This window comes from Mesoplodon densirostris, chromosome 11 (assembly GCF_025265405.1).
Source record: "Mesoplodon densirostris isolate mMesDen1 chromosome 11, mMesDen1 primary haplotype, whole genome shotgun sequence".
Lineage (NCBI taxonomy): Eukaryota > Metazoa > Chordata > Mammalia > Artiodactyla > Ziphiidae > Mesoplodon > Mesoplodon densirostris.
In genome coordinates, this window is record NC_082671.1 from 56,622,281 (window position 1) to 56,910,638 (window position 288,358).

At 38.8% G+C, this 288,358-nt stretch overlaps 2 protein-coding genes across 5 annotated transcripts; both read left to right on the plus strand.

Annotated features, from left to right (window-relative positions):
- The first annotated feature begins 4,715 nt into the window (after positions 1-4,715).
- YAF2 (YY1 associated factor 2) lies at positions 4,716-70,192 on the plus strand. Of its 3 annotated transcripts, XM_060112598.1 has the most exons (5): positions 4,716-4,907; positions 5,338-5,463; positions 29,204-29,275; positions 68,469-68,621; positions 69,412-70,192. In XM_060112598.1, exons 1-5 carry the CDS (start codon positions 4,882-4,884, stop codon positions 69,647-69,649), a joined length of 615 nt encoding a protein of 204 aa, XP_059968581.1. In that variant the 5' UTR covers positions 4,716-4,881; the 3' UTR covers positions 69,650-70,192. The 3 variants fall into 3 exon arrangements, with proteins under 3 accessions (XP_059968581.1, XP_059968582.1, XP_059968583.1); XM_060112599.1 differs by lacking the exon at positions 29,204-29,275; XM_060112600.1 differs by lacking the exons at positions 29,204-29,275; positions 68,469-68,621; positions 69,412-70,192 and adding an exon at positions 7,047-7,320.
- A 10,416-nt stretch (positions 70,193-80,608) lies between these two features.
- Positions 80,609-133,723, plus strand: GXYLT1 (glucoside xylosyltransferase 1). 2 transcript variants are annotated; one of them, XM_060112498.1, is made up of 8 exons: positions 80,609-80,929; positions 95,292-95,384; positions 105,245-105,416; positions 110,848-110,973; positions 113,932-114,183; positions 120,022-120,145; positions 120,361-120,533; positions 128,088-133,723. In XM_060112498.1, exons 1-8 carry the CDS (start codon positions 80,709-80,711, stop codon positions 128,247-128,249), a joined length of 1,323 nt encoding a protein of 440 aa, XP_059968481.1. In that variant the 5' UTR covers positions 80,609-80,708; the 3' UTR covers positions 128,250-133,723. The 2 variants fall into 2 exon arrangements, with proteins under 2 accessions (XP_059968481.1, XP_059968483.1); XM_060112500.1 differs by lacking the exon at positions 95,292-95,384 and having other exon boundaries at positions 80,612-80,929.
- The last annotated feature ends 154,635 nt before the right edge of the window (positions 133,724-288,358 follow it).

Consider the following 288,358-nt stretch of genomic DNA (forward strand, 5'->3'; position numbering starts at 1 on the left):
AAGACCCAACGCAGCCAAAAATAAATAAAATAAATAAATTTAAAAAAAAGACAACATCCAGAAAGAATGTGGTTTCACATCTTACATCATCCACATCTTACATCTTAAAATGCAATATATGCTTTGAATCAGAGCCCAGTGTGTGGTGCTCTCTGTCCCATAGCCAGACTAAACACGGGAATAAAAAGATGAAAGTGGGAGTGGCTCTTCTCACTATTATACATAAAAACCTGATTGCAAAATTTTTGCTTTCCATCCTCCTAACATCAAACTACTGATCTGGAGATCTTGATTCCTGGGTTAAGAATGCTTCCAAAAGGGGCAACAACATGGTTCTTCTACTGGATTGGAAGATGAAACTGCCAGTTGGGCATTTAGTGCTCCTCATGCTACTGAGCCAGCAGATCAGCTTTTTTTGGATGGAGAGATTGATCCTGATTACAAAGGGAAAACTGGGTATCTGGTATACTGTGAGGGTAGGAAAGACATGTCTTCAACCCAGAATATTCTTGAGAGCACCTCTTAGTAGTTCAATGTCCAAAAGTAAAAGTTAATGCAAATTTCAGCAACCAAATCAAGGCAGGACCACTGAGCATTTAGGAATGAAATTTTGGGTCACCTTTTCAATCTGAATTCATCCTCAAATTCTTACAGATCCACAATCCTTTGTCCACAGTTCTGTAATCTAAAAGCACTGAAAACTGAAAGCATTTTCACATTTTGCCTGATCTGTAATAATTTAGCAGTAAAACCTGAGTAGAACTGATGTGAAGTAACTTATAGACTTTATTTTTCCACTTAGTGTGAATATTTATATGTTTTGCCGAAACATTAATGCATTTGATTATAGGTCATTGTTTCAGAACCCACGTGGAGTGTTAGGTAATTACACAGTTTTGGACCATACTGCCTTTTGAAAAATCCCAAATGTGTTACTTATAAAACATATCCAGCCTTTAAGGGTTTCAGATGAGGACTGTGAATCTGTATCAGTAGTGTTACAAGAATGTGCTGGATAAGTTAATTTAAAAAAATCTTTGCTGAACTTTTTCACTGGTGTAATGGGGTAAATTCTGTCCCCCCACCCAATTCATGTTGAAGCACTAACCCCTAGTACCCCAGAATGTGACTGTATTTGGAGACAGAGTCTTCAAAGAGGTAATTAAGATAAAATGAGGTCCTTAGGTTAGGCCCTACTCCAATATGACTGGTGTCCTTATAAGAAAATGAGGTTAGGACACACATACAGAGGAAAGACCAGATGAAGAAACAGAGAGAAGGCGGCCATCTGTAAACCAAGGAGAGAGCCCTCAGAAGAAACCAACCCTGCTGACACCTTGATCTTGGACTTCCAGCCTCCAGAATTGTGAGAAAATAAATTGCTGTTGCTTAAGCCACCCAGTCTGTGGTATTCTGTTTTGGCACCCCAGAAGCTAATACAACTGGTAACATATAATTTTTATGACCAACAAACATCAATAAAGGTATCTCCATTTTGTAAAACCAAAACAAAACACCAACCGACTAAACAAAAACCAATCAACCTTTTAAAATGTGATTGGTTTTACAACTGTAGCTTGCTATTGTTGTACTTCATTTTGAGTTCTTTCAGGGAAGGTTTGTAGCTTATTTCTGCCTCATTTATACCATTTTTTCCCTCAAATTCCAGTTGATAAACAAGATGGTACTTCTCATTTCAGGTAATAGCGCCTGTTGCCTAATAACCATATACAAAACTTTAATACATAGTTTTTATTGCTGTTGTTATGCTTGCCTTGTTGATATAAACTCAGGACTAATCAGAACAGCCTGGGGTCTCTGGGATCCAAGGTCAGTTTCTTGATATAAGACAGGTGCACTCAATCTTTTTTATCCACTTCCACAGAGAACAGAATCCTATGTGCAGGAGCCCATGCACATTTCAGTAACTTCTCCAGTCTCTACCATTCTTGGAAGCATAAGAGAATGGAAATTAATATTATTATATTGATGGCCCACGGATTTTGTTTTTTTTTTGGCTGCGCCATGTGGCTTGCAGAATCTTAGTTCCCCGACAAGGGATCGAACCCTGGCACCCTGCAGTGGAAGCGTGGAGCCCTAACCACTGGACCACTAAGGAATCCAGGGATTATTTTAATTTTTAAAAGGTATAGCATTAGAAAACTTCAAGAATTTCTTGTTAAATGGTTAAAAACTATTGTTAAGCTGTACCATTTTACAAGTGACCCTAGTGAATTGCATGTCTAAAGTATTGAACTCTGGTGATGTACTAAAAGGATACATGAATGGGTAAGAACCTGCACCATCTACTGACAAGGATCTTTCTCTTCTCTGCCAGCCACTCTTCCAGACAGGTAAGAAACACTTTAGGAAAAAGGTGTGATTTTTCTGGTGAAGTAGCTCCTGTATCTCTGTCTCCATGGAAGCCTAGTACAGGAAGGGGTTTTTCTAAGATAAGCACCAATAAATGGGAGGCAGCGGGTACAATGCAAGGGCATGTGCCTTGGTACTTCGCAGAAAATGGGTTTCTGGTTCTTCTACAGGGACTACGTTGCAGAGTTGTAAAGTACAGTTTGGAAGTTGTAAATTTCAGCAGTGATTGATGATCCACTGCCCGGAATGTGCTTAACAGGCTGTAAATCCTGGTATGAAAAAAAAAATACCTCACTGTAGAATTGTGACACAGGTGAATGTATTCATTCTGAGAATATTTATTGACTGCCTACTATGTGTCAGACTATTCTAGGGGCTGGAGACGCAGTGATGAAGACAATGAATAAAAGTTCCTGCCCTTCTTGAATTTATGATTCAGAGGTGGAGCTTACTTTATAATGGTGGATGTTATAGCCTAGCAAAACGGTGATTTGCACGTTGGGGATTTTTAGAGTGCTCCATTTGCTTTTCTTTTGATTTAAAAATACTTTGTTGCCATCACTTTTGCAAGTAGGCCAATTTTTGTTAATCTCCTTGATAATCCATCCAGTTGAGAAATTTAAAAACATCACAGTACCTTAGACTTGGAAGGGACCTGAATTGAGATAATAGTTTTAACTCCTTTATCTTACAGATGGAAAAAAGGAAGTGACTTACCTAAATTTACCATTGCATTACTGAGAGATTGAAGACTAGGCCTTAGATCTCTGTATGCTTTCCTGTCATATTCCTCATGGTTTCTGGGTTTCTGAATTGAGGTCTGAGTCGTAAGAAGCGTTGCTTGCAAAAAACACAGATGGTGCGATGAGTTCAGAAACGGCTGTAGATTGCAAACCTGATTTGGTTAATCAGAAAGCAGGGCTTGAAAATAGAAATAGACTCACAGCTATAAAGAACAAACTTGTTACCAAAGGCGAGAGGGAAGCAGGGAGAGACAAATTAGGGGTATGGGATTAATAGATACAAACTACTATGTATAAAGTAGATAAGCAACAAAGATATTGTACAGCACAGGGAATTATAACCATTATCTTGTTATATTTATAATGGAGTATAATCTGTAAAAATACTGAATCACTATGCTGTAACCTGAAACTAATACTGTAAATCAACTATATTTCAATTTAAAAAAAGAAAGAAAGCAAGCATGACTTGGTGAAAGACTGACAGGGTACCTGAGCTCTAATCCTGGCCAGTTCATTAAAGAAAACATTTAACCTGGTCCCTAAATTCTTTGTCTTTCAAATGTAGGGAAAGGCTAGTTGATGAGAATATTTGCATAGTACTCTGAGCCCTTTAAAACATGCATTTGTGTAAAGAGATTTACAAAGTGCCAGCACATAGTGGTAAAAAGTGTTATTAGGCTAAGGAGTCTCAGAGCCTTAGCAAAGTTCTTGATCAGCGTGATGACATAATGTTACCAGCATTTATTATTAATCTGGTTGTGAATTACTGAATAGATTGAGGAGGTGGGGCTGGAGCTTCAGAGACCAGTTGGATGGGTTGCCAGAGTCCAGTACAACACGAGGGCATCCAGTACGCTAAGGTAATGAGACCTGGGAGGAAAATGTTCTTTTCTTAACAATGTTCAGGGCACATGCAATCTCGTTATTTACAAAGAAGAAACAAGGTTTTATGAGTGTTTTTTGTTGTTGTTTCTTTTTAAAGCAGATACTGTAGAGGCCTGGGAGGCGAGAAGAGCGCATTTGGAATTAAACCAGGGTTAGATTCCTGGCTTTATCCTTTTCTAATTAGGTAATATAGAGGAAGTCACCTAACCTCTCGAGCCTCGGTTTCGTTTCCTCCAAATTAAGGGCGACAATCCCTACTTGGTAGAGCATTCGTGTGCACAAAACCAAGTGGCTTAAGGCACCTAGCAATGGCGCTCACTGCTGGCTGCCGTCTGCCCCCGGGTATCCTTCGGGCTGGGGCTGAGACGCCAAGGACCGCCCAGGCCCGGAAAGCGGTTCTACCTGGAGACCGCAGTCGCGCACTCTGCTCCGGAGTCGGGATGACCTCTGAACGCCGGCCCCCGCCTTGGACCAGGCTTCGCGCAGGATGACAGAGCATCTCTCGCTGGAGGGGCTCCCAGGATGCCGACAGGAAGCTGGCGGCACCGGGCGGAGAGGCGGTGACCGCGCCTGAGGCTGCGGCGGCCACCCCCACGCGGCCGCCCGCGAACTCGCCGCGAGTGCTGGGCCGCGCTGGCCTCGTTTGAAGTCTCCGGCGCGGCCGCTGGTTGGCGGGCGCGGGTCACGTGGCCCAGGCAGGAGTTTCCCCGACAGCTGGAGGCTGCGTGGGATCCGGCGGCGGCTCCGGAGCTCGGCGGTGCGGCCTTCCCCGCCCCCTCCCTCCTCCCCCGCCCGCTTCCGCCCGTCTTATTATCCTCCTTATTGACAAATAGAGCGGCCGCGGCGGCGACTCTCGGCGTGCGTTTGTAGCCAAGCCATGGGAGACAAGAAGAGCCCCACCAGGTAACAGCGCCCGGGCCCCCGGGCCCGGACTGTGCAGGCGGCGGGGCCCTTGCGCCGGGCTTCGGGCGGCCGCCTCGCTCGCCGCCCGAGCAGCAGGGCGAAAACGGGGGCGGTGCCGCCTCTGCGCGAGCGCTGCCGCGTGAGGGGCCGGCGCCGGCCGCCCCACAATGGAGTCGCGATGGCGGCGGCCGGAGCGGCAGCTCGGGGTGTCCGAGCGGCGGTGGCGGCGACGGCGGCGGCAGCGGCAGCTGCTGCTACTGCGGCCGCGCTCACGCCCCCGCCTTCCTGACTCCCCTCCCCCTTCGCGCTGGGGGCCTGCAGGGCTGGGGTCGCGGGACTTGGGCGGGGGGCGAGGCGGGGGCGGCCGCGGGGCCCGGGCGCGGCCCGCTGGTGACCCCGCGCCGCGTCGTGTCCGGGTTGTGTCCTGCAGGCCGAAGCGGCAGCCGAAGCCGTCCTCGGATGAAGGTTACTGGGACTGTAGCGTCTGCACCTTCCGGAACAGCGCCGAGGCCTTCAAGTGCATGATGTGCGATGTGCGGAAGGGCACCTCCACCCGGTGAGTCCCGGGCTTGCCCCGCGCGGCGCCCGCCCACCGGCTCGCGGCGCCGAGGACGCCCGAGCGGCCGCCGCCCCCTCCCGTGACACTGGCATACCCGGCGGGCGGAGGCGAGCCTGAGGTGGTGGCCGCGATAGGAACTGGGTCAGATTGATCGCGACCCAAGCGATGCTTTGCGGTGAGGGGTAATTGAAGAGTCTGGAACGTTTTTTGCTGCCAAGAGAGAATAAATTGTTTAAGGGAGGCATTAGCTACTGCGATTTAATTCGTGTCGCTGGGTGTAATGCCCCCCCGCCCCCCACCCCTTCCCCACCACACAGTCCGGATGTAATAACGTTGGCTGCATTGTTGTGTTAGTGTGCAGGAATCAAAGAAAAACCGTGAAATCCTCTTTAGGAGCAAAAGATGTAATTTAATGTCGTTCTTCAAAAAAGTATCTGATTATAGAATCCACAACAGATTAAGCTTCCTTTTTTTTTTTTACATAGACGTCTGGAAGGGTCAGATCAGGGGTTTGTGTAGTGTTTTTAATCCCAAATTCTCTAATATTGTATAAATAAATAGTTGGAGGTGAGCCCAGTCACAGGGACACATTTTTCCTGAACGTGTCTGAATATCTTTAGTTTGATTAAATGGCAATCTGTTAGACTATACAAATGGGGTAAAATGATCTCTGCTTATTTTTGGTCTTTATTTTATTGTAAGCTTACAGTATGATAAGAGTCTTTTAAAAAACCACTTAAGTGTATTAAGTGGATAAAGAAAATCATTCAGGAAATTCAAAGTCTGTGGCATTCTTGATCTGCCAGCACTTAATTACTGTGATTTATGGCCTAATATTTAGATGACATATACTCTTGATTAAAGTCTGTTAGAAACTGGATTATCACGAGAATACTAATGCGTTATACTGTTGTTTTTAAAAAGGGCTATACAATAGTAACAGAGGAATATATTTAGTAGGAGTTAGATTCCTAAAATGAGATATCCAGATTTTTAAACACTATTTACAGCATTTCATTAAATTTTTAAATGTGAACACATAAATGGTTGTCAAAAACTTGAAATTTTAAGATCTGCTGAGTGAAGCTAGCTGCTTTTGACATACCTGTCTTTTTGTAAACCACAATATGCTTTTCGTATATTAATTCTCATTACATTGGATAAAATATATTAAATATTTTCATGATGTCCTTTAAAAAGCAAATTTTCAAACAGCTGCTAAATTCAAGGGAATATAACAGAACATGCTAAAAAGAAAAAAGTACCATTTGCTAAAATGAATGGTAACTATTTTTGGACCCGTGATTTAAGTATTTTGAAAAGCAGAGTATCTCTGTATCTCTAAGTCTGTATAAGGTTGGATTTGGCTTAGATTATATTTGTATATCTATGTTAGTACTTTGTACTTTTTTAAACGCTCAGTAAGCAATTTTCAGAAAAGGCAGGAACTTTAATGTGGAGACAGTTTTTATAATCTTAATCTCTGGTGCGATATTGTTGCTTTTTGTTGTTCCCTCTCTATTTTCTTGTAGCCACTAGAAAAATACTGAAACTAGAAGAGCCTATATGTTTATTTGCAGGGACAGCAAGGAAGGGGGGAAGCTGGTGTCCTACTCCACAGCCAGTCTTGGGGTTAGAGGAACCCTGAGAAATAGAGTAGGTGGTGGCAGCTCAGAAGAGAAGAAACAGGCCGAATACCTGGCACCTGGAAGAAGAAGGAATATAGTGCACAGGGGAGTTGGCCCAGGACAGAGAAGTGGGCCTAGTTTAAAAGAGGCTTGAGGCCCCCATGGGGGCCCCTGACATTTCTTACCAGTACATCTGAGCTCTTATAGATCCAATTTTTAGTGGTGGAAACATTACTTGAGAAGGACTCAGAGAAGCATTGTCATTTGGATTGAAACTGAAGAGGCTCTGGGCAACTCACCAGAAGTCTAAGGGACACTCTGTTCCTAAAAGTAAGTGTTCTACACTACGACCCTCTCAGCTTCTTCCTTCCTCTCTCTGAATTTGTCTCTTCTCTTTTGATTTTGGCCCTAAGTTAAACCTAAGAGCTCTAATTTCTCTGTTACCTGTTATTTTTCTCCCGCTGTTTCTGAAATTCAGAGTGAAATCCATGTTTGGGTAGAACAATGGACCAGGGCACTGTTAACAGGGCAGATATTGATTGCACCACAGAATATTTGTCTCTCTGGTAATGTTAGAAAAACAGGATTAAAGGGCTACATAACACTGGAGAAGCAAAAGTTTCAGTAGTTGGAAGAAATAATTCTCTACGACTGACATGTTAATTAGCAGTTAGGGTAATTTCAAGAATAAGGTTGGCAATTACTAAAGCAGGGACTGGATAGCTGCAGAGCAGAGGGATGCAGTTTGCTAGTTACTTGTTTGTGTGACTGACAAACAGGACTCGAATCCCTTGGGTCAGACTCACCTTTGAACTGATTTTGTCTTAGTCACCAAATGTGAGGCCAAGTCTAAGCCAATCCCAGAAATTTGAAAAATCTTTTCTTTTTAAACCTCCAGAGAAGATGGAGTCCATGACCTCCCTTTAAAGTCTTTCTGACAGTCTTTTTTGTTTAAAGGATATCTAATTCAAATCCTTTATATTGCAACAGATGACCTTTTCCTTTGGCAATATCCCTGGTAGGTCATGTTCTTCTGCAGAATAACTGTATGGAATGAAATGAGGTTATATTCATAGCAGTATTTCAAAATGAAATGTGATTTGAAGTAGCTTCAATTCCTAAATTGATAAATTATATTCTTTAAGTGTATGCCATTTCTCTGATTGAATTTTAATTTTGTACTTGCTGGCCTTAATTAGTTTAAATTTGACTAATCTTTTTAAAAATCTAGAATCTAAATAACTAGATAGTTCAAAACTGAAAGTTTTCTACATTGTGCTTTTGTGAAAGAATCAATGATAAATGTCAAACTGACAGGAAAAATTAAAAATGAAAAAGTTACGGTGACAATTATTTTCAAAGGTACTACACAATTTCCTTCATCTTTATATTTGAAATTCTTTTAACGCAATAAGTGTCTCAAATATAAACCTAAGAAACTTTAAGAAATCAAGAACCATTCTGAATCATCAGAGAAAAAGAAATATTTAGTATAGTGTGTGTGAGGGTAGTGCAATCAGTGTATTGAGTTAGACTAGTATCTTATTGCTACTTCATATAGGAATAGAAATTAATGCTTAATTCAGATCGCAGATATTTAAAAATGAAAGTGTTAGAGCTATTTGTTCTGGTTTTGAACTGTGATCTAAATGAGAACCTATAAAACACCTAGTCCAGAGCAGGCTTTCAAATGTAATTTCAAGCGTAACAGGTAATGTTATATTTTCTCAGGATAAATTGTAGTAGTCCCTTTAGGTTTCTCAGAGATGTTAGAGAATGATGAGAAAGATTTCACATATTAACAAGAGTACTAGGTGTTATACTAGGAGTCTGGCAGTGAGTTCTTACCCCATTTCAACCCCTTCAACATTCAGCAGTTTTTATTGAACGTTTTATTTTGTACGAGGGCTGAGCTAGGTACTAGACATACAGTGGTGGGCAAAATAGATGTTTGTTTCTTCTGTAAAATTTTATGATTTGCTGTGAATTCAGAAACACTTTGAATTGTAACCAATTCTGTACATGAGGTAGTATTAGCAAATCTTTATGTGTGAGCTGAAGAGGTGAAATTTTCTTGTTTAAAAAAAATAGTGTTTATAATTGAACAAGTATTATGGTTAGGATCTGACTGTTGTTAAAAAGAATGAGTTATTTTAGCTTCTATAAAATGGAAGTAAACAATATAAAATTCACATTTTGAAGAAACTTAAACGAGTTATCATCTGATAAAACTCTTTTCCAGTATCATTGTTGTCTTGTCATACTTGCTTTCTGTCTTCTAATTTGAGGCTTGGAACAGATTCTCCTAGACCCTTGGTGTGGGAATGTGAGAAAAGAATTGCGGACCATCTCAGTCAGTCTGTTTTTCAGAATGCAGAGTTCTGAGCCTCCCTTACCTGAGGAGCCTTTCCAGCTACCACACAGGTGTTGTTCAGAGACTCCTTATTCTAGGAGGTTGGTTGGTTTGTTTTTCTTTCTACATCTTGGGTTAGAGTAGTCACACAGGTTCATTGTTTAAGAGAAATTTTGAAAGTGATTAGTGTTTGGATAGTAGTGGTTTTCAAAGTGTGATCTGATGAACCCTGAGGGTCCCTGAGGACCTTTTAGGGAGTTCATAATCATACTAAGATGTTATTTGCCTTTTTCACTGTGTTGACACTTGAGGAGGTGGTGCAGAGGCAATGGTGAGTAAAACTGCTGGCTCTTTAGCATAAATCAAAGCAGTGGAACCACATTGCTGTATTCATCGTAATCTTCACCACCATGCACATGCAGTAAAAATAATGCTAGTTTCACTTAAGAATATTGTTCATGAAGCAGTAAAAATGACTAATTTTAGCAAGTCTTGTGTCTTTTTTAATATTCTGTCTGATGAACTGGGAAGTACAAGTCAAGCACTCCTGCTGCATACTGAACTAGCGTGGTTGAGCCTGCGGGAGAGCAGTTGTAGTTGTTTGTAGTTGTTTGAGTTTTGAGCAGAACTAGCTTTTTTCATAGAACATTATTTTTATTTGAGAGAATGCCTGGCAAACTGTGGTTATTCATACTCGGATATTTAGCAATTTTCTCAAAAATGAACACAGTAAGTTTGTCAGTTCAGGGAAAACAATTGATAATATTTGTTGCCAATGATAAAAATTGAGCTTTCAAGTAAAAATTAGAATTTTTGAAAACTTGTAACCACTACAGTGAGCTTAAGAGCTTCCTGGTAGTTTAAAGATGAGATCAGATGGTTATATCAATGAATATAATTTCTGATATTTTATCATGTGGTTTGTCAACATTTGGAAAATTTGCATAACTCAGTAAACCAGTATTTCCCAGTAACCAATGTATGATGTTACAAAACCACGCATAGATAATCCACTCAAAGTATAAAATAAACTAATGGATTTTAAGGGAACACTATGAGAACTTCATTGACGTGTTTCCAGATTTTATATGCAACTAACGTTTGAGAAACAGCTCTTTGTTGTGCTTTTATTTAGTATCAAAGAAGAATATCCACAATTATCTGAAAACCTATAAAAATACTCCTCCCTTTTTCAACTACATATTTGTGGGAGTCGAAATTTTCTTCATATTCTTAAAACAAAACAACACATTGCAACAAATTGAATGCAGAAGGAGATATGACAATCCAGATGTCTTCTATTAAGCTGGGTAGTTGAGTACCACTAAGCTAAAAATATACAATTACAACTCTTTACACAAAGTTATCTTTGTTTTGGAAAATATACGGTATTTTCATAAAAGTATATTATTTATATTAAAATATGATTTTTTAAAAATGAAATAATGTATATTAAAATTTTTTTATCAGTTTTTATTTTCGATATAGTAATTTATTTCTTGATTTAGATAAGACCTAAATAAACAAAAGCTCTTTTAACTTTTGTTTTGTGGGGTTTTTTGGGTTTTTTTTGCGGTACGCGGGCCTCTCACCATTGTGGCCTCTCCCGTTGCGGAGCACAGGCTCCTGACGCGCAGGCTGAGTGGCCATGGCTCACGGGCCCAGCCGCTCCGCGGCATGTGGGATCTTCCCTGACCGGGGCACGAACCCATGTCCCCTGCATCGGCAGGCGGACGGACTCTCAACCACTGCACCACCAGGGAAGCCCCACTCTTTTAACTTTTGAGAGTATAAAGAGATCCTGAGACCAAAAAGTTTATGCACTATTGGCATAGAGTCTTACTAGCTTTGGTTTCTGTTTACAGCAGGTTTACTTCGGCAGGCATTCTTTCCCTTTCCTTTATCCTTTGTTGAGTGAGAGCTCTGATATAACCTAGTGACCTAGTTGTTAAACTCAGGGACCTAATCTCAGTCTTCTTTCCATGTCACCTCAGTAGTATTTGATGTTGGCAGCCTTTTTTTTTTTTTTTTTTTTTTTTTGAGGTACACAGGCCTTTCACTGTTGTGGCCTCTCCCGTTGCAGAGCACAGGCTGCGAACGCGCAGGCTCAGCGGCCATGGCTCACGGGCCCAGCTGCTCCATGGCATGTGGGATCTTCCCGGACCAGGGCACGAACCCGTGTCCCCTGCATCAGCAGGCGGACTCTCAACCACTGTGCCACCAGGGAAGCCCATGATGTTGGCAGCCTTTTTTAAAAATTGAAATTCTCCTTCCTTGACGTCTCTTACACTCCTTTTTCCTAGCTTTCCTTGTACATCTCTGAAATCAATTTCTGCCTACCCAAACTTGACTTCTTTTCCCTATTCCTTATTTTATATGGGGCATAAACTTTCTTTAACCTAAGCTAGAAACTATCTTTTTCTCAACTTTGATTCTAACTCATTGTCATCCCTCGTGTCCAGTCTTTTGGCTTGGCTCTCAAATCTTTCCTTTTTACAATTTATGTCACTGTAATTTAGAAGCCCGTATCATTTCTCTCATGAATTTTTGGACAAATGGGTCTCTTCTCCAGAATGCTGCTAACATTATTTTCAGGATTTTTTTGAAATCTCTGTGATTATGTTGGTCTCCCTGTATTAAAAAAAAAAAATTGAGACCTTTCTAGTGACTACTGAATAAAAGTTGAGCTCCTGAGCATGGTGTTCAAGGCCATAATAATCTATGCCTAGATTGCCTTGCTAACTTCAGTTCCTGCTGTGTATCCCAACCAATCCTATGCTGCATCAGCACTCAAGTATTTCTGTCAGATGGTACTTCTTAAAAGAAATCCTCTGCGATTACAATCATGCCTGCACCACCCCCACTATCATGTTGATTCAGTGTATCTATGTATATGTGTGTATAATTATTTCTAGAGAACGCAGTACTGTCTAGATTTTTGCCTGCTCTCCCAGGCAGGGACTGTCTTACTCACTTTGGTATCCCCAGAAGCTAGTAAAGTACCTGGAACATTGTAGGCATTTAAACTTTGTCAATTAATATTCTTTTAAATTTGACTGTTACTATTTGCCACCTGGCATTGCTTTTCCAATAACTTTTTTTTTTTTTTTTTTTTTTTTTTTGCGGTACATGGGCCTCTCACTGTTGTGGCCTCTCCCGTTGCGGAGCACAGGCTCCGGATGTGCAGGCTTAGCGGCCATGGCTCACGGGCCCAGCCGCTTCGCAGCATGTGGGATCTTCCCAGACTGGGGCACAAACCCTTGTCCCCTGCATCGGCAGGCGGACTCTCAACCACTGCGCCACCAGGGAAGCCCTCCAATAACTTCTGAGATTATATTTGTAACAATATTACCAGATTATTTTGTCCATAATTTGTAGGTATTTATTGATTCAGCATTATTTTTATTTTCACAATTTTGCTTCATATTTTGATACTGTGTTATTTGATTCAAAGCATAATTTTTACAGTTAGATGAGTAACTGAGATGAGTGATTCTGAGTATTTAAACATGGGAATAGTATTTTTATAACACATTATTTGATTATTTTGAAGATTAAATAAAAACATAAAGAACTTAGTACGTCTTACCATATTTTATTCTTATACACATTCTCAAAAGCATGTATGTATACAAGAGAAAATATAACTTTTATCCCAGTTTTAGAACATTTTTAGCTTTGTCATTTTTTGTATTGACATATAACATTATGTAAGTTTCATGTTGTAGCATTATTTCAAGGATGACATTGTACATGAATACCTTAGCATTTTTAAGGTATAACTTTGGAAAATTGTGTATTTATTACCTCACAACCTTTTCTTTAGGTCTTGTTATTTAGATTACTGAAATTTACATAGTATAGCTGAAAATGAAAAGTATTTTTCCTAAACTACTGAAGTCATGAAAGAGTACAGCATATTATAAAATATATTTTATTACTCGATTAAATTGTGGGTTCTCCATTAAATGATATTTAAAGTTAAAATAGTTGATGTCAAGAGCCTCTCAAAAACTAAAATATACTAAACATAGATTTGTAGTATTTGAGATTGTTTAATTGAAAAATAGTTTAGAATTCAGATTTTGCATTTGTTTGAACTACACTGAATTTAAAATTAATGGAATGAATTAAATTTAATTATAATTCAAATGAAGTAATTTTTACCTTATGATTGAGACAGTATTATTTTATCTATAAACATGTTACTTTTAAAGATAAATCAATTGTACAAATTAGCAGACACCTATATAACTATAGAAATAGGCAGACATTCAAAAAAAAAGGGATTTTCCCTCATCTTGTGTTTCTTTACTATTTCTAATTGTTCAGTCAAGCTAAAAAGATTAGTCATTGATATCTTTCTAGAATTTGTTATTTTGCCTTCCTCGTTAACTGCTTATTCTTCAAGATCCAGCTCACATATCTAGTCCCTGTGACATTCTCCTAAGCCCATCCCAAACTTGCATTCCTTTGTGTTTTTTGTTGATATCTCTGATTGTGATCTCTATCTAACTTCAGCATTTCGTCATAAACTCAGAATTGATTTTGTCTTTCTCATGAAGCTGAGTATTCTCTCTCAGTGGGACAGATTAACCAGAGAGGGGAGGATGGCTGTATTTTCTTCCTGGAATGAGTAGTTCCTCAAAGTCAATTTGTGATGCTTACCTTTATTCTATCATGTAGCATACTATGGTTCTGTTAGATGTATGCATTTACTCTCGTTATGAGTTTCTTAAGAGGAATATGAGTTTTTCATTATCTTTTTTGAAGATGTTTAACCAAGTGCCTGGGAAATAATAGGTGTTCAGTAAAGGTTTGTTGAAAGAGGAATATAGGTATTAGAAAGGAAAAGTTATTATTACTTTTTTTAAATAAGCTTTGAAAAAGTTGGAATTCTGATACTGTCATTATTTGGAAAAGAACCCTCCTATATACATGTGTGAATTATTTGATATAAATTATCAGAAGTGAACAAAATTCTAGAATTCTTATTAATTCTTAAGAATGCTTATTCTAGGTTTCTTTGCTTATTCCTCTTTCCTTCAAGGTTAGATATCTGGCCAACATACTTTGGTAGAAAGAGTAGCATTCTGTGGGGTATCAAGTTTTCATTCAGTGAAACCTTAGGTGTTTTTTTTTTTAAAGACACATTTTCCTTAAATAATTATCTTTTATAACTTGTAATGTTAGTCGTTTTACAAGTGTGTAAAATATTATTATGTCATTGTGACTTTGAAACTAAATCATTCATTTAACATATTTACTGAACACTTAACTGTTTTGTTTATTGGCTTTCATGATTGCTAAAATCTCTGCCTTTTGTTATATATGACCTGTGGTTGATAATCATCTGTTTTAAAAGATTCAGTAGGCATTTTGTTCTGTAATGTTGTTTATTATGGAAATTTACAGAATTACTGAGAATTTTAGAGCTGGAAGGAACCTTTTAAGAGCTTCCAAAGTGTTTAGTCATTTTCTGAGACAGGCTATTTTTTATTTCTTGAAACCTTAATGGTAGAGATAAGATAATTTTCAGGGGGAAGATCTTGAGGGGTATGGGGTAGAGATGTTGGTATTTAAACTTTTGAAATTGTTGAGGCCACTATTGTTTCCAAACACTTTCATCTGGGATTTTCAACTCTGGAGGATTCTTGCTGTGCTGCAGTCTTAGAGAACTGCCAGGTAATGCATAGCAATCTGCTGGGTGAGGTCTTTTCTATTTGTTGGAACTCATGGCTCTAGCTTAGTAGCCTCATGACAAGTAAGAAAACAGACCTGGAAAGATTGAGCTGTTCAAGGTCAATAGCTGGTTAGTGCTAGATTCAAATGTTTGGATTTATAAGTCCTTTTTATCACCTTGCTGTGGTAGCATTCAAATTTGTAGCAAGTAACTTCTTAAGGATTTCTTCTTGTAAATTTCATTATACCTGCATCTAGTGCTGTACATCTTGAAATCTTCTAACATTAAACCTACTACTTACAACTGATATAAGAACTTATGTTAAAATCTGGGCTAGCACTATAGTGAATGAAAAACAAAATGACGGTCAATTGTTTTCTCTATTTTAAGAAATATTTTTGAAGTTAAAATGTCAAACTTCATTGTGATGTCTTTTACAATAACGTTTATTGTGCTGTATATCTTGACTTCTTTGATATCATAGTATTTCTTAGGAGAAAAATCCCAGTAAATATTATTTCCCTCTTTTATTTGTGATATAAATTCTAAGAATCTCTAATAGTATAACAAATTACAGATTTGACTGTATGTGTGTATGTGAATGTGTGTGTATGATAAACAAATTTGTACAGTTCTCTGACAGTTTTTAGACATGAGCTAAATCACTTCACCTTTACGTATTTTATAGTCTGATCAGGGTTCTTTTACACAATATCATCCTTTATAGTATATACTAGCAATGATCAACCTGAAACAGCAGCAAATAGATAATATTCAATGCCAGAGAAGTAGTTGTTCAGGAAGCAGAGCTCTATGTGTATTTGCAAAGTAGGCAAAGTTGTTTTGGTCGTTTTTTCATCTTTCTCCATCCTTTTTTTAATTTACTTTTTGTCTACCCAGGGCCCAGAGTCTCCTAGCCTACTTTCTAAAATGTTCTCATTCCTTTATTTACTAGACAATCTTTCCTGTTTTAGGTAAATCTGAATAAAGTAGTAGTTTCAAGTGTGAATGTAAGTAACCTGGGCATGGGGGATAGAATTATTTATTTCTTTAAGATAATAACTCTTTTTCTGATGATAAAAGTATTACATGTTCATTGAAGCTACTAAAGTATAAGGAGGAAAATAAGAATGCCCACCATCATAACATCTCTCAGGCCAGAGAGATGTTAGCACAGCATTGAACGCACAGCCGTCCATTCCTTTAGCCGTACTGTTCTTTCAGGGCCAGCTTTGGGAAGCCTCCTGTGAGAGAGCAAGTTGCAGGAAATAAGGGAGTAAGGAGGAGGTGGGTTTGCCAGTTAGAATCAAGTAACAGGTTTCTTGGCATAGAGAGAGCTGTCCTTCCCTCAAAAGGGCCCAGAGGTTTTGAATTGTGCTCTTTGGAGCCCCGAGATCTCCTGAAATTATCTCAGTGGCTGCCAATGGGAGCAGATAAGTAGGACTTTGTGTTCCCACACTCCACTTCAGCCAGAGCATCTATACTCTTATATGTTTTATTTGTTAGGATTTCTCTTAATTTTTATTTCCTAAATGAGTTTTGCTATTAAAACCTTTTTTTTTTTTTTTGAGAATCATTGCCCTGTTCCATCCATTTAGCCTTCTCCCACTCAAATTCTGCTCAGCACAGGCTGGATTAATTGTGACTGGACTTCTTAGCCTCACATTTCAAAGGGAAGAGCTAATAATGAGTTTTGTATAGTGGTGGGGAGATTAGAAGCTTTTCCCTTTGAAAAACCTTTGTTCTTTCTCCCTCCTTCCCTGTTCCTTTCCTTTTTTCTCACCCATCTTCTTAGACATTTTGCTTTCTTTTTTAAGACCAAGGCTGGTAAGGCCCAGGGCTCTATAATCATTGATTAGATGAGTAATGAGCAGTACAACTTACAGATGAAAAATATTTTAAATTCATAATGTCATCAAATTGTACTTTTTTTTTTTTTTTTGCGGTACGCGGGCCTCTCACTGCTGTGGCCTCTCCCGTTGCGTAACAGGCTCCGGACACGCAGGCTCAGCGGCCATGGCTCACGGGCCCAGCCGCTCCGCGGCATGTGGGATCTTCCCGGACCAGGGCACGAACCCGTGTCCCCTGCATCAGCAGGTGGACTCTCAACCACTGCGCCACCAGGGAAGCCCCAAATTGTACTTTTTGATAAAACTTAAGGCTATTTCATCATCTATATGAATGTGGTTATCAAATTTGCTCAGTATTCCCTTGTTGCCAGCTTTTCGTAAACTTAATGTCTCTGATTCACACAGCACTTTTCTGTAATATTCCTTGGTAATTTACATTTTGATTGTAGTCTTGCCATCTTCCACTTATGTAGGATTTCATTCTACATGTTTTTAGTGCAGGAAAATATATCTAGTTTTATTTTTCCACTGTGTATTTGTTTTTACTTTTTATGTGTACTCATGATAATGGAAAGCAAAAAAAAAAAAGAAAAGAATGTCGATATTTATGAGTTGCTTGCAATTATGTAGTATAGTAGTGAAGAGTTTTGATTCTTGAGCTCAACTATTTGTGCTTATATATTAGTCTCACCACTTGCTGGCTGTGTGAACTTGTGAAAGTTACTAACTTTGAGCCTCAGTTTTTTCAGTTGTAAAATGGAGATGATAATAATAACCAAGTATTGTTGTGAGGATTAAATGAGATAATTCTTGTAAAGTACTTGGCACAGTGCCTGGCATACAGTAAGTCCTCAAAAAATATTAGCTGAAACAGTCAAATACACGAGTGGTAATATAATAATAGACTTCCGTATATAACAGTCCCTGTTGTCAAATGTGTGGGTTCTAGTGGGTGACTGACAAAACCAGAACATAAGAATAAGTGTTTTCTACTAAAAAATAATACTTCCACAAATCGCTTCAGGGATATTTTCACCCTCTTACCCTCCTTTCCTCCCTCCCTCTCTCCCTGTTTCTTCTCTTCCCTTCGTGTGTGTGTGTGTGTGTGTGTGTGTGTGTTAAGCTGATGTGTACTGTCACATAAACATTTGGGCCTTACCAGTAAAAGTTTTTACATCTAGAAAGTACTTTGGTAGTGTAATAGTGGTGAGCAGTATATCTAGACTTAAGAATTGAATAGTTAAAAGCAGCATTTTTTTTTTTAACTATTTGTCAGAGTTAAAGAGTAAGTCTGCTTTCAAGGTTGGATGGTCAGACGGCATGGTCATGGTGTTTTTTAGGCCACAGTGTCTTGTTGTTTATTATATCATTTCCTCTGCTTTGTACTCTCTTATCCTCCACAGTTTCTTTCTTATTCTTTATGATTACTCAAGACATCATCTCTCTCAAGAAGCATTTCTTTATCCATAGGCCAGAATGAATGCCCTTTCAATTACTCTTAAAGCATTCTGTGCAAAATGTGTTGATTATGTTTACATAGTGTATTGAAAATATTTCATTTTGTTTCTCTCTCCTTCCCTGAACTGTAATCTTGAGAGTAGTGCGACTGGTACAGAATCATATTTTAGTTTAAATCCCCACCATGCCATTTATGGTCATATAACCATAGGGCTTTGTGGTGATGATTAAATGTGATAAATGATGTAAGGAACTTAACATAGTTTTTAGTTAATAATAATGGTAATAATTGTAAATGATATTAATAAAAAATCCCAGTGTCTGTCATTGTGTCTTGCGTAGGTACTGACAATGCTTAACTGAACTGCAAAGTCTCTTTATCATTTATCTGATTCTGTTGTTGCTTTAAACTGTTTTCCACTTGTTTTTAAGGAACATTTACATCATTTCATTTCATTTCATGGGCCTGTGAGTTGGGTAGAGTATGTCTAATTGTGCCCATTTACTTCATAAAAGAACTTGTGTCAACCTAAATTACCTTCATACTCAACTTCTTCAGCAGTTTAAAAAATGTTTTCTTTTGTCATCGATACAATGCATAGTTGAAACCACAGCAAGTAGCATTTTATTCTAAGCTGTGATTATTGTGTTGAATCTTAACTAGCGGTAGAGAAACCATTTGGTGGAAGCCATTGCAGTCGTCTAGGCAAGAGACAGTAGTGGCCCAAACAAGGATAATGCCAGTAGGAGAGAGAAGTGAATGGATTCTAGATATGTTTCGTAGAAAATATATAGGACTTGATGGATGGTTGGAAATGGTTGTGAGGGATAGGAATTTGGGTTTTAGAGAGGGAAGAATCGAGGATAAATCCCAGGATTCTGGCTTAATTATGCAGCTAGGTAAATGGTGGTACTTGTCACTGACCGGAAACAAGAGGAAGGACAGGTTTTGGGGAAGGTAGTGTTCACTTTTAGGTTTGTTGAATTTCAAGCATCTGAGAGAAATCTGAGAAGGGGGATCTATGAGGCAGTTGGATATGTGGGGCTTAAGCTTAGGAAGGAGATCAGGGCTATAAATACATGTTTGTTAGTCATCAGCATACATGACCAAATTGAAGCCATGGGAGTGAGACAGATCAAGACAGATCAAGGAGAGAATAGATAGAACAGCATGAGAAAAGAGAACCTAGGACAGAAACTTGAGAAACATCATCACTTCTTTGTCGTGGTGAAAGAAGAGCATCCTACAAAGATGAAGAAAGAAATAGAGGAGAAAGAAAAATTAAGTAGGGAGTGAGAAGCCCAGGAGAGTGTAATGTTATGGGAATAGAGGGAAGAGAATATTTTCAAAAGGAGGGGATGTGGTTGGCCATGGCAAATGGCTTTTACTTTCATCAGAATCTTAATTTTTCCTTTGCATTCTGTGTAATGTTTATTTTAACAAGTGTTGCATTAGCATTTATATTTTAAATTGTAACAAGATTATAATCCTGCATAGTGCTTGCACTAAGCTTTCCATGGTAGTTACAACAGTTCTAAATTATATCTAATAAAGGAGATTAATAATGGTAGGTCAGAAGATGAGTAAAATTATGTTACTAACTAACTTGTTTCAAGGAAGCGTGCTCTAATGATCTAGACCATCCTTATCTAAACATCACCAAGCCTCTACTTTTACAGGTAACTCCTGGTTATAGAAATTAATAGAATTAATTTAAAAAATTGGGTCCATGTTGGTATCAAGAATTTTTTAAGTGGTAAGTACAACAACTTGGAACGCTTTCTTGGAAAACTGCATAGTTAATTGCGAGGGAGCATGTATAGTTTGAAGAAGTCCTTCTCTTCTGTTTTTAGAAGGAATGAATCATAGCATTAGGTCAGCTAACCAAGCAAACCACAGCACTTTTCATAAAACTGTACAGTATATTTGGTCTATAAAGTGGTAGTCATTGTGGAGTATGTTGGATTTGATGTGATCCATGATTCAGATTCTTTTTTTTTTTTTTTTTTTTGCAGTACGCGGGTCTCTTACTGTTGTGGTCTCTCCCGTTGCAGAGCACAGGCTCCGGACACTCAGGCTCAGCGGCTATGGCTCACGGGCCCAGCCGCTCCGCGGCATGTGGGATCTTCCCGGACCGGGGCACGAACCCGTGTCCCCTGCATCGGCAGGCGGACTCTCAACCACTGCGCCACCAGGGAAGCCCCATGATTCAGAATTTTTTTAAGACAAAAAATAATTTTGTGACCTTTTAATGCCATGCTAGACAAGCTCTAATAAGCCCACTTGTGTGTTATCTCTTTTGAGAAGTGTAAGTTCATTTAACTTAATATCCATTATTCAGATTTTATGAGTGCTGAATAACAAAGTTATTATTTAGAATATAGTCAGTAGGTTACACTATTACTGTTGACTTCAGACTATTTGAAAGTTATTATATTAGAAAAATTTGTCATTGTTTTAGAAATCAGTTTTACAGGACTTCCCTGGTGGCGCAGTGGTTAAGAATCTGCCTGCCAATGCAGGGGACATGGGTTCGAGCTCTGGTCCGGGAAGATCCCACATGCCGCAGAGTAACTAAGCCCGTGCTCCACAACTCCTGAGCCTGTGCTCTAGAGCCCGCACGTCACAACTACTGAAGCCTGCATGCCTAGAGCCCGTGCTCTGCAACAAGAGAAGCCACCGCGATAGAAGCCCACGCAATGCAGTGAAGAGTAGCCCCTGCTCTCTGCAACTAGAGAAAGCCCACGTGCAGTAACAAAGACCCAATGCAGCCAAAATAAAAATAAAATAAATAAATTTATTTAAAAATAAATAAATAAATCTGTTTTACATCAAGAATATGCACTTATGTTTTAGAGATAGTTATTAAGAATTGATTTGAAAATTAATACAGGGCTTAGAATCTCGTTAGATTAATTTTAATATGGTTAGAAAAGGTGAGAAAAAGAATTTGAAACTGCAAAGTAAAAGTTTGATTTCCTTATTGTGTTGACATAATTGTTGGCATTCAGAGTATTGTTAGCTGTTATTTTTGTGTATTGGGTTGGCCAAAAAGTGCCTTTGGTTTTTAAGTAAAAATAAAAGATACGTTTTTCATTTTTACCAAGAACTTTATTGAACAACATATTCACCCTTTTTTTCCACTACCTTCTGCCATTTTTCAGGCAACTTCGTAATTCTGTCTTCCCAAAACTTTTTATCTTTTTGAGCAAAGAACTGTTCCAGGTGCCTTTTACAGTCTTCCAGGGAATTGAAATTTTGTCCATTAAGAGAATTTTGTAAAGATGGAAGTAAACGGAAATCTGAAGGTGCAGTGTCTGGTGAATACGGTGGATGAATCAGAACTTCTCAGCCAAGCTGTAACAGTTTTAGAAACACACGGTCTTGTGTTATCCTGATGGAAGGTTATGTGTTTTCTGTTGACTAATATCAGATGCTTTTTGTCGAGTGCTGCTTTCAGTTGGTCTAATTGGGAACAGTACTTGTTGGAATTAATTGTTTGGTTTTCCAGAAGGAGCTCATAATAGAGGACTCCCTTCCAATCCCACCATATACACAACATCACCTTCTTTGGATGAAGACCGGCCTTTGGTGTGGTTGGTGTTGGTTCATTTCGCTTGCCCCACGATCTCTTCTGTTCCGCATTATTGTACAGTATCCACTTTTCATTGCCTGTCACAATTTGTTTTCAAAACAGAATGTTTTCGTTATGTTTCAGTAGAGAATCTCATGTGGAAATACGGTCAGGAAGGTTTTTTTTCACTTAACTTACGTGGAACCCAAACATCAAAACGATTAACATAACCAAGCTGGTGCAAATGTTTTTCAGCGCTTAATTTGGGTATTTTGATATTAATTTGGCTATTTCCTGCGTGGTATATTGTTGATTGTTCTCAATTAATGTCTCGATTTGATCAACTTCAACTGGTCTACCTGACCATGGAGCATCGTCCAGTGAGAAATCTCCAGCATGAAACTTCAGAAAACTGCACAAACCTTTTTTGTGTGTTTCAGTTGCGTTTTTACCTTTCTTGAAATAATAAAGCATAATATGCCGAAAATGTTGCTTATTTTCTTCCATCTTCAATATTAAAATGTCTACACAGAAATTCACCAATTTGATAAGTCTTTTTTAAAATGCACGCTGATACGACAGCTGTCACATACAGTCTAACAAAATTGTTTCGAATGAAGTTAAAGACAACTAAGTGCTACTAGAGCCATCTTATGGAAAAAACCGAATGAACCTTTTGGCCAACCGATCTTTAACTTGGATACTAACTATGATTAGCTAGTGAAGGACTAATGCTTCTCGCATTTTGGACTAGGATCAGGAAAATGTTTCCTTGAACTAGAAACTATTAAGAATAGAGGATATTACTTTTCTACAGAAGTATCCCATTTTAAGATATGGTTTATAAAATGTGGTGCTTAATTATGGGACTTGGGTATTTGTCAAATTAGGAAGATCAAAATATTGTTGAAGATCAATTAATGTGATTAAGGTATCCTTAGGAAGAATGACTAGAACATAAAATGATATAAAAAGAAAAACCACACAGCCAACTGGTTAGTGTTTAGCATAGTACAGGAGGTGGTAGGAAGTGAGAGATGTTATTTGGCGGTTGCTAGAATGGTGCTTTATTCTGGAGTGGTAGTAATGTAGGCTTCTTTATATTTAAGTTAACTGCATCTTAAACTTTAAAAATTTTCAATTAAAAAAAGTAGCTTGTAGACACAACAACCAGTTTTCAGGGCTGCTGCACACTTAGACTGTGTGCATTATGCAATTCTTTGTAATGCTTCAGTTCCATCCAGAGTTGTTGGGAAGGAAGTGCCCTGGAAGGTGGCGTGTGATTTATTAATCAGTTTGAGGAGGTTGGTTGGTATAGTTCAGTTGAGTCTTACCTGCTTTAGCTTTAGGTTGAATTTTTGGACCTAAAAACCAAGAACCAAATTCCAAATTGGGCCCCCACCCATTAACTCATATTTTCTGTGAGTTCCTTTTTAGGAACATAATTAATATTCACTTTGCAACTTTTAGCTTAATACTAATTACTTTGTAATGCTTTCCGTATTAGTTACCTGTTGCTTTATAACAAGTTACCACGAAACTCAGTGGTCAAAAACAATCAGCATTTATTATCTTCTCTCCCTCCCTCCCTCTCTCACTCCCTTCCTTTCTTCCTTCTTTCCTTCCTTGTCAAGAATTCAGAAGCCGTTTAGCAGGTGATTCTGGCTCAGGATCTCTCAGGCTCAACTGAGGGAGGATCCACATCTAAGCTCACTCAGGGTTGTCAGCAGGCCTTAGAATACCTTCTTCCAGCTGTTGGCAGGCCTCAGGACTCTGGTTGTTGGCCAGATACATTCATTTATTGGTCATGTGGGCCTCTCCATGGGGCTGCTCACAACATGGCAGCTTGCTTACCCCAAAGCAAGATATCTGGGTGAAAGTCACCAGAACGGGAGCCACCGTCTTTTTATAACCTAATTTTGGGAGTGACATCCATTACTTCTGCCAAATTCTGTTCCTTAGAAGTGAGTCACTAAATCCAGCCCATACTCGGAGGAGATTACAGAAGGGCATGCATACCAGGAGGTAGGATCATAGTGGACCATCTTAAAAGGCTGCTCATCACACGGTCCTTTAAAGTTTAAAACTTTTTGTGGTGGTTGCAGAATTCTTTCCTGAAAGGGAAGCTTATGGAGGAAACCCAAAATATAAAATAGATAAATGGAGAGCTGTTCTGTCCAGAGCAGGGGTTCTAGGGACCTAGAGCTTACCTGCTGGCATCCCTCCACTTCAGCTTTTCTGAACAGATTGAATATTAGTACCTTTACTGTCTAATGTCAGTCAAGAACATGAATATGTACTATTTTTCTCATACTTTCCTTTTAGAATTTGTCAGCAGTTGCAGTTCTAAAATTCTAGCTTATAAATAAAAATCAGGTATTGGAACATGGAAAATGATTTGTGTAAATGTTTCTGGCAACTTTAACGGTCTGAGGAGCTTTCTTTACTAGTAAATCTAATAGAATGGCTGATTTTGTAATATTAGCAGATACAGTTTATATATTGGTAGGATAATGATAGTGATTTACTTAGTAACTACTGTCTAGAATGTTTTCTTAACTATTTCCAAATTATATGTATTTTTGTATAAGTGGTGTTTGCACTTTCAATATTCATGTGTTTTATATCTCTTTCATGCTGCACATCGTGAGTCCTAATCAATACCATAAATTACTTATTTTCTTTATCTTGCAATATAAAGAGTATAGTTTCAAAATAATAGTACAGTCATCCCTTGGAATCTATGGGGGGTTGGTTCTGGGACCCTCTTGGTTACCAAAATCTGAAGATGCTCAAGTCCCTTACTAAAATGGTGTAGGAGTTAAACATAAACCTGCATACATCCTCCCATATACTTTAAATCATCTCTGGGTTACTTATAATTCCTAATACAATATAAGTGCTATGTAAATAGTTGTTAGCATGTTCTGCTTTTTGGAACTTTGTGGAATTTTTTTTCCGAATATTTTTGATGTATGGTTGGTTGAACCTGTGGATGCAGAACCCCTGGATAAAGAGAGCCAACAGTACCAAAATTAATACAAACACTAAATCTCTAAACTTAGAATTTTTTTAATAGTTCTTTAAAGATATATAAAATCATTTGAAAATAATTCCGTTTCTGGGTGGTTATGTTACAATTTGATATATGGTTAGATTCCAGGCATGGTTTTTAAATGCATTACTTATATTTTTATTAACTTAATTCTCACAATTGTTCTGTGAAGTAGGTTCTGCTGTTACCCCTATTTTACGGATAAATACAGTTTTTTCCATCTTGATTTTAGGTTAATTTATGTTAAGAAAATAGTACTGTTTTTGTTTGTTTCTTTATGTGTTCATGTAGAGCTAAGTAGTGGATAAGTCTGAAGGAAAGGAAAATTTAATTAAGAAACGGATTATCTGATGAGCTGTTTAAGGAGCAAATAAGGATGACAGTTTCTGTAAATAATGTTATTTAGTAAGTAAGTGTATAATTCACTTTTGACCTTATTTTGGTTAACTGAGGTACACACATCCCCCCATATTTATGAACCATCAATAATGTCACTGAAATATGTGTGAATATATGTATAGTGTTGAATTTTATTACACTGCTAAAGGATTTCAAGTCCAGGATTTACCACGAACAACTTTCCACAGCTATAATACCTTGCATTAGAATTTTAAATCTTAATTGAAAGTTAGAAAATAATGTACTTGGAATCACAAAACCAGTTGTAATTTAAGTTGCTTCCGGCCAAAATATAATGTCTAAACTAATGGGTAGTAGTGGAAGTGAAAGTTAGCTAACTCTTTTTTTCTGAACAGTTTTTTCAAAAGTTCAAATTGATTTCATGCAGTAGATTCTCATTAGTGAAACACTTGATTAGGTTCTTGATTACTAAGGAGTACCTTTCTGTGGATGGGCGTTACAATTAGTAGAGCTTACAGAGGATACTTTTGAATAGAGTACCCTAATTTCTGGAATTTCTTTTCTCAGCTGTTCTGATAAAATCCATCTTAGTTGAGCTCATGCTATGATAACAACAACAACAAACAGCTTTGAATGCTGGTCTCTTAAGTGAACCTTTTGGTTACCTTAAAATATTTTCAAGATATTTTGATTCTCAGATTATTTTTTAAAATGCACTTGGTTTTATTTTCAGTTCATAAGATCTGAGTCTAAATAGAGACTGCATGTGTTGCTATAAATTAAAATTGTATATTATAATTTAGTTCTTAATGACAACTTTTATACTAGCTTATACCATAAGGATAAAATATTTGGATTATTGCTCCTGTATCTGTTGCATCAACCCAAACACGTAGAACCTTCATGCCACGTACTTGCTTACTTTTCAGGGAATAGATGTTAACGAGGAATCTAGTTAACTAGATGGCCCTTTTGGCAGTTATCTCTGTATTACAGTTAGAAATTGAGTTCTGTGTAGTGCCACTGTTTGCCTGAATGGGTCATTTAAAAGCTAATGCATTAAGCAGCTCATGCAGCTCAATGTCAAAAAAACAACCCAATCCAGAAATGGGAAGAAGACCTAAATAGACATTTCTCCAAAGAGGATATACAGATTGCCAACAAACACATGAAAGGATGCTCAACATCACTAATCATCAGAGAAATGCAAATCAAAACTACAATGAGGTATCACCTCACACCGGTCAGAATAGCCATCATCGAAGAAAATCTACAAACAATAAATGCTGGAGAGGGTGTGGAGAATAGGGAACCCTCTTGCACTGTTGGTGGGAATGTAAATTGATACAGCCACTATGGGGAACAGTATGGAGGTTCCTTAAAAAACTAAAAATAGAACTACCATATGACCCAGCAATCCCACTACTGGGCATATACCCTGAGAAAACCATAATTCAAAAAGAGTCATGTACCACAATGTTCACTGCAGCACTGTTTACAATAGCCAGGACATGGAAGCAACCTAAGTGTCCATTGACAGATGAATGGATAAAGAAGATGTGACACATATATACAATGGAATATTACTGAGCCATAAGAAGAAACAAAATTGAGTTATTTGTAGTGATGTGGATGGACCTAGAGTCTGTCATACAGAGTGAAGTAAGTCAGAAAGAGAAAAACAAATACTGTATGCTAACACATATATATGGAATCTAAAATAAAAAAGGTTCTGAAGAACCTAGGGGCAGGACAGGAATGAAGACGCAGACATAGAGAATGGACTTGAGGATATGGGGAGGGGGAAGGGTAAGCTGTGACAAAATGAGAGAGTGGCATGGACATATATACACTACCAAATGTAAAATAGATAGCTAGTGGGAAGCAGCTGCGTAGCACAGGGAGATCAGCTCGGTGCTTTGTGACCTCCTAGAGGGGTGGGATAGGGAGGGTGAGAAGGAGACACAAGAGGGAGAAGATTTGGGGATATATGTGTACGTATAGCTGATTCACTTTGTTATACAGCAGCAACTAACGCAACAGTGTAAAGCAATTAAACTCCCAAAAAGATGTTAAAAAAAAAAGTGAAAAGAAAAATAAAAACAAAGGATGCTAACTCATCCAAAAAACAAAAAAGCTAATGCATTAATTACTATTATTTTTTAAAACTCAGATTTATATAAAAATGGATATAATTTGTCCAAGACAATTTCTATCTTTAAGTGGGAATCTAGGAAAAATCAGTTGACATGGTGCTGTCAACCTTTACAAATATTACCTTATAACAAGATTGACCCTTTAAGATTTTCATTAGAATTACATTTTCAGTTTGTTTTTGTTGAGTAATGATTTTATACACCATTTTATCCTGTTTACTCTTAAAACAAAGGAAAAACTATACATTATCTTTAATTTTTTCCATAGAACGAAGATCCATGAAACCGTATGTTTCTTGAAGGTAGGGGATAATTATTGAATAGGAGCATAATGGTAGCAGGGAAGACTATAACTGAAACGTATCTGTATCTTCAGTAAGAATTAGTGTTTGAAGTCATCACTGCTCTAGCACATTAAAATGAACATGTACCTGATTAATATGTATTGAGTTGAAGGTAAAGGCAGTCTTCATGTGAACCTGAAATAAAGTTCTGTTGAGGAGACTTTTCTTCTGTTAGAAATAGTTTTTTGTTTTTCAATGACAGGTCCAATTTAAAAAGTATAACATGGGGGGCGGGTGGGAAGGGGAAGCTGGGAGGAGGTGAGAGAGTAGCATTGACATATATACACTACTAAATGTAACATAGATAGCTAGTGGGAAGCAGCTGCATAGGCACAGGGAGATCAGCTCAGTGGTTTGTGACCACCTAGGGGGTGGGATAGGGAGGGTAGGAGGGAGATGCAAGAAGGGAGGGGATATGGGGATATATGTATACGTATAGCTGATTCACTTTGTTATACAGCAGAAATTAACGCAACATTGTAAAGCAACTATACTCCAGTAAAGATGTAAAAAAAATAAATGGAAAAAAATAAAATAATCTATTGCTATAAAAATAAAAAATATAACAGTTAATCAAAAATATTACTGTACTACTTTGTACAATTATTTACGTTAAAATCAGCATCATTGTTTATCAGTGGCCTGGCATACTTTTCTTTTTTTGTGTGTGTGGACATACTTATATATGTGTATACTTATATATGTGTATGTGGTTGGTTGGTTGTAGGTGACAAATGGTTATTTTAAAGACTTATTGAGTGATGAATGGGAATTGCATTGATGCTTTTTATTTGAAGTCTTACAGATTGTTAACCCACTGTGGTGGCCTCTACACCAAAATTCAAGCAATGTTAATGACAATGGCTAGTTAAGAAATGGTAGATTTTGATCAACTAATTATCCTTTACTAATATTAAAAAATGATGGTGGTGTTTTAGTGAGATAGAATAGTCTGATAGCTGATTTTTTATATATTAAAATATAGCTGTTGTTACAGTGGAGATTTTAAAATGAAACCATTCAGATCATTTTCTTTTCCTTGTGTTTCTGATAATGCCAGAAGTTTCTGTTGACCTCATAGTTAGCACATTGTTTCTGTATTTACTTTGGTGCATTCATATATAATAATCTGATGAATTTACAACTCTGTCCCCTGTAGTTCTACATGTATTAATAATCTCAAATAAATTTAAATAATTTTCTTATTCTGATAGAGAAGAAAAAGCTGGATCACTTACCAGTAACTGGAGTTCTCCTATTGGGTAATCTCCACAGATCCACATTCTTTGAAGTTATTGTGAATGCCTCGAGGACCAAGGGACCGTTGAAATTTCCAATTTCAGGAAGGTAAGCAAGCACACTGAAGCATGTCTCTAGCATCTCCCAAATCCCCTCCCCCCAACTTTCTTACATATGCGTCTGTACTGCATGCCCCCTCAGTTCCAGTGGATGCCCATCAGGAAGATTCTCATGCTGGACAGAAGGGCAAGAGAGGTGGATCTGTGAGGGAAAAGACCCAATAGGATAACTCAAGTTGCTGGTAAGTAATCTAGTTTTCACAGACTTAAGATTTTTTTCCCACATTTCTTCTCTTTAGGAGTTCATTTAATTACAAAGAGAGGAAGTTGTTTGGGATAGCCTCTTTTTATAAGTTTGATGTGGATTATAGAATTTATTGTATGGATGATAAATACCTAGTGCTTAACGGGTACATGAATAAATGTGACATTAATTTTAAAGTATACATTTACATAATAGCTGTTTATAAAAATTATATATTTATTACCTTTTGATAAATAGTGTAAGAGTTCTAAAGCAGTGTGAGGAAGCTATATGTTGGATTATTTTAATTCCTTTATTCGTGATGTTTGTTTTATTGAAGTAGATACTTGTACTGTAAAATTTCTGCTTATGTCAAATTCGGCCAGATTCTTTTGGCATAGTAGTAAACAGCAAGAATAGTTTTACTTCTTACTGACCTAGTTTTCAGTGTACCTTTTAATTTCATTGAAGGTATATTTGGAAATAATTCCGGGTATGTTGCAATTAGACTTACCACTTCATTGTTCATAATGGATTGGCTTATTGATGTGACGGGGTGACATAGTTGGTTCACCGTGAGCTCTGTGATTCCTCATGTACCAACCCGATTTATTTATGTAAGTGTTAGAATTGGACAGAGTTCCTTGCTTCCCATTTCTCTCTCACTCATTCTGCATTGTTACCAGGTTACCATTGTTAAAAGGCCACTTATAGCACATACAGACCTGTAGTGGTGCCGTGCTCTTGCTGTTTATAAAATTTCATCCATTTGCTGGGTACTTAGGGCCTTCCATAATCTAATCCCATCCTATTTATCCAGCCTTAATTTCTTCAATTTGAAACTTTTGTTTTGGTCTTACCAGGATACTTCTCATATTTATGCTTTGGCTTGTGCTTTTCCATTTTCTTGAAATGACCCTCTTTTCATTCTTCTCTATACTTTAAGGTTGAGGTCAGGTCCTACTCCTTACATAAATCATGTTATGCTGGCACTCTGTTATTTCTGCTTCTTAAGTGGAAAAATGAGATTGTTATGAGGATTGAATTAACTAATTCTTGGAATGTACTTAGAACAGTACCTAGTGGCACATAGTAGCTTCTCTTAGTAGCTATTATTTGATTGTACTTTCATCTTAAATATTTCTGTGATTGTAGGTATAATTCTTATCTGTATGACACAGTTTAGCTTTAAATATTAGCTTCAGGTTGTATTGATTGTTATTTCTTCTGATGTAAAACTCTTAAGCTGACTTGTATGGTCTTTGAGAGCAAGGATAGGATTTTATTGTTATCTTACTTCCTAACATTAGTGACTGAGATTAAATCGTGCCCATTGAAAAATTAGTTTTCATGTAGAATCACAAATATACTTGCCAGTTTTTTCATTTATAAAACAGGTTCATTTGGCTAATCAATCCTGTTTGTACTGTATATTTTTCTTAAGAACAACAACTTTTTTCCTTCAAAGCTGGTATAGTGAAATTATAATTGTTTAATACACTGTAAACTTCCATTGCACATTAGAAAAGAATGTATAGCTTTGAGAGTGTTAATTCGATTGTATTCACTTTAAGACTCTGTGTAGTAGTACACTTGATTTTTGAGGTTGAAATATCTTAGAAGATTATTGCTTGATTTTTTCAGAAATGCTTGGATTTCAGATACCTGTCTGATGAAGCAGTAAACGAAATCTGATTTCAAGGTCACTGAAGGAAGGAAATGATTTTTGATAGATTGAGTGTCACTTCTAAATAATCACCAGACAACCACTTCAGGTCTAATTAGACAAGCCAAAATGAAGAACAGTTAGTCAGATGATTTAAGTGTTTGAATCTGCTGACTCTTCAGTCTCCTGGTTTTTTTAGTGTGATATGGTATGAGCATGAACTTGTTCTTTAGAGATGCATGCTGAAATATTTACAAGTGAAATATCATGATGAGTTCAGAAGAAAAATGTGTGGGTATCAGGATGTGGTGATATGTGTATGTAAAGAGAGAGAAAAGGAGAGAGAGAGCAGATCTGGAAAATTTTAACAATTTTAAATCTAGGTGAAGGGTACGGTGGTATACATTGTACTTTCAACTTCTCTGTGGCTCTGATATTTTTCAAAGAAAAGTTAGGGAGAAAGTATTTTATAAAGAACTTTATTGTGCTTCAGTTTCTCTAATTCTAAAATGGCAATAATAGGACTTATTCTTTCCATGCCTTGATGCAGGGAGGCACAGTGGGATAACATTCGGTAGAATAGCAGTCAAGAGAGCCCTTAAGAAGTATTTTTTTTTGACATTAAAGAAGAATTTTATAATGGAGAACTTTTCAAAGAACATTTCACCTAAAAGTATATTAGATTAAAGTATATCTATTCCTTTTTTATTATTCAGAGCGTATTCTATTATAATTGAATAAGAATAATCAAGAAAAAACTATATGTAGATATATAAATTAACCAATTGAAATCTTGAAAATGAAAAATATATCTAGTTTTAAAATAATCATTGGGCGACTTCCCTGGTGGTGCAGTGGTTAAGAATCTGCCTGCCAGTGCAGGGCACATGGGTTCAATACCTGGTCTGGGAATATCCCACATGCCACAGAGCAACTAAACCTGTGCGCCACAACTGCTGAAGCCCACGTGCCTAGAGCCTGTGCTCCACAGCAAGAGAAGCCACCGCAGCGAGAAGCCCGTGCACTGCAACGAAGAGTAGTCCACACTCGCCGCAACGAAAGAAAGCCCACGTGCAGCAACAAAGACCCAATGCAGCCAAACATAAATAAATAAAATAAATAAATTTTTAAAAAATCATTGGGCAAAATAGAAGATTAGATGTAGCTAAAGAGAGAAGTTGTTAATTTCAAGATAAAACTGGTTAACTCTTCTAGGACTAGAGCACAGGGAGATAAAGAGATGAAAAATAGAAAAGAAAAACTAAGACACCTTAGGAATAGATTGAAAAGCTCCAATGTATCTCTAATTAGGGTTTCAGAAGAGAGAATACAGAGAATGGTAGAGAAGCAATATTGAAGAAAAAAATGACTAAGAATTTTCAAGGATTAAAAAAATAGTGGAAATTATGAAATAATTAGAACTGAAGCACAACAAAAGCATTGTATCAGAACTTGAGGGATATAAGAAAAGCAGTGCTTAGGGGTAAACGTATAACCTTAAATGCATGTATTAGGTTGAAAGAAAATAAGTGACCCGGATATACAGCTCAAAAAACTAAAAAAAGTAAAAAGTAAAACCAAAGAAAGAAGGAAAGAGGAAATGAAAATAAAAGAATTTGATGAAATAGAAAGTAATCAACAATAGAAATAGTAGCAATGTTCATTCAAATTGAAGCTGGCTCTTTTCAGTTGATTAAGTTCTGGAAGTACTCACCAAGAAGCAGATGACACAAATAATAAAGTTATAAAATGGGATATAATTACAAATAGTAATTGTAATTTTTAAAACCATAAGAAATCACTATTAATTTATGTGTATATAAATTTTAAAAACCTGGTGAAATGGTCTGTTTTCTAGGGAAAAAATCATACAAAAATTGTACAAGAAAAAGAAAATCCATAGAAACTAAAAACCACTAAGACATTGAAGCTATAGTAAATTTCCCCAAGAAGTTTTTTTAAATATCAACTTAATTGAGCTATAGTTCATAAATCATACCACCTACCCATTTAAAATGTACAATTTAATGGTTTTTAATATTTTTACAGAATTGTTCAATAATTACCACAGTCAATTTTAGAATATTTTCATCACCTCAGAAAGAAACCACGAACATATTAGCAGTCAGTCCCAATTCTCCACAAACCCTCAAGCCTTAGACAACCACTAATCTACTCTTTGTTTCTATAGATTTGCCAGTTCTACACATTTCACACAATGGAATCATTCAGTTTATGGCCTTTTGTGGTTTACTTCTTTCATTTAGCATAATATTTTTAAGGTCTAGCCATGTTGTAGCGTGTATCAATATACTTCATTCCTTTTTATGGCCAAATAGTATTTCATTGTGTGGATATACCACATCAGTTGATGTATATTTGGATTTTTTTTCCTGTTTTTTGCCTATTATGAATATTCCTGGTACCAACATTTGTGTGAAAGATTTTGTGTGAACATGTGTTTTCATTTCTCTTGGGTGTATACCTAGGAGTAGAATGCTGGGTTTATGGTAACCCTGTTTAACCTTTTGGGGGGCTACCAGACTGTTTTCCAGAGCAGCTGTACCGTTTTACTTTCCCACCAGCAATGTATGAAGGTTCTAGTTTTTCTACACCCTCACCAACATTTTCATTATCTCCCTTTTTGATTAAAGCCATCCTAAAATTGGTGTGAAGTAGTATCAGAAGGAGTAGTTTTAATTGTGATTTTGTAATCATAATTTCACATATACTTTTGGGGAACAGGTAATCCCAATTTTATACAAACTGACCCAGATAATACAAAAAGAGGGAGAGCTGCCCTGTTGTTTATCAGACAAATTTAGCCTTGAAACCTAAACTGAAAAGAATATACAAGGAAAAATATATTACATTCAATCTCATTTATGAAGAGATAAAAATTTTATTATTTTATTATTTTATTTTTTCTTGAAAAATTTTAATTAGGATAAGAATGTAAAGACAGTTCAATATTTGAAAATTATATCAATGTAATTTATATGATAAGATTTAGGGAAAAAATCTTGAAAGATTTGGTAAAAGTATATGATAAAACTCAGCACTCATTAATGTTTTTTAAAAAGGTAACCCTCAAACCATGAAGAGAAATGAACTTTTTTCTTCCAGTTAAGGCTGTCTTTCAAACAGCAAGTGTCATGCTTAATGGCGAAACCTTAGAAACATTCCCTTTAACGTCAGGAATAAGACAAGTATATCTCTACTAATAAGATAAGAAAAAAATAGAAATAAAATACAAAAGGATTGGAAAAGAAGAAAAGTGAGATGAACATATCCCTAGAAAAATTTTTTTAAAAAATCAACAGACTGTACTAATAAGAGAATTCAGTGTTACTGGATACAAGCTCAGTATTCAAATTGACAACAACCAGTTAGAAAATGAAAAATACCTCTTTTACAGCAAATTCTATAAAGTACCCAAGGGTTTATTGAAGGACATAAAAGTAAACATGAATAAAAGGATATACTATAATTATTAGTGGGAAGTATAAATATTGCTAAAAAATTAACTTCTCTGTGATTTATATGTAATTTCAGACAAAAATCTCAGTAGGATTTTGTTTTCTTTTTTGGTGGAAAATGACCTTCATATACAAAAGTAAAGGCACATGAATAACCAAGACAGCTCTGAAAGAAGAAAAAGAACAAGGAAGAGGGAGTTGCACTGTTGGATATCTAGACTAATCTTAAAATTATGATATTTAGAATAGAATCCTACATAGCATGAAAAAAATTAAACTGCTACACACAACATGAGATGAAACTTCTAGACTAAATGTTGAGCAAAAGAAGTGAGACACAAAAGAGTTCATATTGTATGATTTCATTTCTAGGAAGCTCAAAAACAGAACTAATCTGTGGTGCTCGAGGTCAGAATAGTGGTTATCTTGGAAGCATGGTACTGACTGAGAAGGGATATGAGGAGCGTCCTGGAGCATGAGAAATGTTAATGTCTTGGTCTGAGTTGGATCACACAGGGGTATAGTACATATTTAAAAATCAGGCTGTACGTAGTACTTGAGTACTTGTATACTTTATATAAATTATACCTCAAAGAAAAGTAAAGCCTTATGGTATTTAAAGTAGTATAGTCTTAATACAGGAAAAGACAGATTAATAAAACAGAATAGAGAGTTCAGAAATGGATCCATATATATTTGAGAAGTTGGTAGGTGCTAGAGATGGCATCTTCTATCAGCAGGGAAAGAAAATGTGGACTGTTGAATTGGTTTTTCTATATGGGGGAAAACTAGATTTATACTTCAGACCATATGCAGAAATAAATTCCAGTTGAATTAAACACTAAACATGAGAAACTTTTTTAAAAAGAGGAAAGTATAGAAGAATATGTATCTTTAGGATATGTAAGGCCTTCTTTAACAAGTCAAGAAAAAAAGAATGAACCTTCAAGGATAAAAAAACATCAAGGATTTGACTACCTCAAAAAGAAAAACTTAGGTTTAATGTAAGGTATCATAAACCAAACTAAAACATAATGTCACATCTGGGAGATATGTGTAATGTCTGTAATGTCCAGTGGATTTGTGTCCAGAATATGTAAAGATCAAAAGAGGTACTATAGGGCCTCCCTGGTGGCGCAAGTGGTTGAGAGTCCGCCTGCCGATGCAGGGGATACGGGTTCGTGCCCCGGTCTGGGAGGATCCCATATGCCGCGGAGCGGCTGGGCCCGTGAGCCATGGCCGCTGAGCCTGCGCGTCCGGAGCCTGTGCGTCCGGAGCCTGTGCTCCGCAACGGGGGAGGCCACAACAGTGAGAGGCCCGCATACCGAAAAAAAAAAAAAAAAAAAAAAGAGGTACTATAGGTGATACAAATAAAATGAACAATGGATAGTAAGGCAATTCACAGCAGATGAAACTGGAAATTGGACTGAGAATATGCTTAGCCTCATTTGTAGGGAAACTGGAAATTGGACTGAGAGTATGCTTAGCCTCATTAGATTGCAAAGCTCCGGATCAGATAAGTGTTACACAATTTAAAATGTGCATACCTAGTATCTAGCAATTACTATTCAAGGTATTAGTCTAGAGAAACTCGCACATTTGCCCAGGGAGATTTATGCAGGGATATTCATTTGGAAAAAATATCTAAATGTCTACAATAAGAGGCATGGATAAATAAAATAAGATATAAAAGTTATTTAATGAAGAATTACCTAGATCTATGATTAGGTTATTGTCAGTGATTTTTTTTAATTTAAGAAACAGATTCTACTGTCTATGCCCAGGAATTTTATAAACATTAAATATTTTAGTCCTCATGAGAACTTAGAAATAGGTACTGTCATTATTTCCATTTTATAGATGGGAATACTGAAGCATAGAGAGGTAAATAACCCTACCTACTCTCATAGGTAGTAGATAGCAGAGCTGGGATTCAAAGCTAGGATTGAACCTCAGTGGCCTGGCTCCAGAGTCCAGTATGCCATGCCACCTTTTGATGTTTATAATTATGGAGAGACCATAAATGCAAGGAAAAGGTATTGCAGAATGATGCATACAATATGATCTCATTTACACCAAACTCATGGTAGTTGTTACCCCTGGATGGGGTTGGGAGGTGAGAGAGATCTTAATGATAGTGGTAAAAGAAACTAGCTTGTGGAACTGCATGTTTTTCCTTAATATAAAAGTAATATAAGTAAAGTAATATGTACATTATAGCTTTTAAACATCTGTACTTAATGTATGTATATGCTTATTTTTGTAAAAGGAAACACTGGAAAGATAGACCTTTATTGTTTTAATCTTTATTTATTCTTGGTATTGGTTATATAGAAAAAGAAAAAAGCAGTGGCCCTAGCAAAATGGCTGTAATTTAGTCTAGTTCTGAGACAGTGAGCAGCAGGTAAGTGCCAGACCCTGGGTTAGGTGCTGGGGATAGGGTGCTTTCACCCTCTGTCTTTAAGAGTTGAACAGGGAAAGAGATGAGAAAAATACTTTTAACTCAGTATGTTATGTCCCTATCTCTTCTTCCCTGCGTCTCCATCCCCACCCTTTCCCCTCCATATACAAATAGGAGAAGGGGGAAATGTCTTGAGTTGGGGCAAGAGAAACGGGCAATGAAATATTGATAGCAATCCTACTTCTTATTCTTTTACAAAACTATGAGAGAGTAAATTCTATAATGGTCAGAGACTGTAGCTTGTTCACCATTATATCTCCAAAACTTAGTTTAATACCTTGTGCTTAGTAGACCCCTGGATGTTGAAATGAATGCACTTTGACACTTCGCTCTCAAATTAACTAACACCTGAGCCCAAAGTTCTCCTTAAGCCGTCTAGGTTATCTTCCACTGGTTCCATTTCTTCAACTGATGACCAAAGTCTAAGGCAGTTTGACTGAGAATTATATATGAAGTCTTGAATTGTTTTGTGCCAAAGAATTCTGACTTGAGAAATATTTTAATCTGTAGGAAATATTGGATCTCTAAAGTCCAATATAATTTTCTTTGTGCTGAGTCCAATACATTTTTTTAAAATTAGTAGTCTTCTAATATTGGGATAGTTCAGTTGTTTTTCTCAGATATTGCATTCTCTGTCTTTGAGTCAGTGCTAACTTGTAAAAGTTTTATGTTCTGTATCTTGTTTGTGAAATTCTTAATTTTCTAAAACAACATTCTTTTTAAGTTTCCAGATGGACCATGGAATGTTTCCAGATGGTATTAGTGTTTATGAGAATTCCACTATCTTTTAAAATCTGTCATAGTATCTCATAAAAAGTAATACAGTTATTTCCTTTTACCCTAATGAGAGAGGTGTGTTTTCCTTTATAGCAAATTGAAATTAGGTGAGCTCTTTCCCCAAAGGGTGAATTTGAATATCTGAAAATTGCTGAGAATGGGTAAGCTTGAAAAAATCATAGTGAAAGATATTTATCTTACACTGTAAGTTTAACACTAGGATTGTAACTGAGAAAAATCCTAAAACAAAGTTTATTGTTATCCTGGATGGATTTGGCTAAACTATTGGTCAAGTCCTGTTCTATGTGTACATAGTGCTTCTTTCTTACTGTGTAACCCTTTTGCCAGAGATAACATGAAGAGAGCCTGGTTAACATTGGGTGGAACAATCCTGCTGGCTCAAGCCCCTCCCCAGATATTTGATTCAGTCCGTTTTCTGGACAGTCTCGTAAGCTGTCATTGTTCTGCACATTAAAATCATCTTATTCAGGATGTACCCAAGAGGAACTTAGTACTAAAGGAACAAACTATTAAATTCAATGAAAATGTTAAAAATAGTCATATTAACTTAAGTCTTCACATTAAACATGACTAATTTATAACAGCACTGTCCAATAGAAATATAATGCAAGCCACAAAAAGGAGTTATATATATAATTTTAAAATTTCTTGTGGCCAAATTAAAAAATTAAAATGTAACTCAATATATCTAAAATATTACCCTTTCCATTTTTAGCAGGATATTTCACAATCTTTTTCATATTAAGTCTTAAAAATCTGGGGTGTATTTTATACTTAGAGCACATCTCAATTCAGATTAGCACATATCACGTGCTCAGGACCCACATATGGCTTCTGTATTATACAGTGCAGACTTGGAGCATCTGAAAAACATGTGGTTTTATATAGTTCTCCATCTGTTACTTCTCATTAAAGATGGTTTGAGTATTTTTTTTTCTTTTATTGCTTCACCTGTTCATAGGTGCTTAGCTTTACTATTGATCATTGGTAACCTGAAACCCTACTATGCATTCCTAAATTTGACAGACCATTTAGGTCTTTCTGTAATGTTTTCTCATATCCAGGCCTACGTAATTTCTTCAGATAAATTGTAAAGTTTCCTTCCTATAAGCTTTTTTTTTTTTTTTTTTTTTTGCGGTACGCGGGCCTCTCACTGTTGTGGCCTCTCCCATTGTGGAGCACAGGCTCCGGACGCGCAGGCTCAGCGGCCATGGCTCACGGGCCCAGCCGCTCCACGGCATGTGGGATCTTCCCGGACCGGGGCACGAACCCGTGTGCCCTGCATCGGCAGGCGGACTCTCAACCACTGAGCCACCAGGGAAGCCCCCCATAAGCTTTTAATCAGAGTATCAGCTCCTCCTTTCATCAGAATATCAGACTCGGATCTTCTACATGGGCTATAGTAGGTAGCATTATGCAGTTGACCTTTGAACTGCATGGGTCTGCTTATACGTGGATTTTTTTCAATAGTAAATTCTGCAGTGCTACATAGTCTGCCACTGATTGAATCCATGGATGTGCAGAAACCCTGGATGCAAAGGGCCAACTATAAGTTATATTCAGATTTTTGACTGCATGGGGGTGGTCACCCCTCAGCTCTCTGTTGTTCAAGGGTCGACTGCACATTACTGTCATTGTTAGCTCCCTCACCCCAGCAGGGTAACAGACCTCTCCTTTCTTGGTTCAGAGTCACTGCTCTGAAGCAGAAGGTTTCCTTACATGCAGACTTCTTTTTTATGAGGTGAGATCTAACATCTTACTTTATGGGGATTGAGTATCCATTCTCTAAGATACTAAGGGCTTGGAGATTTTCAAATCAACCCATTTTTTTCCCCTAGTTGATACTGTTTGAGAATGAACATACTGCAAAATAAAGCCATAACTAAGGTGCAAGACATGTGACTTGACATTTTAATAGCTTTTTGGTTTCATCTTTCCTAGATGAGGGACATTTAAGAAGATCATTCTCAGTAAATGAATTTGTAACCTCTAATGGTTATCCATGTGTCCCAGTACCAGCAGAACAATCTTCTGTAAGTTATATCAAAGAGTGCCAAACTTTATTCTTATAACATGAGATTACTTGGTCTCTGAATATATAAATGCTCAGATTCTGGGGTTTCCTGGGCTACCTGTTTTCTTGTCTTAATTTTTGTTTAATTTTCGTACCTGTTTGGAGTTTCCAGTCTTTCTTAACCTACCTCTTTGTTACTCCATCTCCCTTCTAGTAGAATCTCAATCCCATTCTATCTTCTTCCTAACCCTACTATGTTCATAATACCCATTATGGTCAGTGCACGTCACCCAGCGTAGTGAGTGCAGCATGAGTGTTATTTATAGGTAATATTAAGGTAGTTTTTATCTCTGCCTAAATTTCTTCCTCCATTTTGGACTTCTCCCATAGTGCATATATTTTAATTGTGTATTTTTCTGTTTCTCACACTAAACTGTAAACTAACCAAGGGTTAAAAGCATGTCTGTCTTGTTTTAATCACCTGTTGGTATAATAGTTTCACTGATACTGGCATTTGGAAGGTCTTGCTATTTACCATATGCATGTTTAAGATGTGGTTGTAAAACAGTGAGTGTTTTCAATAAGTTAGATGTAAACATCTCCCACTTTTTTGAGTGTGAAACATTAGACAGTTATTTAGGCAACTCCACTTCGTGTCTTCTAGGTATCTCAATCTTTTTTTTTTAAATTTATTTATATTTGGCTGCGTTAGGTCTTCGTTGCTGCATGCAGGCTTTCTCTAGTTGGGGTGAGCAGGGTCTACTCTTCGTTGCAGTGTGTGGACTTCTCATTGTGGTGGCTCCTCTTGTTGCGGAGCACGGGCTCTAGGTGCGTGGGCTTCAGTAGTTGTGGCACGCTGACTCAGTAGTTGTGGCTCACGAGCTCTAGAGCGCAGGCTCAGTAGTTGTGGCGCATGGCCTTAGTTGCTCTACGGTACGTGGGATCTTCCCGGACGAGGGCGCGAAATCTAGTCTCCTGCATTGGCAGGCGGATTCTTAACCACTGTGCCACCAGGGAAGTCCTAGGTGTCTCAATCTTAATGTGCAAAATTGAACTTAGATTTCTCTCCTCAGATTCCTTCTCCTTTCTGATGACACATTCTCTCTCCCCTCACTCTCTTATCCTTTACTTCCTATTCACCTACAAATCCTGTCTGTTGTACCTCCAAAATATATTTGGAATTCTGCCACTTCTTCCACACTCTGTTGTTGCCTTCCTAATATAAGTCACCATCATCTCCTACCTGCCTATTGTAGTAAGTTCCTAACTGGTTTCTGTGATTACTCTCTGCTCCCCTACCATCTGGTCTCTAAATAGCAGCCAGGTAATCTTTTTTTAAAGTTTCCAGTGCTCATTTTAATTTGATCCTCACAAACCCCTTTGTAGAATGACTATTATTATTGTAATTCTTTTCTCAAGAAAGCAGTGTCCAGAAAGGTTAAGTGACTTACATAAGAGCAGAAGTCATTCAGTAGCAGAGCCAGAATTTAATTATAGATCTTCATGTCTCAAAGCGTTGCCTTGTGGACCACAAACTCTAAATGTGATTGACTTGGGAAACTATAAGAAGGACATTACCTTAATATGTCCCCCAGACTGTTTTGCAAGGGGATATGTCATTCATACCATTTATATTCACTCTTTTAAAGCAATCAGTTTTTGTTTTTAAAATAGACTATTCTTTAGAGCTGTTTTAGGTTCAGAGCAAAACTGAGTGGAAGGTAGAGATTTCCCATATATCCCCTGCCTCCACACTTGCATAGCTTCCCCATTATCAACATCCCCACCAGAGTGCTACATTTGTTATAATTGATGAACCTATATTGAAACATAATTATCCCCCAAAATTCATTGTTTACATTAGGATTCACTCTTGGTGTTACACATTCTATGGGTTTGGACAAATATATTATGGCATGTATTTACTATTATAACATCATGCAGAATAGCTTCACGGCCCTAAAAGTCTTCGGTTCTCTGCCTGTTCCATCCTTCCCTCCTCCAACCCCTGGCAACCACTGATCTTTTTATTGTCTCTATACTTTCACCTTTTCCAGAATGTCATATAGTTGGAATCATACAGTATTTGCCTTTTCAGATTGGCTTCTTTCACTTAGTAATATGCATTTAAGATTCCTCCATGTGTTTTGGTGGCTTGATAACTCATTTCTTTTTAGCACTGAATAATATTCCATTGTCTGCATGTACTACAGTTTATCCATTCACCTATTGAAGGACATTTTGGTTTCTTCCAAGTTTTGGTAATTATGAATAAAGCTGCTGTAAACATCCATATGTAGGTTTTTGTGTGGACATAAGTTTTCAACTCCTTTGGGTAAATACCAAAGAGCACGCTTGCTAGATTGTATGGTAAGAGTATATTTAGTTTTATAAAATGCTACCAAACTGTCTTCTTAAGTGACTGTACCTGAGAGTTCCTTTTTTTTTTTTTGCCGTACGTGGGCCTCTCACTGTTGTGGCCTCTCCCGTTGCGGAGCACAGGCTCAGCGGCCATGGCTCACGGGCCCAGCCGCTCCGCGGCATGTGGGATCTTCCCGGACTGGGGCACGAACCCGTGTCCCCTGCATCGGCAGGCGGACTCTCAACCACTGAGCCACCAGGGAAGCCCCTGAGAGTTCCTTTTGCTTCATATCCTCTCCAGCATTTGGTGTTGTCAGTGTTCTAGATTTTGACCATTCTAAGTAGGGCAGCCAAGTAGTTTTGGTTTTAACTTTAGTCAGATCATGTTATTCTCCTATTCAGATCCTTCACATCCTACTTCATTTCCCATCCTACTTAGAATAAAATTCCAAGTTATCTCCATTGTAGAAAAGGAAGGCTTTGCATGGTCTGGTCCTTGTCCACCTCTTCAGACTGATTTTACCATTTTCTCTCTCGTTCATTGCAGTTCAGACATTTTGGTCACCTTAGTGTTCTTTGAACTTACCAGCCTTCTGCCTCAGGGCCTTTACAGTCGGTTTTGCCTTTCCTGGACTGTTTCACATCTAGATACCTGCATGGCTTCCTCCTGCACTTCACTGAGGACTCTGCTTAAGAGTAACCTCATGAGAAGTGCTTACCTGATTTCCCTGCAGAAAAATAGCACTTCTGTGCTATTCCCATACCCTGCTTTATTTTTCTTCTACTCCTACCTTCTACTCATACACACATGTAATAATATATATGTGTATGCTTGTTTACAATAATACAGATAAATTTTATATATATATGTATATTTTGTGTGTGTGTGTGTGTGTGTGTGTGTGTGTGTGTGTGTGTACCTATCTCTAGCAGTTAATATGTGTGCTCATGAGGGGATATTTCTGTATACCTGTAGAGTAGGACCTGGTATATAGATGGTGTTTAGTAAATGTCTGTTGAGTGAATGAATGACTATACTACATCAAAAAATGCTTTAATGTTACCGATTTAGAATATTATGGTAGGACATAATGAGATACATAAAGAAGACTTAGTTTTATTTTATTTCACAACATGTAAGCTCTGCGAGGCTAGGGATTTTTTTTTCCTTGCTATATTCCCATGCCTAGAATGTTTCCTGGCAGTAATAAACATTTGATAAATGTTTACTGAATGAATGAGTTTATGTAGCATGTTTTTTTAATAAACAACCAAATTATACTATATGTAAAAGTAATCTTGAATAGGTCTAAAAGTAGACCACATAACTCCAGAACTGGGAGAAGGGTAAGAGGAAGAGTGATAGTACTACCTTGATTAAAATATTTGGATCCATCTTCACCATTTGCCAACTACTCCAGGTCACCACCGTTTCCTGTCAGGGCTACTCTGATACTGTACTACTTGGTCTCTTCAGTTCCATACATGTCACGCTTCATTCTCTACGTTTAAAATTTAAAAGTATTTCAGGATACCTATTGTACCTAAAATAAAGCCAAGATTCTTTCTTTAACTTGGCCCATTTGAAGACCTTTCTACCTCTTAATCTCATGTAGTTCTTCCCCCTTGCTCAATATCCTTCAGCCTTTCCTTCAGTTTCTATAGCCCACCGAGTTCTTTGCCACCTTTGTACACTCATTGCTTACTTTCTGTCCAATATAATTCTTTCTCCCACTATTTCATTGGAGCACCTCCTTTGTGTTATTTAAGTCTGAGCATGTCAGGTCATGTGAGCAGTCTTCCTTGGGAGCCCTTATCTATGCCCACTCCTGTTAGAATTGCTAATGGTATTTGAGTGGGGTGGGGAAGAACAAAACCAATTTGTAATTGTATGTATGTAGCTAACTTTTTTGTTTACCATTGTGTTCTTAACACTAAGTATGGTACTTGGCACATAGTGGGTGCTCAGTAAACATTTGTTTAATAGGTGAATAACTGTGTAGCAAAAGATGGAAGATAAAAAGAATGAGCATGAAAGGAAAAACAGACCCAGAAAACATAGAAACAAGATCATATGTGCTTATTAAAACAATAGAAGCCCATGACATAAGCTCAGCTGTTCAGCAAGACTCAGATTAGATAAAACACAAAACCCAGCTACACACTTGATGTTAGAAACATCTAGAACAAAATTACTAAGGGGGTTGGAGGTAAATGGATAGTCAAAACAAGATACTAGGCAAATAAAAACAAAAAATCATTGGATGGTATTGCTAGACAATGTTGAATTAAAAGCAGTAAACATCAGGTGAAAAAAAAGAGAGGCCCTTTGTAATAATCAAGGATACAGTTACCAATATGAAGAGAACCACAAATCTTTATTTTCCAAAGATGAAGCATTGAAGTGTTTAAAGTGAAAACTGTAAATTCAAGGAGGAAGAGAAAGAAATGTAACAGTAATGGGAGACTTTAAAACATCTTTCAGTCCTTGCCACATCAGAGAGATTAAATATGAGATATGGAGACTCTGAATTATGTAGTCAATAAATCTGATATAATATATCATACTTTGTTATTGTAAAAAGAACGACACCTTTTTAATTCCCCATGTGACATTTTCAAAAGTAAGTACTAGAAAGAAAACTGGGAGGAAAAAAGTATTATCAACCATACACTCTACAATGAAATTTTAAGTTAATAAAAAAGCAAGAACTAGAAACCAAACCATGAAACCTTCTCAAACCTGAAAACAAAAAACCTCAATTAATTGAGTTTAAAAATGTAAAAACATTCTCCTAAAAAATCTGGAAACAGTCTTTAATAAAACCATAACATAATTAAACTATGCACCTCAAAACCATAATCAGGAAAGTGCTTCATGGAGATATATTAGAAATTAAGTGATATTAATATTAGAAACAAGGCAAGGAAATTCTCATCAGTATTATTTAACTTTGTTCTAGATGTGCTAAAAGTTACAGAAATTAGAGAAGCATGATATTGAAGTAATCCCCAAACCCTTGGGATAACATTCAGTGCTTTGTTCTGGGCATTCAGTTACTAGATTCAAGAACTATCCACCTTGTTGAATTTTCAGCCATTTTTCAGTAATTTCCACAAACACGGTCCTACAGTATTTTTGGTTAGTTTATTTTAATAGTTTCCCATTAAAAAAAAAACTCATAGGGCTTCCCTGGTGGCGCAGTGGTTAAGAATCCGCCTGCCAGTGCAGGGGACACGGGTTCAAGTCCTGGTCCGGGAAGATCCCACATGCTGTAGAGCAGCTAAGCCTGTGTGCCACAACTACTGAGCCTGCGCTCTAGAGCCCACAAGCCACAACTACTGAGCCCATGCACTACAACTACTGAGCCCACGTGCCATAACTACTGAAGCCCGCTTACCTAAAGCCCATCCTCTGCAACAAGAGAAGCCACTGTGATGAGAAGCCCCCGCTCGCTGCAACTAGAGAAAGCCCGTGCACGACAACGAAGACCCAATGCAGCCAAAAATAAATAAATAAATTTATTTTTAAAAATCTCATAGAATTTTGTTTGGAGCCCCAATTAATAAAGTGAAAGCAGAGCTGCTTTAATTGCAGAGGGGTTAGGGAGCTCTGTAGTCACCTCTTCCTCATCATCCACATCTCCCCCATTAGCTTCTGGAGTGCTGTATGCAGCTTTAAGAATTAAACCGTATTCTGCTTCATGCAATTTTTATGTGTCACAGTTGTTAACAGTGATGTAAAACAATTGTATAGAATATGATCACCAATTTGATAAGATCTTATTCTTGGCAATTTTCCGTTCTTCTTTGATTATGGTAGATATTAAATTAGAAGCAGCTTGGGGGGCTTCCCTGGTGGCACAGTGGTTGAGAGTCCGCCTGCCGATGCAGGGGACACGGGTTTGTGCCCCGGTCCGGGAGGATCCCACATGCCATGGAGCGGCTGGGCCTGTGAGCCATGGACGCTGAGCCTGTGCATCCGGAGCCTGTGCTCCGCAATGGGAGAGGCCACAGCAGTGAGAGGCCCGCGTACTGCAAAAAAAAAAAAAAAAAAAGAAGCAGCTTGGGGCTTGGAGTTGTGACTGAGAAGACTAAGGTTGCCCAAATCAGATATACGGAGAAGTGGTAGCTGATGCCAAGACAGGAGAGAAAAGAATCACCAGCTAGAATGAGACAGCATTCTGGAACTGCCATTTCAGATAAGGGCAGATGTCCCAAAACATCTTAATGGCTCCAGAATAACATGCTGCATGAGGTTCTAAAAGGTGATTCTGAGTAAGCAAGACAACACAGCCTTGTGACATGTTGAAAGTACGGGCTGTGGAAAGACATATCCTGCATGGTGTCACATATATGTGGAATCTTAAAAAATTGAACTCATAGAAGCAGAGTAGAATGGTTGCTTCCAGGGGCTGGGGGTGGGAGAAATGGGGAAATGTTGGTCAAACAGTACAAAGTTTCAGTTATGCAGGATGAGTAAGTTCTGGGGAATCTAATGTACAGCATGGTTACTGTAGTTAGTAATATTGTATACTGGAAATTTGCTAAAAGAGTAAATCTTTAATGTTCTCACCACCACAAAAACAGGTGACATGGGGTGATGGATATGTTAGTTTGTGGTAACCATTTCACAATGTATACGTATATCAAAGTATCATGTCCACCTTAATCATATACAGTTTTGTCAGTTGCACCTTAATAAAGCTAGGGAAAAAAATAAAAGTACAGACTTTAGAGTCAGGCAGACCTGTAGTTGAGTATGACTTGGAATATGATCATTGCAGATGTCTTAAACACTTTGAGCCTGGTTTCCTTGTCATATAAAAAGGAATTTGAAATTAAACAAGTTAGTGAATGTAAAGAGCTTAGTATGATCCTTGGCACACATAAGACATCTTTTAAAAATTAATAGCTTTTATATGTTATACTATTTACTGAGGCAGTGAAGCATGTAATAAATTTTAGGAACAAAATAAAAAAGATTTGTTATTTTGAAATGTATATTTTAGTTAGCTGGAAAAATCAATTTTATCTAAATATTTCACCTTCAGTTACTCATATCTAAAGTCTTGCTACATTTAATTCTTTAATTGAAGAGTAATTAACATACAATAAGATGCACAGGTCCTAAATGTTCATTTTGACTACATTTAACTTTGACTATTAATGTGATAATATCTTTTATTTGTACTGAACTATTACTAGTGAATTGCTAAATATAGTTGATAACTATGATAACTTATTAAATTCTATGTTAAGAAAGTGCTTTTATAGAAAGTTAATGTTATTTTTAAAAACCGAGTTGATTTGTAGTCATTGTTGGTCTATATTAACTTAGTGGCAGTGTTTTTTAGTAAAATTTATTTGTGGCCTTGTCCACCAAAAATTTCTGCACATAGCTTCCATTTATTAGTACATAGTACGTGTTAACTGCTGTAATCCTGTGTAAGATTTTAAGTTTGTCTTCTCAAATTTCTTTTTTATTTATCTCATTTGGCCTAATATACTTCTATTCTTCCTTATACTTTGCTTTTATCAAAAAGCAAAGATCTGAAGTAGTCATTTATGCCTGCTGGTTGATTACTTGTGTTTATAAATTTGTCATTTCAACCATACGTTTGTGTTTTAGCTCTGTGTGCTGAAGTAAGTTTTGGCTAGTATGAATCAGATGGGGAACTATGGGATGGAACGGAAAATTACAACTATTTCCTCAGCTGATTTGGAAAGTAAATTTAACTTAAATCTCTTAGGATCATTAGAGATAGAGGATCCTGAACTGGTTTCCTTACTGTCTTTGGAAAGAGAAGCTGGGAGTTCACTTGTGTTTGGCTGAGACATGCTAAGAGTAGAGGACATTTGTCTTTCCTAAATCAGGACTCTGTTCATCACTAGAAATTCCTTCTGTAGTCTTTTCCTACCCTCTTTTACTTTAGGTAAGCCTCTTGTTTTGTTGCATGTTTCTTTATATTTGATGTTATCATTAAACCTTAAATTCCCCTTTTCAGTTATTTTGGCATATATCATTATAATCCATTCATTCTAAGTTAATTTAGTTCACTTCTGTACAACTTAAGTTGGTCACTTACTATTTTGTGATATACTTTAACTGATTAGAGCTAAATCTGTCTTGGCAAACGTGAATATTTATTTACATTCAGAATACTGTTTTTATTCTAAGAAATGTGACATTCTGCCCTAAACTTCATATATAGTCATTAATCCAAATTTTGGAGAACTTTACAAAGGATGAATTAAATCTTCTGTTAGCAGACGGAAGATAATAACCATTTGTTGATTACTTATGCCTCTGAAAAATTAATATGTAGTATAATGAAAAGGAAACAGACTAGCAGTGATTTATATTACTGGGCTCAATATTTTTAAAATCTTTCTAATTACAGGATAGGTATCTTTAAAAGAACATTCTTTAAATTAGAATGAGATCTCTGTGATTGTAGGCATCTTGAATTAAATACAACAAACAATCTAAAGAAAATGACAAAAGCAAATTGTATGGCATTGTATAATATATTAAAACAGACAATTTTGATCACAATTTGTGATTAACATTTTCAAAATTAAATGTAGCTGTTTTTATTATTTAGAAAGTATATGCTACAGTGATATATATATTATATAACCTATTTTTTGTCTTGAACTGCTTATTTGTGTATGAATTATCAACAAAATGTGCTTATACTAGGATAATTTTCTTCTGATACTTAGAGTGGGTTTGTTTACCTTCCCTGTCTATCTGTAGCATATACCATCAGTTGGTACTTATGAAATCTCATCTAATATTAATATTAACCTAAGAAACATAATAAGAATAAAATTTCTAAGGATCTTATATCTGCTGCAAATGTTATATATTGTATATACTTTTTGTAATATATAATGTATGTAACATTTAAACATCAGATAATATATAGATAACTTGGATATATGTATGTGTTAGTACATATATACATATGTAAGGCCAAATAGGAAATGTTAAGTATGTCTCTGATATTGTGGCATCATCATGCCCTTAGGCATCAGTTGTAAACCTCGATGTCATTGTTTACTCCTCTCCTCTGTCTCGACACCCCCAAATCCAAATAGACTTCTGAGTATTTTCCTTACATATGCTCTCTCACATAGCCCCTAAAGCCCTACTTTAGACACTTACCGCCTCTCTCTCAACTATAGTAATGATTTCTTAATGATTTTCCTTGCTTCCAGTCTGACCCTGATGCCCTTGCATTGTCAGCAGTGAGGATTCAAAAAAAGATTCAACTTTTAAACTTCTATTTCTATAACATTATGTAAAATTTCAAGCATGCTAGAGAGAATAGCATATAGATTGAACTTGTGATCGCTCCTTATTCCTTCAGAATGAAATCCAGACTCCAGACCACTGACTCTGTCCGAACTCTCCATAGCCTGGTTCCAACTTGCCGTTCCACCTTTGTCTCTACACGTAAGGCTCACTTTACTTACCAGCTCCTCAGGAAGGCTTTCCTGACACGTTTCTTTTCCACTCTGACTCTCCCAACTGTAGGTGTGCTCTTTTAGTATTTCCTACCCCTCATATTTATTCAACAAATATTTATTGAGAATATACCATGTTCTAGGCCATAATTGAATTCTTCCTGACAGTTTCTCCTACTAAATAGAGGCTCTATGATGTTAGGAGCCATGTCATCTTCATCTTTTAGTCTCTTCTTACATTTAGCACAGTGCCTTGCATATAGGTGAAGATTTTTTTTTTTTTCTTTCTTTCTTTTTGCGGTACGCGGGCCTCTCACTGTTGTGGCCTCTCCCGTTGCGGAGCACAGGCTCCGGATGCGCAGGCCCAGCGGCCATGGCTCACGGGCCCAGCCGCTCCGCGGCATATGGTATCCTCCCAGACCGGGGCACGAACCCGTGTCCCCTGCATCGGCAGGCGGACTCTTAACCACTGCGCCACCAGGGAGGCCCTAGGTGAAGATTTTTTTTTAACATCTTTATTGGAGTATAATTGCTTTACAATGGTGTGTTAGTTTCTGCTTTATAACAAAGTGAATCAGTTATACATATACATATGTTCCCATCTCTCTTCCCTCTTGTGTCTCCCTCCCTCCCCCCTCCCTATCCCTCCCCCCCTCCCTATCCCTCCCCTCTAGGTGGTCAGAAAGCACCGAGCTGATCTCCCTGTGCTATGCGGCTGCTTCCCACTAGCTAGCTATTTTACATTTGGTAGTATATATATGTCCATGCCACTCTCTCACTTCGTCCCAGCTTACCTTTCCCCCTCCCTATATGCTCAAGTCCATGCTCTAGTAAGTTTGTGTCCTTATTCCCATCTTGCCCCTAGGTTCTTCATGGCCTTTTTTTTCTTTTTTTTTTTTTTTAGATTCCATATATATGTGTTAGCATACGGTATTTGTTTTTCTCTTTCTGACTTACTTCACTCTGTATGACAGACTCTAGGTCCATCCACCTCACTACAAATAATAGGTGAAGCTTTAAAGTCAGTAGTGATCTCAACAGTTGACCTTCAGTTATTTTCAAGTAGATTATTACCTAATAAGATTATACACATGAAATTTAGAAAGTTTTTAGAATTAAAAAGCATATTTCTGTTTTTATTTTAAAAAGTAAGATAGATTGTTTAAAGTGTGGACAATATAGAAAAGGACAAAGAAGAAAATTAAAATGATCTTTGAAACCTAGAGATAACAGCCTAAAACATTTTTAACACTTTGCATTGTTTTATTCTGTTCACTTTGATTAGGTCTATTCCCATTCCTCTCCCTCTTTCATGTTCCCCTTTCCCACACCAGAAACCACTGTCTTTTCACCTGGATTTTTGGCAAACAGATTTATTATATATTTCTGTGTAATGGCATTCCAAAACATTTATTTTCTTACAGTTTCTGTGAGTCAGGAATTTGGGAGCAGCTTGGCTTGGTAGTTCTGGCCTTGGGTTTATCATGAGGTTGCAATTAAGATGTTAACTGAGGCTTCAGTCATCTGAAGGCTTGACTCAGCTGCAATATCTGCTTCCAAGATGGTGCGCTCACACTGGCTGTTGTTGGCAGGAGGCCTCAGTGTCTTGCCACGTGTACTTCCCCCTAGGCTTGCATGAATGTTCTGATGACATAGCAGCTGGCTTCCCCAGAGTAAGTGATCAAGAGTGAGCAAGATAGAAGGCACAGTGTTGTTTATGACCTAGCCTCAAAAGTCCCACTTATAGCCATTTCTGCAGTATCCTTCTGTTGGTACAAATTAGCACTGTTCATTGTAGGAGGAGCCTGTTCAAGGGCATGAATGGCAAGAGATGTGAGACCATCTTGGAGGCTAGCAGCAGTCGTCTAACCCAGCTCTGGAACTGGGAAACACAGAGGTGAAGTGAATAAACCAAATAGCTTTTAGTTTTTTCCAAATTGGGATTTTATAGTGTAGCATTACCATTTTGTTTGAAGATGACAAAGTATGAAAAACTTAAACTCTTATAAGGATGTGTTCCTAAATCATATTTTAGTAGTACCTTCACATATTAGCTTTCAGATTTTTTATATACTCAATTGTTTGAATAACCTCAAAGAATAAGAAAAAATAAGTTTATTCTTATTCTTTGTTAATACTTATTATGTATAAGACAATGTGTTAATGTATTTTCATGCTCACAACTTTTACTCCCCACAATATTTACTTCTCACAGTTATGGTTTTATAAATGAGAAATGAGATTTTAAGTAAGACTAATAGTTATTTATAATAAGTCACATCTGTGAAAGAGATGTTGTTTACTGGATGTTCTATAGGGCTTGTGAGCTTGAACTCTAGATCAGGTTCCCCCTATTGTATATTTCTTTTCCTGCTTAATTTCTGCTAACTTACAATTATAGGTTGCTGAAATGGTAACAAGCACTGGCTTGCTCAGATAATTCTGGATGTTAAAATTGAACATGACCCCAAAATTACAGATAGTTTCTTAAGCTGTTTCTTGAACTCTCAGACTCTTGATCAACTTTGTCTCACTAAAATGCTGAAAGTTTGCATATTTCAAATCGAGTCAGTGGTAAATGTAATATTAATTAACTTCCTGGTTATTTTTAGTGGGAAAGTCAATCTCCCATATACCATATTTGGCTTTTTCTTAAACTAAAAATTAAATTTATTGTATTGTACCCTAAATCAACATATTCATGCTATTCAAGACTTTAAACATATTGCTCAGATACATATACTACTTGAGCAAGTCTCTAGAAATCATAGAAATGATCATTTCAGATGTTACCAGTTTCTTAAAGAAATGTAAGTACTTTTTACTGCAACAGTTTATATTAAGGTGGAAAATTCAGTATATTCAGTAATGTTTTCTTTGTATAGCAAAAAACCTTATGACCATTCTGATCACATTGAATCAAAATTGGGAGGTGTATTTTTGATTGCCAGCTATACACTGAACACTAAAGCAACGTGTAGGTTAGGCAGTCAACTGCAATCTCTTTTATAGCTTGATATCTACACAAATAGCTGGTGTTCTATCAGTACTGACCCCAACCCACCTTTTGCAGCTGACATTGTGGTTCACAGTTTTTAATATAGTTTCACTCTACTGGAAGTAACTTTTCTGTAGCTTGGGATGTCAGTGATAAATCAAACAAAATCATTGATCATTTCTCTCTGAAATAGGTTGTCTATAATGATGTAAGAAAAGTACTATATTTTTGAAAATAATTTAAAAGCTTTAATGCTCATGCCACTATTTGAAAGAGGATTATACTGTGATCACGAAAGGTGACAGGATGCTGGTTTGTTAAAAAAAAAAACAACAGTTTTTAGATATTTATCAGTATGCTTTCCATTCATACTTTTCTTTTCCAAGTGCTTGTGCATACACATCAATACTTGCAGATTCACTTACCTGTCATACTGATTGACATTCTGTATTCTAATGAAGCCCTGTTCAGTGAATTCTGGCATTTCTGGAATTATTTTCATCTCTACTTTTATGAGCTAAAACGACTTTTATGAGTTTGGATTATACATTACAAAATAACAAGTTTTCAGTGAAAAATCATAATTGATCTTACCTTTTAAATTTATGATTAAACCAGGCTGCCTGTGGAGCAGGCAGATGACAGGGACCACTGGTGGTACATAAACCAGGCTTTGAAAACATGGCGCTGAGCTGTTCCAGGAGTAGTTATTAAAACAGCCACAGATCTGATTATTACATAAGTAACAGGTCTGGCTGGTAAAAGGTAAAGGAGAGAGAAAAATGAAAGGAGCAGTACTGCTGCCTGGTGATGACTCTGAAAACCACTGTCTTACCCACACCAGGCCAAGAAGCAGAGGAAAAGCACTAGAGCAAGGAGTAAGGATAGACAACACAAAGTAAACTGCGTAACAAGAATAACTGACAGCACAGAATAAAGGTGAACATTACAAAGGAGTGAAAAGAAATACCAGTTGGAACAGCTGTATGAGAACGTTAAGTGAAGAACAAATCAAGTGTTTACTTGAGTAACCTCAAGCACAGGACAACTTGTCCCACGCTGAAGGTGCTCTAATCTGATGGGTGATTTGTTGTAGTCCCCTGGTGAGCTAAGTCAGTACCATAACCTCTATGTAATATATAAAGATTCAGAGAGCCCATCCTCCAGTATGGGTATCAAATTTTCTGTAACGAAGAATGACATCTCAATACTTGGAATATAATAGGTGTCAATAAGTATATTAGTTATCTGTTGCTGCATAACAAATTACCTCAGAATTCAGCTGCTTAAAACAACAAACATAAACTGCCTCACCGTTTCTGTGGGCCAAGAATCTGGGTATAGCTTAGCTGGGGCTTCTAACTCAGGGTCTCTCACGGGCTGTGGTCATCTAAAGGCATTGGTGGGAGAGGAATTTCTTCCATGCTTACTCAGGTGGCTGTTGGCAGGCCTCACTTCCTCACTGGGTGTTGAACAGAGGCTTCTTTGTCATGTGGGCCACTTTACAGAGGCTCTCACAACAAGGCAAGAAAAAGTGAGAGAGATGGAAGCTAGAGTCCTCTGGTAACCTGATTTTGGAAGCGGCATCAATCAATTTTGCCATATTCTATTCCTTAGAAGGACTTAACGAGGTCCAGTCACTCCCAGGGACATGAGACAAGAACAGGAATACCAGGGGGTGAGATTATTGGGGACATCTTAGAAGAAGGCTGCCTGCCACAATAGACATTTTCATGAATGAGTAAATGAATGAAGGGAAGAAGAGAAACTTAAGAAAAATTGCTTGTACTAGTAAGTCCTCCCTAAATACAGATTACTAGAAGGGAAGCTGGAACATAAAACAGAAAATTAATCTCTGGATAAGACTTGTTTTAGCTTAAAATAGACATTTTGATCAGTAAGTACACTAGGAGTTCATCAATATCATAAAAGAAAGGCTTGGAAAATATGAGTGCTGTTTTCTGCAGACTGTAACTTAACATCTTTTTAATGCTGCCAAATCTCTATATTTAGAAAAGGTAGAGCTTCCGAATTTGATGCATTTCAGTCATTGGTTCTCAGCTGTCCTGCACATTGGAAACGCCTTAGAAACTGAAAAACCAGACTATCAATACAAAAGGATAACTGGGCTCTATCCCAGGCTAAATAAATCACAACTCCTAAAGGTGGGGTCCAGACAAGGATACAGTGTCTTAAAAGCTCCTCAGGTGTTTCCAATCTGTTGTCAGGTTTGGGACCACTGATTTAAGTGGCTCTTAATGGAAAGATTCAAGCATGCACCCTTTCTCAGGTTTAGTACAAATTGAAAAGGGAAATAATTTTATGAACAAACTTTCTTTATTCAATATGTATTTATTGTGTCCAGTATGAGCGTAGCACATGTGGGGGATTAAAAATATACATATAAGTAGTTTAAAATGGGACTAAGCTATACTTCATGGTATATATGTATTTACTATGGTTATCGGAAACAGTCCACATGTGCTGTAGGGTTTCAGAGAGGGGAGAGATGAATGTAGGCTAGAGTAGATAATGCGATTTGGAAGAGATGGGATCTGGGTACGTTAGGAAAGTATTACAAGGTGAAATGCAGTAGTTTGCTTCACTTGACAGATCCTAGGGTCTGACTTGGAGAAATCTGACAGTTTAGCTAGCACTTGGATCTTATTCTGTAGGCCAGTAGCTGCACAAGAGCAATTGAGGAGCTTTGAAAAATACCTGGAGATTTTTCAGGTATTTTTATCTCCAGATAAATACCCCTGGAGAATTTTATTCAGTTGGTCTGGTTGGGGCCCAAGTATTGTAATTTTTAAAAGACTTCCTGTGATGCTGATGTGCAGCCAGGGTTGGGAAACTGCTGTAGGATCACCTAAGGTCCCTGGAAATTTTTGAGTAGGAGGGTTTCATATTCACCCATCCATTCAAAACACATTAGGATGTGTTTTGTTTTTATGCCACAGGAAGAGGGCAAGCAGCGTTGAACAAAATAAAACAAGAAAAAGGTGTCTGTTTACATTATGGGGATGAAAGTCACCTTGTATTATTTTCTGGTAGGAGAAGACAGGCAATAAACTAATAAAGCGTAATTTGGTAAGTAAAAACAAATGCTTTGAAGAAAATAAAGCATAATAAGGGGCCTCCCTGGTGGCGCAGTGGTTGAGAGTCCGCCTGCTGATGCAGGGGACATGGGTTCGTGCCCCAGTCTGGGAAGATCCCACATGCCGCAGAGCGGCTGGGCCCGTGAGCGTCCGGAGCCTGTGCTCCTCAATGGGAGAGGCCACAATGGTGAGAGGCCCGCATACCACAAAAAAAAAAAAAAAAGAAAAGAAAGCATAATGAGGGAGACAGGAATAGGCAGAGAAGGGGAGTAGAGTTGGAGAGGAGAGTGCTACTTTATGTCAGGTTAGGAGGGACTTCCCTAACCGTTGGCATGTGTACAGAGACATGGAAGAAGTGAGGGAGTGAGTAGGCAGAGGAGATGACAGGGGAAACGCCCAGGCAGGCACAGGCCAATTAGGTTGGGTGCTGTGGACTACACTGTGCACACACACACATACTGCCCCCCACCACCTCCCACTGTATATTGAAGCCCTAATCCCCAGTGTGACTGTATTTAGAGATAGGGCTTTTAGGAGGCAATGCAAGTTAAATGAGGTCATAAGGATGAGGTCCTAATGGGATAGGATTGGTGACCTTTTAAGAAGAGGAAAAAGATCTCTCTCCCTCTGTCTGCCATGTGAGGAGCAGTGAGGAGGCCTTCTGCAAGCCAGGAGGAGAGCACTCGGCACCAGAAGCTGAACACCGACCTACCTTGATGTTGGACTTTCTAGTCTTCAGAACTGCGAGCAAATAAATTTCTGTTCTTTCAGCCACCCACTCTACAGTATCTTGTTATGGCAGCCCTGGCCAACTAAGACTGCAGGAACAGAGGGTTCCAGAGCGGGGAGTATAGGAGATGAGGTAGGAAGAGGGACTCAATCATGTAGGGCTGCAGTCTAGAGCAAGAACTTTGGATTTTCTTCTGAGTTGCCATATACCCTGGTTGCCAGAGTATAACTAGGGAAGGGGTTTGGGTGGGGAGGAGGAACCCATTGAACTGTTTTAGGAGAGGAGTGGTATAATTTGATTTATACCTAGAAGGATCAACTGGCTGCTTTGTGGGAGAATAGTCTGTAGCAAAACAGTTGAGGAGTCAGGGACGATAGTTACCTTTATAACTATTGCAAGAGTGGTTATCAGTGGGAGTAGTGTGAAATCATCCAATTCTAGACATATTTTGAAGGTAGAGTGGAGGGAAATTGCTGGTGAATTAGATGTGGGTATGAGAGAAAGTGGGGAATGAAATACTGTGTCTTAAGTGTTTGGTCAAAGCAACTGAAAAAATGGAGTTCTATTTATTAAGATAGGAAGACTGTCAAAGAATGGAAGAATGGGAGGAGGGAGCAATCAAAATTATAAGTTATTTTGAGTTGCTACTGAATATCCAGATGAAGATGTAAGTAGGCAGTTGGTTATGTAAGTCTGGAGTTTTGCAGGGGAGACACTGGGGCTGGTGATGCAAATTTTGGAGTAGCGTATAGATCAGTAGTTTTCAACCTTGGTTACACTTTATAATCAGCTTGGGAATTTTCAAAAAATTTCTGAGCCTGGTCCCACCCCTGTATATTCTTGTTTAACGTGGGGGTGGGGCTCAGGTATTCCTGTTTTAATTTGATTAGTGGTTAGGTTAAACATTTTTTTAAACAGCTTTTATTGAGGTATTATTGACATACGATATACTATGCACAAAGTGTACAATTTGATAAGTTTTGACAGATGAATACATCCGTGAAACCGTCACCACAGTTAAGGTAGTGAACATACCCATCATCACCAGAAGTTTCTTTGTACCCCTTTTCAGTTCTTCCCTACTATCCCTCCCTCCCTCCCATCTTCAGTCACTAGGCAACTACTGATCTGCTTTCTGTGTAGATTAGTTTGCATTTTCTAGAATTCTGTAAATGAAATCTTACAGTGTGTACTCTTCTATGTGGCTTCGTTAAGCATAATTGTTTTGATACTCACCTATGTTGTTGCATGTATCAGTACTTCATTCCTTTCTGTTGCTGAGTAGTATTCCATTGTATGAACTTCTTTCTTTATTCAGCTGTTGATGAACATTTGGGTTGTTTTCAGTTTTGGGCCACTACAAATAAAGCTGCTGTGAACATTTGTGTACAAGTCTTTGTGTAGTCATGTATTTCCTTCTCTGGATAAATACCTTAGAGTGGAATAGCTAGATCGTATGGATCACATTTTTTCATATGTTTCAACATGAGGGGTTTTGTATGTGTGTGTGTGCGTGTATGTATGTCCTTGAGGAAAACTTTTATGCCCAGAAAAGATTATTCAGACACTATTTTCATTATTAAAATTAATGTTCAATTTATTAATTTCAGTTTAAATATCTAGTTTATAAGATTTAGCAAAATTTAAGTTCTTTTTTCCTAGGTGTAATTATTATTATTATTATTTTTTTTTTTTTTTTGCAGTACGCTGGCCTCTCACTGTTGTGGCCTCTCCCGTTGCAGAGCACAGGCTCCGGACGTGCAGGCTCAGCAGCCATGGCTCACGGGCCCAGCCGCTCCGCGGCATGTGGGATGTTCCCGGACCGGGGCACGAACCCATGTCCCCTGCATCGGCAGGCAGACTCTCAACCACTGCACCACCAGGGAAGCCAGGGAAGCCCCCTAGGTGTAATTATTTTTAAAAAGCAACACAGGTTAATTCTAACGTGGAGCCAAGGCTGAGAACCATTGTACAGATGGTATTTAAAGCCAAGGATTGAATGAGAGCACCTAGCTCAGCCATTTCTCAAGCTTTTGCTTGTGTAAAAATACCCGTAGTTGGGGCAAGTTCTGAGAACTTGTATTTCTATGAGGCTCCCAGGTACTGATACCCTCAGTTGGACTGATGGACCGTACTTTGAGTAGCCTGTCCTAGAGGGTTAGTGTAGATAAAAGAGATACCTGAAGACTAAGCCCTGGCCCCTCCAAAGTTTAGAAATTGGGAAGGAGAGGAAGGAACCAGTAGATAAGACTGTAAAAGAATAGCAGGTGGGACTTCACTGGTGGCACAGTGGTTAAGAATCCACCTGCCAATGCAGGGGACATGGGTTTGATCCTTGACCCGGGAAGATCCCACATGCCACGGAGCAACTAAGCCCATGCGCCACAACTACTGAGCCTGTGCCCTAGAACCTGCTAGCCACAACTACTGAGCCTGCACACCACAACTACTGAAGCCTGTGCGCCATAACTACTGAGCCCGTGTGCTGTAACTACTGAAGGCCATGTGCCTAGAGCTGGTGCTCCGCAACAAGAGAAGCCACCACAATGAGAAGCCCGCGTACTGCACCAAAGAGTAACCCCCGCTCGCCGCAATTAGAGAAAGCCCGCGCACAGCAATGCAGACCCACCACAGCCAAAAATAAATTAAAAAAAAAAAAAAAAAAGAATAGCAGGTGAGGCAGGAGAAAAACGAAAGAGTGTGGTGTTCTAGAGGCTCGTGAAGATAGTTTTGCAGGAGGGAAAGCATGGTAAACTCTGTAAAATATGGCTTGAAAAGACCAAGCGAGATGTGAGTTACAGTTGACTAATGGATATGGTAAAGTGATTGTTGATGACCTTGAAAGAAATACTTTTGGTAGAATGTCCAGTCAGGGCAAAAACCTGATTGAGGTGAGCCCATGAAAGAAGGGAGGAAAGTAAGTATAGACAAATCATTTGATGCTTATTGTGGAAAAGAGAACAAAGAAATGGGGCAGTGCTAGAAGGGGATGTGGAAGTAGGGATGGGTTTTCTTTTTTTTTTCTTTTAAGGTAAGAACTATCATAATGTGTCTGTATGCTGACAGGAATAACTTAGAGAAGGAAATATGGTTGGAGCAGGAGAGCAAGAGGCCAGTAGCAGGAGTGGTGTCCTGGAGAAGGGATCCAGTTGGCATATAGAGTCATGGCCTTAAATAGGAACCTTAAATAGGAATACGGAGAGGGAAGTTAGAGTGTATGGGCACGGATGGCAGCTTGTAGAAATGTTAATTAAATAGCTTCTGTTTTCTCTGAAATAAGAATCAAGGCCACCCCATAATAAATAAACAGAGCACAATAAAAGTTTTGTTCAGTACTCTCTCCTCAGTGCTTAGAACAGTGGTTTGAACGTAGTAAGTGCTTAGTAAATGTTTGTTAAATAAATGAATGTAAGGAAGAGTAACCCTGGATTGGAGGGGAGGAGACAAGGAGGCAAGTGAGGTAGCGCAGAGGTGGCTGTCAGGTTAGGCGAGAGCAGTGCTCCTGGGAATGATGAGGGGAACTGTTCCAGTCATATGGAAGAAGAAGTGAAAGGACTTGATTTTTATTTGGCTAAGGGGAAGGAAAGGTTGAGTATGACCTGTTTGTAGCTCTGGAGCATGTCCTTAGTCTTTCAAATGAAGTGGACTGTGATGTTGTTCAATGATTTGAGGGATTTTTCAGAGACTTAATTGCTGAGCTCTCTAACCTAGTTTGTATAAAGCTGATGTAGTCATCTGTTTTGTCTGTACTTACCAGAAAGTATCTCTGTAGCTGCCAAGGAATCAAGTCTCTCCTGCCACCACCTCCCAGGAGTTTAGGGAAAATTGTGTTCTGGGCGTCTGCGGAAGTGTTTGATGTTGAAAATTAAATGTATGTAGACCTTGGAGTAAGAACTCTTCAAAATACTCAACATAGACTCTTGAAATGTTGAAGGATACTATTCACTGCATTCTATAAGCAAACTAAGGCAAGTGACAAGAAAGAGTGCATTGAACCTGAGGTGTAAATTTAATTAGTTTAGTGTGAATACCTTGGATCAGCATATTTTGAATTGTTTTTCTCAGAGCCACACCTCAGGGCTAACTGGGAGATGCACGGATGAGCACTGAGCGGATGGGGGCTGTGGAGTCTCCACATCAGCTTCAATAGAAGTTAGTTTTCAGTTTTCTACACTGAGATTCCTCGTAAGATTTTATTTGCATGGTGATTCTACTGCAGAAACAATAACAGAAAGCATTGAGTATCACTAGTGTAGGTAACATTTGAGTTTTGCTGGTAAGTCAGATAGTGCTGGTTTTATCAGAGTAGATTATTTCATTGTTTGGAGGTGGGGAGAACCACTTAGAAAGGCCTCTTTTATCCTTTGATTCAGTAATCAGTTTTTATGGAAAGCAGTCATACCTTAAGCCCTTCATTTATTTTCATGAAAAAGGAAGTAAATGGCTCAAAAGCAAAATGACATCAGCAAATTTTTCAAGACAGTGAATCCTTGAAAGTTGGCACCTAGTTAAATCAGGGGTTGACACAATTGATTTATAGTTGTATTTATGCATCATATTTAACTGGTATTTATAATTGTTAATATTAAGAGACATTTATTGAGCATCTAATACCTGTAAGATCTACTGTACTAGGTGTTGGGGATACAGAAACAGGCAAGATGTGATCTTTTCCCACGTAGGGGTTAGAGTCCAGATGGGGAAATAGAACACAGCCATAAAAAGATCAACAGCATTGCAGAAGAGTGTAGAAGACCACGACTTTGCAGAGCTGCTGCAGGGGTTCCACAGATATGTGATGCACATTTCTTTTTAAAATATTAAAAAACCCATTAAATAAAAGTGTCCTATGCACCAAATATCAACGTGCACAGAAGGAAGACGACCACTAAAGCTCATTAATTTATTTTGTAGATTAATTCACTTTTTTTTTTTTTACCATTTCAAAATAAAGTAGCAGATCCTTTATTTGTATTTCTCAAAGCCGTTGAAAAAAGTCACGTAGCGCCAGCAACACGTTTTGGCCATCATTTTCCCTCTTCCACCTCTGCCCTCCCGGAGGAGTTTGGCCCCCAAGTCACACTCCTCACACCTCTCCAGGCCCCACAACAAAGCAAACCCTGTTTCAGCGGTTCTTCCTAACTTCCTTTCCTTCTGATTCTTCATCACAAAATCTCAAAAATGGATCTATCAGATAAGATCTACCTCAGAAGTCCTGGGAAGGGAAGATACATTGAGAAGGCCAGGCCATAGAAAGCACTTCCCAGGGCCTGGGGAGGAGAAATCCAGGGAGTTCACGCTGAGTAACTTACAGCCCTTCATGCTTGTTAACGCTTTGTAGGCTGCATGGTGCTAGAGCTCTCTGAACCTTCAAATGAGAATATCCTGAACGAGTATTTCCGCAAAGTCAAGAATCGTTACGTGAACAATGTATCTTAAAGAACTTAAGAAGGGAATATGGTTTCTCACGAGGTGAATAGTCATTCAACAGAAAGGACTTTATCATGCAGTATTTTGTGACCGTGAACCTGAACCATCTTTGTTTTATCCTAGGATTAGGACAAGTGATGGATTTCTTTCACCTTCACTGATATTTGGCATCAAAATTTATTTGATACGATTCATAAGTGGACAGATGCTGAAGGGTAGGGATGTATACCTAGTCTGGAAATGGCAATGTTTGATAATTTTGGAACAAGGAATGGCTGTCCCCTTTTCAAAAAATTGTGAGCCATCAGGGTTTTCAAAGTAAAGTGTTTTGATGATGCAAGTGCAAGAAGTGGAAGTAAAGATAAGCCACAGTCTGTTAGAGATATATTTGAAATCAGGAATCACTCACTGTTTACAAGATTAGATATGTTCCTAGGATTAGGCCTAACAGCTGATGAGGAATTAGTTACATTAATCTATATCAGGTCTATATACCTTCAAATGGAATAAAAAATTGGGTTTAACTACACTGTAAAGTCTTATTAAAATTTTTAATATTAATTGTTCCTTTGTTTCTTATTTCTGTAAATTATTCATAAAATGACTTAAAAGGGGGGTGGCAGCCCATGGTGATGGCTGTTTTACTTGGTGTGCTGACAGTTTAAACATGAACTAAAGTGCTTTCCACCCTGTAGTAAGTCCTCTGTCTAATTTTTAAAATCACAGCACACCGTTTTTTCCTTCTTAGGGCTTCTGACAAAAGTTACTTTTATTTAGTTTGTTTCCTTTTGTGTGGCTTCTATCCCATGCACTAAGCAAACTCTGTGAGGGCGAGCACTGTGTCTGTTTTGTTCATGGTGAGTCTCCGGCACCTTATCTAGTGCCTGACACGTGTTAAGTGTGTAATACATCTGTCAAACCGGGGGCTTGCTTATAAAAATCTTCCTTGGTTAGATTTTTGGACTTTTGTTAGTGTATTAGCAGACTCACAACAGATTTGGGTTTAGTTCAGCCTTTTAACTCATTGAGATTTATGCTGCTTCAATTTACTATGTATATTTTAGTGTTGGGAAGCAGATTGCCTCTTTCTGAGCCATGAACAATGCTGCCTCCTTTAGAAAAGAATCAGCAATGGTTTTATATCGTATTTGTTTTGCCTGTCCAACTTGACAAAGCTAAATTGTTGTGATGAGGTTAATCAAGCTTAAAACATTTTTCTTATAGTATTTAGCATACAGGATTTTTGTTGTGGCGTGGAGGGCAGACACACAGTTAGAAACTATATCTGATGAATAATAGTTAACCGGAAATGGTTGTTGAAATGTCCCCCCCCTTTTTTCATGTCACAGTAAGTCAACAGACCTGCCACACTTTACACAGACAGTCTGTTTGAGCTATTTATGAAGGATACGTAGGGACACATAGGGATCTCAAAATTTTGGAACACCATATTTTACAAGTTACAGCTAATAATGACGTATGTGAACAAGTAGATGACAATAGAGTGCAGTTGGGATATGTCTGGATAGCACTGGATGACCTTTTTGTCCTCCTTATCGCAGAACCTTTAGCATTGTAGGTGTACTGTCAAAATCATGAATGATAAATCGCTGAACATAAAAAAGGCACACCTTGTAAATAATACCCTGCCCCTTATATCCTAAGTTAACTATCTCCCACCTCTAAAATTCCCTACTATCCTCTAGATTTTTCTCACTAAGTAGAAAAAGGATCACGGTTAAACTTTTTTAAGATCCCTAGAGCTAGGAGGGCTTTCTTTTTAATAGAGCATGGTGAAGGTGAGTCACTTTATGATAGGGTACAAAGATCGTCATAAGCTGTGTTCCTCCTGCCTTTGTTGAAGAATCTTTAAAACTCATTCAGGCCGTTAGAGAGCAGCAGAGAACTTTATTTCAATAGTTAAGCTACATGGAAACACATATTTTGTGCTTCTTTTCTCCCAAAGTTGAACCAGATCAAATAATCCTAGAAGAGAAGAGCAAAGTCGTTATCTTTAAGTGAAAAAAGAATGAATTACTACACATTTAGGAAAATTTAGGATAAAAAGAGAGAGAGAGACATAACAACTACTGAAAAACAAAAATAATATTTTTCTTGAGGCAGAAGAGAACCACTATAGAAAATTTGTTGGTGATTAAAAACTAACAAAATCAACCACAAACAATGCCACATACAGAAATTACTGGTTGCTTATCAGAACACTAGTCTCACATTTCCACTTGCCCCAGGGACACCTTTGCTTAAATTTTATAAAATCCGCAAACCCAACATGACCAGCACCATCGTTTATAGTATGAAGTGGTAGTCTTCTAGTTTGTCTCCAGACTGCAGTCTCTCACCTGACCAGGTCAGCTAATTGTTCTTTCTGTATTGGTTTTTACCTTGTAAGAGAGTGTACATTTACTGAGTATTTTGTTCTTACCACTGAGAAGAATTCTAGATTCATAACTTGTTTCAAAATGTTAATTTAGGGACTTCCCAGGTGGGGCAGTGGTTAAGAATCCACCTGCCAATGCAGGGGACATGGATTCGAGCCCTGGTCCGAGAAGAACCCACATGCTGTGGAGCAACTAAGCCCGTGCGCCGCAACTACTGAGCCTGTGCTCTAGGGCCTACATGCTGCAACTACTGAGCCTACGTGCTGCAACTGCTGAAGCCCGCACACCTAGAGCTGATGCTCTACAATGAGAAGCCTGTGCTGCGCACTGCAACGAAGAGTAGCCCCCACTCGCTGCACCTAGAGAAAGCCCTCATGTAGCAACAAAGACCCAACACAGCCAAAAATAAATAAGTAAATAAATCTTAAAAGATGTTAATTTATTTAACTCTCCTCGTGGTTTCATGGAGCAAATCATGCTGTACTGATATGCTTTCATTTTCAGATTTTTTTTTTTTAAATTTTTGGCTGCATCAGGTCTTCGTTGCTACACACAGGCTTCCTCTAGTTGCAGCGAGCAGGATCTGCTCTCTGCTGCGGTGCACGGGCTTCTCATTGCGGTGGCTTCTCTTGTTACAGGGCACGGGCTCTAGCTGCATGGGCTTCAGTAGTTGTGGCACACGGGCTCAGTAGTTGCGGCTCGTGGCCTCTAGAGCACAGGCTCAGTAGTTGTGGTGCACGGGCTTAATTGCTCTGCAGCATGTAGGATCTTCCCCGGGCCAGGGATTGAACCCATGTCCCCTGCATTGGCAGGTGGATTCTTAACCACTGCACCACCAGGGCGTTCCCTCATTTTCAGATTTATGGGCCATATAAAAAGGGAAAATGATTCTAGGAAGATTCTGGAGAGAGAAAACCTGTTAAATATGAAAAAGACTTGGCAGCAGTTGTAAGATCCATGAAGCTGGGGAATTAGGATTATCCCTTCTCTCACATAAAAGTGGGAGTGATTGAGGAACTGTGTCACATAATTGATGGGCACCAACTTGGAGACAAATGCTGGAGGGGTGGGGGAGTGATTGATAATGTTTTAAAAATATTCTGTACCTATCCACAACACAATCGTTGTATTCCTAAAAAGCTTCATGATCAGAGAATCCATGATTAAGACATTTACATCTTATGGGAAAAACAGCACTGAGTACTGAGGTTATTAATGAATCTAGAAAAACCTAGAAAAATACTCAATTTTACTTAAAAAAGGCAGCACTAAATAAAGAGAATATAAATTATTATATATCTTAAGTTAGTGATAATGGCCTCTAAATAATTAATGTCAATTTATTGCTAGGAATTTCAGGATTTCTACTCTAGAATGTAAATTTATTTTAATGTTTGCAATTTTCTTGTAGTTTAGTTTAACATTTTTATAAATTCATTTTGCATTAAATTTTGGGACGAAGGGAACGACAGTACAAACTATAATAAAGGATGTTGTCAAACCTTCATTTGTTATGGCAGGAAGACATTCAGAGACCCATAATACCTTAGGAGACAAATGATGACTACCCCTCAATTCCATTGTATAGCTTGGAGTGACTCTTAATTTTAGGTGACTCACTGTTCACCAGGCACTAGTCTAACCAAACCTTTTCACAACCTGTCACACCTTTGAACTTTCTTTCTCTTTCCATATTCCAGCATAATTAAAAGAGGAATTAATTCTTGATGCTCTTACTTTTCACTGCTTGTTTACGTCTGTGTAGTGAGTGGTTGATCCTGGCCCGTGAGTAAGCATCGAGACAGTATTCCTTGTCTTTTAAAACATCTTCGTTCCTCATTAAACCTGATTTTATCATTCATTCATTTTTCAACGAATATTAAATATCTAGTATTTTTTCAGTACTGTGCTAGGTACTAGTTATCCAGTGGTGTGTAAACCTGAAGCCATCCCTTTCCTTGTGGAGTGTATATCCTAGATGAGGAAACAGACAGTAACTCCTTCCTTAACACTCCCTCTATTCCTTACTTTATTATTTTTTTCCATAACATTTATCAACATCTAAGACTTTATTTTTTGTTTGATTTCATCCACAGAACGTTGGTTACATGAGGACAAACAAGAATTTCTGTATGTTTTGCTAAAGGAATATTTTTTGGTTGAGAAGTGAGAAAGGCACGTTTAATTCGTCACCACGTCCCCTTGATTCTGCTTCTTCAGCCTGTCTTTAAATAACCTCACTGCTGCTTCCTTTTAGTTCAAGCCCTTTTTATTCTTACCTGATCTATTAAAGCAGCTTTCCCTGCCTCTGTGCTACCTTTCCCCTCCAGACTGCTACCAGTAATCTTTGTAAAATTCAAGTCTGAATTTCTTCAGTGATCTGCTGTCTTTTAAAGGTAAATCAGACTCCTTCGCTTTTCATTGTCGGGTTCCTTCCTACCTGTCCAGCGTTTTGTTTTTTTTTTCTCTGCCACTCCCTGCTCTCCATCTCAAACTTTATGCTGCAATAGTATCAATATATTGCACTTCTTCAAGCTTCTCTGCTAAGTGTGGTGGCTGGACCACAGGCTTCCCCTTAACTTGGAAGCTATTTAGAAATGCAAATTTTAAATAGGCCTGAATAAGAACCCTGGGAACAGAGCTAAGCAAGCTAGACGAGACTTCCCAGTAATCCTGATGTACCTTAAATTTGAGAATCACTACTTTAGTCCTTTTTTTTTTTTAAGTTCATTTCCTTAACAAGCTCAGCCATTAATTACCATGCTTTCAATATCATTTTCATTTGTATAACTCTTAATTTACATCATTGACCCTGGTATCTGTGTCAGTCCTGCTTTTTAAACTGTGTATTGGACATCTTTCCTGGATATCCTTCCTGTATCTCAGACTCTGTAGGTTCTAAACAAAATTCAGTACCCGTCTATTAAGATGTTTTATTTACTGCGTTTCCTATTTCCTCCTTCAAAGGATTCCTCCTTGCAGCTTTGAATCCTAGATTATGCAGTATTTTCTCTTTGCTTTCTATTTTGTCTTGCTTTAGAGAAACAAAGGAAAAGATTTTTTAATAACTCTACTGACCAAAGTAGGGTCAGGATTTTCCAGGCAATAGATTACAGTTGTTTATAGACCATCTGTTAAAATGTATTTTTTTAAATGTATTTTTATCTTACTCTTCTTTGCTTTTTCCTTCCCACCTTTTTTCCCTCCTCAATTGTCTTTCTCTCTCTCTCATTTTAAGAACTTAGAGACCATTTACTTTGAATCTTGACCTCAGCTGTCCACGTTCTACCATAAAGCTGGAGGCATCCTTGACCCTGGGCTAATAGAGTGACAACTTGTACCAAAAGTGACAACTGGTACCAAAAGTGACAACTGGTACCAAAGATTGTAGTCAGGCAACATTTCATCTATCTCAGTACAGTTTCTGCAGTAGGTTCTCAATAAATGTTTTTCTATTGAGTAAGTGAGTAAGTTAGGCAAGTCTCAAAGGACTGGACAGATCTCCAAGGTCAAAAAACCACAGTGAAATTGTGGCTGGATGCATAAGGAACCTCAAAGATTTGAGCAGTAAGAAGTGAGAAATTTTGACACTCAAATATTTATTCAGTGAACAAATGAAAGATTTTAAAGAAAAGAATAGCCATTGTAACAGATGGTGAGGTATTTCCTTCTCTGAGAGAAGAGGGATAAATTTAACTTTTATTTCAGTGTGAACTTTCAAGTTTAATTTTTAAAATTTGTGTTTATTTATATGTGTGCTTCCCCATAAGCACAGTTCGATATACATTTTTAATAATTTTCGTGTCGATTTATGTAACAGTTATATTTTAATGGTTTGACTATATATCTTGGGCTATAACTTTTAACTGTTATTATAGTTCTATTTTTGTTGGATAGGAAAGACAGTAATGTATGTGTGTGTATATATATATATATCTGTTAAATTGCACATCTGAATTACCTTACATATGAGAAATTTTTATATGTGAGATCATATATCTATTCTCATAATTTGAGCTATTCTCGCATAAAAAATACTTTCTTAAATTATAGTAATAAAAAAAACTTTCTTTTTAACATGCACACAGGAAACCTCGGCCTGTCTCCCAGTTGGTTGCACAGCAGGTTACTCAGCAGTTTGTGCCCCCTACACAGTCAAAGAAAGAGAAAAAAGATAAAGTAGAAAAAGAAAAAAGTGAAAAGGAAACAACTAGCAAAAAGAACAGTCATAAGAAAACCAGGTAAATTTAGAGTGTTTTAATGGCACTTCTGACGTAATAAAATTAACCATTTAATATTGTCTTTTAACATCAATATATAAAGTATATAAAGTAGAAATAAAAGATTTCATCTCTTTTACTATATCATGAAAGTGTTTTTCTTAGTTGAAGGTATATTAGAAATTAAACACAGAGGCCACAAATACAAGCTTAAGTGTGAGGACACTTGCTGTTTTTTGTTTTTGTTTTTGTTTTACTAGATTACAAGACATTTGTGTTTGAAATGTTTGTTTTTCACTCATAAAGCCAGGAGTGATGTTCACAATACTGAACAGATACTTGCATGAGCTTTAACCAATCAAAATGGTCATGGGTCCAGGCAGAACAGACAGTCATGACGCTCTTACATAAGTGCACGTCAGTGGAGTAACAGCCCTGCATATAACTCAACCTTAGCTGTTGTCAGCTTCCTCTGTGATTCAGCTATATCACTGCTGTTCTAAAACATTTATTTTAGTAAAATTGATAAGCTGTCTGCAGAATTATGATAAAGCTATAAAAGCACATTTAAGAGAACATTACTCCCAGAGTTTTTTGTCATGTTGAGGAAGATTCAGGAATGATTGGCTTGATCAATGTTAATGATTTCAAACATTTAATTATATTTTTGTGGCTAGTTACACATGAATATAGAGCTTTAAAGATAGATGTATTTGTTTTGTTATTTTTACCTAATTTAATATGCATTACATGCTCAGAAAGTTGGTAGAGAGAAAAGCTAGTTTAAAATTTTATCATCTTTTGTGTTTAGGCCAAGATTGAAAAATGTGGATCGGAGTAGTGCTCAACATTTGGAAGTTACCGTTGGAGATCTGACAGTCATTATTACAGACTTTAAGGAGAAAACGAAGTCACCGCCCGCATCTAGTGCTGCTTCTGCAGATCAACACAGTCAGAGTGGCTCCAGTTCTGATAACACAGAGAGGGGAATGTCCAGGTCATCTTCACCCAGAGGAGAAGCCTCATCATTGAACGGAGAATCTCATTAAAGTTTATTTTCTCCAATTTCCTAGTCACTTCTGTCATACCATGCAAATACACAGATTATGCCAAGAAGTACCACATTTTCATGACAAACATATTCATGCACAATCCATAATTTGCATTTTACATAAAATAGAAATTTGTTAGATTTTATTGCAGTCTATGCCTACCAAACATTTCCAGACTTAACATTTTGGTCTCCACAGTTAAAGGTGCCATGAAAATGTGGTTGAATTACTCATTATGCAGTGTTATTGGTAAGTCTATTTTCACTTTTAGTTTAGTGAATTCTAACACATAATTCTTGAATTCTCTACTATTGGCATGTAACGAATTTAAATTTTTATAACATAGTGCAAGCTGCCTAAATATGTATTATTTGAGAATTGTGAAACAAATAGTTATATGTATACAAGTCAAAAATCAACTTAATCAGCTGTTGATACAACAGAATTTTCTTAATGGTTATCCTCTTAAATACACCTGCTGGTACTTGGTGTGGTTAAATAGGAAGATTGTTATTAAATAAAGAATTTGTATGAACCATTGCCAATGTTTTTGACACATTTTACTAAATTATTGTTCCTGAATTATGTTTTAGGTTTTATCTGTTTTGGGGGGGGGGGTTTTGCTTATCATTCAAAACATTCATTTATTGTAATGTTTACTAGCAGACTAGTAAACAATAAAACATTGATTACTTGGCTTTATAATTCAGATTTAGTGCTATTGTCATTGAACACTGGTATTTTCTGTATTATATAGAACATTAAAATTCAAGTAATTATAAGCATTTGGCAAAAACAGAAGAGAAGAAACCTGTCATATTTTGAAAGCTGCAGTTTTGGAAAAGCTTTAACTTAATAGTTTTATCACTGTTTCCTTGCCCCAAACTTATCCAGGGTCATAGAAGTGTGAATCTAATTAATACAGAAATGGGAACTGTTGCACAGAACTGAGAAATAACTAATCTTTAATCAGTTTAATTGGCCTCTTATTAAATATAACAATTCTTATAAAAATTATAGTACCCTATTTTCAGAAACAATTGCCAGTTTATGCATTTATCAGTATCCTAAAATTTAAAAAGTATTTACAGCCCCACTTACTATTATGTAAATTTACCAATAAAATATTTTTATGACTACAGATTTTGCATTTTTGTTTACAACTAATAAAAGTGTTTTTTGTTGTTTCTAAAAATCCAACTTAGAAACCACACAGTACTTAAATTCTAGGGTCTCCTGCTTTCTCTTAGCCATTTGTTTAATATGTATTCACCTGTAGGAGACTTTTGAACTATAAATGAACTTTAAATCATAACTTGGTTACAGAATATCACATAAAAACATCATGATAGCATTTGAAGGAAGAAATAAAACTGTAGACCCTGACAGTTGTGATATTTGGTGGTTTCATGTGGTAATGTAATTTTCTGTTTAATTGCAGTACTTTTTACAGGCACAATGGTACTGTCTTTTTTGTAAGATGCAAGTTGTGGAATACAGTTAATTGCATACAGTAAAAGTCTGTGATTAAAACATTTATATACCTCATTCTTTAGTGTTGTTAAATGAAAGAATTTTATTTGTTTTTAAGATACTTTCAGTGGAACCCCAAATGACTGGTATGTTCTTTTAAAACATGAAAATTTTTTTCTCTTATTTTATTCTTTTTCACATGTTCCAAATGTTTTATATATATATACATATATATTCATTTTTAGACATAGTAAAAACTACAAGTACTAACTGTAATAGGGAAAATATTCTAATTTTTAAGTCAAAATTACTCTTTGGAGGTACTGGGTCTTATGATGATGATCAAATACTTTCTGGATATATTTTAAATGGACTGCAAGAGAGAAAAATCTGACAGAAGATGGGATTTTACCTGAACGGGGCATAGTCATCTTTCTAAATAGTAGGGAGACAGCATGGAATTTGAGAATGCTAACTGATGGCTGGCATTTGAATCTCTGTTGTAGAACCTAAGTGAGCTTGAGTAAGTCATTCAAGATCATTTCCCGTCTATTAAACAGGGATAATGGTAATCATATCTAACTCATAGGGTTGTTGGGAGAATTAAATGTCAATCCATATAAAATTCTTAACAACTACCTGACACATACTCTATGCTCAGTAAATGTGAGCCTTTACTATCTTTATAGGTAAAATCCCATTACAGAAACATAATTTTTTTCGTAACAAAAATTGTTTCCATGCCTTCTTGGATGCCCGAAAGGAATTGTGTTCTGTAGGTTAAACTGAATTTTTTACATCAGATGTTTGCTCTGATCCAGACCAGCTGTCTTTTCTATAATTAAGGAACCTGATGGAATGCAGTATGAGACAGGAGAAATGAGCTGAGTTGGCTACTTTGATATTTTGTTTTCCTTTCATTAATCACAGTTATCTTTAACTGTCTTCATTTCACCCTACCTCAAATACACTTCCAAACCAGGAAACAGACTCAAATTCCATAAATACACCTAATGTTAAAATATGCAAAAAGATTCAGAGCCTGGGCTTAGGGTATATTTTTAGCTCTGGTTCATCAATTTACCCTATGGTTTTAATAGTGGGTTCTTTTAGCCAAATTCTATACAAAAAGAGCATTTGGATGTTTTTCAGAGTTTATTAGCTTATTTTGATATAAGTAAGAGTGAAGATATAATTTGAGGCATACAAGAATACATATTCTTAAACCTTTTATATTACACAGTAGAAATAGTTGACTTAGTAACTTAAAGGTTTTATTTTTATTAAATGCTTTCCTAAAATTATAGTGATGACTGTAGACGAAGTGAGAACATTAAAAAAGGAAGAAAAACCTTTGCTTTTCTAAGTTGATAACATTTATTACCCTTCTTTTAGAAAGAAGTTCTTATTGCCTGAAAAGAATATAGTTTATTCATATTATATACGTTCATGCTGAGTGGTCTAGACGTTTTAGTTCCCACTGAAACCCTTATTTTACTTATTTTCTTGGTCTGCCACATCTCTTTTCTGGAATCTTTTGAAGACCTGAAGTAGGAACTGGGCCATTGATAGAAATTTCTGTACTGTACTTTGAAAATTAAGTGCAAACAGAAGAGTGAATGTGTGTGTAAGAAGGGTAATCATAAATCATAATCATAATCGACTTGCTAGCACTGGCTCCCCTCTTCAACCACAGGCACCTTCAGGTGTCTGGAACAACTGAAATGTAGAAAAACTGAAGTGTAGAAAAGTCATCAGTGACAAAAATAGCTGAGTAGACTCAAGAGACAGTGAAGATTGCAGAATACAGGATGTGACTGATCATTTGTGAAAGCAGAAGGAAAAGAACACCCTCCCTGGCTATTGAGAGTGATGAAAAAGAAGCCCTAATAACAAAGGCAAGGAAGGATAGAAATGGGAAAAAAATGAGGGAGGAGGAAGGAGAAAAAGCAAAGATAGTAGCAGAAATTAGAAAATGGGGCATTGTGATGTAGTCGATGATAGAGAAGAATCGCTCAGAAGGGAGAGAGAGAACAAATAGAATGTATAGCATCTCGGTCTCTTGAGAAAATTTTAAAAACATGCTATGATAAATCATCTTTGTAATGACTCAGTCATTAAGTTTTCAGTTGTGTTTAGTAGACTGTTTACTAGAGCAGCAATATGTGTAATCACTACAAAATGATTTTCTTCAAAACCAGTTCATTTTTAGAAGTTGTCATAGAGATCTACCTTGAATTATATGAACACTTAACCTTCCTGAATGCACAGCCCTGCTAGCCCAGATAATTTAAATGTTATGTTTTTAATGTGGCTTTGTGTTTAGCCAGTGCTGATATTCCAGCCTTTGTGGAATGGGCCAATTCTGGAGCATATGAAATGCCACAATAAGACTAGGTACTTACATAGAAAAGTCAAGTAGAGCTCTGAAAGCTTTTAGTTCTCTGGGACATGTTTCATGTTCTGAATTGTTTTTCAGTGGTGATTTCATTCCTCCCCATCAGTAGGAATTGTAGACTGTAGTAGCTATTTGACTGCTGTAATACTTTCAGTATTTTCCTGATCTAGATTTTCTTTGTCAGTTTTGAATTCAGTGAACCTTTATTGAGTATGTTTTGTGTGCTAGGCACTGGTCTGGGGGTTGGTTGCAAAGAGGACAAAGATGTGGAACTCACATCTTAGAGGAGAGATCTGTAAATACAAATGCCATCATTTCAACAATAAAAATGCATATAAGATACAGAAGTAACAAGAGGGAGTGCTTGCCACCGTTTTTTTTTTTTCTTTTTTTTTTTTTCCCCCTAGAAAATTCAGCTTGGCCTGAGTATCCACTGTAAGTCCACAGTGGAGATGTTAGGATCTCATCTTGATAGTTGCAGCTGATAATGTTGAGTGTCACTAGTAATTTTAGCCAGCTACCATTTCATTACTCCAGTTTGAATTTTCAAAAGTTAAAGACTTTAAGGCATGTAATGTGAGATTATCATTTTCCTATACTAATTTTTAAAAATTAGTGAACAGCTGAATGAGGTCTCCTGTTGCCGTTTTGTGAGGATATTGAGGAAACATTACATCACTCAGAATCCAAATGAGGAAATTTATTCAGACCTGTTTCAGGAAAAGCTTTACTGCAACCTGAGAAATCAGTTTACCTTTTTCTTGTGAACAATGCAAATCATCGATTGTCCTCAGTTTTTGCTTTAGTTGTGGGAAATCTCAGATTAAAATTAGGCATACTTTTAATAATTATGTAGAACTCAGTCATCTGCATATCCATATTCGAACTTGTTATTCTTCATCTAAGTACATTTTTAACTTCATCTAACTACAATTTTTATCTACTTACGTTTTTCCTTGTGTTCTTATAAAGTTCCTCAAATCTCTTTTGTACATAAGGCTAAATAGTAATACTTTTTTTAAAAATTTCAAAAAAACTGCTTTATTTTAGTTGTGAGGATAAGCCCCAATGTGAAATTTTCAGTGCAAGGATCCAGTAAAATGGATCCAACTGGAATTCCTGAGGAGTGGAAATAATACACAAGTTTGGCAGGTCTTGAATTACATGCAGGTAAACCTGGATCTTCTGACTTACCTGGAAGTAGGGAATGTGGATGAAAGCTACCATCTCATCTTCATATATTCATTAACTCTTTTATCGAGAGAATTCAGAAACTAAACTGGGTACCAAGATTTACTAATTTAGACTTTGTATATGTATTATTTTCACTAACCTCTTTTAATTCAGACTAATAGCAACAATGAAATTAGCCTGTGTTCACTTGGAGTCAGCAAGATTGAGAAGAGTTGGGATACTGTATAAAACCAGTTTGGGAGAAGAAGACTCCTAAAGGACAAAAATGTAGTGAAAGCATTAAAAAGAAAAAGAAAAGTAGGCTGTTTTCAGAATTAAAAAACAGTGATCTGGCCTTAGGTCCAAGAGGTAGCTTTTGGTCTTTAATAAGAGAAAATGTAAAAGCCTATGATGTTTCCAGTATAGGATAAGATAAGTAATTTAAGGGACACTTTAACTTAATTAGAAAGAAAAAGAATTTTTTTTACTTTATTAAAAATAAAATACAGACATGTGAAAAGAAAAACCATTTCAACATATGAAACCTATTAATAATAAAACCTATTAATATTTTTAAAAAAAGAAAAACCAAACATAACATAGGACTATTTAGGATGTAACTTCTATACAGAAAGGAATATAGATAACAAGAATTCTGATTTTATTTTTCAACTAAGTACTGTATTTCTGAAGTGTAATAGTATCAGAATTCTTAATTATTTTCATTTTTCAATTTTGGGGAATCTGGGTCCAGAGACTTATCTGTTACTTAATATTATAATCATGACCTTGATTGATGGCAGGTTTTGGTGAACTTGTGCATATATGTTTTAATTCTAATTTTCCCCATGACTAAATTTCCCTGTAAATCCAGCTTTTAATTTCACTGACAGTATTTTTTAAAAAGAACAATAATAGGTTATAATCTATTAATGGGAATGGAGGGTTCCTGAAGATTGAACCAGGGAGAAATGTAAGGATGGTCCATAGGATATTCATTCTTTCCCTCCCCACTCTGCCCGCTTCATAATCTCTCTCCTTTGTGGATGGAAATACTAGCTGAATTCTAGGATTATTAGGAGTTAAGGTGTCCCCACTTAGTTTTCCACTGCCACTTTTTTTCTAATCTTACGATCTATAGCTGAGTTTTTTGAGCATGAAGAGGATCAGTTTACTCTTTCGTCTTCCCCCTTACCCTACCCTTTTCCCACATTTACTAGTCTGAATGAACACTTAAAATGAAATACTCTTTGCTTCAACTGACAACATACTTTTCCAACTTTTTCCTCCAGCCCAACAAGGTCTCTAGGAAATGGACTGTGAAAAATGAAGAAGTTTCACTAGAGGCCAACAAGAGGAGAGAATGATTTTCACTTTTAGTGTGAATTTCTGATTCTTTGTGCTCTGCAACTAATCTGATTTGTATTTCTTTTTTTTTAATATAAATGTATTTACTTATGGCTGCATTGGGTCTTTGTTGCTGCATGCAGGCTTTCTCTAGTTGCCGGAGAGCGGGGGCTACTCTTCGTTGCGGTGCACAGGCTTCTTATTGCGGTGGCTTCTCTTGTTGCAGAGCACAGGCTCTAGGCACCCGGGCTTCAGTAGTTGTGGCGCAGGGGCTTAGTTGCTCCACAGCATGTGGGATCTTCCCGCACCAGGGCTCGAACCCCCATCCCCCGCGGCGGATTCTTAACCACTGCGCCACCAGGGAAACCCCGTGATTTGTATTTCTGTGATTGCAAGTTTAACTTGTTTTAATCCCCAAGACCAATCTAAGAGATTTTCATATAACATCTTTTTTTCTTTTTTGCTTTTACTTTTAATTTGCATCACTCAGTTTAGCATTTATTTTTTCACAGTGAGATAGCATGGTATAAGGGAAAAAACAAACATGCACTTTGGGTCCTCAAAGATTTCCGTTTGAATTATGGATCTTCATTATTAGCCATGTGGTTAACAAATTTCTCTGAATTTCAGGTTCCTTGTTTGTTAAAAGAATAAAGTATAATTGTTATCAGGATTAAGTTAGATTATGCATAGACCTTTATAAAGTGGAAATTATCTTAAAAAGTCTTTTGAACTTTACTATGAAAAGGTATAGAATTTACCTTTTCCCCCACAGGATGTCTTTTTTTTTTTTTTTTTTTAAGAAGTACTGAAAGGTAGAATTGGGAAGGAAATGCTGAGCAGGACCTAAATTTGCTCTAGAGTGTCTTGGAAAAGACATTAAAAAAACCCCCAAAACTCATTAATTGAATGTCTACCATATATTCAGCATGTACTAGGAGCCATATGAAAAATCAAGATTAATCTTTTGAATATACGATTGTTGAGATTTGGATTATCCTGAATCCGAGAGTTTTCCAGGTCATGGAGAAGGTCTCTATCTCCATAATTTAAACAACTAATGTTGCTACTTTTAAATTTCTTTTTGTCCACCTAAATTTACCTTTTTTGACAGAATGAAGGGAAGATCAATATTGATTAAAAATTTGGATGTAGCCAGCCTGTCACTAGAGAATTAAGAGGGTGGTCTAGAGATGAAAAAATAGACTTAAGAACACATACATACACACAGTAAGTGAAAGAAATGCCTAACCATTATGGCAAAAAAATATTTTCAATAATTTACAATTAATTTTAGGAATATCAAAATGTGTGAATCCTGGAAATGATCAGAAGTATTCACACAGCTCCTTATACTCCAGGATAACCAGTTGGGACAGTGTGTGGGTAGTACAAAAATCATTTCTATTTTTGGAATGCCTTACATATTTCTTCAACAGAATTTCCTTTTTAATTACAGGATTAAAAGGAACGTAAAGGGATGATATGGTCCAGAACCCTGATGTCAAGTAAATGGATGATTGTTCTTCCGGATATGCTCTTCTCATATATTGTCACAGAAATGAATACTGCCATTCTAGTACTTTAATAATCTCTGGGTCATTAAATTATTCTTTATTTTCATTAAATTTAGTTTGTTGAAATAGAAGCAATTGTAGTTAGCATCTCTTTAAATTAAACGTACTTTGAGTGCTAGCTCTTACTCTAGTTTCTTGGTACCATATCCTTTAGTTTTCTCTTTGAAAATCTATTTTCTGTTCTTATAAATGCTTTTGTTATCCATCTTTGTACCTCATTAAGTTTATCTTTATTTCTCTAAGAATTGTAAGGTGTAGTGAAAGGATTAACTTCATATTGTCGTGGTTTTTACTTGCCTGTCTCCAGTTTTGGGGGCAGTACAGAATAGCCCCTTGTCTGGCATGTAGAATATATTCAATAAATGTTTATTGAATGAATAAGTGTTATGTTTTCATTCTATTCACAGCTTGATAGCATGCTAGTTTTCATTTTTTGTCAAGTAAGGCAAGAAATTTAATCCTTATAGGGTAAGAAACTGAGGCTTAAATTTGTTCAGTGACTTTCCCATGGTCACAGAGCCAGCACTTATTTGGTGTAGGGATTCCAAATGAAGAACTACCACTAATTATACAGCATTTCCCTATCTTGTTTCTCATGGCCAAACTCTTCAAAGCTCCAACTGCGATTTGTACAGTTTAACAGCATGATTTTACTCCATGAAGAGAGAGAGAGAGAGAGAGTGTGTGTGTGTGTGTGTGTGTGTTTAAAGCCTCCTTTCCCTCACTTTTTGGCACTGTAGCTGCTTTCTGGCTCCAATCTCAATCTGTCCCAGCCTCTACACTGCAGCCAGAACCTGCTCTCCAAAAGACAAATGTGATCATGTTATTTCCTAATTTAAAAACCTTTCAATGGTTCACCATTTTACGTTCAAACCCCTTGCCAGATTATGTTCAAACTCCTTGGTGTACTAAATAAGGCGTTCCGATATCTGGCCCCTTCAACCTCTAGTCTTATAGCTCATCCTCTCCTCTTTTGCATTCACTTAACTGGTGATATCAAACTTCTCACAGCTCCCTGACCCAAGAGCCTGATTCCTCGGCCTGGAATTACTTCTCTTACCACACCCTAGACTCTAGGGCTACTATTGCCACAGTCAAAAGTTCACAAAAAACAGAAGTAAAACCTATGAGTCACTTACATAGTTATTAGTAAATGCTTATTGTGTGTACACCAAAAAGACAGCAAACTGGGAGCACTCAAACCAAAATATGGAATGAGGCTCAGGGGTATATTCTGTGAAGACTGTGAGTGTGTATTCTTTACAGTGACTGGTTAAAATATTATAATTTTCTCTTTTCCTTTCTTTTCATTTTTTTGCAGTGTAAACTTCAAACATTGAGTATTCAACTGCTTTTCTTTCTTTTTTTAAATTATTTTTTATTATATAAGTTTCAAGTGTACAGCATTATAATTCAACACCTATATACTCCGCAAAGTCATCACCACCACAAGTCTAATTATCATCCATCACCATACAGTTGACCCTCTTCACCCATTTAAAAAAAAAAAAATTATTTGGCTGCTCCGGGTCTTAGTTGTGGCACACGTGATCTTCCTAGTCGTGTGTGGGATCTTTAGTGGAGTCATGCGGGGTCTAGTTCTCTGACCAGGGATCCAACCCGGGCCCCCTGCATTGGGAGTGCAGAGTCTTAGCCACTGTACCATCAGGTAAGTCACCCCTGCTTCACCCATTTTGCCCACCCCTACTAGACTTTTCTTAAATGAAAGGGAATTGGTTAGTGGTTACCTCATACCAATTTTCGGGAACTATTTAAGGTCTGCTTATGATTTTCACATGCATAAGCAAAAAGTGACCCAGGTCAAGCTAACCTCTTATCCCGCAAAATAAGCTAAATTAAGCTTTGCTTGTATGACTAACTGGTTTTGTTCGCTCAGGGAATTTTCAAATCTGGCGTCTGTGTTTCATTTTAACATTATGAAGTGTCTCTTAACCATGCCCGCAGGCAGAACTGATTGCTCCATTTTGTATGTGTGCCCACACCTTTACAGGCTTATATCCTAATGTCTGTATGGTCGTATTGCACTTACAAGTATTCACTGTCCCACCCCCATGCCCCAACTAGGCGTCTTTGCACCCCAAGTTACTCACGCAGTGCTTGGCACATGCTTTGGAAATGTTCAATAAATGAATGGAGTGAAAATATGGCTGAGAAAGAGGGAAAAGAAATGGAAAGCTAAAGGCAAAGCTCTTTAGGGAGAATATTAATTGTTTTGGACATGCGAATGGTGAGTTGTGAGGAGGATCAAAAAGGCGTAAAAGGTTGAACCTCAGCCTTATAGGAACTTACAACCTCGACGGGAGGCAGGATATGCATCCTAAAGGGCATTAGGAGGTAATTAGACATCTGGGTGAAAATGGCTCGTACCGACTGTATTATAGAATCTTAGAGGCTGGGGAAGTCCCTGCTGAGAAGGATGTAAGTGAAAAATGGCTTAATCAAGGGCCGTCTAAGTGCAAGGGGTTTTTTGTGCGTTAAGCAATTTAATCTTTACAAGCACCCTATGATGAGGATGTCATCTCCATTTTAGAGACGAAGAAACACGCTCAGAGAATTTAGGGCTTTCAGCGTCCCAAACTACCACGTGGAAGAACCATCATTTGAATTTGGGTCGGCTGCCTCCAATGCCCCGCTCATTTCGCCACGCCTCTCCCCCGCAGCGGGGAGCCACAGGGCTCAAGAGTCTCCCTCCCGGGGTCGCCGGTGGCCCAAGACCCTGCGCGAGCCGCGACCCGCGTCCCGCGGGCCCCAGCCCACCCGGCGCGCCCTGCCCCCCTCGGGCTCAATGCGCCGGCGCGTCCGGCCGCCCACCCTCTGGGGAGAGGCCCGCGGCGGAGGCGGGGCCGGGGCTCCGGGGCGGGGTGTCCGCGCGCTCTCGAAGGTGGTGGGCGGAGAGCGAAGGGAGGCAGGGAGGAAGCGGGGCGGGCGCGAGGCCGTGGTGGAGGAGGAACTTGTTGCGCCGGCGGCTGCGTGGTGTCGCTCCCTCCGCGCCAGTTCGCCCGGGCGGGCGCGGCGGCGGCGGCGACGGCGGCGACGGCGACAGCAGCGGTGGCGCGGAGACGGCGCGATGCGGCGCTACCTGCGCGTCGTGGTGCTGTGCCTGGCCTGTGGCTTCTGCTCGCTCCTCTACGCCTTCAGCCAGCTCGCCGTGTCCTTGGAGGAAGGAGCGGGCGGCGGTGGCGGGAAGCCGCAGGCCGCAGCGGCTTCCTGGCTCGCGGGCGGCGGACGCGGCGCCGGGAGAGGGGCGGGCAGCGCGGGCCCCGCGGCGCATCCCGGCCGGTCTGACAGGTACGGGCCGTTCCCTGTCGGGGGCCGGGGCGGGGGGCGCGGGGGCGCGGGGCTACGCCCGGCCCGGGCTGCCTGCGGGTCAGCCCCGCGCCTCCCGCCACCAGGCCCGCATCTCCCGCTTCTTTGCCGCAGACTCTGATCCCCTTTGCTCGTTTCCCTCCTCCTCACCCTGGGGGTGAGCCCAGCGCTGCTCCAGCCCGAGAGCACCCCACGCTTTTTGTGTTTGTCTTCTGACCCATTCCTTAGGCACTATTCAGAGCAGTTAGAAATTAATTTTCAACTCCTAGTTGACAGTTGCATTTTTCCCCTTTTTTTCTTAGAATTCGTTGAAAATAAGAGGGTCCTACCAAAGCCTTCTTGCTGTTTGGCTAGTGGGAATTCCCTCTTGTTTCCGTGGAGTTCAAGTTGAGATATTTAAACACGGGCTGGCGCCCTAGTTCAGTTTTTTTCCCCCTCCTGAATGGGACATTTAAATTTCCTGTTAACGCTTAAAATTTTCATTATTTGCCGGTTAGTTAAATTTGGATAGAGCATTTCTATGGATTGAATTTTTCTTTAGGAAACGATCGGGCTGTCGTGAAACTTAGAGCAAGTTAAGAAAAATAAGCGATACTTAACATGCTCACGTCTTTTGTGAGTTGGGATAGAGGTGTTTCTCCTTAAAAATCGGAATTTAAAAAGCATAATGACTTAAGTGGATTTACACAGATCACTGTCAGAGTTGGAATCAACATGAGATTTAAATGGAAAAAGCAACGCATTACGAATGCTTAACAAAATCTGAGCGTTTCCACCTCCTTGAAAACGAGTCTCCTCTGTTTGTGGGCACCTCTCTTACTCCGTGTGCTCCCTTAGCAGGAGGCGAAGGCTGCTTTGATATGAAAAACTTCCTACGGGCTGGTAGGAGGAGGGAGCGCAGGTCAGCTCTAGGCTGTTAACGTTCTTCTGAGAGTTGATGGCCATTCCCAAAATGAAAGGGGACGTTTGGGCAGAGGAGCAGCATGGAAAAGCTGGATTGTCCTGTTTTCACCCTGTGATTTGATTACAGTCAGGACTCTGTTCATAACAGCAGAACTACTTTCCAGAGCCAGGTTTGTCAACGCTATTATCTGTTCTGGGAGAGGCCGTGACTGAAGACCTGGATGAGCTCATGAAAAGCTAATGGTGGTCTGTTATGTTCCAGTGAAGCATTTATTTAAAGTTACGGGGAAGAAGCTATTTTTGCATTGGGTAGAATTGTCAGGAAGCAACACTTTTATCAAAACATTGAATGAAAGTGGACTATGATATTAGCATTTCAATCTGATAGAGTAACATTCATTTTTAGTGCCTTGTCTGAGATACTTAATATTTTGTGACAAATTTTTATAAATTGTATCTGCTTGGCTAGCTAATTTTAACAAAATTACATTATTTGAAATTCAGAAAATAAGTGCTTCCGTTTTAATGAATATTTTATAGAGCCATTCCTGAAATCTGAAGTTTGATGTGTCAGAGTCGAGTCAGCTAAGAAGCTGTATATTACAGGTCCTCTGGGCAACGTAACTCCTCATTTTAAATGAGGCACACATTTGAGTTAAAACCGAAGATGTATCATTCTTTGTAAAGAAGTGTGGGCAGAGGAGCAACCTGGAAAAGCTGCAGTGTTTGTAGCCTATGATTTGATTAAGGTCAGAAGAATTCCTAAGACATCAGGACTCTTCATTTTAAATATTAACATTTATAACATCTTTTTAGATTTCTCAGAGAGTTCAGTCCACTTTTTTGGCTACCATGAGATATGGAGTAGGTATTCTTAACCTCTTTTCCTATGTATAAATAGTTTGGCGGAGGTGCGGAGGTCATCAGTACCAGCATTAGAAACTATGTTTCCTTTGATTGCTCTGCAAGTGCTCTTTCTATAAAGCTGCTGTGATAAGAACCTAGTCTACATAGTGTTACATCAGTGGAAAATGGGGCTGTGAGGCAAGCAACATCTTCCCTTTTTTGGTAGGACTTGATTATCATTGCATTCTTTCTTTTTTTTAAAGCAGTCTTACCTCAAAGATTAAAACTATTATTTCTCTCTCTCATTTGAAACATGGGATTATGGTTAGACCCAATAGGTTCCAGTGGTCAAACCTTATAGAAAATATTCATTGCACAGAATTCCACGACAACAAAATGCTTGGAAATGTCCTTGCACGTTCTCAAAGTAAAAACCAGAAAATGATGGAAACAATTTTTCAGTGAAATTTATTATTAGTGAGTTCATTTTGTTTGAATCCATTATTTTGGTATTTAGAAAATGGGTAGATCTTAGTGTCAGACAAACCTGTGGTCTCATTCTGGCCCTGTTTCCTGTGAAACCTTGACCACCTCTCTGCTTCACTTTTCTTACCTGTAAGATGTAGTTTGTATTTACCTTAATTAATTTATAGTAATCAGAATTCTTAGTTGTCAGTCACCAAATTCCATTAAAACTGACTTCAGCAAAACAGGTATTTATAGGCTTATATCGGTTGCTGGAAGGAACAGGATTGAAAGAAGAAGTCCCCGGGCAGTTCCACGGACCTCAAGGACTGGGGACTCTTTCTCTTCTGCTGTAGACAGGCTTTGTTCCTGGGGTCTTTGAACTTCTTGTAGTGTTTCATCTCTAATCTCACGTAGAAAATTCTAGAAAAAGGCTCTCATTGGACTTGCATCACACCTCCATCCTTGGACCAGCCAACGTTGCCTGGGATGGGGGCCTCTGGTTCTCTGGGCTGTGTCCCTTGCACATCCATACTGCAGACAGAATCCCATGACCGGCGCTGGAGAGGAGTGCTGCGTCAGTGGAGAGGAATGCTCGGGAGGTAGTGGCTCTTCCACACAGAGGGACTCTCTGAAGGTGCTCAGTGTGGACAGGCTGTATTTAAGGTATTCAATCTAAAGCACTTATCTAAAGCACTGACCAGACGTCAGTACTTCAGAAGGAGTTAAACCATTCTCTGGCTCTAGATACTCTGGGTGATTAAATTCTCACATTTCACTGATGGCAGCGATTATCAAGATTTCATCCCATTGAGGCTGTACAGCATATCGGTAGTAGGGAATCAAAAAACTACTAGGCATTTCAGTGCTACCATTTCTGGACCCGTCATACCCTTAGTGTGAATGACTGTTAACTGGGAGGTAGTCACCTTACTTTCCGTTTCAGATCTGGTCAGGCCATCAAGTTATGGTTTCTGCTGGGTCCCAGGAACACTAACTAGTAGGATATACTGAAAATGTAGAGTGGGAAGAGTCAGGGCTTTGGAAACAGACTTCAGCTTTGCCACTCACTGGCTGCGTTAACCTTGAACACATTTCCTCATCAGTTACAAAGAGGTAAGAGTATCTGTGATAATTGGGTTGTTTGTGGGAATTGAAAAAAATAGCTTGTGTAGATTACTTGGTATGGTGCCTGGCACAATAAAATTATAGCTAATTCAGTGATGGTTTTGATCATCTAAATTTTAAATTATTATTATTATTATTATTATTTTCAGTTTCTGACCTCTGGGAAAAATGTCCTCAGGCCCCAGTCCAGACCTGCTAAACCAGAGTCCCTGGGAGTGGGGCTTGGGAATCTATATTTTAGATATGTGCTCCAGGTTGTTGTTATGAAGCCAAAGATTGAGAACCATTGATTTAACTGAGAATGATTTGACCACTGTTTTTGCGCTATTGTTTTTTGAGGGGGATATTTTTTCCCTCTTCCCTGCAGTTATTTTTGAAGAAGAAAGGAGTTAGGCAGTGAACAGTGAAGAAGGCTGAATTATTTACTAAACCCACCTTAATCTCTGCTTTGTTGATGCAGAGACATCTTAGATAAAAACCAGTACTTTGCACCTTGTATTTCAGTTCACTGAAGATCATACTTCACATAGCTGTAAAGTGCTTAGCACAAACCTGACTAGTAAATTAATTAATATTCTGTGCTTTTGAACGGGAAAGTGATTAGGTTAATGAGAAAATAATGTGTACTTTTGACATAGAAATCCTATTTTAAAACATTAAGATTATTATCTGTGTGTCATACCTGTTGGAAATACTTCCCCCCAACATGTTAACTTAAATTTTTTTTTTTAAGAAGATGTTGGGGGTAGGAGTTTGTAAATTTATTTATTTATTTTTGCTGTGTTGTGTCTTCGTTTCTGTGCGAGAGCTTTCTCTAATTGTGGCAAGCGGGGGCCACTCTTCATCACAATGCACGGGCCTCTCACTATTGCGGCCTCTCTTGTGGCGGAGCACAGGTTCCAGACGTGCAGGCTCAGTAGTTGTGGCTCACGGGCCCAGCCGCTCCACGGCATGTGGGAGCCTCCCAGACCGGGGCTCGAACCCGTGTCCCCTGCATTAGCAGGCAGATTCTCAACCACTGCGCCACCAAGGAAGCCCTAACTTAAATTTTTTTCAGAGTGTATGCCACGTGAAGTTTAAAATTTTTATGTGTTCAGATTGGCAGTTTTTTCCTTATCATTTTTACTTTTGTCATACATAGAAAAACTTTCTACCAGTGGGTTTTTTTCTGTTTTTTTTTTTTCATTTAAATCTTTAATTCAGTTTTTTTTTTTTCGAGAGAGTTTAGGTTGTAGAGTGTGATGCTAACTTATTTTTGAAATGGTTAGATAATTGTTCATTGCCATTTGTATATAAGCAGTTCTTTTCCCACTTCTTGAATATTCATGACACTAGATATTTATGAAAAAGAACACCTGACTTAGATGTCTGAAGACAATTTTTAGTTGAAAATGAGTTGTGCAGGAACTTATCTTTAAATAATGGTGGTTAGAACCATGGGAATGCTCCTTTAACATGGCTGTGAGCATCTTTATTTCTGTTGCAGTCACAGTGCAGGTATCCGTGCCTTTAAGGTGCATCTTTGGTGAGGCAACTCATTCAGACTTCCACATTCTTATGCTGGATATGCCTAGACTTATTGCCTACTCTCCACGATGCACATGGTTTTCACTAAAGCCTCATGACTATCATGGACATTTAGAAATGAAAAAAACCTTTTCCAGTTTTATTTAAAAGTATGAAAGACCTTCTGCTATTGCATTTAAGTAAACTTTAAGTTTGAGGACTGTTATTGTGGAGAGTGTTACTGTTAAATGCTGTTTAATCCAGAGCATGATGTCTCAATTTTTTTTTTAATTTTTTTTTTTTTTTTTTTTTTTTGCGGTATGTGGGCCTCCCACCGCTGTGGCCTCTCCCGTTGCAGAGCACAGGCTCCAGAAGCGCAGGCTCAGTGGCCATGGCTCACGGGCCCAGCTGCTCCGCGGCATGTGGGATCCTCCTGGACCAGGTCACGAACCCGTGTCCCCTGCATCGGCAGACAAACTCTCAACCACTGCGCCACCAGGGAAGCCTTTTTTTTTTTAATTTTTAAATTTTATTTTATTTACTTTTTTATATAGTAGGTTCTTATTAGTCATCAATTTTATACACATCAGTGTATACATGTGAATCCCAATTGCCCAATTCATCACACCACCATCCCCACTCCCCCACGGCTTTCCCCCCTTGGTGTCCATATGTTTGTTCTCTACAACTGTGTCTCAACTTCTGCCCTGCAAACCAGTTCATCTGTACCATTTTTCTAGGTTCCACATACAGGCGTTAATATATGATATTTGTTTTTCTCTTTCTGACTTACTTCACTCTATATGACAGTCTCTAGATCCATCCATGTCTCAACAAATGACCCAATTTCGTTCCTTTTTATGGCTGAGTAATATTCCATTGTATATATGTACCACATCTTCTTTATCCATTCATCTGTTGATGGGCATTTAGGTTGCTTCCATGACCTGGCTATTGTAAATACTGCTGCATTGAACATTGGGGTGCATGTGTCTTTTTGAATTATGGTTGTCTCTGGGTATATGCCCAGTAGTGGGATTGCTGGATCATATGGTAATTCTATTTTTAGTTTTTTAAGGAACCTCCATACTGTTCTCCATAGTGGCTGTATCAATTTAAATTCCCACCAACAGAGCAAGAGGGTTCCCTTTTCTTCACACCAGCATTTATTGTTTGTAGATTTTTTTGATGATGGCCATTCTGACCAGTGTGAGGTGATACCTAATTGTAGTTTTGATTTGCATTTCTCTAATGATTAGTGATGTTGAGCAGCTTTTCATGTGCTTCTTGGCCATCTGTATGTCTTCTTTGGAGAAATGTCTATTTAGGTCTTCTGGCCATTTCTTGATTGGGTTGTTTGTTTCTTTAATATTGAGCTGCATGAGCTGTTTATATATTTTGGAGATGAATCCTTTGTCCGTTGATTTGTTGGCAAATATTTTCTCCCATTCTGAGGGTTGTCTTTTCATCTTGTTTATGATTTCCTTTGCTGTGCAAAAGCTTTGAAATTTCATTAGTTCCCATTTGTTTATTTTTGTTTTTATTTCCATTAGGAGGTGGATCAAAAAAGATCTTGGTGTGATTTATGTCGAAGAGTGTTCTTCCTATGTTTTCCTCTAAGAGTTTTATAGTGTCCGGTCTTACATTTAGGTCTCTATTCCATTTTGAGTTTATTTTTGTGTTTGGTGTTAGGGAGTGTTCTAATTTCATTCTTTTACATGTAGCTGTCCAGTTTTCCCAGCACGCACTTACTGAAGAGACTGTTTTTTCTCCATGAGACTGTTTTTTTCTCCATTGTATATCCTTGCCTCCTTTGTCATAGATTAGTTGACCATAGGTGCGTGGGTTTATCTCTGGGCTTTCTATCTTGTTCCATTGATCTATGTTTCTGTTTTTGTGCCAGTACCATATTGTCTTGATTACTGTAGCTTTGTAGTATAGTCTGAAGTCAGGGAGTCTGCTCCTTCCAACTCCATTTTTTTCCCTCAAGACAGCTTTGGCTATTCGGGGTCTTTTGTGTCTCCATACAAATTTTAAGATTTTTTGTTCTAGTTCTGTAAAAAAATGCCATTGGTAATTTGATAGGGATTGCATTGAATCTATAGATTGCTTTGGGTAGTTTGGTCATTTTCACAGTATCGATTCTTCCAATCCAAGAACATGGTATATCTCCATCTGTTTGTATCATCTTTAATTTCTTTCATCAGTGTCTTATAGTTTTCTGCATACAGGTTTTTTGTCTCCCTAGGTAGGTTTATTCCTAGGTATTTTTTTTTTTTTTTTTTTTTTTTGCTGTACGCGGGCCTCCCACTGCTGTGGCCTCTCCCGCTGCGGAGCACAGGCTCCGGACACACAGGCCCCGCGGCCATGGCTCGCGGGCCCAGCCGCTCCGCGGCACGCGGGATCCTCCGGGATCGGGGCACGAACCCGTGTCCCCTGCATCGGCAGGCGGACTCTCAACCTCTGCGCCACCAGGGAGGCCCTATTCCTAGGTATTTTATTCTTTTTGTTGCAGTGGTCAATGGGAGTGTTTCCTAATTTCTCTTCCAGATTTTTCATCATTAGTGTATAGGAATGCAAGAGATTTCTGTGCATTAATTTTGTATTCTGCAACTTTACCAAATTCATTGATTAGCTCTAGTAGTTTTCTGGTGGCACTTTTAGGATTCTGTATGTATAGTATCATGTCATCTGCCAAGAGTGACAGTTTTACTTCTTTTCCAATTTGTATTCCTTTTATTTCTTTTTCTTCTCTGATTGCCGTGGCTAGGACTTCCAAAACTATGCTGAATAATAGTGGTGAGAGTGGACATCCTTGTTTGGTTCCTGATCTTAGAGGAAATGCTTTCAGTTTTTCAACATTGAGAATGATGTTTTCTGTGGGTTTGTCGTATATGGCCTTTATTATGTTGAGGTAGGTTCCCTCTATGCCCACTTTCTGGAGAGTTTTTATTATAAATGGGTGTTGAATTTTGTCAAAATTTTTTTCTGCATCTATTGAGATGATCATATGGTTTTTATTCTTCAGTTTGTTAATATGGTGTATCACATTGATTGATTTGCATGTATTGAAGAATCCTTGCATCCCTGGGATAAATCCCACTTGATGATGGTGTATGATCCTTTTAATGTGTTGTTGGATTCTGTTTGCTAGTATTTTGTTGAGGATTTTTGCATCTATATTCATCAGTGATATTGGTCTGTAATTTTCTTTTTTTGTAGTATCTTTGTCTGGTTTTGGTATCAGTGTGATGGTGGCTTCATAGAATGAGTTTGGGAGTGTTCCTTCCTCTGCAATTTTTTGGAAGAGTTTGAGAAGGATGGGTGTTAGCTCTTCTCTAAACGTTTGATGGAATTCACCTGTGAAGCCATCTGGTCCTGGACTTGTTTGTTGGAAGATTTTTGATCACAGTTTCAATCTCATTACTTGTGATTGGTCTATTCATATTGTCTATTTCTTCCTGGTTCAGTCTTGGAAGGTTATACCTTTCTAAGAATTTGTCCATTTCTTCCAGGTTGTCCATTTTATTGGCATAGATTTGCTTGTAATAGTCTCTTAGGATGCTTTGTATTTCTGTGGTGTCTGTTGTAACTTCTCCTTTTTCATTTCTAATTTTATTGATTTGAGTCCTCTCCCTCTTAATGAGTCTGGCTAATGGTTTATCAATTTTGTTTATCTTCTCAAAGAACCAGCTTTTAGTTTTATTGAGCTTTGCTATTGTTTTCTTTGTTTCTATTTCATTTATTTCTGCTCTGATCTTTATGATTTCTTTCCTTCTACTAACTTTGGATTTTGTTTGTGCTTCTTCCTCTCGTTCCTTTAGGTGTAAGTTTAGATTGTTTGAGATTTTTCTTGTTTCTTGAGGTAGGCTTGTATAGCTATAAACTTCCCTCCTAGAACTGCTTTTGCTGCATCCCATAGGTTTTGGATCGTCGTGTTTTCATTGTCATTTGTCTCTAGTATTTTTTTAATTTCCTCTTTGGTTTCTTCAGTTATTTCTTGGTTATTTAATAATGTATTGTTTAACCTCCATGTGTTCGTGTTTTTTACGTTTTTTCCCCTGTAATTCATTTCTAATCTCATAGCGTTGTGGTCAGAAAAGATGCTTGATATGATTCCAATTTCCTTAAATTTGCTGAGGCTTGATTTGTGACCCAAGATGTGATCTGTCCTGGAGAATGTTCTGTGCACACTTGAGAAGAACGTGTAATCTGCTGTTTTTGGATGGAATGTCCTATAAATATCAATTAAATATATCTGGTTTATTGTGTCATTTAAAGCTTCTGTTTCCTTATTTATTTTCATTTTGGATGGTCTGTCCATTGGTGTAAGTGAGGTGTTAAGTCCCCCACTATTATCGTGTTACTGTTGATTTCCTCTTCTATAGCTGTTAGCAGTTGCCTTATGTATTGAGGTGCTCCTATGTTGGGTGCATATATATTTATAATTGTTATATCTTCTTCTTGGATTGATCCCTTGATCATTATGTAGTGTCCTTCCTTGTCACTTGTAACATTCTTTATTTTAAAGTCTATTTTATCTGATATGAGTATAGGTACTCCAGCTTTCTTTTGATTCCATTTGCATGGAATATCTTTTTCCATCCCCTCACTTTCAGTCTGTATGTGTCCCTAGCTCTGAAGTGGGTCTCTTGTAGACAACCTATATATGGGTCTTGTTTTTGTATCCATTCAGCAAGCCTGTGTCTTTTGGTTGGAGCATTTAATCCATTCACATTTAAGGTAATTATCGATATGTGTATTCCTATGACCATTTTCTTAATTGTTTTGGGTTTGTTTTTGTAGGTCCTTTTCTTCTCTTGTGTTTCCCACTTAGAGAAGTTCCTTTAGCATTTGTTGTAGAGCTGGTTTGGTGGTGCTGAATTCTCTTAGCTTTTGCTTGTCTGTAAAGCTTTTGATTTCTCCATCGAATCTGAATGAGATCCTTGCCAGGTAGAGTAATCGTGGTTGTAGGTCCTTCCCTTTCATCACCTTAAGTATATCATGCCACTCCCTTCTGGCTTGTAGGGTTTCTGCCGAGAAATCAGCTGCTAACCTTATGGGAGTTCCCTTGTATGTTATTCGTCATTTTTTCCTTGCTGCCTTCAATAATTTTTCTTTGTCTTTAATTTTTGCCAATTTGATTACTGTGTGTCTCGGCATGTTACTCCTTGGGTTTATCCTGTATGGGACTCACTGCGTTTCCTGGACTTGGGCGGCTGTTTCCTTTCCCATGTTAGGGAAGTTTTCGACTATAATCTCTTCAAATATTTTCTTGGGTCCTTTCTCTCTCTCTTCTCCTTTTGGGACCCATATAATGCGAATGTTGTTGCGTTGTTGTCCCAGAGGTCTCCTAGGCTGTCTTTATTTCTTTTCATTCTTTTTTCTTTAGTCTGTTCCGCAGCAGTGAATTCCACCGTTGTGTCTTCCAGGTCACTTATCCGTTCTTCTGCCTCAGTTATTCTACTGATTCCTTCTAGTGTAGTTTTCATTTCAGTTATTGTATTGTTCATCTCTGTGTGTTTGTTCTTTAATTCTTCTAGGTCTTTGTTAAACACTTCTTGCATCTTTTCGATCTTTGCCTCCATTCTTTTCCCAGGGTCCTGGATCATCTTCACTATCATTATTCTGAATTCTTTTTCTGGAAGGTTGCCTATCTCCACTTCATTTAGTTGTTTTTCTGGGGTTTTATCTTGTTCCTTCATCTGGGCCATAGCCCTCTGCCTTTTTATCTTGTCTGTCTTTCTGTGAATGTGGTTTTTGTTCCACAGGCTGCAGGATTATAGTTCTTCTTGCTTCTGATGTCTCAATTTTTTTTTTTTTTTTCCTTTTTGCGTTATGTGGGCCTCTCACTGTTGTGGCCTCTCCCGTTGCGGAGCACAGGCTCCGGACGTGCAGGCCCAGCGGCCATGGCTCACGGGCCCAGCCGCTCCGCGGCATATGGGATCCTCCCAGACCGGGGCACGAACCCGTATCCCCTGCATCGGCAGGCGGACTCTCAACCACTGCGCCACCAGGGAGGCCCCTGATGTCTCAATTTTTAAAACATTTTTCAAGTACTGAAATTTGGGGGAATTTAATTTGCGATTCATTTGTTTTTTTACACTTTTGAAATAAATATAAGTTCACAGGAAGCTTCATAGACACCCCATTTATCCTTCACTCAGTTTTTCCCCAGTAGTAACTTTTTTACATGAGCTTAGTGTAATACCACTGTATCTGGAATATATGTGTATCAACATAGTGGAGTATTAGAACCCCAGAAATTGACATTGTACAACCCATAGACCATCTTCAGACATCACCAGTTTTACCTGCACTCATGTGTATGTGCGGTTTTATGCTGTTGTATCACATAAGTAAAATTCGTGTCATCATCCCCACAGTCAGGATACAGATTGTTTTATTGCCACAGAGATCCCTTGATCAGTTTGCTTGTAGACAAGCCACCTAGAGCTAGAAACATTAAGCCATATGAAACAAGGGGATGAGTCATGGTAAAGTTTTATTTCACTTTGATCCACAATGGCAAAACTTCGCATTTATGGACTTCACTGATTCTGGATGTCATTGTTTACTGAAGACATACCCACTTAGGTCAGCTACAGTTTTGCCCCATTAAAATTATTTAATAGAGTTACCTCTTTGAATTTTGTATGTCTAATGTTCCATTTTCAATAGTCTTAAGGAGTAAAAGCAAAAGCAACTAATAATTAGAACTTGGATAAGTACCTTTACTTTTCCAATATTCTTAATTTTTTTTTCTGGCCTGAAAATACAAGTTCTGTCTGTCTCAAATTAGTTGCTTTTCCTCATTTATTGCTTGTAGTGATCGTTATTGGTACATAATGAGTTCTTAGTATGAGTTTCTACTCTCTATCTTAATCTTTAAAACCAAGTTTTCAGAAGTTAAAGAATGTAAATTTGGGAACTAAGAAACTGTGAATAAATTATGCCCCCTCTTGCTAGCAGCAGCTCAGTGTTTTATGTTTTGTTTTGTTTTGTTTTTTAATGGTAAGGAGGATGTATACTAACTAGTGCATATGTTTTATATTTCCATTAAAGAAAGACAGAAAGAAAACATTCTTTCTGTAAACCGTTTTCTGACATTGAGTTATGGTCAAGAAACTTACCTAAAACTTGACATTTTTTTCCCTGTAATTTCATCTGCATTAGTCAGTTTACACTGATTACATGATCCAGCCATTTCTCTCGTAGGGATGTGTGTGTGCGTGCACACGTGTATGTGTGTGTGTGTGTGTGTGTGTGTGTGTGTGTGTGTATATACTCAAGAGAATAGAAAACATATGTTCACATTAAAATTTTACATGGATGTTCATAAAAGCATTATTTATAATAGCCAAAAAGTATCAACAACCCAAATGTTCACTAACTTATGAGTGGATAAAGAAAATGTGGTATATCCATCCATTCATAAAAGGGAATATTATTTGGCCATAAAAAGGAATGAAATGTGCTGATAAATGCTACAGTGGGTGAACCTTGAAAATACACTAAGTGAAAAAAGTCTGACTCAGAAGGTCACATATTATATGATTCCATTTATCTATGGAGACAGAAAATAGATGCGTGATTGCCTAGGGCTGGGAGCAATACAAGTTGAGGCAGAAAATGGTATTAATACACAATTTCAAGCAGTCATTTTTACAAAAAGATTTAATTAGTCATTTTCTTTGAGACTTCATTTTTAATTTTCATTTTCTACTGTTGGAAGATTTGACAGACGGAGATGGAATAACCAACTTATTTCCTTCCTGGAACAAAGGGGCACTTTAGGTGTTGATTATAAATAAACTGGATTTCTTGAAAGAAAGCTTTGATGATGTCTGTATCTGAAAGATGGAGATACCTATTTGAACAAGTTTGTTGTGAGGCTTAAATGGATGTGAGAACTCTTGAGTCTGAAAAAAACTCTGTGTTAGTTGTTGCCACTTCCACTCAGCCTGTCTCTACAAGACTTAAAAACTACATGACCACGCCTGGAAGGGGACAAACACATTTCCTCATCAGGTTGTACATTTTACTGGTCTGCACACATTTTCTTTTTCTGACTTATCAACTAAGATATGTTAACTTTTTTGTTTGTTTTTTTTTGTTTTTTTTTGTTTTTTTTTTTTGCGGTACGCAGGCGTCTCACTGCTGTGGCCTCTCCCGTTGCGGAGCACAGGCTCCGGACGTGCAGGCCCAGCGGCCATGGCTCACGGGCGCAGCCGCTCTGCGGCATGTGGGATCCTCCCGGACCGGGGCACGAACCCATGTCCCCTGCATCGGCAGGCGGACTCTCAACCACTGTGCCACCAGGGAAGCCCAGATATGTTAACTTTTTATGCTGTGCTTGAAAACGGTGTCCATTTCAAGAAAAAACAAATTATAATGTCACTTTTTTCCATTGATTTAAAAATTCTGATGTAGTTCTTCATGCAGTAGTATACAGAATAACTTAGGCAGGATTTTAAAAGCAACCAGTGCCTGACCCTGTCCTCAGCGTTTCTGATTTAACAGGTCTGGTGTAGGGCTCTCTGGTGATTTCATTGTACATCCTGGATTGAGACCCTCTGTCTTAGCCTGTTGACATTTGTGAGAGGTGTGATCAGAGATGTTGCAAATATGAAATTTCATAGACCTTTCACTGTAAGAACAGTAACTTATAATTGAATTCATGGTGATGGGACATGAGGTGACCTGGTTTAGTGACTCACTCTGACTTCATACTTGCTTTAGTAAACCCAAGCCTCCACTGTACTGAATTTCCAACTAGACTATTGTTTTGAAAAGGAATAACAATGAAAAACATACTTTTTGTAATGTAAGCAGTTGTTGTTGTTGTGTATTTGTGGGGTTTTTTTTAGCTCCAACCTGCAATCTAAGAAGAAAGACAACATTTGATCCCCCATTTTAGCTTGTGAAATATAGTGAAACTGAGATGTGTAGGTAATGAAACTGAGCCGTGAATATCAGCTTGGTCTCTTATTTCCAACTTAAAACACAATACTTGATGTTTTAAGCTTGGATTGAGGATTAATTTAAAAGCATTTAAAGATTCTCTCTTTCCTTTCTACCAGCATTTGTGGCTTAAATTTTGTTTCAGGATAAGCAAATGCTTTGTTTGGCGGAATGGATTTTATTCTAGGGGGAATATGTGCAGTTCATGAAGGAAGGAAAATTTTAGAAGTATTCCAATATTTTCTATGTCCTCTTAGGAGGAGATCTTAATATATTAAGAGCGTTCATGACTAAAAAACGTTTCCAGTCTGTGGTATTTTTTGCCTAAAGGTTTTAAAGGTCTACTTAAAGTAGTGGTACCCTAAGTAAGGGAGAAATCAATTTCCAGAAATCCTCAAGTTACCATAGCAAGATGGATTTGCAGTTTTGTTGCTGTAAAATAGAACAGTAAGTTTTTATGTTATTGAGTAAATTCCTTGTTAGTTTTAAGCCAAAATACTCACATAGGACTATTTCTGTCTTACTCTGTTAGGTGTAAAGATTTCTCTCTGTGTTACTGGAATCCCTATTGGATGCTGCCCTCTGATGTTTGTGGAATGAACTGCTTTTGGGAAGCGGCTTTTAGGTAGGCACTTAATATTTAATTGGTAGATCAGTGTAGGTAAGATTAGATAGTAGCTAATAAATTTTTGAGTGTAATAAAAATATGGTCATATGGTCATAAAAATGTTTCTTTTCCTGTAATATTATTATACAAGTAAATAATTTGTTTTCTGATTGGGTTTTCTATTCTTTTTTCCCACTTTGAAGTAGTTATGACTAATTTTTTAATACATACTGTGTATAAAATGCTCTAAAAAATTTAAAGATGTTACTAAGGTAAACCATTGTTCTTAGGACAACTTATGATCAAATTTTAGGTAACAGGTGATGAAGTGGTTACCAGATAATAAAGGTAGATTTCCACTGACATTTACAGACATAGAGCATTTATCTAACTTAAAGCTGGTATACTGAAAAAACATTTTGTAGGCAGATGGAGACAACTGGGGAAGGATTACATTGGTTATGAGCAGAGGGTTGAATATTGGGGAATGGGAGGATAAAGATAAGTGTTAAATGAAGGGGCAAATGATATGACATTGTTTTGTTTGTTTGTTTGTTTGTTTGTTTTGCGGTATGCGGGCCTCTCACTGTTGTGGCCTCCCCCGTTGCGGAGCACAGGCTCCGGACGCGCAGGCTCCGGACGCGCAGGCTCAGCGGCCATGGCTCACGGGCCCAGCCGCTCCGCGGCATATGGGATCCTCCCAGACCGGGGCACGAACCCGTATCCCCTGCATGGCAGGCGGACTCTCAACCACTTGCGCCACCAGGGAGGCCCTGACATTGTTTATTGGCCCTTTTTTTAAAGTTTTTGACTAGTGCAGCTTTGTTCACGTCTCTGAACAATGAAGGCATTGGATTGGCTGACTCTCAGGTCCCTTCCTGCTCTCACCTTCAACGAAGGAAACAAGTATTGGTAGGAATGGGATATCAGACTCTGAGATAGTAGCAGGGGAGAGTGAGGCGGTAGCCTGAAGTGCCCTTCCCAAGAATAAAATTTCTTTATGATTCATTTGAATTTTAATTCTACTCATTCCATTTGCCAGGCACAGTGCTAGGTGCTAAGAATCAGACCGCGTCTGGTTAACATGGCCCCATCCTTCTGGAGCTTACATTCTGATGGGAGCTTCACACTAGTCAACCTGAGACTCTTAATAGAGGGTGACAGGTTATAGCCATGAAGATGGGAGAAGCAGGTGGGAGGCATCAGGGAAGGCATTTTCAAGGGAGTGACTGCATGACGAACAGGAAATTAGCCAGGCTTAAGGACAAGAGGTGACATATTCCAGGTGGGATGAACTGCATTCTTAATAAATATTAGTAGTGTGTATTTTTAAACTCTTGTATTCTCAATACATTATACATCCCATGAACAACTGGGAAGGAATCATTGAAATCACATATTTTAATTGTATCTCATTGCTATGGAAAAGATTGGATGATTGAAATTCTAATATGCGTCAGTCGAGTCAGATTATGTAAATTTTTAAAAGCTAACTTTTTCAAGATAATCTACCATTCAGCTTGTTCATAATTTTGGAGACTAGGAGCTCCATATTTTTCATCCTTTAAAGAGTTTGCTAGTGAATAGAGTAATGACAAGCACCACTTAGCTATCTCCGACCTGACATAAATCTGCTCACTCTGGGAGCTGGGTAAGGTTGAAAGCCCCTGTATACTCCGACTTATACAACCCAGGCCCTTTCGTAAGTTACGGCATGAGTAATGATCTTCCTACCTCCTCTGCTGTGGAAGTAGCCCAGGGAAGTTGACCTAGTCTGAATCCTGGAGCCTCTGCTTAGTATTCCTTTTCTTTGAGTCTCTCCAACTCACTATTTTCCCAAAGCTCCCAAGTATTCCCTGGAAGAAATTACATGTGGATAGATACATGATATTGTAAATCCTTGTGCTTTTTTTACTCTCCTAAATTTGAGATTTTAAAAGTTATACTCTCTGCCTGTAATATTACATCCATAGTATAAATCTGTAACCATTTTGTTACATGTATCATATCATTATGTAAAATCTCTTAAACTTAGTGTATGATCAGGCCACCCAAGATGGCTGTTCTCTTGCTCTCTGTACATCCCCTGCTCGACCAGTCCCTGCCTCACCTACACCCTACTCACATGACTGACCTTCCTACATACTTGCCCCTGCCCCAACTAGTGATGGTTCTGACCTTTAAATCAGAACATCTCCTCCATGATAGCTTATCAAAGGGATGGTGAGGCGCATGCCCCTTTGCTAGTTGCCCTGGTAACCAGTGAGCCAACCTGAGGTCAGTTCTCCCTATAACTGATTACCCCTTCCCCCCACCCCCCAGCAAACACTGCTGCCATGTCATCTGCACACAGTAGTGTGCTGCTCCAGGACCTTGCTTTCGAAATGTAAGCTCCCCCCGTCCATTAAGCCATTGATGTCTCTGCCGGCCTGACTCTGGCCTGGCCTCCTCTTTCCGTCTTGAAGCTGGGCAAGTACAGGGCTTGCAGGCCTGCATGCTGCAGCCCAACACTTAGTTTCTTACTTTGCTCTTGGGAATCCCTGATTTATTCAGTCTATTCCAATGTGCCGACAAGCTAAAGTGCCGTCCCATTGCCATGTCATTCTCCCCCTCCATTTCAGTATTTAAATAGCACCTCATTTTTGCCTGACTCTGCCCACCTGGGGAAGCTTCTCTGAAATCCCCTCGGCTACCATTAGCTCTCCCATTTTGCCTGGCACCAGTGGGCCCTTAACTGGCACCATTTTCTTCTCCCCAGACTTGTCCCAGCGTTTCCAATTTGAATTCTTTATGTAGTTTGATTAGACCTCTCTGGGGGGTTATTTCCTCCCAATTAATTTATTATACAGTGATCATAAAATAACATAAAAAAGCCCAAATCGCCTCAACACCCACCGCAAGTGTTTTTGCCGTTCCTGTGCGTGTGCGTCTAGTAACTTGTATCTGCATGAGTTGTCTGCCCCTGACTGCTCCCCGGTGGCGTCACAGCACTCACACCCCTTCTGCCGCTTCTGTCCTTGAAACAACCCAAAGTCCCTACCGCAGCTTGCTTCCAGCTCCTTTCCTTCAGGCATCCTTTGTTTGATCTTTCTCGTCACCAGCAAACATTTATGAGTATCTACTGGCTTTACTTCCATAAAAAACAAAAAGCAAAAAAGAACACCTTCACACCTCAGCCCGCTAGGAGCAGCACCCGCCTGCCACCTGACGAAAAACCCGCTCTCACTGAAGTCACCTCTGACCTCGGAATTGTTCTTTGAGCCCTAATGTGCTTTCTTGTTACCACTTCCTCTTTCTTCCTTTCGACTCTGTCCGTCTCTGGCTCTTGTCGTCTCAGGTTTTGTTCCCGCCACCTCTGGACTCCTCTCTCTAGTCCTAACTCCTTAGGACTCTGCTCTTTCTTCTGCTGCTCCCTGGATGGTCACAGGATCACCTGTTTAACTGATACCTTCATTCCAGATCTGTTCTCTGAGCTCCGGAGCTGTGTCTCCAGCTGCACGGTGGTGATTTTCACCTTGCTGACTTGGGCTAGCCCCTCACACCTCCCCTCATCTGGGTTTTGTGTCTTGGTTCATGGTGGGCTTCCCACACGTCAGTCAGTCTGCAGTGACTCTTCCCGCCCGTCTCCTTTCATGCTGTTGCTCCTGCCGGCCTCTTCCTTTCTGTCCCTTAACTACCGTGGAATCACTTCTTATCCCGCCACTGTGACCTCCCTTCCGTGCCCACCGCTTCTCCCTTCTCTGTATCGTCCTAGTTACTGTACCTGCTGCATCTGTTGTGGTTGCGAATCATTACCCACTTCTGGAGTGTTGACTTCGCAGATGGGCACCACGTGGTGTTCCTTATTTAAGCCCCATTATTTGGCAAGGTGCTTGGCAACCAGTAAATGACTAGTAATTTTCCCCAGCAGTTTCAGATTAGGTTAGATGTTTGTGTAGTGAGCCCAGTTAGCAACCTTGATTGTTTTCTATTTAAGCAATTACCGTGCTTTCTGATTAAATCTTTTAAAAATCTGTCTTTTTCACAACAGCTATAAATTGTGTGAGGTTAGGATTGTGGCTTTCTTGTTTATCCCCAGTGTCTAGCATGTGAAAGGAGTTCAAATATTCATTAAAAAGAATGGATATCACTTACGTTCTAAAAATTATACAGATTTAAGCCTGTACCAGCATTGTGTGAGTGTACTGGTGTCACCATAACCTTAACATTCATTATTGGGAGTTATAATTTTACCACTTCTTAGAGTAAAATGATAGCTTATTATTGATTTATATTCATTGATTATTCCTTGAATAGATTTCTGCATATATTTGGCTTTTTAAAATTTTGTTTGTATTTTCTGTACTGATATTTACCTATTGAGCTTTTAATGCTTATTTTATGAACTCTTAGAATAATACGTTCTACCTTTGCCATTGATTACAAATATTTTCCTTATTTGTTTCATTTTTTAATTGTAGTTTTCTTTTCATTATGTAATCTAATTTTAATATTATTATGTGACTTGAACTTTTAAAATATTTAATCTTTCTCTCTATGATGGGAATTGATTCTCAGTTCATAGTCTGTGTATTTGCTACCTGAACTGTTATCTTGTGTGGTCCCATGCTAGTTTTAAGAGGTATATTTTTACAGACTATTTAAAATTATATTTTAACAATTAATACTTACAAAATGTTGAATTTTTAGTTTTTTTAATGCTTTGCATAAAACCTTGCAGAGTTTTTTTAAGTATTGTATTTTGTCCCCAGAGTGATTTATATACGACCTTTAAAGTAGTTTTACCTTAGTATGTTAATTCACCACTACTCTTTTTTTAATAGTAAGAGGAAAAACTTTTTTTAAAGAGCTACACATTAAGGAAATTATCATTAGTGTTTCTGAATATAGTTTTCCAATTTTGTTCACTTGCAAGTTTTTAAAGATAAGTTCGTGGCAGTTATTTTTTAGTTTGGGGAGATTGTTATCAGAAATTTAATCTGTTTACTTTGAGTCTGTGTACTTAATTATAATGCTAATTCCTAGTCTAAATATTGTTATATGTTGTTTTCTTTTATAGAGAAAACACTAATCTAATTATAGGCTAGAAGAACACACTGGAAGCTTTTGATGCTAAATTTTGATTAAAAATTTTTAATGTTTAAATTTTGATGCTGTCTAAAAAAAAAGAAAAATTATTATTCCTTTATAGCAGAAATGTTACTTAAAGTAAGTCTGTTCTCAAGGCTTATAAGTCTGTTTACAGTATTTGTATTAGAATTTTCATCTAAAACATTGTGTTAACTTTTTTTTTCTGGATTCCTCCTCTCAACTTTTTACTTTGATAAGTTTTCAAATCTACAGAGGTTATAAGAATAGCATAGTGAGCCACTACATACCTGTCACTAGATATTTACCTATTAGTAACCTTTTGCCACTTTTTGGCTGAACTGTTTGAGCAACAGCCTAAATATTCAGCATGTATCGCCTAAGAACAGGGATATTCTCCAGTACCAACATAACAAAATCAGCAATTTCAAGTTATTTAACACTGACAGAATGTTATATTTATATATATTCATATTTCCTTATTTTCCTTTTAATGAACTTTGTATCTTTTCTTCCCCATTCAGAACCCAGTCAAGGAACAATTGCATTCAGTTATTACATCTATTTAGTGTTCTTTTTTCTAGAACAATTCCCAGACATTTTTTTGAGGTGGGGGACAGGGCAGGGAGGCGTGGTGGTTGGTGTCTTTCTTTCATGACATGATATTTTTGTTTTGTTTTGCAGAATGTTCCTTTATTTGGATTTGCCTGTCTCCTTAGGATTAGATTCAGGATCTTTGGCAGGAATACTGTGCAGGAGATCTTGTGCTCTTTGGGCGTTCTATGGGGAGGCATGTGGTGGCAGACATTTAACATGATTGGTTGTTTGATCCCCTGGTTAAGGTGGCGGTGTCACATTTCTACACCGTAACAGTATCTTTATCCCCTTTGTAATGTGTGGGGATAATACCTTGATACTCTGTGGTTTTAGCATCCATTAATTATTCTTGTTCAAACAATCTATTGCAGTAGTGAATGCAAAATAGTGTTTTTTGTAATTCTGTCACTCCTTCTACATTTATTGGTTGGTATTCATCTTTAAAGGAGGGTTCCCCCCTCCGCCTTACTCTTTATTTAGTATCATTTTGGACTCACTGATTCAGTTTTTTAATAGAATGTGTTACCATTCATTGCTGTCACAATTCTAGTCTGTACTCAGGCTATGCCACATTTAGTCATGGGGACCCTCAGGTGTTACCTTTGAATTATCTGAAGCATTTCTTCTAATCATGTATCTGTAGAAAAGTAGGTATGACTTTAAAATGTCCTTTTTGGATAACATTTCTTTAAATCCACAGGGACTTTCTCTTATCCACACTGTGATTAATATATAGCATATTTTTGTAGATCCTGACAATATTAACACCATTCACTTGGGACCAAAATTACTTGAATGGCTACTTCCCTACAACTTCTTCGAAGGTTTTAGTTATCCCTTCCTCTAGTGTAAAAGCTTACTTTAGATTTCTTCCAGTTGCAGTTACTTCCAGTTCCTGGGTCTAGGGACAGGGTGGTGAGAAGAGACATCTTTAAAATATGTTTTGTCTTGTCAGTTTAGCTGTTGGAGTCTGTACTGTATATAATGCTTTTGCTAAAAAGGGACACATAACAGAAAAACAAGTGCAATATTGTTGACAATACTACTACTTTTATAGAAATTGGTGGAAGGAGTGCTAGCTGTGTGATTAGAACAAGCCTTTCTGCAGTGCCTGAGAGCAGGAGTCCCTGGGACTGACCTTAGAAGGACTTTTTTTCCTTGAAGAGCATTTAACTTATTTCTCTTGAGAAGGTTTATTATACTTCTGTATGTAGAGAGTTCTGTGCCAAACAGCACATGACTATTATGGCTTACTCTTTAAATCTCTAGGCTTTTAGCTTTGGGACAGGATCTAGTTATGGCCAGGTAAGCAATCCGAGCCCATTATAGATTCTCAAATCTTGGTGCTTTAATGAGGGTCTTTATACCCTCATGAGGAACAGGACCTGGAGGCATTTATCAGAAAGCTGAGACAATGGAGAGCTCTGTGAGATTGTTATGTGTCTTGATTGCCTTCTCTTTTACTTGTGTCATTGTGGCTTCCACTGCTTTCAGGTGAACTGGGTTCATGTCCCCTTGTTTAGGTATAGAAAGTGTAGATGGTCTCCCCTCTGATAGGGCTCCAAAGTTATAGACTGAGGGGCTCAACAGAAACGAGGGGAATGGGTAGAGAGGGTGCAGACGAGGAAGCAGGCACTGCTTCTTTCTAATTCCTGTCAGTGGAAAAGAATAGAGCTTTCAAAAGACCCAAGCTTATGCTGTACCTTATGAGTGAAAGAGGTAGCACAGCAGGTGAGTGGTGAAAGGCTAAACTCTGGTAACCCTGTAACAGAAGATGGTTGGGTAGCTGGATAGCCATGTGCAAGATTATGCAGTTGTCCCCTCCTCAAACCACTCATAGAAACCAGTTCCTGGTAGATTGATCTAAATTTTAAAGGCAAAGTATGTACCTGATGTTATATCTTAATAACTTGCTGAAGAATGAGCTATCACCACCGCTTCTCGAATAGTAAATTCCCCTTCCAAGAATACCACTTTTTATGTGACTTCTCCATTTAATACCATTAACAAAGTGGTGTAATAATGTTTAACTTCATGAATTATCCAGGAAAGGTTTCTTTTTCTTAAAAGCAGTTGTTGTTGTTTGTTTTTAAAGCACCTCATCTTTAGAATAATTGGCCCATTAGTCTGAATAAAGGGTAGGTTATCAAGGTATTGGGTTTCAGCCTCCCAGTTGAGGGATCAGGGAAGGAAATGACTCTTGTGTTTTCTAGGAGATTCGTATTCATGCTGAAAAGCCTTTCTGCTCCTCTGCTTAAGGCTGACAGTTACAGTAATTGTGTAGGTAAGAGATGTCCCATGTAAGAGAAGTGCACCCATTTTCAGGCCTCAGGAACTCAGACCAGAAAAGCATCAGTTTCAACTGCTGTCTTAAATGTCTCTGGGCCCTTGGCAAGCAAGCTTGTTAATATGACTGAATAGATCCATAGTAAAAGCAGGAGCACATTATATATATTCAGACTTTATCATTAATAGGATAAAAAATTAATAATTCCAAATGTTTAATGTTAAAACATTAAGTTATATGAATTTGATATTCAGGTGTGTTTTATATAGTCAATTGTTTGTATTTAATGTTATTTAGTATTATTTTCTGTTTTCTCATATCCTGGTCAGTTGAGGGACTACCCATGAGCAAGACCAAGATTTTCCTCAGGAAACAGTTCTGGGTCCACTCTGACACATGGACACATGAACACTCAAGATTCCAAAGTCCTGTGCTAAGGAACATAACTACGACAATTTTAGCTTATACATTTAAGAAAAATGATTATTCACCCATCCCTGCTACTACAAAATTTCAGTAATGGATACATACAACTGTTAACATTAAATAGTATTATTTCTAATCCTCTTATACATTTTACAGAAAGGATCTCTGTAACTAAAAATTGAGTTCAAGTCAAATTTGTATGTTTTTAGTTTTGGAATGTTTGTACTTCATAATACTTTAATGTGCTACTAGTTTGTTTTATGTTGTCTTCCACTCCTACATACCTTTAGCTGTCAAAAAGATTATTTTATGTCCTAATTACAGATGAGGTCTTTATTTCATATTGTAAATGTTAATTGTTTAATAACAATGCAGTCACACATAATTAGTTCTGTTCCTTGTATGATGGTGGAGTATTACTGGTTCAGTGGTAAGGTGCTTGCACTGCCGCTCTGTGTTAGAGGTAGGGTCTAACATAGCCTAGGCTGATAACTGGGGTTTAGGAATCTTTCCTTCCTTCCAAAATGATGTGCTACTAGCGTTTGGCTAGTATTTTTAGACCACCTCAGAAATTTTTACTTCTCACTGATTACTTGATAAATGGGACTGCACAGTTAAAAAAAAAAAAAGTATGTGAAGGAAGCTTCTTGTAATCAGCATGGTTGAAGATTGGATATAATACTGAAATATTTGTGGGTGAATTTATATCTGGGTTTGCTTCAAAATGATCTTTTGGTTAGTGGAAGGGGCTGTGGGGAGGGGTTTTAGAGGAAATAAGAATACCTTTGAATGGATAATTGTTGCAGCTGAGAGATGGGTACTTGGAGATTTACTGTTGTATTCTCTCTACTTTGGTGTGTTTGAGATTTTTTTTTTAAAGTAAAATAGTTAAAAATTAAATGGAAGACCTTCAGATCAGTGCTGCTCCCTTTCTCAAGTGGGGGTTTCCTTGAGAGAATTAAGCTCTAATGTCCTACAGCATCCAGAGTGAGTAGTGAATTAACTTCTCTCCCATGCATCCAGAATGATGCTAGTTATGTACCATTCTTGGGGGAATGCGAAAGTGGTAATTTTTTGTGTTTTGTGGTTCCTGGTGAGGAACATTAGCTGAGAAAGGCTGGTTGAGGGTATAGATATATATATGATTGATTCAACAGTATACTGTTTTGTAATTTGATGTGTCTTTGCTTTTTAAATAGAAGGTTCAAACTTCAGGGTTTTTTTTTTTCAATTGAACTATAGTTGATTTACAATGTTGTGCTGGTTTCTGGTGTACAGCAAAGTGATTCAGTTATATATATATATTCTCTTTCATATTCTTTTTCATTTTGTTTTATTACAGGATATTGAATATAGTTCCCTCTGCTGTACAGTAGGACCTTGTTCAAACTTCAGTCTTTGAACACGGTCAGAACACCATGTCGTTAACGTGTTACCCTGTACTAACACTGTTGGAAAATGTGGTTTTCTTTTCTATCAGGTATAGTCTGAAAATGGAGCCCGTTGAGAGAGTGCATCTAGCCGTAGTTGCCTGTGGGGAAAGACTGGAAGAAACTCTAACCATGTTGAAGTCAGCACTTATCTTCAGCATCAAACCTCTTCAGTTCCATATTTTTGCTGAAGATCAACTGCATGATAGTTTTAAAGGCATAGTAAGTATTTGGACTTAGTCAAGCCTGTATAGTTGAATATTTAATGGTATATATAGTAAAATGTTGTTGAACAAAAATATGTATTCTGCAGCTCTGCCCTATAAGAGTGGGGACTGTTCCCTGCTGCGACTTCCATCTGTGCTTCCAGATCTAGGGTGTAAGAGGAAGACTTGTTTTTTAAAAGGAGTTAGGCTACTTAGAGTCCTTTGCCAAGCATGGAGGTTTTATTTTACTGGCTATAGTTCCAGGATGTTTTGACTGAGAAGTCCTACTTCTTAATTGTGTTCCCATCCTCGGCTTGAGAGTGCCTCAGAGTGTGCATGAAGGTTTTAATTCTGTTTTGAGTGGAGGGAACTCTTAACTGACAATATGGAGGGAAGTAGCTTCTTGCTCTGGTAAGAAAGTTTCTTATTTTGGTTTTGTATTAGTTACAGTCAGTTTGGTTGTAACGGCAGAAAACCCAAAATAACAGTGGCGTAAACAAGATAGAAGTTTATTTCTCTCTTATATAAAAGTAGGCAGTCTGTGGTATATGGCAGTGCCGTGTCTTCAGGGATTCTGTTTTTTTCTCTCTTGTGGCTGAGCCATCTTTAACATAAAGCTTCTACCTAATGATCCAAGATGGCTACTCAAGCTCCAGCCATCACACTCATGTTCTAGACATGAGGGAGGAATGAGTGAAGAAGGGGGTTCTCCTCCTCCTTTCTAAGGAAACTGTCTAGAAGTTGCACATGACATTCCTGCCGGTATCTCATTGGTCTCAACTTAGTCATGTGACCATATCTAGTTGTTTATGTGGGTTGACAATATACCCTTTTAATCAGGACTGCCACATAACCTTAACAAAAAAAATTATTCCTATGCAAGAAGAGGAGAACAGATAAATATAGGAGGGAGAACATATACGAAGAAGAAAATTCACCTGAAATCTCATTACCTTGTGTTCTGAGATGGTGGTGAAGATGATAATGATTATCCCCGCACCATCTCTTATCTCTCTGTCTACACTCAGTTAAGCTTTCAAACTGATTTGGATTTTTTTGCTTGATCTATGTAGGAAAAGCGTATTCGATTTTTTTCAGGTTAAATTAGTTCATTTTGCATATTAAGTGAAAAACACTACTTGTGACCTCAAGTCTTTTAGTTTTCTGCTAAAATCTTTGATTCCAAGAGGCATAAAGCTTTACTTACTATTTTACAAGGAATGAAATTAGAACATTCTCTAACACCATACACAAAAATAAACTCAAAATGGATTAAAGACCTAAATGTAAGACCAGAAACCATAAAATTCATAGAAGAAATCATAGGCAAAACACTCTTTGACATAAATCATAGCACTATTTTTTTGGATCTGTCTCCTAAAGCGCAGAGGAAATAAAAGCAAAAATAAACCTAATTAAACTTAAAAGCTTTTGCACAGCAAAGGAAACCATTGACAAAATGAAAAGACAACCTACTGAATGAGAGAAATATTTGCAAATGATATGACTAATAAGGGGTTAATATCCAAAATACATAAACAGCTCATACAGCTCACGATCAAATAAAACAAACAACCTGATTAAAAAATAGGCAGAAGAACTGAATAGACGGTTCTCCAAAGAGGACATGCAGATGGACAAACAAGCACATGAAGAGTTGCTCAATGTTGCTCATTAATCGTCAGGGAAATGCAAATCAAAACCACAATGAGGGCCTCCCTGGTGGCGCAAGTGGTTGAGAGTCCGCCTGCCGATGCAGGGGATACGGGTTCGTGCCCCGGTCTGGGAGGATCCCATATGCCGCGGAGCGGCTGGGCCCGTGAGCCATGGCCGCTGAGCCTGCGCGTCCGGAGCCTGTGCTCCGCAACGGGGGAGGCCACAACAGTGAGAGGCCCGCATACCGCAAAAAAAAAAAAAAAAAACCACAATGAGATCTCACCTCCCACCTGTCATAATGGCTATCTATCATCACAAAGACCACAAATAAGAAATATTAGGATGTGGAGAAAAGGGAATCCTCATATGCTGTTGGTGGGCATGTAAATTGGTGCAGACACTGTCGAAAACAGTATGGAGGGTTCTCAAAAAATTAAAAGTAGAACTACCATATGACTCAGCAATCCACTCCTGGGTATATATTTGAAAAAAATAAAAACACTCAGAAAAGATACATGCACCCCAATGTTCATAGCAGCACTGTTTACAGTTGCTAAGATATGGAAGCAACCTAAGTGTCCATCAACAGATGAATGGATAAACAAGAGGTGGTGTGTGTGTATATATATACACACACACATACAACGCAATACTACTCAGCCATAAAAAAGAATGAAAATTTTGCCATTTGCAGCAACGTGGATGGACTTGGAGGGCATTGTGCTAAGTGAAATAAGTCAGACGGAGAAAAAAAATACTGTGTAATATCACTTATATGTGGAATCTACAAATTACAACAAACTAGTGAGTATAACAAAAAAGGAACAGACTCAGAGTTAACAGAGAACAAACTAGTGGTTACCAGTGGGGAGAGGGAAAGGAGGAGGGGCAATATAGGGGTAGGAGATTAAGAAGTACAAATTATTATGTATAAAATAAGCTACAGGATATATTTTATATCACAGTATATCCTGTATATAGTGTGGGAATGTAGCCAATATTTTATAACTATAAATGGAGTAACCTTTAAAAATTGTGTACGTGTACCGTACACCTGTAACTTATATAATATTCTACATCAGCTGTACTTCAATTAAAAAACACAGAAAAGGGCTTCCCTGGTGGTGCAGTGGTTGAGAATCTGCCTGCTAATGCAGGGGACACGGGTTCGAGCCCTGGTCTGGGAAGATCCCACATGCCATGGAGCAACTGGGCCCGTGAGCCACAACTACTGAGCCTGCGCGTCTGGAGCCTGTGCTCCGCAACAAGAGAGGCCGCAATATTGAGAGGCCCGTGCACTGCGATGAAGAGTGGCCCCCCGCTTGCCACAACTACAGAAAGCCCTCGCACAGAAATGAAGACCGAACACAGCAAAAATTAATTAATTAATTAATAAACTCCTACCCCCAACACCTAAAAAAAAAAAAAAAAAACACAGAAAAAAAGCTTTACTTACTGTTTTAAAATATTTCCAGTCTCTATACTTGTGATATGTGCTTTTGTGATCTTAATCTTATTATCTGGATTGTTTCCTAAAATATTAACTGAGGAATTAATCTCATCCTAACAGTTCAGAGAATAGTAAGAGATTGCTACCAACTAGGAAACCTTTGAAAATGTAATATAAAAGCAAAATAAATTTATTGCTTCATCTTATATGCGGCTTCTGTGTTGTCTTCAAATCTGGCTGAGTTATTGCTTGTATAATATATACTATATATATATATATATATTTTTTTTTTTTTTTTTTTTTTTTTTTTGGCGGTACGCGGGCCTCTCACTGTTGTGGCCTCTCCCATTGCGGAGCACAGGCTCCGGATGCGCAGGCTCAGCAGCCATGGCTCACGGGCCCAGCCGCTCCGCGGCATGTGGGATCTTCCCGGACTGGGGCACGAACCCGTGTCCCCTGCATCAGCAGGTGGACTCTCAACCACTGCGCCACCAGGGAAGCCCTATATACTATATTTTTAAACTTAGTTTTTCTTTAACTATCATGGTTAACTCTGAGACTGTTTGGTTTTGCTTTTGAAGAAGGAGAATCAAATATTTTGTGGAATGTGCTTTTACTGCAGAAAAGATGATTAGATATTAGAATTTTAAAAATGACTAAGATTTCATTTTGAAGTTGGTATTGAAAGGATCTTCTTTTAAAATTATTTATTTACTTATTATTTTTAGCTGTGTTGGGTCTTAGTTGCGGCACATGGGATCTTTTGTTATGGTGCCTGGGCTTTTCGTTGCAGTGTGTGGGCTTCTCTCCAGTTACAGCACGCAGGCTCGAGAGCGCGTGGGCTCTGTAGTTGTGAAGCGAAGTCCCTTGAAAGGATCTTTAAGTGATTTATAAGTCACACAAGGAAAATAAAATAATAGTGTTTGAAACTAATTAACAGAGACATCAAAACAGTGTGTTGGAGGTAAAGCTATTCCCTTAAACTATGTTGGAAGGCATTGATTTTGTGTGTGTTTGTGTGTGTGTGTGTGAGAGAGAGAGAGAGAGAGAGAAGGAAAGAAAGAGGGAGGAATTAATGTTTTTAAAAATCCCTTGAACAGGAACTTCCCTAGTGGTCTAGTGGTTAAGAATCTGCCTTCCAGTGAAGGGGATGTGGGTTCGATTCCTGGTCAGGGAACTAAGATCCCACATGCCGCGGGGCAACTAAGCCCTTGCACCGCAACTACTGAGCCCGCGCACCACAGTTAGAGAGCCTGCGTGCCGCAACTACAGAGCCCATGCACTCTGGAGCCTGTGCGCCACAACTAGAGAGCCCACACTGTCTGGAGCCTGCGTGCCACAAATAGCTCACGCACCACAACTACTGAGCCCATGCACTTAAGCCCACACGCCACAAGTAGAGAGCCCGAGTGCCACAATGAAGGATCCTGTGTGCTGCAACTAAGACTGGATGCAACTGAAAATAAATAAATAAATAAATAAAAATAAAACAATAAAAAATAGATATGTGTTGAGCATTTAAAAAAGTTTTAAAAAAATAAAAATTACTTAACAGAGACATAATTCAAAAAGAGATCATCTTCAGCCTGTTATATAAAATGCTTAGTTTTTTCTTCCCGCAAAAATTGTGAATGCTCTGTAGGAAATTTAAATCAACAATTCTGTTTAAGCAGCAGTGATAGGTAATACTTAAACTGAATTTGAAGCAATTCAGTGTCTTGAAATGCATTCGGGATACTAAAGAGTAAACGTGTTCATTATAGATTTTCAGATCAGAAAATCAGATTTTGCTTTTTGAATTGATTTTTTTAAAAATCAGCACTGGATACGTATTTATCAAAATATTTTATTGCCAGGAATATCTGTGGACATTGAAACTATATAGATAAATATTTTTTAATCAGTTTTTCACATTGGTCTGACTTGGATTGTGAATATTTTCTGTTATACATACTGTGGTAATAAAATTCGTGCTTAATTTTTCTGAGTTTAACTTGTTTAGGGATTGAGAGGATTTATACATCAGGTCAAGCTGATGGAGGCGAACAGTTTGTAAGGCTCTTTCCACTTTGGTTTTGTGGTTGATATCCTTATAATTTCAACTGTCCCTCAGATCTTTATGGTGGAGTCTTTCTAGCATATTGGAATGACTAAGATTTTGAATGAAAACAAAATGGTGGGAAAGAAGAATCTAACTTTCTCTTAAGTGTGTATGACTTACAATGTATAACATCTTAAATTTTAGCTTTTGAAAAATAATCTGTTGGTTTATGATTTTGCAGAGAAAGTGAAACAAATCTAAACCGAGTTCTTTTATTTTTTATTTGTTTTTTTATTTTAGCTTAACAGCTGGTCATTTCTACAAACATTTAATTATTCATTATACCCGATAACTTTTCCAAGTGAGAATGCAGCAGAATGGAAAAAGCTCTTTAAACCGTGTGCTTCCCAGAGATTGTTCTTGCCAGTAAGTTTTTTCTCCGGTGTTTTTTTTGTTTGTTTATTTGAATGTTGCTTTTACACACACAAGTTAATGAAGAGTTCCATATAAATCAGTTAAATAAAAACACATGTATGATTTTCCCTTTGAACATTAGAAGAAAGAAAAACTTCCCATAGAACAAATAAAAGCTACAATAAAAAAACCTCTGTTAAAAACGAAAAATGTAAATAATTATTTGTTGAAATACTATTTCTTACATTTTAATTTATTCAGTTGCTATAAACTGTTTCATCTCTAAGGAGTTAGAGGTTGTCAGATCTCAGTGGAACCAAGTCTTTGCCAGGAGGAACGCAGTGGCAGGATCACCTGCCAGTTGTAGACTGCATTTATAATTTGGGAAATTAAGTAGATCATTAGATAATCATTTCTGTCTTAACAGCAAGCCAGTTCACCTTTTCTAGCTGATATTTTAACACAGACACAAAATTTGAGGCACGTGAACTCGAAGGGAAATGGGAACCATTTATTCAGTGGGGCTGTTCTTTGGTGGTGGTCTCTGGTGATAAACCCTGATTATTTTTTTTAAGCTAAAAATATTCAGGGACTTCCCTGGCGGTCCAGTGGTTGGGACTCCGAGCTTCCGCTGCACGGGGCACGGGTTTGGTCTGTGGTCAGGAACTAAGATCCTGCAAGCCGCGTGGTATGACCAAAAAAGAAAAAAAATAATAAAAATAAATAAAAATATTCAGAAGCCAGCTTACCTGTTCCATTTTGAATTGAATTCACTGATAGTTTTAAAATTCTCAGTAGTTGTTAGAACCACTGTAATGTTTAAAATAGTTATGGTAGTTAGAAATATTAAGTTTAAGAAGCTCACAAGTTTCTGGAAGGTATATGAAGAAACTTAAGTTACTTGTTATTATTAAGTGGATTAAGGCAATTCTTAGCATATTAAGAATAGAGTTTATCAAATCCAGGATGTCAGTTAAAATTTAAAATTAAGTTACATTTTGATAGCTGAGTCTGCCTAACCAGTAGCTTTATTGCTGAGCATAAAAAATCTGGGTCCTAGGATATCTTTCTCATTACCTGCTTCCATTGTAAGAAGCACACAAATAAGGGATTAAAGGGGAAAAGCCTAAGAAGTTTTAGGTACTTCATGTAGGTCTTAAATTTTAAAAATTAAAAAAAATCTTATGTTGAATCATTGCAATGTTACATCATTTACTTAATAGTTTGAGTGCCTCTGTTCTACCAAGTATCTGTAATGAAGTGCTGGGTATATAAGAATGATTGAAACACAGATTTCTTGTTTTCATAGAGCCTGTTGTCTGATGTGGGAGGCTGACATTAAACAAGCACATTATGACATTAAATAAGCACAGATATGTCACTGAAAAACAATGACGAAAGAAGCATGAGGTTACAGTCATTGCTCTTCTGTTTTATTCCGCATTATTAACAAGTTTAATTGTTGATGTCGTGATAGGAAATTTGCCAGATCATTTAATGATGTAATCTGGTTAAATCCCTAAATGGAATTTGAATATTAAATACTTGAAGCCGGTCAAGTTGTCCTCGTCCTTCACTCTTACTTCTGCATCTTTTTAACCAGATCTAAGTAAATTCATTTTTCTAAGTAAAATCCTTTTTTTTTTTTTTTTACTAAGTTTCTCCTCTAAAATAGATGGGTTAAAAGAACCAATGTAAGCTCTGCCGACTCCTTGTTCCCCCAAAAGGAGCCATAGAAAAATACTGATGTGGTTATTATTTAACCTTATGTATGAACTCCAGTTGGCAGTGGCTCCCACCAGTAACCCTGGAGCTTCCTGTAGTGTCTTCCTAGACTGCTAACAATACAAAAGTCTGTAAACACACATTTGTCTAATGGTACAGAAGCAAAATGATGATACAAAAACAATTTCTCTTACTCTTTGCCCCCCAAAAAGAGAGAGAGGAACAGACATCCTCATACATACATACCCTTTTAATTGTAGTCTTTGAACAAGTGAGACTTCCCTACTCAGGCTCTATAGTCAACTGTCAGATATTTTTCCCCAGCCTGATACTAAATCAGTGGGGGCATGGAGTGATTTCAGCTTCGTAACTGCTCACCTTCGTAACTGCAGGAGGAGGTAGCAGCTTTGAAAAGGAGCAGAATGAAGATCAAGCTCTTACCCTCATTGTATTCTGAACCAAAAACCTTTAGGTTAACCTAATCATTGAGTCTTACTAATACACTGGGATAGGCAATACATTTAAATTCACAGGAGTCACATTCTAAAGTGTATGGGTAAGGCAGAAATAAAAACTTACCCTTGAAAATTCCTATAAGAGATGCATGTTGGAGGTTTAACGTCTCTCAGAAAGTGACATAGTGAGTCTTCCAAGACAAGTCTTGTCTTCGCCCTTGCTATGTAAGTGCACACTTTCTTCGATTTGTTGGGAGATAGTAAGCTCAGAAATAAGAGCATAGACTCTGGAGTTAGGTGGTCTGGATTTCAATTTTGTCTCTACCATTTGCTAGCTGAGCCCAGAGTGAGGTAAAGGTGCTGGCCATTAGTGTTACAGGCTGAGGGGACGAGTTGAGAAGATCTTCATTTGTACTGATTAATTTCTGTATTTACCTCAGGAAATTAAGATTCGATATGTCAGTTCACCGAAGCTAATGTTATTTTCCATTATGAAAAACATTTCCACCCTAGTCTTTGAGGATACTGCTTTTATTTTTTCTTCCAATTTTTAGTATTGAGTTTTTGTTCTGATTTGTTTTTATAGCTTTTCTTCTCTAAAAGTTAATTAAAAAGGTTAGCAGACTATCTATATATGCTCTTGTAAAAAATGACAGACTTGGGAAAAACTACTTTTAAAAATTAATGTCAATTAGTTTCTCTCTTAGGTATTTTTTAAATAATGAAAGCCTCTTTCATGTTTTATATTAAATAGAGTTATAGTTAATGATTCAAATATCTTTCCCCACAGTTAATCCTGAAAGAAGTTGACTCACTATTGTATGTCGACACTGATATCCTTTTTTTACGGCCCGTTGATGATATTTGGTCTTTACTAAAGAAATTTAATTCCACACAAATTGCTGCAATGGCACCAGAACATGAAGAGCCTCGAATAGGCTGGTATAATCGCTTTGCCAGACATCCATACTATGGAAAAACTGGAGTGAACTCTGGAGTTATGTTGATGAACATGACCAGAATGAGAAGGAAGTATTTCAAGGTAAGTCACCGATCCAGGTTAACTTATCTCTCTTTTCCCTCCATATTGTTTGGTTTCCAATTTAATTTTGCTTTATTAAAAACTAGATTGAGCTATTCAGAATTTTTCCACTTAACTAGAATAATTGAAGAAAAGTGTGTTCTTAGTATTCTGTTTATTAGAGCATTACAGTAGGTCAGAGCAGATGGCGTTACAATGAAGTAACAGTGCAACAAGTGTGAACATCACCTTCCTAGATTGGTATTCCAGGCAGGAGTTGTCATTTTGTAGTTGTGCAGCCTCATAATACTTGAATCTAAAGTGTGGTACATCTTGGGGGAACACAGATTGTGGTTAAGAGCTAAAGACTGTCCTGTTGGCTTGGTTCAGACGCTGAGATCTTGGGTAAGCTTTGAACATCTCTGGGCTTTGATTTCCTCATCTGTGAAATGGGATGATAGATAACAGTACCTATGTCATAGGGCTTTTGTGAGGGTTAAATTAGTTAGAAGGGAGGCTAACACATAGGAAATGTTGGCTATTTTGGTGCTTTTGGAAGTTAACTTCAAAAAAAAAGTTCCTGTGTTTTTCTCATCTCTCAAATTGTGGGGTCAGTGGAAGAGTGAGGCTATTTAAATTCTCTGATTCTGCATATTCTGAACACATGAGTGTGTTGTACTGTTTACCAGTTTCATGCTGATGAGTCCTTAAGTCGTTGTAGTCTGGGGGCATTGGAGTCAAGTGGTTTAGCCTTACGTTTAGCTTTGCCACCTGTTCACCACAACCACTAACCAACTAGTTAACTTTCAAATGTCAGTGCTCTCAGCTGAAAAATAGAGATAATAAATGGACTTATGTAGGTTGTCTTTTTTAAAAGAGACCCATTCAAAATGCTTAGTACAGAGCATGACACATAGTAAGCACTTCAGTGTTAGCTAAAAGCAGTGGCTTCTGAAACACTGATAGAGACTCACTGTTTATCCCTTTACATCTAGTTAGTACTAAATCAAACATCAAGGGATATTATGTCTTTTATGGTATGAATATATATGTAATATATATGTATATTTGTATGTGTATATATATTTGTCTGGTATTTTTCTTATGGCTTCTGGTGGACCAGAATTTACACCATTACTTATTACTCCTTTCTGCATGTCTGATTTAAATCTCTTGTCCCTTCTTATCCTTGCTCTAGGCAGCAGTACTGCTTGTAACCTTCACCACCCACATCTTGCCATTTCATTCTTAAGACAGTTAATACCCATCACTCTTGTCTTCTGTAAAGATCTAGTAAACCTAGGGGTTTTTTTAGCTTTCCCATTTTCTGTACCTTTCTGAAATCTTGATTTCATTTCACTTTTGTCTTCCACAAATGAATGAATTAATGAGGCCAGTGTAACCTTTGCTTTTGCTTACAAGTGAACATCTTTCTTCAATTACCCAATATTTTGATATATTTTGAATTTTAAAATTTCATGTACCATAAAGTTTTACTAAATAAAACAGGTGTCATACCATGAGTTTTCTTACTTTTCTGATGGTTAGACTATGCACAGTAATATTATACCAGAAGATGGTGCTGTAAGATTATGTGCTAAGGAATAATGTGACTGCTCAGGAACTCTTCATTTGAAATTCTTATCTGAGAAGTGTAGTGTTGCAAATAACCTTAGAGATAATTTAGTGTAACACCATTACTTGATTTTTAAGAAAATTTCAAATTGCAGCTATATAGTTCAAATCTCTGATTATTTTTTTATTTACCTTTTACTTACTTAAATATCATTCTTAAATATGTTTAACAGTTTCTCCCCTTTCCCTTTTCTTTTTGTCTGTGGCATGTTCTAAACCAGCTAGAGATGTAGATATAGGAGTTGAAATAATTTCTAAACTTTCAAGCTTTTGTTTTTTTCTATGTATTAATGACTTGATGAAGAAAAATATGAGGAGTGTGATAGTACATTAATTTAGTAGGCACAGTTTACTTCATACCTACTATCCCTCTGTTTCAAACAACTCTATTCTTGCCCAGTGGGAACAACACAGATTTATTTTGTTTCTAAATATTGTATTTATGATTGCTGATATGTTTCTACAAAATTTATTGATTTTTAGTTCCATTTTTCATATATCTTTATTTTTCCTGATTTCCAAACATATCTTTAGCAAACATTGCCTTGTTCTTTCCTACTAACTCTATAATTTCTGGCACAGATCATAAATTTTAGAGCTCTAGTGATGTAACTGAATTACTTGTAATAACTTTTCAAACTGTTTCATGCAGATCCATGAATGTTACCCCATAGTGCCTATCACATGAAAAGCTGTAAGATTACCCACTTAGGACAGTGGCCATGGCAATGTTTTAAAAGTCTTTGCTTTGCTGTCACCCAGCCCTACCATTCATGATTATTCAGTTCCAACCTGATGTATTATAATTATATATTTAAAAAATTAAAATAGTAAAATTTTAACTTTTTTGGTTTTTTCTTATAATGCTTGATAGACATTGATATAACACTGGCTAAGATACTGCTTTGTATTTTGTATTATGATTGTATTTGCAGTGTTGAATCTCTATTAAGGTATTTCTTAACCTTTTTCTATTTATTAGCTAAAAACCAGAGAATATAAATAAGGCATCTTGAGAATTTTTTTCTTGTATATTTACTGTACCCTGTTCATGTCGTGCCACTTATTACTTTGTAAAGTAATTTTTGCCTGTTTTCTCCATCTACTGAGGGCAAGGTGTGTCTTTTATGCAGTTTTGTATTCAGAATATTCAGCATGGAGTCTGGCATAAAGTAGCAACTCAGTAGATAATTACTGGCAGAGGACAGACAGAAGTTTTAGAAACTAGGCCATTAATGAATTATTGAAAAATATTAGAAAAGAGAATACTTATTGTGAGGTGGCTGTGAGGGTCGTTTTTACTTATTTGGAAGATGTATGTGATGGAGGGCTTTTATTGTGTTACATGTAGAGCTTAAGAAAACAATATCAATTAACATCTTACCAAAAGGGATGGAACTTTTCAGAGATTAGGAGAGTGACTAATCTTTGGGAATTCATGAGTTCTCAGTTTCTAGCATTGTTGGAACATAATATGAATAGCCACCTGTCAGTTTTATATTTGTTTGTAACATAAACTGATGATAATAATGAGTCTGTCTATTTTCAAAAGCATACATAGTTCTAGAAATGAAGCTAATTTATCTTAATATAATGCATGTACATTTTGGTAGGTTTGCTGAAATTAGTAAATTAGAACTACATCTTTTTAAAAAATTACAAAACTACTTCAGCTCTATCATCTCCCGCCTCCTCTCCCTCCTCCAGTCAGTAACTCTTCTTGCCCATTCACTTGATGCCAGTTCCTGTATGCCAGCTGTTGTACTGTACTACTGTACTTTTCAAGGTACTGTACTGTAAGATTAAAAGTGTTTCCTTTAAAAAAAAATTACAAAACTAAATCATGCTTATAAAAATTCAGGCAATTCATCGCATATAGAGTAAAAAGACAAGTCCATTTACACACCACTCTCCTCGGTTTCATTCCTTTGCCCAAATGGCATTATAAACTTTGCTATGTATTCTTCAGACCCTTTAAAAAAGTATTTGGAAACAGATATACATGTACATTAGCATTTATATGTAGAATTCTTTTATATATCTTCAGTTTGCTTTTTTCACTTAGTAAATATATAAATGATTTTTATGTCAGTACATACAGTCTGTCACATTTAATGTGTGTGATATTGTGGAGAAAGAACGTTTTGATTTTATTGTTTGTGTGTACTAGTATGAATATGTAGTTACATGGCTGAAAAATCTCATGTATTTTAATTTTTACTTTCCTGACTGTACCACCAATGTGGGATGAAAATCTTTTCATAACAATTTTTAGCCATTTTTGTTTCCTTCTTTGTGAATGGCTGTATGGCCATATCCTTTGACTATTTCTGTACTTTGCTGTTTTTCCATTTCTGTTGACTTGAGCTCTTTTTATATATGATGCCTCTTTATTAAACTCATTTCTCATAGTTTTTCATTGGTTGTCTTGGATATTCTAGGTTATATCCTCAGCAAATAATACTAGTGTTATTGCTTCTTGTCCAGTATTTTTCTAGTAGGACTTTTCCTTTACATGTATTATAAAGGTCTCCCCACCTCCCACCCCTTGATTTTTTCTTTTTTCCCTAAAACTGCCCTGGACCTTGTTATTTTATCTTTCTTTTCTTTGAATAGATGTATTTCTTTGAATAGGTGTATTTCTGTCTCTCTATACATTTTTTTTTTTTTTTGCATAAGTAGAATCCAGTGAAGACTTGAACATGACATGGTACAAGGTGTCCACCAGTCCTGTCTATTTAATCTGTTTCTGGCCTTGGTCCTTTTGAGCAATTCAAAAGTTTCCTTTTCAGATCCTAAGAACATTTAGTGAACATGATCAGTGACGTATTTCAGAGTCATCCTTTCAATAAAATATTTTCTTAATAATTCCTTAAGTAAAACTTGTTTCAGTCATTTTCCAGATTTATTTCTGATTGTGTATAGTTTACTGTATTTACTGCATTCTGAGAAACTTCACACAAAGGTAATACAATTATAGCAAATTATATTTAGTTTATATTTTAGTTTTTTTTCCAGGAATTCTGACTTTTCTTTCTCGAAGGATAGATTGTTTTTGCCTCCATTGTGTTTATTATATATCCTAGAATAGCTTGTAATAATGTTTTTTAAGCTATCTGTGGAGAAGAATCGGTGTTTTTTTAAACATTATTTACAATCTGTCATGAGGCAATGCTTTTGTAAAAATAATGTAAATAAATTACTAGGAAAATATTAGACTAAATAGACATAAAATTGCTATAAAAGTTTCTAAATCTTACTCTTAATTTGTGTACTTAAATCTTGTAGAGGACATGAAAAATTTACTGATCAGCACACTGCAAACTGTACTTTGAGGAGTACTGGTTTAAGTCTGGAGAGTTTCAAAGAGTCAAATTGGTATAAAAGACTTAGTATTCAACTTCACCCCAGCTTCACATGATCCCCAGCCCTCTTTCAACTCTGTTGTTTCCTTAGGTATGAGCTATGAGTAGTTCTGTAGAGGCTGAAAAGACATCTGACGAAATTCAGTATCTTTTTTTTTTTTTTTGCGGTACGCGGGCCTCTCACTGTTGTGGCCTCTCCCATTGCGGGGCGCAGGCTCAGCGGCCATGGCTCATGGGCCCAGCCGCTCTGCGGCATGTGGGATCTTCCCAGACCGGGGCACGACCCCATGTCCCCTGCATCAGCAGGCAGACTCTCAACCACTGCGCCACCAGGGAAGCCCCAGTATCTATTTTTGATTTATCAATTTCAAATGACCTCTTTGAAATGCCAATTATAAAGGGTTGGCAAATCAGGCTAAGAATAATAGTGATCATGGTGATAATAATAGCTAACACTGTGCCAGGTACTTTTCCTAGTACTTTTTATTTATATATTAACAGGTGTGATCCTCAGCAGCTGTATGACAGAGACATAGGTACTGTGTCTAGACATATGACATAGGTACTAAAGCTATCTGCTTTTTAAGATGAGGTCACAGTCATAGTACTTAAACTACCACCTGTTAGTTTTATCACTTCTTTGTGCAGCTTCAGATACCTTCTTTTGTTATCTTCTGCACTCCAGCGGGACAGTTTTACTGACATTTATGTTTACATTAGGATCACTTGATTTTGAAACAAAAGTTTACACTTCTCCCCTTGCTCTGTAACAATTGCTAAGGGAAGAATGGGGAACTGTCATTATGCTGCCGTTTTAAACCTGGAAGCCTGAGAATCTCATTAATGTATTTACCAACAGAATGATATGACCTCTGTGCGACTACGATGGGGAGACATACTTATGCCATTGCTTAAAAAATACAAACTGAACATCACATGGGGTGATCAAGATCTGTTGAATATCATATTTTTTCATAATCCAGGTAATCATTTAAATTTATTCTTTGCATTTGTAAAAAAAATCATAGTTAATATTTAGTCAAAACTGGAGAAATGCGTTTATTTGATTTTGGCTTATACTAATGGTTATCACTTTTTTTTTTTAAGACAAAGTAAACTAAATTTAAACTAAAATTTTGCAAAGTGTTAATTCTGTGGAATTAGGGTATGTTTGCTTTTTTGTTTTGTCTCTGCCTAGAAAGCCTTTTTGTTTTTCCGTGTCAATGGAACTATCGACCAGATCATTGCATATATGGAAGCAATTGCCAAGAAGCCGAAGAAGAAGGAATCTTTATTCTTCATGGGAACAGAGGTGTTTACCATGATGATAAGCAACCAGCGTTTAGAGCTATTTATGAAGCACTGAGAAATGTAAGCTTTTTTTAAAAAAATGTTTCTGTGGACGTACTCGCAAGCTTACAGAGAACTTGCATATCCTTTACCCTAGTTCATCAGTTATAAACCCAGCACTCCTTCCACATCTAGCTCTGGCACTTGGCGTTCTGTAAGGAAGAGCACTCCCCTTTGCCCACTTACTGATCCATACATTATCAGTGTGAACTCATTGATATGTATTTTTTTCCATGATTTATAATGCAGTATTCAATTTTATTTATATTGATGCTGAAGTTGTGCCAGATTTGGTGATTGGGAGCCCTTTTGGCTATCTCTTATGCTCATTTGACATATTCCCATCATTATTTTCAGTACCTCCACATTCTTTGTCCAAACAAAATATCCCAGGCTCATCTTGTTATACATTCCCTGCCCTCACCCTGAAATCAGCTGTCAAAGGAACTCTGATGCTTATTGCTACAAGGGTGTCTTCCCTTCTAAGCCCTTTCAGCAGCAGAGCTGGGAAATACAAATATACAAATACACACAGTCATGTGCTCACACCAGTGCCTCCAGTTCCATTCCCTCAGGCCCCTTCCTTGCCTTCTCCTACTTTGTTTCTGTTTTTTTTTTTTTTTTTTTTTTTTTTTTTTGCGGTATGCGGGCCTCTCACTGTTGTGGCCTCCCCCGTTGCGGAGCACAGGCTCCGGACGCGCAGGCTCCGGACGCGCAGGCTCAGCGGCCATGGCTCACGGGCCCAGCCGCTCCGCGGCATATGGGATCCTCCCAGACCGGGGCACGAACCCGTATCCCCTGCATCGGCAGGCGGACTCTCAACCACTTGCGCCACCAGGGAGGCCCTTTGTTCTGTTTTATCTCATTTCTTCCACAACTAGAATCCTGGCTCCGAACATAAAATATTTCCTCTTTTGCTTAGTTCTACAGTACACTTAAACTAATTTCAAAAATGCTCCATTCATACTGCTATCTCCACTCCTCTGTTCTTGAAAAACCAACCTACTATAAAGGATTTGTTTCTACTCCTCCCCCCACCCCTCCCCTGCCCCAGACGAGGGTGTGTACTCAGTACTATGTACAGAAGTTACTTGCGTTAGTTCTTTTCTCCTTCTTTGAGTGTGGTTATTCATTCATTTGAAATACAGTTGGGTTCATGTGTTTCTGTATGCTTTCAGTTTTAAGTTTTTTCCCCTCATCTTTGTTGATTTAGCTTTAATTTGATATGAGGAATATTAATATACTTCAAAAAGTCAAAACTATATAACGGTTTACTCAGAAGTAGCACTCCTTCCCCATCCTTCCACCCCAGGCCCCCCACCCCATCACCAATTTCATTTTCTGGTTTGTCCTTCCTGTACAGGTAAGTAGATACATGTACGTTTTGTAATTCCCCTTTTCTTACATGAGAAGTAGCATACTGTTCATCTTTATTTGCGCTTTGCCTTTTTTACAGTATTCTGGAAATTTCGGCATTTGTAAATATTTTCTTCATGCTTTTTTTTTTAAACAGCTGTATGATATTCCATTTTGTGCATGTACCAGAGTTTATTAAATTAATCTCTTATGTTTGAACATTCTGGTCTTTTCCAGCATTTTGAATAATAAATAATGCAGCAGTGCATAACTTTGCCATACGCATATTTGTATTGTTGGGAGATGTTTCTTCAGGGTTAATTCCTGGACATGGGATAATTTTAATTGAAGATACCGTCTGTTTTCCCTACATGGGGATTATTTGCATTCCTGCCAACAGTTCATGACGAGGCCTATTGCTCACAGCCTCACTAACAGAGTGTATTATCAAGCTTGAAAAATTTTTGCCATTCTAACGAGTGAGAAATGGAATCTTAGTTTAATTTTAATTTGCCTTTCTCTTATGATTGAGATGAACATCTTTCTATATATTTAACAGCTGTTTTTACATCTTTTTGGGGGGTGAATTTTCTTTCAAATCTCTCACCTAGTCTTCTATCACTTTTAAAAAAATAACTTTATTGATAACATTATATACCACACAGTTCACCCATAGTGTAAATAATTCAGTGGTTTTTAGCATGTTTACAGAGTTGTACAGTTATCACCATGAGGGAGTTTCAGTCTCTACTCCCCACCTCCCCACCATTTGTTGCAAGTTCTTTGTGTATTAAAGATGTTAGTTCTTTTTCTGTGATATCTGATGTAAATTTTTTTCCCAATTTGACTGTTTATGGAATTTTATACCATTCAAAGTTGTTTTTTAAAAATTTTGTGTAATCAAATTTAAAACCTTTTTTTAAAAAAGTAGTAATTAGAAAGTCTTTCCCTACCTATACTCAGCTTATAGAAAAATTCACCTATATACTTTTTCATTTATTACATTTCGCTTTCTGCTCAATTTGGAATTTACTCTTTTGAGAGAGGAATAGATCTAATTCGATCTTTTTCCAAATAGCTGTCTTTTCCCAACATCATTTATTTAAAAGTCTATCTGTAACCCAAAGATTTGAGATACTGACTTTATTATATACTAAAGTTCCATTTGTAATTTCTGGATTTTCTGTTTTGCTCCAATGGTCTGTCCATTTGTATACTCTTACACACTATTTTAATTATAAAGCCTTTGTGCTGTATTTTAATATCTGGTAAGGTTACTTCCTCTTCATAGCCTGTCCTTTCAGTGTTTTCCTACCTATTGTATTTTTATTTTTCCACAAATGTCAACTCATTTAATTACATAAAAAACTTGTTTTTTTGTTGGGAGTGTATCATCTTCACATATTAACTTAGTGGCTGCTGACATTTTAATGGTGTTGAGACATCTTAAGAACAAGGTCTGTCTTTCATTTGTGTCTTTCAGGAATGTTTAATAGTTTTCTTCATACTATGGATTTTGAACATATCTTAAGTTTATCCTTAAGTATTTTATCTTCTTTGTTGCCTTCGTAAATGGGGTTTTCTCTTTTAAGCATTTACTTTATATCGAGTTTGGGAAAAAATTATACTGGCCCCACCACCCCAGATATCTGTTCTCTCTCTTTTTTTTTCCTTGTTCTTACAGTGCTCTTGTTTAATTAAGGTGGATTGACGGGGGGAGATGATGCATGAACCAGGTCTCTGAATATGTTGGGGACCAAGACTTGGGGCAAATCCAAATAAGGACTGGATTTATGATTTTGCTTAAGGAGCATTATATCAAGTGCTATCCATGCAGCTAATTCATTGATACCTGGGGAGAAGTGTACGTGAGCACTCATCTCTCGCGTGGGTGTGTTCACTGCTCTGCTAGACTGTGTCTAATCTTATGTGGACGTGAAGACAAAAACATAAGTAAAATAACAAGAGTGGTTTGGTGTAAGCCTGGGGGTCAGGAGAAGAGCTGATGCCCCTGTTTGCTAGATGCTCAGTATTTGCTCGTGACTGCTCTCACTGTTTGCTAGTACAGCCTCAGTAATAGGAATGAGGATAAAGATACTGAACTGTAGCCTACTGAGACACAGATTGTACTAGGACCGTGAAAGACTGCAAGTTTTGCCCCGAAGAGCCAGGGAAGGCTTCGTTGATGAGGCATTTGACGTGAGCCCTGAAGAATGAGTAAGAGGTTGCCAGGTGAGCAGGCTGGGCCAAAATTGCCTGAGAAAAAGCCTCAGGGGTTGTGGAAGGTCCACGAGGAGGTCAGGCGTTGAGCTGTTCGGGGTGATGGGTGAAGGGAGGCAGCGGCAGGGCTGGGCTAGATGCGGTGATGACGTGCTGTGTAAGGTGACGGTCTGCAGTGACAAGGAGCTGAAGTTGTCTCCTGGAAATCTGAGTTTCTCAAACCTGGTCGTAGGCAAAGTGCTGACAGCATTGTAGGCTACAGTTTTAGTGTTTTTGCTAAGTTTCTTGTCCTATAAACCTGAGAGAGAAGGTTTCTGAAGAATCAGTTTATCACGATACAGCTACACTCACTGAAGAAATATAAAATTTAGTGATGTTCATTTTCATGTAGCCGACCTTGTATGCCTTCAGAAATCAATATCGTATTTTAATAATGCTTTATCATGGGTTGTCAAGAGGTGATAAAAATGACAAAAGGTACATTTGGGGTTCTGAGACTTTGCAGGATAGAAAAGAAATGCACTCCTATAAAAATGTGATTTCTTTGTTGCCTTTGATCATTTAAAAAAACAATATTAAGGAATTAAATCTTACTAGTTTTATTCGATCTTTTCTGATCTTCTATAAATGTATACTTTTAAAAAATTGAGTATTGGTTTTAAGCTGATGAATTACACTTGATTTTTAAAAAATAAATCTTATTTTAAAAACTATTTCAAATACTGAAGTAATTAAAGATTAATATTTGTTTTGGGTCCATATTAATAGCCATATTACCCATTTTTCAACTTAATGAAGTTAATCAGTCTTTTTTGGTGCTCTTGGTTAGTATTTTTATCTTTCCTTATCTATAATTCAGTGAGAAGTGTAATTTAAAAGAATTGCAGTTTAGACAAGGGCATTTATGCAAGTTTCAGACAGAAGCTTAGTCATAGCCATCGAATGCTGTGAACAATAAGGACGTGAACCATTTTTAAAATGTAAACGCATGGCTATGTCTGCCAGCAAATCAGTTTTTACAGCCCACACATAGTTGTTAAATATTAATTGCTGAGTGAATAAAAATACTAAGATTAAAAATTGCAAATTTGCAATGGGAACAAAATATTTTATTGCTCTGTAAAATATTTTCTGCTTCTTGTATTTCGTTTGAATTATTAGATTTCTTGGTGTTTCTCTGTTACCTTTGATTTACTTCACACCCTTCTTCTATTTGCATAAGATGCAGTAGGTTTGCAGAGATGCAAGGGATTCTCGACCATTTCCCTCCTGCACGACCTTGTATATAGTTGGCACTCAGCATTTGTCAGATTGAACTGCCTGCCATTCTGCCATACTTTTAAAACATGTTCTGTTTTTCGAAAATGCCTTTTAATTATCTACTTGTGGTCATCATAACCTCACTATTTATTCACTGCCTTCAACTGACAGTCTTAGATATAAAACATGACCTTCCTAAAAGTTTGTGTGCTGGGTACGGTGCCAGTGAAGAGGGAGGGAGTGATTAACTGTGTCAGGAGAGGTTCTCAGAGGAGCTGACATTGGACTGAGCTGGAAGGATGAGTACCAGGCAGGCAGGAATGGTGCAGACCAGTCAAGGGTAGCACTCAGTATGGGAAGAGGCACACAGTTAGGTAAGGGCACATGTGGCCTCTGGGAAAGGGAACGTCTGGATGTGCATTCCATGCTGCACAACTCCTGGACACTGCAGAGTCTGTGGCTGGTGGAGGGTGTGACTTCCGGCTGTGTACTACAGGTAGACATCTGGGTGATTTATCACCTTCTCCCGTAAAGGTCAAATTACTTGTGTTATATGTTGGACTAAAAGGGCCCTAATTCATGAGGCACTATTTTTATTTTGGGAAAATACTCATCAAAAGACTTTCCCAGTGAAGAAAAAAGAAATTTAACCCCAAACACTGGGATTTAAATCACATGAAAATGGATGAACTGAATCTCAAGTACTCCTGGGAGTTTACTTTTAAACACTTTTGTTATGTTTTCATTTCTTGTCATTGTAGAGTAAGAAAAAGACCACAGTTGGCTCTTCCATTATTACTCGCCTCTCAGCCACAGTTGTCCAAGTATGTTGTTTATACACAGTGAAATGTTACTTGACAGTATCACTTAATACAGGTGTTAAACCTTGAAGAAGGTAAGGTAAACCTGACCTTCTTCATCATAACCCCAGACAAATGTGCTGTATACAGCACAGCACAGTTTCCCACTGTTAACAGAGCTGCATCTTTTAACAGTGTCTTTGAAACTGACTAGCAGTGCTGTATGGTTGTAAAGCTGTTGACGTTTTTTTCTCTTTTTTTAACATCTTTATTGGAGTATAATTGCTTTACAGTGGTGTGTTAGTTTCTGCTTTATAACAAAGTGAATCAGTTATACATATACATATATCCCCATATCTCTTCCCTCTTGCATCTCCCTCCCTCCCACCCTCCCTATCCCACCCCCCCATCCCACCCCTTTAGGTGGTCACAAAGCACCGAGCTGATCTTCCTGTGCTATGTGGCTGCTTCCCACTAGCTGTCGATTTCTTTTGCAGCTGAGGTGGACTCCTGGCTTAGCCTCTTAACTAGCTTTGTAACTGGGAAGATTCTCCCCCTGCCTTAAGTTGCTTCTTTGTAAATAGTGATGTCCTATTTCATGAAGTTGGTATGAGGCTTAAGTGCATTAATATGTATAAAGCTCTTAGAACAATGCCAGGCAGAGTAGGAAGGGTCCTCTTTTAACCAGTCCGGCTTTCAACAGTCTCTCCTAGATCCCTGTGTGCTAGCTGTTGTTATTTTCGTTATGTTCTTCCCAGTTAAGCCTCTCTCTCTTTTTTTTGTTGTTTTCAAAAATACTTCAAGATATTTATCTTCAGTATATGGGATTAGGTTTGAAAAATCACCCCAAGAGTGAAGGTTTCATGCAGTTAATGTTCATAGTGTTCTTGCACTAGAGGCACCCAGGTTTAGGATCTCTTTGCAGCTCTACACGTCCATGTTCTAAATTAGCATCTGTGTTCAGCCTGTTCTCCCTAGATGGGCTGTGGCTTCCTACAGACTCACTAATTGTGATTCAAATGGTGCTTTTATTTCCTCTCCCTCAGTGGCAGCGTAGTGAACCTCAGGTCATATGCAGCCCTTCTAGATTTCAGGTTCTGAATTTCCTTCAGGATTTTGCATTTTTCACTGACTTCAAACTTTTCCCATAAAATGTTCTATTTTCAAGCCCCGTCAGTCTTTCGGATTGTAGCTGCAAATACTAAATGAAAAAATGTACCTGGTTGAAAATACTAAGCTCACAGGTTATTTGCACTTAACTATTACAACAGTGTTTTCCAAAATATATTCCTTGGAATATTAATATATTCTATGGTGAAAAGGGTAAAAAGTATATTTTGGAATTAGTGGGCCAAACAATACCCAACAGATGTGTTTTTTGTTTTTATAGTTTTTCATGTGCCACTGTGAATCCCCCCAAGAGTGCATGGTATTTAGCAGTTCTCAAACATATTTATCCCTGGGATCCCTTTGTGCAGTTAGAGTTCTGTGGGAAGCACTGACCTGTGCTGTCATTTTGCATTCCTCCCACTCCGTGCCTCCATCTCACTCCTTTCCAGTCCAGCCGCACCAGTGTTATCAGAGTGATTCTTGGCTTATTAGTCTCTCTCAGACACCTCGAGCTTTTGGTTGTCACCTCACGCCTGTCAGTATCTCTGGTCTTCTGCCCTTGACCATGTTCTTGCCTTGGCCTGGAGTGCCCTGCCTCCACGCTCCTCTCTGAAGGGCTCTCCCCAGTACCCCCAGTGAGTTACCCGTACTCTCTCCCTCCTCCTGTGAGATCGTAGTCTGCTTAACTCATTGAAATTATTTTGGGGGCACATGCTTTCTGTGAGACTTTAAATGGAGATTGTCAATGTCAAGTTGATTGAAGAAGAAGTTGTTGGGAATAGAGTTAAATTTTTATATATATCTTTGTCTTTTTATTTTCTTTCTCTAGTGTTCTTTTGAAGATGACAACATCCATTCTTTATTAAAGCCTTTAGAACTGGAACTACAAAAGACAGTGCATACATACTGTGGAAAAATTTACAAAATATTTATCAAACAGCTGTCAAAAAGCATACAAGATCGTTATGATAGACCACCAAAGGAAAGGTGATTCTTGGTGACCGCTAAATCAAATGAATTAAAACAACAAAATATCAGAGGATATGTGTGAAGGAATAGTCTTAGATGAAGTGTTCAGGAAGGAATTATTTATCTTCAGAATAATTTTTTTCCCGAAGAAGCTAAATGAGCAGTATTTTCATGTAATGAAGAATAAGTTGAAGTCTTGGACCCCAACAAGAAGATAGTTTTGACTTCTGATGTTTTGTAATGCTATTTGCTATCATTCTAGTATTGATGAAGATATTATTGAATGGTTATAGCCTACAGACTTTGTTTTACTCTTACTCTCAAGTGGGTAAGAGCAGTAGGGATGTATGGTTGGAGAAAAATGTACCTCATACACAGTGGAAACACTCAAACTGTGAGTATAGCAATAATTTTATGTCAGCACTAACCTCACTTTAAATGTGTGAGAAAAGAAAGTTGTTTACAGGAGCAGAAAATGTTCTGTTTCTAAAGAAATGGGATGTAACTGATGTCACTATCGACAATCTGTGTGTGCCTTTATACATTTCATCTCTGTTTTAAAATATTTTTGTGACAATCATGCTTAAACTTATTTTTAGTTTATAAGTAAACTGCACATTTAAAATTGAGAGGGAAAACTGAAAGTTTTGATTATTAGTCTCTGTGTGTATTTGTGAAACGTAGAATTTTCATTTGTACGTGCTTAACTGTCTTGCCAAAAGTCATATCTAAGATTATTAATTAGGTATTTTAGGAAATTTTTTCTCACTTTAAATGAAAATTTTCAGCTTTACTGGGCATTCTGGACACAGTAAATATACTGATAATAAAATGAGAACCTAACGAGTGTACTTATATGATGGTGGAAAATGTGATGGACCAAAATGCATAAGCTATGTACTTCCTGTGAGCAGTCATTATAGTTACAGTGGAGCAGGAAAAAACTGGTCCACTGAAACCTTTGTCCTTCTACCTCAAAATGGCTTTGCAAGATATTTTTGAAGAAGCAAATATACGTATAGAGCCTTACTTTAAGTTAGACAACTTTCATGGATGATTGGCTTCAGAAGATTGTCACATCTGATTATAGAAAAACTAGTTTTGATTTGGTTTGATGTGCATGTCCTCCTTCTTTAAATCTCACTTAAGACAGTTATTATTTTTTTTATCTTGGCAATAAGAAAATATTACTTCTCTGTGTTTTTGACCTGTCTTCTATAGCTGTAGATTCTGAGTACTTAGCATGTACTGTGCTGGGGCACACGTCTCATTTTACCAAGTACTGTATGGTTAACTTCTTTTTCTCCTTTTGACATTTTAACGCTTAAATAGAGAAGAGAAAACCATGAAGGAAGACGATCACCTTTGTGAAAATAGTGGTGATTGGCTTTATGAAGACACAGCGCCCTCTGTGGAGACGTGGAAGACGGTGCTCTGTCTTTGCAGTTCAGTCAGGGACAAATTGAGAGAGGAAGGTGTAAGAAAGGCAGATTAGAAGCTGATGGCCAGCTCAGCACTCTTGGACAGAAGCGTTCAGAGAGCACAGTCTGTGCGTCCCTGGCAGAGCACCGTGGTGACTGTGAGAACTTGTGAACTTGTTGAAGTTGATTTGCTAAATAAAAAATGAGGTCCCTAGAATTTTGAAGTTTGGAGAGTATAGGATCATTTTTAATGGTCCCCAGGTGAGACCATTGGTGACCTGGCTACATTAGACTCTTGTGGGGACCTTGCTGAGAATGGATTCCTGGGCCTCACCTTTGGTGACTCTGGTACCCCATGTCTAGATGGGTCTGCACATTACACAGAAGTAGAGAGAATAGTACAGTGGTACTCCTTGTCCAGATCAAACACGTCAATATCTTACCACATTTGTGTCATCTATCCCTTTTTCCTTTGCTGAAGTATCTTAAAGAAAATGCCAGGCATCATGTTATTTCTCCTCTGTGAACACTTCGGTAACCACAGTGACATCATATCTCCTTTGGCTTCAGTTAATATCCAGTTCTTAGGCAGATTTCCCTTATTGACTACAATGTTAGAATCAGAGTGCAAAAATAAGTCACATTATGATTCTATTTTTAATAAGCACCTCAGATGATTTTGGTGTCGGTTAGTTTGGGAACCCCTGGAAATCATTTTGCCAACTTGAAGGTTGAAGTTAGGACCACAACTCTCGGCACAGTTGGTGGATTATAAATGTGATTCTGAAACATTAGCGTAAGTACTTGGGGTTATTGACAAGATACAAATTTATATTAGGAAGTTGCTTAGATTTAATTTCCTTAGTGAACAGAGACTCTTAGCCCCATAGGCTCTAGTATGATTGGGACTGGGTGGAGTGTGATCATAGTTTAACTAGACTGTATGCTGTGGTCTCACGCCTGTTGTACCCATTTACACTGTTACACACTCTACATTGTGGATCAGTTGGAAGGTTCTTCATGTGGTTTATTCAGACCTGACTTAATTGAGCGTTTTACCATAAATTGGGTTATGGTGAAAACTCTCCACTTAGGGACTGTGTTTACCTGAAAGTTAGGGTATCACAAAAAGACCTTAACAATATTAAAATGAGTTTTCTGAGTTTAGATAAGGTAACTTTTTCCTTGAGAAGTCTCAAGAAATGCAGTTCTCAGCATTAATGAGGTTAAATTCTAGAACAGCTTAGAGAACGTTTTATATTTCTTTCCATAAGATGGTGTATCTATGCAGTTTATATGAATTACATTCTATATTCTTTGAGTCTATGTGTTAGAACAATTCTGACCTCAGAACTATCTCTGGGCTGCAGTATTACCAAAGTGGAATGACTTTATAATGTAGCCAACCCTCATTTATATGAAGTAGCCATCTTAGAGGAACTTGGAAAACCTTTAGAAAATATATATTGTGATTTACATTTTAAGAAAATACATACTTTTTTTTTTTCCCTGTGAAGAGTAGTTCATAATGTATATGGTAACCCACTTATCTTTGGACACCTCAGAGCCTGAAACAATACTACTGCTTACTCACTGCTCTCTCATCTTGCCTTCAGTCAGATGTTATTGGTGTAATGGAAAGAAAACCAGACTGTGAACTAGATCTGGACACTCTTCTTGGTTAGGGACCCGAGGCGTATCATTTAACCTTCTCTGTGCCATAAGTTTGTGAACAATCAGTATGCCCCTCCCACCTCATAAGACTCAGAAGTCATGAAGTTGAGACCCAGAAGAGAGAATGGATTTGCTGCATGGCTTGTATCATGCCACAGCAGCATTACTGTTGAAGTTCTGTGTTGCTCTGTTGTCTCCTGAACAGATCATTCTGTTTTAGGCTGAATGTTTTTTGACATGTTTTATATCTCCGGTATGAATTTGCTTAGATTATGTAAGGAAGAATTTTTAAGGAAGAGAAAGCAAAGGAAAGAATGATGTAAAGGAATGATCAAAGGAAGAAGGAAAAGAGAGGAAGTGAGAAAAGTGAGGAAAGAGAAGGGAATAAGAGTGAGAATGGCCAAAGGCAGAGTGCAAGAAGAGAGGGGATGAGAGTGGGGAAATTGAGAAGTAGAGGTAGAGAGCGGAGGTGTGGGAACAGTCACTTTTTGAGTTGCAGCACCCCAGCCTGTACCACTGTCTGCTTGCCTTCCTCTGTTTCAGTTCACGAGGCCCTCTGGGCTCAGGAATTGTGCTGGATTTCATGGAAGGGGCAACCAGGCTACCTTTGTTTGATTTGTTGATCCTAAAGTATTTTCCCAGTCACTCTACTCACTGATCATTTAGTGCTGTGAGTCAACATTGTATTTTTTTTTGTATTTTTTCGTTAATTGGATCCAAGTTTGTGAGCTAAGACCTGTCGAAACACAATGACAAATATCTTCCTTTTTAACATCCTTTTAGTCTTCCCAGATGCTGAACTATGCAGGACTGACCACATAGATAACACAGGAGGAGGGAATGGCCGTATCAGATCTGAAGGGGGCCCAGGAATCTATCACAGTGGTTTTCCCAGATGATACTGATAAGAAGCTAGATTTGGGAACCACTGCCCTACCTTGAATGAATGGCATCTTAAACAGTACATCACATCTCTTGATTCTTCAGTAGGCATACTTCCAGTTGTAGTGTTAGGAATGGATTAAAGAGAACAGGAGACAGCAGGAGTACGTTAAATGGAAAAACCTTAAAAGAAAGTATTCAGTGTCTTCTTTTTCAGAAGTTTATATTGTAAGTAATAAACACCTTAGTGTTAATCAGTAGTGATTTAGCGAGACCACTGATTTTTTTTTTTTAAATAACTTTTGGTTCCTTAGAGTAAAATAGAGAAGTAGGGAAGCAGTATGTCAGGTGTGGGGCCAGTTATCATTTTATTAAATGTAATATCAAGCATCTTAAACAATTGCCTTATTGCATTTTAATATTTAATAAAAGTAGATTAAATAATGATTAGTACTGTAACAGTTATCCTTTTATACATTGCCAAAGCAACCCTTTTTTGCCTGTTAAAGTCTGGCTAAACTGTCCTGGTGTTCGTCGTTTCTTAATTCATTGAACATGAAACTAGATTTTTATAACTAAATTATATAAACTTAAGGCAGGGGTGAAAGGTGATGCAAGAATTTTTTTTAACTAAAAATGAATATGGTATTAATCCAAATATCTAGCAATTACAGAATTATGAGAACATGGAATAGCATATTGGACTAGGCAATTTAAAACTGATTACAAGTCGATGTCAAACTTCTAAATGGAAAATATGTATTGTCACCTCATCTCTACCAATTAATTCCAAATGTCTAATGGGATTGTTTCTTAAGAATTTTCTGTACACCCAGTTTTCAAACAAAAGAGGACCTTTGAAAAGATACGGAGAGAAAAAGAAAGGAAAATTTCTGTCACTTCTAATGCTGTGAATGTTATTTGGAGGGTCTGTGGTCAGACATTTTAATGCCAAACTTAAGACCTGATGTGGAGCCTCTGATTATGTGTAGTTTACATATACAATCTGAATTTGTGAGCATATTCAAACACACATCATCATAGCAACTCCTTGTAAAAACTGAAGAAAAGCAACAGTGTACCTTTCATTTAAAATGTAAGTTGACTTTGACTATGATGGTAAATAGCTGTTTTCAACCTGTGTATAAAATCTCTTCAGGGAATATTGGAATGTTATGCAAAAATAATTCAGGGCTTGTAGCATAGCTGTAAACTGTGTCATCCATTGCATCACATCCATTGTTGTCAGTATCTGAGAGCTGGGCCAGTGGCTTTTGATGCATGTTGTAACAGAAGATTTATGAAGGAGATGGTGGTTTGTACTTGTTCCTGAAGTCAGAAACTGGAAGGTGTTTCCATTTTTCACAAGCATTTTGCATAAATATGTTAATATTTTGAGTAGTAATGATTCTAAAGTTGCAGGAAGGCATTTTGGTGTACTGTGTTACACAGAGATTACTACTCTTAAATTGATTTTTACCTGAAAATATGACAGTTTTAGGATAATTTGGGTATCTTCCTCCAAGTATTTTGTGTATCTTGACATTTATTAAAGGGAGGGTCAATATAAGATTATAGATTGGGATGTAACCTGAGAATAATGGAAAGTTGCTCTGTTCTGTTTTGGGGGGATTCAAATCATCTTTTTCTTGAGAAATTTTGTGTTGTTCTTACTAAATAAACATCTACTCAATAAATATCTAATTTCTTCAAGTGATGTGTCTGAATTATTCTAGCAGTCAGAAGCAATTTTGGAATCTTTAGGCTTGGGAAGTTTGATAACTAAAAGGGCAGTTCCTGGACTAATTTGGCAACTGGACAATGTCATCAGAAACCTGGGTACCTTTTGTCTTTACAGTACTGTTCTCAGCATGTGAGCTGTGTCTCCCCCGACGGCCCCCAAGTGACAGCCAACATTCTGCATCTCAAGTGACAACCAGAGGCAAAAATATATCTTTTTATAAGAGGAAGGTGCCACCTGTCTCCATTCACTTGCTCTCATAGCCATAGCAATATCTGTGTCCAAAACAATTACTTTGCAAAGAGAATAAAACTTCAATGGTTGGCTCAGACCATGATTTGCTCCAAACTTAAATATAGCCTCCCTTGAAGAATGTCTACTCACAGGAAAGGAAATAACATCAGGGTTCTTTTAGAAGTCTGTGGGGTAGAACGGTAGGGGCTTAGAAGATAGCTATCGGGTAGGCAACAGACCTAGATGATTTTACTGGCCCAAGTATTTCTTTTTATTATTATTCTTATTATTTTTGGCTGCGCTAGGTCTTCATTGCTGCACACGGGCTTTCTCTAGTTGTGGCGAGCGGGGGCTACTCTTCGTTGTGGTGTGCAGGCTTCTCACTGCAGTGGCTTCTCGTTGCGGAGCACGGGCTCTAGGGCGCGCGGGCTTCAGTAGTCGTGGCGAGCAGGCTCAGGAGTTGCGGCTCGCAGGCTCTAGAGCACAGGCTCAGTAGTTGTGGTGCATGGGCTTAGTTGCTCTGCAACATGTGGGATCTTCCTGGACCAGGGATCGAACCCTTGTCCCCTGCGTTGGCAGGCAGATTCTTAACCACTGTGCCACCAGAGAAGTCCCCAAGTATTTCTTAAAATTACCCAGAGGATCAAATTTCAGATCTAGAGAAGAGTACCTTTTCTGTGCCAGGGTGTAATTGTGCTTTAACGGGTCTCTGTAATGTTATGATCCAACAGTTCTCAGTTTTACATATTTTATTATCTATACAATGGTTTTCTGGTTACAGTGATAGCATGAAGGATTTTAAAAGATTATTGAGGTGATGACTACTTTCAGGAGAGTTTAAGAGTTCTTCTAGGGCTTCCCTGGTGGCGCAGTGGTTGAGAGTCCGCCTGCCAGTGCAGGGGACACAGGTTCGTGCCCTGGTCCGGGAAGATCCCACATGCCGCGGAGCGGCTAGGCCCGTGAGCCATGGCCGCTGAGCCTGCGCGTCCGGAGCCTGTGCTCCGCAACGGGAGAGGCCACAACAGTGAGAGGCCCGCGTACTGCCAAAAAAAAAAAGTTCTTCTAAATTTATGTTGAGAAATGTATTAATAGTTAGTTATTAGCAACCTTTATCATATTTTTAATCATTTATAAGTTACAAAATGCCCTCATTGAAAAACATTCAAACAATACTGAAGAATTATAAGTATATGAAGTAAAAAGTAAAAGACTCCTAACAATCCACCCCTAAGAGCATTTGGTGTGTATCCTCCCTATCTTGCTATGCACATGTACACACAGTGTACCCACACACGGGCTTGGTCCTACAATGGCTTCTACAACTTGCCTTATTTCACACAGTATATTATGATATCTTTCCTTGTCGATACATTAGACCTACCTCATTCTTTAGCTGCATATTATGTCATAGTAGTGTACTTAAGTAGAGATTAGCGTATGGACTTCTGAAGTATGAAAGCGTAAGTAATGAGTTTTAACTTGTTAGGGGAAATAGTCATTAACTACTTTTACCATTTTTCTAGTTGTAATTTAAGGTGCATTAAATCATGAATAAACTGTAGTGTACCTTAAAAATCAAAGTAAATATCAGATTATTAAAAATTTTTTAAATTGAATGGGAAGTTTTTGTAAGAAATAATATGTAAGATAATAAAATAACAATAGTTACATTTCTGTGAGACTGGCATGTCTGAATATTGTTACTTCAGGGTTCTTTTATCTTTCCATTCTCATTTTGAATAGTATTAAAATACATTTGAATAGCTCTAAAAAATTTATTTGTAGAAATTAACAAAATTTGACCCTCAATTTTACCTGTGCTTTACCTACTGTTCTTTAGCATTTAAAATATTTTAAGTGGGCCATTAATCTATTAGAACAGGGCTATCTGACAGTCTGACAGTAATATAATGCAAACACATTTAATTTAAAATTTTCTAGTAGCCACGTTAAAAGTGGTAAAAAGCACCATAAAAAGCAATTAAGTTGTTTTTTTTTTTTTTTTTTTTTCGGTACGCGGGCCTCTCTCGTTGCGGAGCACAGACTCTGGACGCGCAGGCTCAGCGGCCATGGCTCACAGGACCAACCGCTCCGCGGCATGTGGGATCTTCCTGGACCAGGGCACGAACCCGCGTCCCCTGCATCGGCAGGCGGACTCAACCACTGCGCCACCAGGGAAGCCCTGCAATTAATTTTAATAATACATTTTACTTAATTCAGTATATCCAAAATATTGTCATGTGGGCATGTAGTGAATATAAAAATGTTAGTAAGATCATAGTTTTTCCATACTGTACTAAGCCTGTATTTTTCACATGCAGCACATCTCAATTCAAATTTGCTACATTTCAAGTGGCCACTTGTGGCTCATAGTTAACATCTTGGACAGCACAGCTCTGTAGAGTACAAACTCTGGAGGCAAAAATCATTTCTGTTTTTTCAGTGGTATCTGTCACTGTGACTGTACATGGTAGACACACAGATTTGCTCAGAGAATTTTAACTGAGGGATGTTTTATAAAACTGGAAGTTTTTTGTTTTTTGTAAATTTGTAAAAGAGTTTGAACTCTGGCCATTTTATTTATAAAGACATTAAGTAAAATTCTGTTCCCCCAAAATGTATACCCTCGTTGATAGTGAAAGAAATTAAACCAGAAGAGGTGAAAATCCTTTAATGAATGTGTGTGTGCGTGTGTGTGTGTGTGTGTGTGTGAGAGAGAGAGGGAGAAAGAGAGAGTGAGTGAGTGAGAGAGAATGAGAGGAAGCTCCATGCTAGCAAGGCTATGGTGAAGCTACTACACAACTTCAGATGATAGTGAGGTCATATGATTCACATACCCTCAGAGCCCACTTTTTGGATCATTGATTACACATGCACAAACACTGATCTCAAATCCGTAATAAACCTGAGTCTGCTCCCATAGATTCTGGCTTTGCCACGTTGCTACACCTCCCGTCTAAAGCCAGTCCCTTCATTTTGCACTAGATTTGTAACAGGCGGGGCAGGTTAGCTGTTAGCGCACGCGGTGGTTACTCACAGTGGTCCTCGCAACAGAGAGTGCAGTGAGGGGCGGATCGTGGACTTCTCTCCGGGGCCCCCCAGGCCCTGCGGCCTCGGGCCGGTGGCTGAGCTGGGAACCCCAGGGACAGGCTGGGGGTGTGTCCTGCAGAGCTCCAGAGCCCTCGCCACAGCCACCCACTGGCTGGGCTTAGGCCTTGAAGCAGCAGTGAACCACTTTTGGGTGGCCTGAGGGCCGGCCGGCTCCTGGGCACGTGGCTCCCTCAGTGATGACGGCTGGGCATGGTCTGGGGACCTGGCCCTGAGGGCACCTCCAGCTGAGATCTGCCTGCTTAGCTGGGCCTGGGCACCGGCAGGAAGACCCAGACTGGGTGCGGGACGAATGCTCTCAGTCAGGGTAACTGGCCTGCGCAGGGACCCCCTCCTCTTAGCCAGGACCTGGACCTCAGAGGGCTAAGGTTAAGCCTTGAGACCTTGCCCTTTCTTGTCAGAACTGAGAATAATATTTGTTTTGGTGGAGGTTTACAGGAACATCGTGACCTGACCATGACCTGACCTCAAGAACAAAGGATCCAAGAAGGACACCAAGAAGTTTGCAGCAACTAACCACGCCCCTCCCTCACCTTTCCTATAAAAGGTCTTTGTTGAAAGCTTTTGGGGAGTGGGGGGAGGTAGGAGGGTAGGGGAGTTGAGTCACAAGCCACCCGTTCTCCTTGCATGGCCCTGCAATAAACCTTTCTCTGCTCCAAACTGACATTTTGGTATTGTTTCGCCTCACTGTGTGTCGGGCCCACACACTTGCATTCGGTAACAGATTCTGTCCTCTCTTGTGTAACTCAAGAACAATGTTCCATCAATTCTTCCCGCTTTCTCTTTACCTCATAATTGTTTCCACTCTACTAGATCATTCCCAGGAAAACTCCTTGAAAGCGTTGTCTGTATTCTCTGTCTCCAGTTCTTCTCTTGTCAAGATCACCAATGACTTGTGTGTTCTTTTTTTTTAAATTATAGTTGATTTATAATATTGTATTAGTTTCAGGGTTCTATAAAAACATTGAATCACAGTGATTTGTGTTTTCTTCCTCCCTTCCTTCCTTCCTTCCTTCCTTCCTTCTCCCTCTCCCTCTCTCTCGCTTCATGGCTTGCGGGATCTTCATTCCCCAACCAGGGATGGAACCCGGGGCCTCAGCAGTGAAAGTGCCAAGTCCTAACCACTGAACTGCCAGGGAATTCCCAACTTGTGTGTTGTTAATTCCAATCTCCAATTGCTAATCCTCATCTTATTTGCCCTATTAGTACCATGTGACAGAATTTGAAGAAGCACTCTCTTCATTGAAACATCTTCACCTGGCCTCCATTTCATTGTACTCTTTGTCTTCCTCTTTCCTCATTCAATACTTCTTTCAGGTTTCTGTCTGGTACTCCATTTTCTTCCCACTCTCTTAATGCTAGAGTGTATCATAGCCTCTCAACAGTCTCATCCTTTACAAACATGGACCGTGTCCCCAATTTATATCATCAATCAAGATGTCTGCCAAATTCCAGTCTCCTCTACTACTTGTTTCTGCTTGTTTTCTCTACTAGGATATCTAGTATTCATCCCAAACTTAACATACCCCAAACAGAATTCTTGATTTTTTTTTCTTAAACCTACTCTATTTAGAATCTTTTTTACTTGGATGATGACAAATCTCTCCTTCTAGCTGCTCAGGCTATAATCATTGGAGTCATTCTTTACTTTCCTCTTGTTCATACACATGACACATCTAAGCTATTAAAAATACTATTGCATCAACCTTTAAATTAAATCCAGAATCCAACCACTCCTCCCTACTACTTCTACTGCACTTGTCTAGACCATCATTACCTCTTGTTTGAATGAATGCAACAGACTCCTAAATGGTGACCATGTTGCCAGCAGCCTCCAGCCACAGTCTATCCTTAACATAGCAGCTAGACTGGTCCTTTTCAAAAGATGAGTCATATCATGTCTTGTCTCTGCTCATCACTCAGTGACACACCATTCACTCATAGTAAAAGCCAAAGTCTTTAAGTGGCTACAAGACCTTACAGGATCTACCAGCATTATTTCTCTAATTTTATTTAATACTCTTGCCTTGCTCACTCTTTTTCCACCACACTGGCATGCCCGACAACCTCCCAACTAGAAGATTTTGCACGGTTGTTTCCTTTCTCCGCAAATCTTCTCTTAAATATTTCCCTGGCCAACTTTTTCATCTCCTTCAAATCTTTGGTTAAATGTCAATTCCCAGTGAAACCTACCAGAAGAATAAGGGATGGCTGCAAATTTTTTGACACTCCTGTTGAGGGGAGAGTTTATTTCCCATCCTCTTGAATTAATAGGAATGGTTTGTGATGGCTTAGACCAGTAGAGTATGGCAGGCTTATCTTTGGGACTAACAACTTCCACCTTGGACTCTTAGAATCCTGAGTTTTCTTGTAAGAAGTCTGACTACCCTTCTGTAGAAACCACCTGGAGACATCCTGAGACTACATGGGGAGTGAGAGAGTCCCAGCTGAAACTAGGCTTCCAGCATCCCTGCCAAGTCCAGGCATGTGTGTGAAGACATCTTGAACCCTCTTGGACAAGTGAAGTCATACTGGATCCTCCAGCCCAAACTTGCCACCAGCTGAAAACCACTGAGTGACTTCAGTTGACATCAGGTAGAACAGAAGCCCTGCCCAAATTCCTGACCCACAAAATTATATAATATAAAATGGTTGTTACTTGAAACCACTAAAGTTTGGGGGTAGTTTGTTACACAATGATAGACAACCAGAACACCTACACTGACTGCCTATTTAAAGTTGCAATTTGTACGTGTCTCTACCTTGTTACTCTCAATTCTCCTTACTTTGTTCTATATTTTTTTCTCCATAGTTACTTATCACCTTAACATGTAATATATTTACTATGTTTATTATTTATTATCATTCTCTTCTTAATCAATGACCCCTTCTCCCATTCACCAGAATATAAATGGGAATTTTTTTTTTCTGTTTTATTCATTGATACATGCCTGGCACATAGAAGTGTTCAATAAAATCTTGTTGGATGAATGAGAATTAATTTACACTTTATCACAGGATATAGAGGATCTCATCAGAGCTGTCCAAGAATGAGCAAGATAAAATTTAAAAAGTGGCATGGTAACTATGGGGTCATACTACAGGAAAAAAAAAAAATCTAACCTAGAAGAAACTATATCCTAAAGAACAAATTTCCCTCAAGTGCTTCATACTAGGCAACAACTTATTAAGCTCATGAATTTATTAAGGTAAGCCTCAAATATGAAATGATAAATGAGATTTTAAAAAGAGATTATAGGTCTAAGAAACAAGTTGAGGATCAAAAGGAGATCATTAAAAGTTTGTTAAGTAAATTAGAAAGGAACAGAAAAGACAGTTGAAAATTAAATTGCTGACATAGAGGAAAGGTACAGTGAGTCAAATGCCAATGAAAAAGAAAGATAGATCATCATAATTAGGAAAAATCCAAAAGGACCACAAACTAGAAATAGGGCATGAACACATGGAACAAGAAAGTTTCCTTGGAATGAAAACTAAAAGAATAATCAGCAAGTTAAAAGAGCACATCTTATTTCAGGAAATTTTGTTTCTGAGTACTAACAGATATATTCTAGGTAAATTGTAAAATTTCAAAAGTAAAGACAGATTTCTTCAGATAAATCTTTTTTTGTTAGAAAAAGCAAATCATGCTCCTAGGCACCCGCCCCCCCCCCCAAAATGAAAAAATAAAAATCAAGCTATTTTTAGATTTCTGGAGAGCAACATTCAACAGACAGAGGAAATGTCTACAAGGTTTTGAATGAAAGAAAATGACTCTAACATTTATAACAAAGAACATCTCATTCAAATATAAAGGCAAAATGCATATATTCTCAAACATGCATGAACTCAAAAGATGGTAAACCCTTGAGCTGTTCTTGAAAAACCTACTTATAAATGAAAGCAGACAACTAACTGATGAATCAATACAGAGACCTCAGCAGTGGAGACGCCATGATAAAAGAATTTACAATAAACAGTGAAGCATTCAATTATGGGGCTAATTGGAAATAGTGGGGGTATTACGATAACATATCTGAATCTAATCTAATCTAATCTAATAATGTAATAATTCCACCTCACAAAAAATTGGGAGGTGGAAAGCAAGGAGGGTATATAAAGTGTTAAGCCTTTACTAGTTTAAAAATGTATTAGGATATCAACCTCATTTAAAATTTTTTATTTATTTTAAAGTTTTAATCACAAAATTAGATGAATCACAATGCTTGGTGCAAGATATGCTCTTAGTTTTTGTCTATTTGTAATCTTTCATTCATTCCTTCATAACATGCATGGTATAACCCTATTTCATAAAAGTATTTCTACTTATCATTCCACCCGTATATATGTAGAGAAAGATCCGTGAAATGATGTTCACCTAATAGTGATAGTTTTGTGGATGGTGGAGTTTGAGGTGATGATTGTTTTAACTTTTTGCTGAGAAGTATAAGAGAAACTAAGGAGCCAGGGGTTGGGGGTTGGGGGATTGAGACAGCAGCTCTGCCTCTCAATGACTGTAATTTTGAGCAAGTTAATAAATTTTAAGTTTCTGCATCTGTAAAATGCGTACAGTAATAGTCCTACTTCATCAAACCATTGTGTGGATTAAATGAGTTAATATCCACAAAGTACTTAAAATAATGTTGACATATAAAGAGGTCTCAATAAATGTTAACTTTGTTTTTTTAACTGCCTTTCCTCCTACTAGTCTTCTTCATGCTAGACATTCCTTAAAATAGGCATGTACCATTTTTATATAAACAAAATTATTAAAATACAGACCAAAATCTTGCTGTTTGGTTTAAAAAAAAACTAGCTTCATGTTCTCTGTGAGAAATATATCTGGTAACTTTAGCAACAAAATGATAATGTAATTGTTGGAAAAATGCCCATGTCATTAGAGGATGTAATATTTCTTTATAGAAAAGGATGTGGAGATTTATGGATTTGTTGAGACAAGGCAGGAGATGACACAGAAATCTGCCTGATGGTGATATGGGCTATTTAGTCTCCAGTAATTTCCCTGGGACATACATTTGTGGATATGAGTAGCTGCATTGCGTAAGGATTCTGACAGATCTTATCTTGTCATTCTCACAGGATTTTCATCTCCTTCTTTTCCCCACCTCTGCCTATTCCCTCCTATCCTTACTGTTCTAGAAACTCAAACTCTGTGCCTTCCCACTCAGCAGAGACAAAATAATCCCACAATATTTCTGAGTGCTTACCATGAAAATGGGTGAATTTAAGGGCCATTTCCTGGCAGGCCTAGCACCCTTTGGAAGAGTTAGTCTTCTGACACTTTGAGGTTAATCCTGCAATACCTAAGCAAAGTGACAAAGGAAGAAGGAAAATAAAGGAATGGGGAAAGGCATAGAAGAAAATTTTTTTAAAGAAATCAAATGTAATATTATCAGAAAGAGTAAAATCAAGATCCAAAATTTAAAATGGGACAAAGAAATTTTTTTAAAATTTCATATAGTAGTCTACCAAAATGTACACTAAGTGTTATGCATCAAACATCATAGAAGATGTTTACATATAGCAAAATCTTCCAGAAATATATGACATTGATAAAGCCACCATCATAGTATCAATCTTTAATAAACTTTCAGAATTTGTACATCAAGAAGACCAAAAATATCAGATGTATTTACAGGATTTAAATAACACAATAAATAAAAACCATGTTATATATATCCATATTATATACATTTTTTTAGAACTTAATAACCTGCAAAGAAAACCTTCCTAAGCTTGTGTATTAGGTTGGATTACCTGAGATGAGATTTGACTACAAGTGACAGAAACCAAAAATAATGATGACCTAAAGAAGATAGAAGCTTATTTCTCTCTCACATAAATGTGGGTTGTCGAGGCTAATTCGGAACATCAGGAACTCAGCCTCCCTCCTGGCTGCTTCTTTGTCATTCCCAATAAATGATTTCTAACAATGGTAACAAAATGCCCTCTGGTTCCATCTAGCGTGTCTGTTTTCTAGCTAGCGTGGACGAAGAAATGGTAGGAAAAGGGCCTGCTCTCAGATTTTAAGAAAACTTCTGGGGACTCCCTGATCTCAAATTATACTACAAAGCTTCAGTAATCAGTACAGCATGGTACTGGCACAAAAACAGACACATAGATCAATGAAACAGAATAGAGAGCCCAGACACGAACCCACACTTGTATGGTTGATTAAGCTATGACAATGGAGGCAAGAATATACTACAGGGAAACACATCCTCTTCAATAAATTGTTTTGGGAAAACTGGACAGCTACATGCAGAAGAATCAAACTGGACTACTTTCTGATACCACATACAAAAAAGAAAAAAAAGAAAAAAGAAAAACAAAAAAACACCTCAAAATGGCTTAGGGACTTAAATGTAATACATGAAACCATAAAACCTTTAGAAGAAAACATAGGCAGTAAGCTCTATGATATCATCAGTCTTAGCAATTTTTTTGGATATGTCTCCTCAGGCAAGGGAAATAACAGTAAAAACAAACAAATGGGATGACATCAAACTAAAGTCTTTGCACAGTGAAGGAAACTATGAACAAAATGAAAAGGCTACCTACAGAATAGGAGAAGATATCTGCAAATGATGCATCCAATAAGGGGTGAATATCCAAAATATACAAATAATTCCCACAGCTCAATGTAAAAAAAAACAAAAAACAACCCAAACAACCTGATTAAAAAATGGTCAGAGGACCTGAATAGATATTTTACCAAAGAAGACATACAAATGGTAAACAGACACATGAAAAGATGCTCAACACTGCTGATCATCAAGGAAATGCAAATTAAAACCACAATGAGATATTGCCTCACACCTGTCGGAATGGCATCAAAAAGACAACAAATAACAAGTGTTGGCAAGGTTGTGGGGAAAAAGGAACCCTCATGCACTGTTGGTAGGAATGCAAATTGGTACAGCCACTATGAAAACAGTATGAAGGTGTCCATGTGGGTGTATGCTTCTCCTGTTTTACTCTCATTTTGGTGGAGTTTAGTGAAGAAACAAAGGTAAGTATGTGAGTTCAATTCACTATGTTTAATTAGGCAATTTGTTGTTTTTAACATGAAGAGTTTTTTGTTGTTGTTGTTTTGGCCATGCTGTGAGGCATACGGGATCTTAGTTCCCCAACCAGGGATCGAACCCGAGCCCCCTGCAGTGGAAGTGCAGAGTCCTAACCAATGGACTGCCAAGGAAGTCCCAACATGAAGAGTTTTGATTTTCTTTTCTATCTATGCTTCTTACTTTAGTATCTTACATTTTTAGTGGCCCTAATTTCATGTGAAAGACTCATTTAGCTAAACTCTGGGTGTTTTAAGCTCCATCTGCTTTCAGAAATCTTATTTCACCCCACACATGAGTTTATTAAAGGAGCTAAGCCTTTTCTAAGGTAGAGCACTAAGTTTGATGCTTTTTGCTTTATATTTATTATCTCATGAAATATTTATGACAGTTCCAGGAGCTAGATAGTACTATCCCCACTTTATAGATGGAGCAACTGAGAGACACGGTATGTTATTGGCCTAAGGCAAAGCAACTTATAAGCGGCAAAGGCAGACTTTAGTGCTCTTATTCTTAACCTCAAAGCAACAAATATGTATCCTTTTGCTTTGTTGTGGTGCTTCTTCCTTTTTCTACTACTATATTGTCTTTTGGGGAAAATGTAGTTAGCTACTGAATAAATCATTTAATTTTCTTTTCTAAAGGGACTTTCTGTTTGTTTTTATGTTAATACCACTTTAGGTCATTTGAAATGGGCAGTTTATTAGAGTACTGTAATGTGTTTTTCACTAGCCTCAGGTTCTAGGAGTCCAATTCACCTCATCCTTTTCCTTTTGATAACTTAGCATCATATCCACAGCTCTGTAATTATGTGCTGCACCCTACAGATTCATTTGATAAAATATTCATTTTTTAAAATACTTATTTATTTGGCTGCAGCATGCTGGATCTTCTTTGTGATGTGTGGGATCTTTTAGATGAGCTGCACAGGCTCTTCATTGCAGCACGTGGACTCTCTAGTTGTGGCACATGGGCTCTAGAGTGCACCAGCTTAATTGCTCTGCACAGTCATGTGGGACCTTAGCTTTCCCGATCAGGGATCAAACCCACCTCCCCTGCACTGGAAGGCAATTCTTAACAACTGGACCACCAGGGAAGTCCCAAAATGTTCATTTTTAAACAATTGTCAAATCTGCTGACTATTTGCCAACCTTTCTTTTTTTTTTTGTGGTACGCAGGCCTCTCACTGCCATGGCCTCTCCCATTGCGGAACACAGGCTCCAGACGCGCAGGCCCAGTGGCCACGGCCCACGGGCCCAGCTACTCTGCAGCATGCGGGATCTTCCCGGACCGGGGCACGAACCCATGTCCCCTGCATCGGCAGGCGGACTCTCAACCACTGCGCCACCAGGGAAGCCCTGCCAACCTTTTAATACCAAAATATCATCTGTAAAATTAATTTATAATATTTATCTTAATTATTCCAAACATGTGCCCACTTGGCCTACAGAAAAATCAACCTATCCTGCAAAGGCAAACAAACAGAAAACCCCTTCCCACCCAAGACTGATCAAATCCATACAGAATCTCTATATATTCACAGATATCTTTGATCTTTATTTGGAATAGTTTTAGAAAAACATTAAATATAAAAATTTAATTTTTTAATTGACTCTCATTTGCCCTCTGTGTCAGTCTCTCTCTTTGTAAAATTAAGATTTATATATTAATTTTTCCAGGGTGAGAAAAGAATCAAGGAAGAAATGTGAAGGTGATAAAACGTCTGAAAATTTATAATTATTCTGTATCTCTCCTTAAAAAAAAAAAAACCCATAATATTTCAGAGATGCCTTAATTGTCCCAGGGAATAAATTGAGTACTTCTGGCTGAATATTGGAGAGGAGGTTCTGATATTGATGCCAGCCAGTCTGAGTCCTATTCATTCTTGTTAGTGCTCCTGTGTAACAAATGATTAAGGATGGGTTGTTACTAGGCAACAAGACAAGTCTCAGTAAATTTGAGAAAAGTCAAACCATCCCAAGCATGTTTTCTGACCAAAATGCTATGAGACTAGAAATCAAGTACAAGGAAAAAACTGCAAAAAACACAAACATGTGGAGGCTAAACAGTATGCTACTAAACAAACATGGATCACCAAAGAAATCAAAGAACGAATAAAAAAATACCTGGAGACAAATGAAAATGATAGCACAATGATCCCAAACCTCTGGGATGCAGCAAAATCAATTCTAAGAGGGAAGTTTTAGCAATACAAGCTTACCTCAGGGAACAAGAAAAATCTCAAATAAACAACCTACCCTTACACCTAAAGTAACTAGAGAAAGAAGAACACACAAAACCCAAAATTAGTAGAAGAAAAGAAATAAAGATCAGAGCAGAAATAAACAGAGACAAAAAAAAAAAGAAAAAAGAAAGAAATACTCAAAGAAACCAAGAGTTGATTCTTTGAAAAGATAAACAAAATTCATAAACCTTTAGCCAGAGTCATCAAGAAAAAAATAGAGAGAGAGCTCAAATCAATAAAGCCAGAAATGAAAAAGGAAATGTTTAAACCAATATCTCAGAAATACAAAGGAGGGCTTCCCTGGTGGCACAGTGACTGAGAATCCGCCTGCCGATGCAGGGGACGCGGGTTCGTGCCCCGGTCTGGGAGGATCCCGCATGCCGCGAAGCGGCTGGGCCCATGAGCCATGGCCGCTGGGCCTGCGCGCCCGGAGCCTGTGCTCCGCAATGGGAGAGGCCACAATGGTGAGAGGCCCACGTACAGAAAAAAAACCAAAAAAAACCAAAGGATCATAAGAGATTACTACCAGCAATTATAACCCAATAAAATGGACAAGCTAGAATAAATGTACAATTATAAATTCTTATAAATGTATAATCTCCCAAGACTGGACCAGGGAGAAATAGAAAATATGAGTTAACAAATTTCCAGTAATGAAATTGAATTAGTAATAAAGCAACTCTCAACAAAGAAAAGTTCAGGACCAGATAGCTTCACAGGTGAATTCTACCAAACATTTAGAGAGGAGTTAACATCTATCCTTCTCAAACTACTCCAAAAAATGCAGAAGAAGCAATGCTCTTGGATTCATTCTATGAGGCCAGCATCACCCTGATACCAAAACCAGACAAAGGTATCACAGAAAAAGAATATTACGGGCCAAGAACATTGATGAACATAGATGCAAAAATCCTCAACCAAATATTAGCAAACTGAATTCAACAATACAATAAAAGGATCGTACATGATGATCAAGTGGGATTTATCCCCGGGATGCAAGGATGTTCAAAATCTGTAAATCAAACAATATGATACACCACATTAACAAATTGAACAATAAAAATCATATGATTATCTCAATAGATGCAGAAAAAGCTTTTGATAAAATTCAACATCTATTTATGATAAAAACTATCAACAAAGTGGGTATAGAGGGAACATACCTCAACATAATAATGGCAATATATGACAAACCTGCAGCTAACATCACACTCAACAGTGAAAAGCTAAAAGGATTTTCTCTAAGATCAGGAAAAAGGCAAGGATGCCCACTCTTGCCACTTTTATTCAACATAGTATTGGATGTCCTAGCCACAGTAGTCAGACAAGAAAAAGAAATAAAAGGACTCCAAACTGGAAAGGAAGAAGTAAAACTGTCACTGTTTGCAGATAACATGATACTGTACATAAAAATCCTAAAGAAGCCACCAAAAAACTACTAGAACTCATCAATGAATTTGGTGAAGTTGCAGGATACAAAATTAATATACAGAAATGTGTTGCATTTCTATACACTAACAAGAAACTATCAGAGAAATTAAATAAACAATCCCATTTACCATCACATCAAAAAGAATAAAACACTTAGGAAAAATCTAACTAAGGAGGTAAAAAACCTTTACATGGAAAATTATAGACACTGATGAAAGAAACTGAAGATGACACAAGCAAATAGAAAGATATATCATGTTCATAGATTGTAAGAAATAATACTGTTAAAATGTCCATACTACTGAAAACAATCTGAAGATTTAATGCAATCCCTATCAAAATAGCCATGACATTTTCACAGAAATAGGACAAATAATCCTAAAATTTATATGGAATCACAAAAGAACTGTAATTGCCAAAGCAATTTTGAGAAAAAGAACAAAGCTGAAGATATCACACGTGCTGATTTTAGACTATATGACAAAGCTACAATAATCAAAACAGTATGGTACTGGTGCAAAAACAGGCACATAGATCAATGAAACAGAATAGAGAGGTCAGAAATAAACCCACTCACCTATGGCCGATTAATCTATGACAAAGGAGGCAAGAATATACAATGGGGAAAAGATAGTCTCTTCAACAAATGGTGACAGGAAAACTGTACAGCTACATGTAAAAGAATGAAATTAGACCATTTTCTCACACCATGTACAAAAATAAACTCAAAATGGTTTAAAGGCCTAAATGTAAGAGCTGAAACCAAAATACTCCTAGAAGAAAACATCAGTAGAAAACTCTTTGACATAAATGGTAGCAATTTTTCATGGATTTGTCTCTAAGACAAAGGAAACAAAAGCAAAAATAAGCAAATGGGATCTAATTAAACTTAAAAGCTTTTTCATAGCAAGGGAAACAATTGACAGGAAATTCCCTGGTTGTCCAGTGGTTAGGACTTCGCACTTTCACTGCCATGACCCTGGGTTCACCAGGTTCATTCCCTGGTCAGGGAACTAAGATCCTGCAAGCTTCGCAATGTGGCAAAAAAAAAAAAAAAGAAAACCATTGACAAAACTAAAAGACAACCTAATAAATGGGAGAAAATATTTGTAAATGATATGACCCATAAGTGGTTAATATCCAAAATATATAAACAGCTCATACAACTAAATATCAAAAAACAAACAAGCTGATTAAGAAATGGGCAGAAGACCTGAATAGATATTTTTTCAAAGAATACATCCAGATGGCCAACAGACACATCAAAAAATGCTTAACATTGCTAATCATCAGAGAAATGTAAATCAAAACTACAATGAGTTATCACCTCATACCTGTCAGAATGACTATCATCGAAAAGACCACATATAACAAATGTTGGCAAGGATGTGGAGAAAAGGGAACCTTTGTGCGCTGTTGGTGGGAATGTAATTTGGTGCAGCCATTATGGAAAATGGTATGGAGGTTCCTCAAAAAAAATTAAAAATAAAACTGTCATATGATCCAGCAGTTCCACTCCTGGGTATATATCTGGAAAAAATGAAAACACTAATTTGAAAAGATATATGCACCCCTATGTTCATAGTGGCATTAGCCAACATATATAAGATATATATATATTATATATAATAGTATATATATTATATATACTATTATGTATATTATATATAATATTATATATATAATATATATATAATGAAATATTACTCAGCCATAAAAAAGAACTAAATTTTGCCATTTGCAACAACATGCATGGACCCGGAGGGTATTATGCTTAGTGAAATAAATCAGACAGAGAAAGACATAACATATAGTATTTACTGTATGTTATCACATATGTGGAATCTAAAAGAATGACATGAATGAATATAACAAAACAGAAACAAAGGTACAGATAGAGAACAAATAGTGATTAGGAGTAGGGAAAGGGAAGTGGGGAGGGATAATATAGGGGAGGGGGATTATTACCATGTACAAAATAAATAAGCTACAATGATATATTGTACAGCATGGGAAATAGAGCCAATATTTTATAATAAATTTAAAATGATTATAATTTGTAAAAATATTAAATCACTATGTTGTACACCTGAAACTAGTATTAAAAAAAAGAATGGGTTGTTACTTGATTGTTGCCATGTAAAAGATATTTTTCTTTAATCATTTAAACTTAGTTAATCCATGGTCATTATTAAAAAAAAATTAAACACAAACAAATAAAAAGAAAAAAACCTTATAAGCCTACCACTCAGACATAATGAGGATTTCCATTTAGCACTTATCTTTTCAGACATTTTCCTACACACATTCATGTATTGTTTCAGTTAGGGTACATCAGTTAGGGTACATCAGTTAAGGTATAGTCAGTGCATCAGTTAGGGTACAGTCAGGGAAGCAGAGTTGCTGTGGATGTTATAGAAGAAGGGGTTGGTTATAGGAATTAGATGATAACAAGTTACGGGGGTGGGGGGGAGCTGGAGAAGTGAGAGTCCAGAAGGGGGAGTTGGAGGATTGAGAAAGAGCCACTAGCTACTCTCCTGAAGCACCAGTGTGGTTGGATAAGCGGAGCTTGCAGGAAATCTGAGAAGCCCTACCACATCCCACTACAAAGCTGAGGCTTGTGGTGAGGTCTCTGGGAAGCTGTTGCCTCTGTGGAGTGAGGGCTGGTATAGGGTACTGCTGTGGCAGCAGCAGAAGAGTTCGGAGTGGAATGAGAATTAGGACAAGTTGGAAACCACCAGGCAAGTCTGGGTCTATCTGACAGCGTATCTAACTGGGAATTCCTTCAGCGTGTGGCTGCCAACTCCAGCTCAGAGCCAGACAGGGAAGAGGTTTCTGGGAAAAAGAGTTCCCAGGTTAACAAAGTTGACAATAACATGTATGTGTGTGTGTGTGTGTGTGTATAAGTGCATACATATATGTTTTTGTGTATATATGTTTCTATACGTATATGTACCTATATGTGTGTATATGTGTGTGTGTGTATGTATGAATTCATACTCTACAAGGAGTTCTGTAACCTATTTTTTCTCACTTCAACCATTGTAAACACTATTGTTTATATAGATCTTTAGCATAACTTTAATGGCTGCTTAGTCGCCCATCATTTTGAGGATTTATTTGATCTGTTCGTTAATCTTCTCAATTGTTTAACACTGAAAGTTTAGGCTGGGGTGCTTCTGGTGATGGACTGATGCAGTGAGTGGGTCAGGTGAAGGACACCAGGACATTCCAGAGCAGAGTGGTGGTTGTAAAGTTATAATATTCCATTATTCTAAGACTTTTAGTAATTTCTCATTAACCTTGACTACATTTTCTCTGATACACTGTTATGAAATCAAGAGGGAGGTTCATTCCTCTGAGGAAGGGGTCATGGCCACATTAACTGGGCTCAGGGGCATGGTGATCCTACATGTGTCATTGTCATCAAACACAGTGGCATGTGAACACGAGGAGGCCAGAGCAGAAGAGACTGAAGACCCTGCTCCTGTGTGCCCATGAGGTGACCCCCTTTGGCGACTGCTCAGATATAGCTGGAGGACACTTAGGAAGGATTAATCTCTGAACCATAAGGCCAGGTGAGAGAGGGTTGAGGGAAGGTTCCTTAGTAATTCAGGTTATGACTGAGGGTATCATAATGCATTTTATTTAACAGCATTCATTTTTTACTTTGGATTGTGAGCAATCAGAAAGCATCGTTCATGTTCAGCCATCTTTTTGTCTCCAGTGTCTAGAGAGTATATATACTGAAGCATGTTCAAACTGGGTAGCTGAGGAGTGGTAAATGAAGTTACAAATGTGTGGTCAAGGTTTAGGGAAAACAACACAGAATGTTGGAATATCCAGGGCTCATAGTGCCGGGGAACTATTATCACTTCTAAGCCCAAAGGGGCAGAGCAGGGAGGTAGAGGTTGCCAGAACCCAAAGAGCATCTCCCACTGGGCAAATCCAACTGAAGACCAGAGAGCACAGAGCCCACTGATAGAGTCCTTAAAGACAGACCCCCAGAGATCAAACCGGGGCAAGGAAGGTGGTGGAGGCCAAACTGGAGGGGCAAGTGGGAGATACCCAGCACAAGGCATCATTAGACACAGGTGTTTTTGAGAAGAAGAGCCCTGAGCTAGCCATTATACATGTTTATATCTGTTATCATGAATTTTAGGTAAGTTTTCATTTTGATATATTTCAAACTACAAAAGTTACAAGAAGAGCGCGAGGAACTCCTGTATACCCTTAATTCTTTTACATTTTGCCTCATTTGCCTTATCATTTCCCCCCACCCTACCCCTCTCTCTTGTGGTTCTGAGGTTTCCCTCAACCATTTGAGAGTAAGTTGGATACATTATGTCTCCTTTACCCTCAATACTTCAGTGTGTGTTTCCTAGACATAAGGGCATTCTCTTACATAACCATCATACAATAATCTAAATCAAGAAATTTAACAATGATACAATTCTATTCTATTGTTTTAAATACAGCCCATATTCAAATTTTATCAATCGTCCCAAAAATGTCCTTTATAGCTTTTTTTTTCCTGGTTCAAGCTCTAATCCACGCTCATACATTGTGTTAAATTGTCTTGTTTCTTTAGCCTCTTTGAATCTGGAATATTTCGTCAGCTTCTTGTAGTTCTTTTTGATCTTGACTTAGTTTCTTTTTGCTATTACTGTTACATTTAGGTTAAATCTATACTTTTGAATCCATGTCATCATAGAGTTGAGTTTATAGGATTCCCCTCCCTCCTTTCCTTCCTTCCTTCTTTCCTTGAAAAGCTGGATGTTATTTAACCTATTGCACTGATGTGAAAACCAAGGCCCAGAGAGGGTAACTAACTTGATGTAGTTTGTAAGTGCAAAGTTGGTCCTGGAATCTAGAGCTTCATGAATCCACAAACCTGTGTTCTTCACCATCATGTTATAAGGTACATAGTCAAGTAATTTGGAAAGGGCTATTTTAGACAAAATTATAAAATTACATTGATTTCTTCACTGTAAGACTTGTCGGAGCTTTTATTATGCAAAAGAACATTGGGAATTTCCAAGAGGGGAAGAGTATGCAGCATTTCCTAAATTTGTACTCACAGAAACTGTTCCCCCCCCACCTCCTAACCCTCAGAATACTTCTTCTATGCAGTGTTGTTTGTAAACATTGGGCTGGAAGGTGGAGCATCTGTGGCTTGAAGAGGGTGGAAGTACAGAGCTGTGGTTGAAAAAGGAAGGTTGAAGACTATTAACGGGAGGATGGCCGAGAAAGTTGTAGTTTCCATGAATGAAGTCTGGCCTGGGTGCTCTAAGCCGCCATCTTCAGGTTGTCCCCTCAGCCTCTTTTTCGCTTTGCCACAGCTGCCTACACCCCTGCTACCCCTGCTACTGCAGCTAACACAGCCTTCAGGAAAGTTTTAAACTTGTGTTTAAAATGCTGACTCACAGTCAATCTAAAAGAATAAAAACTTGGGGAGACGGAAGAGCTCTACCTGCCAAAATGGATGCTAAGGAGGAAACAGAGCGCTGAGTGGGATTAGTAATCTCAAGAGGAGGAGGAGAGGGGTGGCGAGGAGAAGCAGGGAGATGAGTGTGACAAAGCTAAGAGGGCTACGTGGGCAGAGAACGAAGATGACAAAGCCGCTGCCTTTCATTTCCAGAAGCAGAAATCAGGTGGGGACAATCAGACAGACAGCATTGAAAAGAAATGAAACGGGTTTCTTAAAAGTGCATAAATGCCAGGGGCTGGGGGAAGAGGGAGTGGAGAGTTGTTGTTTAAAGGGTAGAGAGTTTCAGATTTGAAAGATGAGAAGAGTTCTCGTGATGGGTTGCACAGCAATGTGAATGTACCTGGCGCTACTGAACTGTACACTTTTTTGTTGTTGTTGTTATTTTTGTTTTGCGGTACGCGGGCCTCTCACTGTTGTGGCCTCTCCCGTTGCAGAGCACAGGCTCCGGATGCGCAGGCTCAGCGGCCATGGCTCACGGGCCCAGCCGCTCCACGGCATATGGGATACTCCCGGACCCGGGCATGAACCCGTGTCCCCTGCATCGGAAGGCGGACTCTCGACCACTGCGCCACCAAGGAAGCCCTGAACTGTACACTTAAACATGGTTAAGATGTTAAATTGTATGGTATATGTATTATACCACACACACCATAAAGGCTGTAGTGATTGACACACTTCTCATTCCAGAATCCAGTTTGGGCAGACGGTCCCTCCTACCTGAGGGTTACCACCCTATTTATTGACAACACGATGCTTCTCAATAAAATGCCATCAAACCAGCAGAGGGGAAAACTGCCACCAGTGGGGAAAAGACAAAAATTCCAAGGACAAGCTTTGCTCTCAAAAATTACTTTTAAAGGGGAAGTTCTATTTATATTTTAATTTACATTGTATTAATGTACAATTTAATTTTTTAGTGAATTTCTTAAGATGTCAGTTGATGAGCAAAACATCTCTGAAGTATTCTCAATCCTGTTCAGATATTACTTGCGATGTAACCATGTTTATCATAATTTCAAAGAACAGTAAAAACATTTTATATAAGGAAAAATATCAACAAAGATGTAATTTTATTCAGAGCATTGTGAGAGTCCCTTTTTACTCCCAAGTCCAAAACATCTATAATTTATCCTTCTTTCTTCCCCTCCTACCCCCATCACCAACTCCCACTGCCCTAATGCAGTTTTATAAATGTGTTCATAGACACAGTTGTAATCTCAGAGGAGTGGAGGTGTTCATCTATTTTGGCACTTGGTCCTCCTGTGTATGTCAGATCAGTACAAAGAGTGACTAAATTAACAGCAATATCAGGATAACAGAAAAACCCAAGTCGACATTCTGTTAAAAAAAAATCATTTTGTGACACAAATGAAGACATGAGAAGGTCTGAATTTGCGTATTTGAATGACATGTATGGAGAAAATTCTCTACTTTATAAAGCATATTATACAGAAGTATCGTATTTTTTATACTAATAATTATTGAACAACAGAAAGTCCATTGTGTAGCAAAGACCAAACCAATACAGTCAAGACTTTAGAAAGAGCTTCCTTCCATCAACACAGAAGCAGATGGAGCCAGGTAGCGGAAATAATGGGAATCTCTTAATGTCTGAATCGGTATGACACCACCGAGGCATATCTGTAACCTCACATTGCTCCTTCTGTGGCCGGATGAAAATGTAATAACAGGACACCAACTGCACATTCCAAGTTCAAGGGGGAAAATCCCACAATATAATAAAATAAGAAGTAAATCATATGTTTTGGAACTAGCAATAAAGGAGGCAGATGCTCTGACAATAATGCTGATATATCCAGGGAGGCATCAAGGACCTTGTAGGATGGTGCTTCCTCAGATTATCACTGTCTAATTAAGAATAACTGAATTATGGGCACTGCTGGTGAGGCTTGTATCATTTGTCTTGTTGATAACAGCTCCAAAACACCCACAACTTGAATTAATTCGCTGGTAGTTATTATTGAAAGAGAAGTAAAATGGCAAGGAATATGTCATTGAGCCGTCAGTTGACACCTCTGCCTCAATTTCTTCATGGTGAAGCTGGAAAACACAGCGGCTCAGACCTACAGAGACTTCTGCTCATCTCAACAACCCCACTGAACACCAGTGTCAAGTTTATTAGCTTCAAATTCCACTTTGATCCTGTAGAAGCAAAAAGTGACATTTTACCCTGCTTCCAACATGATTAAGCACTTCATATATGACAGTCAGAGAAAACATGTAATGCTCTGACATAAACCAAAAATAATGAGGTCCCCTTGACTGGGTTTGGACCCTGCATAGCAAAACCTTGAATATTTCCTGTAAACCATTTTATACTTGATATTTGCCATGTTGGTGTCTGAAGATACATCGTGCGTTTTTGAATATGATAATCATGTGAGAAAGCTACTGTTTTTCCTTCATGGACAAACTAATGTAAACTTGGTAACCTGGGCAATTTTGCAGCTTTTAAATTTAAATACTTTGGCCAGCCAATTCTTCTGAAGTCTGACTCTCTTGCCCTCTTAGAAAATAAATGTTTTCTTTCCTTTCCTAAATGCTTCTTTCTCTGTCTTCCTTTGACAATCATCTCAAAAGCCTTTGTGCAAAACTAATGGTTTCTTATTATTTATCCAATCAGATGCAAATTCCTTGGGCTGATATGTCCTGGCTGCTGAAATCTGACCTTGAACTCTTTCTGTAAATTTCTGTCCCATTGTTCCCTCACACAAATCCCATTGCAGCCAGGAAGAGCATGATGCCTGGATTGCCACCTCTGCACCTTGGCTCAGGCTACCTCTTTCTCCTGCAAAATCCTCCCAACATCCCTTTATCAATGCAAATTATATCCATCTCGCCGGGCACAGCTTAGGTCCTATATTGTCCATGAAACTGACTGGGTGGCTCACAGTATTGTCCTCTCAAATCATAGTCTGTGCTACGCACTCAGCATTTAACCCTGTGTCCCTATGTGAAGTGTTTTGCATTAACGTTTAAGTCTGAGAACCGCATCCCTCTAGATATAGATTGTAAACTTCAATCCACAAGAAAAATTGGCATTTCTAATGCAGGTCTAATATTTTACGGAGAGATTGGAAACTGAGTACCGTATCGTTCTCTGCTTTTACACAATTTTAACTACAATACATGGAAAACATTGGAGTACAAGCCGCCTTTAATAATTCTATGCCAAATACTACTTTCCACCTCCTAACAACACCTTGGTCAGTTGTTCTTTCTGGTGCCTTTCTGTACCTTTCTGGTCAGTTTCTGTTATTAAAATAATCTAGTCCAGTTAAAAACTTCAATTTCATATCTGATCCCAAACTCTCCCCCAGTGCTGGTCAGACTTGTTACTCTTCCTCTGTCTTCTTTCTAGAGCTTGGGGAAGGGATGGCAGGGAAGGAAAGCACCCCTTGTCTTCTTTGGGTGATTACAATCTGCTCCTTGTTGCTTTTGCGGTAATGCTGATGGCAGATGATAACTCCTTGCAGAGTGCAGGTGCCGGCTTTCTGACGGGGTCCCCACTGCAAAGTCCCCTCTTGTGGGATCTTTGGCTCCAGATCAGCCTCTTCCCTTGACCTCCTCTTATTGCCACAGCACTTTCCTGGCAAATGGCTCCCTTGGGTGCTGTTCTGGTCGGATGATTCCAGCCCAAGCACTTTCACACAGCCACACAGAAAAGTCATGTTATTCATATGATGGAGCCCAAGTGCTGGCTCCACTTGTGCTTTCTCTGTCCTGCTTCTTCCCTGTTCCCCTTCCTCTGCTCATGCCAGCCTGGGGGCAGATATGCAAGACTACTTTCTCAGCAGATACAAAGTGGGGAGCGAAACAACAGTGTCCTGATTTGTACACATCCACATTTTTTTTTTTTTTTTTGTGGTACGCGGGTCTCTCACTGTTGTGGCCTCTCCCGTTGTGGAGCACAGGCTCCGGATGCGCAGGCTCAGCGGCCATGGCTCACAGGCCCAGTCGCTCTGCAGCACGTGGGATCCTCCCGGACCGGGGCACGAACCCGTGTCCCCTGCATCAGCAGGCGGACTCTCAACTACTGCGCCACCAGGGAAGCCGAACACACCCACATTTTTTACATCTGTTCTTTCGCACACTCCTGATCAACCCTGGGCTTACATAACAAGATACCAATTTTGCGAAGTTCCTTTTCTAACAGCGGTTCTTGGTCAAAATTATCTTTGATCAAAATTGTAAAATGAATAGCTGTTTCATTTCTAAATAAGGTGGTTCTAATGAAAGCCTAAGATGTCCTCAGGCATCCTATTATATTACATTATATTATATTCACAGGAATCTTTGTTTCACTGAAGAAGAGACTATTTCAACAGTTTATTTTTCAGTCCTGAAACTTTAAAAAATTTATGATATATGAATTTTATTTTATTAGAGACAGTTTGGGACTCTGCTTAAATTTCAGACACGCTCCAGACAATTCCATTGTATTTTACAGTCACCCATTCCCCCTATAATTTTTCAGCTTAATTTGTATTTCTAATTAAGTTTTTGTGTGTATTCTACCCCATTATCAGTGTAATCTTTTCCAGATTTTTACTTTGGGGTCACTATATGCTTCTTTTGTGCATTCTAATTTTATATTCTCTATCTGATATTTCCAATAGCTGAAGTTCTTGAGGGCCTAATCTCTTATCTCAGCTAATTTTTCCTTATGGCTGGTGTGTTTTGTAATTTTGGATTGTGATTATCATGTTTACCAGAACTTTATATGTTAATTTACTGTTTGGGGTTTCCCAAACCACTTACAGGCTGAATTTTAATCCCCAATGCAGATTTATAACCTGTAGTTATGAATCTCAGAGGATATTTTTATTTTTAAACACCCTAAGTCTGTGCCAAGACAGACAAATCTCTTTGGTTTCCTCTTTGCTGATAGGCAGACAGGCTTTTTCTAGCCTTCTTTTTCAGTGAGGGTGAGCACTGGGACTTCAGCTCCAAATCCCTATCTTTTGCAAGTTCAAGGTCTTGTTTCCTGTCTCGAGGTTGCCCTTAAAACCCAAGCATTTAGTAAATGGGAACTGTCAACTGCTTTAAAGCCAACTGTACTTTCAGTGTCAGCCTACAACTATGGGTTACAACTTGCTTTTTAGACTTGGCCCTTGGGAATTTTCCATACCTTTTTTTTTTTTTTTAATGAATTCAGCTATGCATTGGAAAGAATGACTATTATATTTGATCCAGTTTTTCTAAGTATCTTATAGGAAAGAATTTGAAAATATGTAGCCTGTTCTTCCTTTAAATTTCAAATCCTACCTACTTGTATTTCAAAATTTTTTCCATATCTTGTTCTGAAGCAATGTAATAATATTTATTGAATGCCTTTTATGTGCCAAGTGTTTTATATTTGTGATCCCATTTTCTTGTCATCTTTACTGTAATTATGATCATATCGTATAAATAAGACCCTATCTGTTACTTTCTGTGTCCACCCCTTGCATATACCCTGCATAGTGCTATGATATTGACTTGTAATAAGAAATACATATTTGGTCTTCACCCAGTTGAGCTCCTAAAGCTCTTGGAATTTCCTAAGTGATGAGAGCTATTAAGGTGTCTCTTGTTATGTTAATTAGGTGACTTTTGGACCCCACCTAATTGGGGGCGCTGGTTGCCAGGAGAATAAGCCAGGTGATTAGAAGGTTGGAACTTTCAGTCCTACAACCCGACCTCCTGGGACAGTAGAGAGTCTGGAGGTTGAATCCATCACCAATGGCCAATGATTTAGTCAAGCATTCCTATGTAATAGGCCTCCATAAAAACCCAAAAGGACAGGTTGGTGAACTCCTGGAGATTCAGAAAGAGTGGCGTGCCTGGAAAGGGCATGGAAGCTCTGGGCCCTTTCCGCATACTTTGCCCTATGCATCTCCTATTTGGCTGTTCCTGAGTTATACCTTTTTATAATAAGTTGTTAATATAGCAAGTAAAATGTTTCTCTGAGTTCTGTGAGCCACTCTAGCAAATAAATCAAACCCAGTTTGATTCACTGGAACCTCCAATCCATAGCCAGTGACAGCAATGGTGATAGGCACATAGGTAATATGTACCTATTTTCAGATAAGGACCTGTGACCAGGGAAGTGAAGTGACTTGTCCAAGTTTATAGAGGTAGTCAGAGATTGATTTGTAATAAAAGATCAGATGCCAAAATCCATCCCCCCTGCCACTGGGAAGCTATTTCTTTCATTAGTTTCTGGGAAGCCAAGGTGACTAGCTAAATTATGAAAATGGTTTGATTAAATGATAACTGAAATAAATTCTTTACATCATTAATTTCAAATTACATTTAATTTTAATACTGTTAGATGATTTATATTGTACAGAATTAAAGAAATTTCATAGAATCAGCATAACAGAGTAAAACTTCCAGGCCCTATTGATCATACATTGTGCCAATTTTTGTACCATTTCTGAAAAGTAGGTAACATTTATTTTGGAAGATATTTTGAGTTCTTACCTCATGCAAGAGAAATATTAAAAACCATTGTGCTTTATTTCTTCCCTCTCCTACTTTTCTTAGTCCCTGATATAAAGGAGAAGATTGGCAAACTATTGTTTTTACTGAGTCCATTATAAAAATCAGTTTATTATTATTTCTAAAAAACCCATGAAAAGTAGCAAGTTGAAAATGTCTTATTCTTAAAATTCTCTAAAAATTCTAAAATAGATTAAAGTGCCTTGCTTTGACTAATCTATTACAGTTTTCTGTAATAGATTTAAGATGAGGTATTTAAACTGGAGAACATTTTCTGCAGTAGAGGCTAAACTATCAAATTGGTGATCAAAGTCAAGTGAATATCACAAAGAATATCCATACCTGGAGAAAGTATGCAGCAAAGATTAGATTCTCAGAATAGATGTGTAGATACTGTGTGCTGAGTAGAAAGGCTATTTTGGGTATTTTTAGGCTAAATCAGTCTGTAGCAAATTGTAGGTCACCGCTGCTGCGGTTCATTCTCAGATGGAATTTGAAATAAATGAATACATGAGCTCTCTGAGTATAAAGTTTCTGACTTATAGTGCCTTTTTCAGTTTTGTGCTATGAAAAAAGTGATTCCCATTGTCTGAAAGAGTAGTTTTCTGTAGGGTCTGGAAAACGTTCTTATACTTTTAATGGCACATTTAAAAATGTTGTCTACAGGATTCTATATTGTATAGCTGGAGGCAAAGTCTGAGTCCATTTTACAGGAAGCATGGAGCCTTGATTATTGGATGGTGGCATGCATAGAGAACAGGTTTTTAGTCTTTAGAGTCAGAGTGTGTTTGCTTTTGTTAGGTCATAAATCAATGCTATTTTAATTACAAAAAAATGAAATACCAAATATTTTGGCAATATAGTTTTTAAAAAAATACACAAGGAGTTGTAAAAGCTAATATTTAGGGGAAAGAATCTTTCCAAAATAGGACAGTTTTGAGTGACAGTATGATTTTAACATGCCTTACTAATTACCATGCAACTCTTTATGTCAAGCACGATATTAGATTGAAGGCAGGGACATCTCTTCTTCATTTTTTATCGTCCCCGCTCCTTCTACACCTGGTCAGTCCTGGATGAAGGTCTTTGGAGACATCCACCTAAATGATCATGGATGAGCCTCTGCTTGAACATGTTTCAACACAATTATCCCCACCGCACCAGTCAGCCCATTCTGGTTTTGACGGCTTAGGCGGAAACTTTTTCTTCTCTTGAGTGAACATGTGCTCTCCTCTAACTGGAACTGAGCAGAACCCTGCAGCGCCCCCTACCCCCAAGAACAAAGGCCCCTCTATGTCCCCTGCCTCTCATTTGTAGAAAAGCTGAAGTCTCCCAGGCCTCCCAGAATCACAAAAGAGCAGGCTCAAGCAGTTAATGATTAGGACAATGGAGTCACAGACTCAGTGTCTGATGCAAGAATGGGATTAACACTATTGCTCATAGTCATCTATGTTGCGTAAGAATAGTTGTATCTTGCTCTGCCCATGTATGTAAGCAGGCAATTAAAACCGTCAGCAAAGAGATGCTACAGACCCATGTCGACATTTTTCACTCTAAGAATTTGATGCCCTCTCTCAGCATGAAGCAGTTACAGCAGATGTGCCTTTGCCCCTAGTCTCATAGAAATGGAATGATGTCTGACAGTGGGGATTTGGAAGTGGCTTTTTTGCCCCTTTTCTGTTTGTTCGTCTCTGTTTTCCTCAGACCTTAATCATAAAAATGAGATCACTAGGTAACATTTAACCTAACTCCTGCCTTGCCTAACCTGTTGACTCCTTTCCTGGATTAAAAGGAGTAGGAATGAAGAATTAAGTAGTTAAAGAATGACTGACTCTCTACCCCCAGTATAGCAAATTTGCAGGCAGATGACAGGGGCCAGAGAACAGCCAGTTGCAGGTGGACCAGGTGGGCAAGACAGCATCCAAAGGAATCAGGAGAAGTCAGTGGGTCTGCACACAATGGAAAAATGACAAACAATCTAATCTCTTACCTTAATGATTAACTGAGATTGTTTCCCCCTTTTCCTTTAAAAAATTGCCATGGCTGAGCAGAAACTTTGGAGTTGGTTTTTGGCCAAGAGTCCACCTTCTCCTCAGATTGCTGGCTTTTATGAATAAAGTAAATGAAGCAACTTTCCTTTCTACCGACACTTGCCCCTCGACCGTTTGCATTTGAGTGGTGAGCAGCCGAACCTGAGTTCAGTAACATAATTTCCTCATGCCAGGTCTGTCCTCTGAGGCCTCAGAGAACAAGTCTGACCCTTCTTCCATGTCAAAATCCCTTTAGACATTTGAAGGCAAATACAATGACACAAAATTTGAATTATGGTGAGGCAAGTATCACACCATAAATTCAGATTCTGACTTCTTCCTTTTAGGGTTTTGAAGAGGTTTCTTCTATGGGTTACCTTCTCACTCATTTAAATCATATTAATCTTGTAGTCACCTAAAATCCCTGTGCCTTTTTCTCATGCTCTTAAACATTTCCACCCATCCTAGAGTAGTTAGACTTTGAAACTTGCATTTATCCCTCTTAAATTTCTTGTTGTATTTAGCTTATCATTTTGGCTTACCAGAATCTCCATGGATTCTTCTTATATTATCTAATGATCCCCTAACACTCTTTTATGTCACCTCCAGTCTCATCTCTCATCACCCCCACCATCATATACCCTGCTCCATACATACAATCAGAAATATAATTCTTGGAACAGATCATGCTTTATCTCAATTTGAGTGAATTGAGACATTCTGTTGCACATACTGTTTTGTGATACTTTGCACATACTGTTGCACACACTGTTTTGTGATTGCACATACTATTTTGTGATACTTCTTTTTTCCTCGGCTAACTTTTATTCTTCAAGGCTTGACTGAGACATCACTTTTTTTAAGACTTTGTTTATTACTGGCCCACTTCTGAGCTCCTATAGTACTCTGTATTTATATTAATCCTAGCACTTATCAAACTACATTATAATGGTCATATCCTTGACTTCTTTTCCTCACCAACCTGTAAGATCCTGAATGCAGGAATATATATTTTTTTCACCATTGTATATTCAGTGCCTAGTACAATGCATGGCATATAGTAGGCTTTTACTATGTATTTCTTGATTCAACTGGCCTCACCAAAGTAATAAGAAGCATATGTATACAACCAAGGAAGTTGCCCTATGATGTGCCTCATTAAACCCTGCTCCCTCAATCCATAATCTGTGTTTTAGACTCTGGTCATTCAACCAGTTACGAAGCCACCACACAGAGTCACTGCCAGCACAGGTCTTATCTCATGTCTAACAAGGTCTTCACCAAATATAATGAAACTCTATCAAATGCCATTCTGAAATTCAGTGATATTATGCATATGGACTTCACCTGACCTATCAGTCCTAGAAATGAAACATTTGTGTTGATCTTGAACGATAATGGTATTTAATTCTTATGCCCAGTTTTTTGTTGATCTTTCCCTGTATTGTTTATAGAATATTTTAATCTCATCTCAGTTTTCTGTAGATTTTATTTGTATTTTCAAAACATCTTTAATAGATTTAGAATAACTGATTTTTTAAAACAAATATTAAGTATGTTTGTGTTATCACTGATCTTTGTTTTTTAACTCTACCTTACAACCCCGTTTCTTAAAATGAAACTTAAGTTTTATTTATAGTTTAAAGGAGTCTAGAGAAAGGGAATTAACCTTGATGAAGTACATGTATGCCAGATACTTCCCCCTTGAATTATTGCTTATTCCTCAGAAAATACTGCGAAGTAGATTTTATTAAACCTGTTTTATATAAGAGGGAAGTAGGACATGAAGCAACAAAGGGACAGAGTTGACACTGGAATTCAGTTAGGTTTGATTCTAAAGCAGAGAACCTCTCTGAGAATCTGATGAAAGCCATAGCCCGCTTCCCGGTAAATGCACGTAAGTCACATATCTGTTGGTGTTCTCTGTTATAAGCTACAGAAATTAATCTGATTTTGAAATAGAAAGGAGACTTTATGTTTTTACAACATTGGTAGCTCACAGAACCTCTGGGAGAGCTGTAGAATTGGGAATGAGACTAGGCAACCAGGAAGAAATGTCCAAACCCACCCTTACAGAAGTGTCTGGTGAGGAATCCGTTGCTATACTTCTGTGAAGCACTAGAAGATGCACTTAGCACTGCTATTTCTGGAATTTAGTGTTGTTGAAGCCACTGCTGCGACCCTATTTTTTTTTTTGGAAGTGGGTAAAATGTGTTTATTTTCTTCTATTTGTGTGTATGTGTGTGTATGTGTTTAAGGAAAAGGAGAAAAAGCCTCCTCCCTTCCAGGACCCAGTGTCTACTGGGCTTGGAGGTGGGTGGAGCCAGGGCCAAGCACCCCTACTAGAAGTTGTAGAGCAGAAAGTGATGGCATTAACTCTGTAGTCCATGAGAAGGGAGTGCTGCATGTGTCTGAACCCTAGGCTGCCCCGCCCAGTGAAGAGAAGTGCCACAGCTTCATCAGGGTGAAGGTAGAGAAGCAGTTCTGAGCCAGGATCTCTGCCTTGGGTCAGTGCCAAAAGGAAGTCTTCCTTCAGCAGCTCCCAGCTCTTCCATAAGGAGCCCACACACAGGATGAGAAGGCCAGTCTCCCGTTGGAACAAGACCTGGTCAATCCCAGGTAATATTGCCATGGTGTGTCTGCCCAGCATCCACCTGGCCTTCCTGAAGGTATAACAAGAAAGGGGAAGGACTTCCCTGGTGGCGCAGTGGATAGGACCCCGTGCTCCCAATGCAGGGAGCCCAGGTTTGATCCCTGATCAGGGAACTAGATCCCACATGCATGCTGCAGCTAAGACTTCTCATGCCACAACTAAGGAGCCCGCCTGCTGCAACTAAGGAGTCCACGTGCTGCAACTAAGGAGCTGGAGAGTCACAACTAAGGAGATTGTGAGCCTCAACTTAGGAGCCCACCTGCTGCAACTAAGACCCGGTGCAACCAAATAAATTTAAAAACGACAACAATGGCAACAAAACACTAATGTGTCTAAAAATATAAACAAGAAAGGGGAGCTACCTGCTGAGCACCTCCTGCAATTTTAACAGCAAAACCCAGTAGACCTGCATTTATCAAATATAGGTGAGTGAGGATTCCTAGCTGATCTGGCACCTGGAAATAGTTGAACATGGCGGGCAGTGTCATGAGGAGCTAGGCTGTGCATCGTCAAACACAAACACCCCACTAACTTTGTCTTACAGCAACAAGCATCAGTACTTGTTGACATTACAAACGTGGACCCATAGCAACCATCATCTGCACCTTGTTGACACTGCTAATAGGGCCTGCCTCCTAGGTCTGCAAGCTGAGCAGTTGCACAGGGTGCCATGTTCAGAAGGGCTCACACTTGGCTTAATGCTCTATTATCACCGCCTTGGATTGCTGAATCATTTTTGAACACTGGTCTCCACATTTGTGCTTTGCACTAGGCCCTGTGAATTACGTAGCTGGTCTTGACTGCCCACATGGTCCTGTAGCAACCACCACCAACCCAGCATGGACACCATGAACATGGACCTCGAACTACCCCCACTGCCATTACATGACGACTGCAAACATGTTCTGCTGCAACTGGGATCACCAACATGCCAACACCACAAATACAGTCCTGCAACAACCCCACTCCTACACCGAGAGAGAGAGAGAGAAACCCACGAAACACAAATTTTGTGTGAATATTATAAAGTTCTTGGATTTCTAAAACCCCCTTTGTGGTCCCAGCTTAAGACTCTAGCTCTAAAGCCCATTTCCAGGACTAGAGCAAGAAAGATTGTTTTTTCCAGTTTTATTGAGATATAATTGACATACAGTACTATATAAGTTTAAGGTGTACAGCATAAGGATCTGACTTACATCCTGAAATAGTTACCACAATAAGTCTAGTGAACATCTATCATCTCATATAGATATAATATTAAAGAAATAGCAAAAAAATATACTTTTTCCTTGTGATGAGAACTCTTCGGATTTACTCTCAACAACTTTCATTATAATATTGTGAGTGTTAATTGTCTTTATTTTGTTGTACTTTTCATCCTTAGTACTCATTTATCTTATAACTGAAAGTTTGTACCCTTTGACTACCTTCATCTAATTCCCCCTCATATGGTAGTTCTATTTTTAATTTTTTGAGGAAACTCTATACTGTTTTCCATAGCAACTGTACCAATTTACATTCCCACCAACAGTGCAAGAGGGTTCCCTTTTCTTCACATCCTTGCAAACACTTGTTATTTGTTGTCTTTTTGATAATAGCGATCTGACAGGTGTGAGGTGATACCTCATTATGGTTTTGATTTGCATTTCCCTGATAATGAGTGATGGTGAGAATATTTTCATGTGTTTGCTGGCCAGCTGTATGTCTTCTCTGGAAAAATGTCTATTCAGGTCCTCTGATCATTTTTTAGTTGAGTTGTTTGCTTTTTTGATGTTGTATATTTTGGATATTAACCCCTTGTCAGATATATCATTTGCAAATGTGTTCTCCCATTCAGTAGGCAGTTTTTTGGTTTTGTTGATTATTTCCTTCTCTGTGCAATAGCTGTTTAGTTTGATGTAGTTCCACTTGCTTATTTTTGCTTTTGTTTCCCTTGCCTGAGGAGAGATCCAACAAAAAAATATTGCTAAGACTGACATCAAAGAGTATGTTGCCTAGAAGAGCATACTCTTCTAGGAGTTTTATGGTTTCAGTCTTACATGGAAGTCTTTAATCCATTTTGAGTTTATTTTTGTATATGCTGTGAGAAAGTGGTCCAGTTAGATTCTTTTGAATGTAGTTGTCCAGTTTCCCAATACTGTTTATTGAAGGAGCTATCTTTTCTTCAGTGTATATTCTTGCTCCTTTGTCATAGATTAGTTGCTCATATAAATGTGGGTTTGCTTCTTGGTTCAATTGATCTATGTGTCTGTTTTTGTGCCAGTAGCATACTATTTTGATTACTGTAGCTTTGTAGTATAGTTTGAAATCAGGGAGTGTAATACCTCTTATTCCATACTTCTTTTTAAAGATTGTTTTTGCTATTCGAAGTCTTTTGTGTTTCATACAAATTTAAGAATTATTTGTTCTAGATCTGTGAAAAATGCTATCGGTATCTTGATAGGGATTGCACTGAATCTGTGGATTGCCTTGGGTAGAATGGGCACTTTAACAATGTTAATTCTTCCAATCCATGTGCACAGTATGTCTTTCCATTTGTTTGTGTCACCTTCAATTTCTTTCATCAGTGTCTATAGTTTTCCATATAAAGGTCTTTTACCTCCTTAGATTTATTCCCAGATATTTTATTTTTTTGATGTGATTGTGAATTGGATTGTTAATTTCTCTTTCAGGTAGTTGGTTGTTAGCGTATAAGAATGCAAGAGATTTCTGCATATTAATTTTGTGTTCTGCAACTTTACAAAATTCATTGATGAGTTCTAGTAATTTTTTGGTCACGTCTTTAGGATTTTCTTTGCATAATATCATGTCATCTGCAAACAGTGACAGTTTTACTTTTTCCTTTCCAATTTGGATTCCTTTTATTTCTTTTTGTTGTCTGATTTTTGTGGCTAGGACTTCCAATACTATGTTGAATAAAAGTGATGAGAGTGGGCATCTTTGTCTTGTTCCTGATCTTGAGAAAATGCTTTCAGCTTTTCACCATTGAGTATGATGTCAGCTGTGGGCTTGTTATATGTGGTTTTTATTATGTTGAAGTATGTTCCTTCTATACCCACTTTGTTGAAGTTTTTATTGTAAATAGATGTTGAATTTTGTCAAGAGCTTTTTCTGTATTGATGGAGACGATCTTATGATTTTTATTCTTTAATTCATTAATGTGGTGCATCACATTGATTGATTTGTGGATATTGAACCATCCTTGGATCCCTGGGAAAAGTTCCACTTGATCATGATGTATGATCCTTTTAATGTATTGTTGAATTTGATTTGCTAATATTTTGTTGAGAATTTTTGTATCTATTTTCATCAGTGTTATTGGCATGTAATTTTTTTGGTTATGACATCTTTGTCTAATTTGTTATCAGGGTGATGCTGGCCTTGTAAAATGAGTTTGGAAGCATTCTTTCCTCTGCAGTTGTTCAGAATTGTTTAAGAAGGACAGGTGTTAACTCTTCTCTAAATGTTTGGTAGAATTCACCTGTTTGACCATCTTGGTTCCAGACTTCTGTTTTTTATGAGTTTTTTAAAAAAATTACTGATTCAATTTTATTACTGGTAATTGGTCTGTTTATACTTTCTGTTTTTTCCTTGTTCAGTCTTGGGAGATTGTACATTTCTAGGAATTTGTCCATTTTTTCTAGGTTGTCCATTTTATTGGTATATAATTCTTCATAGTAATCTCTTAATGATCCTCGGTATTTCTGTGTTGTCAGATGTAACATTTTTTATTTCAGATTTTATTTATTTTAGCCCCCTCTCTTTTTTTTCTTGATGAGTTTGGCTAAAGGTTTACCAATTTTGTTTATCTTTTTGAAGAACTAGCTCTAAGTTTCATTGATCTTTTCTTTTGTTGTTGTTTTTAGTCTCTATTTTATTTATTTCTTCTCTGATATTTATGGTTTCTTTTCTTCTACTTTGGGTTTTGTGTGTTCCTTTTCTAGTTTCTTTAGGTGTAAGGTTAGGTTGTTTATTTGCGATTTTTCCTGTTTCTGAGATAGGCTTGTCTAGTTATAAGCTTTCATCTTAGAACTGCTTTTGCCTTATCCCATAGACTTTGGATCATTAGGTTTTAATTTTTATTCATCTCCAGGTATTTTTTTATTCCTCTTTAATTTCTTCAGTGACCCATTTGTTATTAGTAACATATTGTTTAGCCTCAATGTGTTTGTAGGTTTTGCATTTTTTTTCTTGTACTTGATTTCTATTCTCATAGCATATGGTCAGCAATGATGCTTGATATGATTTCAATTCTCTTAAACTTACTAAAACCTGTTTTGTGAACTCGCATGTGATCTCTCCTGGAAAATGTTCCATGTACACTTGAAAAGAATGTGTATTGTGCTGCTTTTGGCTGGAATGTTCTCTATATAATCTATTAAATCTATCTGATCTTATGTATTGTTTAAGAACAGTGTTTCCTTACTGATTATCTGTCTGGATGATCTGTCCATTGATATAAGTAGGGTGTTAAAGTCCCTTACTACTACCATGTTACTGTCAATTTCTCCCTTTATGTCTGTTAATATTTGCTTTCTGTATTTAGGTACTCCTATGTTGGGTGCATATTTATTTTGAATTGTTATATTTTCTTGGATTGTTGCCTTGATCATTATGTAATATCCTTCATTGTATCTTGCTAAAGTCTTTGTTTTAAAGTTTATTTTGTCTGATATAAGTATTGCTACCTTGGCTTTCTTTTCATTTCCATTTGCATGGAATATATTTTTCCATTCCTTCACTTTCAGATATGTGTTTTAGATCTAAAATTAGTGTCTTGTAGACAGCATATATATGGGTCTTGTCTTTGTGTCCATTCAGCCACTCTGTCTTTTTTTTTTTAATTTTTAAATTTTTGGCTGCATTGGGTCTTCGTTGCTGTGTGCGGGCTCTCTCTAGTTGCAGTGAGCAGGGGCTACTCTTCATTGCAGTGTGTAGGATTCTCATTGTAGTGGCTTCTCTTGTTGCGGAGCATGGACTCTAGGTGCACAGGCTTCAGTAGTTGCAGCATGTGGGCTCAGTAGTTGTGGCTCATGGGCTCTAGAGCACAGGCTCAGTAGTTGTGGCACATGGGTTTAGTTGCTCTGCGGCATGTGGGATCCTCCCGGACCGGCGCACGAACCCGTGTCCCCCATGTTGGCAGGTGGACTCTCAACAACTGCGCCACCAGGGAAACCCCCTGTGGTTCTTTTTTGTTCCTTTCTTCTTCTTCTTTTGCTCTCTTCCCTTGTGACTTGATGACTGCCTTTTGTGTTATGTTTGGATTCCTTTCTCTTTTTTTGTGTGTGTGTATCTATTATAGATTTTTGGTTTGTGGTTTCCATGAAGTTTATATATAGCAATCTATAGGTACATACACATGATTATTTTAGGTTGCTGATCTCTTAAGTTCAAATGCATTTAACAATTCTGCTGTGTTATTCCCCCTCTCCATGTTTATTGTTTGTGATATCATATTTTATATCCTTTTATTTTGTACATCCTTTTCCTTATTGTTGATATAGGTGATTTCACTACTTTTGTCTTAACCTTCCTATTAGCTTTATAAGTGGTTGATTTACTACCTTTACTGTATATTTGCCTTTACCAATGAGATTTTTCCTTTTGTGCTTTTCATATTTCTAGTTTTGGCCTTTTCTTTTCCACTTCGAGTACTTTTACCTTATTTCTTGTTTAGCTGGTTTAATGGTGCTGAACTCTTTTAACTTTTATCTCTCTATCAAATCTCACTGAAAGCCTTGTGTGTAGAGTATGCTTGGTTTTTGGCTTTTTTTTTTTTCTTTTTTTCACTTTCATCACTTTGTATCATACCACTCCCTGCAGAGTTTCTGCTGAAAAGTCAGCAGATAGCCTCAAGGGAATTCCCTTGCACATAACTTGTTGATTTTCCCTTGTGGCTTTTAGTATTCTCTCTTTATCTTTAATTTTTGCCATTTTAATTACAGTGTGTATTGGTATGGTCCTCTTTGGGTTGATTCTGTTTGGGACTGTCTGTACTTCCTTGGGCATGGCCAGGGTCCTGGGTATCCACTATGAGTGGTGACAGCCTGCTGGTGGGTAATCTGGGTCTTGACTTGATTGTCTGTGAGGTGTGGTGGTCCAGGGGCTGGTGTTGGCCTGTTGGTTGGGGGGCTAAACTAATAGCTAGCTATGGGGGCCCATGGGGGTCCTGGGGCAAGTGCAGGCTCATTGGTGGATGGGGCTAGGTCCTGGGCCCTCTGGTGGGCTGGGCAGGTTCCCAGGTTGGCTGAGTGCTCAGGGGGTCCTATGACAGTTGGCCTGCTGGTGGGTAGGGACCTGGCCTAGGGCATCCCAGGGCTGATGCTGACTGGCTATAGGGTGGGGCCAGGTCCAAGCACTAATAAGCTAGAGGGAGGATTACCAGTACCAGTGGCTTTGTGGTGGGATGAGCTTCCAAAATTGGCTGCTGCCAGGGTCTATGTCTCCAGGATGAGTTTCAGTTGCATTTGCCTCTCTAGGAGGCTCTCCAAGATTATCAGGTGGGTCTGACCCAGGTCCATCTCAGTTTACTGCTTCTGCCCTGGGTCTCAGAGTGTGTGAGATTTTGTGTGTGCCCTTTAAGAGTGGAGTCTATTTCCCACAGCACTCTGGCTCTCTTGAAAGTAAGTCCCACTGGCTTTCAAAAACAAATATTCTGGGGGTCTATCTTTCTGATGCAGGACCCCTGGCCTTGGGAGCCAATGTGGGGCTCAGACCCCTTGCTGCCTGGGGAGAACCTTTGTAATTATAATTATCCTCCCATTTGTGGGTTGCCTGTCTGGGTGTGGGTCTTGACTGTATTGCATCTCTGCCCCATCTGCCTGTCTTCTTGTTGTTCTTAGCTGTAGGTCTTTTCTGCTAGTTTTCAGTCACTTTCATGGATAATTGCTCTGTAAATAACTGCACCTGTGGTTTGCCTGTGGAATGAGGTGAACTCAGGGTTGTCCTACTCCACCATCTTGACCACTCCTCTCTCTAGAGGAAAAAAGATTTTGCTCACATGTGGACAGGGGATACTGTGAATTCTTAATCTTGAGCTGAATGACTGTAAACCTAGAAAATAATTAAATGGTTATCAGAGTAAAGCATATACTGTCCGTAGAATTGTGAAATACTGAAATATATTTTGTAAGTGAATTGAAGCCGGAAGCTTAGAGAGTGGTTAGGAGTGGAGATCTGAGCGTCATCAACATAGATGCAGAAGCTGAATTAACTAATTCAACAAATATACATTGAGTACTTACATATGCTGGGTATTCTTTTAGGCATAGGCATAAAATTTTGAGAATTAACCCATGTTACTACCTTTAGAGTTTATATCTAGGCACTAGAGCCTTAGGGAGAACATGTAGACTGAGTAGAGGAGATACTCTGATACTAATAATTTAAAGAATATGCTTATTCATGTAAATACAACTTTTTTTTCTTTTTTTGCGGTACACGGGCCTCTCACTGCCGTGGCCTCTCCCGCTGCGGAGCACAGGCTCTGAACGCGCAGGCTCAGCAGCTATGGCTCACGGGCCCAGCCGCTCCACGGCATGTGGGATCTTCCCGGACCGGGGCACGAACCCGCGTCCGCTGCCTTGGCAGGCAGACTCTCAACCACTATGCCACCAGGGAAGCCCGTAAATACAACTTTTAAGTTTTCTAGGAATTTAATTGTAAATCTGTCATTGACAACTGAAATCTGTAACTGCAATTCAAAAAGAGCAATGTTGGGCTTCCCTGGTAGCGCAGTGGGTTGAGAGTCCGTCTGCTGATGCAGGGGACATGGGTTCGTGCCCCGGTCCGGGAAGATCCCACATGCCACGGAGCGGCTGGGCCCATGAGCCACGGCCGCTGAGCCTGCGCGTCCAGAGCCTGTGCTCTGCAACGGGAGAGGCCACAACAGTGAGAGGCCTGCGTACCCCCCCACCCCCAAAAAAACAAAGAGCAATGTCATATCTAAACATTTTGTGGGACATTAAAAAAATGGCATTTAAATTTATACATGAACTAAAAAATGAAACAAGTCAGTCCTGTCATAATTTGACAGACATAATCACTTATCCTGTAATGCAAACAGTAACCTAATAGCAAGATGCTAATAGTTCCTTGGTGCAGGTGTTGCTAATTAGCTATTGGATTAAGCTGAATCCTCTTCTTCTACCTGTGCATAATGTTTGTGCAGAATGCAAATGTGAGGTGTAAGCTGAAATGTTTTAAGTGTCAACCATGGCTCATGGATTGACCTTGAAACAATGAGAATTTTGAATTGGGCAATAACCATAGCTGAATTGTAGCTTAGCGCTCAGTCAGATTCCTGGTTCTCCTCCTGATGAGGAGGTTTGCCCTCAAATAGGAAGTTTAGTTAATTTGGGCTCTGGTCAAGTGACTAGGTGAGAAGACAGAAGTCACTTCTTATTCTTTTCTTATCCATTTCTAGTAGTTGGATTGTTCTGGGAGAAATGGTAGCAATTACTAACACAATTAGGGATCATTTATTTGCTTATTCAGCAAATATTTATTGAGTGCCTACCATGTTCCTGCACTCAGCATATGGTAGGAGTGACATAAATACTTGTTGAATGAAAAATAATCACTTGAGAGTTTAAAAAGCCTTCCATAAATAATTTTCAAACTTTGGATTTACCTTAGTGAGGAAATTATTTCTATTTGTGTGATTGAAGTATGAAAGAGTTACTGAAATAGATTATTTTATTCTCCTACATTTTTTCAGCCTCTTTTCAGTTGAGAGGGAGAAAATACTAGTTCTGGCTAATGAGATATGAGTTTACCTCTGGGCTGAGACTGTAGGAAGCCCAGTGATCAAGGAGGGAGGCTATGTTTTCTGGATGATGAAGAAGATGGTGGAACTCTGTGGAGCAGAAGCCCTTGCTGATTCCTGCAGGCTGTGTCACATGAGTAAGAAACAAACTCTTGCTGTATTAAGAGAATTGGAGAGTTTAGTAAAGGGTTTTGGGGTTGTTTTTTTAACACCATTTTACCTAGTCTATCCTGACTAATACAAGCTCTATTGTGTACTTTCTATTCTAGAGGATTTTATGTTGCTGTTGTAGCACTGTATATTGTAACAAAAGACTGTAGATAATTAAATGACCAGTGATAACAGGTAGCTTAGATAAATTATAGTATCCTGTACTATAGAATATCAACCAGCCATTTAAAAGAATGTGCTGATATTGAATTCTCTCTAAGATATGTTGTTATGAGAAGAAAAGAAGGTTCAGAACAGTGTTCACAGCTTCAATTAGTGTAAAAAAGAGAGGCTCTGTCATCTATCTATTATCTATTTACATGCATGCACATGTGGTCTTTTTTTATTGTGGTAAAATATACTTAACATAAAATTTAACCATTTTTAAGTGTACGGTTTGGTAGAATGAAATATATTCACATTCTTGTGTGACTATCTCCACCATCCATCTTCAGAACATTTTTCATCTTCTCAAATGGAAACTGTCTGTCTTTGGACAGTAACTCCCCATTTCCCCCTTACCCCAGCATCTGTTAACCATCATTACACTTTCTGTCTCTAAGAGTTTGACTACTCTAGGTACCTCATATATGTGGAATTATGCAGTATTTGTTCTTTTGTGATTGGCATATTTCACTTAGTACAATGTCTTCAATGTTCATCCATGTTGAACATGTGTCAGAATATCCTCCTTTTTTAAAGCAGAATAATCTTCCCATTATATGTATATATGACATTTTGTTTATCTAATCATCTATTAGTGAATACTTAGGTTGCTTCCACTTTTAGGCTATTGTGAATAATGTTGCTTTGAATATGGGTGTACGAATGTCTCTTCAGATCCCTGTTTTTAATTCGTTCTTGTATATATCCAGAAGTGGCTTTGTTAGATCATATGGTAATTCTACGTTTAATTTTTAAAGGAAACCCTGTCTTGTTTTCCGTAGCAGCTGCACTATTTACATTCCCGCTAGCAAGTGTTCTGATTTTTCCACATCTTCACCAACACTTGTTATTTTCTGTTTTTTTTTTGATGATAGCCATCCTAATGGGTGAGAAGTGGTATCTCATTGTGGTTTTTATTTGTGTTTCTTTAGATTATATGCCTAGAGGATTTAAAATTATAAATGATGATAAGAAATCTTGCCTGAGTATTTTATTAAACTATGGGATAACATAATTTTCAGTATTCTCTAAATTGTTTTTTTGAAGATAAACCAGAAAAAGTACTTAAATTTTAAAAAGTTATATTTCCTTTAAAAATTTTTTTTTCAGCTTTATTGAGGTATAATTGACAAAAATTGTATATATTTAAGGTGTTCAACATGATGGTTTCATATAAATATACATTGTGAAATGCTCATCACAATCAAGCTAATTAGCATTCATTACATCACAGTTACCTTTTTTTTTTCATCCCTCCACCCTCCTTCCCTCTGGTTTGTTCTCTGTTTGTATGACTCTGCATTTAGTTTGTTTATTTGTTTTGTTTTTTGGATTCCACATATAAGTGAAATCATATGTTATATGCCTTTCTCTGTCTGACTTATTTCACTTAGCATAATACACTCTAGGTCTATCCATGTTGTCGCAAATGGCAAGATTTCATTCTTTTAAAGTAATATTCCATTCTATATCTATGTCTATACCTATATCTATCACATCTTCTTTACCCATTCATCTATCAGTGGACATTTAGGTTGCTCCCATATCCTGGCCATTGTAAATAATTTTGTAATGAACATGGGGTTCATATATGTTTTCAAATTAGTGCTTTTTCTTTCCTTAGAGAAATACCCAGAAGTGGAATGGTTGGATCATGTGGTAGTTACACTTTTAATTTTTTGAGCGACATCTATACTGTTTTCCATAGTGGCTGTACCAATTTACATTCCCACCAACGGTGCACGAGGGTTCCCTTTTCCCAAGGCAATACACAGAGTCAATGCAATCCTTATCAAAATACCAATGACATTTTTCACAGACTAGAAGAAATAATTTTAAAATGTGTATGGAAGCACAGAAGACCCTGAATAGCCAAAATAATCTTTAGAAAGAAGTACGAAACAGGAAGTATCACACTCCCTGATTTCAAACTGAACTACAAAACTACAGTAATCAAAACAATATGGTACTGGCACAAAAACAGACACATAAATCAATGGAACAGAATAGAGCCCAGAAATAAACCCATGCTTATACGGTCAATTAATCTACAACAAAGGGGCCAAGAATATACAGTCGGGAAAAGACAGCCTCTTCAATAAATGGTATTGGGAAAAATGGACAGCTACATGCAAAACAATCAAACATGGTGTGGCTACTTTCTCACACGATGTACAAATATAAACTCAAAATGGCTTAGAGACTTAAATGTAAGATCTGAAACCATAAAACCCCTAGAAGAAAACAGGCAGTAAGCTCTTTGACACTGGTGTTAGCAATATTTTTTGGATATGTCTCCTCAAGCAAAGGAAACAAAAACAAAAATAAACAAATGGGACTACATCAAAATAAAAAAGTTTTTGCACAGTGAAAGAAACCATTAACAAAATGAGAAGGCCACCTACTGTGTGGGAGAAAATATTTGCAAACAATATACTTGATAAGGGGTCAATATCCAAAATACACGAAGAACTCATACAACTCAATATTGAAAGATCAAACAACCCAATTAAAATATGGACAGAGGATGTGACTAGGAATTTTTCCAAAGAAGACATGCAGATGGCCAACAGGCACACAAAAAAATGCTCAACATCACTAAGTATCAGGGAAATGCAAATCAAAACCACAGAGAGATCACCTCACACCTGTCAGAATGGCTATCATCAAAAAGACAGCAAATTACTTTTTCTTTTTCACCTTCTTCAGATGCATAATAATGGATGGTATTTGGATAATTTTTATTTGCATCTTTGACCCATGAATTTTCTCACGTTTTCCTTAAAATTTGAGTGGTACCATTGTGTAGTGCTTAAAAGTATAACTTCTAGAGCCAGGCTACTTGAGTTCAAAGCCTGGCTCTGCTACTTACTAGCTGTGTGACTTTGTACCAGTTACTTAATCTTTCTATGTTTCAGTTTACTCCTCTGTAAAATGGGAATGATATTGGTATTGTGGTATTGTGGTAATTGGGGTATTGTGAACACTAAATAAATAAATATATGTAAATCACTTGGAACAATTCCTGGGACACAGTGAATACTAAATGTATTATTTACTATTATAGTTAAGTTTAAATATTGTGAACTATTTGGTAATAGTGCAGCACATGTTTATATGTATTTGGAAAATACATTCACAGTGTTATTCAGATCTCAAGCAAGAGAGTAAAATAGTCTATTCATTATGGCTTCTGGAGAAGAGTCTATGGCTTTGAATAGAAGGATTTATCTGGCTTGTGTTAGTCAATAAAAAGTAGCTGAAAGTCACCTTTAGTACTTCTCTTAAAAGTAACTAATCTTTTGATACCATGGGGCCTTGAATCAATGGTTGCAGATCAATATTTTCTATATACAACTGTTGTTTCCTTTCACCTTATACACGATGGGCTGAAAATCAACACACTGTAGACCAAGAAAATCAATGGGGTATATTTGTGGTTTAGAGAACACTGGATAGGAGACGTATGTCCTTTTGGAAAACACATACAAAGGAAATTATGTAAGCACTCTCATAGGAATCCTAGGCAATTACTGGATGAATTTGTGATCCAACAGGTTTCTCCTCAATTACACATAGAGAACACATCAATTCATTTACTTTGCAGTAAACAGGCTACCTCAAGCATCCAAATAAAGACACCAAGATTGTCCCTGTTACAGTAATTGGCTCTGGTGGGCCCAAACTCAGAATTTACACCCTGCTTCTCATTTCTGGCCCATTTGGCCTTTATTTTCAGGGACAATTACTACTTACTGCTTTGAAAGGAATCTTATTTTCAGTAGTCTCAAGGAAAGAAGTCTGAATGGTTTTGAGCTTTCTGTGTTAGTAGAATCAGATGAATTACTATCAGAAGCTAAATCACATTGTGAATTATGTCTCTTTAACAAATGCACTCCATCTTGGGGAATTAACAAAGCTATGCCATCGTTTTAAAGTCAGGACCTCAAGGGTGCTGGCTGGCCCTTGTACTGGGAGTCAGCTCTGCAAAAGCTTTCAAGAAATAAACATATTTCTGTGGTTTGAATGGGGAGTAGAGTTTAATGCTATGCTCTCTGAATCCCCACATGCTGTTTACTGGATGAAGTTTGTGTTGGGATAGATATGCTGTGAGGTTTTCCCAAGTGGATGACCACGTCTTTTATATAGGAGACAGGCTGAGAGGAAGAATTAATATTTTTATTTCCTGAATGTACTAGAATATTCATGATGTGTTGCTTGTATTATCATTTGCAAATTAGATTCACACAATTAAGATAGAAAACGTATCCTTCATTGTGGTTTTTTCTTTTTTTTTTTTGCGGTATGCAGGCCTCTCACTGTTGTGGCCTCTCCTGTTGCGGAGCACAGGATCTGGACGCACAGGCTCAGTGGCCATGGCTCACGGGCCCAGCCGCTCCGTGGCATGTGGGATCTTCCTGGACCGGGGCACGAACCTGTGTTCCCTGCATCGGCAGGCGGACTGTCAACCACTGCGCCACCAGGGAAGCCCCTTCACTGTGTTTTTATCAGCTAGCATCTGAGTTAGTTCAAGCTCTGCCACATTTTAGCTAAGATATTGGGCAACTCATTCATTCAGTCATTTCATTGCACAAATACACCGTATGTCGAGTGGCAACTAGGTGCTGGGGATACAGCAGTGAACAAACAAAATCTGGTTCCTTATGAATCTTATAATCTAGTTGGGGAGAGTGGATTGTTCTAATCTTCTCAGGATGCCATAACAGTATACCACAGACTGGGTGGTTTCAACAACAGAAGTTTATTTTCTCATAGTTCTGGAGGCTAGGAAGTTCAAAATCAAGGTGTGGGCAGATTCAGTTCCTGGTGAAGCCTTCTTTCTGGCTTGCAGATGGCTGCCTTCTAGCTTGTCCTCACATGGCAGAGAAAGAGGAAGCAAGTGTGTCTCTCTGGTGTCTCTTATAAGAGCATTAATCCTATCATGAGGACCTCATTCTCATGACCTCATCTAACCCTGATTACCTCTCAAAGGACCTATCTCCATACATCATCACATTGGGGCTTTGGGCTTCACACAGGAACCTTAGAGAGATGCAGCACAGTCCACAACAGGGAAATAGACTACTACATAAATACATAGTAGTTAGATGGTGATAGACACTAAGGGGTGTGCTGATGGGGTTGTTGTTTTATATAAGGTGGTCAGGGCAAACCTTTGTGATAACAAATGAAACGGAGTCATTGTAGAATTCTGAGTAGAGAAATGATGTGATCTAATGTATGTTGTATGTTTTAGGTGGATCCCTCTGCCTATTGTACTGGGAATAGACTTGGGGTTGGGTAGATTAGGAGACCATTGCAGAAATCCAGATGGGAACTTGCACAGGGTTACAGAGGTAGAGGTGATGAGATGTGGACAGATTCTTGACATATCTTGAGCATAGAGCTGATAGGGTTTGGTGATGCATTGGCTTTGGGATGAGACAAAAATAAAAAAATGACTGTTGATATGAGCAAATGGTGTTGTTATTTATTGAGATGCAGGAGGTTGAGGGAGAACTTTTTCTTGGGGGTAATCAAGAGTTTGGTTTGGGCTACTAGACATGTGAGCAGAGAAGAGGACACTTGGTTACATGAGTCAAGAGTATTGGGCCGGGCCTCCCTGGTGGCGCAGTGGTTAAGAGTCCGCCTGCCGATGCAGGGGATACGGGTTCGTGCCCCGGTCTGGGAGGATCCCATATGCCGCGGAGCGGCTGGGCCCGTGAGCCATGGCCGCTGGGCCTGTGCATCCGGAGCCTGTGCTCCGCAACGGGGGAGGCCACAACAGTGAGAGGCCCGCGTACCGCAAAAAAAAAAAAAAAAAAAAAGAGTATTGGGCCATCTGAGCTGGAGATGTATATTAGGGAGTCATCTGTACATAGATATTATATAAAGTCATAAGACCAGATGAGATCAACAAGGAGGTCCCGGGACTGATCTCTGGGAGATGAAGAGGAAGCATCAAAAAAGACTGAGAAATAGAAACTAGGTAAAATGTGATCCAAGAGAAAGTGACATTTCAGAACCCAAGGGAAGAAAGTAGTTTGAAAAGAAGGAAGCAGCCAACTGTGTCCAATGCTAAAGGTTTTGGTGGAGGAAAGAGTGAAGTTCCCTGTACTAGATTGTCCATTCCCAACTAGGCACCATGTAAAGCTGGAACTACATTTCTCAGAAACTCTTTCCCTGTATAGCGAGAGCTGGGCAAGAGAGAAACTTGCATTGCGATTTTGAAAGTGAAAGCAAGAGCCATTATTCACAGAAAGTCAGGGGGCCACACGTGATGGCTTGGCAGGTTTCTCTAGAGCTCCCCCTGCCGGTGTTGATGGCCACGAGCAACAGTTTCTCAGGCTTCCCTATGTGAGCTCTGGCTACTTCTCTTCCACTGCCTTAGTTTAAATAGAGGTTGTTAGTCACTATTTTTCTTCTTTTTCAGCTGCAGACTTTAATTCCTATGTTAAACTCCTTATTTCTAAAAACTGGTAGTGGCTCTGTTCTCTGACCAAATCCAGACTGATAAATCCTGCTTGGATCTTTATGGAGTCACTTCAAATATGTTAGCTACTTCTTGGGACTAATTAAAAAGGTAGTGAAGCCCCTGAAGGGCTTTTGTAAATTCCTCTTTTATGTTGCTTCCAGAAATTCTGAAATGGGTCAAGGAAGAGCATTAATTAAGTAAACCTGAAGGCTACATACACAATAAATTCTGGTAGAGGTAGAAGTCTCTCCACCTTGGAGAATTCACTCATTTCCTTTGTCTCTAGAGCACTGGACATATCTGCCAACAATAACCTCGAATTTGATTTGAGCATCCCCTAACTGTCAAGTAAACAACTGGATTTCACAAAAAAGTTTAAGTTCCTCTTCTCATTAATATCATATTTTTTTCTATTAGAAAGTTAAAGCACACTTGACTATTAAATCTTTCTTCCGTTGTTCAAAGCAAAGTACAAAAAGTGGATTTTCCTTCTTCTCATCACCATAATAAAAGTCCCACTGTGATATTGTGATTTATAAGAAATACATATTTGGCCATTCACTTAACCAAATATATTTCTCATATATATTTGGTTTTCATCCACATCACTGGATTGTTTTTTCAAGAGGGTCGATAGACTTGAATCCAGCAAGGAACCAGAACCTGTGCCATCAACGTCAGGCATGAGTGAAATTGCAGCTTGCCCTCTGTCTCCTATTGCTGACGATCCTTCAGCTCTACCATCTCCCACCTCCTCTCCCTCCTCCAGTCAGTAACTATTCTTGCCTGTTCACTCGATGCCAGCCCCTGTATGCTAGCTGTTGTACTGTACTACTGTACTTTTCAAGGTACTGTACTGTAAGATTTAAAAAGTTTTCTTTATTTTTTGTGTGTATTTGTTTTTTATGCATTGTTTGTGTGAAAAGTATTATAAATCTATTACAGTATAATACTATACAGCCGATTGTGTTAGTTGGGTACCTAGGCTAACTTTGTTGGACTTATGAACAAATTGGACTTACAAACATGCTCTCGGAATGGAACTTGTTCATGTGTAGGGGACTTACTGTAGTCTTATAGTCTCCTCTCAAACAAAAGAAATGATCCAAGAACACAATCATATATTTTAGACCCACATTAATTTCATCAACCACAGACCATAGACAGAAACAGTATTTTGTGGGGAAGAAGGTAAACAGAGGAAATAGCAAAGCGAAAATGAGAAGGGTATTTTGGCCTCAGCATGGCCATGGTGCCAGTTAAACCATCCAGTTGGCCAGAATACAGGGTCTGTGAACTTAAAATTCAACTGGAAGAGAGATTAACACAAATGGTTGCATACTATCATGGTATTCTGCACCTTGCTTTTTTTTTTTTTTAACTGTAATAACTTGGAGGTTATTCATACTGGTGCATATAGAGATGCATCAGTCTTTATGCCAGCTGTATAGTATTCCACTGTTTTTATGTGTCATAGTTTATTTAACCAGTTCCTTATTGAGTGACACTTGTATTGTTTTAAAGTATTTTCCTATTAAATACAATACTGGAATGAATTATCTTTGTATCATTTGAGGACCATTTTGAAAGACAGAATTTATTGTGTATTTCAAACAGAGGAAATTCAACATAGGAAACTGGTTAGAAAGGTCTTAGAAGGGTTGGAACAGCAAAAGTTAGAAGATTTAGGGAGCCCTGGGAAAAATGGAAGATGACATGATAATCTGAGATCAGAAGGCACTAATACCACTGAGTAGAAACCCGCACCAGCGCTGTTCTGTTGGAGATACTATTGCAGCCAGTTGCTTCTGGATCTGCTGAATCTGTGCACTTAGGTCAGCACTGAAATAGCTGAAAAGATGCTTCTTGGGGTACTGAGTTCGGACTTCTGCTGCCATGACAGTATATGCCAGCAACCAGCAGTAACCACCACACTGGCAGAGCCAGAAATAGAAGGTTTGTCTTTTTTCTCTGGCCTTCTCATTACCTTCCAGGATCTCTTACTGGCAGAACCAAATGGGAAGCCAGCTGACAAGGGTGGCTGGAAAATGCAGTTGGCACACTGAGAGTCTCAGTAGCACAGAACAGAGTATAGAAAGGTAGGGAGGGGGGCTGAGGATAACTAGCTCAGTCTACACCGTAGCATACACAGCCTCATAAAGGTCCTTCTACCTAAATTTTGCCTTTTGTGAATAAATTTATAGGACAAGCTCCTCAAGTGGAATTGTCCAGGCAATGGATACATACCTTTGAAAATCTGAAACATATAACCAAATTACTCTCCCTAGAGGAGTATTCGAGAGTGCTTATTTTTCCATGCCCTTGCCAAATCCATGTACCTGCCGCTCTGGTAGAACTGGTCAATCTCTAAATCCATATCAGTCATGCACCAAAGCCTTTGTTCTCAGCAAATACCATGCTTATCATTCCTAAAAAAAATCATTCTTAAAAAATGCCTGAAATCCTCTTAATTAGAGACTCATGGTTAATAATATTAAAATAAATACACACCTGGAAGTGTTAAGGCTATCTATCATGCATTCACACAGTCCTATGAATTAGTTCAACAGTTTTCTGTCTTAAAGGGAGGTAGGAAGATTTCAAAGGTATTCATAAACTTTGCTAAGAGGTTTTGCAACCAACTTCCAATGTGGGGGAAAGGGGTTCCCACACCAACAAGCAATTCTCTGACAGCAGCTGGGTGTCCTACAATTCAGCTCAATTCTGATACTATCTACCAGGAGGTAGAGTCAGATCCAACAGGTTAAAGGCTTAGTCTTACAAGACTGCATCCACTCCACTTCAGATGCAGTGGCAACTCTAGGTGGTCACCTGTGCTTCTGACAGACCAGCTATAGATCCAGAGTTCCAATGATCCCCTCCTTGGGCTCAATTTATTTGCTAAAGTGGCCCTCTGAACTCAGAGAAACATTTACTTACTAGATATAGAAGAGACGCATAGGGTGAGGTGTGGGGAAATGTCTCGGATCTTCCATGCCCTCTCTAGGAGTGCTACGCTTCTGAATCTCTACGTGTTCACCAACCCAGAAGCTCTCTGAATCCCATCTTTTCTGTTTTTTATGGAGACTTTGTTACATAGGCATGGTTGATTAAATCATTGGCAATTGGTGATTGAATTCAATCTCTAGCCTCTCTCCCTTTCCTGGGGGTCTGAGAGTGGCATTAAGTATTCCAACACTTTAATCACATGGCTTGTTCTCCTGGCAACCAGTCCCCATCCTTAGGTAGGGTCCAAAGTCACCTAATTAACATAACAAGAGGCACCTTAATCCCTCTCACCTCTTAGGAAATTCCAAGGGTTTTGGGAGCTCTGTGCCAGAAATGGGGATGAAGACCAAATATATATATATCTTATTATAAATCACAATGTCACAATTGCTTAGGACTGACTCTGCAGTGACTGGAAGCAGGGAGTAATTCTTTAGAGCTGGATGGGAGGCTGGATGTCTTCTAATCAAAACCCTTTACTGTGTTGATAAAGAAAGAGGCCCGGAGAGGTGAAGTCACTTGTGAACAGAGGCAGAGTCGGCAGCAGAAGGAGACTGGGGAGGACTGAACTGTAGACGGATGAAGCATGTCATAGTTTTTAATATTTAACAACAAAATTATTATTCATTATGAGAAAAATAAAGACTCTTGAGTTTAGTTTATGACTTAGTATTGTTTTAATTTTTAATTACATATTGGTGAAGGGGTACCATTCACTATTTATGGCCTCAGTAGGTCTTATTTCAGCCTGAAATATAGGTCTCTGGGGTCCTAGTTCCTTGTTCTTTCCTCCTCGACATGCTGTCTCTGAGCACCACTAGACATTATGATATACCAGAAAAAAATGACATTTCTGGCACTTCAGTATTTATTTTGATTTTAAGTGAAATGAACACTGAAATACATGTATCACCTATAATTTATTTAAAACAAAATTTCATAATTCTTAAAATTCAATTGGATTAAAAAGTCATACATTTCAAACATAAAAATTATAAACCTAGAAAACCTCAAGTAAAATATAAATTGATGAAAGTAAATAAGCATTATAATAGTAAAATTATTAAAAGATGAAATATATAAAATAATGCTTTACTTAAATGGGCTCTTTATAAAATGAAGAAAATTAGTCACCAAATGTAAAATCAAATAGCTGTTGTAATTTATAGTTCTTTTAAGAAGTACTAACTTAAAAGAAATGAGGTCAATGGTATCATTATTCAGTTGCAAGCATGTTTTTGTACAAATATTTTCAGCTGCTGATAATGCTCTTTCTACATACCTGTCGGAGTGGAGAAGCAAGTTAGAAGCTAACTCCAGACATTTACTTTTGACTCTTTCATCTTCAAACAATGCCACCTCTTTGAGGAGTACTTTCTGAATATTTTTGAGAGTGACAATCTTTTTATTATCATAAGCTTCAATATTTTTTTTTGAAGAAAACATTTCGGGTTTGTCTTTATTTTTCTTAGTGTCTTAAAGAATGAGATTCAGAGATCTTTATCAATGTCAATACTGACAGATTCATATTTTACTTGTTCAGAAAGTCTTTGAATTGGAAGACTTACCCTTTCAGTGGAAGCTTTGCAATTGAACATTTGGTTGCTTATTGCAACATTTTGGGTGTGGTCTTACCCAGCTCAAAAAAATGAGCGCAGGTTTGTTTTGTGGCATAAATTGAAGAATTGAGTCACTGATTTTTGAACACATAAAGGATTCAGGTTTCACATTTTTTCAAATATTGAAACAACAGTATCATCCAGAACTAAATATGTATTTTAGTACTTAAAAATAACATAGTATGACAGAATACTGGAAATGGTGTCAGGAACACTAAGTATCACAATGCCACTTTTTGATCCTTTTCCTTCTCCTTTTTAGCTTTCTGTTTCCTGGGCTTACCATTTTGGTTTGTAAAATAATGTCATAACGTAACTGTATGATGAATCACGCAGACTCATGAATTGGTTTGGGAAATTAACCACTTTTTATTTCTTTGAGAAGGTGCATTCTTACCTTCAAGCAACTGCCTTAAAAATGGACTTCTGGGGCTTCCCTGGTGGCGCAGTGGTTGGGAGTCCGCCTGCCGGTGCAGGGGACGCGGGTTCGTGCCCCGGTCCAGGAGGATCCCACATGCCGCGGAGCGGCTGGGCCCGTGAGCCATGGCCGCTGAGCCTGCGCGTCCGGAGCCTGTGCTCCGCGACAGGAGGGGCCACAACAGTGAGAGGCCCGCGTACTGCAAAAAAAAAAAAAAAAAAAAAGGACTTTTGCAACATAGCATATCTATTAGTTAATTTCATATGTAGTTCTTATCTATATTATAACACAAAAGGTTTGACAGAAATTTAATTAGTAAAGAAGGATGAGAAACTAAGTCAACACCCAAATTGATAGCCCCTACTGGAAGCTTATTTGAGTCAGTGTATTCTGTTTGATAAAACTCATGAAGCAAGCTAAAATATTTGACCAACTTAATGTTGCATAAACATGGCTTCGGCTGTGAACAAACTTTGTGCAGTTAAAAACTGCATTTATAAGGAATGTTATTCCCTAGTCACATCCATGTTAGAGTACATTTCCTCGAGTTTCCTATTTCCTAAGTGGTATGTGAAATTGCCTTATTTAAGGTAAAAAATAGTCAAGTATCAGTAGTTTCTTATGGCTTAATTTATAATTTGTTTCATGAATACTATTTCTAGCATCTTGTTCTCTCCCAATATTTTTAGGAATATTTATAATAAAAAACAAGCATTGTTTGTCTCTTGTTGTCACTCCTACCTCAAGTTATAGGAGTAGAAACTTAATAAAAATCAACACCTGGAATAAGATGTTGGCAGGAGGTGCCAGAGGAAGCTGCCTTTGGGCTTCTCTGTCCAGGTCTCTGCTGTGGCCTCAATCCAGAATTTTAGGGCTGGCTGTACATTAGGTAAGGGTTCCGAGACTTTTGTGGCTGTCCTTGACATCCTGTTTACCATTTTTTCTGGTCACATAAGCCCCAAATCATCCAAGTTAGAGACCAGTATCTAGTCCTGTCCAGGGCATATTCATTCATAGTTGAAAGAATCCCAGTGCTCCACTGTCAGCTCTGAAAATAGGCTTCATTAAAATAGAATTACATACTGAATCCAGCTAAGGAAGGATCAGTAACCCAGTGCAAAACCTCAGCTATTTTAAGGAAAGAAGACTACTTTTGAATCATTCTTTAAGTTCTAATATGTTATTTTAAAAATATTTATCTTAACTCAAAAAGTGCTGTTTTATAACATTGTTTGAATACATTATCCCTCTGCAATATTTCCCTTTGTGTATGGCATTAATTTTGTGGTATTTAAAATGAATGCAGAAGAAAGAACTGCAATTAAGGTCAGATGCTTTATTAAAAAAATGTATGCTGTGATTAAAAAAATGTATGCTGTGATGCTATGACATTCATAAATATTATAAACTAGATTTTAAACTTCAAACCTTATTTTCGTCTGAGACCCTTATCTAGAATATCACACATAAATAAAATGATAATAAATAATAAAAATTCAACAAGTAAATTTCATGTATTCGTTGATATCAGAGAGCATTGCTTTACAGAACGTGGAAGAAACACCTTCAGAACACAGAAGTAATTCCTTCGCAGTGTCAGCTCTCCCCTCAGGCAGACAGCAGATGGCGCTGCGCTTCCCCTTTTGCCTGCCTTCGGTAATGGGACTGGAACCCAATTTTGGCAGAGCTGAGCTGAAGATTGTAAACAACATATTCAGAACTGGGTGAGCAATTGAAGCTACATTTTAGCATCATAATTCACCTCACTTCATACCGACCTGTGCTCTCAAGGACATAGTTTTTGTTATCCTTGATCTAGGGGGCTTAATGCATTGGGTTAACAGTGCTCATTACCGCTAAGGGAACCGGCTGCTTATCAGGAGAAAGGACCCGATCGTTGCCGTGGGACGTTGAAAGACTGTTCTCAGCAGCCCCCAACAGATACCAAGAAAAGGATGCTCTCTTCTTTCTCGTAACCAATTTGTATTTATTAAGGGTCCCTTGATGCTTGGTAGTGAGCTGCAAAGACAAGATGTGACTCGTAACTTTGAGAAGTTTGTGGTTGCGACGGTGACAGGCAGATATTCAGTCAAAACGATTTTCTGCCCATTGATACTAAACAAGCAGTTTCATTTTGCTGCGTTCCAGCATTACTGTGCTAATTGCATCTGATGCTCACCAGCAATCTCTCCTCTCTTTAGTCTTTTGGTCTGTGTCTGTTTCTTCTTCTGGGTCTGTTTCTTTAGTTAAATTGCACTTGTTGACCTTGGCAAACAGATACATTTAGCTTTATTTCCTTAAATAATGGAATAAAAGAGCTTTTGTGGGAAAATGATGACAGTTCAGTATAATAATCATATAATTTTCAACTAGATGAGATCTTTTTTTTTTTTTTGCTGTACGCGGGCCTCTCACTGTTGTGGCCTCTCCCGTTGCGGAACACAGGCTCCGGACGGACGTGCAGGCTCAGCGGCCATGGCTCAAGGGCCCAGCTGCTCTGCGGCATGTGGGATCCTCCCGGACCGGGGCACGAACCCGTGTCCCCTGCATCGGCAGACGGACTCTCAAACACTGGGCCACCAGGGAAGCCCTAGATGAGATCTTAGAGATTATTTAACCCAACTGGTTAAATAATAAGATAGGAAAGTGATGCTTAGAAGTGTACAAGTGTTCTCGCAAGTGCCCGTAGATTCAGAATGAGAACTTTGACCCAGGTGTCTTGAACAGTCTAACAACCCACTTTACTTTATGCTCTATTGCATTTTAAAGCAGGGTCGGTTCAGAAACGTCAAAGTTAATTTCTGTCACTGACATACTGATCATGGATAGATATTGGCTGGTCACAGTCATCACACACAGCTGTACATGCAAAGCCTTCCTCAGCTTTCCGGCCACAGCCAACGGTCAGCACTCTGCTCCCGTTCCCTTTGCACGTGCCTAGGCTGGCCCGGGGTCCCACTGTACTGGAGTTTATCTGTGGTCTATCTCTAGGCTATGAGCTGGTTGGGAACAGGCTTTGCATCTCACTCATGTTTATGTCATCCCCTGTGCCTTGCATAGTGCCTGAAACCTCTTAAGGATTCAAACATGTTGATTGAATGAACTTTTTTATGGAGACTACCCCGAAAATGGCAAACTTGGGTGCTATGGGAAGCCCTCCTCAGGCTCTGAACACAGAGACATGCTGGATTCAATGTAAGAGAAACCCTTAACTATAGCTGAGCTTGAAAGCAAGAAAACAAATCCTCAAATACCAAAAGCAAGCAAAAGCCAAAATTCAGAATGCTGCAGAGAGAGCAGAACAGGACATGTGTAGGAGATATTTTCAACTAGATGAATATCAAGTGAGTTTTTATTCATAGACTCTTCGATGGCAAGGAACCATTAAACTGAGCTACTTTTTATATAATAAGGAAAGGCCCTGGCACCAGGGCACAAAAACTTGCTTAATGACTGTGTGCCTTGGGAACCCCTTCTTCTGTGTGTCTCCAAGGAGCCATACAAGTTGTTTTGATGTCACATACTTGGGGTGGTAATTGGTGTTAGAGACAAGTAAGTCAGTAAAGACAGGGGTACTCCAAAGTCACTTTAAACAACTGAGGTCTGTACAGGAAACAAAGGAGAAGCATACATTAGCCAACAGTCTGCCTAATAAACTGAGTGCCTCATTCCACAACAAAGGTTGCCCTTATAACTCAAATATATGATTTTTCTGGATGTTTGGCATCTTAGTTTTTCCTCATTCACAGGTGGAAAAAAATTTGCAATCACAAAATAAGATCTGCAAGAAATTTCATATTTTTTCATTAAAAAAAGTCAACACAAAACTTGGAAGCAACCAAGATGTCCTTCAGTAGGTGAACAGTTAAATAAACTGTGGTACATCCAGACAATAGAATATTATTCAGCACTAAAAAGAAATGAACTTATCAAGCCATAAAAAGACATGGAGGAAACTTAAATGCATATCACTAACTGAAAGAAGCCAATCTGAAAAGACTACTCTATGACATGCTGGAAAAGATGAAAGTATAGAGACAATAAAAAGATCAGTGGTTGTCAGGGGTTGGGAGGTGGAAGGATAGGTGAATAAACAGAGCACAGAGAATTTTTAGGGCAGTAAAAATACTCCATGTGATACCATAATGGTGAATACATGTCATTATACATTGGTCCCAGGAATGCACAGCACCGAGAGTGAACCCTAGTGGTAATTATGGACTTTGCATGATTATGATATGTCCATGTAGGCTCATCCATTGAAACATTGAAACAAATGTACCACTCTGGTGAGGAATGTTGATAACGGGGGGAAGCGATGCATGTGTAGGGGCATAGGGGGTATATGTAAAATCTCTATACCTTCCCCACAATTCTGCTGTGAACTTTACTGTAAAAAATTTTCTTAATTAAAAACAAACAAAGAGTCAACATCAACATAACTGTGGGTGCTTATCTCCCAAGGTGAGCAAGACACTTACTTATAGTCATTACTGGGGCTTCTTCCAATTCCCTTGGGTTGACAAGAACCCAGGATGCTCAGTGGGGTCCTGCTTTTTGGGGAGGACCATCCAGTATCAGTCCCATGTGGTCACAGCTGGCATCTGCATTAAGCCCTGTGCCTTGGAGGCAGGCAGTTCTGTGGCTTCTGGACAAAGCCTGGGCAAAACCTTGCCCATCTCTGAAAGCTCCACTCCTAGGGGCCTGATCAGCCTGAGTCTTAACCACTTTATTCCTTCCTTCCCTGTAGCACAAATGCAGACAGAAAAAACAAAATGCAGTATCTTAAGCACATCTTTCCTATCTCTCCCTGTCTCCGGGATGCTGACAAGATTGCATGAGGTGGGGTCTGTGAAAGCATTTTCTCAACAGTGGGATGCTGGACACTGGAGGAGCCACAGCTCTGGGAAGGTGCCATGTGGGTCCTGTCATTGTCCCTCCCTGGGGTTTTACCTCCTATAGCTAATATATGGTTGTTTCCCTGGGTTGAGCATGAGATGAATTAGTTAATCTGTGTTGAGGAGTTTGTTGTCCCAAAATACAAACCTTTAAATCTTCGAATCACATTCAGTAAGATGAGATGCTCCATTATGAAATGATCTGAGGACAGAGGTAAGCTTAGTCAATAGCGTGGTCCTGTCCTTAATTATTTGCTCCTTCCATGGCGTGTTTGTATTGAAAGGGTGGGTCAGAGATGTTGCCTGCAATTCTTAAATGGTTTCTCCTTGGCTTTTCCTTCTATCTGTATTTTTCCCTTTTCTTTTTTTTCTATATAATTGAATTCAAGTTTAATCTGAATATGATGTGGCTGGCTGTATTAAAGAGAATCAAAGATTTGAAATCAAAAGCCAAGTATTCAGGTTGCAGGCCTGCTGCTTACATGTGTGTGATTTGGCAAAACACTTTTATTGGTGCCCTTTTTCTCACTTGTAAACTTTGGGCTGACAATGTCGAGCTTGTAGTGCTGTTGAAAGGCAGAAATGAGGCCATGGATGCACATGGTGAATGTAAAGTACTCGACAGGAATGAGTTACTGTGGCTGACTGTGGTTTTTATTGTTATTTTGGACTTGCGTCTTTGATAGTCTGTGACCACTGTTCAACCAGCAGTTTGTCAGATTGTCTTTTGTCTCTTACCCAAGAATGCTATGATCATCAAGAACAAGCTAGCTTTTAAGTCCATGGAAAGGCTTTTCCTAAAGTGAAAGTTCATATTTTGAGTTTCTTGAAGTGGTTGGGGACCCTACTAGGAGTGGCAGTTTAAAGGCCTCTTTTTTTTTTTTTTTGCTGTACGCGGGCCTCTCACTGCTGTGGCCTCTCCCATTGCAGAGCACAGGCTCCGGACGCACAGGCTCAGCAGCCGTGGCTCACGGGCCCAGCCGCTCCGTGGCATGTGGGATCTTCCCAGACCGGGGCACGAACCCGTATCCCCTGCATCAGCAGGCGGACTCTCAACCACTGCGCCACCAGGGAAGCCCCCTAAAGGCCTCTTTAAAACTCTCCTGGGAGCTAGGTGTCCCCGGGCTCCCTCCCACTGAGAAAGAGGGACTTCGACAGGGGTCCAGGGGCAAAGGAGTTCCCAGGGATACACCTGGGCCGCAAAGCTCCAGGGCAGGCCTTTCAGAGTGGAGGTAGGGCCTGAAGTTTACATCCTTGGAGGTTCTTCTCCTGTATAGCTTCTTTCCCTGTTAGCCCATGAGGCTGGTGTCACACGACAGGCTTGAGCTATTTCCAACTTGGTGCAAGTGACTTGGAGGGGCTCTTGCCCTCCAATGTGTAAGGGCTGGATAACCACAGAATTTATCTTTCAAAGCTGGGTGTGCTTTGGAGAGGGTGTATTATTAATAATTATACCAGGATTGACCTAGGAGTGTGGTTTAGGGAAGGCCTTTCTCTTCTTCAGCATCCCTTTTCTGTACATCTTCTTTCCATGGAGTGGTGAAACTTCAAGAGCCAAGATCAGAGTGGATGGACCCAGAAGAGGCTATGGAGATCTCCCGGCCTGGGCTTTTGGTCCAGGCACACCAGGGTTAGGTATTCCACATAAGGCTCGTGGCCAGGACTTAGAGTGACCAGAAGTGGACATGTGACTGGCCTTGACGTCTGTCTTCCTCAGGGGCTCAACTGGAGCTAGAGGCTGACTGTGGTAGGATGGGTATCAGAATCCTCATTTCCATTCCACTTATCACAAGTTTTCCTGGGGACACAAAACGAACAATAATTATAAGAGCTAATACGTACCCAACACTTACAAAGCAGGTTTGCTAAGCATTTCGCATGGATTATTTCACTTAATTCATACAACCATTCCTCCAGGGAAGTTATTATTCTGCCATTTGGCAGATGAAGAAGCTGAGGCTTAGTGGGTAAGTTGTCAAGCCCACACAGCCAGGAAATGACAGACCTGGACTTGAATTTGGGGTCTGCCTCTAGAACAAGCTCTTAATCATGATACTGTCAGTCACAGGCCTTGCCTTGAAGGGCTTATGGACTCGTGGAAACTGTGGGCCATGAAGTAGACTATACTGTAAAAAGCACTGGAATGTAGACATATGCTAGTGAGAAAAGGAGCACAGAACAGGGGGTAATTCCCCTGCCAGGAGGAGCTGAGAGGCCGGCAGAGACACGACATTTCTAACCTCCTCTCTTCTACTGGCTTCTACTAGCTTCCCAGGAAGCTGGCTTGTTCCTTGTTTCACTTGATCCTTCAGCCTGACAGCATAGTTAGGCTTCTCCTTGACTCCTCTCACCTCTCCTTAAAGGTGGGAACTGCTCGGGACTTGGGCGTGTTTCCTTCCAATGCTGGGTGCCTGGAAATTCACGAGGCGGAGGCCACGAGAAAGCCACGAGAGGGGAGATATTTGTTAAGACTTTCAGGTATTCTGTGTGAAAATGTTTTCACACATTTCACTAGGGACGGCTTCCCAACTAATCTCCACTGAAACTCAGGGCTGGAAATATATTTTAAATGCTTGGTCGTTCTCCTAGGCTTAGATAAATGATGCATCAAAACAACAGCAAAAATAGACACTTGCAGCAGAAATGGGTCAACTTAGAAAATTTGTCTTATAGAAAACATTTACATAGTTTTCTTTGTTTTTTAAAGTAAGAGTCAGGGGGCTTCCCTGGTGGCGCAGTGGTTGAGAGTCCGCCTGCCGATGCAGGGGACACGGGTTCGAGCCCTGGTCTGGGAAGATCCCACATGCCGTGGAGCAACTAGGCCCGTGAGCCCCAATTACTGAGCCTGCGCGTCTGGAGGTTGTGCTCCGCAGCAAGAGAGGCCGTGATGGTGAGAGGCCCGCGCACCGCCATGAAGAGTGGCCCACGCTTGCTGCAACTAGAGAAAGCCCTCGCACAGAAACGAAGACCCAACACAGCCATAAATAAATAAATAAATAAAGTAAGTAAGTAAGTAAGAGTCAGATCACTGGAAGACAACTGATACTTTAAATCAAAACATGTCACCCAGGGTACTTGTTAAAAATCCAATCTTGGATTTTTACTTGTTAAAATCTGCATCCAATCCAGGACTTTTTTTTTTTTTTTTTGCGGTATGCGGGCCTGTCACTGTTGTGGCCTCTCCCGTTGCGGAGCACAGGCTCCGGACGCGCAGGCTTAGCGGCCATGGCTCACGGGCCCAGTTGCTCCGCGGCATGTGGGATTTCCCTGGACTGGGGCACGAACCCGTGTCCCCTGCATCGGCAAGCGAACTCTCAACCACTGCGCCACCAGGGAAGCCCCAGAACTTTTTAAATAAACATTTTGGGGGGAATGGGGTCCAGGAATCCATATTTTAAAAAGATTGCAGGTAATTTCTTTTAATGCCATCTAAAGCTTGAGAGCCACTGCTTTAAATTAATTAGTTAATTAATCCAGTCATTCAATTTTACTGAACCCCATGACCTGCTGTTCATTGCATGGGTTATAAAGACAGACCCCTCCATTTCAAGCACTTACATTTCAGCCGGTGACATGTAGGGAGGGTTCATGAGAAGTTGAGCTATTTAACCACTCTAGAATTCTGGAAGCTCTTGGCTGACTATGGAGGTATGAAACGAGGGCCTGGTAAGTAAGCTTCTTGGATGAAATGCTGGAGAGGACTGAAACGTCAGTTCGAGAATCACTGGGAGCATACTCTCATAGCAGGGTCAAAGGTGAACCCTGGATTTTAGAAGGACTGAGAGGACAGCCAGGGAAGTCCTCATCAAGGGAGCTCAGCCTGCTCTCTGGGGCCCTGGGCTGCAGTTGGCCAGGAGAGGTATTTGGTGTTGCCTCGCAAGTGTCTTCTCGTTTGGTGCCAGGTTCCAGGGGAACTTAAAAATACATGCAAGAGCTGGGGTCCCCCTTTGTGGAATTCTGGCTGTGTGAGAACCTTATCCCACTGGCGAGAGAGAAGCAGCTGCCATAGTAGCGATGGGAAGCCGTGAAAGGCCTTCGATTTGCATGTGTCCACAGGCATCAGTTCAGTTCAATGAGCTGATGAAATTGATTTTCTCACTGCATTGACTGGTTGTTATACTGAATTGCTGAGGTGATTGACTAGTTCAGTATCTTGCAGATATAGCCACAAACTCCAGTGATTCGGTCACATTCTAAAAAATAAATTGTAGAAATGCTGTTTTTTCCCTTTATCAGGTTTCAACCAGTCTAAGAAAGTTTGCTAAGAAATAGGTAAAAATCTCTCATTCAGTGGCATTGGCAAACACTTGGAATCAGGTAACAGTTAACTCAGCTAAACTTTATGCTGATTTGACTTTAAGAATAATATGAGTGATAACTAAAGAAATTAGATCTATTCTACTTTGCATTCAATAGGTTAGCTGATTGGGGTTTTAAAAAATCTGCTGTAACTACCTTCAAATTTTGTGAGTCATTATGCTGTTAATTGAAGTTTGGGACCAAATTGTGAAAGGGCCTCAATGCCAATCAAGAAGATAGCTTTTCCATAAACCATCATTTTTGCCTGAATTGCTAGACACTCATCTGAAATTTTCAGTCTGTGTAGAAAACAAATATACTTTGCTTTCAAGTAGGATATGCATGATGAGAACTCTCAAGTGATATTAGTCCTGCTCATCTAGCATTAGTGAAATCCCTGTCATTAGGAAATGTTATTTTATATTAAAAAGTTGATAATAAGATATAAAGATGCTAATATGATTAGGTGATGAGCTGATAATGGGAATTTGTTTTCCTATCAGTGATTTTCATTTGTCACCAGCAACTCTGATCTCCCTAATATGATATGATATTATAATAAAACTCAGGCAGAGAGTCAGCAGTGAAATTTATGGTGCAAAAGAAAAGTCAATAGCATTATAAATCTTAGAAACTGATTATATTTCAGCTGTCAATGTTCTTGGCTGGAAAATCTCCTTTAATTCTCATGTCTTAGTCCTATTTACTTTAGTGATACTGAGCAAGGAAATGAAATAGATTTAAATCTTTATCTTAAGGATAACTTTAATGAGTGACAGTCAATTCCACATGGCCTGGTGACTGCAGATCTGCACCTTTGCCTGGATAAACTCCCATCTAATTAAGTGTACATTTAAATGCAAGTAGTTGGCAGGGAGTAGTCAGCAGAATTTAATTCTACAAGATATAAATGTCGTTTTCTCTGGTATCATGGTTTTCAGTAATAAATGGCTGCCTGAAGGTGTGGGACAGTCATTTGAGCATCATCAAAGGTAGGCCCTTCTTTTCAATGACAATGTAGTGTGGCCAATGAGCACTTTTAGAAAAGAAGGTCTCTGGATGGGGATAGGGGGCAAAAAGCAATGAGATTTATTTGAACCAACTAATCATCCAACTAGAATCTCTTGAGTTTAAACAAAAAGATATAAGACATTCATATCGAAGTCGTGAATAGATGACTGCTGTGGCTATCAGTGTATTAGGGAAATTCTCAAGGGACCAGCAGTCCTAGCAAGCTGTTTCTTCTTTGGTGGCACTAACAGAATAGGAAATGCACCAGAATGGGAATGTTAAATGACAGCTCTCTCTTCTAGCCTATAAATTAAGAAAGGGTAAGTATATAAAAGTTACTCTCAACAATATAACAAATACTCTATGTAATATGACATGAATGTCTTACTGTGAGTCTAATTTCAGTGGCTAATGCATTGTCTATAAATCATTTTTCAACACTATTAATACATAGCACCAAACATGAGGATGACATAGACAGGCTACTTGGTGAATCTGTAGGTATAGTCCAAGAACTGGGAGAAATGTTATTACTGAAAAAGCATTATGCACTGGAGTCCTAAAACATAACAAGAGCTACTGCAGTGTGGAATGAGATGTAGACAGGTCTATCAGCCTTCTATCAACCTTTTTAAAAAAGCTTTATATTGGAGCGTTTTGTTGGAACCTTATTTTACCCATGACATACCAGGGTTATGATACCCAGAGAGGGGTGCTGTCCGTGGAACTTTCATAAATGTTTTCACCATCAGAGTTTCCTAAACACTTTATAAAGCAGGTTCCATGGTTCTGCTCATGTGCATAACTCTTGTTGGCTTCAGAGTATGGGAATGAAACCTCATGCATGATGTCTGCTGGACCACTTCACCTCATGAGACAGTCACTTGCATAGTTTAGGGCCAGAGAGCTCCCTTCCTTCCTTTCACTAAAAGATTTGAATTTAGCAGAATTTTGATTCCTACATTGAGCTCTTAGTTGGGCTGAACTTGGGTTTGACTGGACTAAGCTTGGGTCAGAAGCCACACCAGTGCAGTTTTCTACTCCAGGTAGGGAAGAATTGCTTAGAATAGGCAGTAATAGGAACAGCCCCAAGAAAGCCAGCAGAATCTTTTCTGTGAACTTCCAATACTTCTGCTATTTGACCTTTGGCTTCTGCCCAGTTTGATTTCCTGCCCCCCATTTGTTTAGTTTACTGTTGTTACCCTAACTGCGCAGGCTGAATTCAGAAGTTCTTTTGGTTCCTAATTATCTGCTCTGTGTTGGCGTGCAACCCCTCTTCCTCCTGCATTCCTGGGCTTCAGACCTGATCTGCCCACTTTGCACTCAGATACTGCTTTTAACTCATTATGCGCTAGAGCCCACTTCTGCCTCTTTGTCAATTTAGTCCCAAGAAATGTGGCAAGTGGACCAGAACTGACTCACCACGTGTGATTAATACGTAGTAGTTGACTCCTGGCTTACTTGTCATGTATGGGCTTTTAAGAATTTTTGAAAAAATATACTTAATGATAATAGGGCTACTTTTTAAGTTTTTCATTTTCTTCCAACAATATCATGTCTCTTAAATTTTGTTTGACATTAATAAATTTTTTTTTTGCATGAGAAAATGTTAAAATTCATCTTTCCAGTAAGTTTCTACCTATAGACGCTTCCCAGCCACAACCGGGTCTGGCATTGTAGCAATCCATCCATTCAAGTACAATAGAAGATGATGTGAGGGGAGGGATGGGGGAGGGGGCTGGGAGCCAGAAGAAAGGAGAGTCAGCTAAAGCTGTGATCCCAGTGTTGCAGCAACTACAAGGGCTCACTGTTTCTGAGTACTGAGCATCTGCCATGCATGTTCTTGTGCAATCCTGGGAACCGCTCTGTCAAGTCCATTTCCATCGCCCATTTAGAGGTAGAGAAATCGAGGCTTAGTGATTTTCTCAAGGCTACACAACCAATAGGTGTCAGTATTTAAATTCAGAGCTGTCTGACAGCAGAGCTTGAACTCCTAATCACCTTGTTAAATTGCTTATACATTTTTATGAGCTGACTGAAAAATATTTAATGACTAAAATTTACTAAGAATTCAATATGCGCTTCAATAAATTAGTATTCTAGCTATTACACACAGAAAAACTTGAAAAATAGCAGTTCTCCCACCCCAAATCGAAATCTAATCGCCCTCCCCTTGAATCAGGCTAGCCCTGTGAGTTGCTTGACTAACAGAATGAGGTGGAAATGACACTGTGTGGTGTCCAAGGCAAGGTCATAGGAAGCTTCGCTGCTTCCATCTGGCTCTTTGTAATGGTCCTTTTTGTGGATGCTACCTTTTTCAGCCCCGCCACCCAACTAAGAAGCCCAATCTACATGGAGATTCCATGTATAGGTGCTTTGGTTGACATCCTCAGCTGAACTGCCGGCCAAGAGCCAACAAGAGGCAGCCATGTAAGTGAGCCATTTTGGACGTTCCAGCCCAAGCAAGTCCCCGGATGACTGCGGCCATCCTGGAGCTCCAGCTAACACCAGGTAGAGTGGCAGAACCCCTGGTCAACCCACAGAATTATGAGAGAGAATACATTTTGTTTTAAGCCTCTGAGTTTTGGGGTGGCTGTTATTATTCGTACACAATAATAGATAACTGGAACACACATCCTTTGTGATAATATGCTTTTTGTACTCTGCACACTGTGAATGACTGTGTTCATATTGTTTCAAGGATCCCTTGGCAGCAACTCTGTAGCTCTGTGAGTTCTGAGTTTCATGTGAAGATTCCTATAGTGCCATATCCCATGCGTATTGGATACCTCCAAATCCCTCCTTGTCCCAGACAGTATTCTTTTTTTTTTTTTTTACGGTACACGGGCCTCTCACTGTTGTGGCCTCTCAAGCTCCGGACACGTAGGCTCAGCGGCCATGGCTCACGGGCCCAGCCACTCTGCGGCATGTGGGATCTTCTCGGACCGTGGCACGAACCCGTGTCCCCTGCATCGGCAGGCGGACTCTTAACCACTGCGCCACCAGGGAAGCCCCCGGACAGTATTCTTAACTGTCTCATAGGGGTAGAAAAACTCCTATGAGGTGCTGTGGAAAGCTGAGTTAAAATGTGCACACACATGTACACATACACAAAAATATATAGATGACCTCAAATGAATACTATGTATCTGGGTGACCTTTGAAAGAAGGAGCCATTTGGATTTCACTCTTCCAAAGACAAGATATGGGCTAAATGATGCATCAGTAAGTGCCTTCCACAGGCATTCTTAATAGCTACAGTTTATATGCCTATAATTCTAACATGGGCTTTCAGAATGCAATAAACAAAGAACAAAGTGCAACCATTTTATGATATTACTAAAATAGTGCTTATAATTGTTGTCTAGTAATCAGAATATTTTAAAAGATACTTGATTATAATGAGTCCTCTGTTTTAAATGTTTTTCTTCTTTCAACATTGGTTCACTTATATAGAAAGTTTTAAATTTATTCTTTTAAAAACATGATCTAAACTTTTAAGCTTCGATTATATTCTTTTGGTTCTAATGATAGCTCTTGTTTTTTGAGCACCTTTATGCCCTACATCATGGTGAATCCCTATGCAATCTTGTGAGGTAATTATTACTACCCCCTTTATAGCTGGGGATACTGAGGCTTAGAGAGTTAAATCACTTGCCCAAGGTTACTTGGTTAATAAATGAAGAGCTGGGATTTGAACCACAGTCTTTCTGATTCCAAAGCCATACACTCCTGCTGCCTTATGATGACTGCATCTCCTACTGCCCTTCTAAAAATCTTATGATTCAAAAGTCAATTAATAACAAAGAGCCAGAGTGGAATTGAGGTTTTAAAAGTACTGCCTGCTCTTTCAGGTATAAAACATTTTGTTAGAAGCAATAACAGCATAATTAGAGCAAATGTCTCCACCTCCACTGTCACCACTGCACACGGGTCTAGGTTACAAGTTTGAAATTCTACTGATTATTGGCACATAATTGGCTTCATGTAGATGATAAATGTATTGCTGATTGATTATTATGACTTGGTCATATCTGAAATGTCAAAGTAGAAAATTGAATTGTCATATTATTGCATGTTCTCATTCAAGCACCAGATAAATATTACAAATGATGATTTTCCACTGAGTACTATATAAAGAATTTATGGAATATTAATAATACTGTTATCCACAACCTTCACGCTTCGTGGATGACTCCAAACTGAAATCATGTTTGACATTTGAAGAATAAACCTCAAGAATGATCTGCTTTAACCCACTTCTCTGCTGCCTACAGTTTTATAGTGTAACTATTTCTAAGGACAATGCTCGCCTCTTTTAGAGAGAACTGTACATTTATGAGATACTTGATGCTTTTTTTCCTCATCCTTTTACTACCTATCATGCTTTAAGCCATCAAGGTGTCCTCTGGGGTGAAATCAGATCTTTGCAGAGGGTGAAGTAGTTGCTCTGAGCCAGTCTAGGTTCAGTCCCCAATTCTAAACATGGTGAAGACCCTGACAGCTTTAAAAAATGCTGCTGCAAACCATCTGCAGAAACTCAGCGTTTGCTGCCAGCCTTCCCATATCCTAACAGGTCTGACCTCCTTGTTTTCACTGGGGCACTAGGGCTGTCTTTCCACAGACCAGTTAATGAGAAGAGCCTGGGAGGGAATCCCTCGAGATGACAGGCTGGGACAACAGATCTTAGCCTGTGGGACTCAAGCCTCTGCTTCTGACCCTTGAAATTATTGAAAACAACTTCAAATTCCCCAGTGCACCAAGAGCGGTCTGTAGCCTGAATAAACCACATGATTTAACTAACTGCTTTGTAGATATATGTAGAATGCAGATACTGCTGTGCTTAATGAAATACAAGTTATTTTAAGATCATACTGAATTTGTTACCTTTCAACAATATACATTTTCTTAACAGATACTACAAAAATAATGTTATGGAAGATGCATGGATTTTTTTTTTTTCTCATATCGACTGGGCCTAGGAACAATTTGTGCAATCACAGGTGCTCTGGAGAGCTAGGAGGGCTGCTAGGAGGAGGCAGTTTCTGCTCCCTAAACCTTGCTAGTTGATGAAGCAGTTGAAGAAAACTTACATTCCAGTGGTTTTATTATTTCTTTGATCAGGCTGAATGAAGATGCTCCCTAAATGCTCCAGATCTGTTCCAGGACTCAGCTTAATCATTCTTTCAGATACTGTCATCTTTAGGTCTTCATGGGCATTAAGTCTGAATATTTTTCAAATCCCTATTTCACTGTATGCTTTATACATACTAGGTGCTCAGTAAATGTTTATTAATGTTGACAAAGAAGATGCTTTACTCTTAAGTACGCCTGTCATCAAATCATCATTGGTAATTATATTCATATTTAGGGGGTATCTGTGAAATGAATGGAGTATCCCTGGGTTAGAAGGAAAGGAAAATCAATGCTTCATAAATGTTATTGAAAATGTGTCTATTCTGCTCCTCCTTGATATTCAGAAAAGAAACAAAATATATTTTAATTTGAATTAGCCACCTGGCTTTTAGAAGTGGCTTCTTACAGAGCTTGATTTAAATCTCTGGTATCCATTTTCCTTTCTTACACATCTATATGTTTGAAGTGGAAATGCCAAAAGGGTGTGCATACTCTTTGACCTGTAAATACACAGTAAACATGAACCCCAGGAAATAAGTGTTTTGCAAGGCACCATGTTCTTTTATACTTTGTGTTCTGTACCTAATCTTTCTTCAGTTATCAGTATCAAGGTTCAAATGGTTCCATAGTTAAGCCACATTATGAATAACCCTGCTTTGGTTGGCCAACCTAAGAGCCCAATAAACATTTATAATCTTGCTTTTATGAGAGATGCCAAACAGCTATCTTTGAGACCAAACCTGCTTGGAGCTGGTGCAACTCGTGCTAGACTCCAAGTGTCCCTGGGTCACCCTGTCATTGGTACACACATTTCATGTGCCATAGGGCAGACCAGTGCCCTCAAACATCAGCGAGCTTCAGAATCCCCCAGTGACCTTGTTAAAAATGCAAAGTCAAGCCCCACTCTCCTAGATTATAATTCATTGGATTAGGGGTGGGGCACAGGAAACTACATTTATTTATTTATTTATTTTCACATCTTTACTGGAGTCTAATTGCTTTACAATGTTGTGTTAGTTTCTGCTGTGTAACAAAGTGACTCAGCTCTATGTATACATATAAACCAGCCACCTTAGGTTATTTTGAGGCCTGTGTCCTGGTGTAAAGGGCTGCAGGTGAGGCAGGGAAGGTGGAAACTGCTGCTTTGGAACACAATTAGGATTTGGAGGGAAAAGAAGGGTTTCAAGAGTGGGAACGAGCATGAGTGGAAGGACAGAGGAGAACGTTAGTGGAAACGTTAGTTAGGTAGTAAAGCATGGAGTTAGGGGTGTGGCCTCTGTCTGACAAACCTGGTTCTGAATCCTCCTGCCCCACCACTGAGGACCTGTCAGACTTGGACCGGTTACTTCACTCTCTCTGATCCCCAGTCTCCTCATCTCTACAACTGGATAATAATGGCATCTGTCCATCTGCAGGGGCTGGTGTGAGGATGAAATGAGAAAGTACAGCGAATTTGCTCTGCACAGTTAGAGTCTTTGTAAATATTATACTAGCTATTTTTGTGCATATGCATACAAAAAAAGTTGCATTTAAAATTTCTTTTTCTCCCTGAAGTCGCAGAATTTGTATTTTGAGAGTTTTCCTGTTTTTTTTTTTGTTGTTGTTGTTCTGAGAGTCACCAAGTCATGTGGAGAAGTAGGGGAAGTACACTGAGTCTGGTGAAAGTCAACATATTCTCTTGGGGAAAAGAAAAAAGGATCCCTGAAAGTGACATATTTTGAAACGAGAGCCAGGGCCAAGCTGAGGGAAGGCACAGGCCACAGGCTCTAAGTACTCTGAGCTCTGGCTTTGCCACTTGCCTGCTATACAGTTTTGGGTAATTAGTCAGGACACTTCTCTTGCCTCAGTTTCCTCATTAATCAGTTAGAGGGTGCTAAGGGCTCATGCCCGTGGGGCACTGTGTGTGCTTCTGAGGAGGGTGTAGGTCCCAGGGCATGTGCAGAGTCGGACTCTGGCATGTGCCAGCTCTTGACTCCCTCCGTGGTTATAACTGCAACTATGGGCCCCCTATGTCAGCTTTTTCCATTTCAGCTTCTTCATCTGTAAAGTGGGGGTCATTATTATCAGGCCTATCTCAGTGGATTATCATACTCATAATAATAAGCAATTAATACATATGAAGCAATTAATACATAACAAAATGTTTAAAATAGCTCCTGGCATATATGGGTACTCAGCAAACGTCAGCTATTGTTATATGGATGTATTGTAAGTTTGGGAGCAAAATATTCCTTTTAGGGAAAATCTTCCTGGGAGGATTAATCTCCCAATAAGATTAGTCTCAAGTCCTCACCAAGGACACCCCTTATCTTTCACTGTTTCTCGGGCTGAATCTTTTCTTTCTGCGTGAGCTCTCTTCACTGTTCTCCCCAAATTCCACTACTCTTACTGAGAGCTTAATATATGTCAGCAAATCACTCTTACAGCACCGTCACAGGGAATCTTCACCACAGCCCCACAAAAAGTGCATTTTTCTGCCCTCACCTGAAGGTCATGTATCCAGTAAGTGGCAATGAGTGCTCCAAAGCACATGCCGTTCACCTCTTTGTTTTACTCTTTCATAAGCCTTCACTGTCTGTGCTATTGTCCATTCGACCCCTTACCCCACCCAACCTCAGTACTTCCCTTTTTTCAAACTCTTCTTCGGGGGATCCCTGATGCTCTATCTTGGCTTTGATCACTTCGGAGTAGCACTTATTTACTCTACTGGACCTCCGATTACTCTCTGTCTCATCCATGTATGTCTTTCTAAGAGACTATAAGTTGCTTGAAGAAAGAGTCCACAACATCTCCCTAACAGTATAGTTTTATGTCAGGCATAGAATGGTAATCATTTGTTTAATTGAATGTAACATGCATGTGTATTAGTTTGCTACAGCAGTCATAACTACAGACTGGGTGTCTTAAACAACAGAAATTTATTTTTCCACAGTTCTGGAGGCTAGAAGTCCAAGATCAAGGTTTCAGGAGGTTTGGTGTCTTCTGAGGCCTCTATCCTTGGCTTGAAGATGACCACCTTCTTGCTGTGTCACCACATGGCCCTTCTTCTGTGCACATACATCCTTGGTGTCACTCTGTATGTCTGAATTTCCTCTTTTTATAAGGACACCAGTCACACTGGATTAGGGCCCACCTTAATGGCCTCATTTTATCTCAGTCACCTCTTTAAAGGCCTATTTCCAAATACAGTCATATTATGAGGTCCTGGGGGACAGGGCTTGAACATTGAAGTATAAGGGGGGCACAATTCAGCCCATAACAGTATATATCTCTAAAATAACACACAGTTGTACTGAATGTGAAATGCTGACCAAAAATTTAGAATTTCTATAAATATATGATCTCACATAAATGTATGATCCATATATGAAGCAGACATTGAGAGTATCTCATACGATACATGGAGATATCCTCATTGAATCTCCCATATAGGGAGATATAATGAAAATTAATTTCAGAATTTATCAGGCAGATTACAGTAATTTCCAGGTGTCTAACAGGTAAGCTGATGATAGCTATGTGGTCTGCTTAATCACAGCCCATTGGAGATCTTTAAATAACATTTCTTTTACACAATTAGTTAGCATATATATCATGGATCAATAAGGCCTAACTACCCACCCAGTTCTACTCCCTCCTTCTAGGTGTCACATCAGCTGGTGTGAATCAAATTAGTAATTTGTGATGGAAACTGAATGCAATCAATTACATCATTTTGAGCTGTTCAGATTTAATTCCATTAAATTATATCATGAAACTGGTCCATAAGAAGTATTGAAAATAAGATGGAAAGAGGCATGCATAAAGGCCTGTCACTGGGAAAATGCAGTTATGAGAGAGGTTATAAGAATATGGTCTTTTGGACTTCCCTGGTGGTGCAGTGGTTGAGAGTCCGCCTGCCGATGCAGGGGACGCGGGTTCGTGCCCCAGTCCGGGAGGATCCCACATCACAGCGGCTGGGTCCATGAGCCATGGCCACTGAGCCTGCGCGTCCAGAGCCTGTGCTCTGCAACGGGAGAGGCCACAGCAGTGAGAGGCCCACGTATCGCAAAAAAAAAAAAAAGAAAAGAAAAGAATATGGTCCTTTGATTCCTCCAGGCCTGGGTGTGAGTCCTAGCTCTGTCACTTAGTAGTTGTATGACTTTGGGCAAGTTTCTTGACGAATGCTCAGTTTCCTCACCGGGAAAGTGGAGATAATAATGATCACTGCCTATATGTGTTGTGAGAATTAAATGAGATGATGAAGGAAAAATAACAATTGTCTGGTATGTGAACAGCATGAGAGCAAGGAGTTTGTCTCTTTTCTTCATTGCTGTATGCCTGGTGTTTACAACAAAGCTGGAAAATGGAGGTGCTACATTTTAATAAACAAACATTTATTTATTTAAATTAATGAATAAATGAATTAATAAAAGAAAGAACTCCCACAGAGCAATAATGATATTTTCCATGGATCAAAGCAGTGGTTCTTAAATCTGGCTGCACTTTCAAATCATTTGGAGAGCTTCTGAAAAATATTTATGCCAGGACTTCATGCCCACAGAATCTGACTTATTGGTTTGCATTTGGCCTCTAACACTGGAATTTTAAATAGCATTTATTATCTTCTAATATACGATTTAATCAGTACCTATAAGATATAATCTTATGGCATACATAATATATTAAATGTAATAACATAACAAGAAGTATTATGTTTATTTGTTATAGTCTGTCTCCTCCCTCCAGTATGTAAGCTTCATGGTGCAGAAAAATTTTTTTTTTGAATTTTATTTTATTTATTTTTTTATACAGCAGGTTCTTATTAGTTATCCATTTTATACATATTAGTGTATATATGTCAATCCCAATCCCAGTTACCCACTCAGCTCTGGACCCATCTATGCTCACAGTCCAGAGCAATGCTGTCCAGCAGAATCTTATGTGATGATGGATGTGTTCTATACCATCACTGTCCAATATGGTAACTGTTAGCACATGTGACTATTGAGCACTTAGGATGTGGCTGGTGAGACTGAGGAAATGAACTTTTAATTAATTCTAATTTGGATAGCCTCAAGGTAGGAAGCTCATTCAGTGGGAAAGATGAAAAAGAATGAAGGTTTGTTAGATTTTGAATTTTCAAACAGGTTTTGCAGGAACTAGCCCTAGGAGAAACTGTGGCAAGAATAAAGTTTGCTGTTAGCATGTTTTCAGCTTTACTTCTACTTCCTTTCCATATATATATTGAACATGTCAGAAGTTACTTCCTCAGATCTCCACAGCAGTGCTTAGCCCAGACCTGCTTTGCCCTGCCTCTCCTTGGAGCATCTACAATGTGTGTCACAACTTGTCCCCACACCAAGCTGGGATTGAGCACTAGGCAAATAAAACAGGAAGACAGGGCCACACAGGGACAGGGCCAATCGAACAAAACTGTCCAGCTGACCCCCTGCAGGGGGATGAAAATTCTAAATCTCACTCTAAGTCCTGCTCTAGGTTTTATCCATAGCATTTTAATGCTCTGAAATATTACATAATTTAACTATGTTGTGTTTATTGTTTAATGCTTCTCTCCCCATGCAAGAATGTGTACAGGAAATTTTGTGTATATTGTTCACTGATATACCAAGTTACCTAGAGCAGAATCTGTTGAATAAATGAATTGGACCTGGTGAGGGAGACATGGACTGTGCAAGTGGTACAGGGAGGCATCAAGATTTTAGGAGTGAATTTAAACTAGAACAGGATCCCAGACAGTAGCTGAAGGGTACGGAAATAGGATTTAGCTCAGGACTTGACCAGAGGGTAAATCCTGGGTGCAATTCCAAAGAATAGTAGTTCCTGACCACTAGGTTAGGAAGGACCGTGAAACCAAACCTAAGCCAAGCAAAAGAACATTGTAATCAATTAGTTATGTCTGCCATGAGTGCAGGACTGATTGTCCAAGCGCCCCCTATTTGTCTGTCTTGACTAGTGTAATGAAGAACTAAGGGTCCAGCCCAAGGGACTGTGATTCGGGCCAGGTGTCCAATCCAGTGAGGGAACTTGAGGTCAGTGAAAAACACAAAAGCACTCACCTAACCATCCAATCTATTAAACACAGTAGGGTAATATTAGGAAGACAGGCCAGTTAGAAAGTCAAGAGATGCCGGTGTCCCCCAGAGACACAACATAGTTCAAAATAAAGGCGTCAAGATGCATTCATTGATTCGACCGACGTCTATTTATTATCTCTGTTCCAAGCATTATTCTAGGCACACTTATTATAGAAGACACGGCATGAATAAAACACAAAATTCCCTACCTTCATGAAGCTTAGTTTCTAGTGATAATACTCAAAATACCCAAAATATATAGTATGATAAATAGCAGTAAGAATTAAGCAAGACGGGGTTTAGGAAGTATGTATGGGAGTACAGTTGTTGAAATTTCAGGTAGAGTAGCCGGGAGGGCTTCACATAGCTGATAAATTCAAGATCCACCTCTTGAGGGCTGGAAATCCTAATTACTACAGAATTGCATTGGGTTGGCCCAAGTATCTTGGTGAAACTGGGCTTGCAGAGACTTGGCACCTAGAGAACACTCGCTAGAGGGGAGCAGGATGCAGCTCTTCTTGTTGTGAGTCTGGTCTTGGATGTTTCTTTGGAGTCACCCAGCAGCAAGGACTTCCCACTGTACTCTCTCCTGGTACAAATAATGCCATGGGCCTCCTTAGCAATCTGATGATACCTGAACTCCTTTTTAGAGTAATGTTTTTGAAAGCATCAAATAAAATACATGGTATTACAGGACTTCCCTGGCGGTCCAGTGGTTGGGATTCCATGCTTCCACTGTGGAGGGCATGGGTTCAATCCCTGGTTGGAGAACTAGGATCCCACAATGTCATGTGGTGTGGCCAAAAAATAAATAAATTTAATTTAATTTAAAAATACATTGTATTACAAAGGAAGCAAAATATATTGAAATATACTTATCAAATATTTTTAACAAATTTGTGATATAGTAGTATATATGATTCTTTATTAATGCATTAAATAATAAAATCTAGAGACTGGTGTAATAGCTACCATATTTTGAAGTGGGAATAATTGAAAATATTTTGATATATCTGAAAAATTGTGATTTCTATTGCTAACAGTCTTTGCAGTTCGTTGCCTACATTTGTAGCTGAATAAAATGCTAAATTTCAGCTAGAGGTAAGTTAAAATAAAATAGTAGTCTTTTCCCTATCCAAGTTCATTGACTCCCTGAATTAAGAGCCACTGGCCTAGTAGAATGAGTTTGGGAATGTTCCTCCTTCTGCTATATTTTGGAGGCATTTGAGAAGGATAGGTGTTAGCTCTTCTCTAAATGTTTGATAGAATTTGCCTGTGAAGCCATCTGATCCTGGGCTTATGTTTGTTGGAAGATTTTTAATCATAGTTTCAATTTCAGCACTTGTGATTGGTCGGTTTATATTTTCTATTTCTTCTTGGTTCAGTCTCAGAACGTTGTGTTTTTCTAAGAATTTGTCCGTTTCTTCCAGGTTGTCCATTTTACTGGCATATAGTTGCTTGTAGTAATCTCTCACGATCCTTTGTATTTCTGCAGTGTCATCCGTTACTTCTTCTTTTTCATTTCTAATTCTGCTGATTTGAGTCTTCTCCCTTTTTTTCCTGATGAGTCTGGCTAATGATTTATCAATTTTGTTTATCTTCTCCAAGAACCAGCTTTTAGCTTTATTGATCTTTGTTATTGTTTCCTTCATTTCTTTTTCATTTATTTATGATCTGATCTTTATGATTTCTTTCCTTCTGCTAACTTTGGGGTTTTTTTTTTGTTCTTCTTTCTCTAATTGCTTAAGTGTAAGGTTAGGTTGTTTATTTGAGATTTTTCTTGTTTCTTGAGGTAGGATTGTATTGCTATAGACTTCCTTCTTAGAACTGCTTTTGATGCATCCCATAGGTTTTGGGTCATTGTGTTTTCATTGTCATTTGTTAAAGACCAGACACTATAAAACTCTTAGAGGAAAACATAGGAAGAACACTCTTTGACATAAATCACAGCAAGATCCTTTTTGACTCACCTCCTAGAGAAATGGAAATAAAAACAAAAATAAACAAATGGGACCTAATGAAACTTAAAAGCTTTTACACAGCAAAGGAAACCATAAACAAGATGAAAAGACAACACTCAGAAAGTGAGAAAATATTTGCAAATGAAGCAACTGACAAAGGATTAATCTCCAAAATATACAAGCAACTCATGCAGCTCAGTATCCAAAAAACAAACAACCCAATCTAAAAATGGGCAGAAGACCTAAATAGACATTTCTCCAATGAAGATATACAGATTGCCGACAAACACATGAAAGAATGCTCAACATCACTAATCATTAGAGAAATGCAAATCAACCACAACGAGGTATTACCTCATACCGGTCAGAATGGCCATCATCAACAAATCTACAAAAAACAAATTCTGGAGAGGGTGTGGAGCAAAGGGAACCCTCTTGCACTGTTGGTGGGAATGTAAATTGATACAGCCACTATGGAGAACAGTATGGAGGTTCCTTAAAAAAGTAAAATGACCCAGTAATCCCACTACAGGGCATATACCCTGAGAAAACCCAGCAATTCCACTACAGGGCATATACCCTGAGAAAACCATAATTCAAAAAGAGTCATGTACCACAATGTTCACTGCAGCACTATTTACAATAGCCAGGACATGGAAGCACCCTAAGTGTCCACTGACAGATGAATGGATAAAGAAGATGTGACACATATATACAATGGAATATTACTCAGCCATAAAAAGAAAAGAGCCACCAGCCTAGTCCTCTCATGCCTGTCCACAATAGGCAGATGCTACTGAAAGCAAAACTAACACAGAGTGTTGATTCAGAGGGCAATTACCTTTCACTTTGAGGGAGAAAATGCTTGAACTAATTTGATTTGCTGAGCCTTTTCTATTCCCCAATAAAAACTGATTATACATGGTCATGAGCAAGATGGTCATGGATAACTTGTGGAGACCATCTCATTAATCTAGTCAGTTTTCATAAATTTTATTAATTCAGCAGATATGTATTGAGCACCTATTATATGCCATGCACTGTTCTATATAGTAGGGATACATCAGTGAGCAAATGACCCCCCCCCAAGAAAAAAGCCTTTCCCTCATGACCCTGAGATTCCAGTGGAGAGTGGTTGGGGGAGGGGCTGGTAGGAGCGGGGGTCAGACAATAAACACAAACAAATTAGATAAATGATATCATAGGCAGGGAGATGATAAGTGCTGTGAGAATATATATATAAGTGTAAAGTGTACAGGGAGCTAGAGGGGGACTTGAAACTTTAAATGAAGTGATCAGGGTAAAGTTGATTAGGAGAATGAGGGTGAAATTTAGGAAAAGACTTGAAGGAGGTGAAATCAATCAAATGAGTTATCTCTCCCAAAGTGACCAAGTTCTTCTGTGTCAATGGGCAGCGTAGGTTAACCGAAGGAGCACAAGAATGGATTCAAGCATCCTTGTCCCTGTTCTCTCTCTGCTAGTTGACTTTTCCTGTACTTGGTTTCCTCATCTATGAAAGGAAAGAGTCTTAACTGGGTCAGCTGTTATAGAGCTGTTATTGGCACGACCTTGGGGTGGTGGAGGTACTTTGGAGGGAGATCTTGCTGTTAGAGGCAAAGTAGGCCAAGATTTGAGTCACGTCCCCAGCTTCAACCTTTGATCTGTTTTACATAATGTGGCTGTAAATCAGATTTTGTTTGAAAAAAGTGTTTCACTACAAACTCCCCCACAAAAATGAAAACTATAAACAGTAATTATAGATTTTTATCTTTTAAATAACTGCCATAATTATTCAAAAGAAAAATCACGACAGCGTTGTATATACTGCTGCCTTGATTCTTTACTGCTCACAGCTTGCCATGATTTCACTACTTCTTTTGGCTTTATTTCATTACTTTCCACACAGAGGTATTTATAGTGATGATAAAGAGTTTCAGAACAAATCTAATGAAATGTGCATATCTGTAGAGTTTTGAGTTCCTAGAATAAACAAGCATTGATTTAGGGAACCAAATTCCACAGCAACCAGGTGAGGAGGCTGCCCCAGTAAGGTGACTGTGCAGCCTGCCTGTCCTTGCCTTCCTCGCACTGTGCTGCCCCAGATATCCTTACCTGCTCCACCACTGCATTCTGGATTGATTCTATTAAAGGATCATCTGATCATTCCCATTAAAAATAGTCCTCCAGCTGACACAGGCGCGTGCTCACCTAGAGGAATTTTCTAATAGGCGATAGATCCTCAGTACAGGGTCCCGCTCAGTCAGCCATCAGACACAGCATACCCACATAACTGATTAGATTGCCCTCCCCATAAATATTCCACCACCAAAGAAGAGATTTACGATACTGTATCTTCAGTTCAATTTTCAGAACGATTTACAGCTCACACACATCCAAAAACTCATTACCAACTGCATTATTTGAAAACAAAGCGATAACTTGCTCTCCTCCGAGAGGACAAGGGGAGCCTTCCCCAGCACTTTCCCTCCCCCACTATCTCTGCCACTGCTCTTACCAGGATATATATATAACAAACCTCTTAAGTGAAGTTACAAAGCACACATGCTGCACGGCGTGTAGTAGTCTATTAAGTGAAAAGCCTTTAGAAGATCACATATTTGTCTTCAAACTGGGAACCTTGACAGAACTTTTCAAGAAACTGAGAGGCCTAGAGCAGAGATTGTGTTGAGAATCCATGAGGCCCCGGGAACATCTTCCAGCTAACCAGCGACACCACTGCATGGACGCTGAGTTCAGTCAATAGCAATGTTCTACGTGCATCTGACTTTATGGCTTCCTGTCCATGGGCGGCCCAGGGTGACCTCGCAGCAGTGTCCCCAAGACCTGGCTGCACATCAGAGCCCCCAAGGGAACTTTACAAGAAAAGACTGGCCCCCCAGCCCCATATTTAGCGATTCTGGTTTAATTGATCTAAGGTAGAGCCCAGACATCAGTATTTTCAAAAGCAGAACCCTCCAAATGTTTCTTCATGTCCCTGGTTTTAGTTTCCTCAGTGGTGAACTACAGTAGGCACTTGCTCTGACAAGCTGGGTGAATGTACACACAAGTCTGGCTTGTTAACTAGCTCATGCTAGTGCCTGGCACACATTAGTAGCTCACTAAATATGAGTTGAATTAACCAGTGAATAAACATCAAGTCCTGGGCACAGTTCAATCAGTGACAGCTAATATGCTAATCAAAATGCCTTTTTAAAACCTTTTAATTTACAGTTTTTAGCAACAAAAATGTTCTTGTTTGACTCTTGCTTTCCCATTCCAAAGGCACTGTTTCTTCTCAGAACCAACTTTTTTGTTGTCACATTATTACATAACAGGGAGAATTATGAAATCAGATACTGTAAGAAAAGTACCAGCATCCGGCACTGGCACATACCTTTGTACCCTAAAATATTTGCCTGTGTCCGGGTTTCAGTGATACATTGGAGAAGAAATGCTCCTTGTCTCCGTTTGCCATTCCTCATTTTATTGAGAACATATTTTTCCCATAACTAACTTCATACCATGATGGAAAAGGAAAACTATATCTCAAAATTCAAGATTCTTACCAAAAAATATGTTTGTAGAGGCAAACATCACAGCATGAAAAATTTCAAATTAAAACGTCCATTTCATTTTAGTTACAATAGCATCAAAGTCCTTTGCTAGGTCTTCCCTGGTGGCACAGTGGTTGAGAGTCCACCTGCCGATGCAGGGGACACGGGTTCGTGCCCCGGTCCGGGAAGATCCCACATGCCGTGAAGCGGCTGGGCCCGTGAGCCATGGCTGCTGAGCGTGCGCGTCTGGAGCCTGTGCTCCGCAACGGGAGAGGCCACAACAGTGAGAGGCCTGCATACCGCAAAAGAAAAAAAAAAAAAAAAGAATAATTTTCACCCCCTCAGCCAATCAGGTCGACCCCTGCCATATTCTTTGGAGGTGCGTGTTCCCCCAGGATTGCCTCTAATGCTTTTGCATCTTTGAAAAGTAGCTGTAATAAAAATTCAAATACAATAAAAAATGAACATAAATAAAACACAATTTCCTCCAAATGATTTATGTAACACTAAAACCTTTACTTCCCTGTCGTCCTGCCTGTCAAGAGTGCCACAGCGAATATCCTTGGGGTGATGGGGCTGCTCTGCGTTCCCCTGCAGTCTTCCATGGGCGCTGCCTTGACAACGGAGAACGCCCGGAAGCCTGCCAGCTCTCAGAGAATGTCAATCTACCTTTATCCATCAAAGCACCAGTATGATTTCATCCATGGCAAGAAGGTACAGCTCTGTATTTCCTCCTCAGAGGGCTCTAATTTTAGCAAAAATGCTGGGATGAAAAATCTGTCAGGACAGCAACAGGTGGGGGATGGAAGAGTGATTCACCTTATCCCACATGGATTTTACTAGTGCCCCAATCTTAGAAAAAGGCACTGTGGAGCTAGATTCACTCCTCCTCAACTGTCCACCCATCTCAACTGTCCGCATTCCCTGCCAGTCCCCAATCCCCTGCCTTAGTAACCACAGAGATAACTGGAGTGGGTCTTAGACAGTAGTTGACATGCACAGAATCCCCTGGAGGGAATGTGGAAACACAGGTTGCTGGGGTCCTGTAGAGTTTGATTCAGTAGCTCTGTGGTGAGGCCTGAGAACCTGCACTTCTTTTCCCCCCAACTTTATTAAGATATAATTGAGAGAATTTCCTGGTGGTCCAGTGGTGAGGACTCCATGCTTCCATTGCAGGGGCCACAAGTTCTATCCCTGGTCAGGGAACTAAAATCCTGCAACCCGCAGTGTGGCCAAAAGACAACAACAACAACAAAAATATATATGTATATATATATATGTGTGTGTGTGTGTGTGTGTGTGTGTGTGTGTATATATATATATATAACTGACATATAACATTGCGTAAGTTTGTTATACAACATCATGATTTGATATACATATATTGCAAAATGATTATCACAATAAGGTTAGTTAACACATCCATCACCTCACATAGTTGTGTTTGTGTATGTGTGTGATGAGAACTTTTAAGATCTATAGTCTTAGCAGCTTTCAAGTGTTCGATACAGCATTGTTAACTATAGTTATCACGCTGTATGTTAAATCCCCAGGACTATTCATTTTATAATGGGAAGTTTGTACCCTTTGACCACCTTCACCCATTTCCCTCAACCCCCAAACCTGGCAACCACCAATCTACTCTCTGTTTCTATGAGTTCAGGTTTTGGGGGATTCCACATATAAGTGAGATCATGCTATTTGTCTTTTTCTGGCTTATTTCACTTAGCATAATGCCCTCAAGATCATCCATGTTGTTACAAAAGGCAAGATTTCCTTCTTTTTTATGACTAATTAATATTCCATTGTATGTATACAGGCATACCTCCAAGACATTATGGGTTTCATTCCAGACCACCACAATAAAGCAAATGTCACAATAAAGTGAATCACAAATTTATTGGTTTCCCAAGGCATATAAAAGTTACATTTATACTGTAGTCTATTAAGTGTACAATAGCATTGTGTCTAAAATCCAATGTGCATACCTTAATTTAAAAATAGTTTATTGCTAAAAAATGCTAACCTCCATCTGAGCCTTCAATGAGTCAATAAGTCACCATCTTTTGGTTGGTGGAGTGTCTTGTGTCCACGTTGTTGGCTACTGACTGATCAGAGTGGTAGTTGCTGAAGGTTGGGGTAGCTGTGACAAATTCTTAAAATAAAATAACAGTGAAGTTTGCCACATCGATTGACTCTTCCTTTCACAAACAATTTCTCTATGGTGTGCAATGCTGCTTGATAGCATTTTACACACAGTAAGACTTCTTTCAAAACTGGAGTCAATCCTTTCAAACCCTGCCACTGCTTTATCAACTAAGTTGTTGTAGTATTCTAAATCCTTTGTTGCCATTTCAACAATCTCCACAGCATCTTCACCAGGAATAGATTTCATCTCAAGAAATCACTTTCTTTGCTCATCCATAGGAAGCAACTCCTCATCCATTTGAGTTTTGTCATGAGATGGCAGCAACTCAGTTACATCTTCGGGCTCCACTTCTAATTCTGCTTCTCTTGCCATTTCCACCACGTCGGCAGTTACTTCCTCCACTGAAGTCTCGAACCCCTCAAAGTCATCCGTGAGGGTTGGAATCAACGTCTTCCAAACTCCTGTTAATGTTGCTATTTGGACTTCTTCCCATGAATCATGAATATTCTGAATGGCATGTAGAATCTTTCCAGAAGACTTTCAACTGACTTTGCCCACATCCATTAGAGGAATCACTATCTATGGCAGCTATAGCCTTATGAAGTGTATTTCTTAATAAGTTTTGAAAGTGTAAATTACTCTTTGACCCATGGGCTGCAGAATACATGTTGTGTTAGCAGGCATGAAAACAATATTAATCTTGTTATATATCTCCATCAGAGCTCTTGGGTGACCAGGTGCATTTTCAATGAACAGTAATATTTTAAAAGGAATCTTTTTTTCTGAGCAATATTTCTCAACAGTGGGCTTAAAATATTCAGTAAACTATGCCATAAACAGATGTGCTGTCATCCAGGCTTTGTTGTTCCATTTATATAGCATAGGCAGAATAGATATAGCATAATGCTTAAGGATCCTGGGATTTTCAGAATGGTAAATGAACATTGGCTTCAACTTACAGTCACCAACTAGAGTAACCTTTAACAAGAGAGTCAGACTCTCCTTTGAAACTTTGAAGCCAGGCATTGACTTCTCCTTTCTAACTATGAAAGTCCTAGATGACATCTTCTTCCAACATAAGGCTGTTTCACCTACATCAAAAACCTGTTGTTTAGTGTAGGCACCTTCATGAATGATCTTAGCTACATCTTCCGGATGACTTGCTACAGCTTCTACATCAGCACTTTCTACTTCACCTTACTCTTTTATATTATATTATTACCAACCTCTGCTAGCTTCAAACTTTTCCTCTACAGCTTCCTCACCTCTCTAAGCTTCCATAGCACTGAGGAGAGTTAAGGCTTTGCTCTGGATTAGGCTTTGGCTTAAGGGAATGTTGTGGCTGGTTAGATCTTCTATCCAGACCACTACAACTTTCTCCATATAAATAAGGCTGTTTCACTTTCTTATCATTCATGTGTTCACTGGAGTAGCAATTTAATTTCCTTCAAGAACTTTTTTTTGCATTCACAACTTAGCTAACTGGCACAAGTGGCCTAGCTTTCAGCCTATCTCAGCTTTTGGTATTTCTTCCTCACTAAGCTTAAATGTTGATTTAAAGTGAGAGATGTGCAACTTCCTTTCATTTGCACACTTAGAGGCCATTGTAGGGTCATTAATTGGCCTAATTTCAATATTGTTGTTTCTCAGGGAATAGGGAGGCCCAAGGAGAGGTAGAGAAAAGGGGGAATGGCTAGTCTGTGGAGCAGTCAGAACACACACTACATTTATCAATTACATTTGCTATCTTTATATGGTCGTGGTTTGTGGCACCCCAAAACAATTACAATAGTAACATCAAAGATCACTGATCGGGCTTCCCTGGTGGCGTAATGGTTGAGAGTCCGCCTGCCGATGCAGGGGACACGGGTTCATGCCCCGGTCCGGGAGGATCCCACATGCTGCGGAGCAGCTGAGCCCGTGAGTCATGACTGCTGAGCCTGCATGTCCGGAGCCTGTGCTCCGCAACGGGAGAGGCCACAGCAATGAGAGGTCCGTGTACTGCAAAAAAAAAAAAAAAAAAAAAAGATCACTGATCACAGTCTAAGTAGACTTTTCTCCAAATGTCTACATTTGGACATACAGATGGCCAACAGGCACATGAAAAGATGCTTAACATCACTAATTATTAGAGAAGTGCAAATCAAAACTACAATGCGGTATCATCTCACTGCAGTCACAATGGCCATCATCAAAAAGTCTACAAATAATACATGCTGAAAAAGGTATGGAGAAAAGAAAATGCTCCTACACTGTTTGTGGGAATGTAAATTGGTACAGCCACTATGTATGGAGGTTCCCTAAAATCTAAAAATAGAGTTACCATTATGATCCAGCAATCCCACTCCCGGGCATATATCCAGAGAAAACCATAATTTGAAAAGATACATTCACCCCAATGTTCATCGCAGCACTATTTACAATAGCCAAGACATGGAAGCAAACTAAATGTCTATCAACACATGAATAGATAAAGAAGATGTGGTACATATATACAGTGGAATATTACTCAGCCATTAAAAAGAATGAAATAATGCCATATGCAGCAACATGAATGCACCTAAAAATTGTCATACTAAGTGAAGTAAGCCAGACAGAGAAAGACAAATATCATATGATATCACTTATATGTGGAATCTAAAAAAAAATACAAATGAACTTATTTACAAAACAGATAGACCCACAGACATAGAAAGCAAACTTATGTTTACCAAAGGGGAAAGTGAGATGGAGGGATAAACTAGGAGTTTGGGATCAACATATACACACTACTATATATAAAATAGATAACCAACAAGGACCTACTGTATAGCTCTACACAGTATAGTAACTATATTGGATATTTTATAATAACTTATAAGGGAAAAGAATCTGAAAAAGATATACATATATGTATACATATATGTATAACTGAACCACTGTGCTGTACACCTGAAACTAACACATTATAAATCAACTATACTTAAGTTTAAAAAATAATTTTAAAAAATTAAAAAATTAAAAAAAAATTTAAAGATCACTGATCACAGATCACCATAGCAAATGTAATAATAATGAAAAAGTTTGAAATGCTGTAAGAATTGCCAAAATGTGACACAGAGACATGAAGTGAGCAAATGCTGTTGGAAAAATGGCACTGACAGACTTGCTCAATGCAAGGTTGTCACAAACTTTCAGTTTGTAAAAAACACAACATCTGTGGGATAGGGAGGGTGGGAGGGAGGGAGATGCAAGAGGGAAGAGATATGGGAACATATGTATATGTATAACTGATTCACTTTGTTATAAAGCAAAAACTAACACACTATTGTAAAGCAATTATACTCCAATACAGATGTTAAAAAAAAAACCCCAAACCACAACATCTGCAAAGTGCAAAAGGGAGAAGCACAGTAAAACAAGGAATGCTTGTACCTGTTGGCCATTTGTATTTCTTCTTTGGAAATACGTCCATTCAGCTCCTTTGCCCATTTTTTAATTAGATTACTTTTTGTATGAGTTCCTTATATATTTTGGATATTAGTCCTTTATCCATGATTTGCAAATATTTTTTCCTATCCTGTAGGTTACCTTTTCATTTTGTTGATCATTTCTTTTTATGTGCAGAAGCTTTTTAGTTTGATATAGTCCCGCTTGATTATTCTTGCTTTTGTTTCTTGTGCTTTTGGTGTCATAGCCAGAAAATCATTGCCAATACCGATGTCAAGGAAATTTTTTCCTATGTTTTCTTCTCAGAGTCTTATGGTTTCATGTCTTTCATTTAAGTCTTTAACCCATTTCAAGTTAATTTTTGTGAGTGGTGTAAGATAGGAGTCCAGTTTCATTCTTTCGCATGTGAATATCCAATTTTCCCAGCACCACTTGTTGAAGAGACTTATCTTTTCCCCATTGAGTATTCTTGCCTCTTTTGTCAAAAATTAGTTAACCATATATGTGTGAGTTGGTTTCTGGGCTCTGGACTTGATCCATTAGTAGTCTATGTGTCTGTTTTTATGCCAGTCTCTTATTATTTTGATTACAAGTTTTGTAGTATAGTTTAAAATCAGGACAAGTGAGGCTTCCAGCTTTGTTCTTCTTTCTCAAGATTGGCTTGGCTATGTGGGATCTTTTGTGGTTCCATACAAATTTTAGAATATTTTCTATTTCTGTAAAAACTGTCATTGGGATTTTGATTCAAATTCCGAAGATTACATAGAATCTTAGATTGTTTTGGGTATTATGGACATTTTAATAATATTAATTATTTCAATCCATGATTATGTGATATCTTTCCATCTGTTTGTGCCTTCTTCAAGTTCTTTCATCAATGCCTTATAGTTTTCAGGGTACAGATCTTTCACCACCTTGGTTAAATTTATTCCCTAAGTATGTTTTTGTTTTGATGCTATTGTGAATGGGTTTGTTTTCTTTATTTCTTTTTCAAATACTTTGTTATCATTTAGTGTATAGAAATGTGCCTGATTTTTGCATATTGACTTTGTATCCTGCAACTTTACTGAAATTGTTTATTAGTTCTAACAGGTTTTTTTTTTTTCTTTTTGGTGGATTCTTTAGGGTTTTCTATATGTAATATGTCATTTGCAAAAAAAGACAATTTTATTTCTTCCTTTCCAATTGGATGCCTTATATTTCTTTTTCTTGCCTAAATGCTATGGCTAGGACTTCCAGTAATATGTTGAGTGGAAGTGGGGAAAGTGGGAGCCCATGTCTTGTTCTTGATCTTAAAGGAAAAGCTTTCAGTCTTTCACCATTGAGTATGATGTTAGCTGTGGGCTTGTCCTACATGTTTATGTTGCAGTGCATTCCTTCTATACCCAATTTGTTAGAATCTGCATTTCTAACAAGTTCCCACGTGATGCTGATGCTGCTGGACTGAGAGCCATGCTTTGGGAACAAGTCATCTAACTTCTCAGAGACTGAGGTTTCCTTTATGGGACTCAGGTAGGAATGAGATTGTGCTGAGAACAATTCAAAATGCACGAGACCTAATCATATCATATTCTATAGAAAGATCTTAGGGTTATGTGATTCCCAGGGGATTTTCTACACACACACACACACACACACACACACACACACACATGCACACACACACACACACACGTGCAGGAAGATGCATGGCACACTGGGAATAATTCAAAACAAGTTAGACACATGATGAATCCTTCCCCTTGAATAGCTCACAGACTAATGGAAGAAAAGGTACAAAAATAAATAGAGAACACTGTGAAAAATGCCTTAGAGAAAGTGTGTACCAAATTTGTGGGAGCCCAAAGGAGTAAGTGATTAATTGCCCAGAGAAGTTAGGAAAGTTTTCAAAAAAGGAGGTGACACTAGACCTGACACTTGTGGGGTGTATGAGAGTAGAAGGTGAAGTAAGGAGTTTTCAGGTAATAAGTGGAACAGATGTAAAAGACAGCTGAGACAGCTGAAAAGGTCTGGTGCTCAGAGAAAATAAAAGAATTTTATGTGTACTTAAGGGAATGTTTGCAGATTGGTGTGTTTAGGTTCTTAAATGCCAATCTGTGGAGATGAACCTTGAAACAAACAAAAGGTTTTCAGGTCAGATCTGTATTTGCATGACAGACCAGCTCACTATCCTTCTGGAATCATTTTTGGGCTCCAGTCCAGTTCCCTGAATCTGTCTGTAGCCACCAAATCCATGCCAGAGTTTGAGGAAAGTTTGGCCACAGAAATCAATCAGATTCAATAAATTGACTGAGAAACTGGGACACAACACAGAGATGACCAAACAAGCTGCTATCTGGAAGCTACTACATACAAGAGTAAGCTCTGCCTAAGACCCAAGAAGCTCACACGGCCAGATATTGGCAGGAATTTTGACCTGGGCCACATATCAGGTCTCCATGCATGTGGGTGTTCTACTGATAATGAGGTTGTGAAGACTGTACCTGATGTACAGCCCCTGAGCCTGACACAAATGTGAGTCAAGTGCATAATAATGGTAAAATGTTATAAGATAGATACTATATGGGTATAAATTTTACAGTTACAAAGTCAGATGTATAAAAATAGAACTTTAAATAATTTATTTCCCTATAACTCAACCTACCTTAGCTCTCAAACTTTCATTTCACCTGGAGCAGAAAACTTTGTGTAGTCACTTCCAGGGAAACTCAATCCATTCAGTGTTCTCACCCTCTCCTTTTAACTTGCTTTTGCCCAGAGATTATTCCAATCATGGGGGCTCAAGTAGTCACCATGTGTCATTGGTAGACAGCATCTTTTCCCCAACTCCTTCTTCCATGGTCATATGCTGTGTCCACTACTAACACCTCTGGCTAGATGTTTTTACTTTGGGGGCGCTAACCACACTGCAACTGCTGCTGAACCTTGCAGGCTCCACCCTGCTTTCTGGGCACCAGGGCCATATTGGTCACCTGCATCCTTCTTGTCTAGATGTCAAGGCCTCTCAGATACAGAAGTGGCTGTACCCCTCTTAAGGACACAGGTTACTTTCTTTACTCTTCTACATTATTTCAGGGATGAGTAAACTTGATGGTTGTGGGCTGTCAATTATTCTCTGCTTAAGTATACTTGAGCAATTTTTAATCTACTGGAGACCCAGTTGGTGCAGGGGGTTCTGGGTCTAAGAGGCTTTTTGTTTTCTCAGGCTTTACCCAAGAAGCAAAGCACAAGTACCCCTGTTCTGGATCTTCCCCAAGACTTCTCTGGGCTTTCTATTGTCTAACCTCTGCCATGAACTCATCCTGGGAGGTGTAGAATCCCCTCTCCATCACTAACCAGTTCTGGTATAGCCCCGCCAATCCACCTCCTACCACCAACTGATTGAATGTATGTCTCTTTTAGAGCAGTAGAATCTGTTACTTAAAAAAGAAATTAACTTCAGCTACCTCCAAATTATTTGGATAATATACCACAGTTATTTATTTATTATTGAGTATTTACTATGTATCAAATATGTTCTAGGGACTTAGGATATGGCAAGAAAACATACATAAAAAAATCTCTGCACTATGAAGAAGTACACAAGTAGCTTGAAGGCCTGAGGAGGGTTCAGAACCAGGACTGAGCTTCAGGATGATGAGAAGCCAGGAACCTGGAAATGAGTCACATACCAAGGAAACCAAATCAGGTTAACTGGTGGGCTGTCAGGGTAACAAGGATGAGTACAAGTAGAAATGAGCTGGAGTAGAATCCAGGTGGCTGGAATCCAAGGGTGTCTGTACCAGGTCTGTGGGGAATACATGAGAGGGCACTCAATGACTTGTTTGTCACTACTTTTCTGCCCCCAAGAGTTGAACATTTTCTCATCTCCTTTATCCTTACCTTCCTCCTTTTAAGTGTCCAGCCATCCAGGTCAGACATATTGGAATGATCTTTGATTCTTTGTGAACGCTTGAGCCCTGTCCCCCATATCCCACATAACCCGTCTGCTTCCTTAGTCCCATCCCTGTTGCTCACATCTGGGTTCATATCCTTATTTTTCTCTCCCTTGAACAATTATTAAAACCTCTCAAATTATCTTATTACCACTAATTTTTTCACTTGCCAGTCTTTTTGATGCACCCCTATAAAATCAGACTTCTTAAACCATAGAATTGATCTGTATCTGCTGGACCCCCAACTTCAGTGGCCTCTTCTGCCTCCAAAATCAAGTCCCCCGTCTTGCCCTGTCGTTTCAGACATTCTGTGAAATGTTCCAATCTACATTTTTTTTTTTTTTGGCGGTACGCAGGCATCTCACTGTTGTGGCCTCTCCCGTTGCGGAGCATGGGCTCCGGACGCGCAGGCTCAGCGGCCATGGCTCACGGGCCCAGCCGCTCCGTGGCATGCGGGATCTTCCCGGACCAGGGCACGAACCCGTGTCCCCTGCATCGGCAGGCGGACTCTCAACCACTGCGCCACCAGGGAAGTCCCCAATCTACATTTTAAATGTTATCTTTTCTTACAAACTTGTGCTGCATTCTACAGCCAAGTTGGATTAATTTTGACTCCTAAATCTATTTCCTGTCTTGATTTACTCATGCTGTTCTTTCCACCTGGGACACCTTCTCCACCCTTTCAACTTCACCTTGCATACATAACTCAACCTTGCTTACATAACTCAACCTTGCTTAAAGGCTCATGTTAAATTCCACCCCTACAAAATGTCTTCCTAATTTCCCTGTAAATTAAATGTTCTCCATCTACTTCTCCAGATTCACTCTCTACCCTTGTCCACTGTGCTGGGTGCCTAGGAGGCTGACCTGCATAGATTGTGTCATTTACCCTCTGGTTTCTAATTGGGTTTTGCCAATGGGACAATATCAGGTGGCAAGAGAGAGAGGTCAGTGTATTTACTGCCCTGACACCCTTCCTGTGTGGCCGCAGGTAGCAGAGACTGCACTCCATACTGAAGGCTGCTGCTTCTGTCAGAGGCCCCTCTCTACAGTTTCTGCCTTTTCAGGTCTAGGGGTAGTAACTGTGCTCTGCTGTTGCTAACCCTGCAGTTTTTTACCATTTTTTGTTTGTTTCTATTAATTTGTCCCATTCCTTCGTATGGAATTATTTCATGAAATGTTCCTCAATTATTCCTTTTGGATGTTCCATCTGTTTACTACCAAATGTCCTGACTGGTATACCCCAGACTAGATACAATTACTCTCTCCTTTAAATCCCTTCTCTCTTAGGGTACTTTCTATAGTCGTAGAGCACTTATCATCTGTCAGTCACTATTCTGGATGCTGGGAATACAGTGATGAGCAATATAGATAAGCCCTTGCCACCTTGAACTAGAATAATGGAACTAGTATTTAATAAGTGATTACCACATGGCAGGCACTTTTAAAAGTCCTTTACATGTAGTAAATCACTTCACCCACACAACAACCTTGTGATATATTTTACAAATGAGAAAATACAACCTCAGAGAAATTAAGTAATTTGCCTGAGGTTACACAGCCAAGAAGTAGCAAAGCTGGGATTCTAATCCACATGGTCTGACTCCAAAGTTCATATGTTTTCTCTTACTAGCTTAGTGTCCTTTGCAATGAGTAGTGCATACATGACACTCAGCACAATTGTTGGGGTGATTTGAGCAGACGGTCCCATTAGGAAAGGAAGAAACCAATGGGATTATGCTTTCCATAGGTTCAACAAAATTTTGATTTCAATAGCTTTCAAGAATAATTTGGTCTTCTTTATTTTGTATTATGTTTATCTGCAGTAGCAGGTGGTAAGAAATAGATCCTTTTCCCCAGTTAACCGAGCTAAATAGCTGGTCACATGGCTGGATCTTCATCACGAAGAGAACTGTGTGCTCTAACCCTGGGCAGAAGGCAGCCTCACTTGTGACATAGCAAGGCTCAATGGATAGTATTTGCAGCAAATGTTCAGGTACAACAGAATAGCGCCCAACTTGTAATCATTAATAGAAACCCGTGTAAGAGTTTGCCCCAGCTGTGACTTCTTCTACTGGTGAATCATTCTGTTTGAAATATAATGTACCCAAAAAGCAGCGGAAACTGTAGTTAGAAATCACTGTAATGGCTTTCATGAAAGCCATTGCTAATTTAAGGCCCAATTAAAACTAGAAATCCAATTATTGCTGAATAACATAATTGCAAGAAAGTAACTTGAATTGCACGTATGTCAGTAATTAAGGAGGAAACCTTAATAAGAGAATCTGTCTGAACCATTACAAGGAGGGGCCAAAGAGTCTAAAGATCTGCTTCTTTTCTCCTTCAGGGTGGGTCACAGCAAGAAATGCCCCAGCCATTAGGTGCGGGCAGTCATCTCTGAATCTTGTAAACATGCTGTGCTCTTACAACCTAGCTCACAAAGTCCTGGTAAGATAAATGTAGAATTTATGAGCAGGTTAATCCGATATCTGAGTCCACTATCTATGAACATCAAATACATTGTTAGCTCTGAAAAATTAAATATCAGGAGGTGCTGTAAGTGAAATACTTGAGCTACTATAGAAAGCAGTTGGCAGTATAAATGTTGAATGTTGTACCTTTACAGTTCAAAGTCAGATTTTGACCTTGTGGTTAATTTTGCTGCACTGATTCTGTTGCTTACAATGAAGTGACCAGGCTGCTGGGGATATGGGCTTGGGGAGCTAGAGACTGGGCACACCCAGTGTGTAAAATACTAAGAGTGCTGCCCCGGGTAGGGCAAAGTGTAGCTCGCTACTGGCAAATGTCTGGTATATTTTGCATTATATCCCTGACCTGCGGAGGGCGCTAGCAGCACCTCTAGGAGCAGCACTCAGTATCCTGGGTAGGTGATTTCATTTCACTCTACAGGATATCAGGTGGTTTGAACTTTTACTGAAATACAGCAAGGCCACAATTCTCAAATTGTGTGCCTCAGAAGCACGTAGAGGGCTTGTTAAAACACAGATGCTGGGCCTCAGAGTTTCCGAGTCAGTAGGTCTGGGAGGGGACCCCAGAGTTGGTATTTCTAGCCAGGTAATGCTGAGGTTCCCAGGTGTTGCTGAGGTTGCTGGTCTGGGGACCACACTTTGAGAACCGGTGAAATAAGGCATATGAGTCAGCTGTGTCCTCTGGCGAGGAGATGGAATTATGAGTGTGGAAAGTTTATTGGGAAGTAAGACCTCTAAAAAGAAAGAATAGAAGTGGAAGTGGGTGGTGGTGGGGGGGCAGTCTGACATGACGCCCATCTCACAAAATCTTGGCCCATGGATGAAGGTTGCCCAGAGGAGTCCCTGTTGGGCAGAAATGTCAGGCTCTTGGTACCACAGTCATGCTCAGTCACTGGCTGCAGCATCACCAGAAGAACCTAATGTTGGCCAAAGCTGAGGTGATCCTGAAGGAGTAAATAGCTGGAGGCTGTCAGGTGACCACGTTCTCCAAATCTGGGCAACGAGGCCTTTCTTTTTCTTTCTTTCTTTTTTAATTAATTAATTAATTAATTAATTTATTTTTGGCTGTGTTGGGTCTTCGTTTCTGTGCAAGGGCTTTCTCTAGTTGCGGCAAGTGGGGCCCACTCTTCATTGCGGTGCACGGGCCTCTCACTGTCGCGGCTTCTCCTGTTGCGGAGCACAGGCTCCGGACGCACAGGCTCAGTGGCCATGGCTCACGGGCCTAGTTGCTCTGTGGCATGTGGGGTCCTCCCGGACCAGGGCTCGAATCCGTGTCCCCTGCATTGGCAGGCAGATTCTCAATCACTGCGCCACCAGGGAAGCCCCACGAGTCCTTTCTTGAAGGCACATCTGAGTGATGCATCTTCGTGTCTACCATGGATACACGTGTTCTCTGTGTATGGAGAAAGTGGGGTGACCCTGGTCGTGAGACTTGCAGGGAATTCAGCAGCAGTGGCCAGTAGGGAAGGGAGGGTGCTAGGAGACGACAGGACCAGGGTGAGGAGGACTGAGCAAAAAAGGTATAGCCTCTGATCCCCTATTGTGGGTTTTTAACCTTGCCTGCATGGTAGAATCACATGGGGAGCTTTGAAAAATACTGATGCCCAGGCCCCTGAGATTCTGATTAATTCAAAGAGGCCAAGAACTTGCATCACTACATCTTGGTAGGTCAAATCTACTGGGTGGGGCCTGGCAAAAGTGGTGCAGCAGTTGGGTGACAAAGTCGTGGAGGACAGCTCATTCGGGAGAGGTGGAGTGGCTGGAAAGGACTAGAAAGGGGTCAGAGGCCTCACTTATCACACTGTGGTTCAGGTCCAGCCCCACTGGGCATCAAGAATGTAAACTAAAGAAAAAAGGCAGAGCATAAGAGTAGTGGTAATAATAGGCACCATCTCCTGAAGTCCTTTGTGGCAGTTGTTTTACTTGCTTTATTTAATTAAAAAAAATTTTTTTTTTTGCCTATTCTTATTCATCTTGGCTCCAGGCAAGGTGCACCCAGTGAATGAAATGCCAGAACCTCAGAAGAAAGCAAGAAATCCTACTCTCTCAGCACTGGGATCTATGAAGGATCATTTCACTCAGCCATAAATAAGGGGCAACAGAGGGAAAAATTAATTTGGCTCAGAAGGAATAAAATAAACTACTGATCAACTCCAAAGACAGTATCACAGTTGCCTAGACATGTACACCTTTGATTCCTGTTCTGTTGTCCGTGTCTCCCCACTTAGGACCTGTGCTTGCTGTGCACTCAGCCTCTTACTGTCCTTGCACCCCATTCCCAGCCTGATGGGCACAGCCTGAGGCAGGGTGGGCCCCTCTTGTCCCAGTGTCCCAGGCCAGGTCCAAACTGCTAGGTAGTTTTGTTTTAGTTTGTGACCAAGAGGAAAAAAGAGACAAAGTCTGAGCATGTCTGAGTCTTTCTCCACTATCAGACATTGGAGAATAGTCCCCGGAAGGCAGGGGCTAATGTCCACAGCCTGGTTCAGCCTCTCCTCCTCAGAGCAGGTAAGAATCTAAGAAAGAAAAACCTAGGACAATATTGGTGGGGGGCAGGAGGGAGAAATGGGGGAGCCAATTGGGGGATCCTTCAAAAGGCCTCCTACATATCTCCCCTTCCAGGAAGAACCCAGACTCAGTTTTAGGGAGTGGCGTCTCTCCAAGTTCAGCTCTGGCCTAAAAAGACCCAAGGCAGCAGGATGGCATGATTAGAGTGGGCCTAGTTCTCTAGGCCTAAGGAGAGGCTTAGAGTTAGATGGTTAATACACCTTATGGACTATCCTGCTTGGAGTTATCTGGAATGGTCTGGAATGTTACAGGAGTTTCACACAGTCTTGACCCTCCCCCTTGCTTGAAATCTTCTGGAACTTTCTATCTACCTCCAGGTTCTGGGGCCCCAGGGAATGTTCTGGGCTGTGATCTTCAGCAAGAGAAAATAAACTTGAGAGGTTTATGTCAAGGAGCCCTTGAGAAAGGTCCCAGCTACTACAGACTACTAGTGTTTTTACAAACAAAACCCAAAAGAATCCCAACCCCTTGTGATGGAAACTTTGGTAGAATCTTGCTCCAAAGACTCTGTTATGCCCACCTCCTTGGTTGAGAATCACCAGTTTCTGTACATTTTATTAAGCTTTACTTCCTGTAGTTGGTTTTCAAAAATGTCAGACTTTCCCTCTTTCCAAATATGAAAAACAACAACATTAAACGTTCTTTTTAAAAAGTACCTATGCCAGTATACCCTGAGAAGACCATAATTCAAGAAGAGTCATGTACCACAATGTTCATTGCAGCTCTATTTACAGTAGCCAGGACATGGAATCAACCTAAGTGTCCATCGACAGATGAATGGATAAAGATGTGGCACATATATACAATGGAATATTACTCAGCCATAAAAAGAAACCAAATTGAGTTATTTGTAGTGAGGTGGATGGGCCTAGAGTCTGTCATACAGAGTGAAGTAAGTCAGAAAGAGAAAAACAAATACCGTATGCTAACACATATATATGGAATCTAAGAAAAAAAAATGTCATGAAGAACCTAGGAGTAAGACAGAAATAAAGACACAGACCTACTAGAGAATGGACTTGAGGACACGGGGAGGGGGAAAGGTAAGCTGGGACAAAGTGAAAGAGTGGCACGTACATATATACACTATCAAATGTAAAATAGATAGCTAGTGGGAAGCAGCCGCATAGCACAGGGAGATCAGCTCTGCTTTGTGACCACCTAGAGGGGTGGAATAGGGAGGGTGGGAGGAAGGGAGACGCACGAGGGAAGAGATATCAGGATATATGTATATGTATAGCTGATACACTTTGTTATAAAGCAGAAACTGACACACCATTGTAAAGCAATTATACTCCAATAAAGATGTTTAAAAAAAAAGTACCTATGCCAGGAATTCCCTGGCGGTCCAGCAGTTAGCACTCCGGGCTTCCACTGCAGTGAGCCAGGGTTCAATCCTTGGTCGGGGAACTAAGATCCCACAAGCTGTGCATGCGGCCAAAAAAAACCCAAAAAACAAACTAATAGCACTTATGCCCCTCCTCCCAAGTCAAGGCTCACCAAGCCCGGCAGGTCTGAACCAGGGTGGGCTCAAATCTTGACCACTGAATTGCATGATTACTGCAAAGCCGTGACTAAGACCTTGCCCTGATCTCAAGGCTGGAGAGAACTGAATGGTTTCTAAGAGACCAAGTTGAACTAGCTGTGGGTTTATCCCAACTTATACAAGGATTTCACACAAAAGATTTAGTGCAAGAATTAGTATTAATATACAGAAGCACTTCTGGCTTTGTTTAGACCCTGTACTCAGGCCCTCACCCTTCTGGTAGATCTCTTGCAACTGTTTTCCTATCCCACAACTTTACACTCAGCCCCAGGTGCACAAACTCCGGGGCACCTACCCTCTCACAGCCAACTCATGCCTCACTTGCAGTGACTCTGGGTCAAGACTGCCTGACACTACAGCTCTAGCCAAGTAAAGACCAACTGCCTGGCACGAATCAGAGAAAAGAAAAAGCCACATCCAGCTGTGAAGAAGGAATGGAGTTTCTACCATGTGCCTCCTGTTCCCCAGTAGTCCCCCTCTACTCCAAGCTCCCCAAATTCCCCACAGCCTGGAGTGGCAGCCTGTTTCAAGGAGTTGGTCTGGGGGTCCTAAACAGGAGTATGGGCCACACTTAGACGACTCAAACTCTCAGTTTGCTGCTCTATTTCTGGGAGGGAATGGGCTGCACAGTAAAGGATGGATGGGGCTGGCTGGTAAAGGGATGACCAGGTGACAGGCACACGGTCCAGGATTAACTTGGCTCAGCTAGCATCGTGTTCTAATCACTGAGCCCATCCGAATTGTGGATGATAAAGCGTGACAGACCTCCCAAGAGCAAATGGGCTGCTCCTCTGCCGTCGTGCCCATGGAGTAACTTCTCCAAGGTCCTCATCAGATAAGCATGGGCACTGGAACTCCTGATCTTGCTTTCCCACTGCCACAGGACCACAGAACGGGGAGGGGGGTGTGGGGCTGACCACAGAGAAAGGCAAGGTTTCCACACCCCACATCCTCACCCTGCAGCGGGTCTCACGTGGGGCTTGGAGAGCTCTCAGGAAGACAAGTTTCGTACAGCCGCAGAATTTTTCTTCTGGCAGCCAACCATCAGCCATACTGCAGGTTTCAAGGTTACAGAAGAGTCCCACGGTACAAACGTGGGATAGCAGCAGATGATTCTTTTTTCCGGTATGCGGGCCTCTCACTGTTGTGGCCTCTCCCGTTGCAGAGCACAGGCTCCAGACACGCAGGCTTAGGGGCCATGGCTCACAGGCCCAGCCGCTCCGCGGCACGTGGGATCTTCCCGGACCGGGGCACGAACCCGTGTCCCCTGCATCGGCAGGCGAACTCTCAACCACTGCGCCACCAGGGAAGCCCCAGAAGATGATTCTTGCTCACAGTTTGCAATAAAGCCAGAGCAAGTGTTCTGTAAATTTATAACACCAGGAAAGAAACCTCAGGCACCCAAGGGAGTCCAGAAAACCTTTTGCTCTCGGGCTTTTGGGAGTCTTCATCATGGGGCCTCTCTCTTGGGCATCGGAAACCTTCCGTTTGTGCAGGATGGGCAGGGATGTGCAGGTCTACTACTAAGTGGGGAGGAGGACAGGAGGGCAGTTCCTTTGGACCCTGGCGGAGGTAGACTATGTAAGGCGAAGGGTTCAAGAAGAAGGAAAGGCCATTTTCTTGGCGCTGGCTGGGAGCGGGGGCCACTGCTCTCCTTCCCTCCTTTTTGGGATTAAAAACGAAAGCCCACGGTGATGAAGACTGTGTGGGGAAGGACGTCGAAAGCCGAGTCTACGGCTCGCCCCAGCGTTAGATCATCTTGGCCCGGCCTCCAGACACTGGCGAAAGCCTCCCCGGACCCGCCCGGCGCAGCTGGGATCCAGTGGCGGGAGGCGGTAGTGGAACGTGGGGCTCTCGGCGCGCCTCCCCAGCCCCAGGGCTGCGCGTCTGCCGGCCGGGCGCAAGCACGGTCTGGCAGCTGCCGCGTCTCCGCGGGTCCTCGTGGCTGAGGAGGCTGAGGCCGTGCGCACAGCTGCAGAGCTGGGCATGCGCGCGGGGCTGGGGCGGCAGCGGAGGGAGCGCGGGGCCGGAGGTGGCGGGAAGTGCGCGCAGAGGGCTCCTGGGCCCCTGGCGGGGTTCGTGGAGCTGCGGACCCCACAACCTCCAGGGTCACATCCGGCCACTAGCTAACTCTTGAAATAGCTCTAGGAGGAAGGCGACGCCATCACGCTTTCCGAAGAAACTGGAGACTCAGGGTTTACAGAAGTCACCCAAGGAGGTAGGTGATGCGCCACCCGAGCGCCTTAGGAAGCCGCGTCCTTCCTTGGCGGTGAGTGAGACAAATGAAGGGAGGGCCTGAGGGGCTGGTAACTTTTGAGCAGCAAGGCTGTTTCCAGAGGGAGCTGGTGTGACAGAGGCGTCTAAGTCTTAGGTGTTCCAGCCAGGATTGGCTTAGACCTGGGCAAAGTTGAGTTTTCAGGGAAAGGGACTTGGGCAGTATCTCTGCTGACCGGCTGGGGAAAATGGGAGCCATGGACCTGTAAATCTCCCTCCTAAAATGGGAGTGGAATATTTACAGTAGTTCCTGCTTCTCTGCCTTCTCCTTTCCGAAGTTTCACTTACCCTTGGTCAACGGCGTCTGAAAATATTAAATGGAACATTCCAGAAAAAAACCATAAGTTTATTCATAAGTTTAAAATTGCACGCCATTCTGAGAAGGGCGATGAAGCCTCACCATTGTGCTCTGATCCTTGTCCAGAGTGTCCCACGTGTCCCACGAGTAGCTGGCTAGGTTATCAGATGGACTGTCTCAGGATGCAGTGCTTGTGTTCAAGCCGTCCTTATCTTGCTTAATAATGGCCCCAGAGGCAAAAGGAGTGATATACCAAAGCCCTAAGGTGCTTCCTTTGGGTAGAAAGGTGAAAGTTCCTGACTTAAGGAAAGAAAAAAGATCTATGCTGAAGTGTTAATATCTATGGTAAGAAGGAATCTTTGATCCTGTGAAGTTGTGAAGAGGGAAAAGGAAATTCTTGCTAGTTTTGCTGTCAAACCTCAAACTGCAAAAGTTATAGCTGCAGTGTGCAATAAGTGTTCAGTTAAGATGGAAAAGGCATCACGTTTGTCAGATATTTTGAGAGATAGACCACATTCACATAATTTTTTTACAGTATAGTTGTATTTTTTTTTACAGTATAATTGTTTGCTATAATTGTTTTTTATTAGTTCTTGTTGTTAATCTCTTACTGCACCTAATTTATAAATTCAACCTTATTGTAGGTATGTATGTATAGGAAAAAACATAGTATGTGTAGGGTTTTGTACTATCTGTGGTTTCAGACATCCCCTGGGGGTCTTGGAATGTATCCCCCGTTGATAAGAGGGCCTATTGTAGTCTTAATTATAGGGAGGGAAGATCCTTGATTAGTTTTCTATGGCTGCTGTAAAAAATTACTGAAAACTGGGTGGTTTAAAATAATAGAAATTCATTCTCTTGGGTTCTAGAGGATAGTATTCTTTTTTTTTTTTTGCTGTACGCGGGCCTCTCACTGCTGTGGCCTCTCCCGTTGCGGAGCACAGGCTCCGGACACACAGGCCCCGCGGCCATGGCTCGCGGGCCCAGCCACTCCGCGGCATGTGGGATCTTCCGGGATCGGGGCACGAACCCGTGTCCCCTGCATCGGCAGGCGGACTCTCAACCACTGCGCCACCAGGGAAGCCCGGAGGATAGTATTCTTAAATCAAGCTGTCAGTAGGGTCACACTCCCTCTGGAGGCTCTAGGGGGGAATCCTTTCTTGCCTCTTTAGCTTCTGGTGGCTGTGGGCATTCCTTGGCTTCCTTGGCTTGTGACCACATCACTCTAATCTCTGCTTCTGTCTTCACATCGCCTTCTCCTTTATGTGTTTCCTCTTCTTGTGTCTCTTATGAGGACACTTGTCATTGGATTTAGGGCCCATCTGGGTCATCTACTATGATCTTATCTTAAAATTCTTAATTTAATGATATCTGCAAGGACTGTTTTTCCAAATAAGGTCGGATTTATAGGTTCTAGGGATTTGGACATCTTTTTGAAGCCCACAATCCAACCGACTCCAATTGTTAAATGCTTTCTGGGAAATCAAAGGTAAAAGACACAAAAAACAAATTTTGTTCATGTATGGATGAGATATTTTCTAAAAAGTCATAATGAAATATTTCACTGTGGACTCTGAAGCTCAGATTTGACAACTAATTCTTTTGGTAAATACTTTCAAAGATGCCCATCAGCACTTCCTCCCAACAATTCTCCCTGTCTTTGTGGGAGCATGTGTACATCAGGAGGTGGGGTTTATTCCCCTCCCTGCAATACCTGGCCAGGCCTTGGGATTTGCTCTGAGAAACAGAAGGCTGTGGAGGTTGACCTGGACTTCTGAGCACTGGCTGGAAGCTGCCTGGCAACTTTTGCTTCGCCCCTTGGGACACAGCTGCTTTGTAAAGAAGCTTGGGCCAGGCAGCTGAAGAATGTGGATAGAGAGAGGGGGACCCAGACATCTCCTACCTGTTCCAGTCACAGGCATATGAGTGAAGGCATTTTGGATTCTCTAGCTGAGCTCCTAGCTGAACGCAGCCACAGACTGATCCCAGCCAACACCACGCGGAGCGGAAGAAACTGCCACCTGTGCCCAGACAAGGTACGGAATTGAGAGAAATAACAAATTGTCCTGCCAAACCAGTGAGTTCTGGGGCAGTTTTGTTACAATAGATGACAAAAACAATGTGGTAGTTTGTATCATTCAGAATTAAAAAAAAAATCGTTACATGGGCTAAGGAAAATGATAATAGGCACCGTGTAAGGAGAAAAATGTTTTGATTTTGGGAATGGAAGCTTTTAGTGATTTGCCTCGGTTGTTGTTCAGGATCTGAAAAGGAAGTATGCACAGGACACAGAGAACATGGAGCTGTGTGGAAGGAAGCATCTCACATGCTTGCGTTTGGGAAATATAGCTTTGGGGAAAGATTACTTTAGACAAACTGACTTTAAGTTCTGGTTTTATTACGAATTTACTACATGACCTTGACCTTGGAAAGTCATGCATTCTCTCTGAGCCCCGTACAGGAAATTTCTGTGGCTGATAATAAACATTACTAATTGTTACGCCCCTGATATATGCTAGGCCTGCAGTAGGTGCCATCCCGCATGACTGTTTATTTTCACCACAATCTTACAAGGGATATCATCCTCATTTTCAGATCAGGAAGCAGGGGTTTCAATAGTGGTTTCGGGTTAGTAGTCTGCCCTAGATCACATGAGGGTGGTAAGGAGAAAGGAGGGTAAGCAGATATTCAAAACGAGGCAGTTAACTTCAAATCTGCTTTTTCTGCTGTGCTGCACTCGTGGGCTCACTTCTCCCCTTTTAGTTTGAGGCAGGTATCAGCCCAGTCATTTGAGCTGGTCCTCCTGGGCATTTACCATTCATTGAGGCTCGTGGGCAGGGTTCACGAGCATCTATAAAACCACCACTGGCTAGTCTTTACAGCTTTTAAATACATGCCTTTCTCATCGTCAGTTTCTCAGCATCATTTCTGTGTCTCCCCTTCGCTTACCCCTAATCAGCAGCTAACTGCTAGAGATTTTTATTCTTTGCCATGTTTCTTTTATCTGCCACCTCCACCCCCTATCTGACTTTATCCTGGCTTGGCCTGGCACCATCTTTGGCAAGAAGCTCCTATCTGCCTCATCCTCAGTCTCTCCATCAGCCCATTCATCCTTCACAGCCACCAGAGGTATCTTCCTACACACAAGTTCGAGAATGTCATTTGCTTGTTCAGAAAACTTTAATGGCTTTTTATTGCCAGTAGAATAAAGAAAAATTAAACAAATTTTTAGGATGTGAATAACATGTATTTATGGCTAATGGTAGCTGTATTTACTAACTGAAACAAAACAAAACGGCATCCAACCTTTTCTATTCTCTTTGTCCTGCAGTGTCTGAAGCTACAAGTAGCAGAGGCTCCTTGCCTGAGATGAAGGAGAGCTTTTGTTTACCGGTCACAATAGTATAGTCGAGGCCGTCTACCAGAGTTTGCTTTTGTTAGTTTACGTCTCCCTGTGAGTAGTAAACTCCAGTGAGGGGAGATTGCTATGAAGGCTTTCAGGGTTTTTTTTTTTGGGGGGGGGGGAAGGAAAGTATTAATGAAACACTTGCTTTATTATTATTATTGTTATTTTTATTAGTACCACTCTTGACAATGAAAGTGCACAAGAAACTGTTGCTCCTTTATATTCAATCTAGAGGGAATGGCTCATCGCTGCCTTGCTTTTGCCTCCCATTGTTGTTGATATACATATTTAAAGTTACTTTTCGATAAGACTGAGTACTTTTCTATAAGATTCACTTCTAACAAATGATGAAACTCATTTAGTAAAGACCCAGTTCCAGAAGTTTCACTAGCCTGGTCCTTTCTAGAACTTCCCCATAGAGAAGCACCAGGTTAATCATAGCTATCCTTGCTCGAACCTTCCTTGGAACAGGGATGATACTTTGGGTTTTGGTGGGCTTTCATGCTGGACAAGAGCCCCTCCAGTAAGCAGAAAGAAAACAGTTGCTATTAATATTAAAAAGTAAAATCTAAGTTGGTGTTGCCGAGAATATATATTAACAATGCAAGTCATTTTGATTATTCAACCTACACAAAGAACCTGTATGGAAGCCCTACTTTTCAGGTGTGGGCAGTTTTAGGTCCCAAGTGGGAGTGACTGGGATGGGGAGGAAGCTGTGAACAAGGATGAGAAGGGCCAGAACATGAATTCCCGAATAACTTTGCACTCTAAAGCAAGAGCTGCTAAAGGAACAGAATTTTTTTGATGTTTTATACTCTGTTCCAGGTTTTCCCCAGAATTCTCAATATCGAGGACCCTTTTAGTGATTGACACCTTCCTCATGTACCCAGTTTAAAAAATATCTCCAAAATAACTGTATTAGGTTATTATATACAGAATATAATTCTATTCTTTTAATAATTATATTAATAAAGTCTCTCTCTCTATATATTATATATATATATATATATATATATATATATATATATATATATATATATATATATATATATATATACATTTTCATTGGGCCTTCAGAAACATAAAAATGCTTAAGGACTCCCATTTGCACTTTCCTTAGGTGATAGGAGTCTAGGCAACCCTAGAATTTGTAACAGGTTATTTTATAATCTTTCTAAATAGGAAGTAACCATCCCAAGATATTGAAAAAGGTTAAGTGTACAATTTTGGGTGTTACAAGGTTATGTGATCGACTTCTACTCAATGCTGGTCAAAGACACACCAAAGATAATACTACTATGAGCACTTAAAACTAATTTGTGCTGACCCGTTAGGAGAAATTTATGATTTCATTTCTAGAAATAGGATAAAGAAATGAAATAAAGTCTAATTCCAGTGTGTAAATTAGGGAAATCAACCTCTTCCAGTTTGGTCCTGAATAAACTGTTTTCTATTTGACATGCTCAAGAGCGTGGTCTTCCCTTTAATTCACATTGTGAAATAATTGCCCTGGTGGAAATCAGAAACTTGCAATGTAATATATTAGTTTTACTCAATGATTCTTGAGAGGTGATACCTCAATTAACAAATCCTCAGGGAAAGAGGCAGTGTTGAAAAAAAAAATATGCTTCAATCTCATCTTCATAAATCAAGCCAAGCAGAACTGCCTCTAGGCATTTGGCAAGACAGAAACATCCCTCAACAGAGTGGCTCTCAGCCCTGCCCAGAGGTAAGCAAACAGGGCCACCCTTCAGCAAATATATGAAGTATTTCAGCCTTCTCTGTGTCTCCACCTTCCATTTTCTGTTCCCTCTTAAGATTGCCCCCTCCTCTGACTTAAGGGATCCTACACCCTCTTTTTTTCCGTTCTCTTCCATCAGAAACTGATTTTGTAACAATTTCATTAGTCTTGATTTAATGTGAATGAATTTTCATGGATATGGTAATTCAAGCAGGTTTTGAAGTCAAGCCTTTACCAACTTTGAGAATCCTGGGACTTGGAACTGTTTTGCCATGGTATCCCTAGCATCTTACTCAGTGCCTGGTAGATAGATAACAAACTGCTGTTGAATGAACAATGAAAGGCTTAGTTCCCACTCACTTGAAGGAATTCAAGCTGAAGGGGTGAGAGAGGGGAAGGCATGGTGGAGCGTGAATGTCCAGAGGCTTAGGAAGGTGGGTGAACTGAAATTCCAGTAGGTCTCCTCTGATGATGACCTGACAGTTCCTGTAAGGTGTCTGATGGGTATGTCAGAGACAGGTGGGTTTCTTCTCCTTCCTCCCACACTCCAGCCTTTTGTGTGTCTGGGGAAAACAAGGAGTGACTGTAGATCCTGGGTGCTGGGACTCCCTTTTATAGTTATTTTGCTACAGGTAGGACCAGCTACATCATTTGCTGGGTCCAAGGTAAAATGAAAATGAGGGGCCCCTTGTTCAAATTTTATTAAGAATTTCATGCAAATCAAACCAACAGTGAAATGCCACCTCACACTCACTAAGATGGCTATAATAAAAAAGATGGACAATAACAAGTGTTGACAAGGATGTGGAGAGATTGGAACCCTCCTACACTGCAGGTGGAAATGTAAAATCTACTAACACTTTGGAAAACGGTCTGGCAGTTCCTCAAAAAGTTAAACAGAGTTACCATATGATCCAGCAATTCTACTGCTAGGTATGTACCTGAGAGAATTGAAAACATATGTTCACACAAAAACTTGTATGTGAATCTTCATAGCAGCATCATTCATAATAGCCAAAAAGTGAAAACAACCCAAATAACCGTCAACTGATAAATGGATAAACAAAATATGAATATATCCATGCAATGGATACATTATATCCATACAGTGGAATGTCATTCACAATAAAACCAATTGAAGTACTGATACATGCTACAATATGAACGAACCTTGAAAACATGCTATATGATTCCATTTTTATGAAATGTTCAGAATATGCAAATCCTTAAGAGACAAAGTAGATTAATGGTTGTCAGGGCCTACGGGAAGGGAGAAGGGAGGATGACTGCTAATGGATACAGAGTTTCTATTTGGGGTGATGAAAAAGTTCTGGAACTAGGTAGTGGTGATGGTTGCACAAGCTTGTGAATATACTAAAAATATTGAATTGTATACTTTAAAAAGGGGATTTTTATGGTATGGGAATTATATCTCAATAAAAAAATACTGAGAATTTCAAGACAGCAGGAGCAGAAAATGAAGCTAAGTGAAGAGCCCTTCTGTGTTTGGGGCTTGGGTGTCTGCACAGGTGTGGCCCAGGAAGCCAGCTCCCTCTAAGCAGTCTCTTAAGCCCTCTCACTCTTTGCCTCCTCTTTTTCAACCCATATTGCATACAGCATTTTCTCCCAATTTAGTGCTGTGTTAGGTGTGGTATATCAACCAGCTGACAACAGAGTGAACAACCAGTTGACAACAGAGTGAACAACAATCCCGGTTTGTCAGGGACTGGGGGGTTTCCCAGGATGTGAAACTTTCAGTGCTAAAACTTGGAAAATCCCAGACAAATTGAGATGAGTTGGTCACCTTAGTGGTCAGTGAACAATATTTATGCTGTCATTTCTCCTAATTAAAATCCCGAGACACATCTCCAGGTCTGTTATGTTATCAGTGATGATGGCAGTGCAGTATGGAGAATTGGCTCCGGGCCCCGTAATCACCTCGGTGGTCTGCAGAAATGCAGAATCTGAGGCCCCCTCCTAGGCCTACTGAGTTAGAACCTGCGTTGTGACAAGATCCTCAGGTGACTCACATGCACAGTAAAATATGAAAGACAAAAGATGGCTGAGCAGACAGGAGATCTGGGTTCTGGTTCTGGATTTGCCACTAGCTGGCTTTGCAACCTTGGGCAAGTTGCTTAACTTTCTGGCTCTCAGTGTCTTAACCTGTGAAATGTGGGAGTTGGATTCTTAAAGCTAGTAGATAACAGACATCTAAACATTTGTTAAACTTGTAGCATCTGAATTTGAACAACCCATATCTTCCTGGCTCTGAAATCAGACAGCTCTGCTTTGGTCATTTACTAGCTTGGTAACTTTGGTTAAGTATCTTTGAATTTTCTCATCAGGGCTGCTGCAGAGAGTAAGTGAGATAAACAGCATTTACAAAGTGCCTGGCTTGGGGTAGAGCCACTTTACATGGTAGCTATTAGTTTTTGTATTATTAGAATCTAAAGTTCTGATGAGAATGTGCCATTAGAATAAATCTTCATTAATATAGTTGGATCTGGATGTCTTTTTGTAATTGCAAGAATCCTTGTGTCTTGAAGAACATGTAGAAACTAAGTGTTGGGTGGGAGGATGTATTTAACACCAGATTTCTTATTTAGATTGTTTTAGCTTGGAGGTTACTTAAAAATCCAGTCTACATCTACCTAACATATAGCTCTTGAGTCTTAGGATAGAGTCATCAGTTACAAAGATTAAAAAAATCAGGAAAAACATCTGCAAACAGGGTGCATCAATATGGTTTCCATGGTTAAGCACACTAAGCTTTGATCTTAGAGAAAGAATGGTGACAGAAGTTCAGTGCTTGGGGTCTGCTGTGCAGGCTGGATTTTACCAGTTGACAGGGACATGTGACAGTTCTGAGTCTCCAAGGTCTTTGTTGGATATTTTTTGTCGTTCTTTGGTCCCAGCATTCCATCAGATTTATATGTTGGAGATATAATTAGCTGTAGACTGATTGCAAAGAATCAGCCATAATTTAAAAATATAAATTAACATAAAATGGCAAGCATTAAAAGTTAATGTTAACTTGATGCTCATTTATTTTTGCATCCAAATGAGCCTTATTAAGTTACTTAGTCCATCTGAACATCAGGATTTTCTCTCATATGCTAAGTTGTGATAACAATTTCTTATATGCTAAACTCTGGTAACAGTTTTGAAAAACGCAGGCCCAATCTGCTGTGGATATTCAATTTTCAGTTTCTTCTGTGACCTGGATTAAATAGGTATCACTATACAATTTGGCATATTAAAGTTCAGAGTCTAAATATAGTCTCTATATTTTCAAAAGGGCTTTCTAATGGAAATTTTATTTTGACTGTCAATGCCCTGTGGTTTCCTTCACTGTCAGCACAATCAATAACTTTGGGCAGGTGGATGGAGTACAGATGGGAAAGGAATGTATGGAAATGTAGCAGACCTGTGAGATGTGGGCTTAAAAAAGCAAATCAAGCCAATTGGTTTAGAATTATGATGGCTGGCTTTCTAATGCATATTCAGAGAAGGCTGAAAAAATGTATGAAATTTAATTGTACCATAAAGCTGTCACAAGAAAATATATACTGCATATCAAGTAGGGAAACACTTCTTCTGGAGAGTTAATCTGTGAAAGTTAAAAAAAATTAAAGAATGTTATAGTTGAATAAATAACAGGAAGAAGTAGGTGGTGCTAGGGAACAGCTTTTGGAATAAGAAAAGAATTGCACAAACTCAAATTCAATAGGAGAAACATATTTGATATTTCATAGGTATTAGAATTTCCCCATTGAATATGTAGAAGAAATTTAGAAAAAGAGTTTAAAGAGTGAGACTATTTTAACATTTCCTAAACCAAAGGTTTAAGAAAAGGTATCAACAATATTTAGATAACCATTAATATTGTGATGCTATGTGCATCAGTATCAATGAATGGAGTTTTGTTCCTTTGTATTGAAAACCCAGTGTTTCTATAAGCCAGACTGAAAATGACTAGAAATACCTGATACTTCATCTAGTAGAGTTGCCTCCTCAAAGTTTAATGTGCGAATAAATCACCCAGGGGTTCTTCTTAAAATGCAAATATTTTTGCGCTTAAAAATTTTTTTTGAATTTTATTGTATTTATTTTTTTATACAGCAGGTTCTTAATCTATTTTATACGTATTAGTGTATATATGTCAATCCCAATCTCCCCGTTCATCCCACCACCACCACCTCCCCCCCACCACTTTGCACTTTTTTTATTGAGGTAAAATGTACACACACACAAATAATCATTAACTATTTTAAAGTGTACAATCAAGTGGCATGTACTACATTCAAAATGTTGTGCCGTCATCACCTCTATCTGGTTTCAAGACATTTTCCCCATCAAGGAAACCCTATACCCATCAAGCAGTCACTCCTCATTCCTACCTTCCCCCAAACACTGGCAATTACCAATCTCCTTTTTGTCTCTATGGATTTACCTATTTTCCATGTTTCAAATAAATGGAGTCACACAATATATGACCTTTTTATGTCTGGTTTCATTCACTAAAATGCAGATTTTGATCTGGGACGTGTCGGAGCAGAGCCTGAGGTCTTTCTGGTGTACATTTCTGGTGTACTCCCCGATGATGCTGGTGCTGGTGGCATAAGGGTGGTGCTTAGATGGGGCTGGGACTCCTAGGTGTTAGGGCTGCAGCCCAGTGAGGAGCAGGACAGGCAAGAGCATTGCTTGGCCAACTTCAGCAGGATAACGAGCCTATTGAACCACTGATGGAGTCACATGGACTTGCTGGCTTATTTATGCTTGGAGATATTGAGGATCTCCAACAGATCTTTTCCACAGAATGTGTAAAACTTCAGATCATGTGCACTGCCATTTTTGCTTTATTTTGTTAAATTTTTTTTGCCTTCTATGTTAGGGGTTGGCAACCTATGGCTAGGGAGCCAAATCCAGACCACTGTCTGTTTTTGTACAGCCTAGAAACTACAAATAGCTCTTTTTTTTTTAATGGTTGAAGATTAATCAAAAGAAGAATAATATTTTATGGCATGTGAATATTATATGAAATTCAAATTTCAGCATACATAAATAAGGTTTTACTGGAACACAACCATGCTTATTTGTTTACTTATTGTCAGTGGCTGTTTTCATGATATGATAGAGTTGATAGAGACCATCTGGCTCACAAAGCCAAACATATTTGCTATCTGGCCCTCTACAGACAAAGTTTGTCAACCCCTGATCTATATGATTTTTTCAGGCTGCAAGTACAGAATAAACACATCAAGATAACCTATAGAGTCCTTGTGAAAAGAAAAGCATGTGATATTACAGCATACAAACCAGAAGTTAAACATTATCAGGAAAAATCAGCTCACAGAGATGAGTTTTACAAAGCACAGCTTTTAAAGAAGTTCTAATTTCTGAGTCAAAACAAAGAATTAAAAATCAGACTTCTGCTCCTTACCAATCATTAGAATTTTTATTCTTTTTCTTTCTTTGTTAAAAAGCCATTCTTGGCCATTTCCTCACATTTCATGGCTGTAAAGCTGTATGTGAAAATGTCAAGTGCTTTTTAAGAATGCATTTTACACTTGCCATTTTCGAGTGCAATGGATTTACACTTCAAAAAGTCAGATACGACTTCATAATTGAATTGCACCTGATCTTTTCAAGTGCTAGGCACGGGAACTTGGAGTCAAGGACAAGCTCAGAACTAGACTGAGTTTCTAGAGGTTGAATCTATCCTGAATTCAAGCCCTCAAAACTAAAAAGACTTATGCAGGTGAAATGTGGGCATGGAGGAAATACTTTTGAGTTCCAGCCCAAGTTGTTAATGAAAGTTCACTGCGTTAATTTTCCTGGATTATTTTTTGATATTTAAAAAATAATGGCCTGGGTGACTTAGGATTTATGATATACCCACATTTCATTGGTGAGGCCAGTAGGGCAATCTCTAAGGAAATGACAGACTAAGTTTGAGGGATTTTCTCCTACCTTAAAGGTAAATGGACTAGAGGCTGCCATTATAAAAAGCCTAAGGCTGCTCCCAAGAGAGGTTCAGTAGAAATTTTTGACTCCCCAGGATCTCAACCACACAGAGACATACTCTCAAACCTTCCCAGAGACATACTCTTTATTGTTCTTTTGAAAAAATGGAATGTATCTAAACCCTGGTGTTCTAGGTAACATTTAAAAAAATGGAATGGGAGGACCTTCAAGATGTTGGAAGAGTAAGACATGGAGATCACCTTCCTCCTCACAAATACATCAAAAATATACACGTGGAACAACTCCTACAGAACACTTACTGAACACTGGCAGAAGACCTCAGACTTCCCAAAAGGCAAGAAACTCCCCATGTACCTGGGTAAGGTAAAAGAAGAAAAAACAGAGACAAAAGAATAGGGACAGGACCTGCACCTCTGGCAAGGAGCTGTGAGGGAGGACTTCCCTGGTGGAGACGGCGGGTGGGCGGTGTGTGTGGGGAAGCTTCAGAGCCATGGAGGAAAGCGCAGCAGCAGGGGTGCAGAGGGCAAAGTGGAGAGATCCCCAAACAGAGGATCGGTGCCGACCAGCACTCACCAGCCTGAGAGGCTTGTCTGCTCACCCGCTGGGGCAGGTGGGGGCTGGGAGCTGAGGCTCAGGCTTCGGAGGTCAGACCCCAGGGAGAGGACTGGGGTCGGCTGTTTGAACACAGCCTGAAGGGGGCTAGTGTACCACAGCTAGCCAGGAGGGGAGTCCAGGAAAATCTCTGGACCTGCCTAAGAGGTGAGAGATCATTGTTTCGGGGTGCACGAGGAGAGGGGATCCAGAGCACCACCTAAACGAGCTCCAGAGATGGGCGCAAGCCATGATTATCAGCGTGGACACCAGAGGCGGGCATGAGATACTAAGGCTGCTGCCGCAGCAACCAAGAAGCCTGTATGGAATCACAGGTCACTGTCCACACCTCCCTTCCTGGGAGCCTGTGCAGCCCACCACTGCCAGGATCCTGTGATCCAGGGACAACTTCCCTGGGAGAACACATGGGGTACCTCAGGCTTTTGCAATGTCATGCTGGCCTCTGCCGCCACAGGCTCACCGCGCATTCCGTACCCCTCCCTCCCCCTGGCCTGAGGGAGCCAGAGCCCCCTAATCAGCTGCTGAGCAGGGAACAGATGCCAGAGGGCGACCTACATGAAGAGGCGGGGTCAATCCAAAGCTGAACCCCAGGAGCTGTGCGAACAAAGAAAAGAAAGGGAAGTTTCTCCCAGCAGCCTCAGGAGAGGTGGACTAAATCTCCACAATCAACTTGATGTACCCTGCATCTGCTGAATACCTGAATAGACAACGAATCATCCCAAAATTGAGGCGGTGGACTTTGGGAGTAACTGTAGTTTTGGGGTTTGCTGTATGGGACTGACTAGTTTCTGATTTTTGTGTTTTTCTTAGTATAGTTTTTAGTGCATGTTATCATTGGTGGATTTGTTTATTGGTTTGGTTGCTCTCTTTTTTTTAGTACTTGAAAAATTTTTTTATCTTAATATTTTTAAATTTTTTATTTTAATAACTTTATTTTTCTTTCTTTCTTTCTTTCTTTCTTTCTTTCTTTCTTTCTATTTTTCTCCCTTTTCTACTGAGCTGTGTGGCTGACAGGGCTTTGGTGATCCAGTAGGGTGTCAGGCCTGAGCCTCTGAGGTGGGAAAGCTGAGTTCAGGACATTGACCGCCAGAGACCTCCCAGCCCCATGTAATATCAATTGGCAAGAATTCTCACAGAGACCTCCATCTCAACACTAAGATCCAGCTCCACTCAACGACCAGCAAGCTCCAGTGCTGGACAACCCATGCCAAACAACTAGCAAGGCAGGAATATAACCCTACTTACTGGCAGAGAGGCTGCCTAAATCACAGTAAGTTCACAGACACCCTAAAAAACACCACCGGGGGCTTCCCTGGTGGCGCAGTGGTTGAGAGTCCGCCTGCCAATGCAGGGGACGGGGGTTCGTGCCCCGGTCTGGGAAGATCCCACATGCCGCGGAGCAGCTGGGCCCGCGAGCCATGGCCGCTGAGCCTGCGCATCCGGAGCCTGTGCTCCGCAACGGGAGAGGCCACAACAGTGAGAGGCCCGCGTACCGCAAAAAAAAAAAAAAAAAAAAAAAACACCACCGGACACAGTCCTGCCCACCAGAAAGGCAAGATCCAGCCTCATCCACCAGAACACAGGCACCAATTCCCACCACCACGAATCCTTCACAAGCCACTGAACCAAACTTACCCACAGGCAGCAGACATTAAAAACACCAGGAACTATGAACCTGCAGCCTGTGAAAAGGAGACCCCAAACACAATAAAGTAAGCAAAATGAGAAGACAGATAAATACATAGCAGATGAAGGAGCAACATAAAAACCCATGAGATGAAACAAATGAAGAGGAAATAGGCAGTCTACTTGAAAAAGAATGCAGAGTAATGATAGTAAAGATGATCCAAAACCTTGGAAATAGAATGGAGAAAATACAAGAAATGTTTAACAAGACCTAGAAGAACTAAAGAGCAAGCAAAGGATGAACAACACAATAAATGAAATAAAAAATTCTCTAGAAGGAATCAATAGCAGAATAACTGAGGCAGAAGAATAGATAAGTGACCTGGAAGATAAGAGTGGAAATAACTACTGCAGAGCAGAATAAAGAAAAAAGAATGGAAAGAATTGAGGACAGTCTCAGAAACCTCTGAGACAACAATAAATGCACCAACATTCGAATTATAGGGGTCCCAGAAGAAGAAGAGAAAAAGAAAGGTTTTGAGAAAATATTTGAAAAGATTATAATTGAAAACTTCCCTAATATGGGAAAAGAAATAGTCAATCAAGTCCAAGAGGTACAGAGAGTCCTATACAAGATATCTCCAAGGAGAAACATGCCAAGACACATATTAATCAAACTATCAAAAATTAAATATGAAGAAAAAATTTTAAAAGCAACAAGGGAAAAGCAACAAATAACATACAAGGGAATCCCCATAAGGTTAACAGCTGATCTTTCAGCAGAAACTCTTCAAGCCAGAAGGGAGTGGCAGGACATATGTAAAGTGATGAAAGGGAAAAACCTACAACCAAGATTACTATACCCAGCAAGGATCTCATTCAGATTTGACAGAGAAATTAAAACATTTACAGACAAGCAAAAGCTAAGAGAATTCAGCACCACCAAACTAGCTTTACAACAAATGCTAAAGGAACTTCTCTAGGCAGGAAACACAAGAGAAGGAAAAGACCTACAAAAACAAACCCAAAACAATTAAAGCATGGTAATAGGAACATATATATTGATAATTACCTTAAATGTAAATGGATTAAATGCTCCAACCAAAAGGCATAGACTCGCTGGATGGATACAAAAACAAGCCCCATATATGTGCTGTCTACAAGAGACGCACTTCAGACATAGGGCCACATACAGACTGAAAGTGTGGGGATGGAAAAAGATATTCTATACAAATGGAACTCAAAAGAAAGCTGGAGTAGCAATTCTCATATCAGACAAAATAAACATTAAAATAAAGACTATTACAAGAGACAAAGAAGGACACTACATAATGATCAAGGGATAAATCCAAGAAGAAGATATAACAATTGTAAATACTTATGCCCCCAAACATAGGAACACCTCAATACATAAGGCAAAGGCTAACAGCCATAAAAGTGGAAATTGACACTAACACAATCATAGTAGGGGACATTAACACCCCACTTTCACCAAAGGACAGATCATCCAAAATGAAAATAAATAAGGAAACACAAGCTTTAAATGCTACATTAAACAAGATATTTATAGGACATTCCAAAAATGACAGAATACAATTTCTTCTTAAGTGCTCATGGAACATTCTCCAAGATAGATCATATCTTGGGTCACAAATCAAGCCTTGGTAAACTTAAGAAAATTGAAATCTTATCAAGTATCATCTCTGACCACAACGCTATGAGACTAGATTTTAATTACAGGAAAAAATCTGTAAAAAATACAAACACATGGGGGCTAAACAATACACTACTAAATAAGCAAGAGATCACTGGAGAAATCAATGAGGAAATCAAAAAATACCTAGAAACAAATGACAATGAAAACACGATGACCCAAAACCTATGGGAGGCAGCAAAAGCAGTTCTAGCGATACAATCCTACCTCAAGAAACAAGCAACATCTCAAATAAACAACCTAACCTTACACTTAAAGCAATTAGAGAAAGAAGAACAAAAATATCCCAAATTTAGCAAAGGGAAAGAAATCATAAAGATCAGATCAGAGATAAATGAAAAAGAAATGAAGGAAACAATAGCAAAGATCAATAAAATTAAAGCTCGTTCTTTGAGAAGATAAACAAAATTGATAAACCATTAACAGACACATCAAGAAAAAAACACAAATCAATAGAATTAGAAATGAAAAGGGAGAAGTAACAACTGACACAACAGAAATAGAAAGGATCATAAGAGATTACTACAATCAACTATATGCCAATAAAATGTACACCCTGGAAGATATGGACAAATTCTTAGAAAAGCACAACCTTCTGAGACTAAACCAGGAAGAAATAGAAAACATAAACTGACCAGTCACAAGCACTGAAATTGAGACTGTGATTAAAAATCTTCCAACAAACAAAAGCCCAGGACCAGATGGCTTTACAGGTGAATTCCATCAAACATTTAGAGAAGAGCTAACACCTATCCTTCTCAAACTCTTCCAAATATAGCAGAGGGAGGAACACTCCCAAACTCATTCTACGAGGCCACCATCACCCTGATACCAAAACCAGACAAAGATGTCACAATGAAAGAAAACTACAGGCCAAGATCACTGATGAACATAGAAGCAAAAATCCTCAAAAAAAATACTAGCAAACAGAATCCAACACAATAAAAGGATCATACGCCATGATGAAGTGGGGTTTATCCCTGGAATGCAAGGATTCTTCAGTATACGCAAATCAATCAATGTGATACACCATATTAACAAATTGAAGGAGAAAAACCATATGATCATCTCAATAGATGCAGAAAAAGCTTTCAATAAAATTCAACACCCATTTATGATAAAAACCCTCCAGAAAGTAGGCATAGAGGGAACTTACCTCAATGTAATAAAGGCCATATATGACAAACCCACAACCAACATCATTCTCAATGGTGAAAAACTGAAACCATTTCTACTGAGATTAGGAACAAGACAAGGTTGCCCACTCTCACCACTATTCAACATAGTTTTGGAATTTTTAGCCACAGCAATCAGAAAAGAAAAAGAAATAATAGGAATCCAAATCGGACAAGAAGAAGTAAACCTGTCACTGTTTGCAGATGACATGATTCTATACATAGAGAATCCTAAAGATGCTACCAGAAAACTATTAGAGCGAATCAATGAATTTGGTAAAGTAGCAGGATACAAAGTTAATGCACAGAAATCTCTTGCATTCTTATACATTAAGGTTGAAAAATCTGAAAGAGAAATTAAGGAAACACTCTCATTTACCATTGCAACAAAAAGAATAAAATACCTAGTTATAAACCTACCTAAGGAGACAAAAAACCTGTATGTAGAAAACTATTAGACACTGATGAAAGAAATTAAAGATGATACAGACAGATGCAGAGATATACCATGTTCTTGGATTGGAAGAATGAACATTGTGAAAATGTGTATACTACCCAAAGTAACTACAGATTCAATGAAATCCCTATCAAATTACCAATTGCATGTTTCACAGAAGTAGAACAAAAAATTTCACAATTTGTATGGAAATAAAAAAGACCCCGAATAGTGAAAGCAATCTTGAGAAAGTAAAATGGAGCAGGAAGAACCAGTCTCCCTGACTTAAGACTATACTACAAAGTTACAGTAATCAAGACAATATGGTACTGGCACAAAAACAGAAATATAGATCAATGGAACACTATAGAAAGCCCAGAGATAAACCCACGCACATATGGTCACCTTATCTTTGCTAAAGGAGGCAAGAATATACAATGGAGAAAAGAGAGCCTCTTCAGTAAGTGGTGCTGGGAATACTGGACAGCTACATGTAAAAGAATAAAATTAGAACACTCTCTAACACCACACACAAAAATAAACTCAAAATGGATTAAAGACGTAAATGTAAGGCCAGGCACTATAAAACTCTTAGAGGAAAACATAGGCAGAACACTCTATGACATAAATCACAGCAAGATCCTTTTTGACCCATCTCCTACAGAAATGGAAATAAAAACAAAAATAAGGAAATGGGTCTTAATGAAACTTAAAAGCTTTTGCACAGCAAAGGAAACCATAAAGAAGATGAAAAGACAACTCTCAGAATGGTAGAAAATATTTGCAAATGAAGCAACTGACAAAGGATTAGTCTCCAAAATTTACAAGCAGCTCATACAGCTCAATATCAAAAAAAAAAAAAAAAAGCCCAATCCAAAAATGGGCAGAAGACCTAAATAGACATTCTACAGAGAAGATATACAGACTGCCAACAAACACATGAAAAGATGCTCAACATCATTAATCATTAGAGAAATGCAAATCAAAACTACAATGAGGTATCACCTCACACCAGTCAGAATGGCCACCATCAAAAAATCTACAAACAATAAATGCTGGAGAGGGTGTGGAGCAAAGGGAGCCCTCTTGCACTGTTGGTGGGAATGTAAATTGATACAGCCACTATGGAGAACAGTATGGAGGTTCCTTAAAAAATTAAAAATAGAACTACCATATGACCCAGCAATCCCACTGCTGGGCATATACCCTGAGAACACCATAATTCAAAAAGAGACATGTACCACAATGTTCATTGCAGGTCTATTTACAATAGCCAGGACATGGAAGCAAGCTAAGTGTCCATCAACAGATGAATGGATAAAGAAGATGTGCACATATATACAATGGAATATTACTCAGCCATAAAAAGAAATGAAATTGAGTTATTTGTAGTGAGGTGGATGGACCTAGAGTCTGTCATACAGAGTGAAGTAAGTCAGAAAGAGAAAAATAAATACCATATGCTAATACATTTATATGGAATCTAAAAAGAAAAAATGGTTCTGAAGAATCTAGTGACAGGACAGGAATAAAGAGGCAGATGTAGAGAATGGACTTGAGGATATGGGAAGGGTGAAGGGTAAGCTGTGATAAAGTGAGAGAATGGCATGGACATATATACACTACTAAATATAAAATAGATAGCTAGTGGGAAGCAGCCGCATAGCACAGGGAGATCAGCTTGGTGCATTGTGACCACCTAGAGTGGTGGGATAGGGAGGGTGGGAGGGAGATGCAAGAGGGAGGGGATATGTGGATATATGTATATGTATAGCTGATTCACTTTGTTATACGGCAGAAACTAGCATAACATTGTAAAGCAATTACACTCCAATAAAGATGTTAAAAATTTGAAAAAATATAAAATGGAAAGAATGAGAAAATTAAATGAAATGTTTTTTCTGACTCATTAAAAAGCTGTCAGGAAAATATTTTGGCAAAATTTGTGCTCTTTGCCCCAAAGAAATGCACTGATTTGAGTCTTTGAGTCCTTATTTGCTTCTTATATATTAAAGGAGAAATACATTGTACATAAATCTTTCTAAGACAAAGTTACAGGTAAAATATGAAAATAATATATGTAAATGTACCCTAAGGATGTACCTTTCATTAGGATAGTTGTGCATGTTTATATTTATAAAATCTGAATGTACTATGCAGTCATTCTTTCTGTTAAATCTGGTGAATGATGTTTGAGACTCAGAAGAAGCAAAGGGAGAAAGAGACCCAGAGCATGTAGTCTCACTGCAAATGGAGAGTTGAAGTTCCACCAACAGATTGTCTTGTCTTCTTCTTCCTCTGAATGCTCTCTACACAGAGTTAGCCAAACTGCAGGTTCTTAGAGCACAGTCCTCCACAGGACCACCCTCACTTCTGACACCAACTGCAAGTTTGGGGTGTTCTCAAAGCCACCCTCTGGTTCCATATTTCACTCAGTTGACTCAAGAATTCACAGAAACAAACCATATGCTTGGTAATGGTTATTACAGGGAAAAGATAGAGGTTAAAGCAAGCAGGAGGAAGAGGTGCTTAGGGCAGAGTCTGAGAGTGAACTGAATAGGAAGCTTCTGTTGTCCTGGGGACACATAGCTCTCCTGGTATCAGTGTATGATAATACACATGGAGTACTGCCAACCAGGATGCTCACCTGAGCTTTGATATCCAAAGTTTTTACTGGGGCTTCATTTTATAGGCATGATTGATTGCCCTTATGATTGATCTCAGTCACCAGGTCGACTCATACTATGTGACCCAAAGCTCACACCTTAAATCACATGGTTGCTTTTATGGGTGTGGCCAGCCCCCACCGTAAACACAGATACTCCCATCAGGTATGACAGAGATTACCTTCCAGAAGTCAAGGGCAAAGGCTAGACTTCTCTTTGGGGAAAGCCACATTTTTTACTATACACTTCCATTGCAAAATAAAAATAAAAGGAATTATTTTTGGAGTCAGTCATCTCAAAGTGTTTCTAGCCTTTGGGTCATTGATCGCCTATGCTTCCTTAAGCCCTTTGTTTTACACTTGAGATTAGTGTGTGAGTGGAGAAGAATTAAGTTTCTTTTGTCCTTTTCTAAGTTCCTCATCCATATCCCAATGATAAGGATTTCTATTTGTCTGTTTATTTATTTAGAGAAGAGTAAGACCTTTTATTCTAAGTAGACAGTTTCAAAGATGAAACAAATTACTGTGAAAAACATAGATTGCCCACTGCTCTAAATTCATTAGGATTATGTTTTCAATAGAAAATATGAATTAAACTTTTATTCTTTTCATTACTTACAAATTTTGAGACTAGCTTTATTGGTTTTGAAATGATATAATATGCTTATTGTAAAAACCTCAAACAATGGAGTAAAGTAAAAAAAGATATAGGAAAACTCATTAGACATATCAATAACCAGATAACCAATGTTAATCATTTTATTTGCTTATAAATTTTAACAAACTGTTATTGTTCTTTTTACTTGCTTTTTTGTCTGTCTTCTCCACTACACCATGAGCATTATGAGGGCAGGGACCAAATCTCTTTAGTTTCCATTGAATCGCTAGCTAATTATAGCATGGTTGTCTGGCACAATCACCAAAGATTTGTTTAATGAATGATTGGTGAACATCCATCTAATCATATTATTTACATATATACATATAGGTCAACAGATACCTACAGAATGTAAGGTCCTTGGAGTCAGAGCTTTTTGTATGTTTTGCATCACTTATATATCCCACTTGTCTAGAATGGGGTCAGCAAACTAAGAGCCAGGAACCAAATCCATCCAGCAGCCTATTTTTTGTAAATAAAGTTTTGTTGGAACATAGCCACACCCATTTTTTTACATATTGCCTGGACTGCTTTCATGCTGCGGTGGCAGAGTTGAGCAGCTGCAACAGGGACCATATGACCTGCAAAGCCTAAAATACTTACTATGTGGACTTTTGTAGAAAAAGTTTGTCCACCTCTGCTATAGAATGATGTCTGTCTGTCATTTAGTAAATGTTTGATAAATATTTGTGGCAGAAGTAGATTTTATATGAATTCTTTATACTGTGCAAGATGTTTCTTATTAAACAATATTTCAAATATCCTATTATTTTAAATAGTTGTGTTACATTTTATTTGCATACTATAATATATTTGACTAGTTGCCTTTTATTGCACACTTAGGGTGTTTTCTTATTTAGTTATTTTTTGCCGTTGTAAACAGCAATACAGTGAACAGGCATCATTTTCTATGTGTGCAACTACATCCTGGTAAATTTATGAAAGTGGAGTTTCTAGGTCAAAGGATAGTCATGGTTTTACATTTTTAATGTATTTTTGGCAGATTGTGTCTAGAAAGGTAGTATTGATTTACACTCTTAACAACAATACCTTTCCACTAACTGCACCAACACTTTATATTAAGACCAGAATTTTTATTCAGGCAAGACATAGACGTGAAAAAAAAAAAAGTCAGATGGCAAACAGATTACTTCCAAGCTTCTTCTGGTAATAAAACTGACTTGTCCTGCCACAATGATGGGAGATATAAATGGTTTTCACTTGCCAAATTAAGAGCACAGTGGTGCCCTTGATTACATTTACATTTACCACTAATTCCCTGAGCTCCTGAACACAGGGGGAAAAATCATTATGATAATGAAGGAAGCTATTTTTAAACAAATGTATGCATGTACATTTTGGAAATAGAAATTTTACATTCTTCTTTAGAGAGTGAAATGCTTACATACTTTTCATCTGTTCAAGGAAAACTTAATATCCACACACAGTAAAATATAACTAATTTTTTTCAAAAGGCTCGTTTAACCTTTAGGAAAGAAGAATGAGATGGCAGTCCAATTTCTGGGCTCTTGATGGCAGGATAAATGTGTGTACTGACAGTGATATATTTGGAAATTATGCTGATTCAAGAGTTCATGAAGCTGGGAGCTGGGATGCTCACTGCAGTCCTGCCTTTCACTGCCAAGAGCTTGCTTGTTAGTCTTGTTTGGAGGTGTACAAAATGCCGAACTACAGGGGGGTGGGGTGGGAGAGGGAGGAAGGGACCATTCTGTCCTCATCAGCTTTTTTGAAAAGCCAGCTGGAAAGTGAAATCGAGCTCCATTAGCAGTGCACTGTGAGGGCACGGCGGGTTAAGTTCCTAGACCTGCTTGCTAAACTTCTTATATTTTAAATCTTCTGTCAAGATTACTGACCTCCCCTTTGGTGCAATGCAAAAGTTAGCAGGTAGAGTAGTAAAATTTCAGCCCTCTTCATCAGTTATTTCAACCGACTGATCTATGAAGGGAAGGAAAAAAATATGGTTTGAAAAGATAAAACTGACTATACCTCTATGCCTTGTGAATTCAAGAGACAATTGTCACTGACTCTGCTCTGCAGATCGGGCATCACTGAATATCTTCATTTCAGTTTTACTTGTGATTATTCATGCAATAGAATATGAGAAAGAATGTTAGCAATCATTTGGAAATTTTGTCAATGGAAATAGAAAATATTCTCAAGCATATCTGACATGTGTGCAGCCATACACAAACCCCAGTTTAGCTGGGTAATTGCCATCTTTGTTTCCAACTTCCTCCCAGTTTCTTTTACAAATTACAATTGACAACTAGAACTTAACCAGAAAAGAAAATCTATATGATTGCTGATTAGATCACTCAGGAAAAAGGAACATTTGTTTGTTAAATGACTTCCAAAGGTTATTTGCTGGGAGACAGCTGCTAAACTGGAACTCCTAAATCAGTATTATTGACTGTAACACTTGGGTAAAGTCCATTAGAGGTAACTCAGCATTATAAACTAGTGGATTGTTATTTTAGTTATAGAATAGATGGTGAATATATGGGAATATCCCATTTTAATGTGATGCAGGTCCTGGGCAATTATTCAGTTACTTTGTGGTTAATTCCTCAGATAGTTTGATTATGGTTGACGTACTTGAAAGTGGCAAGGAGTCTAGTTAATTATTCTATAGATGTTTTATTGTCATTGATTTTTTGGGGTAATATCTGCCCTTTTCACTTTCTGGTTCTTCCAGGCTAAAATTGTGGTGACACAATTCTTGGAGTAGAATATTTTTACCCCAATGCATGCATCTATGTAGTAGAGAAGATTCAAAATTACTTCCAAAGGAGAATTTTGTTCCTGCTCCCTCAGCTCACTGCCAAGTGGAGCTGAAATCACCTTTCTGTGCTTGTCAAGCTTTTCAATTTTCACCCAAGGATGTTAACTCTATTCCTAGCTCTGCTCAAGTGTAAGGATCTGTAGTGAACTGACAGCATAAAATGGCCGTGTGCATCATCTCTCAAAAGCTCAGCGGAGGTCAACAATATTCATGGAGGGTTGTGTGAAGGCTGTGTGCTTTAAATGTTCCTCTGAATAACCTAAAAATATTCCTGGATTGAGCCATGCCAGCATAAACCTGTGTGCCTAGACTGATTCATATTGGCCCCTTGCAGATTTGCTTTTTACTGTTGGAGTAAAAATGTTGGAGTTGGAGTCAATGTGTTGATGTTGGAGTTTATTATCACCAGGGTGACCAACCAGTCCAGTTTGTCCAGATAGTCCTGGTTTTAGAACAGAAAGTGCATGTTGCAGGACACTTTCTTGTCTGGGACAAACCTGGACAGTTGGTCACCATACCAGCCAATCAAACACATCCGCATGGAACTTACCTGTGCATCTAATGTAAGGCTGTGAAAATCTTTATATGAGTTCTGAGGAGGTATTTCTCTTTGGTTTTGGTTTTTCCTGAGCAACTGTGTATTTAACCAGACATCTTAAGGTTACAGTGAATTGTAGGACTGAAGAGTTTACTTTCTTTTACATTAGCAAAAAAGAGCCAGATTTATGGCTTAGCTAAGGGATTCATTTTTGTATTAGCCACATGCCTGGTTCCATTTTGTGTGCTTGATTTCTTTATTTTTTATTTCTTTATTCTTCCTCTGCCACCTCTAATATGTTAACTTGTATTTACATATTCATGAAAACTGCCTTTGGTGCTTTTTTTGTTAAAGAGGAGGCATAAATAAAAATTGCTATGTTTCACAGCAATGTTGTAGGTCAGGTTTTCCAAGAAGCAGACCCTGATAAGGAAATTTATATGTAGGACATTTATTAGGGAGTACTTTCAGGATTCATACAGTGAGAGAAGGGAAGGAAGCAGGACACACAGATAGAGGAGCTGGGCTCCAGTGAATCCCAGGGGAGCTCTGGAGCTGGGCTGGCCATACAGGGTTGTCCTGGGTTTGGGCAAGGAGGCTAGTTCTTATATTCCCTTCCCCTTTGATAAGTTATGGAATGTGACTGCCCCTGGGAAGAGGTATTACCTTGGGTGAGGGGCTCTCCTCAGCTGAGGGCAAATCTGAGAGTGGTCCCGCAGTGAGGTGGCAGTAATCCCGGCAGCTTGGATAATGAATCCTCCAGCGTTGTGTCCTCTACAGCTAGCATGCTGTGTGGAGTAGTAGAGGGAGAAGGGAAGTCTCCACTCTTTGTGAAAATTTATCAGAGTGTATATCTATATCATCTATATCTATATCTATATCATCTGTATCTGTATTTATATCTATATCTGTACCTGTATCTATATCTATATCATATCTATATCTGTATCTATATCTATATCATCTATATCTATATCATCTATATTTCAATCACTTAACACAGAGCGTGGCCCTGAATAAATGGCAACTGCTATCGTTTCTCTCTCTCTTTCCACATGAGTCTGATGGATTAAAGTATGTGAATGGATCATTTTACTCAATGATTTGACTGAATGAACGTAGTTATAGCAGAAGTTTAGGTTAAGAAAAATAAAACAAAACAAAAACAGTTTGGAACATGCACATTCTAACTCTACTTATAACTAGTTATAACACTAGTTCTCTAACAAATTAAGAGCATAAGAAAAATGACAAATTATTCTAGGTAGATTATTTGAAAGTCGCTATTATGGGATTTCTTGTGAGTCTGCTGAGCCATTAGGATGAAGAATTAGGAGAAGCTAGAATAATAGGTACAAAGGTGGCTGGGCAGCTTTGACACTTTCCTGGTTGTAACTGGATTCCTTCCATTTTGAGCATTCCTATGACCCACTTTTTTTGTCAGGCACTGTGAAAGGCAAGAGGCTAAAAATAGAAAAACACAAGATGAGAATAGGGATGGTTAAATAAAATGAAAGAACTTAAAGGAGGTGAGTCAGTCATAAAGCTAAAAGATGTTAAAATACTATATGTAACTATCACTAGTGATTCATCTTTAAATATAGTATTTTAAAAGAGCGAAGTATAAAAAGCTTAAAGGGAAACTAAACCCATGAAATTAATAACCTGTAAAATAATGCTGATTTTACAATAAATAAGAAATTTAAAATAAGAGAAATTAAAAATAGAGCATAAAAATATTTGAAATTCTTTTAAATAACAACTACAGATACAACATTGCATAAATGTATGACCAGAGGAGTTGTTTTATAAATCTCAAGTCAAAGACATATAAACTGAGACCAAAATAATCTCTTTAAATTTAGGGCCATAAAGAAGCTCTTTAAATATGTGAAATAGAGCAGGACCCTTTGGGACCTTGTTGGGGACAGACCTCCGCATCCCTGCTGCTTGTTTGTAGAAAAGCTTTAGCCTCCTAGGCCTTCCCTGAGTTCCAAAGAACAAATTTAGTCAGAGAAGTGAGAAAATGCAGAAACAAAAGAAACTAGTCAAGCAAGACAAAACTATAATAATTTATCCATAAAACAAAGTTAAGGACGTTTAGTTCCTCCTCAAGGGCTATAGATACTATCCTGAGCCATATATTTATTTTGCAGATACTAAAAACCCTCCATCAGGTGGAAGAAGTTAACTCCATACTGACCAGCAGCACATAGATCCCAGTTGGAACCAGAAGGTTGACGGTTGAGATTCCTAAAACATCACTCTGTTAGCTCACCATCAACCAATCAGAGAATTGTGCACAAGCTGATCATGCACCCTGTGACCCTCTCCCTCACACTGTCTATAAAAACCCATCCCTGAAAGCCATCAAGGAGTTCAGGTCTTTTGAGCATGAGCTGCCTGTTCTTGCTTAGCCTCATAATAAATGCTGTACTTTCCATCACCACAACCTGGTATAAGGGGTTTGGCTTTGCTGTGTTTCAGACGAGTGGACCCAGTTTTGGTTCACTAACCTATGTCTACTTTTTAAGGTAATTTCAAGTCTTGTCCTTTAAGGAATCATTTGGCACCTTTTACCTAGAAAATGTGAACAAAGAGTAACTGAATATTGGCAGAATGATATCATGTTCAATTCCCTTACAAAATATTTGGTAAACTATAAAACAATATGCACTTATAACAGTTATAATTATTACCTAATAGTGTAGAGTCTCAGTAGTCTTTTATTTACTTATGTATTATTTTTAATTTTATTGAAATATAGTTGATGTAAAATATTATGTTAATTTCAGGTGAACTACATAGTGACTTGACATTTATATACATTATGTAATGATCACCACGATAAGTCTAGAAACCATCTGCCTCCATACAAAGTTATTACAGTATTAGTCACCATATTCCTTCTGCTATATATTGCATCCTGAGGCTTGTTTATTTTGTAACTGGAAGTTTGTACCTCTTAATCCTCTTCACCTATTTTGCCTGACCCCCTGACCCTCCTCCCTTCTGGCAGCTACCTGTTTGTTCTCTGTATGATTACCTGTGTCAAGGGAGGTAGCCTGAGTGGCAGGGTGACTACACATGGTTTCCTCTTCTTTCCCAATCCTATTTAAGACACAGAAAGTCCAGTGAAACTCACCAAAACGTTTGACCATAAATGGATTCTAAAATAAGAAAAAAATAAGAAAACATGCATTTGAAAGATAAATCACAGTATTAAATTATTTCAATTTTAAAAAAATGATAATTTGAAATAGCGTAAATTATTTCCTGCATCCTCAGGCATGCCCACATCTTTCACGTTTTTGTAACTGCCTTCTGTTATGGATTGTTGTTTTAATGTAAATGTTCCTTTTTGCCTGGTGAAATTTCTTTGGGGCATTCTTTCTGATAATATTGTCATTTATCATAAAAAAGAAAAGTTCTTTGGGAGCTGAAAGGGCAGTTAGAAAATATAACTCTTCTCTACCATTGTTCCTTCCCTCCACCCTCTAATGCACAAAGATTCAGAAAAGTGGAAATTTGTGGTCCTAAACAAGTGTTTAAATATTATGTGCAGTTTGTTTAGTCATTAGTCACTCGGGATGCTTGTTAAAGGCACTTGTTTTTGGATTCCTCTCCAATCTACCAATCAGGAATAGTTGGTTTGGGTCTGGGAGTATGGATTTTAACAAATGTGACAGGTAATGCTGATATCCACTCAAGTTTGAGAACCACTGTTCCAAATGACAGGACTAATCATGCCAGACTGGGAAACTGAGAACTCCTGGTGACACACTGTCACACAGAACAGCTGAGAGGCAGAGAATAGGTCTTTAACATGTATATTTGAAAAATCAGCTGTTTCCAAGCTGAAATTGACATAGAGAAGAGAAAATCACATAAGGGATGCTTATCAAATTTGTAGACAACTCAATAGAAAGAAGGTTTAACATGATAGACTTTGGCATTAAAACTCAAAAAGGTCTTGACAGGGTGTGAAATAGGATTGAAATTAAGATGTTGAAATGTAATAAATGTAAAATCCTTTATTTGGGTTGACAAAAAAGTTCACTGCATAAGGTCAAGATGGAAGAAAGCAACTTAGTAAGAATTCACCAATGAGGGTCCAGGAGATTTTGTTGACTGCGACCATGATAGAAGCCATCAGAGTGAAGAGACGGCTAACAGAGCTAAGAAAGTATGAGGCAGAAATAGTAGAAAGAGGACAAGTGTGGAAACACAGTCTTGAGTTTCTCTGTGCTGGTCAGGGTGTGCTTCTTCCTGGATGAAGCATTCTAAGGAGAATATTGATGAACTGGAGCTCAGCCAGAGGGAGCAGCCAGGATAAGAGTGTCTCATAATCATGCTAAATGAGGGATGACTGAGATTTAACTCAGAAAAGGCAGGTTTTTCAAATATTTAAAGGTACCTACCATTTATAATAGGGAACAAAGAACAGATGAGACAGTGATTTTCAGGAAGCTAAGGCTGGGGTGTAGAAGGCCTGAGCGGGACCAAATCGAGCAGAGGGCTTTAGGAGAACAAGGGATGAAAAAAGGAGATTTGATTTAGTATGTAGAACATCAGTTCAGTTGAATGGTAGATGCAGAAGATTGATTAGAGATTAGCAAGGAGTGGGGTGGTGAATACATGCAGGCCATCTTTGTAGACAACAAATTCTAGAATTTTGGTGGAGAAGAAAGGGGAAGAAATTGGATGAGTTTCTGGAAAAGACACTAGACTGAATTGTAATTTTGTTTTAAGGATAAGGCAGTCATGTGGGTATTTGATAGGGTGACCAGATCTAGGTTTGCAGATTTAGGTCTCTTGTCCCAGCATAATACTGATATACTGTTTGCTTTCACTCTCAAGAGTATGCTGGTGTGGATGATACATATCATGGTGTTGAGGTATTTGAAGGCTGAGGGAGGTGAACCAGTGGGGAGAGCCTGAGACTGGAAATTTGGTACTGGACATACATAATGAGGGAGTAAGTCCTGCCAGGTCCTGGCTGGGCAGCAACAGGCCTGGGCTGGCCAAGGAGAAGGGCTGGGAATTCGGTTGGATAGGGGAGCTCGGGCAGGTGCTGTGAATCCAAAGGCTGGAGGCCAACTCTGGAACTCGGCTGGAACCACAGGGCTCTGGCATTGTGTCTGGCAGTGATTAAGCCTTCTGCATTTTAATAGAGGATTCTCAGGAAGAGAAGGCTTCAGGGATCCAGCGGATGCAGGTGAAGAAGATCATCTGGGGCTCCTCTCACCACACTGTTCTAAGGTCAAATTCAAAGTCCATTAGTTTTCAAAGGCGTGCTGACAGAAGATCTCTTCTGCTGGGGTTTCTCTCCTCTGAGTGGAATGGAAAAGGTTGCTTCATTAGCAGTAGGCAAAAAGTAGAAATCTATTAAACCAGGGTGAGCTGTGTAAGTCTAACCTTAGAAACTGTGATAAATATACCATCAAGGAGGGCTGCAGACGTTGGTACTTTTCTGTGAATACACATTTAATAGGACCGTGGATTTGCATGTCCTGCAATATCCCCACTTACAACAGGCAGACTTAATGCCCTGGGCTTTTCAAATGTAAGGGAACCCTGGACTGCCAGCCATCATTTTAGCTGTTCTTTTATTAGCCTCTTTGGGGCTATGTTTCTTTTCCAACATGAAGGATAGATGTGATATTATATCCTCATCTCAGGTTAAGAGCACAGGCATTGCAGTCAGGGAAATCAGTTGGAAGCTCATTTCCATTACTTACCATTTGTTGTTTGCCTTTGGGCAAATAACTTCTTGTATCTGAGCCTCAGTTTTCTCATATGTGGAATGGGGATGATGACAGTACTTATTTCCTAAGTTTGTTGTGGGGATCAAATGAGGTAATGAATGTTAAATGATTACATAATGTTAATACTGCCTATTTTTATTGTTTCTTATTGCTGCTCTGTGGTGAGATGTTTGAGGGAAGCTCAAGCAGAGTAAGGGAGTGCTTCCCTTTTTTAGGTCTCTTCATCAAACATTTACTGAGTACTACATATGTATGTTAAGGACTTTGCTGTTCAAGAAAGTTAATGATCAATAGTTTTGCCCTGTGCTAGTCTGGTGTGTACTGTCTGTGCCCTTTGAGTGAACCGCAGTTGATGCCCCTCCTGACATGACTGTGGATTTTTTAAATATTTAATAACAATAATGGTAACAACAACAATAATAATACATATCGCCTTAAAGGTGTATAGAGCAGAGACCTGGGCCATGCCACTAGTGATCTCCCTGAGTGTTACAACTCACGTGAAGAGTGCTTCCTCATTGTAGTAGCCACATTGCTATGAGCAGGGCAGATATTATTTTCCCCATACTTTTGGTTGAACTCACTAGGTTTGTATAACTGCTTTTGAAAAAGAATATGGATCGAGCAGTTGTTAATGAGAATATGCAAGATTACACTATGTTGTGTAGTCTTTTGGGATTTTTTTTGAGAGAGTTAAGAGTTCAAATATGGTGGCAAATTTAATCTATGCTGCATGACAGGATTGCAGATTAGCTAAAAATGATTAAGCTCTTTGACTTCGGAAGTAGCAATTTTTTACCATGTCACTGTACTCTTCTTAGGGTTAGAAGTGATGCATTGGCTGTTAACCAGCACTGACAGCTTTAGAAAAGACTGCCTTTTCCTTCCTTCTGTCCTTTCTCTCTCCCTCCCTCCCCTCTCTCCTTCCCTCCCTCCCTCTCTTCCCTCCTTCCTTCCTTCCATTTTTCTTTCCCTCCTTCCTCAAACATGTATTTGGCTTCTATTGTGAATAGCTAAGGTTTGGAACGTACAGATCAAGGCGTTTTAAAAATATACTTTAATTACAAATATTTCTGCATATAACCATGTACCTTTTCAGCTGGCCTGATTTCTTTTTCTCCATGGGCTTAGTTTGTGGGCCTGGAGCCAATTTACATAACTGATTAAAACAAACCTAGATAGTTTGTGACCCATTTTTATTAGATGTTTTTCTCATCCTCATCTCCTACCATGGCAATTAAGATAGTTTACACTAGCCTGGCTAATGATTTTCAGATTTGAATCTCAGAACTGTAGGCATGAGGTTTTTAGAAACACTGAGTCTGAGTTCTCTCATCTGTGAAATGACCGTATTAACATTTTACTGAAATATGTGACTTGAAATGTACTTTGTAATTCTTGGTTGATGGCTTTTTAAGGCCAAAATTTAGCCTATGGAATTCTAAAAAGCAAAGTATAACTAACTTGATAATAGAGATTTCTAGGCCATCATTGATATTCCCTTATTAATGACACTGCAGTTAGTGATGACAGTAGGAATAGATGGAAAAAGACTCGTATCTATAATGGCATCGTAATTAACATGTCACTAGTGGTCCTTTGGCGTTATGGTTTGAGGAAATAATGAAAATGTCATTTCAAGTTATTCTATCATTTATTAAGAAGAAGAAATGAAGTCCTCAAAATACAGGTGAAGATCAATAGGTGTTCTTTGAGCCATTAGCTGCAGGATCATTTAACTTCTTCAGTTTGGTGCAGAAGCCACCCTCTTTCCTATTCCTGCTACACACTGTTCCATGTGCACATTGTGTGTTTGCATGATAGTGTGGCCTAAGAAACAGGGCAGGGCTGGAGTCACTCACACTAGGGGTGGAATCTATAGGGTGATTTACTTATAAATTGTGCGACACACTTAACTGTTCTAAGCCTGCTTTCTAAAACGTAGACATGAAAGTAATGATACATTTCTCAGTGTGTTTGTAAGGATTAAATGCATCAATGCATGGAAGTACCTGGCACCCAAAATTGGTCACATGTATTGAGTACCTCCTCCATTCTTTCTATATATGTTATTTTTATTCCTCACTTAACTCTGCTGTATGAATACTCTATATCCACTTTGCAGATGAGGACACAGGGAGGCCAAGTGACCTGGGAATGTTCCATAGGTAGTAAACCACTGAGGTGGGTTTCCAACCTGGGTCTGCACACTCCATGGCCTGGGCTTTGTTGTGTTACATCCCACTTTTGGCAGGTCCTCAACAGACCACAGCTCTTCTGCTCCCTCCACAAGTGTTTTTGACTGAGAGTCTGAAAGAAATAATTTCTTCTTATTAAGTTTGTGTCAATATGACTCAGTTAAAATAAAAATGTACAACCTTCTACGCTGGCACTCTCTGAATTCAAGCTGAGGATCCTGTGTACTATCAGTCACTTACTCCCAATCGCAGAGCTCAGAACTGAAGGTATTAATACTGCCTTAAATATTCCTTTTCTTCTTAAGAAAACCTTCTATTTTGACATACTTCAAAATTACAGAAAATTTGCAAGAATAGTATTTTTTATTTTAATAACTTTTAATTTTCTTTTTTTCTTTCTTTCTTTCCTTTCTTTCTTTTCTTTCTTTCTTTCTCTTTCTTTCTTTCCCTTTCTTTCTTTCTTTCTCTTTCTTTCTTTCCCTTTCTTTCTTTCTTCCTTCCTTCCTTTCTTTCCTTCTTTCCTTCTTTCTTTCTTTCTTTCTTTCTTTCTTTCTTTCTTTCTTTCTTTCTTTCTTTCTTTCTTTCTTTTCTTCTTTCTTTCTCACTTTTCTTCTGAGCCATATGGCTGACAGGGTCTTGGTGCTCTGGCCGGATGTCAGGCCTATGCATCTGAGATGGGAGAGCCAAGTTCAGGACATTGACCCACAGAGACCTCCCGGCTCCATGTAATATCAAACGACAAAAGCTTCCAGTGACCTCCCTCTCAATGCTAAGACCCAGCTCCACTCAACAACCAGCAAGCTACAGTGCTGTACACCCTAAGTCAAATAATGAGCAAGGCAGGAACACAACCCCACCCATTAGCAGAGAGGCTGCCTAAAATCATAATAAGGTCACAGACACCCCAAAACACACCACTGGATGCAGTCCTGCCCACAAGAAAGACAAGATCCAGCCTCACCCACCAGAAGACAGGCACCAGTCCCCTCCACCAAGAAGCCTACACAAAACACTGAACCAACTTTAGCCACTGGGGGCAGACACCAAAAACAGTAGGAACTATGAACCTGCAGCCTGTGAAAAAGAGACCCCAAACACAGTAAGTTAAGCAAAATGAGAAGACAGAGAAACACACAGCAGATGAAGGAGCAAGGTAAAAACCCATCAGACCAAACAAATCAAGAGGAAATAGGCAGTCTGCCTGCAAAAGAATTCAGAGTAATGATAGTAAAGATGATCCAAAATCTTGGAAATGGAATGGAGAAAATACAAGAAATGTTTAACAAGGACCTAGAAGAACTAAAGAGCAAACAAACACTGATGAACAACACAATAAATGAAATTAAAAATTATCTAGAAGGAATCAATAACAGAATAACAGAGGCAGAAGAACAGATAAGTGACCTGGAAGATAAAAGAGTGGAAATAACTACTGCAGAGCAGAATAAAGAAAAAAGAATGAAAAGAATTGAGGACAGTCTCAGAGACCTCTGGGACAACATTAAAAGGACCAACATTCGAATTATAGGGGTCCCAGAAGAAGAAGAGAAAAACAAAGGGACTGAGAAAATATTTGAAGAGATTATAATTGAAAACTTCCCTAATATGGGAAAGGAAATAGTCAGTCAAGTCCAGGAAGTACAGAGAGTCCCATACAGGATATATCCAAGGAGAAACATGCCAAGACACATATTAATCAAACTATCAAAAATTAAATACAAAGAAAAAATATTAAAAGCAGCAAGGGAAAAACAACAAATAACACACAAGGGAATCCCCATAAGGTTAACAGCTGATCTTTCAGCAGAAACTCTGCAAGCCAGAAGGGAGTGGCAGGACGTATTTAAAGTGATGAAGGAGAAAAACCTACAACCAAGATTACTATACCCAGCAAGGATCTCATTCAGATTCTATGGAGAAATTAAAACCTTTACAGACAAGCAAAAGCTAAGAGAATTCAGCACCACCAAACCAGCTTGACAACAAATGCTAAAGGAACTTCTCTAGGCAGGAAACACAAGAGAAGGAAAAGACCTACAATAACAAACCCAAAACAATTAAGAAAATAGTAATAGGAACATACATATTGATAATTACTTCAAATGTAAATGGATTAAATGCTCAAACCAAAAGACATAGACTGGCTGAATGGATACAAAAAGAAGACCCATATATTCGCTGTCTACAAGAGACCCACTTCAGACCTAGGGGCACAAACAGACTGAAAGTGATAGGATGGAAAAAGATATTCCATGCAAATGGAAATCAAAAGAAAGTTGGAGTAGCAATTCTCATATCAGACAAAATAGACTTTAAAATAAAGACTATTACAAGAGACAAAGAAGGACACTACATAATGATCAAGGGATCAATCCAAGAAGAAGATAGAACAATTGTAAATATTTATGCCCCCAACATAGGAGCACCTCAATACATAAGGCAAATGCTCAGAGCCATAAAAGGGGAAATTGACAATCACACAATCATAGTAGGGGATTTTAACACCCCACTTTCACCAATGGACAGGTCATCCAAAATGAAAATAAATAAGGAAACACAAGCTTTAAATGATACATTAAACAAGATGGACTTAATTAATATTTATAAGACATTCCATCCAAAAACAACAGAATACACTTTCTTCTTAAGTGCTCAGGGAACATTCTCCAGGATAGATCATATCTTGGGTCACAAATCAAGACTTGGTAAACTTAAGAAAATTGAAATCGTATCAAGGATCTTTTCCAACCACAATCCTATGAGACAAGATATCAATTCGAGGAAAAAATCTGTAAAAAATACAAATACATGGAGGCTAAACAGTACACTACTAAATAACCAAGAGATCACTGAAGAAATGAAAGAGGAAATCAAAAAATACCTAGAAACAAATGACAATGAAAACAAGATGACACAAAACCTATGGGATGCATCAAAAGCAGTTCTAAGAGGCAAGTTTATAGCAATACAATCCTACCTCAGGAAACAAGAAACACCTCAAATAAACAACCTAAACTTACACCTAAAGCAATTAGAGAAAGAAGAACAAAAACACCCTGAAGTTCGCAGAAGGAAAGATCATAAAGATCAGATCAGAAATAAATGAAAAAGAAATGAAGGAAACAATAACAAAGATCAATAAAACTAAAAGCTGATTCATTGGGAAGATAAACAAAAGTGATAAACCATTAGCCAGACTCATCAAGAAAAAAAAGGGAGAAGACTCAAATCAATAAAATTAGAAATAAAAAAGGAGAAGTAACAAGTGACCCTTCAGAATTACAAAGGATCATGAGAGGTTACTACCATCAACTATATGCCAATAAAATGGACAACCTGGAAGAAATGGACAAATTCTTAGAAAAGCACAACCTCCTGAGACTGAACCAGGAAGAAATAGAAAATATAAACAGACCAATTACTAGCACTGAAATTGAGACTGTGATTAAAAATCTTCCAACAAACAAAAACCCAGGACCAGATGGCTTCACAGCTGAATTCTATCAAACATTTAGAGAAGAGGTAACACCTATCCTTCTTAAACTCCTCCAAAATATTGCGGAGGGAGGAACACTCCCACACTCATTCCAAGAGGCCACCATTACTCTGATACTAAAACCAGATAAAGATGTCACAAAGAAAGAAAACTACAGGTCAATGTAACTGATGAACATAGATGCAAAAATCCTCATCAAAATACTAGAAAACAGAATCCAACACATTAAAAGGATCATACACATGATCAGGTGGAGTTTATCCCAGGAATGCAAGGATTCTTCAATATATGCAAATCAATCAATGTGATACACCATATTAACAAATTGAAGAATAAAAACCATATGATCATCTCAATAGATGCAGAAAAAGCTTTCTACAAAATTCAACACCAATTTATGATAAAAACTCTCCAGAAAGTAAACATAGAGGCAACTTACCTCAACATAATAAAGCCCATATATGACAAACCCAAAGCCAACATCATTCTCAATGGTGAAAAACTGAAATCATTTCCTCTAAGATCAGGAACAAGTCGAGGTTGCCCACTCTCACCACTATCATTTAACATAGTTTTGGAAGTTTTAGCCACAGCAATCAGAGAAGAAAAAGAAATAAAAGGAATCCAAATTGGAAAAGAAGAAGTAAAGCTGTCACTGTTTGCAGACAACATGATACTATACATAGAGAATCCTAAGGATGCTACCAGAAAACTCCTAGAGCTAATCAATGAATTTGGTAAAGTAGCAGGATACAAAATTAATGCACAGAAATCTCTTGCACTCCTATACACTAAGGATGAAATATCTGAAAGAGAATTTAAGGAAACACTCCCATTTACCATTGTAACAAAAATAATAAAATACCTAGGAATAAACCTATCTAAGGAGGCAAAAGACCTGTATGCAGAAAACTATCAGACACTGATGAAAGAAATTAAAGATGATACAAACAGATGGAGAGGTATGCCATGTTCTTGGATTGCAAGAATCAACATTGTGAAAATGACTATACTACTGAAAGCAATCTACAGATTCAGTTCAATACCTGTCAAACTACCAATGATATTTTTCACAGAATTAGAACAAAAAATTTCACAATTTGTATGGAAACACAAAAGACCCCGAATAGCCAAAGCCATCTTGAGAAAAAAAAAACCGAGCTGGAGGACTCAGGCTCCCTGACTTCAGACTATACTACAAAGCTACAGTAATCAAGACAGTATGGTACTGGCACAAAAACAGAAATATAGATCAAAGGCACAGGATAGAAATCCCAGAGATAAACCCACACACATATGGTCACCTTATCTTTGATAAAGGAGGAAAGAATATACAGTGGAGAAAAGACAACCTCTTCAATAAGACGTGTTGGGAAAACGGGACAGCTACATGTAAAAGAATGAAATTAGAACACTTCCTAACACCATACACAAAAATAAACTCAAAATGGATTAAAGACCTAAATGTAACGCCAGACACCATAAAACTCTAAGAGGAAAACAGGCAGAACACTCTATGACATAAATCACAGCAAGATCCTTTTTGACCCACCTCCTAGAGAAATGGCAATAAAAACAAAAATAAACAAATGGGACCTAATGAAACTTAAAAGCTTTTGCACAGCAAAGGAAACCATAAGCAAGGCAAAAAGAAAGCCCTCAGAATGGGAAAAAATATTTGCAAATGAAGCAGTGGACAAAGGATTAACTTCCAAACTATAAAAGCAGCCCATGAACCTCAATATCAAAAAAACAAACAACCCAATCCAGAAATGGGCCAAAGACCTAAATAGACATTTCTCCAAAGAAGATATACAGATTGCCAAGAAACACATGAAAGGATGCTCAACATCACTAATCATTAGAGAAATGCAAATCAAAACTATAATGAGGTATCACCGCACACCGTTCAGAATGGCTATCATCAAAAAAACTACATCAAAAATGCTGGATAGAGTGTGGAGCAAAGGGAACCCTCTTGCACTGTTGGTGGGAATGTAAACTGATACAGCCACTATGGAGAAAAGTATGGAGGTTCATTAAAAAACTAAAAATAGAAGTACCATACGACCCAGAAATCCCACTACTGGGCATATACCCTGAGAAAACCATAATTGAAAAAGTGTCACACACCACAATGTTCATTGCAGTTCTATTTACAATAGCCAGGACATGGAAGCAACCTAAGTGTCCATCGACAGATGAAAGGATAAAGATGTGGCACATATATGCAATGGAATATTACTCAGCCATAAAAAGAAATGAAATTGAGTTTTTTGGAGTGAGGTGGATAGACCTAGAGTCTGTCATAGAGAGTGAAGTAAGTCAGAAAAAAAAATACCGTATGCTAACACATATATAGAACCCCCCCCCCCAAAAAAAAGGTCTGAAGAACCTAGGGGTAGGACAGAAATAAAGATACAGACATAGCAAATGCACCTGAGGATACAGGGAGTGGGAAGGGTAAGCTGGGATGAAGTGAGAGAGTGGCATGGACATATATACGCTACCAAATGTAAAATAGATATTTAGTGGGAAGCAGTAGCATAGAACAGGGAGATCAGCTTGGTGCTTTGTGACCACCTAGAGGCGTGGGATAGGGAGGGTTGGAGGGTAATGCAGGAGGGAGGAGATATGGGGATATATGTATATGTATAGCTGATTCACTTTGTTATCAAGCAGAAGCTAACACACCATTGTAAAACAATTATATTCCAATAAAGATGTTAAAAAAAAAACAAACTAAGAGCGGAATTGCTGGATTGTATGGTAGTTGTATTTTTAATTTTTTGAGGAAACTCCATATTGTTTTTCATAGAGGCTGCACCAGTTTACATTCCCTCCCACAGTGTATGAGGGTTCCCTTTTGTCTGCATCCTTGCCAACACTTGTTATTTCTTGGTTTTTTTGATGATAGCCATTGTGACAGGTGTGAGGTGATATCTCATTGCAGTTTTACTAGGCATTTCTCTCTTGATTAGAGATTTTTTCATGTGTGTGTTGGTCATCTATATGTGTTCTTTGGAAAAAAGGCATAAATCTTGAGTCCAATTTGTTGCGCTTTGACAAATGCATATGCCATGTACCCTACATTCTTATGAAGATATAGATGTTTTCTATTATTCTAGAACATTCTCTCATTCCACTTTCTAATCAATCTCTCCCAGAATAAACTAATTTTGGGGTTTGTTTTGCTATAGTTTGCCTTATAAATGGAATCATAGATTATGTCTTCTTTTTTGTATTCCAGTTTAAATTCCTCTAGATTTTTAGTTCTTTTAGCATTTTTATATTGTGGATCTGCATATTATTCCTAAATTTTAATGCTCACCTTCATATTTAAAGGAAGCCCCGACCCTATTTAGCAGGATTGTTAAAGCAATTATCCTGAGATGAGATTGTGGCTATAGAAGGTTGAAATCCTATTGATCTTAAATTAAAAACTCTTTGATGGCTTGGAATTAATTTTTATGAAACCCAGTATAAAACTGGTTGTATAAATGATCTGGTAATGGTACTATTGTGCTATCGATCATCTCTCATTTTCCTCAAAATCCACATCAATTAATCAGGTGTACATTCACTTATTCTGGCATTCATTCACTCATTTAGAAATGTTTATTGAGTATACCTCAGATCCTTCTCTGTCAGAGATCTAGCTGTGAACAAGGTAGGTAATGTTGCTATTCTGTCAGAGCTTCATATATTTTATTTCCATTGCCACTTATTGTGTTTGTGTGTCTGTGTGTAGATCCAAGTTTCAGTCTGACATTGTTATGGACTGTATCTTTGTATCCCCCCACCCCCACCCAAATTCATATGTTAAAGTCCTAACCCCAGTGTGATGGTATTTGAAAACAGGGCCTTTGAGAGGTTATTAGGTCCTGAGGGCAGGGCCCTGGTCTGATGATATTAGTGCCTTTTTAAGAAGAGACACCTGAGAGCTTGCTCACCATCTCTCTGCCATGTGGGGATACAGCAAGAAGGTGGCCATTTCCAAGCCAGGAAGAAAGCCTTTTCTAGACTATGGCCATGCTGGCACTCTGAACATGGACTTCTGCCTGGCAGAGCTGTGAGAAAATTGTTTAAGCCACTCAGTTTATAATATTTTATTATGGCAGCCCCAGCAGACTAAGACAGATACAGATACCATATTCCTTCCACTTGAAGAATTGACTTTAACATTTTCAGAGTAGGTACACAGGCAATGGTTTCTTTCAGGTTTTATTTATTTGAGAAAGTTTTTATTTCGCCTTCATTTTTGAAAGATTCTTTTGTTAGAAATAGAATACTGGTTGACAGTTTTTGCTTCTAGCACTTTAAAGGCGTCATTCTCTTGTCTTCTGGTTTGCATAGGTTCTGATGAGAAGTTGACTGTAACTTCATCTTTGTTCTTTTATATATAATGTGTCTTTTTTTCTCTGGCTATCTTCAACATTTTTTTTTTCTTTTCAGCAGTTTGAACATGTTACACCTCTGAGTAATGCCTAAAGGAAATAGATGTCTAATCTTACTTATATTTAGCAAGAGGGTTTTACCAAGAAGTTCCCCTGCTGTGTGACTCATGTTAGTCCTTTGTTTATGGCGCTCTTCCCAACCTCTAGTCCTCATCAAATCTTATTAAGATATTAGGAACTAGCTAAAGTCCTGTCTCCATGAAACCTTCATGGCAGATAGGTAACATGCTGTACTTTCTTGACCTCCAAGCTCTCTCTTCTTTGGCCTAGACATGTTTCAGATTAAATCCATTCTCTCTCCTATGAAGTGGTTTCAAAATGCTTCATCATTCATTACCTTCCTTTAAATATACTCTCTTTACTTCTAAATATCAGTCCTATTATTTAAGCAGGAATATTTTTGTTTGCTTGTTTGTTTATTTGTTTTTTTTGCATGTGCATTGTCAAGAAAATCCCTTCACGTTTTTCCTCTATTAGTATGATTAATTTCTTCAACTCACATGATTAATTTAATTAGGTTGCTCTCCTTTTTTAATGGGTGACTCTAAAGGTGTGAAAAGGAAGGCAGGTAAGAGCCATACTCAGAAGGACCCCATCTTTGGTTTTATGCTCTGCTGTTGCCATCTTGAAATTCTTAATAACATTTGAATAAAGGACCATACACTTTCCTTTTGCAGTGGTTGCCCTGACAGTTATGTACTGGGTCCTGGATTTGGGATTAACATCTCAGTTGGAAATTTGGCTAGCCAGAAGGTTGTATAGGGATATTAGGTGCCTTGAGCAGAGAGGAAATAGAATACAAGGAGGCAAAGCCATCTCTGAGGCAGCAATTGCAAAATAATTTCTGCAGGGCATTCCATTTATGTGTTATATGTGAAAAGGCATTAGTAGTCAAATTTCAGAAATTAAGGAAGGTTAAATAGATTTCCTTAGAACAGAACTTTTTAACATTTAATTTGGGGAGTGGTATTATGACCAACCCAAATGGGATGTGATCTGCAGCATTTCCAAAGCTCATTTAACTGTGGCTAATGGTCTGGAGGAACCAGTGTTCTTTGGGTCCCAGTTTTGGAACACAATTTGACAAATGGGGACAATAGTTACATGCTTCCAGAGTAAGGAGACCTGTTCCCATCAGTAGCTTTTGGAATTAGGCCTATGAATTATTTAGTAAAAGGAATAGAAATGTTCTTTGCTCTCTACAGATAAACCAAAGACATTATTATGTGTATGAGTCTGGGGTTGGCTTTATTCCTATCTCTAACCCCCAAATACTTCCTGGGTCATGTCTTTCCTTTCTTCTTTAAGGTTGCTCTTCAACTTACATCTTAGTCAATTTTTACCTCAATGAAAGATCACTGTTAATTATATATGTGAATCTGCAATGTCTCCACTGGGAATTTTGGAGGGATTTTCTCTAGGGGAAATTAAAAAAAGGAGGAGACTTGGCCTCTGTACTGTAAATGCACAAAACATTTACTACTAAATGAATAAAAGCAGTGATCAGAGTCTGAGTCCTTTCCTCTTTGGGGATCCCTATGCGTAGCATGCTCTGCATATCCCATTACACAAGCCCTAGCTGGGAGCCGTAGAAGTAGCACCATAAGTGATCCCATATTACCCTCTAATGTAGCCATCAGCCTTACTCTATAAATCAGCTGGAAAATGACCCTGCATTTAAGGAGCTTGTGCTTAACTCACAGGAGACCACTAAGAAGTGTGTTAGTGAGGAGGGGGAGGAGTAACTGGGGAACACACACTAGGAGTTGTTTGGAAGTTGGCACAAGTTAGTGGGTAGATTGCCAGTGAATTTTTATTATGTGCCCATTGCTTGCAGAACATATTTAGTATCTAATAATGGCAGGTTTTGAGCCATGCCTCTCAATTCTGGCTCAATCACATATAAAAATTTTAAAAATTAGATAAAAATATCTTTCTAAGATTCTGATTAAGTAGGTATAGGTTGGGACCAAGAACCTTAATCTCCAACAAATTTTTCCAGTGATTCTGATGCAGGAGGTCCAGAACTACTAAATGTTGAAAAATGCTGATGTAGGCAATAAACTTTAAGCAAAAATCATTAAAAACACACTTCAAAGTCACAGTTTCTGACCTGAAAAACAGCAGATATTAATGAAATCTGAAGAAAATCTTTGCAATCTGATTTTTCTTTTTCTTCTCCTTAAAGAATATTTTTGGTGATAAAATAATCTACCACACTTTTTCTGGGATTAAGATATTGTGCTAATATTCTTTTAATTATATTCTTATTTCATGATAGGTATGACTTTTTAAAACTTTTAATTCTGTTTTTGGAGGGAAATACTTATACAATAGGCAATACTATAAATGCTCTATGAAGCTCCAATTATAATTAAATAACTGTATGTATGTATGTCTATGATTTAAAACATTTTTTCCCTTCATGGAATGTTCAGCAACTGCTGTGAATTTTTTCTCACCAGTAAGCTTTTACAATTCAGTTTTGCATTATCCCAAAGAAATTTTCCAATATTTTTTTATGAAAACAACTAATTTTACAATGAACACTCATATACCCACTGCCTAGATTCTACCATTAACATTTTATTCTATTTGTTTCAAAACATATCTATTTAATTATTTGTCCTTTCTCATCCTTTAATCCATCTTAATTTTTGACACATTCCAAAGTCAACTGCAGACATCAGCATAGAGTCTGCAGTATTTACAGTTTTTTTCCTTTTCTGTAAAATATACACACAAAGAAATGCACATATCTTAATTGTATATTTATTGAGTTTTGACAAGTGCAAACCTCTATGTGATGAAAATTCCTATCAAGATATAGAACATTATCACCATATCATGCTCTTTCCCAGGCAACCCCTACTTTTTGCTTATTCCAGGATTTTATATAAATAGAATCATTTGGTATGTACTGTTCTTTCAATTAGCATAATATTTTGAGACTTGTCCATACTGTTGTATGTATTAGTAATTAGTTCTTTTTTATTGCTGAATTGTGTTCCATTTATGATTATACCACAGTTTGTTTATCAGTTTTCCTATTGATGGATATCTGGGCCATTTCCAGTTTCTGGCAATTATGGATAAAACTGCTATGTAAATTCTTGTTCAAGGTTTCTGTTAACATATGCTTTGTTCCTCTTGGTTGAAAACCTAGGAGTAGAATTGTTGGCTCTTAGTGTATGAGAGTTTTGTTTACTCCACTTCCTTTCCAACATTACATGTTGTCAACTTTAGAAACTTTAATAATTTGGGTGGGTGTGTAGAATACTTCATTATGATTTTAATTTGCATTTCTCTGATGACCAGTGCACACTTTTTCATGCACTTATTGATAATTTATATATCTTCTCTTTTGAAGTGTCTGTCCAAATCTATTGCTCATTTTTTATTGGGTCTTTTTTCTTCTTTTGGAAATTAGTGACTCTTTTCATAATTATGCTGTGGGTCTCATGGGCTATCACTGGGTAAATGATATTTCTACATACAAATTAGTTTTTATCCTATGGCTTGTTTCACTTTTTAATGTAAAACAAGAACACTACTGAAATCTTTTATTATCCACTAATTATAAATCTGAATTCAACTTTTTTCTATTTAATGTCTATTATTTAATTTCTACATTTCCATTATATCCACATTTTAAAAAAATTGAAATATAATTGATTTACAATGTTGTGTTAGTTTCAGGTGTACAGCAAAGTGATTCAGTTATACATATAAATATATATTATTTTTCAGATTCTTTTCTACTATTGGTTATTACAAGATATTGAATATAGTTCCCTGTGCTATACAGTAGGTCCATGTTGTTAATCTATTTTATATATAGTAGTGTGTATCTGTTAATCCCAACCTCCTAATTTATCCCTCCTCCCCCACAATTTCCCCTTTGGTAACCGTAAGTTTGTTTTCAGTGTCTGTGACTCTATTTCTGTTTTGTAGATAAGTTCATTTGTATCATTTTTTTAGATTCCTCATATAAGTGATATCATATGATGTTTGTCTTTCTCTTTCTGATTTACTTCACTTAGTATGATAATCTCTATGTCCATCCATGTTGCTGCAAATGACATTATATATGTTTTCTAAGGCTAATATTCCACTGTATATATGTACCACATCTTCTTTATCCATTCATCTGTCGATGGACATTTAGGTTGCTTCCATGTCCTAGCTATTGTAAATAGTGCTGTATGAACATTGGGGTGCATGTATCTTTTCAAATTAGAGTTTTCCACTTTTCTGGATATATGCCCAGGAGTGGGATTGATCATACCTCTTATTTTTAGCTTTTTAAGGAACCCTCATATTATTCTCCATAGTGGCTGTACCAATTTACATTCCTACCAACAGTGTAAGAGGGTTCCCTTTTCTCCATACCCTCTCCAGCATTTATTATTTGTAGACTTTTTGATGATGGCCATTCTGACTGATGTGAGGTGATACCTCATTGCAGTTTTGATTTGCATTTCTCTAATAACTAGAGATGTTGAACATCTTTTCATCTGCCTGTTAGCTATCTGTATGTCTTTTTTGGAGAAATGTCTATTGAGATCTTCTGCTATTGGGTCCTTTTTTATTATTATTATTTAGTTTCAGGAGTTATTTACATATCCCACATATCAGTACTTTGTCAAATATATGTTTTGCAAACATTTTCTCCAAGTCTTTGGCTTATCTATTCAGTACAATTTTTAAAACTTACATATGAAATAAGAAAATTAAAAAATAGAGAGATAAAGTTCAGGCAAAAGCACACTGATTGGTGGCTGGTGGGACATGAGGTTGATATTCGTAAGAAGAGGTGATCACTGAAGCAGGGAGTAGGAAGATCGTAACTGGGAAACAGACCTAGAGCTTTAGAGGGCTTCCTATATGTCACTTGATATACATATCCAATTTAAATTTCTCAACATCTCTATGAAGTAGGTCATATTTCTAAAATCAAAGTTCTGAGAGTTTAATTAAGTTGTCTAATCTATTTAGTTGCAGATTAAGTACTCTGGTCCTCACGAGGGTCTGTCTGACTCTTCTCTTACCCCACCAATTTTTCCTCTAGTGAAGAAAACAGATCTTTACATAATTTAATAATTGTTCATTATCTAAGATTTATTCCAATAAAAGCATTGAACTAGTATCTTACCACCAGATGAGAAAAGATGAGTGTAATTAAAAAATGAATGTGCTTAAAAGAAAGTACAGAGGAAACCACGTCTATAAAATATCAAGCTTTTGTTTTGAATGGAATCTTTTCTCTAGATACTTAATATAAATGTCATATATTATAAGTTTTCAATCCATTTATATGAATTCTAAACTGTGGACTTAAAAGTAGACTTGTAGATATTTAAATCAGTATTATTAGGAACACAATATATGCGACCACATAAAACATTTCTCATGAACTTAATACAAAGATAATTAAAAAGTTACTAATGAGTTAAATTTGCTCCACCCCCACCCAAATCTTCCAGTAAAGTGGACACTCCAGGAAGAACCCCCACGTTCATTTACACTGTGGCTGTGTTCCCTGGAGGTACATGTGTCCTTGTCAGAAAAGCGTTAAGATGGAAAAGGATTCAGGATTGTGTTCGTTATACTGGATATTTTTACTCAACAAAATTCATTGTACTTTTATTAGCAAAGCATTACACTGCATACTGACATAATCATGAATATTTTAATATGAGTCTACTACATTTCATTCCCTAGCCTGAACACTTTTATATGTATTATCTCATTTTATCTTTCTGCAAACCTTATGCATTATCTCACTATCATCACCCCCTCTTTCAGAAATGAGGAAACTGATGTAGCTTGTCCAAGGTCACAGTTTGCAAGTAGAGGAGTGAGGATTCCAACCCAGGCTGCCTGACTCTAAGCCTATACTCTGGATTGTTAGTGGACAGATAAACAATCTTCTCATCTCATTGTACCAAACATTATGGTGATATTTGTTGATTTAGGAGCAGTGAAAGTAAGGAGTGAAAGCAAGTAGTAATGAGTGTTGGACGGAGGACACACTTCATTTTATAGCTTCCAGTGATTCTTTCATACAGACTTCTTTTACCAAACCCCAAGTTTTCCCTCCATTTCATACCGCAAGACCACTAGAGGGTCAGACTGGCCTGTACCTGGCTGTCTGTCTGTCCTGCGGGTTGGAGTGCTGTGTAATCCAATGCTTAAAGGGTAGCTAATTTCCACCATTCCTGTCTCACAGCTCACCATTAAGAAAAGCAGCCAAAAGCACAGTTTCTAGGATTTATGACTTGGGGAGGGTAGTAAAGATCTCCTAAAAAGAGGTACTTTTTTAATTTCAAGGTCTTTCTTTCATTTAGATTTAAGTGAAAATGCTCTTGCGAGAAGTATCTTTAATAGTCAATATTTATTTGTTTGAATCATTTATGGCCATGTTTTAAAAGGAACTGCCAAGTAGAAATGGATATCTACTTAGGTTAACATCAAGATTTATTCTTCTAAGAAGATTCAGCTATATTGATTAGAATGAGGCTGTGATGTTTGGTTTATCTTAATACTTTAAAAACTTCTTCTTAAAAATCTACAATAATTCCCTGTTTAATACTGCATTAGATCAGTGTATCTCCATTTGACCTTCTAGACTTCTGGTGCTCCTCTAGCTATCCAGCCTTTCTCCCCCATCACACACCCAAATAAACTTTATTACAATTGGACCATCTCCTCACTCTCCTATAATACAGTTATTCTTTCCTGCCTCCTTGCTCATGTTGGCTCCCCAACCCATTCATTCTCTATGCTTATTCAGAATAAGCCATCCCACCTCTTCTTTGAATCTTTCCCTGGTATTATAGTGGTTAATAAGGTAAACCCTGGATTTAAAGACACTTGTGTTCAAAACCTGGTCTAACTGTTGACTGGTGATTTATTTTACCATCCTTAGTTTATTTGTTTTTTATTTATTTAATTTATTATTTTTTTTTGCAGTACACGGGCCTCTCACTGCTGTGGCTTCTCCCGTTGCAGAGCACAGGCTCCAGATGCGCAGGCTCAGTGACCATGGCTCACGGGCCCAGCCGCTCTGTGGCATGTGGGATCCTCCCGGACCGGGACACGAACCTGTGTCACCTGCATCGGCAGGCGGACTCTCAACCACTGCGCCACCAGGGAAGCCCCATCCTTAGTTTATTTTTCACCTGTAAAGAGAGAGCAATAATAGTAGGGTAGTAGTAGATTTTAAAAGTGGCTTCTGTGATCTCTGCTACTAGTGTCTGTGTCCATGTGTAATTCTCTCATTATGAGCATGGTGGGGACCTGTGACTTGCGCCTAACCAATAGAATATGGCAAGGTTACAAATATACATGTATACACATTCATGATTATGTTTCATATGATTGGCACATCTGTCTTGTTAGGAAACTTTCTTCCTTGCTGGCTTGAAGAAGCAAGCTGCCGTGTTGTGAGTTGCCATATGGAGAGGGTCATGCAGCAAGGAACTGAGAGTGGCTGACAGCCAATGAGAAACCGTGGCCCTCAGTTACAGCCTGCAAAGAACTCAAGTTGAGAAGGATCATGTGAACTTGGAAGCTGATCCTTCCCCTGTCAAGCCTCAGATGAGAACCCAGTCCTGGCCCACACCTTGACTGCAGGAGACCTAGTTAAGCCTCTCCCTGACTCTTGACCCATGAAACCACGAGATAATACATGTGTGTTGTTTTAGGCTACTAAGGTAATGGCAATATTCTTATATTCAGCACTGAATATCCAATAGGTAGATATTCAGTGCAATAGGTAACTAATAAAGATATTATCTACCTATCACATAGTAAGAGATTATATATTGTGTTGGCCAAAATGTTCGTTCTGGTTTTTCTGTAACATCTTACGGAAAATCCCGAATGAATTTTTTGGCCAACCTAATATTTGGTCTCTGCCCCTATTTCTTGGCACACAGCTCCTAAACCTCTTGGAATCTTCAAAGCGACAAACATCTTTTTGTATGCCAGTGAGATGACTGGTGGCTGAGGGCCCCTAGATACTCAGGATGGGGGCTGGATGTCAGGAGAGACAACCATATAATTAGAAAGTTAGAACTTTCAGCCCCACTCCTCCACATCTGGGAAGGACAGAGGGGCTGGAAGTTGAGCTAACCACCAATGGTCAATGATTTAATCAGCCATTCCTAAATACGAAGCCTCCATAAAAATCCTAAGTGAAGAGATTTAGAGAGCTTCTGGGTTGGTGAGCACATCCATGTGCTGAGAGGGTGGCACACTCCAACTTCATGGGGACAGAGGCTACTGCACTTGGAACACTTCTGGACCTTGCCATTTCTTCATCTGGCTGTTCATCTGTATCCTTTATTATAACCTATATAATAAACTGGAAAACATAAGTAAGTGTTTCTCTCAATTCTGTGAGCCATGCTAGCAAATTATATAACCCAAGAGGAGGTCACTGGAACCCCAATTATTAGCTGGTTGATTAGAAGTATGGGTGACAACTTGGGACTTGCCACTGGCATCTTAAGTGGAGGCAGTCTTGTGGGACTTGAGCCCTTAACTTGTGCGATCCGATGCTGATTCCAGGGAGAGGGTGTCAGAACTGAACTGAATTGTAGGACACCCAGCTGGTATCTGAGAATTGGTCATTGTGGGACCCCCCCCCCAATATTTGGTGCCCAGCAATATGTTGTATGTAGAAAGAAAGAAAATGGAGAGATTTTTTTCTTACATATCTTATATAATTATTGTGAAATGAGAAGTAAATTAATTAATGGGTATAAAGCTTAGTGCAGCCCTTGGAGCACAATAGATACTCAAAAATTAAAAGCTTCTTCCTCTAACTTCCACCCTCTGCCTTCCAGTTCTTACTGATCTACCAGTAGCTGAATCCCTGTAACACTTAACCAGTGTTGGAAGAGACACTTAGACTTCACCTTCCAGCTGGATTTATATTCCTTTACACATTTCCTTTGTGTCCAATCTTGCTTAAATAGCTCCAGTGACAGGAAGCTCACTCTTGAGCTTTCCCCTTTTACAAAAGTCATGGCCTCAGTATCCTTAGCTAATCAGGATGTAAATAGATAGACTTTTGGAGGCCTGCAGGATCAAACCTACTTCCAGATTGTTTGAAACCTCAGCCCATCTCAAACATATCTGTTGGAGCTTTATTACAAAAGAGGATATTCAAATAGTCAATGAGCACATAAAAAGTGTTCAACATCACTGGTTATTAGAGAGTTGCAAATTAAAGCCACAATACCTCACTAGTACAGCTACAATTAAAAGACCAACAATATCTAATGTTGGCAAGTATGTAAGGCATGTGAAACTCCATCTCTAGTGGGTACAGTGGTTGGTAAAACTACTTGAAAAACTGGTAGAATCTGCCAAGGCTAAACAGATACTTACTCGGTAATTCCAATCCTTGGTTTATGCCTAACAGAAATGTGTGTTTATGTCCACCAAAAGACAGGTACAAGAATGTTTATACATAATGTGGAGAGAAAGAAGTCAGACATCAAAGGGTAGCACATTCTATGGCTTCATTTATTTGAAGTTCAAATACAGGCAAAACTAATCTCTTGTGGTAGAAGAAAGAATGATGGTTACCTTTGGGGCAGTATTGACTGGGGGAGCATGCTTGATTATTGGAACTGTCTATATCTTGATCTGTGTGGTGTTTACATGGATATACACTACATAAGTGAAAATTTCACTGAGCTATATATCATTATAATTTGTGCACTTTATAATGTTATACTTCAATTAAATAGTTTTTAAAAGTATATCTTAGGGGCTTCCCTGGTGGTGCAGTGATTGAGAGTCCTCCTGCCAATGCAGGGGACACGGGTTCGTGCCCCGGTCCGGAAAGATCCCACATGCTGCGGAGCAGCTGGGCTCGTGAGCCATGGCCTCTGAGCCTGCACGTCTGGAGCCTGTGCTCCACAACAGGAGACGCCACAACAGTGAGAGGCCCGCATACTGAAAAAAAAAAGAAAAAAAAAAAAGAAAAAAAGTATATCTTAGGTGCTAAGTATCTGGATTTTTCCATCTACCAATCTAGAGAACAGCAGATTCTCATTAAAGAAGCTAGTTATCTCTACAAAATAAATGAATTGGCTTTCCGTATTAGTTTTCAGATCTTTAGCTTTTATATTGTAGTCTCTTGTTTGTCACTAATTGGCTGATGCATATCATCTTTTCCATATTGTTGACAAATTAGAAACAAAACTTGTGGAGCCAAAGCACCTAGCAAGGAACAGGACACCTTTATATGCTCAATAAAGATTTCCTGAGAGAGACACTAAGGGGAGGCAAATTGTGTCTTGTCAATATTCTGTAGCTCAACAATCACCTTGTGTTATACAGGAGTCTTTATCTCTCTCTAAAAGCAGTATTTCTTTTTTTTTTTTTTTGCATGACTTTTTTCTTAAAATTGATTTAATATGAATTGAGATTCTATTTAGTCCCTAAACATCCCTGCCCCTGCCTGGCCATCATACTGTTCATTTAAATGTCACCGCAGAGGGCTTCCCTGGTGGTGCAGTGGTTGAGAGTCCACCTGCCGATGCAGGGGACATGGGTTCGTGCCCCGGTCTGGGAAGATCCCACATGCTGAAGAGCGGCTGGGCCCGTGAGCCATGGCCGCTGAGCCTGCGCGTCCGGAGCCTGTGCTCCGCAATGGGAGAGGCCACAAAAGTGAGAGGCCCATACCGCAAAAAAATAAAAAATAAATAAAGGCACCACGGAGGTTGGAGATAATAGGTAAATTCATATTTCTTTTAAGGCAACTTGGAACTTTTTATCTCAGAAACCCTCTCAGAAACAAATGAACAAAACCGAAACAGAACACAACAAGAAGCTGGAGTCAGTTTTCCGGTTAAGACCTCATATCGTTCCTATGCAATGTGAGCTCTTTGTTTGTTTTGAGTTTTCAGACACAGTCTTAATCCTGGAGGCATAGCTGCCAGCTAAGGAGCTGCTGGTCCCACTCTGCTCCCTTAGCAAACATCTGAACTGGGATTTGAATGTCTGTCCTCACTGAGAATCTTTTTGTTTAACAGGGGAAAGAAAACAATATCTCCTCTTGTAGATATGTGCAAATCCACCAGGGACTCTTTTAGGATAATATGAACCTCTGAGTATCTATTTCCATGCAGTCTTCAAGTACCACAACAGGAGTATCTAGTGGATAAAGGGACTTTCTTTTCAACCGAGCAGTAAGTAGGAAAGAGGGCAGAAACCCTCCCCTGGTTCCTAAGGGATGGAATTCCTTTTCTTGCTGTTATGTTGGCTCTCTAATTCCCTGATTTACTGCCGGTGTTGATACAGATGCCTCTGGTGCCTGATGTCACTGTTCCATTAGTATGTTTTGCACATTTTATTGCTAAGCAACAATTAGCAGTGTGAGTCCTGCCTTCTGTGATTTCAATTTTGGCTTCACACGTGGAATTTTGCTTTCATCTTTGCAACACAGCAACAGTGTTCACTGTTCAGCTAAAGCTGTTTTAGGAGAACCTGTCAGAAAAGATGGAGGAGGGAACTGCAGGTATTTGGCCATTCAGTGGTACAGTTTTAAAATGTTATTTATAAAAAAAATCTTCTCTAATTAGACACCCAATAAGTTGAAAGTTATACTGAAGTTTGGAGATAAACACAAAGTGATTCATTTGGCCTTAAGGGGTGTACTGATAACAGTGGAATAATTATGAAAATCCTGAAAGAGAGAAAACTAAAGGTCCAGAGGAAAAAGAAAAAAAAAATTTTGCCAAAAAAATTTCTCATGGTAGTAATAAAAGAAAATGCTTTCCTTCCAACCTCAATACTACACAAAATTCTTTTCACTGAGTTAATGGGATATTATGAAAATTTAATGGGAATAATAGATCCAGGAGAAGAAGTAAAAGAGTAGAGCAAACAGGGGAAAAAAGCCCATTAAATTAAATATAAATTGGTTCCCCTTGACCCTTAATAGTAGAAAAATGATGGTGTTTCAGCTTAGATATTGCTTTTATGGATATGAAGTTTCTTGTGAAATACTCTTGTTAGAAAAATAAAACTATTAACATTTAAGAATTTGGTAAGCAGAAAAGTATTTTTCTACACATATAAGAATAATGTTTAAAAAATTCTACTGGGTAATCATATTCACTCTTTTTCATTGAAGAAGCGAGAAAACTGTGGTTAAATCATTTAGAGAAAATGGAATCTAGACATTTTACTCTTTTCATGATGAGAGGTCTAATTTCTAGTATTTTCTTGGAATCTTGAAGAAAGACCCAGGGAGGATCATATTAAGGAGGAGCTATAACTGAAGAAGGAGAGAACATTATATTTTTGGAATTCCTTTTCTTGCGGTTATGTTGGCTCTCTAATTCCCTGAGAATTTGTGCAGGCTAAAGTTGCAGAAACAGAAAGGTCCAGAAAATCAGTAAGTTAAAGAACAAAGAAGCTTATTTCTCTTTCATGTAACAGTCAGTGGTGAACATTCCAGGTGGGTAATCATCTTCTTGGTTGATGCTGGGTAGCAGCCATGTATGGGTTCTGGATGGAGAGATAGAAAAGGACAGCAAGGAGAAGACAAACCTATCATGGGCTTCCAGTTAGGTTCCAATGGCAAGAAAGTAATACAGCTACACCCACTACAAGAGAGGCTGGGAAATGTAGTCTATTTGGGCAGCCATGTGACTTGTTACAATTCAATTACAACAGAGGAAGGGAAGAATGGATTTTATTAGCTACCTAACAGTTTATGCCATACACCTCAAAATTACATTAGCCTTCCTTAAAAAAACTCACATTTTTCATTTATTAGATCACATTGAGTTTATAATAATTAAATTATTTCTAGAATTTTTTTGGTTTTGCATTATCTTGGTATGGTTTATTCTCTCAAAAATTATTATGCAATTAATTTTACATAAAAATATGACATCAATTTGTATCATTTCAAATTAGGTTCTGATTCTTCTAAAATGTGTATTTCTGTATTGCAGTCATTTTTATGTATCTTTCTCACTTAACATTATTTCAGGGACACATTTTCTTCTAATTTTACAGCCCATATAGTTGCTCTTAATGCCATGTAATAGTACTCCATTATCTCTATGGCTGCATATTTCAAGCTATTAATTTGTTTCTTTTTGTATTTTTCCAGGTTCTTTCCCTCAATTCAAGCAAATAGCCTACACTCCCCTTGTGCCTCAGGGGACGTATATGTCAAGGCAGAAAGTAGAAGCCATGTATGTAGACTTCTGGATTTGGTTTCCCTAAGCCTAAACCCACAGTGGAACTTAAAATGTTTATTGAGGTGGTGTAAAGGCCAAGGAGATTTGCTAAGGAGAAAACAGAAAGTGCCTCTGAGGGTAGGATTTCCCGAGACCAAAAAGGAGTTTAGAGAGTAGGAGGGAGTATAAGAAAGAAGTATGTGTTCCTGAGTAGTGGGGGTCCCATCCTACTGCTTAGCAGCAGAGCCAGGGAGGTGGAAAGTAGGGAGAGCTCGGGCACATAGTCTTTGCAAAGACCCTATGGCCCAACAGTGCCTGGAGTGACAGGGCTCCTGCGTCCATGCAGGTTGTGCAGGTAGATGACAGGGGACAAGTGGGGCCACCCTATTCCCCATGTCTCACCACTGTATATGTTTCTTTGAACCTTCCTGGGGTGGTAGGGAATCTTCAAGAATGACTTTGATTAAATTCTCTGCCTGCTTGGCAGATTGAGGTCTCCAGGTTAGAAGTTAAACTGAGCTATAGAAAATAACCAGACATTTCTTGCACATCTAAGTTTGGTGACTGACATTCATATCTGCTGCACAAGTGTGATTTGCTTAATCATTCTTTGGCTGCATCCAGGCTTTTTCCATAAGCTAAGAAGAAAATGAAGCCCCCAATCTAAATTTATATTATTAAGTTTTGGGACTTACATTCAGACTTTATATTAAATCCTACTAAGTTTAATCTTGTTGGTTTTGTGTCATTATTTTCATCCACTGGAAAAATTTTATAGACTGATTTTGTCATCTGAAATATTATCTACCTCTACCAGTTTAATGTTATCTTCAGAAATGATCAGCATGTTTTCTGTTTTCATTGAAACAGTTATTAGAAATGTTGAACAGTCCAGAAACAGGGGCAGAGCTATGTGGCATGCTATTATGGCCTGGTCTCCAGTTTTAACATTTATTAATTATTCCTTTCTGGGTTTTATTACTTATTCAGTTTTGATTCTACGTATCTATATTCTTATCCAGTCTACAGTTCTCTATTTTGATCATGGACATTGTGAATGATGTTGTTTATTGCTTTGGTGGTAAATATCTGCTTATCCATCATCTGTTAATATTGAGCAAAACATGAGTGTTTGTGGTGGTGTAGGAAAGGAAATGTGAGTAAACAATGTACCAGGTAATGGCAATGTCCTGAAGGGAGAACAGTTATTCTCATGAAATGCCAAAAATTCATGGAATAAGCCACATATGTAAAGTATGTGACACTGCCCAATAAATTTCACGTTGTAAGGGACAGCTAGAAAACTGCTGAAAATTATTTTCTCTGGGCGAGGTGGTGGTAGGATTATGGACAACTTTTACTTTATAAATTGCATATTTATGAAATATTTGAATTTTGTACTTGAATTATGTTTATCCATTCATTTATTTGTTCAAAAATTTAATGAAATATTGTATGTGCTCGGCACTCAGGATACAGTGGTGAACAAAGTCAGATACTGTTTATTCCCTCATGGACTTCTGTGAAGTAATTAAGTTCCTCTCACTGAGTTCTGGAATGGGAGTGCTTGGACTTAAATTCCAGTCTCTCCCTTATTAGCTATGGAATCTTGGTCAAGTCCCTTGACCACTTTATGTCCCAGTTTCATTTATAAAATAGGGATAATAATTGTACCTCTAAACCTTTACGCTTAGTTGGGTTGTGGTGAGGATTAAATGGAAAAAAATGTGAAACATTTAACGAAACATAGTAATTTATTGTGTATTTGTATTAGTGAGGGAGATAGATATTAATTGTGTGTTTATACAAATAAACATAAAATGGTACTTGTAATTGGTACTTCGTGGAGAGGTACATGGTACCATAAGAGTGTATGGTACTTCTTATGGAGATAAGATGGGGGATCTGGTCAGATCAAGGAGGTGTTCCTGAAGAGGTGAAGAGTAAGCTGAGATATAAGTTAATCATCAAGAAAAACCAAAAAGATGTTATGATTCCTTCTAAAAAAAAAATCCCTGGATAAGATAAGGAGGGAGCAATCCTGGATAACAGGTTGTTTGACTGATGGCCTCTCTGCTAACATCTGCTGGATGTCTGAGCTCTTCTGTAGAGTGGTCTTTGGTGAATATTACACAGGACAGGAGAAGCAGATAACTCGGGAGAAGGAGTCAGAAGGAATAAAGGGAGAGGACCAGGGCCCCAGTCTGTTGTTTGCAGGAGGATGGGTTCATTTCCATTTGGGCAGGTTGGACACACATCATGAGGTGATACAGAAGCTGCAGCTTGATGCTCTCAAATGGCCTCAGTGTGTTAATTCCAACATCAGGATATTAGATAAAGGCATGGGAACTGCAAATTATTTCTAGGCCATAAGTGTTACTGGGGAGGAAGTTTCTAACGTAGTTCTTGCCAAAGTGTGCTCCTAGATCACTAAGTTATTAGACTTAATAGGATTTTTTTTTTTCGGTATGCGGGCCTCTCACTGTTGTGGCCTCTCCCGTTGTGGAGCACAGGCTCCGGACGCGCAGGTTCAGCGGCCATGGCTCACGGGCCCAGCCGCTCCGCGGCATGTGGGATCTTCCCGGACCAGGGCACGAACCCATGTCCCCTGCATCGGCAGGTGGACTCTCAACCACTGCGCCACCAGGGAAGCCCTAATAAGATTTTTTAAAAAAAGTTTTCACAGAAGAAGTTATTAAACATGGTCAGATTTAAACAAGTTTCCTTATTGTAGGTATTGTCAAAACCTTTAATATGTGAATGGACATTATGAATCTCCTAAAGGGAGTTTCTCAAATTTTAAATAATCAAATCCCCTTGGCCATGGAATATCACAGATGTCTTTCAGGGATGGTTATGAGAAGCATGCATTGGAAAACATCCTACTATGTGGTCAGGGCTGGTTCTCAGTGGTCCATGTCAAATAGAGCTGTGACAGAAGGAGTGGGTTGGGGTAGACTAGACCACTGTTGAGACTGGAAAAGGCCAGTGGAGGGAGACTGCAGAATGCTGCGAGGACAGAGAGGAGTTCTGGGAAAAAAAAGCTGGCTGGGGTGGGGGAGGGGTGGGCCAGGTCTGAACTTATGCCCCAACTCCCAGATGCCATCAATTATAAGTAGACTGCCTTGAGACTCACAGACCACAGGGCTGGGGTCTGTTTGGGCACTGTGTCTTGTTTCTACTGGGTTTTGGTAACAGTCATGGGCAGGACAAAGCTCATGTTTAGGTGAATGGTGAGCAGAAAAAGCTAAACCTGTTCCTTTTCTATCACCTTTTTCCAGGATTTCAAAGCTATTGGGTCAAGATTTCTCCTGAGATATTGTGCCCAAGGGTTTAAGGTTCTCATAATTTTGAAAACAAGAGCTTCCTGGCCTCTTACATAATGTTTGTGAGTCCTCAAGTATTACTGATACTGATTCCCTCATTGCAACTCCTGGGCCTGGCATCTTGGCCTCATTTAATACTGGCTTGAAGCTGCTTTATAATAGCCTCAAGTATCTTGGGCTCCTGCTTTTGTGCTTCTTTTTGCTTTTATACTTCTATGTTCTGATTATAAAAGTAACAAATGTTTGTTGTTTGAAGGCTCATAAAAATATGACATAGAAAAAAATACCCGTAATCTTACCAATCAGAGGCAACCAGTGTTATTCTGGCATATACTCATCTGGTATTTTTTCTCTGATTTTATTTTTTCATAAATCAAGATTATTTGTGATTCAATTTTGAATCCTGCTTTCCTCTCCACTTAATCTTATGCTGTGTTTTTTTTCCCATGCCATTAACAACTCTTCAGAAGCATAATTTTTAGTGGCTTTCTAATATGCTAAAGATGGAAATACTGTGGTTTATGTTGCCGTTCAATTTCTTCTTAACCATAAATATTTTTTCCCTACTCTGAATGTCTTTCTTTTTGGTGAAGACAGATGCTGTCAAGGACTTGTGTTTTCTTCTTTCTCAGTCATTTATTACTATTATACGGTCTTTCTCAAGAAGTAGGCTTATCCCTTCCATTTTCATTGATTTATCGAACACGGTTAACCTTTGTGTTGTCTTAGCATTTTCTCCTAAGCTTTGGCTCACTGTGCTATTTAACTTTCCTGTCCTAATCTTACAGATACTACTCACTTGCCCTTTTTCCTTTCTTTGGTACATGCCCTTTTAAAGCATCAATCTATCCGAAGTTTTCCTGTACAGAGAGGCTGGACGGTTTTAGTTGTTACTGAGAAAAATCCTGCCTTGAACAGTCCTGTCCAACTGCCTGAAACTTTCAGCCGCTTGCCATGTAACACACTCCTTCGTCCATGAAAAGATGGACCCCTAGACAAATCATTATGAGGACAGTTTGAATTTGCAGGGATTGGGTTGTTTTGTACCCTCAGGAAAATGTACATGCATTTCAACAAAAAGAAGTGGTATTGGTTGGCCTGGGCTGCCATAAAATATCACAGACTGGGAAGCTTAAACAAGAGAAATTAATTTTCTCACAGTTCTGGAGGCTAGAAGTCCAAGGAAAATTTGATTTCTGGTGAGGTTTCTCTTCCTGGTCTAAAGACAGCCACTTTTCTCTGAGCTGACACATGACCTTTCCTGTGCCCAAGTGCAGAAGGAGAGGTCTCTGCTTTCTCTTTCTCTTCTTATAAGGACATCAGTCCTATTAGATTAGGCCCTTACACTTATGATCTCACTTAACCTTAATTATCACCTTAAAGGTCCTATTCCCAAATACAGTCTTATTGGGGGTTAGGCCTTCAATGCATGAATTGGGTCGGGGCTGGGGAAGGAGCACAAGTCAGTCCATAACAAGCAGAAATGCAATATCTTGATGTTCTGCAGTTTTTGTATTT

Coding starts and splice junctions, on each gene's coding strand:
- GXYLT1 (XM_060112498.1), top strand. CDS start 80,709: ATGCGGCGCTACCTGCGCGTCGTGGTGCTGTGCCTGGCCTGTGGCTTC. Junction 95,385..105,244: donor TTTTGGGAAGCGGCTTTTAG/GTAGGCACTTAA, acceptor CTTTTCTATCAG/GTATAGTCTGAAAATGGAGC. Junction 110,974..113,931: donor CCCAGAGATTGTTCTTGCCA/GTAAGTTTTTTC, acceptor CTTTCCCCACAG/TTAATCCTGAAAGAAGTTGA.
- YAF2 (XM_060112598.1), top strand. CDS start 4,882: ATGGGAGACAAGAAGAGCCCCACCAG. Junction 29,276..68,468: donor AAATTTCCAATTTCAGGAAG/GTAAGCAAGCAC, acceptor ACATGCACACAG/GAAACCTCGGCCTGTCTCCC. Junction 68,622..69,411: donor AACAGTCATAAGAAAACCAG/GTAAATTTAGAG, acceptor TTTTGTGTTTAG/GCCAAGATTGAAAAATGTGG.